Below are 271,543 nucleotides of genomic sequence, written 5' to 3'. Positions count from 1 at the left end.
GTTATCAACAGCGCTCCTATATTCGCTTGTATGGGTCAGACAATTCCCCAGCATGATGGATATGTTTTTGGAGAATTCCTGGAATTCTTGGATGTATGCTCTTGTTGTTTGGGTACATTTTTCCAGCCTTTGCTTTAAACAGAAAATACATTACCAATGTTACCAAATTACTGTAAATTATTTCAAGTATCCAAGTACTACAAATATCTATCATTCACAGAGAAGGAGTATTAGATCAATATAACCAATCAGAAGAGGAAAAATTCTACAATCCTAAATTCATAGGTACTATTGACATTTGGCATACTAGCTTTTAAGTTTTCCAATGTATGTCATGGTATGTATAAATATATTTGTACATGTGATTTTTCTAAGTATCTATTAATTTAGACTTGCTGATATATTGCAAACATTTAAATATCATATTGTACTATCATAACTATATTTATTATCTACTATTATATCATTACAGCACACACTACAATTTTTTTGTGTTGACTATATTTTTAATTAATAAATGAAACTCCTATATAATTGTTGTACATGTGATATTTTGATATGGAATGGTTAGATCATGCAAGTTAATCTATAGAATATTTTGCATATTTACTTTTGAGGTGATAAAATCTATTCTCTTAATTGCTAGGTATGTAGTATATTGCCATTAACTATAGTAGTGATAGGTACAATAGATCCAATAGATCTCATAGATCTCTTGAACTTACTCTTTTTTTTTTCTTTCTTTTTTTTTTTTTGTTTTTTTTTTTTTTTTTTTTGAGACAGGGTTTCTCTGTGTAGCCTTGGCTGTCCTGGATTCACTTTGTAGACCAGGCTGGCCTCGAACTCACAGCAATCCACCTGCCTCTGCCTCCTGAGTGCTGAACTTACTCTTCAGTGTGTGTGTGTGTGTGTGTGTGTGTGTGTGTGTGTGTATGCAGGTATACATGTGGAGGTCACAAAGCAATACCAGGTGTCTTTCACAATTGTTTCAACCTCTTATGTTTTGAGGCAGTGTCTCTCATTGAATCTGAAGCTCACTGACTGACTACACCTCCTGGCCAGCAAGCCGCAGAGACTTGCACACATCTGCCTCCACAGCACTTAGCTTGCAGATGGCCTCTCCACCTTACTTTTGTGGAAGTGCTGGCGAACTGAGCTCAGGTCCTCATACTTGGGCAGTGCACTTTACTGTCTGAGCCATCTTCCTATCTCTAGAACAGATAATTAAGATATTATATTCTTTGTTCAATATCTTCTTATTTCTTAAACTTCTCTATTTTTATGAGCTCATTAAATATATAGCGCAATCATTCATTCAGTGTTTGTCTTCTTGTGGCTTGCTTATTTCACTTAGCATAGGATCCTACAGGTTCATTTACAGTGTTATGTATGAGCCTCATTTTTAAATTATATATATGTATATATACTATTAATTTATTCATATTACATCTCAGTTGTTATTCCATCCCTTATATCCTCCCATTCCTCCCTCCCTCCCGCTTTCTCCCTGCTCCCCTCCCCTATGACTGTGACTGAGGGGGACCTCCTCCCCTGTATATGATCATAGGGTATCAAGTCTCTTCTTGGTAGCCTGCTTCCTTCCTCTGAGTGCTACCAGGCCTCCTCATCCAGGGGACATGGTCAAATATAGGGCACCAGAGTTCATGTGAAAGTCAGACCGCACTCTCAACTCAACTGTGGAGAATGTCCTATCCATCAGCTAGATCTGGGTTTGAAGTTTACTACACGTATTGTCCTTGGCTTGTGCCATAGTTTGAGCAGGACCCCTGGGCCCAGATCTGCCCATCATAATGTTCTTTTAGTAGGTTTCTAGGACCCTCCGGATCCTTCTATTTCCCCACTCTCCCATGCTTCTCTCACCTAGAGACCCAATAGGATGTCCTCTCCTCTGTCCCACTTTCCTGGTAAGTGAAGACTTTCATGGGACATGCCCCTTGGGCTAGTGTCCAGATATAAGTGAGTATATACCATTTGACTCTTTCTGCTTCTGGGTTAACTCACTCATTATGATCATTTCTAGTTTAAAGGCTAAACAACATTCTATTATGTATATGTATATATTATTTTTATATATGTAACATAATTTTAATAACATGTAGATTTCCATCAAATTAAAATCTTGTTTGTTCCTTAAATGCCTTTAAATGCACATTTAGTTTTCAATTTTTTACTCAATGTTAAGAAAAAAGAATTATGTATTTATATTTTTATGTCTTTAGTTATTTTCTTAGGCTAGATTTCCAGAAATAAGTTCCATTCCCCTACATATGACATGAAGCTAAGGATACAGTAACGCTCAATGACTGTTTGGTGAATGGAAGAATAAATGAGTGGAAATGGGATTACTGGGTTACAGAGTTGATAGTTAAAGCTCAGTTCGCAATGATGATTAAAACCTTCTTCCCAAGCTGGCTGTGGTGGCACACGCCTTTAATCCTAGCACTCAGGACTCAGAGGCAGGCAGATTGCTGTGAGTTTGAGGCCAGCCTAGTTTACACAGCAAGTCCAGGACAGCCAAGGATACAGAGAGAAACTCTGTCTCAAAACCAAAAACCAAACCAAACAAACAAACAAAAAAACCCTTTTTCCCAAATGTAAAACATTTTACTCATAATTGTGTAGAGCACTTTCTCTTGGAAGAGAAAGAGACAGATACAGGAAAAGAGGCAAGGAGAGAAAGATAGAGAAAGAGAGAAGAGAGAGAGAGCGAGAGCAAGAGTGAGAGAGCGAGAGAAAGAGAGAGAGAATATATTAATAACTCTCCAAGTCTCTTTTGTCCCTTCTTTTCTCCCCTTCCCACATGCCCCTCTCGGGAAAGGCCCTGTATCTCTGAGTTGTCAAGCCTCTGCATTGGCCACTAGTGCCTGCCACCTGGGACTCAGCTTCCCCTCCAGGTCAGAACCTAGTAGCCAGAAGACATAGCTTTATCTTCTATAGAATATATCTACAGAGCTTATCCAGATCTTCCAAATCCACAGTCAGGGCTGTGAACGTCTACTTTGTGTGCCTGAGCACAGCTCTGGCATTTTAAACAGGTGACGTTGGTGCTCTGGCCAGGAAGAGAGCCGGAAGAGCCGGAAGAGGCCGCGGGCCTGGGAACACTTCATCCACAGCTTCCGGGCCTGCCAGATGGACAATGTGAGAAAATGCACTTAGATTGCTCTGTGGTCTTATTTTACTGATACTATAGCCAGATGGCCCCATCATTAGGACTTACAGACTTATTCAGGAAAATAGAAAATAAATGCTTGAGATAGGACTGTTTTTTGAAAGAAGACTTATAATAGGCCAACTTAACTTGCATAAGAGCCAGGTGTTCCAAGGTGGAAGGTTACATTTGTCTCTGAAAACCTGACTGATCTATAAAAGTACTAAATTTTGTTCATTTGTTTTTGTTTTGAGATAGGGGGCCTATGTAGTCTTAACTGGCCTCACACTTTCTATGTAGCTGAAGATGACTCTGAAACCCTTGGTCGTCCTGCTTGCATCTCCTGAGAACTGATATTACAGGTACAGCCGAACAAACCTGGCTTGTGCAGTGCTAGCCCTTGAGCCCAGGGCTCTGTGTATACTAGGCTGAGCACTCTACCAACTAAGTCACATTCCCAATCAAGGCTTTCGCCTATTTTAATGAGGCGGAAGCTCAAACACCCTCGCTCTGTTTAACATTGCTGAAAAATCTCATTTCTAAGCGCAAGTCCACTTAGGATTAAAAAGCAAAAATCCACAATGAGCCTCCGCCGTATACTAACATCGTTTTACAGTCACTTAACAGTTAATCATCAAAAGGGAAAAAGAAAAGCCGGAATCGGTTAGCATCCCAGTACAGGAAAAGATGAAAACATGACTACAGTTCTAATGTGATACTTTGAAGACAGAACTTTTGGGTTTTAAATGTCCAACAATCTGGAAATTTACTTAGCGAGTCTCAGGCTATGCTCTGAGTATGGATTAATGACCCCACATAAAACAACCCCAATATCTCAAAGTTAAAAATCTCTGTGTGTTAAATCTTCAGAATATCATTTGAAATTAAACTTTATCACTACGTCCACTTTATAGGTGAGAAAAACCATCAGGACAAAGTATAGGGTAAATCCACGCTCAGGGGTCGCGATGGAGCAGGATGGACTTGAGGTCGTATCCTAAATTGCCAGGCTCTGCAGGTCTGTAAATGTAATCTTAGCAGTGATTCATTCTGTATCCTGAAGACATGCATTCTGGTTGACAAGAAAACAGGGGCACAACAGAGTGACTTCCAAGAGGCCTACTCCCAGTGAAGGGAACACACGTCACCTACCTCCAAGACTTGGAAGCGTTGGTAGATGTAGTGTACCATGGCTGGGTCTTGGGCCTGTTGTGGTGGGGGCAGAAATGCTGCGAGGAAGAAAACAGCTGAAGCAGAAGCTCCCCGAAGGGCCACCATCATCCTGCACACTCCCCAGGAGCTTGGGTTCCCTCAAGAGACTCAAGGGTTCAGGTGGTGATCTCTGGTTTTCTGTCTGCTGCTGCTGCTGTGGCAATTCCTTGGAAAACAACACTTTGCACAGCCAGAGAGAACAGTGTCCGCTTGTTATTCTACCCAGTGCATGATCTCAGTTTCGAGCTGGTGATCAAGTCCAGCTGTTGGCAAGTCAGTCCCTGGAGGTCTCGCTTGCTCACTTGGTGCAGAGTTCCCTGGGCCCAGCATCTGCTGCCTTCAGCTTGGACATGCACACACTCTCTCCAGGCCAGTGGCTACTATTGCTTCCAGGTTTAGAGTGTATGCATTGGGGTAGGGGTGGGGAGGTCTTTCCTCCCCTTTACCCCCCGCCCCCAGTTCTTTTACTTCTTTTTCCCTCCTCCCTAATAGACTGTGCAGCCCAATCATAGGCCTAGCTCAACACAGGCCACCCCCAAAAATTTCTCAGCATTGGAATTTCAGTTCAGTTTCTGGCAGAAATTCCTAGGATCCTTTTCCAAGAAGTTCTTTTAGGAGACCCCACCTCTCTTTCCAGACTTCTCTTGCATTCTTGTAGCTCTTAAAGGCATAGCAAGGAAATGTGAACACTGATCTATACCATCTCAGAAAAGTGTACAGGGCTGCATTGCTCTGTGCACAGAGAGGTGCAGTGGGCCACAGGCCTGACTACCCAGGCCAACAGCTGAACATTGTCAGGATTGATCTTAGAAGCACTTCTTTCTTTTTAGTTTTAGATTTATTTTTTAATTTATGTATATATAAACATATGCGTATATATGTATATATATACATAGACACATATGTGTGTGTGTATACATACACATACATACATACACACACACACATACATACATACATACATGTGGGTATGGGGGGACCACCATGGCCAGAAGAGATCCCTGGGTACAGAGTTATAACTTCTTTGATATGAGTTCTGGGAACCTAACTCCAGTCCCCTGCAAGAGGAGCAAGCGCTCTTAACCACTGTGCCAGCTCTCCAGCCCCAGAAAAAACTTCTGAGGAGAATGAATGGTTGACACAGTGGTACTTGGAGTACTGAGCCATCGGGAAATAAAATTGCTTTGTGAGGAAGTTCTAGACTTTCCTCAGTTACCAGTGTCAGAATTCCCATTAGCTGCAGCCCAGAGACAGGACCCTTAGTCCAGCTGAAGATAAATCACATTGCTAGAGCCAAGCCATAAAACCTTCCAAGTTTATGTCTCTTGTGCGGGTGTCCACCTATCGTTACCTCTTTCTGCACAGGCAGGCCCAGGACCCCACCTCCAGGTTCTGTTTTGTTTTCCTTTTTTAGTGAATCACTTTCAAAAAACAGGGGAAGCTGGAACATCTATGGACTATGGAAAGACCCCTAGGCAGGAGTCAGAAGGCCTGAGCTTGCATCAGGTCCAGACGTAAGAAGCTAAATTCTAAAATCTGAGAATTTTCCAGTGGAAGCTCTTGAACACCCTTGTTCACAATAGATGTTCCTGACTCTACTCTTCTTCGTTATGAGTTTGGTCCCTAGATGGTTCTCCCCTACATCTGTGGTAAAGCAACAGCTCCTTATTCTTAAGAACAATTGCTCCTTTACAGAGAACCATCCTTGAACTCCTCCCAAAACTAGCTGAACTTCAGCTGGCTTCTCTTACATCCTTATTAAAAAACAAAAACAAGAAACCCAATTGCCTTCTAAGTCTGCATCTTTCTTCCCTTATGTGAGTCAGAGAGGTCTCCCCCTCCTGCCCCCCGCCCCCCCACCCCCGCAGGTGGATGATGGTTTACACAGAAACTCACAAGTGATCAACTACCAAAAATAAGTGACAGTGGTGTACTCAGCTACAATTGGGACATCTACATCACAGCCCTCCCCCAAGGCTTAATTACCACCAGGAAAGAGGGAACAGAAAGAGTGTAAAAGCCAGAGGCTGGATAGGCTGAGAACAAAACAACGTCCTTTGGACACGATGGGACCTCTGCATACATTAATTCAGGGAAGGTTCGGCTTCCTGCACAAGGTCAAGCTTGTCACCTTCCAGCATGGGGTAGGAAGGGGCATGAGCTCCCAGCCCTAACTGAGGAGCTGTGGGCAGCTTATGGCTTCCTGAGGGAAGAAGAGTCACTTTTCTTTAAGGCTGTGGCCCCTCGTCAGTCCGCCATGCTCCCATGAACAGCCCTGGCCCTAGAACTGCATGGGCAGCTCATACTGAATTTAATGGGTGTTTAAGAAGTTCTGAAGGGGTGGAGACACAGTTCAGCAGACCTACTTGCCAACAAGCCCACAGCCCGAGGTTCCATCTCCAGCATCCACAAACAAACAAACAAACAAAAAACCCCAACTTCCTGACTTAGTTTACTTCTCAAAGTGGGAATGCTCTCCCTGAAGCCTCTTGTGCTAGTTTTTTTTTTGTTGTTGTTGTTTGTTTGTTTTGTTTTTTTCATAAGATACCCACATGCTTTGCTGTTTTTCTTCCACAAATGCCTCACATCCTACCTAAGGGATTTTGAGTTAAGATGGAAGAGTGTCAGTGGAGGAAGTCCTTGAGTGCATCACAATTAACACTGCATGACTGTGCATAGCCCTCCCCTGGCTTTACATAACATGCATACAAAACGTGCATTTTTTTTTTAAAACAAGGAAACACACATACAGTGAAGGCTCCAGAAGGCCCAGGCAATCAGTGAAGAAGTATCTCCTTGCTTAGACCTCAGCTGTTTCCCAAGTCCTCAAGTTGCCTCTTGGCTACTGCTGTTCCGGTTTTGTTGTTGTTGTTGTTTTCTTTTGGGGTAGACCCCAAAGAGCCTGTCCCAGCCTTGGCAGGGACTCCCATCTCAGCCTGATAGTGACTCAGCCCCTGATCTCTCTGTAGTAGCTCAGAGAATAAAGCCTGACTTTTGACTGACCCTAACTGGAGTGAAGCACCAATTCTAGAGATTTTTATTCCTTCAAATCCCAGCCAGAGGTAACGAATCCTGTGCTAACACCTTTAAACTTTAGAACAGATGAGCCAGAGGACAGATTCATGTTCTTGTGACCAGAGGGTTCATAAGGAAAAGGTAAGTTTACCTTGGAGTCTATCCCCAAGTTTGATCGACACACACTGGCTTGCTGTGTCTACTTTTCCTGCTGAGTGGCTATTATGTTCATGAGAAGAGAAGGAGCCTGCTGGACCTTAGTCATTCACCTTGGTCTGTCCAGTGTTTTCTTCACATCTAACCTCTGGCCGTGACTATCACTCTAAGTTAATAAATAAGGAAAATGACCAAGTACTGGTGACCCACTTTTTTTCTTCTACAAGTACCACGCTTCCATATTCTGACAGGAAACCCTTCAGCTCTTAAGAGACCCATGGCTGTTTCCTTAGCATGGATGGATCCAGGTCCATAGGGCTTAGATTTGTGACCCCAGCTCTGATCTAAGCGCCTTCCCTAAGTGAATGACCAGTTAGCTGTCTTCATCGTTGGTGGCTCCTTTTGTTATGCGTCCTTCATGTTAACTAACTGCTCCCTTGACTTCTAGAGCCTTCTTGGCTCTCATAGACCCAAGTGCTAGTAGATGGTAGGCAATTCTGAGAAAGTCTGTGAAGGGGGAGGGGAATCAGCCTGATCAAGGGTTCAGAACCAAGCTCAACAGAATCCCACCCGTGAGACAGGGGGTTCTTCACTTAGGTATGGGTGGATGAGGAGTTCCTGCTTTCTCTTCTCCCTCTTTTGATTCCTTTCTCTTTTCCCTCTCAGCCTTATCCATTTATCTGTTTGCCACTACTCCTGCTACCCACCCCCACCTAATAGCTATTGCCTTAATGCCTTGCTCAAATCTTTCAACCTCTTACAAGTAATTGCCTTGTTTCCTGCATGAGTGATTCCAGAAGCCTCTAATTCCCTGTGTTCATCTCTAGATAAAGCATTGACTGATTTATGGCAAAATGAGAGAAGCTCTTTACAACATGACCTTGGTCAACCTTTCTTACTTTTACCACTGCCCACATTTATCCTCCACAAGAGCCACATCCAATTGTCTCCAAACTTCACAACAAAATTTAACAATGTGGTGGTTTCTATGCATGAATTGGGGGTGCCAAGGGCGGCGGAGTACAACCTAGACTATTTTCTCCCATTGTAACTACAAAGTCTTGCTCATCTTTCTCCTCAGGTCTTCCTACCACCTAACTGCCACCCAAGGCAGAATAGGCCCCTTTCGCATCTGTTCTAGGACATGTGGAAATCTGAATAATGGGGATTTGAGGGAGAAGTTGTCCTGGACTTGGGTGCTCTGGTGCAGAGGTAGCACCCATGGGCAGCCTCTAGGGCAGTGGGTGTGGGAAGAGGAAACAGTGCACTATTTTTATGAGCTGAACTGTGTCCATAGATTCCTGTTTGCATCCTGGTCTCCATGCTCTCAGAATATTGCTGTATTTGGAGATGGAGTTGTGAGACAGTTCTTGTGGTAGACCCTAAACCCATCTAACTAATGTCCCTATAAAAATAGTGAATTTAGACATATGTAGAGATGCAGATAAAAGACTGTGTGGAGGAGCGGTGAGAGAGAGGCCATCTCCAAGTTGAGGAGTGCTACCTCAGATAGGCAAACATGTTATCACTTTGATCTTGATCTTTTAGCTGCGGGAACTAAGAGAAACTAAAAGTCTCTTGTCTAAGTCACCTGGTCTGTGGTATTTTGTTCTAGAAACCCACGGTAAGTAATATAAACACCAATTTATAAGATGCATGGAGAGTTTAATATGGAGTGCAGGGTGTTATTGAAAGACGTGAATTGACAAGGGGAACATGTGGTCTCTTTTCATTTGTCTTTTTTGTCAAACTTCCTTCAGAATTATTTCTCTAAGCCCACAGTGTTGTATTTTATCTCTAACAAAGGCAGGAATGGAGGTGTTATCCTGGATTATATCTATTTAGTCAGTCACCAAAAGTTAAACTTGCTGTGTGTGTGTGTGTGTGTGTGTGTGTGTCCTGCTAATTCCTCACTTAAGGACATTTCCTACTCTTTTATTTGTTTGGGAATTTTTGTTTTGTTTTTTTGAGACAGGGTTTCTCTGTGTAGCCTTGGCTGTCTTGGACTCACTTTGTAGACCAGGCTGGCCTCAAACTCACAGTGATCCACCTGCCTCTGCCTCCCAAGTGTTGGGATTAAATGTGTGGGCCACCACACCCAGCATGTTTGGGAAATATTTTTTGCTACCTTTTTGTGTTCCAGGTATTGGACATGATAGACAAATTCCTTGTCCTAATAGGCGAGTCAATTATATGGGTACATAAATATAGTGTATTGTAATTGTTATAATTACATAGCTGTAAGTACAGTAACAATTGCCTTGGCAGCATCAAGTAGGGCTCAGCAAATCCGGGATGACTTCTCAAAGGATGTAAATCTTAATTGAGACTTACAGGATGATAGAAATTAACTCCACAAAGTGGATAATGGGGGAGGAGAAGAAAATATCCCTCCAGTAGAAGCAGCATTTCATGCAGAGAACAGTGGCCTAGACAGGGGCTTAGTGACTTGGGGAGCTAATGTGAAGGATGCATGGTGGCATTTCTATGGGGAATAGGAGAATACTGTTCTTTAGAATTCCCAAGAAATAGACTTGAGGCCATTTCACACGTAAGATATCTCTGAGGGTGTGATTTCTGGAACGACTGTATAAGGGAGTAATGGAAGAAGACCAGGCAGAGGGAGGGGTTGAACTGCAGTTGTAACACAGGTCTCAACTGATGCCATAGTTGGAGGTTGGAGTCTGGATGAGCTGTTTCAGTTATGTGTCTCATTGCAGACAAATGCCTGACCAAAGCATCTTAGAGAAAGAAGGGTTTATTTTGACTTACAGGGAAGTTACGATGGTGGGAGCATGAGGCAGCTGGTCACGTTGCATCAGCAGTCAGGAAACAGCGAGATGAATCCGGTGCTCAGCTGATTTCTTCTTTTTATTCAGTCCAGGAACCTTGCCTGTTTAGGGTGACTCTTCCCTTTTCACTCAATCTTTCTAAAAGCATCCTTCTGGACACATCTGGAGGTATGTTTCCACCATGATTCTGAATCTATCATGTTAACGATGTAAATTGACTACCCAAGAGTCCATTAGGTGTGCCCTACACTGAGGCAAGAGGTCTCTGCCCTGACACCCATCAATCAGTTCCTTGATGAGATCAGAAAGTACTGGTGAGGTAGCTTCCCTAGGCTCAGGACAGTTCCAACAGAATGCTACAGCTGGGAGTGGGCAATAATCAAGCAGCTTCAGGGATGAACCTCCTTGAGTTTAAGAGTAAGCACAGGCAATGTACCAGTGACTCCTTCAGCATCACAAGGAGAACCCAGACCTTGCCGAGTGTATAGGGCAGACCAAGCATAGAAACCGTCATAAGAGCAATAAGAGGTCCGTGGGATTTGAAGTGAGTAACCTAAGTAGATCTGTGTTTTAAGGAGACCCCTCTTTGGAGGCCAGGTGACGGTTAGGCTGCAGGGTTGTAAGATGAAGTTCTAGGTACGAGATGGATTATGAGGCCTTTACAGTGATTTGCGGCAGAATTTTCGAGGGCTAGAATAGTGTCAGTGGAAAGAGCTCTAAGTGGATGCCTTGTGTGTATAGGATGTAGAAATGACAGAATTTAGTTACTGATTGAGTGACTAAGTGGCACGATGAAGGAGTCTGGCCCGACGGCCAACCTTCATTCTCACCCTTTCTATTGTCTACTCTGTAGCCATGGTGATGAGCAAATGTGCCAACTTACTGAGTAATTTTTCTGCTCAGGAGCCTCAATTGTCTGCCAATTCCTTCTGCTAAAGCCAACATTCCTCAGACTCAGTGAAATCTTTGCAAGTAAACTAAAGCTGAGGTATACAACTGCCCCTAAAAGGAAGAGGGAACGTGTATGAGGTACATACCCCAGTGGAGGGGACCCGCATATACGGTACCATCTAATGCAGCTTTGGCCAGACAACTTATCCCTTAGAATAGGACGTTCTTTCCAGTCCAGTCTCTGCAATGCTGCCCTGGTCTTGTCACGTGTCTCCTACTCAGTCTTGGCGCTTTGCTGAACACCACACCCTTGCCTGAACTAACCCCTTTCTTCATGCTCTGGGCTCAGATTTGTTTCTGGAACTGACTCTTCATGTAAGTCACAATTCCTTAAAATCTGGGTCACCACCCAGTGGGGATCACCTTACTAGATACGGGGGCTCACGAAGAGTTGACAGCAATAAAAAAGTCTGGACTCAGGTGAGCTGTGGTGCCATGTGATTCCACCAGTACCTCCCAGGACAACTCTGCTCAGATGTGACACTGTTGTACGTCAGCAGTTTCAGCTTTTAGTTTACATATTAGGGTTTCTGCTGTCCTGACACATAAAGGTCTCATTGCAGAAAGCATTTGTAGCTAAGGGTGGAAAGGTTTATGTGGGATGGAGGTGGGGGCTGGGACAAGAGTAAGCAGGCATAGGAAGGGTTAACCAAAACTTAAGATGTATGAAAAAAGCTTATGGAAACATACTATTTTTTTATGTAAAATAATTAAGCATATAATTAAAATGTTTGAATACAGTTACCTTTTGTGAGTGGAAAATACTGCTCTCAGAAGCCACAGGTTATTAAATGAAAATCCCAGTGCCAGATGTAGGATACCTGCCTAAGAGTTGTTGGTCAGGGAGGCCTCAAAGGCCCCCCTAAACAACACACAGCATTGCCATTGTTCTTGTTAGCAGAACTAGATGGTAAGACCTCGTTGATAAGGATACTACATACTTGGGTGGCAGAACATAGGAAATCAAGCTGGAACTGAGATGGAAGCATCTTTCCTCATAGACTGGCTTTCAGAGTATGGGGAGGTGCCATGCAGGCTGCTGGGAGACACAACCCAGCAACTGCCTTACCTAGCTGTGGACTCTGGCCTGACAGGCAAGAGGTGCTCACTGGAGCAATAGTGGCATGGCTGGTATTGAGAGTAACCAACTATTTTTGTTTATTTTTGAGGCCATGTCTAATACTGTCAACCTGGTCAAAAGTCCATAATTCAAGAGACAATAAACAGGGAGAAGCTGCTACTGTTGTTTTGCTAAGTGGATGCAGGGTCAAACTGCCTTCTAAATATGTTTATGCCCACGATTAATGTCGCTCTCAGTCTTTGTCAGAGAAGTCTGGGTTTGCAGTGGATGATGGGCAATGCAGAGTCTTATAACTGGTCAAAGAGGTGAGAATAAGTGACTGTTGAATGCTCTGACCTTGATGATACAGATATCTCACCTTCTAGAAAACTCAAAAGGAATTTTGTGGAGAGGAGGCAGGAAGAACGTTAGATCTGGAGTGTGCCGAGGAGTGCTGTTGACACCGTTTCCTGCATGTGATATGGCCATTACACTCATGAACTTGCTATAGCTGTGGTTACCCGTACATCTTTCTATAGCTGCAGGGAAATGAGTAAAATTGGAGCCATAAATAAATACATTTTTAGAAGGCAGAATGCATTTTTCCTCCACTGGAAAATACCAAAACATTTTAAATTCTATATTTTAATGAAATTCCTCCCAAGCATATTTCAGACTCATTTAATTTTTAAAAGCCATTATTGCTTTAAAGCTGATGATGATGACTTACTACTACTATCACTATTTCTTTTTGTTTTTCTAGACAGGGTCTCTCTGTGTAGCCTTGGCCGTCCTGGACTCACTTTGTAGACCAGGCTGGCTTTGAACTCACAATGATCCACCTGCCTCTGTCTCCAGAGTGCTGGGATTAAAGATGTGCGCCACCACTGCCCAGCTACTATTACTGAGGGGTACATCCCATACCCCACTGTGACGATCAGAAAGGAACTTTGTGCAGTCAGCTCTCTCCTTCTACCTTTACGTGGGTTCTGGGCAATGAACTCAGGCTGTTGTCAGCTTGCTTGTCAAGTGCTTTTTCTCATTAATCATCTCACTGGCCCAATTATTGTTTTCTTTAATTTTTAAAATTTTATCTTACGTATATTGGTTTTTTGCCTGAATATATGTCTGTAAACCACATGTGTGCCGTGCCCCAAGAGGCCAGAAGAGGGCATTACATCGCCTGGCATTGAAGTTATAGATGATTGTTTGCTGCTGCCCTGTGGGTTTTGAGAATTGAAACTGGGTCCTCTGAAAGAGCTCTTAATGGCTGAGCCATCTCTCCAGCCTCACCACTCATTTTTTTTTTATACATTTAAAAAATATATATTTTTTATTTGTTTTTATGTGCATTGGTGTTTTACCAGTGTGTACGTCCATGTGTTGCATTACCTGGAACTGGAGTTATAAACAGTTGTGAGCTGCCATGTGGGTGCTAGAAATTGAACCCTGGTCCTCTGGAAGAGCCAGTGCTCTTAACTGCTGAGCCATATTTGCAGCCCTTTATCGTTTTCTTAATGACATAAAAATTCCTGGATGTTTGTCATTGTACAGGCCTCTTTCAGAGATTGCTAAGGAATGTGGAACAATTTGCAAGGGTGCTTACCAGGTAAGAACTGCTAGAAAATTTTGCCTTTCATAAGGTCTCTGACCTTCTACCCATCTTGTCTCCATCCAACTCTTTGTAAATGAAATGAACCAATGCTGGGCTCGTTCTAACCTCGCACATGAAACACCCTGCTTGGGAGTAGGTTTGAATGTGGCTTCAGGAATTATTAGGAACTATAACTCCTTTTCCTACCCAATTGTTCTATTCCTCCCCTTTTTCTAGACCACAGCCTGATTTGGTAACTGGTCTTTGTAACAGGATTTACAGAAGGACTTTCATTATCATGAGGGCCTCACAGAAGGACCCCAAAGACCCATGGGGCCCACCCATACAGGTGGATGCCCAACTCTGCGTTCTCCTGAAGTCCCATACTGCTGTGAGTTCTGTGTCAGCATTTCTTCATGCTCTACCAGGCTGCAGCAAGCATACAGCTGCTCCCAAGGAAAGCATAACATTTTGACAGAGGAGTTTAAGAAGGACTGTGTAAGGTTGGTTTAAGGTCTCCTCGTCACCCCTGAAGCTATACACAATTCCTTTTCCAAATATTGAGCACATTTTGGGTCCTGTCATACTTCCAGGGGGAACCATCCTCCTTGTTACCTCTCTGCCACCTTGGAGAGATAGGGAAAGTTCAACTTGAGCTGATGGCCTTTGTGGTGGCTGTGCAGAGAAGCCTTCTCAGGAAGAGTCGATGTTCACAATCCAGCCTGCTTTGGGTCAGGGTGGCAGACACCATAGGAAGCACTGTTGGCTCGTTATACTAAATTAGTTCTTTAAAAAAAGTTCAGAGCCCACTTCTCCTTGGTGGGGTGGTCTGGTGGCACTCAGAGAAAGGATAAGCAGGCTACCAGGATGAGACTTGATAGGCTGTGACAATATGGTGGGGGAGGATGTCCCCTTGTCACAGACCTAGGGGAGGGGAATAGGGTGGAAAAGGGAGGGAGGAATGGGAGGATAAAACTGAGGGGATGACAATAGAGATGTAATCTGAATAAATCAATATAATAATAATAATAATAATAATAATAATAATAATAATAATAATAATAATAATGATAATAATAAATCTTGCAGGGCTTGGGAGGTGGCTTGGCCACTTAAGCTTTGACAGACAAACATGAAGACCTGAACTCAGTCTGCAGAACCTACAACTTCAAACCCCTTCCTGAGTGCTGAGATTGCAGGCATGTTCACCACCACACTGACCTAAGTACAGCAGCATTCTTAACTCAACACTCTCAACTTTTTGAATCTTTGCCAGGTATACCTTTATCAGCTCTGTCTGCAAAGTCCTTTTGCTGTGAGTTGCCAATGGTCTTAGCTTTGCTTCATAGACTCTTGAATAATAAGCATTTGTTTCTCATGGCCTGGAAGCGGGGAGGCTGAGATCAAGGTGATGCTGGATTCAGTGACTGGTGAGGGCTCATTCTGTGGTTCACAGACAGATGCCTCTTTTTTTTTTTTTTTTTTGAGACAGAGTTTCTCTGTGTAGCCTTGGCTGTCCTGGACTCGCTTTGTATACCAGGCTGGCCTTGAACTCACAGAGATTCACCTGCCTCTGCCTCCCGAGTGCTGAGATTAAAGGCGTATGCCACCACGCCCAGCTTTGACAGCTGCCTTTTAAAGCACCCTCATGTGGTAGACACCATGCTCTGTCTGCTCTCCCTATTTTATGAACTTTTTTTTTTCTAGACAGGGTGTTATATATAGACTAGGCTGGTCTTGGACTCACAGATCAGACTGACTAGGCTTCCTAAATGCTAGGATTAAAGACATGTACCATGATAGTAGGCTGTCTGTCTATTTTATAAAGATCTACTCCTGGTGACCTTATCTAATTGACCCTCAAAATGCCCACGTGCCATTGCATTGGGGCCTCAAATGCAACATAAAAATTCAAGGGAAGCCAGGCATGGTGGCATACACCTTTAATCTCAGCACTCGGGAGGCAGAGGCAGGTGGATCACTGTGAGTTCGAGGCCAGCCTGGTTTACAAAGTGAGTCTAGGTCAGCCAAGGCTACACAGAGAAACTCTGTCTTGAAAAACAAAAACAAACAAACAAAAAAAGCAAAACAAAAGAAAGAATTCAAGGGAACATAAACATTTAATTCATGGCACCAACCTCTACCTATCAGTAACCTTATAAATAGAATGAATGAGATGTCTCTAAGATGCTCCTTTCATATTTTTTTTTTTTTTTAAGTGTGAGCTGGGTGGTGCATGCCTTTAGTTCTAGCACTCAGGACACAGAAGCAGGTGGATCTCTGAGAGTTCGAGGTCAGCCTGGTCTACAGACAGAGTTTGAGGATAACCATGGCTACACAGAGAAATTCTGTCTCAAAAGAAAACAAAGCAAACATGTGTGTGTGTGCACGCATCAGAGAATGAGAGTGAGAGATGTATGTCATGGTGTGCAACTGGAGATCAGAGGACAATTTTGTGGAGCTAGTTCTCTCTGCTCACAAGTTTGTGGGTTCTGAGATTTGAACTCAGGCAGTCAGGCTTGTATGGTAAAAGCTTTTACTCCATTGAACCGTCTCACTGGACCTTCAGCTCCTCATTTAGCCCTACTGCTTTCCTCTGGCTCAGTGTTCCCAGCAGCCTCTCTGTTCTGGATACTTAACCCCAGCGTTGACTCAAGTTTTACTGGAAATGCTTTCTTCCTAGTCCTTTCAGTTGCAGAGCAGTGGTGCTATTTCTTCTCTCTCAAGCAGAGTTCCCCCCGCCCCTCCCCCACAACCCCAGTTGCCAGGGCGAGACAGCTGCTTACCCAGCATTCACTGCTAGAATGACTTCCCTGTGTTCTTTGAGATCCCTAGAACTCTCATACCTCGTCATGATCATTCTGCTTTGGCTTTTGAAAACCACCCGTGCAGCTTCCTGTTGCTGGTTCTCTCTGGAAGCTGTGTCCCGTCCTTCCCGGCACTAGTCAAATGCTGAGCTCACCAGGTGCCTCTGGCTGAGTTCCAGAGCCCACTCAGAGCCTACTCCTTTGCACCTGGTAACCACAGCCCTGCCAAGGGCTTGTAGGATCTTTCACATCGTCATATAGCTTGGGTAGCTTAAGGGTCAAGTGGAGGCTGCAGGCCAGGGGGCTAACCAGGGAGAGCCACCGATAGGCAGGATGTGGACTAGTAACATTCAAAAGCATAGTGTGTAGACTTGAACAGCATTTCTTTGTAAGTAAGTCTTGCTGTAGAAATGGCTCTCACTGCCCCTCCCTGCCTCCCACATAGGACTTACCCTTGGTCTCTGCTGCCCAGGGATCTCTGGAGTTCTGTGAATTTTTAACATACTGGAGACAGTTTCCCCAGGACTTAAAGCTGAAGGTGGCTTTCCTGTTGTTCTCACAGTGTGCATATGTGGGTAGTGTTTCCTACCTAAAAACTCAGCCAAATTTTCTATCAACTACTCGGAGCCCTTTGCCACTAGAGAGCAGACACTTTCCAGGTAGTCATCTGACTTTGTAGATTGAATGAGAACTCAGTTCACTAGACAACATATCCTTGGCCATGATGGCTCCTGCCTGTGTCCTTTGTGTTCATGCGGCTTGGCAGTGTCCTCCAGAGGAGACTCCAAAGAAGGCCCGTTGGCTCTACCCAGACAGGTAGGTAGAGCCAACTCCACTCTCTTGGAAACATCACTACCTCTGTCTTCCCACTCTTCCACAAATCTTTCTCATTTTCTCCTCCAGTCTGACAGATCTTCCTGACTGAACCAAGCTCTGAGTTTTTAATCTTTCAAATATTGGCTGTGGCATAAGGATGATGGTTTTTGTAGTCCACAGGACATCAGGCCCTTGACATGCACATCTCAATCCAGTGTACACAGGGGTGGATTCTGCAGCTTTGTGTGAGCTGTGCAATTGGAGGAAATGGGCTTTATGCTTTGACATTGCCAGACACCTCTGCCTTGATGCTATCAGAAACATAGATGGTGAACTGTGAGCAAATCTCTGAGCTTCCTGGGATGAAGATGTCTATCAGCACCTTAGGTAAGGGATTACAGGGTGGTGCTTAAGTAAGTAGGCCAGGAAAGGGTGCTCATCCCCCGCCCCCTTAGCCTTGGCTATGCCATCCACAGAGACACAATCGTTCTTGTTTTCATCTCTGTTTAGACGACCCCTTCCCTGAGAGCTGCCCTTGTCATTGAGCTAACCCCTTCCCTTCCTTCTGGCGTTCTTGCTGAGCCTTGCTGAGCCCTCTGCAGGGTGGTTATAAGGAGAACCTGTTTTGGTATTTAACTCAAGATGGATCATTGAATTACATAAATCCTAGTTTTATGGTCTGCACTAGTCTTCAGTGGCTATTATAGAGGCTTTCTGGCCACTCAAAATCAAATTCTTTTCAGATTACTTGTTAAAAAATGAAACCCCATTGAAAAGGGAACAGAAAAAAAAAAAAAAAAAAAAAAAAAAGAACGAAAGAAAAGAAAAGAAAAAAGAAGGAGCAAGGTAGAAAGACAGTTGATGCCTTCAGCAATCAGATCCCCTCCTGCAGAGATAGGCTAAACTGGGCTTGCTGGACCAGGTGTGTTTAAGGTTGCACAGCTCTGCCTCAGCTCCATGCCTTTCCCAGTGTTGTTGGGCACAAGAAGTCCCAGATGCAGAGACAAAAGACTTTAAAGGTGGGAGAGCACATGACACACTGTGCCAGCCAGTTCTCATGGGAGAAGAAACAGATTCCCCCAGGGAAGGCCTAGGAAATCAGAGGCAAGAGTGAACTCTGGGCCCCAGTTTCCATCCACAGCTCTGTCTACCACGCGAGTGGTATTCTGGTCCTTCCTTGTGCTCCTCAGGTTTAAAGCCACCTGCAAACACTACAGGAAAGTGACAGGCTTTCAGATGACAGGCCTTGATAAACTGACACATTGATGCTGGAGTTCCTGACATCCTTTAATAATCACAGTATCATGGCCCCTGAACGAGTGAGATCACCCCGGGGGTGGTGCCTTTTTATAGCTGCAACCAAATTATGAAGGGATTGTGTAGAATCTTGTATAAAATGAAGAGGGAGTGCTACCGGGGCTGCAGGTGCTAAGTGTTTGGGGAGACAGAAATTTCCAGAGAAGGCTGCCTACCTGTCCTAAGTAGGCAGGCACATTCATAGGCCCTCGACTTATTTATGTGATTCCCAGGAAGCAATTTCTGTAAGACCTAGAGAGCTCCTTGCTGCAAAGAAGCCAGAACTCCTAGTGCTGGCAAGGCCATGATTTCTATGTTCCTTTTTGTTGTTTTGAGAGGAACAGACGCCCAGGACTGCATCCATGACTGCATGTGCCTATGTGCACTGTGGCATGGGGATGCTAAGCACCATGATGGAAAGAATGGTGAGGAGCTGGGTCAAGAAGAAAGTTCTAGAGAAGAGGTTCCCCTGGTCATGCTTCTGTTGTCCAGCTTTTCGGGGGGGAGCGGAGATGATTTTTAAGCTTATAAGAGTGGGAGCCAAGCAAAGTCACAGGTCCTGTTTGTTTGCTTGCTTGTTTTATGTTTTTACCTCAGCTCTCTGTGACCTGGTTGACTGGGATCCCTGATAAGGAACATATATGAAGTGAGGTTTGAGGGCTGGCCAGTGGCAGAGTAGTCCTCAGTCACCCACAGAGCAGGGCTGTCTACATCTCACATTCTGCCGGAAGATAACTCGTTTGAAGTTTTGGTGGTGTTGTTTTATTTGTTTTACATTTCCTTTGACTTAGTCAATGCCAAATCATTGTGTCCACCCAACAGGAGTTGGGTAAGAACTTTATGGGTAGAACCCAACCCCCCCCAAATAAGTTTATACAATGGAAAAATTTCAAGTAGTGGCTGTGAGTTCAACCTCCCTGCCTACCCCTTAAGCTCTGGGTAATTAAAGCTTCAAGCCTGATATCTGTTTCCCAAACTCTTGCTTTCACCTTGTCCCAGGGAATCAACAAAGGTCACAAAATGAAGGCTGGCAAGGCCTTTCTTCATTCATTCTTTCTCTACCAGGACCAGCTTTCTTCTCAAAAAATAGTAGAAAACCTAAAGGCCATACTGTTCCAAGGCAGAAGAAAACCTCTTTTCCTTACGAAGTTTCGTGTGTGTGTGTGTGTGTGTGTGTGTGTGTGTGTGTGTGTGTGCGCGCGCACGTGCGCACGCACACACACACATGCTTACACATGCGCATGTGTGTATGATGGCATATGTGTGCAGAGATCAGAGGATAACTTTTAGAAGTTGGTTCTCTCCTTTCACCCTGTTTCAAGGCAGGGTCTCTTCTTCCTTCTGTCACTGTGGCTGATAATTCTGACCAGTTCACTCAAGAGTCTCTAGGTGATTCTCCCGTCTTCACCCCCATCTTCTCATAGGAGTGCTGGTATTACAGATGTACACTACCACATCTGGCTTTTTGTGGGTTCTGGCAGTTGCACTCCAGCTATAGGCTTACATAGCTAGCTGAAACATCTTGCTGGTCCCACTTTAACTTTTTGAGATGGGGTCCTTTACTGTGATTGGGGATGGACAGTTCAGCTGGATTCAGCTAGACTGGCTGCCCAGCAAATCTCAGGGATCCTCCTCTTTCGACTTCCCAAGTGCTTGGATTTTCGGTGTGCTGTGGTGCTCAGCTTTTTACATGGGAGCTGGGCTGTGCACTTAGGTGCTCATGTTTACACAATAAGCACTTTACACACTGGGCCATTTTGCTGACCCCTCTTCTTTCCTTTCAAGGGATGGCCAGAACACTTTTCCTTCATCAGGCTTGGCGAGGGCTGCTCGGTCTCCTTTTCTTTCTTTCTTTCTTTTTTTCTTTCTTTTTTTTTTTCTCCTTTTTTTTTTTTTTTGTAACATTTTGTATTTATTTTTTTCCCGTCTTGAATACCAAATTAGAAGTCATGGACACACACACACACACACACACACACACACACACACACACTGCAGCATGGGACCGGGGAGAAGGCCCAGCAGGTAAAGCACTTGATGCACAAGCCTGAAGACCGGATTAAGACCCCTAGCAGTCACATACAAGCCAGGCTTACATGGTGACCTTCCTATAGTCCCAGTGCACAGGAGGTAGAGACAGGGATTCCCTGACAAAGAATAGCTTGCTACACTAGCTGAATAAGCAAACTCCGGGTGTAAGTGTGAGATTCCGCATCAATAAAGAGGATAGAGAATAACTGAAGAAGACGTTAACGTCAACCTCTGACTTCCATCGACGAGTATGTGTGCACCTCATATAGGCAAGCAAGCACACCTCCAGACACACACACACACACACACACACACACACACAGAGAGAGAGGAGAGAGAGAGAGAGAGACAGACAGACAGACAGACAGACAGACAGACAGACACCCACCACTGTTTTAGAGTTTAAAGGGGATTGCTTTTATACATTTTCTTTATTATTTGAAAATTCAACTTGTGATCCCCACAAGGTTCACATCTTTTTGCACCAGTACTAAGCTAACTATAGGTATTTCATAATTATCCATTGCATTGAAGTTACTTCCAAACCAGCATTTGACGTAGGAACATTGATGGGTTTTCCTATCAAGCAGTTTTTAAGACTGCTCTTAAGACACAGACACACACACACACACACACAGAGAGAAAGAGAGAATAGTAGTGCTCCTCTTTCTTCCTTCTTTCTTTCTTTTCTTTTTTTGTTGTTTATTTATTTATTTATTTATTTTGTTTTTTTGTTTTTTGTTTTTTTCAAGACAGAGTTTCTCTGTGTAGCCTTGGCTGGTCTCGAACTCACAGCGATCCCCCTGCTGGGATTAAAGGCTACACCACCTCATAGTGCTCCTCTTTATCAAGTTCTTATCTTGTTTGTACTTTCTAGTTTGCTTTTAAGATAAAGACTGTCTGAAAGTGTCATTTTAAACAAATTCGTTTCAGGGGAAAACATGTATTTTCAAAATCATCACTTTTTGCAGCAAAAGCACTTACTTTTAGAAGTCTTATCATTTTATACAATTTAGAAGCTCATCTCTGAAACCCTCCCTAGTATCTTCAGGTATGTGACGAAATTGGTTTATTATTTTCCTTGCATTAAAGCTTTATGTTTGGCAAACTGAAGGAATTGTTCTTGTTTGTTTTTTATAAATTGAAATCTAGGCAAATCCAAAGTGAAGCCTCCGATGCTGTTCTTATGAAAAAAAAAAAAAAGATATTTTATCTGAATTTTAAGGATGCCAGGGTCTTAAAGATGATATTTGCTGGGCTGGAGAGATGGCTCAGTGGGTAAGAACATTTGCTGTCCTGGAGTACCGAGGGTCAGTTCCCAGAACCCACAAAGGCTCACAGCTCCCTGTAACTCCAGCTCCACAGAATCTGATGTCCTTTTCTGGTCTCCTTGGGCACCTTTATACACACATGTTCACACACACACACACACACACACACACACACACACACACACACACACACACAAATAAAAATAAGCCTTAAAAACTGCTTGATAGGAAAACCCATCAATGTTCCTACGTCAAAAGTTAGTACTGGTGCAAAAAGAAGTGAACTTTGTGGGGATCACAAGTTGAATTTTCAAATAATAAAGAAACTGTATAAAAGCAATCCCCTTGAAACTCTAGTATTGTACCTTTAACACAGTTCCTCATGCTGTGGTGATCCCAGCCATAAAATTATTTTTGTTACTATTTCATAACTGTAATTTTGCTACTGTTATGAATAATAATGTAAATACTTCTGGAGACAGAGGTTTGCCAAAGGGGCTGTGATCCATAGGCTGAGAACTGTTTCAGTAAGATCAGAATGTTTCATCAGTATATTTCATATTGATAAATAAACTTCCTGCAAAGCTCACCGAGCTGTCAGGGACTAGTCTTATAAAGTGTTTTTTGGAGGCTTTACCTATGACACAGGAGGGCACATGTGGGCCAGACTTCTCTGGCTTGTTCTTCCCTTTCCCACCAGAAAGAAGTACCGTAAGAGTCACTGTCTGGGTCACCAGAGTTCATGTCAGAGTCAGTCTCTACTCTCCACATAGCTGTGGAAAATGTCCTGTCCATTGGGTAGATCAGAGTAGGGGTTCAATGTTTACTACTTGTATTGTCCTTGGTTAGTGCAGTAGTTTGAGCAGACGCCCCTGGGTCCAGATCTGCCCATCATGATGCTTTTTTGTAGGTTTCTAGGGTCCTCTGGGTCCTTCTATTTTCCCAATCTCCCATACTTCTCTCACCTAGGGTCCTAATAGGATGTCCTCACATCTATCCTAATCTCCTGGTAAGTGAAGAGTTTCATGGGGCATCCCTTTTGGGCTAGTGTCCAATTATAAGTGAGTATATACCATGTGAGTATTTCTGCTTCTGGGTTAACTCATTTCTAGTTCCATCTATTTGTCCACTTATTTTGGGATTTCCTTGTTTTTAATAGCTAAGTAGTATTCCATAGTGTAAATGTACCACAGTTTCTTTATCCATTCTTTGACTGAGGGACATGTAGGTTGTTTCCAGGTTCTGACTATTAAGAATAAGGCTGCTATGAACATGGTTGAGCATATGTCCTTGTGTGCTGGAGCATCTTCTGGGTATATTCCAAGGAGTGGAATAGCTGGGTCTTGAGGAAGCCCTATTCCCAGTTTTCTGAGAACGCACCAGATAGATTTCCAAAGTGGCTGTAACAGTTTGCATTCCCACCAGCAACGGAGGAGTGTGTTTCCCCTTTCTTCACATCCTTGCCAGCACGTGCTGTCACTTGAGTTTTTTATCTTAGCCACTCTGATGCCACTTCCCCATGGTGGGGAAGCCTGGTGGCACTCAGAGAAAGGATAAGCAGGCTACCAAGATGAGACCTGATAGATAGCCTATGACCATAAAGTGGGGGAGAAGGTCCCCCTTAGTCATAGGCGTAGGGAAGGGGAATAGGTTGAAAGTGGGAGAGAGAGAGAGAGAGGGAGGAACAGGTGAATACAAGTGAGGGGAAAGTAATTGAGATGTAATCTGAATAAATTAATTAAATAATAAAAAATTAAAAAAAAAAGAAGAGTCACTGTCTGATGTGGAAGTTTGACATTGGCCCTTGAGGAGAACTGGAGACTTCCATGGCACCGGAAGCTTGTCTGAGATGACTGTAATGCAGGGCTGGATCTACCGGAGTCTTTCTGGGTTCGTAATCCTTCCCAGGCTCAGGGATCCTGGATCCAAAGGGAAAGATTACCAGGGGGCATGAGACAGAGGGGATCCTACAGCTAGTTGATTTTGCAGCCATGTGTCCAGGGAATATAGGTAGCAACAGTTAGGCCTTCTGGGTGGGAGAAGGAAGCACTTCCTGCCACTATCCCAGGAATGTTCTGACGAGGTGGGTGGGAGACTAAGTCAGGGGTTTGCCATCTGCCATCAGGAATCCCATGTTGGTCCATGGCACTACCCAGAGCTGCTCTGCTGCTGTTCACCTTTTATGCGGCCTTGACTTAGAAAGCCAGATGAAGGCTCACCTTCTGCAGCTCCCAGAATGCCAAGCTGCCATTGTTTTTTGAGGGTTTCTGCTGCAGGTTTTCCTTGGTAGGACCTTCTTTTCTCTGATTATTTTTTTCTCATGTTTCATTTCAGCTCTTTCATGAAAGTTTCTTGTGAAAGTTCTAGTAAGGGAGATGAATTAGTAGTAGGCCAAAGAATGGAGATGAGCAATGAACTATCTCATTGGGTAGGACAACTGCAGGAGAGAGGCAGAGAAGGTATCACAGCGACACCAATGATGTGAGGGCCTCCTGCATGGTGGCAGCTTGCAGACTTTTAAGTCCACAGTAGATTTGTTAAAATACCTCTATTTTTAAATTTATTTTTATTTTTCATTTATTCACTTTATATCCTGACTGTAGCCCCCTCCCTCGTCTCCTCCCAATCCCATCCTCTCTTCCTCATTCCTCCTCCCTCCCTTCTCCTAGTCCACAAAAAGGGGGAGCCCTCCTCCCCTATCATCTGACCCCAGCCTATCAAGTCGCATCTGGACTGCCTGCATCCTCTTTCTCTGTGGTTAATTCCATTCCTAAAATCCCTCTTAATTAGCCCCAATGATTATCTGTGAAGTCTTCCAAAGAGGCACAGACAGCTTTTATCATCACTTCTGTCTCGAGGGACAATCCCAAGCTTGGTGGGGCCCTGTTTGCACCTTGAATTTGGCTCAGGGAGGAACTAAAAATAAGGTATCCACTCCAACTGCTGTACTGTTAGTATAGTGATGGTAACTACAGTTGTCACCCGTGTTTCCCCTACCTGTCATGCTCTATCAGTCATAACCAGTCACTTTTCTTTAGCTTATGCTATTGAACTCTCTATGGATAGCACTTTGCCCTTCTCTGTCCATTCCTACCCATTGCCTCTGCATGGAGAGTACTGTATGTGGTTTTTAAAGTGACAGCAGCCAAGGGTGGGGATGAGGCTGGCACCAGAGGGTGAGACTACCACAGTCAAGGCTTTCTGTATTATCCCAGTGTCAGTTACTTCGGGAACTCTTGGACTCTGTAACTTCCCTATTACCACCCTTATCCCTACCATCTCTCAGGATGAGCATTGAGTCATACTGTTTTCCAATACTGCGTAACCCTTCCTCTTGATTTTTGGCTGGTCCTCTGACTTGTTCCTGACCCATTGCATGTGACAGAAATGACTGTCACTTCAGATGTTATTGAGAAGAGCCGGGGCTTCCTGCAGTGTTAGCTCTGGTTTCTCTGGGAAGGCTGACGACTATGAGAACTCCATGTTGTGAGGAAGCCCAAGCTTACCATGTGGAGAGAAACACCTGTTCTCATGCTTAGTCATTCCAGCTGAGGAGCCAGGCATGGCAATGACATCCAGCCAATCAAGCTTTCACATGACATAAGCCCCAGCTGCCACCTGACAGAGAGTGAGAGAGAGAGAGAGGGGTGGGGGAAGCACCCAAAGCAAAGCCTGGAAACCCACAGACTCAGAAGAGTTAATACATGGCCATTGAAACTGCTATGGCCTGACATGACAGTGGATGTGTTGACTCCCAGCACTCACGGAGCTAAGCCATTAGACCTGTGAGTTTGAGGCTAGCCTAAGCCATGTAGAGAAATGATTTAAACACACACACAAGCACACACACACACACACACACACACACACGCACACATGTGTGCACTGGGGAGATGGCTCAGAGCTTAAGAGCACTGTCTGCTCTTCTAAAGGTCCTGAGTTCAATTCTCAGAAACCACATGGTAGCTCACAACCATCTATAATGCTATCTGGTGCCCTCTTCTGGCATGCAGGCACACATGTGGGCAGAATACTGTACAATTAATACATAAATCTTGAAAAACCTACACGAAGGCATGAATATGCCCAACAGAAGACCAGTATATTTTGTCTTGTCTTTTATCTCAGTAGATATTTAGAACATACACCCTTGTGGGATGGGAGAGTAGAACCCTAACAATAGGAAGCCATTCTCCACGTCTGTCTGCTAGTTCTCTTTAAGCGTGAGTGACTTTTTTTTCATATGAAAATTCGGTTGCTGATCGTCTGGAAGAGTTAAGATCCCTACAGTTTTAGAAACACTCATCTTCCCCACCTCCTTGCCTCTTGTCAATCCTCATCAACCTTCCCCACCTCCTTGCCTCTTGTCAATGCTAGTCACTGGGGGACACTACACCCCGTGCTGGATGCACACACTTCATTAGCCCGGGAGACACTTCAGTGGTAACACACACCCAGGGCAGAGCTCCCTAAAGTGAGGCCAGGAAGGAGAAGAGCTGGCTGTTTGGTGGGAGGACACCTGGCCTCTTTCACTCAGCACCAGATCTCCCCAAAGTATTGTCCTAAGATGTTTCCACCATTATCTTATTTTATTTTTCAAAATAATGTAGTGTCCTTCTATCCTGAGGGGTGGGGGAAATGCCAAAAAAAAAAAAAAAAAAAAAAAAAAAAAATCACCTTCCATCCAATTCAACAAGGCAACAGTTATATTTTTCAAACGGAACATTTACTAGGAAACCAAAGGGCAACCAAACAAAACACAAGAGAACAGAGGCAGAGTTGCAAAGGAGCCGAGGGAATTCAATTTGATAGCCAGCTTCTGGCCGCAGCTGTACTGGCTAGGTAAAGCTATCCACACATAAAGTCATCAGTTCACCACATGGGCGGTCCTCTTTGCCTGACTGCCCCACAAAGGTATCTGAGTCAGTAGCTTATTCACTAGTAACCCAGGCTGCTAGCTCAAGGCAAGGAGATCCTGAGGTTGGAACAATGGGCTCCCAATGCCAAGAACATGCCAAAGCCCAACGAGATGGCCGCCTGATAGCCTTTTGCTGGAGCCATTCTAGTTTCTTTGGGACCATTCCTGTAGGCGCATCTGCCTGGATCTAGTGACAGCATTTCTGTTCACTATCCTGTTGGCACTCGCCCTTCATGCTTTGGTTCTAAACACTGGTATGATGGAGGATGTCTGAATGAGGGGGGATGGGTAGAGAAGACTCGTTGAGAAAGAAAGGATTGTTTTCTCATTTTATCAGATGTAGGCAGAACTGGGGTTCCCTTTGGACCCCTGTAAATGGAAGCTGGAAAGAGGTGGGAGTGGATGAGGCAGGCTGGGGAATGCACTAAGCTTGAGTGAATCAACATTGCCTTACACAACCAAAGGCCTCCACCCTTTCAAGACCTGACAAGATCTGACACTGGCAGTAGGATTTCTTGTATGAGGTGTGTATGGCAACCAGAACTTTCCAACAATACACTGTGATGCTGCGTCTCTCTGGTGCAACCTACATTGAAATGTGAATTGAAATGAAGAGAAGATGCTTTCTGGATTGGTTAACTGCAATTCAACTCTGGATTCTGGTACAGAGACTGTACAGAAGGAGAATGCAGTCATGGAGCGGTGATGACGGTGTGTGGAGAAGGCGCTTTGCACCCATGATGAGAGGACCTCTAGGTTACAGTCCCTGGTCTACTTAGGGGGGTGCTGGGGCCTTTGGTTTCACTTCCTGGAGGCAGAAGCATGGAGGACGAGGTGCAGAACTGGCAGTAGACTGGTTGAGAAGGATGCTGGGTAATGGATGAGCTACCCTGGGGAGAGCCCTTGGTCCTCATTCCTGCAGGTATTTCCATTCCCCATGTGCTACAAAAGTGATTATGTGTCTGAAATGGGAAAGGGCCTCTTTCTATGGCTGCCCAAGTAAGTCTGTACTCTGGACTGTTGGGTATGGAAACACCCAGAAGACAGTCGTGTCAACTAAGCCCAAAAGCTGTGCCTTTTCTTAGTGGAGCCCATGTCATCTCTCAGTGATCTTACCTTATAAGAAACACTTCTGAGTCCAGGGCAGATAGAATATTCCAGAATGCATGTGCCATTGGGAGGCATGCATCTCTATCAAGGGTGACACGTTTCTAGTAATGCCACCACTGGAAAGGCAGTGGCTGCTGCCTACCTGGAAATAATGTTTTAGAATCTCAGAATCTGGGTTTAGCAGCAAAGAATGACTATAGCTAAGTGGGACTCTGCCATGTGCGTGGGAAAGGACAGTGAGTTTGCGGTGACCTAACCTGCCTTGCATGAGACTTTCTCCAGCCTTGCTTGGCCTAGTATTCTCTTGGGCCATCCCTTGGGAAACTGGAGCACTTTTGAGGGTGGAATTATTCTCTGAAGACAGTCATTAACTCACAGGTAGTAGAGTTTGATTTGAAATCTGCTGCCTATTTAGCACCTGGATATATTTTTAAAAATATTCTGTCCTTCCAGGGCATTCAAACAAATGACTTCATGTTAGACTGACCACTGCCGGGACCAGTATCATGCCCATAAAACCAAAGGCCTTGCATGAATCACAAGAAGTCTTGGCACTTGCTTTCCACCACAGTCCAGCTTGGTTTCTAAGAGTGAGGGATGCACTTCCCTAGAGCACACCACTGTGGGCCACCCGAAGAAGGCGAATGAACCATTCAGAGTCACCAAATCCAACTTAGAAAGAGGGCCAGTTGTTGCTGTGGCTACAGCTGAGAATTTTGTCACTGGAGTCATCTGGGTGTTGCTAGGTGGGAAAAGTTACTTGAGATCTTTGTTACGCGGTTGTCTGACTGTCCTTGGCACAAGCAGTCTTCTTACCCATAGTCATCGTTTCTGTAGGAAGAAGAAAGGACGTGTGAGCTGGTTTTCAACTTGTATATTTTTAATGTGTACCAAACAAAACCACCAGGCAGGGCGATAGATGTGTGAGGTAGTCATGTAGATTTCAAAGGGCTCATAAAGAGGTTAAGTGAGCCATAGAGGTGTGCATGACCTTCTAACAGAGCCTCTGAGGTGACTAAAGGGATTTTGAAGGACAAATACCAGTGAGGCTGAAGATGAATTCAGGCAATTTGAGCAGAGGGGAGAGCCAGGAAGGAGGTGGTACAGGGAAGGACAGTCAGGTCTGGGGCAAAGAGCCTCTACTGTGAGGAGTATGGTGGGCTGAAGAAAGCAGGTGTGAGTGGTGAAATGTCATAACACTTAATCTTTGTTTCCCAGCATGAAAGGTACACACATGTCCATGTGCATGTGTTTTGATGGGGAGAAAGCCTAGGTCCATGTGCATGAAGGACAAGGGTTCTACCATTTAGTTATATCCCCAGCCCTAAGCACTGAACTTTCTTGGTAGAACCACAGACTTAGATAAGCGGGTTCTCTTCCATTGCTCACTCAAATCCAGCTTTCAACTCAAAATCAACTCATGGCATCACCCTTTAATACAGAGCAAGGGCACTAATACAGCAGGCATAGGAAGTAAAGGAGACAAACCAAGTAACTTCTGTGGATATAGCAACAAACTTTTTTTTTCCTTTTTTTATTATTAATTTATTCAAATTACATCTCAGTTGTTAGCCCATCCCTTGTATCCTCCCATTCCTCCCTCCCTCCCACTTCCCCCCCTATTCCCCTCCCCTATGTCTGTGACTGAGGGGGACCTCCTCCCCCTGTATATGCTCATAAGGTATCAAGTCTCTTCTTGGTGACCTATTATCCTCCCTCTGAGTGCCACCAGGTGTCCCCATCCAAGAAACATGGTCAAATATGGGGCACCAGAGTTTATGTGAAAGTCAGATCTCCTTCTCCACTTAAGGTGAAGAATGTCCTGTCCATCGGCTAGTCTGGGTAGGGGTTCGAAGTTTACTGCCTATATTTTCCTTGGCTGGTGCCATAGTTTGAGGAGGACCCCAGGGCCCAGACCCGCCTGTAGTTTTCCAGGACCCTCTGGATCCTTGTATTTCCTCATTCTCCCAGGCTTCTCACACCTAAAGTCTCGAAAGGATGTCCTCCCCTCTGACCCACTTTCCTGGTAGGTAAAGTTTTTCATGGGGACGTACCCCTTGGACTAGTGTCTCGATATAAGTGAGTATATACCATTTAACTCTTTTAGCTTCTGGGTGAACTCACTCATTATGATAATTTCAAGTTCAATCCATTTGTCCACAAATTTCTTAAATTCCTTGTTTTTAATAGCTGAGTAGTATTTCATAGTGTAAATGTACTACAGTTTCTTGGGCCTGAGAGAGCAGCAAGTGTTCTCAAATTAAAACGTTCAGACTGCATTTCAGAAATCAAAGTTCAGCAATAAAGCTACAACGTACAGAAAGTAATGAAAGCCAGGGTTCACCGGAAACAGAAAGCCACGTCTGGCCTTGATGTAGGTACATGCTTGTGTACACACATTTCCCTAATGGAAGATGTACTCATTTCTGAAGGTAGAGGGAAGGGCAAATAGAGATTTGTCATTTGAACACATCTTAACAGATTGCCTGGGGTGCACAAACCAGCCAGCACAGAGGTGTTCAGGTGCAGGAGTCATTTTGATACTGGGCAGGTTATGCCTTGTCTGGAGTATGTTCAAGAGAGCCAGACTTTTAATACTAGCTCCCATATCCAGGGAAACCACTAGTAGAGGCCATGCTGTAAATGACCCAAGTAATAGCATGGCTCCAACTGGACGCTGTTGCTGCAGTGTACTCATCTGGTGCCTTTCTTTGTGTGTGTAACTACCAGTCTCTGACATAGCCCCAGGGAATGTTGAGGAGGGGCCTGCTAGCTTCTCCTCTGCTTCGGATGAAACCCTTCAGCTCAGTGAGTCTTCTGGGACCAGTCCTGTCTGGGCTTCAGGTCCCTTGTTTTCCTCCTCTAGTTCCAAAACACTATGGCCAGGGCCCAAGCCCACAGGCTGACAGGAGAAAGGAATTTTGATAGTTGTGAAGGAGTGGCTATCAATAGTCTTACAACATTTCTCTCAATAGTCTTACAAGAGAAGCCTTTTAGAAAGACAAAGTCAAATGTCCAAGTTATGGTCAGAAAAAAGTAGCTTGGTGGTCGGTCTATGGAGAATTTTGAGTTTGACATGGATGGCTTATGCTGTCACACAACCTCATTTTGTCTCTCACTGGGGATGAGAGGGGGACACTGATACAGTTCCATTCAATGAGTTCCTCCTCATCCAATATTTTCATAAAAAGATCTTATGGGAGGGTTTTCTCTGGCTCAGGACAGCACCAACACAGTGGGGCTGTAGTAGGGACAGGAGAACGGAGACAGAGATGGTGGTTCAAGCACTGTGTGTCCAACTTTGGCCTTGCTGGTCCCAGTGCTACCACCACTGAGCACAGCAGCTCTCTCCTTGCCATCAGACCCAGTGGCCTTCCAGGCTGTGTCACAGGGTTTGGGAGGCTTCAGGAAATTCAGCAGCATGGCAGGAAGTGGTGGCTACAATCCTATTTGACCAGAAAGGTTTCTAAGTGGATTCAATTGTTCTGAGACACAGAGACTTGATTGGAATGAAATTGAATTGAAATCAAAGACAAGAACTGTCCCAGTGAAAACTGTAATGCACAATGACACTTCAATCATAAAAATGACAGCTGATGTGAGACAGGGAATTCAAACTGACCCCAAATGAAGAACACAGAAAGCCTGAGTGGAGCATTAGATTTGATCTCTCTGTGAATTTGAGAATGGGTTCTAATTCCAGGAAGTCTCTAAGGGTTTTTAATTAAGAAGTCTGTCAAAAGTGGAAGTGAGTCTTAGTGCATGATTCAATCTTAAATGTACTTAATACTGTTACTCTTGTATTTTAAATTCTTTAATCTAAAAAGTGCAAAATCTCAGCAGGCTGTGGCTACTGTTTAGTATAGATTTACAATATTTATATGAAGAAAAAAAAAAAAAGACACTACCCACCTAGAATCAGGTCAGCACCCTCTTAATTCAAAGATGGTGTTCTTTTTTCACTCCTGTTTTCCCCTTGTGGAGCTAGCATGTTAAAGAAGAAGGCAGTGTGTGGTATCCTGTGAGCGGGGAGGTCATAAGCCCTAAAATAGGACTTCCCGTTATTGTGTTAGCTGGGTAGACACAGTATCAAAGTGACTTCTAAATACGTTCTTGATTTCCCAGTCCAGCTCTCAGGCCTCATCAGACGGGCTTCTTTTTGCACTTGACTTTGGTTTATACAGGGGCCACAACTAGTCAAAGTGCAGAGACTAAGCGACCTTGGAGCTCAGTCCTAAGTGTGATATGTACATCACCCTTTCACCAGGGAACATGGAGGAAGAGGGATGGGAAGAATGGAAGTCAGAAGCTGGGAGCGGCGCTGTGAAGCCCTGTCTTGGGCATGACATGGCTGATGTGCTCCTGAACTCACCAAGGCTGGACCACTTGCTAACAGTTCATCATGGAAGGGGCCCCCATTCTGCTCTGAGAGACTAATGACAGTTACTGGTGGCCAAGGCAAGGGAAGTCACTTCCTTCAGTGATATAGCCAGTGATAAGCTGCCCACGATCCAGTAAATAAGATCCTGCCCACGCCCAGGCCACCTAATTAAGCTTCGTGAGGTGCACACACCAAGCACGCATGAAGTAGGAGGGGGATGTGTTCGCAAGAAGGATTTTAAGAGGAGGCAAGGAGATGAGATGTATTATTAAACACCTAACTCCTCATTATTTAAGTGTATGACTAATACTCATTATTTAAGTGTATGAAACTGTAAAGGAATAAATATTAAACAACTGAAGAAATAAAGCAATGTAAATGAAATGGCATTTCCCACCAGGAATTTGGGTTAGAGCTTAGAAAATGGAGATACCCATTTGGGTAAAGAATACTATGTATCTGGGCTCCATCTTAAGAACGTTGGATACTATATCTCACTTAGTCCTTCATCCAAACCTTTATGTCCAGCAGGACAATTACTTTTTTCCTCCAGCGAAGTAAGGGATTTGACAAAGGGAAGACACAGCAGGGCCCAACTCTGCCACCATGCCCTTATGCATCCAGATGCATGCTCTGGGGGAACACAGGTTTTGCGTTCCACTACAGAACCTTTCTATAAAGGAGCTTAAGGGAGCTGGATGGACCTCTTGCAGAGGATCAGTTTGTTTCCCAGCATTCCTGTCAGGTGGCTCGCAACTGCCCATTCCAGAGGACTCCAACGCCCTCTTCTGGTTCCCACAGGAACCTTCTCTCACATGCACATTTAAAAAAAAAAAAAAAAAAAAAAAAAAAAGTCCTTAAAAGGAGTCTCAGTCTAAAAAAAAAAAAGGAGTCTCAGTCTAGAGTTGGAATAGTTCAGATGCCACAAGAAAGTGAATCTAGTCCATTGTCAAGTTGTCCTTAAGGTGAAAGGTGGTAAAAAGTGGCGTGTGATGTATGTGGTATGTGTGTGTATGTGTGTGGTGTGTATGTGTGTGGTGTGTATGTGTGTGGTGTGTATGTGTGTGGTGTGTGTGTATGCGTGTAGTGTGTAACATGTATATGTTACTGACAGAGAAGAACTGATTTGTTACTGACAGGGCAAGGGGGTCCAGTGACAATGCTATTCAAAAGGTAAATATAGTTTTTGAAATGATGCAGCACATTAGGTAATTATCAGAAGACAATAATGACTACTTACCGAAATCAAGTGGAAGACACATGGAGTGTGGCACTCCAAATCTGTATTATTACACTGGCTCACTAACAAAATAAACATTGTTTATTGAGCACCAGAGCACAGAGACGAACCATGAGTGTTCATCTCTTAAGGTGCTCAAAGCAACCATGAGATGGCAAGGATCCTAAGTAACTCTCACCAGAAAGCCCTGACTGCGTGTCATGCGTGTGTGCGACACATGATGCCATCCATCCAAACCACAGAATATGGAGGAAAATATCATGATAAACATTGGGTTAGAATGGAAGTTCAAAGTTATTCGTGCTACACTGGATTATGAGATGAGATCAAAGTCTTGATTGTCTTCTAGTAATATAACTGAAATGGCATCTCCCATCAGGAATTTGGGTTAGAGCTTAGAAAATGGAGATGCCCATTTGGGTAAAGAATACTATGTACCTGGGCTCCATCTTAAGAATGCTGTATACTATATCTCACTTAGTCCTTGGCTTGTTAATACCTAACACTGGTAAACTTCCCCCAGGAGGCAGCCCATGCCCCACTGTGTTTCAATGCTGTCATTTTAGCTCTTCAGTTTGAGATGAAAGTGTCTTGATGGCCACATGTATTTTCCATTGTTACTGAAGACCTGAGCCGAAATTCTATTCCTATTAATTGGAAAATTAACTTTGCAACACCAGATTGAGTGCAATGCATACAATTTATAAATGGTGAAGTAATAAAACATTGGTACAAGTGTATTTACTCAGGAGCAATGCATATTTTGTGACACTAATTCTGCTTTATGTTTTACTTTGAACTTGTTCATTTAGCTTTTTTTTTTTTTTTTTTCTCGTTTGAGACATAGTTTTATGTAGACCAGACTGTCTTCCAACTTGACACATGACTCAGGGAGGCACAGACAGAATCTATTTAGCTTACACTGGAGGATCTTCAGCATACTTTCTGAGGATGACAGGCAGTCAGATGCTTAAACAATGAGCTAGATCTGATCTCCTTGACTCGATCTCCCGAGTTCTGAGAGTATAGGTCCATACTTGTACCATGAGGCACAGCTTATTTGCTTTGTAAGCCACATGCCTAACAATCTGCTATACCACAAAAATTACTAAATTCATCATTTTCATGAACATATTTAGGATAACTTGTTTTTTTTTTTTTTAGGCAGATGTCTCTATGTAGTTCAGACTACCCTCAAGCCCTTGGCAATCTGGAGTCGTGGGGTTACAGGTGTGTGCCCCCATGTCTGGCTTTTACCTGTCAAGTATATACAAGGTCTAACTGCTGAGGAAAACGCCTTGTAAAGCTGATTTCAAGATGCCTGTGCTGATTTAACCCGAAGGTGAGAGTTCTTATGTTTTAAGCATCAAAGGTGTTAGGTGTTTAATAATACTGTTGATTCATGTGATATAATTACATTTTAATTCAATAATTTTAGTTCAAGGGGCTTCAGCCTATCAATTGCTTAAACAGTACCTGAATATTTAAAAGAATTTTGCTTGTTTAATGTGTAAAATACTGTTTAAGAGAATTTGGTTAGGTATGAAATTGATTTTACAAGTTTATGGACATTAATCTGTTAACCTAAGGAGCTGGGGAGTCTAGAAAGTAAAGCGTATATTTTAGTTCAAGACAAAACCAATGAGTTCATTGGTTTGCATTGTATGGCATGTGCTAAGGACTGTTCTGGGCCTATCACAAGTGACTTACTCATCCCCACCATACGAGGCATGTGCTGTTAGGCTCCCTGTTTTATATGCAAGCTCACCATGCTTTTAATCATCCTCATTTTATTTTTACAAAACCACCTGAAATACTACACAAAGCGTATTTTCATTTCTTTCTTAAGAATCTAAGCTCCACTAGGGTGAGGATTTTCATCTAGTCAGTGTGTCATCAGCACCCACAGTTAAGTGTTCAACTGATATTTGTTGAACAAATACTTGAAGTCAGCAATTCCGTCTTCAAAGTGATTGTTTCAAAGGAAGTCTGGCTGATCCGTGCTTGAACAGAATGTCACAACACAGAAAACGATGCAACGCAAACGCAAACAGGAGTTTTGAAGGATCAGAAAGATGTGCTGACAGCAAGGCAGACAGCACGAAGATCCGAAACTTCTTTCTGGGTGTTCTAGAGGAAGTAAGTGCCTGCCCCACCCTACTCGGCTTTTAAACTATGATAAGCTGATGAGGCCATCTGAGGCTCTGTGTTCCGGGCTGTAAAACTCTCATGTGAGATGACAAACAGAAGCTTGACTGTCACTGTCTAACTCTCATGGGTGTTGTCTAAGGTCTGGAGAAATGCGTACCACAGAGAAAGCAGGGCTCAACGGAAAGAGAATGTTGGTTTGCACAACAGTCCTCACTTATCATTTTTTAAAGTTCAATTTATTTATTTAATGTGTAACAGTGTTTTGCCTATATGTCTGTGGGGGGGGGGGGATATCAGAGCCCCTAGAACTGGAGTTGTGAGCTGCCATGTGGATGTTAGGAATTGAACCTGGGTCCTCTGGAAGAGCAGCCAGTGTTCATAACCGCCGAGCCATCTCTGCAGCCCCTGTGCTCACTGATTTTTATATATTAAAAGAAGCACTGTGCTTGCAGATTTGAAAGTTAGCATGCGAGTCTGAAAGAAATCAGCATTCATTCTACATATCACAACAAGGGAGAAATTGGTATTCTACCCAACAGGAATGTAGTACGCAGTGCTGGCTCTGCCAGGCATTCTACCAGGTACAGGTTAGACAATGACGAATAGCATGCTCCAGCCTCACGCAGCAGCTGTAAGTGCTGGGGATGACACATACACAGATGATATCAAGTGACACCAAATACTATGTCAGGGTTAGGGACAGTGAGCTAAGACAAGAGGCACAGACAGAATCTATTTAGCTCACACTGGAGGATCTTCAGCATACTTTCTGAGGATGACAGGCAGTCAGATGCTTAAACAATGAGCTAGATCTAGGCAGGCACCGGGGGTAGAAAAGAGAGCACAGAAAATTAAAGCAAGGATGTGGAGTGAACAAAAAGTATTTAATGGACTAAGAGCAATTAGGCATGGCCCCAAGGTAAAGTCCAAGGGGAAGATAGACAGGGTCGGAGGGGCTTGATGACAAGGGAACGCTGAGGTTGTTCAGGACAGAGGGCAGTTACTAAAGAACTTTAAGCAGTATGGGCAGGAGAAGGACCTGGGATTAACAAAGAGCTCTGGGTAGGTCTGTATGTCCTGGAAGGTCTGTTCCTCTGAGTGGACAGTGCCTTCTGCTGGCTGCCTAGAGATAATGAGGTCTGAGGAAAATGCAGGGCTTGTATTGCCTGCTCACCTTCACTCCCTACTGGTGAGTGCATGAACTCTTCTGCTGCTGCTGCTGCTGCTGCTGCTGCTGCTGCTGCTACTGTTGCTGTTCCTTCCCTGAAATGGGAATCTAGCTACCTTGGCCTTCCAAGGTGAACTGAAAAACAGAAGCCCTCCAAGAATCTTCTAAGCCTTCTTCAGGATCAAACTGGGACTGCTGAAGTGTCCAGCCTCATGGACAGAGCAGCTATCATATTCTCAACCTTGCTAGCATGCGGACAACCACTGCTGGACTACCTGGCCTGTGCCATATAGACCAATCTAATAAACTCTCTTTGTAATCTATATTTGTTCTATCAGTTCTGTTTGTCTAGTGAACACTGCCTAACGCAGGTAGTGCTGTGCTAAAGGAAAAAGCACACTGCATCCAGTTGTCCTATTTTTAGCCATTTTAAGATGGATCACTGGGTTCAGATGTTGTACCAGTCTAATCCACCCCTCATCACATCATGTTCTCATCAGCATTACCCTATTTTCCTAACTGGGGCTGGGCATGACAGCTGCTTGGATGATGCAGGGACTTTACACAAGAGTGTACAGAGCCAAGAGAGTATAAGAGCCCCACAGCAGAGGTCTTAGATGCTGTCAATGTCTAGATTAAAACAGACTTTTCACCTGTAGTTTGCATGAAGCAATAAATCCAATCTATTCTTCAAAGCACTTTGAACTGAGGTTTCTGTTTCCAGACCCCCAAAGTACTGCTTGTCTCAGGGTATGCGACCTGTCCCATTCAAAAGCCTGGACCTGTTAACAACAAAGTTCTTCGATGCGGAGCCCACTGGCTAGGCTGTGTGGGATTCCAGCTATGCTACGGGCCAACTCTGTGTGAAAGGATTCTGCGTGAGACAGGTATCCAGGTTTGAATGTCTTCTTCAAATCCCATAGGAATGTTAACCCTCAAAACTCATAACGAATGCTTTGTGAGGGGTGAGATCTTTGGGAGGTGACTGGTCCTGAGGGTTCTTTTCTCATGAATGAAGTCATCTGTCATGGATAAACAGGTCAATAGACTAATGGGCTATTGTGGACGCTGTACTGTTAAAATGAGTTATTTCTTGGTCACGTGCCATATGATGTCTTGTACAGTCTCAAGACTCTGTAATAAGGTTTCCACAAACTTAGAAGTGGGCCTCTGCAGAGGCAGCTCCCTGACCTTTGAGATAGGCCCTACTTGAGCATCTATAGCCCAGTTGGAGAGAGCCCACAGGAAGAGTGTGAGGGAAGCTCTTCATAGGGGTAGAATTAGCAGCCACAGAACTGGAGTGAAAAGGCCCTGGAGGAAAACAATCCATAATACTCCTGGCAGTCCCTGTGCCTGTGAGTTCTATTATGACAGTCTTTTCTGATACCTTGTGGGCAAGGTGGTACCAAACAATGGTATTAAGGGGTCAGATTTCCTAGATGCTAATTCTTAAAGTCATTACTCACTTTGATATGTATGGAGTTCTGCTGGATAAAGTTGAAGTCTGACTTGTCTGGATAGCCATTTGACAGTCTTTTCTGATACCTTGAGGGCAAGGTGGTACCAAACAATGGTATTAAGGGGTCAGATTTCCTAGATGCTAATTCTTAAAGTCATTACTCACTTTGATATGTGTGGAGTTCTGCTGGATAAAGTTGAAGTCTGACTTGTCTGGATAGCCATTTGTGCTCAGTCTATGATGGTGGACTCCTTTTTCTCAGAGGGAGTTCTCACTCCACCTGATATGGTAACCCTCAGGGAAGACCACAGAACAGACCATTTCCTGGTAAGAACACAGTTTAGCAAATCCCACCTTATGGTAAGGAGATTCTAGCAAAATGACCTCTAATTGTACCTAGAAATTATTCCCTCACCTATAGGATAATTTCCCTCTTGTGATAGGACCCTGTGCTACTGCATGTAAATGAGGTACGATACCAGTACATGTAGATTAAGTATCCTGGCACCCCTAGCCCCATTGAATCAAACATGTACATCCTCAAACCCCTCCCCACTGCTCAAGGTTTATAAATAAAGGCTGGCTGGCATATTCTCATTCTCTCTCTGTCTCTGTCTCTGTCTCTCTCTGCTCATCATTTCTCCACCATAACTGAGACTCCATTTATGCTGGGGAAGAACTGCCCCACTGGCTGCCTGGTGGTCACACAGTGAAGGTGGAACTGCCTCGGCAGGCATCATTGCCCCTAGCTTGGTGCTGACTGACAGTGAGGCCCCTGCCTGGGCCTGCATCTCACCGGACCTGCCTTCAGGCTGATCTCTGGCTTCCACATGCTTCCCTGCTATGCTTAGCCCAGGAGAAAGGGCTGTAACACTTTGGTATTATCATGAGCTTGTGGAGCTCCTGAGTCTCCACTACCATCTGCTACCAGCAATTTCATTCTGAAAGAACTAAACTGTAACACTGGTGGGAACTCATTTTTCCACTTCCACTGGTGAGACCGGGAACCTGGCCTGATGCCTGGACCTCAGGCCTCACCCTGAACACTCGAAGCCACCCCTGAGTGAGAAACAGGACCTTGGGACCTTTGATCTTGTTCTTGTTTGGAAGCAAGTAGCATCTGGACCCATCCACCATGCTCAAGCTCAGGACGCTGAACGACAGACATGTTCTTCATTTGATGGTCAAGTATCTTAACAGGTTAGTTCCTGAAAGTGGGCGTATATTTTAAGCCTGCTATGTGGTCTGCTCTTTTCTATTTAGTAACTACTCACTGTGCATTCGCAGTTTAAAATGAATTGCGTACATACATATTTTCTCTCTGTGTTTGTGGAAGGTGGGAATTTTGATCAGGAGCTGTGTCTGATGTAAAGGCTTGTCACTGTTCATTATTTGTCCATGTACACATGTAAGAGACACATTCAGGAACAGCTGGATCCAGAGGTTCCGGCAACAACATCAGCCCTCATCACTTTTTCCACCTCTCAAGTTGGCTTCCTTTTGTTCGGTCCCTTTCTGGCACTGGGTTCTAATGTTCAGAAGTTAAGAGAGCTGCTAGAAACTTCACACTAGCACCGTTGAGCTCCAGTTGCATGGAGAAGTGTGGCTTTTTAAAGAGGAGTTCCAGTAAGACTCCTGGGCCTACACTGGGTAATGGCCTTCCCCTAAAGCAGTCCTGGAATGTGGTTAAGTGAAGAGCCAGAAACATTTCTGAAGCCCATAGGTTTGGTTATCTTCTTCCAAATACTTGTACAGAGGGGCAGGAGGCTGAGGCCTGAAGGGAAGTGAGATCTTCTAGCTAAATCCAGCCTTTTCCCTGCAAGGTGGTGCTGCCTAAGGTGACTAACCGGGGAGGCAGGTTCGTCTTTAGAAGGACCAAGCCTTTGCTGCTACAACAGCAGACCTGATCAGAATACATTTTAAAAGACATGTGTGTGTGTGTGTGTGTGTGTGTGTGTGTGTGTGTGTGTGTGTGTTGCACTACAGAACACAACATGGCACTAACTTAAAAAAAAAAACAAAACAAAACTCCATTAGCTTTTAAGGTTTTAAAAGCAAAGGGTTTTGGTCCCTTGTTTTACTGCATTACTGTTCACTCTGCATCCTACTGGGTTTGAAAATTATGGTGATATTGAAGCAGATGATTAGGTGGGAGAAGAAATAGCAGGATCGAAACAACTGAAAGTAAATTAGCAAAAAAGCCCTTACATCACAGGCCGATCGGGAGTGTGAGGTCATCAGGGGCCGTGAATCAATGCCAGCAGGGTAGAAACAAAAGAATTTTCCTGAGATTCCTGGGCTTTGTTTTCATCTCACATTGTTAAGTGAACCGAATAATAACAGCACAAAAGGGAAAACAATTTTCAAAGCCAGCCATAATTGTGTGGTTCCCTAACTGTGCAACACCCTGGCTGAGCTCTGAGTGGTCTCCTTGTGTCTGCTAAACAACTGAGTTGTGGGGCTGCAGGGTCTGGTGAGATGGCTAGGTATCTGTGTGCTTTCTCCAGGGACACGGTGATAGAGGGAACGGCAAAGTTCATGCGCCGTACCTGCAGGTTGTGAGGTTCATCTCCGTGATGGTGGTGGCTAATAAGGAGTGTCATCTCGACAGGATCTAGAATTACCTAGAAGATAAGACTCCCGGAATGAGTCTGAGAGATTGTCTACGTTAGGTTAACTGAGGCAGGAAGAACCACCCTAACTGAAGGCAGCATCATTCCCTGGGCTGGGACCCCAGACTGTATACAACTGAGAAAGCAACTGGCCAACACCATTCATCTCTTTCTGCTTCCTGACAGTGGAAGCGATGCTCCCAGATATGTCCAATGCTCCTGCCATACCTCCCCCAAATGTAGGGCTAGGAGCCAAATAAACCCTTTGTTTTAGGGTTTCTACTGCTGTGGAAAGACACCATGACCACTACAACTATCATAAAGGAAAACATTTAATTGTGGCTTGCTCATAGGTTCGGTGGTTTAGTCCACTATTGTCATGGCAGGAAGCATGGTGGCATACAGACAGACATGGTGCTGGAGGAGCAGCTGAGAGTTCTACATCTGCATTGGCAGGCAGCAGGAAGAAAGAGACACTAGGCCTGGTTTGAGTATTAGAAACCTCAAAGCCCATCCTCAGTGACACACTTCCTCCAATGAGGCCACACCCACCCCAACAAGGTCGCAAATCTTAATCCTTTCAAATGCCACTCCCTGTGAGCCTATGGGGGCCATTTGCATTCAAATCATCACACCCTTCCCTTCCTCCTCATTTGTGTCAGGCATTTTGTCATAGCAACAAGAAGCACAACTAATCCAGAGATAAAGTGAGAGGGAGAACAATTCCCAAAGAGGTCCATGGCTGGATCCGCTCTGGATAGGTGTGGTGGCTCCCTCTAAGCATCAGTACAGTGCTGTGGAAGAATACTGTGGCTAAAAGCATTGTCTGCAACCGAAGGGCCACTTTAAACCCGTATTAGTCAGCCTTTGTGATGATAATAAACACCTCCCAAGTCTTAGCTGCTTATACAATATGCATTACTTTATGGTTCACAGTTTGTGGGTTGGTTGTTGCTCTGCCAGACAAGTGAAGGCCCTATGTCTTCTCACTCCAGGACAAGGTGGAAGGAACTCCATGTGTGCTGTGCCCAAGACAGAGCCCCAAGGCTAAAGGTAGCCAGTGGCGGCATGTTAGGCATCTCAAAGTCATCACAGGGACTGGCTTCTCATCAAGTCTGTATTCTACCACCAAGGCAAACAACAAGGCTAAGTCCAGAGTTACTGATGTGAGACCCTGACAAGACTGTGGAGGTTACAACAGACAGACCAAAGATCTTCCTCAGCCTGCTTGCTCTGCTGCTCACTTGCTGGTGACAGTGAATACATTATTTAAGGCTCAGTTTGTTTCATGGGAGATGATACTGTTTGCCTGTTTATAGGTTGCACTCCTTACCTTTCTTGGTAGTAATTGTGATGCAATACTCAACAAAAGCACCTTTTGTTGACACCTTTTACCCTCCTCTCTCTGTACTGGTCCTAGAGGACCAAGGTCCCTCTTACTCTTGGGTTCCCTTTGTATACTAAGGCCTGTTTCTGTGTATTTGATCTTTGAGCTATCTCACCAGACATTCTGGCCAGTCTGGGTAAGCTGTAGAGGCCTGGCCTAAGCACTCACTCTGCCTACTGAAGAATTCCATCCGAGGACTTATCAAAGTTATTTTGAGAGAATTCTCTGTGTTCTGCCACAGAGCAGATTATGCTAGTTTATTAAAGTGCTTCAGTAATTTTGAAAACAGAACTCTGTGTGACACAGTGTCTGAGACACAATGGGTATGACTGCCATTTTCAGGAGAGCGGGAGCAGAAGAGTCACAGCATGAGACGGGAAGTAAGCATGGCATCTTCCTGAAGCTGGTGCTCTCAGGGAGGATGCTTTCTTCTTCTGAGCAGGAGGTATTTATACTGTTGCCCTGTTCTTCCAGCTTGTGGCCGGACACAGCAGGGATGAAGGTCCTTGCCTGATGAGATAAGGTCCACTTGCAAGGCCTGTGCGCACATCTAGTAGGGGCCATCAAAGGCAACGGGGCCTCAAGTCCGGCCCCTCATCTAAGTAAGGCCCCCTGGAAGGTAGAGGTTGCCCTTAGAATAGGGACAAGATGGGAATAAATGGCTGTAGAAGGCAGGCTTCGTCCACCTCTCACTTTCCTTCTCAGCTTCACACTCACAAACCCTGAATCCTGGATGGACTCCAGAGTCTACTAGTGTTTCTGTCTTTGTGGGTCATAAGGGTTTTTTCCTTAAACCTCCTCCAAGGGGGGGGGGGGCGGATCTCAGGCCATGAGACAAAGGTGGGATATTATCAGGTGGCGGGGTGTGTGTGTGTGTGTGTGTGTGTGTTCTCATCATCCTTTCAGTGAGTAGACATTTAAACACACAATCTCCTAAAATTATATAAGATTTGTCACCGATTGTGTGAATCTGTGAGTTACAAATGTGATCAGTACACCATATGCCAAGCACAAGTCATGTTGGGCCAAAGGGACTCCAGGCTCTCTCTCTCTCTCTTTCTCAATCAGCCAACAACTAGCACCTGCCCAAGTGTTGGGATCTATCCAAAGGTCTCGTCATTCATAGAACATTCATGAACCAGATATAATCCCAGTTTCCAGGGAGCTCACAGCTTATTCAGGAAAACAAACAATTACAAGATAGCACTGCACCAGCTATTATACTGATATATCCTATCAGGAGAGCTTGCAGCTGAGTGGGCTGGGTGTTGTATTAGCCCAGTTATCATTACTATAATGAAATACCTGGGTCAGGGTGTTTTTAATAAAGAGGTTTATTTAGTTCATAGATTTAGAGACTAAAGGGCATGCATGGTCTGGTTATCAAGTCAACTTTGGTGAAGGGCTTGTTGGATGCATCAAATCTGGCAAAGGCATGTATGTGACTGCTGTGTGACTTTTCCTCAGGAGACATGAATAAGTGACTATTCCCCCCAAATACAGTGGGCTGTCAAATACATCTCAAACAAGTGTACCTTGATAGGCCAGTGAGTTTAATGAAGGTGACCAAGTGCTAGCCTGGCCACACCACCACAGAAGAGTCTTGATTCTCCTAGTAATACTTAGACACTTCTGTATTCTGCAAGGAGGGTAGGACTACTACCATTTGCCTTGTTAGTCTCATGCATCCACTTCCATGATTAAATGATGGTTGGCCTGCTCACGTGAGGTGTTATGTTCATAGCTGCTCTAATTTCAAGATGACAATGGCCATGGTATGCCTGGAGGACAGAGTTCAATTGCAAAGGAAGGCCATCTTTCCATCTGAGAAGCCAAAGACATTGGGAATCCCAAAGTCTCTTCTTGACCCAAAGACCCAAGGATCTCTAGAAGGCACATTTAAACTATGTCCAATCTATACCAGGCAGAATCCTAAAGAGGTCAATTTAGAACGCAGCTAAGGGTCGCCCAGGCAAAGGGAAGCACACATGCAAGGGTAAAGGTGACTCCACAGAGTGCCACATTTCCAGGGTCTTGAGAGTAGCTCCTGTGTACCTATCACGCCAAGGCGGCAGTGATACGTGATGGACTCCAGACAGGAGTTAGCCAGGTGGAGAAAGGCTCTGTGTACATTCTAAGGAACTTGCATCCAAAGCTGTAAAAACAAGCTGAAAAGAGACAGAGAGAACAACAGAATTGGGGTGAGGTGCTGGGGTGAGTCACGAACTGGTAAGCAGCTCCCTGTTATGCCCGCTGTGGCAGCGGGGAAGCAGCAGCAGTCATGAGCTGCTGAGAGGGATGCAGATCGAGGCCAAGACTGGTCAGACCTGAATGCACACTGCCCCAGAGCACCGGACTGCACAGGAGGAGGTTCATCAGCCACAGTGCATGACTCCACTTGCTCTGCAGACCTGTAAGCTTCTGTGTTGCCAATCTCCATGTCAACACGAGAGGGCAACAAGATGGATGTTTCTGAGTCCCAGGGTGCATAAAGCCAGTGCTTGGGTTCCCCATGTTTTCTCCATCACTTTTCTCAAGGGTTGAGTCCTTATTGTCCACTGCTCGGCACCATTTCACTCCAAATATTCTTGGGAGCACCTGTTTATTGACAGAAGGGAGGAGCAAGAACTGCCTACCCATATTTTCTAGGGGTAGGAGGGAAGAGAAGCTCAGAGGTGTAAGTGTACCAGCTGGTCTTATACCTCTTGCTCCAATTGCTTTCTCTCCAAGGAATCGCCAGGAGATCAATGGGGATGTGCCTGCCCTTGAGCTGGGCAGAGCCAGGATCTGATTCTTAAAGGGCTACATTCGGTTTTATTAAGAGATCAGGAAGTTGCCATGACATCATTGGGCTAGGCAATCACCATATAAGAAGGTTATTCCAAAAAGGAACACCGCTCCCCGCCCCCCCCCCCCCCCCCCCATCTCCCAGGAGCTCTCAAAGTAGGAGAATCAGGAACTTTGGCCAGGACTCCATCAGCCTCCTTTGATCATGATAAGCACACTAACTCTATTACACACACAGCATACACAGTACTACTGTAGGTCTTCTGCACATATTAAGTTATTAAATTCTTATAATTCTTGAAGGCCGCTAAAAACCAGTATCTTCTTTGTATTCCTCCCAATGATAAGCATGATTATTTCTGAGCACAGTTCCTGGACATTGCTGGTATCATGACTTCAGGGACTGGAAACCTCTCATTTTCTCTGCAGCTTCCAGCCCAGGGTTAAGCTCAACTGTAACGTCTACTGTCTGATCCTTAGGCTTGCTTGGCATCTGGTCGGCATCCATGTTGTGCCTGGAATTTGTTCCCAGCCTGGGAGTCCTACAGAGCCTGCTGTTCATTCTAGTAAAAAAATCTAGCCACGTGGCCTGGTCCAAACTAACTACAAAAGGCTGGGCTCCTTAGTGACTTCACCAAGGGAGCCTCGTGTTCTATGGGCAGAAAAGAGTGAGCTCACACTCATCTAACCAGGACTGGTGTGGGAAGTCTTGACGAACTGCCTGACAAATAGAGGACTCTCCTAGGACCCCATTGTGTAAAAGGCAACTCTGAGAACCCACTGTTAGGTACTGAGTTTTAAGGGCTGATTCTGTGCAAGCATCTAGCCTACTGGAAGAGTTGTCTCTGGGATAACATCACATTCCACAGCACAGCTAGGAAAACTATGGCTGATAACAACTAATTGATGGCTTAACACAAAGACATGATAGGTGTGCCAGTTACTCCCACATGATCATTACACATAGAATACAGGTACTAAAATGTTATACATTATAACTCATGAATATATGCAATCACTACATGTCAATTGAAACCTTTATTTTAAGACTTATTTCATGGGGTAAGGAGGAGAGGAAGCAGTTTTACCCTTGTCAGTCATCAACCCTCTTGCTTGAAAAGGTATTTATGTATAGAAAAAACAAAGAGCGACAAGAATTAACGATGAGGCATGGCCATGTTTGGCTATTTACCCATGAAAGCTAGTTAGAGAGCCATATAGGACAGCAGGCTGGTGTGGGACTTGGTAGAGCTCCAGGCTCCCAGAAAGGTATTAGGGGATCTCTTTGATGGACAGCTGGGTCAGGGAAAAAGAGGTGGCTTAGGGTTACTATTTTTGTGATTAAAAACTATGATCACGAACAATTTGGGGCAGTCAGAGTTTGTTTGTTTATTTATTTACTTTAGTTTTCTGAGACAGAGTTTCTCTGTTCACCCTTGGCTGTCCTAGACTCACTTTGTAGACCAGGATGGCTTTGAACTCACAGCGATCCCCCTGCCTCTGCCTCCCAAGTGCTGGGATTAAAGACTTGTGCCACCATGCCTGGTGGTCAGGGTTTTTTTTTTCCATTCACATGTCTGTATAACAGTTCATCATCTAAAGCAGTTCGGGCAGGAATCTGGATTCTTATAGAACCCAGCACCACCCACAATGAGCTAGGCCCTCCCACATCAATCACTATGAAAATGCTCTACAGGCACACCTGTGGCTTAATCTAATGGGGACATTTTCTCAATCCGGGTTTCCTGCTCTCAGATGACTCCAGGTTATATCATATTTGACATAAAATTATTCAGCACAGGAATACAGGATAAGATAGTGGTCAGAGATTTCAGGTGGGCCACGTCAGGAAGGTAAGAACCAAGAGGCTGTGAAGTCTATGGCTAAATATGGAGGCCCAAGGAAGTAACTATCCCAGTGTCAGCACTGGCCAATCACTCCAAGAGCTCTCAGAGCCTGGAATCATATTTTTGGACCCTCCTATTCTCCCTCCGCTTACCTCCCTTCCCTGTACATATTAACATATTGAATAACATTGACTATTAAATCCTACATGGCATCCAGCAAGTGCCAGGCCCCGTGTTAAACACATTGCATTCGCATTCTCATGGAAGACTAGCCACAGCCCTTGCTAATTTGCTAGGCTCTATGATTGGGTAGTTGAAGAGTTGACGAATCTGGTTTAAATCAATTTAGCTCCTTGTTGAAGGACGCACAGCTGAGAAGAGTCAGGCAAAATATGAACTCAGTGGTCAGACTCTGGAGCCCTGAGCTTCCAACAAGAAGAGACTGAGCTTGAGTCAGGGAAGAGTAAGTAGCCCAGGGCTCCTTCAGAAACCCAGCAGGGAGAGGCCCTTCTGGAAACTTCTTTGCAGAACAGAGCTCTGACCTGCTCTACCTCCCATCCCCCATTCCCCTCGCAGCTACTGACCTCTAAGTACCAGTAGGAAACTGCTGAACTCCAGTAGAGATCAAAGGCAAACTCAGAGCTCTTGCCTGCCAACCCACCCTAGCTCAGTCCTCTGTGTGGCAAAGGCCTTCAGGGAGACAGTGACCACAGGCTAGGAGACACTGGCTTTGCCTTCACAAGGACAGCACACATGTGGGCCTGTGTGGGCTATGGAAATTGAGCAATTTTTCACTTAAAACCATCTGAAAACAAACCTCAGTGTCTTCAAAATTATATATTCACAGAACATTTCTAGACTCTGGGATAGGATTAGATGGTAATGATTTAATTGATGGTTAAGTGTGTAGATAAAATGAGAGTGCCGAATCCTTCCCATAATTATCTCTCCAAGGAGCCCTGGCAGCTGTAATTACTGTCTGAGGCCAAAATTACAAACCAGCTGTAGTTTTAAGCAAACTATGTTGCAGGATCTTTAAGGAAAAGTCGGTCACCAGCAGCACAGGAGTCCCCTTAGGGCCAGTCTAAGAGGGAGCAGAGCCTTGGGGCCCTAGTCTCCCAAGGCCCATCACTGTCACTGCACTGCTTTGCTTGCTCTTCCTTGCTGCAAGAAATTTTTCTTCCTGCTTTTCCTTCTGCCAGGAAGACTTCTCAGATCAGTTAGCAGTTACTGACACTGTGCCCTAGAGGACAGACAGTGAACTCAATGGGGTGGGGCACTCTCAAGTCCACTCTGTGATGGTGCCGGAGCCCTTACAGTGAGGAAGACTGACATCGTGACAGTCCCAGGTCTGCCTGCCCGTTGTTGGTGACCCACGGGCCAATTAGAGTCCCTGTCTACATTTGGCCAGAGTAGACAGAGATGAGTGCCTCCAAGGATCCGGTGAGTGTAACCATGCCGAATTGTCTTCAAAGGCTCAGTTCTCGTTTGACACTGATGCAAACCATTATATGTTCATTCAACACCAACTACGGAAACCTGGAGATGACTGAGTTCTCCTGGTGTGCCTCTGGAAGCTGACGTTTGTTCACTATTTTGTAGATTCTCACCATTTTATACCTAAAATTTTCCTTAAAAAAAAAAAAAAAACCCTTAAAATTGATTATTCTTTCCACTTTGAATGCATAATGGGACATCTCTGACCTCCTTCTAGTCAGTGGTTAGGCTCATCACAACTGCTCTCTTCCTTGTTAGCATTTTAGGAATTGCTTACATGTTTAAGACAATGTTGTAGGTTCTATATGAAAGCCTAGAAAATACAATGATATGTCGAGTAGGCATAGCCCTATACCACGCTATTGTGGCTTTTGGGTTTTCCTGGACTTGACTTTGAACTTGGCAACAATCTGGTCTGAGACGTCAGGAGCTATATCTAGAGGCAAATAGTTCATGAGTAAGTGGACCTGCTAGAGTTGAAGGGAGTGGACAGTGACACGTCCCTGTCAGCCCTAAAGCCTCTAAGGCATTCAGCAACAGTTGAAGGGAGTGTACAAGAGCTCCTAACTTAACAGTTGGGCTGGCCAGGGACACACGTCCCTGTCAGCCCTAAAGCCTCTAAGGCATTCAGCATTCCTGGGGTGCTTTACACACTTAGTTTGTGCTTTTCTGTTATTCATTCAAAGTGCACCCCAAAACATGGCTCTGGAGTTCTATCCTTGCCACGCAGAACTCTCACTGGGTATGAATTACACAGACCACAGTACCAGGTGACACCAGAACTGTTCCTAAACACACTGTGCCTATTTAGTTATGGGGGTGAAATTAGCATTTGCCTTGGAGTTTGCCAAAGTGTCAAACTCTGCCAGTGTCAAGTTTCTGTCCAAAAATGTTTGTTTTATTAAAAAAGCAAGTCTTTAAATCCTATGGAGGAAGGAGGCAGCCATGATAAGCTAGCTGGCCACTGGTCAGAGGAAGCCAAGGACTTCCAACTCTACTCTCAAAGGGGGAGGGAGGTAATTTCAAGTGTTCTCCTGTGAGCAGGGATGTTGGAGAGTAGGATGGTGAGACTCTACAAAATGAATCCATTCACGCCACTCACTCAGTCTATCTTCTCATACAAACCATTTTCTCTTGGGAAGTAGAAAGCTTTCTTCTTATTGGATCACATTTTTGTTCCTCAGTGCATGAACTTTGGAAGGAACTGTTCTGTATTGGAAGAATGCATCCACCAACCCTCAAGAGGTTCTTGCGCTGGTATCAATGGCCAGGGGAGGGCAGCAGAGAGTACTAGAGTGATGGTAGCAGAGCTCCCTACCTTCTGCCCACTCCTTCCCACTATGTGCTCTTTGGGAGATAGATCCTTAGCATGGATGCAAGGATCCCACAATGGGCACCGACTATTTGCTAACACAGAGCGTAGTAGGACTGGAAAAAATTCCTGACAAGTATCTATGGAATCTTAGTGTTACACAGGAAGGAAATCATTTGAATGAAAACTGGAGAAGCCAGTATCCAGTGCTGGGATTGCTGGATGCAAAGAGTTGAAAGCCTGGATTCCCAACGAGGTAGGTTAGCATCATAGTGCTGGTTCTTTTCCCAGGTGAATCACAGGCAGAGCGGGGGATTTCAAGAAAAAGCTCCTTATCTTCCATTATCAGCAGAGAAAAGAGTATTGACAGCCATCTGCTGAGATATGACAGGCTGTAGTGGGGCAACAGGCATCAAAAGGTCTCTAGACAGACCACCTCTTGTCTGGAGAGGTCCTGTGGGACTTGCTGGTATAGGAAGCGTTTGAATATGTTCTTGACTTGCTGATGTGTGGCACCCATGCCGGCTTGAGCCTTTTGGGATCCCAAGATAGAGTCTCTAGTCCAGGGTAAATTTTGAGTGGACAGGGAGAGCCTGCTAGGAGGTTGGACAGGTCTTGCCAGGGAAGGAGAGGTGCTTTTAATGGTGTCACAGAAGGCAATTCATTTTCAGGGTTAGGCCTCTTTGGACCACAGTGTTTCAATAACCAGCAAATTTATGGCCATGAAATATAAGTGGAAAGTCTGACAGGGACCTGAGGAAGTTTTCCTTTGTTCCTATGTGAGAGTTACAGGAAGTATAGCTTTACCATTTCCTCTGGACTTAATGTCTAAAGTCTGATGTCACTTGTCTGATACAAAGGAAAGATGGCCACGATGTTGGTGTCATCGCTAGCTGTTGAACCTCCAATCCCTCAGCTCTTATCCCCTCTCTAGAGCTGTTGGCCAGATAACACATTGTCTCCTTGCTTAATCTGTTGAGTCTGAGAATTTCTGTTGTTTGCACTGAAAGTAACCCAACGACTATCTCATGGCTAAGCCAAGTTGAGGACTTGTCAGATACCAAAAAACAAAAACAAAAACAAACAAACAAAAAAAAACCCAAACCCACACACACACACACACCACCACCACCAACAAAAAACCAACCAACCAACCAAACCCAGGAAGTGTGTCTAGAATAACTAGCTGGCTCTCTGCACTAGGGCTGTGGCTGAGTTTGAGAATCTCTGTTCTTTACTGGATAATCCCTTATGGGTAATTTCAGCTCAACTCCGCACTGGCTCTTTAAGAAGTTTTCAACCTCAGATGCACAGCTTCCCAGGGAGGTAGTGCCCTTTCACATGGGTGACCTCTAAGTGGTCTGCTGACCTACCTGCTTGGACACCAGTGATGTTACAAGGCTGTAACACCGGCCTGGGCCGTTCTGCTCATTCTCTGTGAAGGGTGTATTCACTCACATTTCAGGTAACTGAGCTTCCCATCTTAATTTGTGATTTACTGGACACTTGTTTTAAAATTCTTTTTTCCCCATATCCAACCTAAGGTCATTCACTTCAAATCGTATCATGGATTATTGGATTCTGTTGGCTCCCTACTTTCTGACATCAGGTTTTAATGTTGACGAGGTGAGCTAACCCGTCTCTGAGAAATACTGCCCCACGTCTTTCTAAGATTATCTGTGTTCTTGGATAGAAAATGATTCCTTTTGTTATCTGAAAGCCAAGATAGTGTTGGAAGCTTTGTGAGCAGAACTCCAACAGCACAGAAGGCAATCCCAAGGTTCAACAGATGGAACTTTATGAAATCAAAAAGCTCTGCACAGCACAATTATCGGCAGAGCAAACAGCCCACAGGATGGAAGAAACTTTTTACCAAGTATACCCTGGATAGGGAGCTAATATCCAAAATGTATAGAGAACTGTAAAATTCAACAGCTAAACAACAACAAAGGACAGTTCTCAAAACGAACACAAACAGCCACAAACCATCACCTCCGATTATGGCTCAGCCCTCCAGCGTGACATGTGGAAGCAGGGCACCACCTGGATCGTGAATTCATCATTTTCTGGGCCGAAACTAAGCCAACCCAACTCTGCCTCTGACGGCACATCCATGCTCACTCCTGTGGGGATTTCTGTGCCCGCTAGAGGCAGCGAGTTTGGCCACTTTTAGCAGACTCCACGCCTTATTCAATGGCAGGGCAGCATCTTGCTTTGGGATCCTTTGGGTCCTCCACACAGTTAAGTTTGCTTCTCTGTCACAGTCTCTGTGTTTGTAGCCCCTCTCTCTCTTCTTCACTCCCTCCCCCTTTTTTGTACCCAGGTTGATCCTGGAACTCCTGAGCCTCCTGCCTCCACCTCTTGAGTGCTGGGATTATAGGCATTTGCCACCGTGCCCTGCTGCTTCATACATTTCTGCTGAGGAACCCAGGGCTTCGTACAGGAGGCGAGCACTCTGCCAACCGAGCTGCATGCGCAGCCCTCACAGTTCCTTCATGCGTCACAAGGAACCGTGATTGGTATTGATCTTTTTTAGCTGGTCCCCATGCAGCTTTAGTCACGCTGTGGGCCAGGCTCTCTCATCTGCTGCTTTTGCAGACGGGCTAGCTTTCCTCCAATGGGACGAACCTCATCTCTGCTTGTGTTAATTTTACTTCTTCCAGTATCTTTTCTACGCAGATCACCACCATTTAAGGTTTCATTTTTTTTTTTTTTTTCACCACAGCTAGACTGCAGCATCCTGTGTATAAACAAATGTCCAGGGCAAACACTTGTAATCTCCTTGGCTTCTGGAGATGCCCGAAGCCACACTAGTTCTGGTCAGTGCTTGGGCTGCAAGGACTACAGGGTCATTCATGCATGTTTAATATTCCCCTGGATGAGCTTGCTTGAGATGATTTAAATACTCATGATTAATAATAGCAGTGGCTTTTTATTTATTTATTTATTTGGTTTTTTGAGACAGAGTTTCTATGTGTAGCCTTGGCTGTCCTAGACTCGCTTTGTAGACCAGGCTGGCTTTGAACTCACAGAGATCCACCTGCCTCTGCCTCCCGAGTGCTGGGATTAAAAGTGTGCGCCACCACGCTCAGCTAACAGTGGATTCTTATAGAAGCTCCACAGAAGGAACCATGGCGGGAATGGGTGCAGGAATTTCCTTTGCAATCCAAGATAATCCCCAGGACCTCAGCAGCAGAACCTCCATAGTGTTTTGAACTGGCCTCTGCTTCTTAATAAAAGTTCATTGCTTTTCTGTCCTTCTTTTCCCACTTGGGTTCTTTATCCACTAGTTTATAGACAACTCTTCTCATTATATGTCTGTGATGCTTACAATTTACCTTTCATGGCCTATAAATGATCCTCAGTTCTCTCTGTAAAAATCTGATCTCTCGAGTTCTGGTTCCGCTGATGCCTCTTGGACACATTCATGACATTTCCAAGTTTGGAGATAAAACACAACTGTCACAGGGTAGCATGGTGTATTAGACTGTGTCATCAGTCACAGGGCAGCCCACCGAGTGGCAGCTGGAAACATGGCCCTCTTCCTCTGCGGCCAGGCACACATACTTTATAAACCATAGTGTTTAGGATGCTTCTTCAACAGGGAAAGGGAGGCCTGGCCATGTGCAGGGGAGCCTGAGCAGGTACTGTGGGTCACAGGGTCCAACATGGATTTGTCTCTCCTCTTCTCTGTGTACCGACCCTCTTCCACGTGCTCATATTCTCAGCTTCTCTTCTCAGTGTCGAGCTCGTCTTTTGGTATCGCTTGATGGCAGTTTCTGCGGCAGGGTGCGAACTCTACTCCCCAGAAATGCTTCCCTGGCAGTCTCAGTAGGTGTGGCCCAGTGGTCCTGAGCAGTGGTCCTGAGGCTGCCTCCTTGGTGGTATAGGAGATTTGAGATTAGACAGGGTGCTCTCCTTCACCAATCTACTTGGAGTCCCAAGCAGATTCCTTAGCCTTTTTTTCCTGGTTTCTCAAAGTGCTAGCATTCACATCTTAAACTAGATAAAGGTCTTACTCCATCAGCAGACTAGTGGATTGAGTGACTTTTCCTTTCCTTCTATGTTATGTACGTTCCTCATGTCTTTACTGGCCAATATAGATCTAACCTATGTGCACTTCCATTCCCTGCTGGTGTTTGTGCTCCCTACTGAACTGGGCTTTTACAAACATTTCTTTTTCAGACTGATTGCTTTTCTTTTCTGAGTGCTTTGGGGTTTGTCTCACTGAAACCAAGAGGCACAAGGGCCGCTTTATGCATGGTGGAGGTTGTCTATGGCACCAGCACGGGGCCTTTAGAGTTTTAGGACAAATGCTCAAAGCTTGCTCACAGCTGGACTTGCTGAACATAAATGGAAGTGTGAGCCTTGAACCGGACCTGGGAGGAGACGAGTTAGTAGGGACAAGCTTCTGGGTTGGGAGCTGACGCTGAAGCCAGAGATGGAGTATGAACAAACCCGTGACTTCCAAGAGTTAGGGGCGGGATGTGGGAGGGTACGGGATGCACCCGAGGAGTGAAGTTTCAAGTGCAGAGCAGAGCATGGGAAAAGAGATGGGTCATTCTAGACAATCCAGAGAGGGTAGATGAGAAAGTAAGTACAGGGTCTAGAGCAGTGTTTCTCCACCTTCCTAATGCCAGGACCCTTTGCTCATGTTGTGGTGACCTCCAACCATAAAATTATTTAGTTGCTATTTTATAACTGTAATGTTGCTATTGTTACAAATGGTCATGTATGTATCTGATATGCAGGGTTATCAGATATTCGACACACAGGTTGAGAACTGCTGGTCTTGAGGCTGGCAAAAGGCCCAGTAGGGCCAAAGTGGGAAAGAAGCCCTTTCGAGGCTAGACAGAAGAGGGCAGAGCTGCTTCCGTGACACTAGAGTGTGTAGTAAGTATACAGAGGAAACCCAGGTAACCAGGAAGCCCTGGGGGACAGGAGGCAGGTAGTGTCCCAGTTCCAGTAGCTGGGGGATGTCATAAGGGGACACTGCATAATGCTGGGTTCTTTGCTCCTGGGCTGAAAGAAGCACCCAGGGTACTTCCTACCACTTCTCATGGAACAGTAATATTTGCATATACCATGGAGGCAAGATGGCACCATGATGGGCCTGTTAGCGGGGCAGGGCATCCTTCATACAGTGTGAGAGGAAGTGGGCAGAGTTTCTAGGTAGAACCACACAGCAGGTATCCCCTCTTTTTCCTGTATCAACCCAGTTTCTCCCTTGGACTTTTCTCGTGTTAGCCTTGGCTGTCCTGGACTTGCTTTGTAGACCAGGCTGGCCTCGAACTCACAACAATCCCACGCCCAGCTGGGCTTTTCTTACTCTATGTAATGTTCACATTTCCTGCTTTTGGAAGGGAAAATCATTCCACTCTCACGACCCTTCATCCTTTTCTAGCTACCAGCTTATCTTCCACCTTCCTCCTTTCTGTCAGGACACCTGAAGGCGTTACCTATAGCCATGGACTCCACCTCCTTACTTTCTAAATCTCTCTCTCTCTCTCTCTCTCCAATCAGGAGGTCTCCAGAAACTCCTTTGAGACTACTTTCTTCAATGCTAGGCAACCAAAAATCTCATGTAGTCAGTCCAACCTGTGCTCAGAATGACAAGCAGTTTAAAGACAGCACATGATGCTGAGGAATAGTTTCATGTATATATGTGGGTACATGTGTGCACATGCATGGCCATGTTTATATCACAGATATTCATAGGCATGTGGGGGGGGGGTGAGAGGACAACCTCAGGTGTTGTTTGTCAGCCACCTTCACCCTTTTTTTTTTTTTGAGATAAGAGTCTCTCATTTGGCCTGAAGCTCACCATGCTGGCTAGACTATCTGGCCAGAAACAAGAAGCCACCTGCCTTGATTCCCTGGCATTGGGATTATAAGCACACAGCACCATGCCTGGCTGTTAATATGGGCTCTGGGGACCAAACACAAGTCTTTATGCTTTGAGGGCCAAGTCTTGACTGACTCAGCTACTTCCCCGGGCCATGGAACAATTTAAATTTATTATTAAATTGAGATAGAAATTTATTTGAGCAGATTTCAGGCCTTTAATTTGCATGACCTGCTGCGTATAGTGCTATTAATGTAATTGGTGTACCTCTCCCGGGACCATCCTTTTTCACCACCTTCTTGTTGTGACAGTCTTGTCTGCTAGTCCACATTCCTGTCCTCCTCAGGGAGCTATGGCAAGAGCTGGACCCTAGCAGTCTGAACTGAGGTCCCTTCTCATCACACTAAGGCCACAGCCGAGTCTGGAGTCATCAAACACTAGAAAGCAGGCCATCCCTACCAAGTGCAAGCGCTCTTAGTTCATGAAAAGCTTTTCAGCTCAGTGCTGAGCTTTCTCTCATAATTCTTGCCAAGGGATCCGGAGCCTAATTAGTCGTTGGTTAGCAGATTATTGGCACATCTTCATTGAAAGAAAAAAATAATAATAATTAGTGAACCAGCCTGCCACTGTTAGAGCACTGTGTGTGTGTGTGTGTGTGTGTGTGTGTGTGTGTGTGTGTGTGTGTGTATGTCCCTCCCTGCGTCCATGTAGGACGGTGATGGTTAAACTCTAAGTAATTGTTTTGAACTCAATGTGTCTTTGAGAGGGGCCTCTTTTTGAAGGTGGTGAGTACAACACACAAACCTCCTTAATCTTCCCCTTCTCCTATCGGTGGCTTCCCCCTTTTCCCAGCCTTTACTCCAGGCCCCTTCCCTGCTACTCTGTAGCTTGGTTAAGCAGCAGGACCATCCATCTGGCCAATATGGAGATCTGGCTATCATCCCCAACTCCTCCTTCTCTTTGACTTTCCATGTGTTGTTAGCTCATAACCCATCCAAGTCGACTCGCCCCCTCCGGAGCTGTCTACTTCTGCCTTTCGGCCTCAGCACACCCATCCTGACCACTGCTGTCATCTGTCTCCAGCCTGTGCCCATCTCCTCCAGATGGTCATCACAGTCCTTTTAAAATATCACTTTGAGCATGCTGCCGTTCGTCTGAAAGTCATTCCAAAGTTCTGACAGAAAGGGCATCCCACCCCCTTCTGGGTGTCATCTGTGCTCCCTCTCCCCCCAGTGGCCTGGAGTTCAGTCATTTGAACTGTCCCAGGTGCTGCTCCTTTCCTTTCTCGTCTCTGTGCCTTTTAATGTACAGATTTCTCCTTTTCCTCCTCCTTTCTGTTCAATAGGAGAATTCTTACCCATTTCCAAAAGCCTGTCAAATAGGGTCAGCATGTGTCTGGGTACTGGCCCCTCCCAATGGAGGCATGGGAACCCCCTCCACTGTGCTCCCTTACATGCTGTGAAAACACCAATCATATAATTGACTGTATTACATGGGAACAGTTTACTGTCCATCTACCTGCCCTGCCTCCTGAAAGCCAGCACTTAGTTTTCACCCCGTAGCTGCAGCACTCAGTGTGGGCCCTGGCCCCCAGCAGGAGTGAGGGAGACACGTGGAGAGAGAGCTCTCATAGCAGGTGGGGGCCTACTGTCAGTACAAATTGCCACTTCTTCCTTCTCTGGCTTTGCAACATGTTTCTTCAACGTCAAACACAGTTGGTGTCTCTATGGTGTTGGGCATCTACAGGTAAACCCAGCTCCACAGCAAAGGTAAAACAATTTACGTGCCCTCATGAAACTTTAGAAACAAAAACCAGCCTGCAGCATCCTATTCAGAGTTTTAAACCAAGGGATGATGTTGACTCCTGCTGAGTGCCTATGAAGCAAAGTCTGGAATTCTGGATTTTCAGAGGAAAGGCTAGAATATACAGGCCCCAAAATGTGTGCAGTTTTGTTATTTTGGTCATCAAAACTAGGGCGCTGCATGTGCTACCACTAAGCTATATACCCAGCCCCGTATGTACACACTCAACCGTGACTCAATTCCAGAGCTCCCTCACCAATGACCCATTCTGGACCAAAACTGCACATGCGTCTCTGAATGTGTGCATCCTTTAACTCAACAATTTTTGCACTGAAAATATTTACCATTGCTGTATATATGAAATTCATTTAATGATTCTGACAAGTATTCCTTTAAAGCTGAAATGAAAATGCAAAGAACATGCATGCACTTTTTTTATTAAGCCTTTAAAAAAGTTTTACAATTATGTATCTAGAGTGTCAAATATATTTTTTCCTTTTCTTTCTCATATATTCATTCTGTTTCTTTATTTCTTTGAGTGTGTGTGTGTGTGTGTGTGTGTGTGTGTGTGTGTGTGTATGCGCGCGCGCGTGAGCGCACGTGCGAAGTCTTGCTATTAGCTAAGGCTAGCTCAGCCTCCTGAGGGATGGGACTATAGGCACACAATACCATGCTCAGCTCAAATGTGTTTCTTGCTGTGGATCAGAGGCAAGCACAAGCGAGGAACAAATATACCTCGCTCTAATCCAGGTGTCATGGGGAACTTGTTCCAATATTGTGCTACAGCTTATGTTTTCGACACCAAAATCTCTGTGAACCACTGAAAACTCCAAAGGTGGGTAGGAAAAGGAGGGAGAAAAAGGGAGGCAGGGGGAAGAGGAGTAACTCTTCACGTCTCATCTGAGTACCACAGTGACACCATGGAGGACTAGCACTGAGGCGAAGGACATAGTGGAGCAGGCAAAGCACCCACCTAGCTGCCATGTGCAAGGCCCAAAGTTGGCTATCACCATAGGAAAAGAAAATAAAAATCTTAAGCTGTGTGTGTGTGTGTGTGTGTGTGTGTGTGTGTGTGTGTGCTGGCACACCCCTACAGTCAATCTCCACACTAAGGAGGCTGAGGCTGGGGGGTCGTGGGCTCCCAGTCAATCTGGGGGGACTGTCTCGAGAAACCAGTAGGTGGGAGGAGAAGAAAACCAAGATTTTCTAGGCTGGAAAAGGACAGAAACTTGCTGAGCATATTCTATTGCCAGATCTTTTGCCAGTCCTTTCTGTCGAATCACAACAGGTGTTTACAGCTTGGTGCTGATGCTCCTGTTGACAGGGGAGGGAGCCGATCCTCAGAGAAATCAGGTAACTCGCTCATGCTCAGCAGCGCTGAGTGGCAGAGCTGGCATGACACCCTTCCTGTTAAACACCACCGAGATGTCTAATTGGGCCATGGATTTCTCTCTGATTAAGTGATTTCATTTTCTCAATATCCTGTTGCTTTGACCACAGTAGTGCTTGCATGGATCTGTTTTACACATTCATATTTCAAATCAGACTTGAATGAGTTCAAAGAAAACCTAAACAGTTAATGGCTAGTTAATGGGTGAGGCATTTTATTCAGTGGCATACCCACTGGCTCGATGCCCACGCTCCTGTAAGCAGCTGTAATGAAACTCACTGAGTCATTTTAAAAAGTCAACAGAAGTAGGAAGGGGCCTAGTTGGGAAGAGAAAGGATTAGTGGGAGCAGGTGGGGGACAGGAGAGGGGTAATGGGAGAGAGTGTGAATGTGCTCAAAGTACATTATATGCATGTCTTAAAATACAATGAAACACACTACATTTTATATAATATATGTTAATACAAATTTAAACAATTCCATGCCTATCGGCTGGTTGCTGCTCTAGCACTTGTCTGTATCCAAAGTGTATTCATTCTCCAGTTTCCTCAGCCATATGGAAGGAGTCTTATGGCCCCACCCTACCCCAGTAGCCACCCAGCAAACAAATCCCTTTAGAACACTTAAAACCTAAAAACAGTAGCCATTTATTGCTCTCTGAGCATGGATGAGTTTAGAGTTAGAAAGAGCTTAGTGCTCAACTTCTCATTCCTTCTAGGATGAGCCTGAGTGCAGCCTGGAATCTGGTCCAGATCTATTGTTCAGTGGTTCACATTACCCTATCTTACAGAGTGCTTACCTACGGAGCTTATGGTTCTACCATTCTCTGAGGCACATCCCAGCCATGTAACAAAAGAGTGGCTGTAGCTTCTTCATTAGACCCTATGACATCCTTAGCCACAGGATCTTAACTGGCTTATAGTGATTTCTGTCAGGCGGAGTGGGCCTCAGTTTTAATCGGAAAGCAGCTGGTTACCCCCAGCACAGACTTGCCACTATGGCCTGGAAGGTCAGGGGTGTTGCACTCAGGGTCTACAGCGGAGGAGACTGTTGACGTCTTCCCTCATTTAGCACTGTGGTGAGACCCCAACACTATTTATAGGGTCATTTCTAGTAGCCACCCTGCTCAAGCTCTGCTACTAAGGGAGCTCTTACTTATCAGGGCAAGTGTCCAGGGCACCCGTGAATCCCACCAGAATCTGTAATGCTGAGGAGGTTATATATCTGTGCTTGGGGGCTTGAGAGAATTATCGGCTTAAAACAGTAAGAGGAACATCTTCCTGACAGAGTAGTCCTCAAAAACTCCCATGTGAGTCAAAACTCCTTTTCTTCCCTATTATTCCCCCTCAAGCAGCAACTGGAGCTGAGAGTGATTCCCCTGTAACAAGGAGAGGGTTGCTCAAGGCCTTTGCTAGTAACTCTTTTATGCCCACTGCTATGTGGAAAAAGTAAAAAAGCTGGAGCTAATGTGGATGGTGCGCCATGAGTAAGGACTTCATAGTCTGCCCTTCTCAAACAGAGACTCAGCAGAGGTGTGTTTGATTTTCCTCGGTTACACCGAGAGTACAGGGCTTCTCTCAGGCGTGATCTCTTTCTTTTTCAGTCCTGATGAGATTTCTATCTAGGTAAGCCAGTATTCACACATGTTGGCTTGATACTTGATGCCACACCTTATAAACAGTAACATAAGAACCTGCAAGTGGATATTCTGCAACTTCTATGAATACAGGATTTAAAATGCAGTTGAAAGATCAAACTCTACAGCCTCCTCATCTAGAAACCCAGGTATGGTGATGTCACCCTGCAGACTCAAGGAACAAAAAGAGGGCCTGCTTTCCTACGGCTGCACTTCATGCTTTAGGGTTACGTGATGTCATCTTCCATAGCCAAGAGGCCTTGGTTGTCAACTCGTTCTTGGAGAGAGAAGCACTCTTGCACAGTTCAATTCTACCACCAGAGTGACCCAGCCTGATAGGCCAGGATCCTCTAGACAAGATCCTACCCAAGTCCTTAAAGTTTGCAGTGAAGAGGTCTTTTGTCCCCTTCTGGGATGTCAATTGCACTATAAAGAGATTTACCCATTACCCCTGCAGAGAAGCTTCTGGAGAAAGGACGCAAACCAGATGATGCTCAGTACCATGTTGATGAATTCTGATGTGTCTGTATCCAGGGCAATTCCTGTCTTTTCTTGGCAAGGAGGGTCCCTTGGTCTTTCAGGCCAAGTACCTTAGGCTAGATCATCTATGGGTTGCGGAAATTTACCACCCACAGTTCTGGAGACTGTGAAGTCCAAGATGAAGGCTCTGTTGCTTCAGTGTTTGGCAAGGGCTGTCCTCTAAGACTTCATGGCCACACCTTCCTTGCTGTGCCTTTATGCGGTAGGCTTCCTTTGTGAGGCCCCAGCTCTGCCGGTGGGGCAGAGACCCCCTCACTCAATCATTCCCCACCTTTCGATACCTAACTGGGGATCTGATTTTAACAAGATTTCTTTTCTTTCCTTCCTCCCTTCCTTCAAACAAATATTCAGACCATCACAGAAATAAAATGTTGATAAAGCCCAGAGAAAAACACAAACAGATGTGGCTTTCTTTGGATCCAAATTTCCACGTCCCCTGCAGAGACTTCATTAAGCATTAATAACAGGAAGAAAAATCCAGAATGTTCCCATTTTATAATTTGTAGCCAATCTTAATCTTTTTGGATGACATTTACTTGCCTGATTGGTTTTGTGACCTTTCTCTCGTCAACTGTCAACCTGAACATTTATTTATCAATATTAAGGTACCTTCCTAAGCGGGTGCCACTCAGACCCTCAGCCACATAGAGCAAAACCACTTTGATGTTTCCTGTCTCATACAGGGCTTGTTTTGGACAGTTGGAGTGTGATGCACCATTGCACAGCAGGTGCCTGAAAGTTGAGACTGCTTCACGTAATTGCCAACAATTTGTGAAGATTTCCTTGGTTTTGAGAAAATCCTCCTTTAAGATACTCAATTGCAAATGTTAGCAAATATCATGCCCTGGATTTTACTTAAAATGGGTTAAAAGGTGTGATCCTACCATTCCTGATTGCCAACTCTCAAACCATTGAGATTTATTTAAAAATAAAGTGACTTAGCCAGGCATGGTAGTGCACGCCTTTAATTCCAGTACTCAGGAAGCAGAGGCAGGCAGATGGCTCTGAGTTCGAGGCCAACCTGGACTACAAAGTGAGTCCAGGACAGTCAAGGCTAACACAGAGAAACCCTGTCTCAAAAAACAAAAAACAAAAAACAAAACAAAACGTGACTTGAATAAAAGATAAAGTTACTAAAGATATTGATATTAAAAGTAATTTTCAAATTTAAATTACATATCTGTGTGTGTGTGTGTGTGTTGTGTGTGTGTTGTGTGTGTGTGTGTGTGTGTGTGTGTGTCCCACATACAGAGAGCACCTGTGCCTGTTCCTGACAGCATGCATATGGAAGTAAGAAGATAATTTGCAGGAGTTTGGACTGGGTCTCTCTCGCCCTCCCTGTCACCCCCCTGTGGTTTGGGTCCCAGGGATTAAACTCCGGTCATCAAGCTTGGTAGCAAATGTCTTTTTCCCAACTTACGACATCTCACTGGCTCAATTTTCACTTTCATTCTAAGTCGATTGGAGCATTGTGAGGGGGTGCTGTGGAGAAGAATGGGTGCATGAGGGAGCTGAGAAGCTGTGCCCTCCTCAAACTAGGGAGCAATGCTGTATGGAGAACTTTCTATAGGCCCCTCAGCTCCATGCATGAATGGAATCCGCCCCACGCCCACCCCCCTGGAAAGCAGCACATAGAAACAGAAGAAAAATAGTGTTTTTTTTCCCCCTAAACTGTAAACAATATTGGTGTATCCTGAGAGTGGAATGTCTTTCTGTCTTTTTATTAAATATTCCTTACATATACATTTATATTATTATACATATATACAATAAACTACTTACGGCAAGAAGAACCATGCATGGAACAATCAGCAATTATCTAAATGTTACATTCTTAGTGTTTTGGCTATTTGTATTTGGCAGCCTTGAAGAAAACATCTTTCCTATCTTGGTGCGTCTAAAATTCGGAACGTAAATCAATCTCCATCACATCTTGCCGTTATCAACTGACAACATCTTTCTAGACCTAAAAACATCTTAACTCCTAAACAACTAAGCTTAATTGTAAACCTAAACTATCTGGTCTTCAACCCTATCAGAGACTTGAGAAGGAATAAAATTGATTATCTGAGTACACAGAGAGTGCAGGTTAGTAGCTTTCCAAATGAGAAGATGACAGAGACAGTTTGCTACCTGAGCAGTCATTCAAGACACTCTATAATGCTGGAGCATCTTCTTCAGCCTTCTGTCCCAGTATATCTAACAGACATATTTGTGAGGCAGGAACTATTGAGGACTTGCTTACCCTGTCTTGGCAGAGTTTGGCTGTCAACTCTGCTTGCATCCAAGTTTGCCCTTTTTAAGGCAGAATTCTGTCTGTGGCAGAAATGAGGACATTTTGCCCAGTGGTTTGTTTGCCACAGTTGAAGCCATCTCCATAAGGAGGTTCTTCGATGCTCATCATCCTCTGTGAGGTAGGCTGGGTGTGGCCAGGAGTTAAACTGTCTCATTGTCAGTGTTTCTTTAAAATAATAAAAACATTTTAAAATGCCATATTCTGTATGTCTCTGAGGTTTTTGAAGACCTTATCTATCTATAGAATCATGTCTATTTGTTGTACCTAAGATGTATATTCTTGTGATAAAAATAGACTAGTAATTGATATGACCATGATTTGATCAACTAACAATTAACTTGTATAACTTATTTATCCTAAACAACTTGCAATAGCACTTTCAAAGTATTGGAGGTAAACGTTATAATTGAGTTATATGGGCACAATACTGTATATTAGAGTAGAAATATATATATGTATGTTTGGAAAAATCTTATATTTGAATTCTATACCACTGTATCTAAAATTAAACTTATTTTGCATTTATACAAAAGTCTATACCAGTAAGTTAAAAAACCTTGTGAGTAACAATTAAGGCATTATGTTGAGGAGTAGATTCACTAATCTAATTCTTGTTCTTTCTTCTCTATATATTTCTATATTCCCCCTTCTTTCTTTTCAACCTCTATCTCCAAACCTAAGAATGGGAGATAAAGGTAAAGAGAGACATCCCTGAGTCCATCCTTGTTCTCTCTCTAATTAAGACCAATATAACTTATAACAAACTGCCATTGAGAATAACCTTCTATAGCCCAAGAAAGCAACCAAAAACCTACCCTACCCCCTTAAAAAATGGGGAGTTGTTCTCTTAAGGTTTCTTTGGCTGATTTGGGACAAATAACACCTTGGTAGGGGCCCAAATAAAATAGGGGAAATGGTTAAACAAGCTAGGAACAGCATTTGTGGTCCAGTTTCTAAATGTTGAGAAATTCCAGGCTATCAGCAGGTGGTACGGGTGACCTGTGGGAGGCAGCATTTGATTAGAGCATCTCCAGGAAGCTTCCTTTCTGGAAACAGCAGCCTCTCAGAATGACTTCTGTCAGGATGTTCCACTTTTGCTCGAGGCTCTTGGCCCAGGCAAGGGGCAGTACCCCAGATGATTAGCAGCTTAGCATCTGAAAGTGGTTCTTTCAGGAGTGACATAAATAAGATTAATTTCATTTGTGAAGAATCAGCTTGTCCTGTGTCAGTGAGTCTCCTCTGAATTCTGGAGACGTGGGAGGAGGGGAGCAGAAGTGCAAGTCAATTGTCATCCACCTTCTGTGTAGTAATTATGGGAACATAAGCCCAATGGGCAGAAGGTGCCATGGTTGGGTAATTTATGAAAGGTGTGTGTGTGTGTGTGTGTGTGATACTGCATCACATTTTAAGTCTCTATTGGGTGCTTTTAGTGCTCCTGTGTTTTGTTTGACTTCTATCTCTACAGACCTTTGAGAAAGTTCCTGATTTTGTGTCTTCTCTGAAAATGAGAAAATACTTAGCACCCTCTCTTTCTGTGCAGATAGTTCAATGTAAGAAGTAAGAGTTGCTTGTGAAAGTCTCAACTGTCTTGGCTTCACTTGCCACATCCTTCTGCCAGCAGGAAACCCCGGTAGCGCTTCCCTAACAAAACTGTGCCCGTCCACCCAACCGTATTCTGACAGCTTTACATCTACGGGCACAGGTTGTTATAACAGGCGACTTCATCCTAACCACACAGCACTGTAAGCTCAGCTTCAGGAGCTCCCTCAATGTGCATGGACACTGCTACACTCCATCCTGCCGCTAAAAAAAAAAAAAAAAAAAAAAAAAAAAAAAAAAAAAAAAAAAAAAAAAAAAAAAAAAAAAAAAAAAAAAAAAGCAAAAAAAATTACAAAAAAAATTCAAATGCAGGTTCTTTCTACTGTCCGAAAAAATTCCTTCTCTTTTCCTCTTTTTCATTTCCACAGATAGTGCATCAAGCCATGCCACTGTTCAAAAACGTAACTGAAATGTTTTCCTGGCTGGTGAGAAAAGCCAACTCAAGGGCTAATGTCCTTGTCACTCAGGGTACTGCTGCTGGCCACTGAGATGCCTGTGCATTCCCTCTGTGTTTTGGAAGCAGGTACCAAGTGCCCTAGCACCCAGCCAGCCACTTCACCTCGTGCTTCCCTAAGGATGCTCAGTTGTTTTGGATGCCATCTTAGTCGTCCTCAAAATGCAAAGCCATGGTGATTGTGTAGTAACCGGGAAGGGTGGAGGGGATGATGTCTGTTCATGTGCCTGTAAGTAGAGAAGGAGCAAAGCTTGGAGCAACTCAGAAGAGCCAGCTCCATTCAAACACCTGCTACAGAGTGGCTTCCACACCTGCCTACTTCTACTGTGGATTCTGCTGAATTGAGATTCTGCAGCTTCACGAAAGGAACCCAGTCGGCTCCGTTACTATCTCCTTTGTTTGCAAGCTAATCAGGTGTTAACCCACTCTCTCTGTATACAGGGGTGACCCTTTGTTGTCTATGACTCATGTCCCATGCACTGAAGGAATGCAAACTGAAGGCCGGTAGCACAGTCCACGCTCAGTCTCTCAGAGAGATGGGCCTTATCTCCAAACATTTCCTTTACATGGTCAGGGGACACCTTGGCACCTGGGAGATAACTCACAGGTGTAGAAGAATCATACAACATCAGAAAGGGAGCTTCTGGAGGGCCTTAGGCAGAGTCCCACGAGGACATGCAGTGGCCTATCAGAGTGTAGGCCACACAGTGATCATGAGAGGTTTACTGAGCACTGTGGAGATGCATTTCTCATAGATTAACTCTGGGTCTGCAGTGAAGCCATGCCAAATCCCAGAGGGAGAAAGCCTGGGAGCAAAGAGAAGCGACTCTGGTTTACCCCATGTAGGAAACTATCATCAGATGGACTGAAGCAGGAACTAAGTGCAAAAGTGTCCCCTGGACTGTCACGAGCTACAGGGACAAGGCGGCAGCGGGCACGCAGCTGTACAGGTCTGTGATGGTGCCCAGGCTCCCACAGTTCCACGTGTCCTTTTCACTAACATTCTTTCTTGAGAAGTGTTCCTATTGCCTGCCTTGGCAATGCATAGCAACCTCCCCGACCGTTTAAGTCTCTTGCACCTTTGGGAAGCAGCTATGATCTTCCTATAGTTTCCCGGTCTTGTTGGTACCTTTTTCGAGAACTATACCACTTACACTGTTGATGGAGTGGGTTATTAGCTACCTTTCTCTGACTCAGCCTGGGAAATCAGATATTCTCTCCTGGGAATGTGTAGATTCAAGACTCCAAGTGGGCTGTTGAGCACTGGATAGAAAATACCTAGCAATGTTTTTAAAGAGACACTGAGGGAAGGCCTGGTAAAGGATGCTTGCTTTAGGTTCCTCACAGCACTCAATGTGTAACTTAATGGAGCCCGAGGAAGACAAAGAGGACACTGGTCATTCCACCATATCCTGTGCTATCATATTGTCCCAAGTAAGGGCTTAATCAGGTGATCTCGGCAGCCAGCTGTTCTGGCGTAAAACCTTTCTGGCCTGATGCATACATGTCTGTACAAAAGCTAGGCATTGAAAGAGGACAGATCCACACTGAGTACCCTGGTATATATATATGTATACATGTTATAGTTAAATAAATGAGGTCATTATTGCATCCTATGAATCAAGAAAAGAACTTTACTATATATTCTCAGTGAACTGTCTGTTATTATCATCTCAGAAAAGTAAAGCATGATTTAACCAAATGGCATCTGCATCTGGTTTCCCATAATTCCAAGTTTTAATCCAGACATTACATAGCACTTCACAGGGAAGCCATGCTAAACCTGGAACGACTGCCTGTTAATTTCCGAGGCTCTGGATGCAGGTCAACTTGACCGTCAGGAGGGTGTGGAAGGTGTGAGGACATGCCCAGATCAACACCATCTTATCTTGGATGCACAGAGGAAGAGGCTGTGATAAGGGAGCCTTTAGCACTCTATCATCTCCCACAGTCCCACAGAAGGGAGTCTTACCTCCCAGTTCCAGGAACACTTCTCTGGGTGAACTTACACAGCTTTTCGAATTAATGGCATTATGAAGAGTAAAGGGAGAGGCATTGGCTGACCTTTGGGTGAGCAGTGAAGCCACGCTGAGCCCCAGAGTGAGTAATGGATTTCTGAACTCATTGGTTCTGAACACTCCATCTGCTACATGCCCTGGCAATATCAGGGTATGTTTGATACAGCCCTGAGTAGATGGCCAGGGCTCTGCAGGAATTGGGGTTCATTAATAACCTAGTGCCTTGGCCCCTAGCAGCATGGAGTTTCTGTCAGGCCAACCTCCTTTCACATTAAATCCCAACTCATGTGTATCTTGTTTACTCTTCCATGTGCTCCATACATATGTGTTCACATGTACAAACACACACATGCACTAAGAAGCCCAGGATCCAGCAGTTTTTGATTTAAGAGAGCATAATAGCAGGTTTTCTTTGCAGTTAAGTTAAAGGAGAAAGAGAGTAGACCTTAAATCTGTATACTTGAGCTGCCTGAAGGGTGGTGGTGGGGCATGCTTCTAATTCTAGCACTTGGGAAACAGAGGCAACCAGGTCTCTGAGTTCAAGTCCAGTCTAGTCTACAGAGTGAGTTCTGGGATAGCCACAGCTACACAGAGAAACCCCATCTCTAAAACAAAACAAAACAAAAATCTGTATACCCATGTCCACCCTACCGCTGAGTAACCCACTCTTCCAACCTGGGAAGGCGCTCACTGGGGTTCCCAGCTGCTGCCATGAAAAACAACACAGGTGACATTTCCTTCTGTTACGGAGTCCCATCAGAATGGAGGACACACAATAACGAGAACTTTATTGCATACTGGTTAGATGCCGGCCAAGGAGTGGAATTTTTCACAGATTAATTTGATCTATACTTGGGTTACAGCTCAGTTATAGGATGTTTGCCCATCAGTAAAAATACCCTGGTCCAACCCCCAGTACTGGTGAGATTGGTGTGGTGGAGTCTCCACCCATGAGGTGCAAGGGGGTTTAGAAGTTCAAGTTCATCCTCCACTATACATCAAGCCTAGCCTTGGCTACATAAAACCTCACCTCAAACCACTCACCCCCTTAAAAGCCTTAATCTTTACAACTGCCCCTGAGAGAAAGGCAGTTATGACAACTTGACAGGTGAGAAAAGCCAAAGGTGAGGAAAACTCAGGCAGCACATGGCTGCAGGGCGGCGTGCACTTAGGTCCATCCAAGTCCAGCACACATACATCCCTGAACTGCCTGTGACTGCCTCCATCCACACAGTGCCTGACCAAAGCGGCCGCTACCTCCCGCCTTCTTTAATCTCATCTGGTACCATTGCCCTCATTTTGCCGGCTACATGTTTATTTTTAAAAGAGAAGGCAGCGCTCCCCCTCTGGAGACGGATCTAGAGTTCAAGACATGACTTCAAAGACAGGTGAGAGGCCACAGAGAAGGAGCGGCCTCGCTTGCCTTTCACATCAGGGACATAGGCATTTCATTTCCTTAGTTCCACTGCAACCATTGGGACGCGGCCATTGTATGAGCTGAGGTAATTCTAGCCACTGTACAAAGGACTCCCAAGTTTCATTACTTTAACCCTCAAGACATTTATTTCTTACTTATATAACTGCTGAACACAGGCTTGCAAAAAGCTGGGAGCTAAGGGTTTGAGGAGCACCCCCCAGGGACCAAAACAGAGCCAAGATCCTTCCCTCTAAAGCGGAAGAAGCCTCCACAGAGCCTCCCACCCCGGCTTTGTGGTGCCCCCATACCTAGAAAGTGGCCCTGCCTCACCAAGGCTTCTTGTCTGCCAAGGCCAGTGAGAAAGTCCTGCTTGGGTCAGGGCTCACCCCAGCCACTGTGGACCTTACTCCTGCCCCCTTACCTGCCACAGACTTTTGAAAGTTCTGACCACAAAGGAGAATTTAAGTCAGAAGTGACTTCTAAGAGTACAGGAGGTAGATTACAATGGCTCTCACTGCCACTCACCAGTGGGCAATTTACTAAGTCCACAAACGGGTCCTTTGAGAAATCCGCCAAGAGCCGAGGAAATGAGGCATAGCTCCCTGGCTCTTTTTCGAGTGGCTCACAGGTCTTGAGGTCTCCCTTAGGGATTAATTTTGATGCCAAAAGAGAGAGGTCTGTCTTCTACAGCCAGATGTAGAGATATATGCTCAGGAGCCTGCGAGTTTGGGGACTCTAGTCTAACAGTGGATATAACCAGAACCCTTCATGCTTGGAGCCCCCTTCTGTGCCATTCTCTCAAAGGAGGCATGCCCTTGTCCTCAGGCCTGGGTTGGAGTCTTTCCTCCTATCCAGTTGCCTGCATCTTTACCCCACTACACTCAGCTGACTGTCAAGGGCAGAGGCACTACCAACACTGGACAGTGACCTCTTTTACTCTCAGGGTGCCGATGCAGGCAGGGAGAAGCTGCCTACACTGGGAGAACAGAGGACAGTCCTCTGCCTGGAACCCACCTACCCTTGGCCAATGACCCCTGCTTGCTTCCCGGTGTTCTTCTCATTCCCAGCAGCTCAAGTCTCTTCTAAAGTCAGTGAGCCCTTCTCCCATGTGTCCAGGCAGCTAATCCTGTAAGCCACAAAGTTTATGTCTACGCACTTTAATGACTCACACTCCATTTCACACTCTCGGGCCAGTGAGATGGCTCGTGGGTGAAGGCTCTTGTTGTCAAGCTTGATAACCCGAGTTCAATCCCCAGGGTGCATCTGATAGAAGGAGAAAACCAGCTCCCAAAAGTTGTCCTTTCGTCTCCACACATGTGAACCACCAATAAGTAAGCAAGTACATAAATTCATTCTTCTGTTTCAAATTATCTATGAGAGCTACAAAAAGTGGACTTTCATTTTCACGTGTGTTTCATGTAGCCTCATGCCACGTGATCCTCAGAAATGCCCCTCAGTCAAAATTCGTGCTGAGAGAATGCCCAAATAAATGGGTCAACAAGCAAAGACAAACAGAAGAATGAATGAGAAGCGACAGGGACATGAGTGGACGAGGGGAACGCGGCAGGATGATGGCCGGTATGCGTTCTTCCCTTCTTTGCTAATAAAACCCTACTTCTAGTTAGGTACATAATAAAACGAATCTATTTATTACCTTCCTCTGAAGGTGGACACGTTCAAAGTCCTGTGGCTAAATAGCACGTAAGAAGCAGTGTCTTGGAAGATCTCAAAGAGAGCCCTGGGAAAAGCACTGAGTTCTTTTGACCCTCCCCTCGCTCCACATTTCCGTGGCATGAAAGGTATGCTGGTTTTGAGCTTAGCATTACCATGTGTATAATGAGGTCCATGGTCAGACCTAGGAGATGGGCTGGAGAGGCTTGGGAGTCTGATGGCCTTCCACCCCGAGGGACATGAGGATGGTCAGTAGCTCAAGTCCCTCTTACTGGCACCTTGCACATGGTCAAAATGGCTTACAAGGCCTTGGACAGGCCTGGGCCCAGTGACCTTCCTGACCACATTCAAAACAGGGACGCAGAGGTTCTTGGACTCAGAAATCAGATGGGAGAAGTCTAGGCTTCTGTTGGCCATGGTGCCACACCTCACACTGTGTTCCTTTCAATTTGCTGTATGTAAGGAAGAGAGAAGTTTCCTTTCTACACATTGTTGTTCGCACTTTGTTACTTTTATTAAATAAACCAGAACCTGATGCTAACCAACATAAGATTCACAGGCTAGGGCCAGAGGCATTACTCAACCTGAGGGTTCCCTCTGTCTCCCTCAGATGCCCTCCAAATGCCGACCCAAAGCTGTCAACATGGAGTCAGAATCTTGATCCCCTTAAAAGACATTAAAATGAAGGCTGGTTCCTGATCCAAATGTCCTAGGCTGGTGAGGGACTCTATCAAACCTCAGATTTCATGCAAGTCCCAATGGCCCTGGGAAGCATCACCAGGGACAGTGCTGGTGACAGAAGAGCCTGGCACAGTCATCCTGTTTAACAGCTTTGCATTTCAGCTGCAAAGCATGTGACCTACAGAGTGAAACATGTGGGGGGAGGTCTCACCTCCATCAGAGAGTGCCAGTGCGCGATGGGCTTCCGAGGGTATGACAGCATCTCACTCCAGTGGTCTCTGCCCAGTCGCTCAGCCTCGTTGCCTACTTGGCACACGCCGATGACCTCATTGTGACCTATACTGTGAAAATGGGCCACAACAGTTTTTTCTTAAAATTTTGGTATGCAGAAATAGAAACAGTGGTTCTCAACCTGTGGGCTGTGATCCCTTCGGGGTGTGTGTGTCATATGTCAGATAACCTACATATCAGATATTTACATTACAATCCATAACAGCAGCAAAATCAGTTATGAACTTAACTATAATTTAAAGAAAATTAATTTAAATTAATTTACATTTAATTAATTAATTAAAAAATTAAAAGACATGAAGAACTGTATTAAAGGGTCCCAGCATTAGGAAGGTTGAGAACCACTGAGTAAAAGCAACAACTCAAATGCCTGGAGGGAATTGAGAAGTAGTAGACTATTTTTTTAAAAAAAATCTCTAATTTAAAGCTACAGTCCAGGTTAGACAGCAAAAGACCTAGGGTACAGTATTATAGCCAATTTGGAAAATACAAGCGAGGGATAACAATCAGGATGTAATCTGAATAAATTATAATAAAATTTAAAAAACATTATAGCCAACTTTTCTAACAATGACATGGGTTCACTTGGCCCTGAGAATCATTGCTCAAAGAGCTCCTTGATATGTGCTAATGGTACCACTTCTGGATCTGCAGGCTAAGCTGGCCTCCAGATATATGGAATGAAATGGAAGAAAGACCTTAAGAAGGAGTGTGTGATGTAACACCCATTCAAATCCCCACCAAGCTGGCACGGTGGAGTCCAGAAGCTTGGGCGCCTGGGTCTTCCTGCTCCGTGTTCCATGAGAGACCACTGCCACCATCTTCTGCACACTCCTTTCTCTCTACACTCGGCTTTGGTTCGTTGAGCCAACTTGAGTCTTCAACTCTGACGGCCAACCAGCTTCTTTAACTTAGGGCTAATAGCCTAAACATTTTTGTGAGTAGGTCTCTACTTTGAGTCATTTTACTTTTTCCCGTATCAATTAAGAACAAAAAATAGTCCCTTGAAATAACTGGAGGGATGTGGGCTATCCTTCGACTCTTTGGGATAAGCTCTTTCCTCGCAGAAACTCGTTCCGTTTGTGTCGGAAGGAGGAGGAGGGGTGGGGATGGAATGTCTGGGATATTTAAGTCAATGCTCATTAAATCCAGATGCATGCAGAGGCCCTGTGGATACTGCCATGGATTTTTCCAGGCCAGATTCGTGAGTTTACTGGTAATTAAATTGAGGCACAGATTGCATAATCAGATTTGTTGCTGCAGGAACCTTGGTGATAGCTTGGGAAGTGCTAGCCTTGCCTTCCACAGCTGGTAGGCAGCATCCCCTCCTGGGACTTGGCATTATGGTGTTGTGTGTGTCCAGAGGAGACAGGGCAAGGTCCCTGCCCAGCATGGATTGTCACACTCATGGGCAACTGTGTCGGAAGACAAGGCATGCCTCGTGTAGGGATCTACTGGAAAAGCACCGAGGTCACCGAGACTGCTGTGCTGACATTTCAGAGGTAGATGGAAAAATTTTTTAGCTACAAATAATATTTGTAAGATTATATTAGAAGTCAGATTGATTTTTTTCATTTATAATTGTGCCCAGACCACGTGGGAGGTTTCTAATTAAAAAGAGACTCTGCATTTCAGTCTAATGACTGGTTTAACATGTATAATTCCCTGCTGGTACTTCCTTTGCATATTAAAATGACTGTTTTTCAAATCTGTCCTTTAAATACACAATTGGCTACAATGCAGGCTATAAATATCTCCTCTGCGCTGTATTAATTAAAAAGTCTAGCATCTTATACATTTTAATGTACCCTGTCATCCATACGGATTCCAGCATTTTCAAGAGAACATTTCTATGTTTGCTTTCAGACCTAAGTGGATGGAAATGATCTTTATTAAACACAGTGCAAGAAGGGAAAAAAAGATTGAAGTCATATATTTAGAAACATTGGAGGCGTGGCTAAAGTAATCATTCTGTGTTGTGGGTAGAAGCTTTCCATCCACTAAAGGAGCCGGGACTGCTCAATGGGAAACAAGACCTGTAGGGCTGTAGCTCTCCTCACAGATACCAGGAAGTGTGCAGAGGTGGGAAGGAAAGGGTGAAATGTGGGAGGGCAGAGGAGAAGAAAGAAAAGAAAGGGAGAGTGGAGAAATGTAGTCATGATGTGACTCCTTGTCATCTGTCATGCTGCTTTCCTTCTGCTGCCCCTTCAGTCACCCTGTGTCCAGTTGAGTATATGTCCCGTGCCTCCCTAGTCTGCCCGTCCTACCCCAAGAACAGCAAGACTGCACAGAGAAAGAGCTCCTGGCATCTCACCGGTCATAGTCCATGACAGCTATGGACAAGTGGATCTGATCGATGCTCTCAGGAGGGACGTCAAAAACTATGGCTTCATTGTAAACGGGATTAAGCGTGTTCCTCTTGGTGGATGTTTTCCTCTTCTTCAGTCGCCGGCCGTCACATATCAGTGAGACTTTCACGTAGGGATCTGCATGGGCACGAGAACAGGGCACTGTGAGGGCAAACGGAGACACCGGGTGCGCCTGGCCAGTGGAGGCAGACTTCCTTTCCCTGTTGGGAGACTAGAGTTTGAAGATTTTTAACTCATGTTTTATGTGGTGTGGGCAGCGACTACTTAGAATAATTAAGTTATTCATTCAAGAAAGAGCACAGGACACTGTCTCCTCAAAATTCATGAAATTTAAAAATAGGGTGAAAACATCTGTTACCAAATTAGAAAAAACATCCCAACCAGAATTGAGGACCTGTCTGCCTATGAAAGGAACGGAGATCCAGACATTTCCAAGGAGTGGAAGACTGGAATCAGTGCCCGGATGCTGAGATACCCATGGAAGTCTTTGCTTAACGATAGGGCCTGTAAGCAGGGGAATGCTGCTAGTTCTGTAGGTTCCTAGGGAATGCGGCAGCCTGCAGGAGTGGATGGCCCTAAGCTCTGGGAGCTCCTGGAAGTGTATTTGTGAAAGGAGAAGCTGTCCATTAATCAGTAAGAGGGAGGACAGGGGATGTTCATAGCATAGCCATGGCAGATAACAGCTGACCAGGCTGGCTGTGCTCTGGGTGAGGCATTTCTGGTCCCACTAGCTTCTCAATGCCAAGTAGCTCAAAAGGAAGTCCTGCATCTCTCGGCTTAACCACATGCTGCCCTGACCCCTCACCCCTTCCAGAAGGTACTTTAAGCCAGAGGGGCTGTATCTTTTTTTTCCTTCTTGGAACCAGCCTGGATAGAATGTAGAATATACCATCTTGGGGTAAATGCCAGTCAGTAACAAGCCTGCCATGCAAGCATAAGACTTAAGTTAGAGCCTACCTTCCATGTATAGTATATACAACTAGGCATGGAGGGTGGCATGTACTTGTAATCCCAGAGCAAGGGAAGTGGAGACAAGAGGATCCCTAGTGTTTGCTGCCCTGTCATAGCCTCACCAACAAGCTCAGGTCTCAGAGAGAACATTTATCAAAAATCAAAGTCAGTGATGGCATTTACTCTAAGATAGTGGTATATTCTATGTTACAGGCTGTTTCTAAGCAAGCAAAAACCAAACCAAAACCAAACCAAAAACCAAAACCAAACCAAAACAAAACTCTTGACTTGAAGTACCTTCCAGAAGGGGTCAGGGGTCAGGGGCCAGGGATCATATACTTAGGCAGAGAGAAACAGGGCTCCCTTTTTAGCTGGATAGTAGTGAGGGGCTGGTCAGGCTGAATAGGGGTGATGCCTGGGGAATGACACCAGAGGTTGACCTCTGGTTTTTATGGCTACACGTATACACAGGTACCTGTGTGTGCATGTGAGCGTGTGCGATCATGAATCAGTGTTCTGTGCGTTAGTGAGCACTTGGCCAAAGCGGGTATGAAGGTGCATAGTATGATTTGCATATTGAGACATTTTCGGGTCAGGGTTTACAATGTAAAGGTATATATGTTTGGTTCACTGAAAAAGACAAGTTATAGTTCACTTTCATAAGGAGTCAGAATCGTCGCCGATTTTCAATGAGCCCAAGACAGTGAAGTCAGAGGGAAGGCTTAACTGGGTAGACAGACCAGCGCAAAACATGCAGACTGTAGGCTGAGAGCCAATTATGGGTAAGAAAAGGCTCAGGATTCAAATAATATCACGTAGCATCTTAATATATCATATACGTTTATGGCCTTATACATATTAACTCAGTTAATACAACAACTTGATGGGCCAGATACTAATCTTCCTCTTGCTTTACAGATGAGAACTTGACTTGTCCAAGGTCACACGGCACCCAGTGGTGGCAGGTAAATGATTAAACCTAGGCCACTGGGTTTCAGAACCAAGGCACCACAACAGGAACTTTACAGTGTGCTGACTTAGAACCGGAAGGCGGACTGAAGGATGCCCCACCTGATGCGCCTGTTATGTCCATCGCTTTCAAGTTCCTGGCTTTTATAATGGTGATGGTTAGCCTCCCAGCCGTTGGAAGATAGCAGAGTGAAAACATAAGCTCGCCCAGATCCACGTTGTCCTGTTAAAAAAGCACAGACCGAAGCATCAGAAGGTCCTCAGCCCACGTGCGGGAGGCTCAGCTGCCGGGCAGAGTTAGAAAGAACAGTCTGTTCCCTTTTGTTCAGCTCGTGACACAGAAACTCCACTCTACACCTATGGAAGCACAATGCATTTTTAGATGGCGGCAGAACTGAGGAGGCCCGTCCACAGGAAGCCACCACACGCACAGCTTCACATAGCTTCCCATTGCCCAGAACACAGCATTCCCAGAGTGCCATGTGGCTGGGCGAATCTTGTGAGAATCAAGAGTTCACAGCACAAAGCCATGCAAAGAGGCACCTCACAGGGCTGACCACCTGAGCAAAGCGCAGAGACTCTGCCCACAACCCCACTCAGCTTCCTGTGGGCTTTCCAGCAGGGCTGCGCTCTAGCCTCTGTGCTTGCCTCGTTACACAGAGCTCTCAAATGAGCCACGCTGTTCCCACACACTCCTGCAGAGCCCAGTCTCAATATTCCACACTGCCATGCGTATCTTAAGAGTACTGCACGCAAGCAACCACTGTAGATCAGTAGCAGGCAGTTCCACCAGCTCATGGAATCTTCTAGCTCCTCATTAACTCTGGACAAGGACATGCATGAGCATGGCAGTGGCAGCCTCTGACCTCCTGTTCCCACATAACTGGACACACTGGGAGACAAACCGAGTTCTGTACAGCACCCACGCAGCGAGAAAAGTTTAGACTTAAGGGAGCCCTGTTGTCTGCTCCTTGAGGTCCCATTTAGGCCCATCCCTTCTTGAGTGTGTCTCAAGGAGCTCTGATTCCCTCTACTGGGATGCTGGGGAAGGCATCTCCTTGGGCAATATACAGCCAATCCAAATAGGTCGGAAGTTATGAATCTTTTTTTTTTTTTTTTCCTCAAAGCCCAGGAGAGTGTAAACTAGGAAGAGCAAAAGAGCCAGTTCATTTAGTTTCCATTTCTGTGAGACACCTGAGGTTACGGATTTGGGTGCCTGTGTCTAATTAATACGGTTTTATACTGGCAATGCTCTGGGGACTTGGGTTCTGGCCCTCAACATCCACAGCCTTCCCTCCCCTTCTGGGTTCTCGGAGGATGCTTCTATTTTTAGAAGTACAGATTCAGCTTCGGAAGGTCACCTTGCCAACCTCCTGCCTTGACTGCTTCCACGGGAGCAAGAGAAGGAGGAGGAGAAGGAGGAGGAGGAGGAGGAGGAGGAGGAGGAGGAGGAGGAGGAGGAGGAGGCGGCGGCGAAGTGATCTGTTTGGTAGCTAAGGCAGATGGATTGGTCTGTGTCTTCAAGCATTGCCTGGCTCATGCAAATAAATCACCTCACCTTGCAGCCGAGGCTGCCCTGGTTTCTGGAGGCTTGACCTCAGGAGACCTGGGTGGCCAGACCTTTCTCTGTGGGGAGAGGTTGGGGGCATTGTACAGGACTGAGGTTTTACATGTGGCAGGCTCCAGCTGTGTGTTCTCATCTGCAGGAACCTAACATTCTCTTTGCTCTCTATACCCCAGGCCATTCCTGTGTCCTTGACTTCTACTCTCCCTTTCCACAGCCCCTTGCTCTCCTATCCTGCCCAGAGAATCCCAATTTGAGAAAGCAATTCTCAAAGTAGCCAATATCATGGCCGCGAAGGTGCCATAATCAGTTCTTTCTGCATGTATTTCCTGAGCGCTCACACTGTATACCTCACCCTGAAAGGCTTGCAGTGTGAAGCATGCTCAGTTTTAAAAATACTTTAATTTTATTACACACGTATAAAACAAACTACATACACCAAGGACATGTGACAATCATGAGAATAATGAGTTCTATACATGTTACATTCATAGTGACTTGGCCATCTGCATTCGTCTCGTTTCAAGTAAGTGTTTTTCCTGTCTTGTTGGGTCTAAATTTCTTTTTCTTTTTCTTTTTTTTTATTGTCATTTGTAGTTTTTTTTAAAATTTTTTATTATTAATTTATTCTTGTTACATCTCAATGGTTATCCCATCCCTTGTGTCCTCCCATTCTTCCCTCCTTCCCCTTTTCTCCTTATTCCCCTCCCCTATGACTGTTCCTGAGGGGGATTACCTCCCCCTGTATATGCTCATAGGGTATCAAGTCTCTTCTTGGCAACCTGCTGTCCTTCCTCTGAGTGCCACCAGGTCTCCCCCTCCAGGGGACATGGTCAAATGTGAGGCACCAGAGTACGTGAGAAAGTCATATCCCACTCTCCACTCAACTGTGGAGACTGTTCTGACCATTGGCTAGATCTGGGTATTGTCCTTGGCTGGTGCCTTAGTTTGAGCGGGACCCCTGGGCCCAAATCTGCCTATCATAATGTTCTACTTGTAGGTTTCTAAGACCCTCTGGATCCTTCTACTTTGCTATTCTCCCATGCTTCTCTCATTTAGAGTCCCAATAGGATGTCCTCCCCTCTGTCCCAGTTTCCTGGTAAGTGAAGGCTTTGGTGGGACATGCCCCTTTGGTTAGTATGCAGATATAAGTGAGTATATACCATTTAAGTCTTTCTGCTTCTGGCTTAACTCACTCATTATGATAATTTCTAGCTCAATCCATTTATCCACAAATTTCGGGAATTCCTTGTTTTTAATAGCTGAGTAGTATTCCATAGTGTATATGTACCACAGTTCTTTGTTCATTCTCTACTGAGGGACACTTAGGCTGTTTCCATGATCTGGCCATTATGAATAAGGCTGCTATGAACATGGTTGAGCAAATTTTCTTGTTGTGTGCTGGAGCATCTTCTGGGTATATACCAAGGAGTGGAATAGCTGGGTCTTGAGGAAGCCCTATTCCCACTTTTCTGAGATAGCACCAGATAGATTTCCAAAGTGGCTGTACTAGTTTGCATTCCCACCAGCAATGAAGGAGTGTTCCTCTCTCCCCACATCCTCGCCAGCATGTGGTGTCCCTTGAGTTTTTGATCTTAGCCATTCTGATGGGTGTAAGATGGAATCTCAGAGTTGTTTTGATTTGCATTTCCCTGATGACTAAGGAGGTTGAACATTCTTTTAAGTGTGTCTCAGCCATTGATATTCCTCTGTTGAGAATTCTCTGTTTAGTTTCAAAGCCCCATTCTCAATTGGGTTATTTGGTTTGTTGGTGTTTAGCTTCTTGAGTTCTTTATATATTTTGGATATTAGACCTTTGTCAGATGTAGGGTTGGTGAAGATCTTTTCCCAGTCTGTAGGCTGTCGCTTTGTTCTCTTGACAGTGTCTCCAGCTTTACAGAAGCTTCTCAGCCTCATGAGGTCCCATTTATTAATGGTTGACATTAAGGCCCTGGGGCTGTTGGTGTTCTGTTCAGGAAGTCGTCTCCTGTGTCAATATGTGCCAGGCTCTTCCCCATTTTTTCTTCCAAGTGACTTAGTGTCTCTGGTTTTATGTTCAGGTCTTTAATCCACTTGGATTTGAGTTTTGTGCAAGGTGACAAATATGGGTCCAGTTGCATTTTTTTACACATAGACCCTCCAGTTAGACCAGCACCATTTGTTGAAGATGCTATCCTTTTTCCATTGAATGGATTTGGCTTCTTTGTCGAAAATCAAGTGACCATATGTGTGTGGATTCATATCTGGGTCTTCGATTCGATTCCACTGATCAACTAGCCTGTTGCTGTGCCAGTACCAAGCTGTTTTAATTACTATTGCTTTATAGTACAGTTGAGATCAGGTATGGAGATTCCTCCGGAGCACCTTTTATTGTACAAGATTGTTTTAGCTATTCTGGGTTGTTTGTTTTTCCATATGAAGTTCAGAATTGAACTTTCAATGTCTTTAAAAAATTGTGTAGGTATTTTGATAGGGATTGCATTGAATCTGTAGATTGCTTTTGGTAGGATGGCCATTTTTACTATGTTAATTCTCCCGATCCATGAGCAAGGAAGATCATTCCATCTTCTCAGGTCATCTTCAATCTCTTTCTTCGGAGTTTTGAAATTTTTTTCAAACAAGTCCTTCACTTGCTAAGTTAGAGTGACTCCTAGATATTTTATATTGCTTGTGGCTAATGTGAAGGGTGTGGCTTTCCTAATTTCTTCCTCTGCAAGCCTGTCATTTGTGTATAGTAAGGTTACAGACTTTTTTGAGTTAATTTTGTATCCAGCTAATTTGCTGAAGGTGTTTATCAGCTGTAGGAGTTCTCTGGTGGAATTTTGAGGGTCATTTATGTACACTATCATATCATCTGCAAACAGGGATAATTTGACTTCCTCCTTTCCCATTTGGATACCCTGGATCTCCTTTTGTTGTCTTATTGCCCTGGCTAGAACTTTGAGTACTATATTGAAGAGATATGGAGAGAGTGGGCAGTCTTGCCTTGTTCCCGATTTTAGAGGAATTTCCTTGAGTATCTCACCACTTACTTTGATTTTGGCTATTGGCTTGCTGTATATAGCCTTTATTATGTTGAGGAAAGTGCCTTGTATCCCCGATCTCTCTAAAACTTTAAACATGAATGGGTGTTGGATTTTATCAAATGCTTTCTCTGCATCTAAAGAGATGATCATGTGGTTTTTTATTTTCAGTTTGTTTATGTGGTGGATTACATTGATGGATTTCTGTATATTAAACCATCCCTGCATGCCTGGAATGAAGCCTACTTGGTCATGATGAATGATATCTTTGATGTGTTCCTGTATTCGTTTTGCAAGTATTTTATTTAGTATTTTTGCATCGATGTTCATGAGAGAAATTGGTCTGAAATTCTCTTTCTTTGTTGAGACTTTGTGAGGTTTAGGTATCAATGTGACTATGGCCTCATAGAATGAATCTGGTAATATTCCATCCATTTCTATCTTTTGGAGTAGCTTGAAGAGTATCGGTATTAGCTCACCCTTGAAGGTCTGGTAGAATTCTGCACTGAAACCATCTGGCCCTGGGCTTTTTTTGGTTGGGAGACTATCAATGATTGCTTCTATTTCTGTAGGGGAAATGGGACTATTTAGCTTGTTTATCTGTTCTTCACTCAACTTTGACAATTGAAATTGATCAAGAAAATCGTCCATTTCCCTTAGATTTTCAAATTTTGTGGCATATATGCCTTCAAAGTAGGATCTTATGATTCTTTGTATTTCTTCAGTGTCTGTTGTTATGTCTCCCTTTTCCTTTATGATTTTGTTGATTTCAATACTGTCTCTCTGCCTTTTAGTTAGTTTGGCTAGTGGTCTGTCTATCTTGTTGATTTTCTCAAAGAACCAGCTCTTGGTTTTGTTGATTCTTTAGACTGTTTTCTTAGTTTCTAATTTGTTCATTTCACCCCTGAGTTTGATTATTTCCAGACGTCTACTCCTTTTGGGTATTTCTGCTTCTTTTATTTTTTATTTTTTATTTTTTTTTTTTTTTAATAATTTAAGCACACTTATTTATTTGTTTCATACATATGCATGTTGGTGTAGGTGCCTGTACCACAGTTCATATCTAGAAGTCAGAGGACGACTTGAAGGAATCAGGTCTCTTCCTTTACCAAGTGGGTTCCTGGGTTTGAACTCAGATCCTCAGTCTTGACATGTGATTGCTGGGAATTGAACTTAGAACCTCTGGAAGAACAGCCAGTGCTCTTAACCTCTCAGCCATCTCTCCAGCACTCACCTCACTCTTATGAGTGTTTAAAAGCTAGCCAATTTTTTTTTTTTTTTGAGACAGGGTCTCACTGTATAGCCCAAGCTGGCCTGGAACTCCCCCCACCAGCCCCATATAGGACCATTCTGGCCTGTAATGCACAGAGACTAGGCTGGCTCTGCCTACCAAAGTTGGGATAAACTGTGTGTGCCACTATGCTTGGCGTTCCACACTCTGCTCTAATTAACTTTTAAGGTGTAATTTTTGTTTTACATTTTATTTTTTTTTTTCCTTTATTTTTTTTATTTATTTATTTATTTATTTATTTTTTTATTATTTATTCTTGTTACATCTCAATGTTTATCCCATCCCTTGTATCCTCCCATTCCTCCCCCCCCCCATTTTCCCATTATTCCCCTCCCCTAGGACTGTTCCTGAGGGGGATTACGTCCCCCTATATATTCTCATAGGGTATCAAGTCTCTTCTTGGCTACTTGCTGTCCTTCCTCTGAGTGCCACCAGGTCTCCCCCTCCAGGGGACATGGTCAAATGTGAGGCACCAGAGTATGTGAGAAAGTCGTATCACACTCTCCACTCAACTGTGGAGAATATTCTGACCATTGGCTAGATCTGGGAAGGGGTTTAAAGTGTACCTCCTGTATTGTCCTTGGCTGGTGCCTTAGTTTGAGCGGGACCCCTGGGCCCAAATCTGCCTATCATATTGTTCTACTTGTAGATTTCTAGGACCTCTGGATCCTTTTATTTTGCTGTTCTCCCATGCGTCTCTCATTTAGAGTCCCAATAGGATGCCTTCCCCTCTGTCCCAGTTTCCTGGTAAGTGAAGGCTTTCGTGGGACATGCCCCTTGGGCTAGTATGCAGATATAAGTGAGTATATACCATTTGATTCTTTCTGCTTCTGGGGTTAACTCACTCCATTATGATCATTTCTAGCTCAATCCATTTATCCACAAATTTCGGGAATTCCTTGTTTTTAATAGCTGAGTAGTATTCCATAGTGTATATGTACCACAGTTTCTTTATCCACTCTTCTACTGAGGGACACTTAGGCTGTTTCCATGTTCTGGCTATTATGAATAAGGCTGCTATGAACATGGTTGAGCAAATTTTCTTGTTGTGTGCTGGAGCATCTTCTGGGTATATTCCAAGGAGTGGGATAGCTGGGTCTTGAGGAAGCCCTATTCCCATTTTTCTGAGATAGCACCAGATAGATTTCCAAGTGGCTGTACTAGTTTGCATTCCCACCAGCAATGAAGGAGTGTTCCTCTCTCCCCACATCCTCGCCAGCATGTGGTGTCGCTTGAATTTTTGATCTAGCCATTCTGATGGGTGTAGATGGAATCTCAGAGTTGTTTTGATTTGCATTTCCCTGATGACTAAGGAGGTTGAGCATTCTTTAAGTGTTTCTCAGCCATTTGATACTCCTCTGTTGAGAATTCTCTGTTTAGTTCCAAGCCCCATTTCTCAATTGGGTTATTTGGTTTGGTGGTGTTAATTTCTTGAGTTCTTTATATATTTTGGATATTAGACCTTTGTCAGATGTAGGGTGGTGAAGATTTTTCCCAGTCTGTAGGCTGTCGCTTGTTCTCTTGACAGTGTCTCCTGCCTTACAGAAGCTTCTCAGCCTCATGAGGTCCCATTTATTAATGGTTGACATTAAGGCCTGGGCCGTTGGTGTTCTGTTCAGGAAGTTGTCTCCTGTGCCAATATGTTCCAGGCTCTTCCCACTTTTTCTTCTAAGTGAGCTTAGTGTCTCTGGTTTTATGTTGAGGTCTTTAATCCACTTGGATTTGAGTTTTGTGCAAGGTGACAAATATGGGTCCAGTTGCATTTTTTACACATAGACCTCCAGTTAGACCAGCACCATTGTTGAAGATGCTATCCTTTTTCCATTGAATGGATTTGGCTTCTTTGTCAAAAATCAAGTGACCATATGTGTGTGGATTCATATTTGGGTCTTCGATTCGATTCCACTGATCAACCAGCCTGTTGCTGTGCCAGTACCATGCTGTTTTAAGTACTATTGCTTTATAGTACAGTTGAGATCAGGTATGGAGATTCCTCCGGAGCATCCTTTTATTGTACAAGATTGTTTTAGCTATTCTGGGTTTTTTTGTTTTTCCATATGAAGTTCAGAATTGAACTTTCAATGTCTTTAAAAAATTGTGTAGGTATTTGATAGGGATTGCATTGAATCTGTAGATTGCTTTTGGTAGGATGGCCATTTTTACTATGTTAATTCTCCCGATCCATGAGCAAGGAAGATCACTTCCATCTTCTCAGGTCATCTTCAATCTCTTTCTTCAGAGCTTTTGAAATTTTTTTTCAAACAAGTCCTTCACTTGCTTAGTTAGAGTGACTCCTAGATATTTTATATTGCTTGTGGCTAATGTGAAGGGTGTGGTTTTCCTAATTTCTTCCTCTGCAAGCTTGTCATTTGTGTATAGGAAGGCTACAGACTTTTTTGAGTTAATTTTGTATCCAGCTAATTTGCTGAAGGTGTTTATCAGCTGTAGGAGTTCTCTGGTGGAAGTTTTGAGGGTCACTTATGTACACTATCATATCATCTGCAATAGAGGATAATTTGACTTCCTCCTTTCCCATTTGGATACCCTTGATCTCCTTTTGTTGTCTTATTGCTCTGGCTAGAACTTCGAGTACTATATTGAAGAGATATGGAGAGAGTGGGCAGCCTTGCCTTGTTCCCGATTTGAGAGGAATTTCCTTGAGTATCTCACCATTTACTTTGATTTTGGCTATTGGCTTGCTGTATATAGCCTTTATTATGTTGAGGAAAGTGCCTTGTATCCCCGATCTCTCTAAAACTTTAAACATGAATGGGTGTTGAATTTTATCAAATGCTTTCTCTGCATCCAAGGAGATAATCATGTGGTTTTTATTTTCAGTTTGTTATATGGTGGATTACATTGATGGATTTCCGTATATTAAACCATCCCTGCATGCCTGGAATGAAGCCTACTTGGTCATGATGAATGATATCTTTGATGTGTTCCTGTATTTGTTTTGCAAGTATTTTATTAGTATTTTTGCATCTATGTTCATAAGAGAATTGGTCTGAAATTCTCTTTCTTTGTTGAGTCTTTGTGAGGTTTAGGTATCAATGAGACTATGGCCTCATAGAATGAATTTGGTAATTTTCCATCCATTTCTATCTTTTGGAGTAGCTTGAAGAGTATCGGTATTAGCTCGCCCTTAAAGGTCTGGTAGAATTTCTGCACTGAAACCATCTGGCCCTGGGCTTTTTTGGTTGGGAGACCATCGATGATTGCTTCTATTTCTGTCGGGGAAATGGGACTATTTAACTTGTTTATCTGTTCTTCACTCAACTTTGGCAAGTGAACTTGATCAAGAAAATCGTCCATTTCCCTTAGATTTTCAAATTTTGTGGCGTATATGCCTTCAAAGTAGGATCTTATGATTCTTTGAATTTCTCAGTGTCTGTTGTTATGTCTCCCTTTTCATTTCTGATTTGTTGATTTCAATACTGTCTCTCTGCCTTTTAGTTAGTTTGGCTAATGGTCTGTCTATCTTGTTGATTTTCTCAAAGAACCAGCTTTTGGTTTTGTTGATTCTTTGGACTGTTTTCTTAGTTTCTAATTTGTTAATTTCAGCCCTGAGTTTGATTATTTCCAGGCGTCTACTCCTCTTGGGGTGTTTCTGCTTCTTTTTTTTCTAGGGCTTCCAGTTGTGTTGTTAAGATGCTTATGTGCGATGTTTCCAATTTCTTTTTAAAGGCACTTAGTGCTATGAATTTCCTCTTAGCACTGCTTCAATGTATCCACAAATTTGGGTACTTGTTCCTTCATTTTCATTGAATTTCAGAAACTCCTTGATTTCTTTCTTTATTTCTTCCCTAACCCAGGTGTCATTTAGCAGAGAGTTGTTTAGTTTCCACGAAACGTGTAGGCTTTTCGTTATTTCTGTTGTTGTTGAATTGCAGCCTAAGAGCATGGTGATCTGATAGGATACAAGGTATTATTTCAATCCTCTTGTATCTGTTGAGGCTTGCTTTGTGACCTACGATGTGATCAATTTTGGAGACGGTTCCATGGGGTTCAGAGAAGAAGGTATATTCTTTCTTGTTTGGGTGAAAGGTTCTATAGATATCTGTTAGATCCATTTGACCCATGGCATTGGTTAATGATGTTATTTCTCGGCTTAGTTTCTGTTTCAATGACTTATCCTTCAGTGAGAGTGGGTGTTGAAGTCTCCCACTATTATTGTGTGGGGATCGATGTGTGGTTTAAGCCTTTTTAGCAGATCTTTTACAAATGTGGGTGCCCTTGTATTGGGAGCATAGATGTTCAGAATTGTGATGTCATCTTGGTTGACTTTACCTTTGATGAGTATGAAGTGTCCTTCCTCATCCCTTTTGATTAATTTTGGTTGAAGTCTATTTTGTTCGATACTAAAATAGCTACGCCTGCTTGCTTCTTGTGACCATTTGCTTGGAATATTTTTTCCAACCTTTTATCCTGAGGTAATGCCTATCATTATGGTGAGATGTGTTTCTTGAATGCAGAAGAATGTTGGATCTTAGTTTATGCACCCATTCAGTTAGTCTGTGTCTTTTTATTGGAGAATTGAGACATTGATGTTGAGAGATATTAATGACCAGTGACTGTTCAGAGTCTTAATTTTGATGTTGTTTTCAGTCGAGCGTTTGTGTAGTTGTGTTTTTGCCATGGGATAGTTATCTATTTCCTGAGTAGTTTTGTTTGTAGCTTGACCCTTTGGGATGGAGTTTTCCTTCTAGTACCTTCTGTAAAGCTGGATTTGTGGATAGATACTGTTTGAATTTGTTTTCGTCATGGAATAGTTTGTTTTCTCCATCAATGGTTATTGATAGTTTTGCTGGGTAAAGTAGTCTGGCCTGGCATCTGTGGTCTCTCAGGGTTTGCAGGATCTCTGTGCAGGCCCTTCTGGCTTTATGGTCCTCTGCTGAGAAGTCGGGTGTAATTCTGATAGGTTTGCCATTAAATGTTATTTGGCCCTTTTCCCTTGCACGCTTTTAATATTTTTTCTTTGTTCTGTATGTTTGTGTTTTGATTTTTATGTGACGGGCAGTTTGTCTTTTCTGGTCAATTTTATTTGGTGGTCTGTAGGCCTCTTGTATGTTTATAGGCATCTCTTTCTTTAGATTGGGGAAATTTTCTTCTATGATTTTATTGAGAATAGTTTCTGGGCCTTGGAGACTGATATCTTCTCTTTCTTCAATGCCTATTATCCTCAGATTTCTTCTTTTCATGGTGTCATTAATTTCTTGGATGTTTTGTGTCAGGAGTTTTACAGATTTCGCATTTTCCTTAATGGTTGCTTCAAGATCTGTGATTGTATCTTCTAGACCTGAGGATTCGTTCTTCCATCTCTTGGATTCTGTTAGAAAAGCTCACCTCTGTGTTGCTAGCCTTCTTCTCTGAGGTCTCATGTTCTCGTTTTTCTTCTGTCTGTGTGTTTATCATTGAATCCATTTTCCTCTTCAATCTTGAACTGATTTTTTGATTTCTTCATCTGGTTGTTTGCATTCTTCCTGAAATTTCCATTCTACCTATGTGCTCTATTATGTCTCTCACCTGTCTGGGCTGCGTCCTCCTGCATTTGATTACGAATTTATTTGTTTCCTCCATTAATATCCTCATTACTAAGGATGTGAGGTCATTTTCTTGTATTTCTGTTGTATTTGAGTTCTCTGGGTTGTTTTCTTTGGGATAGCTGGAAACTGGAGACGTCATGTTGTTTTGGGGTTTTTTGCGTATGCTTTTACGCTGTCCTTTAGACATCTTGGTGCCTTTGTTTTTGTTGGGTAGCTTCCAGAGTTGGATGGAGGGAGTCTGATGATAGATTCACTTGTTTTCTCACAATTTCCGTAGGCTGGAAGCTCTGATACTTCACTGGTGTGAATGGCAGGAGGTTAGCCCTGTCGTTTCGGTCTCTCACAGCCAGTGATCCTCAGGTCCCCTGTGCTGTGGGTCCTGCAATCGTTCTGGGTCTCTGAATGAGCGTTGGGTCAGGCCAAGGTATCCACAGCCTTCTGGGCTCCCTGCCAAGTCCAGCCAGGGACACTGGGCCCAAACCACACTGCCGAGCTCAGCTAGATTCTCAGGGCCTGAACTGTCTGCCGAGCTCAGCTAGGGATTCTGGGCACAAAATGCACACAGGGTCCAGCCAGAATTTTGGGGGCTGGGACTGCATCACCAAGCTCAGCTAGGGGCTTTTGGCCCAAAAGTGTGTACTGTGGTCAGTTATTGACTCAGGGCCTGAACTGTCCGCCAAGCTCAGCCAGGAATTCTGGATTCAAACTGCACACTGTGTCAACCAGAGTCTTAGAGCTGGGACTGTGCCAAAAGCTCTGCTAGAGTCTCTGGGCCTAATCTGTCTGCCAAGCACAGTTAGGGACTCAGGCCCAAACTGCACGCCGAGCTCAACCGAGTCTCCGGGGTGGAATTGTGCACCGAGCTCAGCCAGGGACTCTGGACTCACACTGCACGCTAGTATTCAGCCAGGACTCCGGGCCTATACTGGTGGATAGTCCAGCCAGAGTCTTGGAGCCGCCAAGCCTGTGACACAGCTCAACTAGAGTCTACTGGGCCCAATCTGCCCGGCAAGTCCAGCTAGGGCCTCTGGGCTGAATCTGCGTGCTGACCTCAGCCTGTGTTAGTGCCCCAGAACTACCCGCTGAGCTGTGCTAGTGTCTTGGGCAGAATTGCTCGTTGATGTGAGCTAGTGCCTCTGGTGGAGCTGAGTGCTCCGCCCAGCCTGTGTCACAGCTGGAGAACTGCGGCTGTGCTGAGCTGGTGCCTAGGGTGGAATTGAGTGCTCCGCCCAGCCTGTGTCACAGCAGGGGAGCTGTGGCTGAGTTGAGCTAGTGCCTAGGGCAGAATTGCTTGCTGCACTGAAACAGTGTCTCCACGGCACTATACACTGAGCTGAACCCAGGACTCTGGCACTGAACTGTCCACCGAGTCCAGTTTGGGTCACAAGGCACCATGCGACCCAAATCCCGTCCAAAGTCCCCTCTCCCGCAGCAACTCCCACCGGCCACCACACTAATCGCCTCCACTGGAAGGCTCAGAGCTGCAAACCTCAGCCACTGCCACTGCTGCGGCTGTTGCCGCCGCTGTTGCTGCTGCCTCTGCCGCTGCTGCTCCGATCCGAGAAAATCCGCGCTCCTCCTCCACGCAGGTCCTCTGCACCCTGGTTACTCCGAACCATGGAGCACTCCCGCTGCCGTGGTGTGGGGACCTTGGTGTTCCTGGCTCAGAAATCTGTGCAATTCCCTGAATTTTTCACTGGAGCCTCCAAACACGGTCCACACTGCTCGCCGCCATCTTGGATCCTCGGGTCTAAATTTCTGAATGTGATTCAATATCTATCTTATATCAACTCTAATAGCTTAACTTCTTTATCTTGATCTAAAACGATCTTGTTCCCCAATCAGCTAAATTTGGTTGTAAAACTATACTATCTTGTCTTCAATGCCCCTCAGAGACTTGAGAAGGAATAAAACTTAAATTCCTGAGTGAACCAGCAGTGTGGGTCAGCAGCTTCCAAAATGTACAAATTGACTTAAGACAGTTTACTGCCTGACCAGTCACCCAATACACTTTATAACGTTGGAGCCTCATCTTCAGCTTTCTGGCCTAATATCTCTGCCAGACTTGTTCGCAGGGCAGGAACTATTGACCCTGACTTGGCAGAGTGCGGCCATTGACTTGAAGCACGCTCATTCTACTCCTGGCTCTCCAGCGCACAGTTAACTGTGGTGTTAGATTCCTTCTGCACTAAGCATGTGGCGTTGTGGTTTTCCCCCACCATGAATCCCATTCACAAACATTTCTATTGTAAGACGATGGAGTCAGGAGTTGAAAGGAAACAACAAAACTCTCAGACTAAAACCCATACTTGAATCTCAAAAACATGAATGTTAAACAAGTAATTACCAAAGCGAACCTTGTGTGTGTGGCTCAGTTGGTACAGCGCCATGAACGGTACCACCAAGAACAGTGGCACACTCCCAATACTTGGGAAGTAGAGGCGGGAGGGTCAGAAGTTTAAGGTCTCCGTGGCTACAAAAGGAATGCAGAGGTAGACTGGGCTACGTGAGACCACGCCTCAAGAAAGAAATCTTGTAAATATTTTCTAAAATTTTATGCATAGAAGTATTTATCTTTAAAATAACTATACAAAAATGACACTGGAATGTCAATGATGGCTCAGTGGTTAAGAGTGTACATTACCCTTACAGAGGGCCGGAGTTCAAGTCCCAGGGCCCACACTGGGAGGCTCACAACCTCCTCTGACTCCAGCGCCTGCATTCATGTGTACATAGTGACATGCTTGCACATGTGTTCACACACAAGATTTAAAATGAGTATTAAAAAGTAAAATGACAGTAAGATTCAAATATTGAAAGATTTAAGTAAAGCAGTGAAACATCCTCCTTTCCCATGTACTCTACCTAATGCTACTCTTCCTCGGAGTAACACTGTGGATAATCATCAAGGCATTCATTCATTCAATCATTAATTCATTCATTAATTCATTCATCCATCCATTCACCCATTCTTTTAGTTTTTATAGATTTATTTCATTTTATTCATGTGTTTTGCCTGTGTATATGGATGTGCACCATGTGTCCACAGAAATCAGAAGAGAGCATTGGGTCCTCTGGACCTGGAACTAGAAATGGTTGTGGATCACCATGTGGACAGCGAGAACTGAATGTGGGTCCTCTGCAAGAGCAGTAAGTGCTCTTAACCATTGGGTCATCGCTCTATCTCCTCATTTCCTTGTTTTAAGAACCCCAATTTTGGCTCTAAATTGAGCACTGTTCTCTCAGAGCCTTGGGGCTGAATCTGCAATAGGAATTCAGAGCCATCATGCCTTGAGGAGACACGAGCTTCCCCGGCGGTGGGCCAGGTGACCACTGGCATCTGATGGTAATGTTGCTTTCCTCCTATCAGCTGATGCAGCCTGGGGAGCAGGAAACTGTGGTTCTCTATGCGTTTGGATATGCCATGAATCAGTCCTTCCCAATCAGAAGTGAACATGCTCCCCAGAGGATATTTGACACAATCTGTAGCAACTTCTGATTGTCCCCTTTGGGGACAGGGGCCTGTTATTGACATCTGCAAAAGCATCACACAGCTAGGGCTCGGTTATCTAGTCCAAAATGTGACTTGTGCCAGGGTTGAGCAACTGATGTGTATAGGAGTGTCGAGATTCTTAGTATATTTTCTGGAATGCTGAGAAGAGCCAAATGTAAAGAAACGGAATGCCTGCCTTCTTTTTCAGCCAGACACAATCAGAATGTAGAAGTATCACTGGTGTGGAGTGCCCTGGAGGATACAAGAGGATGGGAAATGCCTCACTGACACCTGCTTTGTGGTCAAGTACAGCACGTCAGCAAAGCACACTGGGAAATTTTGTAAGTCTGCCAATCTGTAATCTGTTTTCTCTGACCATGCTTGCAGTGGTCAATGTCAATTGTATTTTCTGGGCTCGCTACTGCACTTTTATATTCTTCCTGAATTCTCCTAGTGAATTCCTTCCCTTCTCCATGACATTCTAGAAGGATGCTGCAGGAAGTATGCTAACCACAATATCCACTCCCCTGTGCTTTGATGGGACAAAGGATGGGTACATAGCCCAAGTGGGTTGGGTTTTAGAGTCATTCCTCAAATTGATAACTAAATATTAAAAATATTGATTTTTTTACTGATATTATTCACTAGAAGGTAGAAGACTAAAATTGTGTGGTTTCTGCAAGATGTATAGTAAACACAGAATAACATCACTTTAAGGTGACTTATGTCTGTTAAGGATGTAAATAGACATGCCAAGGAAATAACTAAAATAATACAAGGCATTGTGGCTAAAAAATAAAAATGAAATAATATAGGTATGTAAAAATAATATAGGTATGTGAATATAAACAAAAAAGGAGAAATAAATATGAAAAAGGGACAGGACCAGAGAGAAAAATCTAATAGAAATAAAAAACAAATTATAAGATGACAAACTTAAAGGAAACTATCTCAATAATGGCATTAGAAATAAATGATCTACTGTAATCGCAGCACTCAGGGAGGCAGAGGCAGCTGGATCTCTGTGAGTTCGAGGCCAGCCTGGTCTACAAAGAGGCCAGGACAGCCAGGGCTATAACACAGAGAAACCCTATCTTGAAAACAAAACAAATAACTGATCTAAATCTTTGTATTTACAAGTTCCTGATGCTTAGATACAGCATGACTAATTGAAGCTCAGTGAGAGCCTCTCTGCCTACTCAGACTTAGAGAAGCGGTGCCACTTCTCAGCTCTTCTTAGACTTGTCCTTTGGGGGACTAGTATCTAAACACAGAGTTGATAATAACAAAAATTCAATAACATATGGAAGCTGTGGTGATAGCCTAGGCCAATGAGCCACAAGGCTATGGAACTTCTGGTCATGTTTATTCTTCCTCCCAGTATCATATTCCTCAGTGTGACTGGCTCACCGAGAAACCCTGTTTTTATATCGCCCCTTTCAAAAATAGAAACCTTGTAAGAAACAGCAGAAAGTGCAATCCTAGTTGTGAGATTCCCTCTGGATGGCCTTTATCTTCAGCAGTAACAATTACATGGGGGGCCAAAACCGGATCCTGTTATAACGTGGCCTCTGTTAATGATCTGCTCATCCCATCTTTTTCAGGCACTCCGACTGTATTCCTGATACTACCTCAAGACATGGTAAAATGGACAAAAATATAAAGAGAGAGTGAGAGGCCCCCTTGCAGTGACAATCCTACTGATAATTAGCATGCACTGTTAAAGTAACTGTTGGTTGCACTTTATTTATAGGTATTAACATGATTAATTGCATTGGAAATGTGCCTGGAGGATGACACTTTCTGAGCTGGTGCTGGGACACAAGTGAACCTGCAGCCATCACAGGGTAGTGGGGGAGGCTGGTATCGACCCACACTCCCCTGCACCCCGCCCCCCCGCCACCCCATATGACATGTTCTCAAAGGATTCTAGGTCTAGTTCTCCTTAAGGGAGAATGTTCTTTGACCCTAAGAATGAACAAAGTAATTAACATCACACATGTGTAAGGTTTTTTTGGTCAGTAATGAATTTCTCAGCATTCTCTTATCCGGTCTTCTCTAGTTCCCTGGTTTAATATGATACTTATTAGTTGCAATATTTAGAAATCTAGCCCAGTCGTCTTCAGATCCCTGACAAGTTCTCTAACAGGCATCCCTATCTTAACTATGTTTACAAATGGAGCTCCTTTCCCTCACCTGCCCGAGCCTTCCTACCCAGACCGTTTCCATCTTAGAGTGGCAAACCCTCCCAGGGGCTGAAGTTAAAAATCTAGTTGTCACTGTATCTGTATTCCTCCTCTTCTCTCACATTCTCATATCTGCAAGTCATGTCATTTTTCCATTTAAAATTATCTAGAATCTTCCCCATATTTCCCTCTACAGTGCTACCTCACTGCATGGCAGCATCACTTTGTACATGAACTGCAGCACGGCTCTGCGACTCTGGCCCTCAGTGAGGAGTCACGTGGGGCTGATTCAGGCAAGGGCTGTCTATCTGGAGAAGTGATCATCGCATGTGACTAGGGCTTTCCCTTCGAAGGCTTCTGGGAGGTGGCTGGAGAGGTCTCACCTCAGCTGAGTACCCTTGAAGGCAGCTGCATCCCAGCGCTGCAGTGGCGGATGGGACTGATGATACTAACACTAGGAGGAACTTGTTGGAGACACTTTCCCTTCCTATAAGAAAAAAATGGCTTTGGAGACACTTTCCCATCCTATAAGGAAAAAAAAAATGGCTTTGGAGACACTTTCCCTTCCTATAAGAAAAAAAAAATGGCTTTGGAGATACTTTCCCTTCCTATAAGAAAAAAATGGCTTTGGTTGGTTTGGAATCTGGCTGTGTATCTGGCAAGCACTCACTCACATACTTGGGTGGTACCATCTCACTGTGAGAGAGCCGACTACTAGGCCCACAGCTTTTCTAGTACCAAAGGCAAATATTTTCTGTCATACTAGAGCCAACAAACTGGGAATATATACCAGAGCTTCACCACAGAGCTGTCATCCTGGATCCCAGCTGGCACAGAGAAGCCATCTTCCCAAGTATGAAAAACTAAGCCACTTTCCCAGAAAAAATCAAACATGGTTCTCTTCTCAGAGATTTTCCTTGGCTGTTCCCAAACCTTTCAAAAATCGTTGAGTATGCTTGCTGTACAAGCATGAGAACCACATACATGCACACTTGCACACATGCATGAACATGTATCCCTCTGCCCAATACTAGAACTCATTTAGTTAATAAGTTCATTTAAAAAAAATTTGCTGTCAGAGTAATGCCACTTCCTTTTATGACCACACTACTGGACTCCGAACAGGAAGCTTGCGAGCTTGTGTGGGCACAGTAAGTGTGACCTCACCGTAGTGTATGGTGAGTCTGCTCCTGAAATGTTGCGGATGATCTGGATGATTTAGCTTAGACAACAGTGAAGGCGAGTGAGCTCACACCCCAAGTGACCACCATATGCTAGTAAATGATTCAACAACCTGGGTTTTATCCAGTTCAAAAATTTTGTCAATAGTCTGGGAGAGGTAGAATTTGATATGATGAGTACATGGGAGTCCAAATTCAATGTCCACAAAAACCCTGACAGGTGAAATGTATAAAGCCCAATAATATACATTTATTAAGATAAATTATTGGAGGACCTAAAAAGTCAGTGGTACAATTTTGTTTTGTTTTTTTCAATACAGGGTTTCTATGTGTAGCCTTGGCTGTCCTGAGATCACTCTGTAGATCAGGCTAGCCTTGGACTTAAAGAGATTCGCCTGCCTCTGCCTCCCCGAGTGCTGGGCTTAATGGTACACATCTTAAAAATAGATGTTGCATGTGACAATCACAGGTTTTATTCTTTTTAAAGCCAAAATGTAATATAGTGATCAGAAACTAACTTTGCATTAGGCTACACCAACAGAGGCATAGCTCGAAGAAGAAGGCTGTGTGCATCACCCCTCTCCCCCACTTGAAAACAAATTCTTGGGGCTGGAGAGACGGCTTAGAGGTTAAGAGCACTGGCTGATCTTCCAGAGATCCTGAGTTCAATTCCCAGCAACCACATGGTGGCTCTCAGCCATCTATAACGAGATCTGATGCCCTCTTCTGGTGTGCATGAAGACAGTGTGCTCATATATATAAAACAAATAAATCTTTAAAAAAATTCTTTTCTGGGCATTGGGATTTTTGAGAGATGGAAGTAGTCGGAAGGTAAATGGTGATTAGAGCTGCAACTCTGCAAGAACCATAGGAGGAACAGCAAGAAACCGGTAAGCCTGTAAGCCTTAAGGGGGGGGGGGAATCACCAGGAAGCACAAGATTCTTGTTGGCACTAACATGAATTTCCATCCCACAGAAGAGGGGCTGGATTTGCTCTTAATAGTTCCAACAAGAAGAATTAGGATCCATGAGTGGGAGCCACGGGAAATCTATAATATTCTCTTCCATCATTACCCATGGGCTTGCTGTCTTTGAAAGCAGTGTGCTCGCCATCTGTTGGCCGGTCACAATGTGTTACTGAAGAATCAAGTATCAATAAGGCATTGAGCAAATGGGAAGGCTTTTCTCTCCTGCTGTCCTGATCCCCCGTAATCCCACGGATCAGACACAGACACAAGCGGACAGGTAATGAGGCAGGCAAACACAGGGACACGCTTAGCGACTTGATTCCCCTTGGCTTGGCTATGCACATCTCTCTTCTACCAACGCGCCTAGGTAACCTGTTGGCGCACTCCCAGTGCATTAGGCTGCTGTAAACAATGGAAGTGCGTTATTCTCCTTAGCAGTTACTTGATAATGCCTTGTCTCTATTTAAACATGTCCTAGAACATATCCTGAATTCAAGGGAGGGAGGTCCACCTGGGCTGAATTTGGTTTTGGGTGCATGTTCAATAAAATAAACTCTGTCTTCTGGGAAAACGTATAGGAAACACACAATTTGCCATCTTATGCCTATACATAATCAGCGTGTATATTATCAAAATCATGTGTCACAGGAAGGGGCATTTGCAGTGGGCAATCTTATGGAATTCAAGCCTGTCAATCAAAATGGAGAAACATGGCTATTATGTCCTTCACAACCAAACTCCTTTTCTTGAGTCCTGTAAAAGAAGATGCAAACAAATTACACCCCCGTTTCCTGAGTTCCTCACTCATACAGCCTGGTGTCATGACCGGCAGAGTGTCTTTTTTTTTTTTTTTTTTTTTTCATTTTATTATTGCTTTGCTTCAAGTTTTCTTGCTACTTTGCAATATGTGTGCATCTTTGGGACAATTCTTAAATAAAAAGTCAAGAACCTGGAGACACTTGGCCCGACAGTAAGAGATAGAAAGATAACGGATTTCTGCGCTAGGGCTACTCACGGCGTTATGAGAACCATGACTAAAGAGGTGTGGCTAGGTAGAGTGTGTGTGATTGTCTTGGAAGGAAAAGCTGGGATGAGGCCTGTTGCTTAATGATGTCAATTCATATCCTAGGAGCATAAAAGGATGGTGATGGGTAGCTGAGTCCCAAACCTTTGTGACTCTGGCAAAGAACTCTGGGACATCAGACTTTCTCCCCGCCCTCCCCTTCCCCTACTTTCCTCAACACTGCCTTCCTAATAGACACCCAGAGACTTGTGCATGATTCTTTTTCATCCTTCTGTTTTTCCCAGGGGTCATGTCTAGCTAGAGGGTCCTTGGATAAAACAAAGACAGCTGTTTTCAAAGATTAAAGGGTCCAAAGAAGGCTCTATATTTAATTTGAATGTTCAAAAACTATTCAGAATGGTTTAAAAAAAAATACTAGATCCTCCGATGTCAATAGAAAAAAAATTCACAAAAGTAATTTTAGATGAAAATTTCTTCTTATTTAAAGGCCACGGGAATCTCAGTGCATCCTCAGAATTGAGCACTGTGTGCTGGCTTGGTTGGGTACAACGTGTTTCACTGGCTTTTAAAGGAAACATTAAGATGTGTTGAAAGTGATTTTGAATTCACAGTGCATCCTCAGCATCTTTGTCTTTCTGAAACTTTCCATCTCAGAACTCAGGTTATCAAAACTGAAGGTGGAACTCTTAGCAAAGATGTCTTGTGGAGAGAAGCTTGGTGGAAAATGGATCCAGACCAACATGTCCGTGGTGTGCACAGTCACAAAGAAAGCCCACTTTTATTCTGCCTTGGATGTAGATTTTGCCCAATGACAATTAAAGAACATAGAGCTATTTTGCTTTTCAGTATTATTTGTGGTTGGACACAAGCATTATGCATCTTCCCTCTCTATCCTCATTAACAGCTCCTGTCCTAATCACAGGACCCTGGCAGCTAATACTGTATTCCTTATCTCAGATGTGTCTTTCGGGTTATTTTTAGATTCATTTATTTTATCTGTATGAGTCTTTTGTAGCGGCCAGAAGAGGGAGTCAGATCCTTTAGAAGTGGAGTTGGGGCTGATTGTGAGGATGCCACATCAGTGCTGGGAATGAAACTGGGGTCCTCTGCAAAAGCAGCAAGTGCTCTTAATCACAGAGCCATCTTTTCTGCCTCAAATGTGTTTTGATCACAATTCTTCTTGATCCTCCCTTGAAACAGTTTCTGAAGATGCACAGTAACTTACCACCCTCCATGCTCACAGACCTCATCACTTCACTCCTTCCTTAAACTCTCCAGTACATCCCAGATGTTCTTCTGTTAAGATCTAAACCTTGCCGTATGGCCTAGGAAAGGCTTCTCAGCTGGTCATTCTTCTAAAATGCACGTTTGTTTCTCCAGCCAGTCTGTGTTAAGTCTCACCCCACCACCCCCTTCTGCCTTTCATTCCGAGTGCTGTTACTTCTCCCTAAGTAACCTCACTTCCAATGCAAAAGATTATTTTGCATATTTCAAAAATTTTTAATTATTTATTTTTGGAGACAGTGTCCCATAGACCAAGTTGGCTAAAACTACTTATATAACTCAGGCTGGCCTGGAAGATCCTTCTACCTTACTCAAGTGCTGGGACTATGAGTTCATCACCATACCAAATTTTTCCTCCTCCTCCTCTTCCTCCTCTTCTTCCTCCTCTTTCAGTTTGCCATGTTATATCACTCTGCAATATTCAGAATGTCTCCAAGCCTGTGATGTCTGCTCTGGTAACTCCTTGCCCATTTTCCTACTGTCATATGAAGTTAATAGGGCTGGCGATCTGGCTCAGTTGGTAGAGTCCTTGCATAGAATGCATGAATCCCACTGGCTTTCATCCCCAGTACCACATAAAACCAGGCCTGGTGGTGGATGCCTGTAATTCCAGCACTTGGGAGATGGAGGCAGGTAGATTAGAACTTCAAGGTCATCTACAGCTATACAGCAAGTTCAAGTCCAGCCTGGGCTACATGAAATACTATATTAAAAAAATAGTTGTGAATCTAAGATGCAAAAGGCAAGAACAGTATATTCCTTTTGCCACATTGATCCAGGGAAGTGATCGAGGTTAATTAGCTTGCCCAAGGTCATTGGGCTACTTAGTGTGAGAGCCACACTCCCAACCAGGCAGCTAGGCAGCCTGAGTGAACATCCTACAGCTCCCTCAGGTGGGGGCCAACATTCTCTTTGAAGCTTGCTCTACTAAAGGGAAGGTGGTCACTTTCTTTAATAGTGAAGATTTGGGGGGAACTTGGAAAAGTTGATCAGGAGGGGAAGAAAAGGAAAAGAATATAGATTCTTCCTTTGGCCATATAATATTTCCACCCTTAGGAATGAACTTTTGTCTCAAACTTTATCATAAGGAACTGATTTTGCCTTCTCAACTAGAGGAGAAAAAGAGAGGAAGGCAGTACCTCAACTAAATCCAATTTGAGAACTGGGGCAAATGGTGCTTTAGCCAAAGAGGATCTACGTTTCATCAAAGCGCAACATAAGAGTACTTTTCTGTGTCCAATTTTCTAACACTATTGAGGGAAAGAGGAAATTTTGTACAATAAAGGGTGTTTTTAGGAGCTGTAATAAGGAGTCATCTTAGGCACACTTCAAGTAGGGGCCATCACAGACTGTGAGCCTGAACTCACCCCATGAACTAACATGCATCAGGAGTTAGCACAGCATCTGATACACACGTGTTAACTCATGTCTTCCCTCACCATAGCTAACAGGGCCTAGCACAGGGTGGGCCCATAGAAAACTAGCACACCAGTGATGAGTGGCAGGTGTCTCTTCAGAAGGGACAGACAGACTGATCAGGGACAGCTCAAGGCAGCAATGCCTCTCCTTAAAGATCCTCTACAGTCTGTTTTACAGTATGGATAAAGGAGACAGAAGTATGCTGAAAGGACTCTCCTTGCAGCAGATGTTTTTTTCTTCAGGAAGAATGACAAACTATCATTGTAAACCATCAGCCCACAGGCTGAGCCACTGGCCCACAGCCATAAAGTTGATCAGTGTCAAGAATGGATCTGCAGCATATTTCTCATCCATCCCCATGATCTCCATGTCTTCATTAAAAGATGATTTTTGAGTTATGTCAAATGATACTAGTAGAATTCCAAAACAAATGTCCTAGTTCAAATTTTCCAAGGTGACACATGTGGGTGGGGGTAAGAGCAGCAGTTTTTTTCATCCAGTACTCTGAAACACAAGAGACTTCCTCTTGTAGTTGAGAGAGAGAGAGAGAGAGAGAGAGAGAGAGAGAGAGAGAGAGAGAGAGACAGACAGAGAGACAGACAGAGACACACACACACACAGAGACAGAGAGAGAGAGAGAGAGACAGAGAGACAGAGAATGTGTGTGTGTGTGTGTGTGTGTGTGTGTGTGTGTACACTGAACCCAGAGCTTGAACATGCTAGGCTAGTCCTCTCCCATAGAGCTACCTAGCCCTTTATTTAAATGTACTTGCTTACTTATTTAGCAAACACTTGCAGGATATTTTCTATGTCCTAGACATTATACTAGGTGTTAAGAATGCAAAGAAGAGGAAAGAATAAAAATTCTTGCTGTAATGGAGTAGCCATGTAAACTGTCACTGTAGAGCCCAAGGAACAAAGCAACTCTATTATATTGGAAGAGTTGACTAATAAACTAAAGAGTGATCAGATCTGGTGAGGAGAAACGCAAGTTTAAATAGGATGACCAGGGGGCCTTCAGAGAAGGACCAAAAGAAGCCAAAGTTCAAGGCTGATGGTGACAAGGGAAGCAGCTACTTAGACAAAGTGGTTCTGGGGAAAGAGTGGGTCTGGGTAATGGCAGGAGGCTCATGGAGCTGGAGTGGGGAAGTGTGCAGTATGGTGGTAGAGGTGAGAACGGTGGGGAAGGTCTGGTCCACATCCTGGAGGTCAAGAGGAGCTCTGGCTTTGTGCTGTTCTCTTAAGACAGGTCATCGTATATCCCAAGCTGCCCTCGAACTCATTATTGAGGACGGCTTTGCATTTTTGATTCTCTTGCTGCCACCTTGTGAGTGCTGGGATTACAGGCAAGCGAGCACCACCACAGCCAGTTTATGTTGTACCAGGCACTGAGCCCAGGACCTTTGCATGCTAGGTCTCTACCGACTGAGCTCCATCTCTAGCCCAAGACTCAGGTTTTACTACGATGAAATTAGTGATACAATTCAACTTGAAGTGATCACTTCGGCTTCTGTATAGGTAACAGATTAAGGGGCTAGAACAGACAATTAGGAACATGTTTAGACATTCAAGTGCTGTTTTTAGCTAAGTTCTTAAGACTGTCTAAGAGTTTATAAGGTCTCTAGTGACTAAAAAGTATTGTTGCTTTAGATACAGCAGTGTATGGAAACGGGCTTCTCTTGCTTAGAAAGGGTTGTGAAAGGTGACTAAGAAAATATTCTCCCCAGGAACTCAAGGATGGCAAAGCAAGAAGACCTCTAAGTTTAGGACAATAGAGAAAAAAATGTAAGAGGAACCAAGGGTGGTAGAACATGTACATAATCCTAGCACTCGGAGGACTGTGTTTAAGGCTATCCTACGCTACATATTAAATTCAAAGCCAGTTTAAACTATAAGGTTTATTTTATTATTTTTAATTATGTATATGTGTGTGTCTATGTAATGGGTATATGCATATTAGTGCAGATACCTGCAGACTTCAGAGGCATCAGATCCCAGGAGCTGGAGTTACAGGCAGTTGTGAGCTACCTGATTTGGGTGCTGAAAATTGAATTCAGGTCTTCTGTAAGAACAAGAAACACTCTTAACCACTGAGAAATTTCTCCAGCCCCTGTGGTAAGATTCTACCTTAAAACAACAGAAACGAAAATACTAAGAGACTGGAGAGATGGCTCAGGGGTCAAGAGCACTTCCTGCTCTTCTGGAGATTCCATGCTTGGCTTCCAACATTCATGTTGAGCAGCTCACAACCACTTTTAACTCTAGCTCCAGGGGATCTGGTGCCCTATTCTAGCCTTTTAGGCACCTGTATTCATATCCACATACCCAGCCCCCCACCCCCCAATTTAAAAATTAAAAAAAAATAAATTAAACAAATTTAAAACAAAAACAAAAGAGACGAAGAAAGTAAGCAAGCTGTGAAAAGAGCTTGAAATGTTCAGAAGGAAGACTTTGTTTTTTTCCCCTTCTGTGCAGTCAGGAAGTAAAGGCTTTCCTGACTCCAGGAGCCTCAAGCCACCTCAGAGGAACCAGCCAGAATAATGTGTTCCTGCTTTTTTGTAGGTCAAAAATAGCATACCGTAAATTTTATGTCGTCCAGCTGAAGTCACAGCTCAAGGTGAGAACGGTGATGACAGTGGCCTCAGATGCTGCCATTACATGCCCTCCGGCTTAGCTGATGGAACATACCCACAAAGAAAATCAACTCCGAACCACGCAGGCAGCCAAGGATTCTGCCAAAGACTAAACTTGCAGAATCAGGTCCGAATCAGGTAAAGATGTGACCACGGGGGACTGTGGAGCTCAGCGCATGATGCCAACAGCACTACGGACGCATGAGATTTGAGGTGGAGAAAACTCACTCCAGGGCAAAAGAGAGAGCTAGTGATAGAGTGACGGGCGTCGTCAGTTTAGTTAAAAATCTGACAAAGAGATCATCATAACTGTTTTACTTCTTCCTCTCAGACTGGTCTAATCCTGAAACCAAGACGTGACAAAGACTCACAATATCAACAGTGCCACCAAAACAGTAACAAGCACAGTCTAAAGTGATAGGTCAACTGTCACAGAAGTGTGGCTGGAAAGTCCCACATATTAACTAATAAATCTATTGGTGTCACTATGCTTTGAGCAAGTAGGTTTATTTCCAGGCATATAGTGACTCAAAATCAGTGAATGAGGAATTTAATGAATCACATTAGTAGCTAGAGGAAAACCATTAAATATCTCAACAGAAAGATAACAGAGCCAGTGAGGTGGCTGGACTGAGTGAGGCAAGTGCTTGTCGAGCAAGCTTGAGGACCTGCGCTGGGACCCCAGCATCCATGTAAAATCTGAGCGTGGGAGGGTATATCTGTAAGCTCCACCCTGCAGGGAGGGAGCCAGCTGGCCCCTGGGGCTCAGAGACTCTCCAGCTGAACTTCCATGCTTTAGATTCAGTGAGAGACTTGTCTCAGAAACAAGGTGGAAGGGCTGAGGATGTGGCACAGTGGCAGAGTGATTGCCTCACATGTGTGAGGCTCAAGACTCAATCGCTACTACTACAAAAATGATGATGATGATGATGATGGTGGTGGTGATGATGATGGTAGTGGTGAGCAAAAGAGGAAGACAGCAGATATTGACTCCTACACACACACACACACACACACACACACAGAGAGAGAGAGAGAGAGAGAGAGAGAGAGAGAGACAGAGAGAGAGAGAGAGACAGAGAGACAGACAGAGAGAGAGAGAGACAGACAGAGAGACAGAGAGACAGAGAGACAGACAGACAGACAGACAGACAGGGACACACTAAGGTGGGAAGTAATCAAAGAAGCTATTATATTGCTGATGTTACCTTCTGGCCGTCACACACACTTGCACACATATGAACATGAGCACACATACAAATTAAAACAGAGGATAACGTATCATATATAATTTGAGATCCAGTCCTAATAAACAAATACAAAACTTAGTACAGTGACACTAAGGCTATCATCATTGAATTTAGGAAGCAGACCAAAATTCCTGCCCTTACTCTTTTTAAATAGTTTGGCATGTTCTATGAAATACTGTAAAATGTGAAAAATAAGTAAAACAAACATGATTTTAAAAAGCAGTTGCTATCTAATTATTCAAAGAGGCAATGAGAACTTAGTTGACAATCCAAGATAACCAAGTAAAACATTTTTGAAGCTAATGAGACAGGTGGCTAATTACAAGTGGGCAGAAATAAAGAACTCCTACAAATCAGAAGATAAAAAACAACCCAATTAAAACTCAACAACAAAAACTAAACTGTAAATTTAATAAATGAATATATAGGAAATGTTCTCTGAATCATTAGTTACAAAGGAATCACAATAACATGCCTTCACTAGAATGGACAAAGCAACAATGCCAACAGCAAACACTGGCAGAAATGTGAAGCAGCTGGAGCACATACGCACATCTGGAGCACACACACACATCACATCTGGAGCACACACACATGCAAATCTGGAGCACACACACATGCGCATCTGGAGCACACATGCACAGCTGGAGCACACATGCACAGCTGGAGCATACACGCACAGCTGGAGCACACATGCACAGCTGGAGCATACACGCACAGCTGGAGCACACATGCACAGCTGGAGCATACACGCACAGCTGGAGCACACATACACAGCTAGAGCACACATACACAGCTGGAGCACACAGGCATGCACAGCTGGAGCATACATGCACAGCTGGCATGAATATAAAGCAGCGTTTTGAAAAACCACCTTCATTTCCCTTTCTGTTTGATTGTTTTTGAGACACAGTCTTGCAAAATAGCCTAGGCTCTTTTAAAATGCACTACAAATAATCCAGGCCAATCTTAAAATCATAATCCTGCCGCACCTGGTATTACAGGTATGTGCTACCGTGCCATAACAAATATGTATAGTGTGTGTGTGTGTGTGTGTGTGTGTGTGTGTGTGTGTGTGTGTGAGAGAGAGAGAGAGAGAGAGAGAGAGAGAGAGAGAATATGAATATATATGTGTGTGCTAGTGCCCAGAGAGAGAGAGAGAGAGAGAGAGAGAGAGAGAGAGACAATATGAATATATATGTGTGTGCTAGTGCCCAGAAAAGGGCATTCAATCTTCCAGAGCTGGAGTTGCTTACAGGCTGCTGTGAGCTGCCTGATGTGGGTGCCAGGAACTGAACTCTGACCCTTTGCAAGAACAAGAAATACTCTTAACACTGAGTCCCCTAGTTTTTATTTTTAATAAACACAAATCTATCTTAGCACCAAGAAACTCTACTCCTAGGTGTTTAGTCAAGACATAAATTCTTGACTATACAAGACATATTTAAGACTATCCACGTAGTCACATTTTCTAACCATCAAATAATCAAAAACCAACAGCCCAAATTTCCAAGAGCAGAGAATGGAATAAGTTCTCGTATAGAGTATAACACTGCTCATCCAAAAAAGGGGAAAACCCCACAAAGCTACTGGTACATTCCACATCATAGCTGAGTATCAAAAACATCACACGTAGCAGAGAAACCATCCCTGTACATACACTCAAGTGTGAAGATCAACGGCAGGAAACCATGGGACCAAAAGTGAGAACATAAGTTGTTCTTGGAGAGGCTGAAAGGAGTAAGGGACCAGGCAACTCTCAGCAGCAACACAAATACTCTATACCTGGTTTGACATGAAGGACATGAATGTTAAATTCTTCAAACTGAACTAAGCACTGAAGATCTGTGCATTTTAATAAATATAATTGTGCTTCAATTTAATGGAAGGCAAACTATTTTAAAAAGGTAAAAATTTTACTTCTCAATGCCAGCAAAAAAAAAAAATATATATATATATGACAAATTTAAATAGAGAAAATTTATAAGCTAGGTGTGGGAGGCACATAACTAATCCTAGCACTCAGGAGGTTAATTAGGAGATTATGACTCCAAGTTCAACCTACCTACAGTGAAGTGAGCTCCACGTCAGCCTAACTGACAGAGTGACACTCTGTCTCAAAAACATTATTTTCACCCACAAAAAGGAAGATGAAGAGGGGTAGGGGGAAAAGCAGGGGGAGGAGGAGGAGGGGTAAGGGGAGAAGGAAGAAGAGGAAGAAAAGAAGATATTCTTGCAGAAAATACCAAGCACTTCAGCTATAGGATGTGAAGAAATAAAGTTGGTGCTGAATAGGAGGCTTCTTCCCTGTTGGCTAGTGTTCACAGTACCTGAAGGAGCTATGAAGGGTGTTGGAGGAAAAGTCATCAATAATCTTATCCACCTGTAAACCTTATGTGCTATAATAATGATGGGTATGGAAACTTTTTCCCATGGCTGTAATAGTGGCACAAATGTTATGAGGGTAACCAACTGCTTTCTGATGAAATTTAAGACCCACACGACAGGAGGAAACACATGCTTGGTGTCATAAACATGGCCAAGAACCCATGGGTGGGACGCTAAATGGATACAATACATACCATAATGGATACTCGTCAGCTAGTGTGTGCACACGCACAGTGGATAGTGGTTAACTCACATACAGGATAAGTTTCCATGAAGCACTCAGTCACAAACAGTACATCCCATCCCCCAAGGCTCAGCGATCATCAAGGAAGACTCAACAGAAAGACAGCTAGAAGTCAGGGAGGACCAGAGCAAAACTGTCTTCCTGACATGACAGGATTGCTACTCTCATTACATCACACTGGGTGTGGTTGTCTGAACATGACCTGTACAAGATCAAGCCAGTTACCACTGTAACAGGGATGGGCGAGAACCTCATGAGTTTCTATCCCTAGATGAAGGGGTATTGGTAAAACTGTTTCTAGGAAAGGGAGTGTCAGTTTCCTTGATGGTTTGACCCCTGTTAAGTCAACCATGTGGTGAGTACAGATGTAGTACAAATTGGATTGAATTTTTAATTTTTTAATTTTTTAATTTTTTTTGAAAAATTTTTTTTAAGATGACAAAATGTTGAGAGGAGGTAAAGGTTGGGCCTTGGAGGAGTCAGGGGGAAGTCATGGGGAGGACTTTCAGGAAGAAATAGGAAATGAATATAAAAAAAATACACTGCATACAAGTATAAAATTCTCAAAGAAGTAATAAAAATAGTATTACAAAGATTAGGGAAGGGTGTGGTGACGCACGCCTTTAACTCCAGCACTCAGGAGGCAGAGGGAGGTGGACAGCCAAGGCTAACACAGAGAGACCGTGTCTTGAAAAACCAAGAAAATAAAAGGGAACCTGTTAAGTTAGATGGTTAAGACAAATTATTATAAAACATATTTTCTATTATTGCTATTAGAAAAGTAAAGATTAATGGAAAAAAACTTAAAGTGAAAATAGCAATCAAAGTACACAGGTACTGACTACTTTGGTACATATTATCTCATAACACATGAAATAAAGATGTTATAGAGGAGGTGTTTATTCTCTAAGAACTAAATTCTACTGAACCCCAAACACATACTAATGGCACAATGTGTTTCTATTTACAGGTGTACATGGGTTTGGTGTACATGTGTGATACGTGTCTGCACATGTGGGCGCGCGTGTATACACACACACACACACACACACACACACACACACACACACACACAGACCCCTGCATGTATATGTGCAGGCCTGAAGTTGAAGCCAGGTATCTTCTGAGATCATGTCCTACTTTATTAATTGAGGCAGGGTCTCTCATTGAACCTGGAGCTCACCAATTCCAGCTTGTCCCGAGGGGGTCTCTAATCTGTGCCTCCTAAATACTAGAATTACAGCCATCTTCCACACTTGCCAATCTTTCATGTGGGTTCTGGAGATTTGAACTCTGGTCCTCATGGCTGTGCAGTAAGTGCTTAGTCCAATAAGCCATCTCTCCAACAATTCTAAAAAATATCTGAGACAGTCCTCACTCTCCCATCAATTGTGGAGAATGTCCTGTCCATTGGCTAGATCTAAGAAGGGGCTTGATGTTTACTGCAAGTACTGCCCTTTGTTGGTGTCGTAGTTTGAGCAGAACCCCTGGGCCCAGATCTGCCCATCATGATATTCTTGTTGTAGGTTTCTAGGGCCCTCTGGATCCTTCTATTTTCCCATTCTCCCATACTTCTCTCACCTAAAGTCCCAAAAGGATGACCTCACAACTATCCCAATCTCCTGGTAAGTGAAGACTTTCATGGGACATACCTCTTGGGCTAGTGACCAATTATAAGTGAGTATATACCATGTAAGTCTTTCTGCTTCTAGGTTAACTCACTCAGTATGAACTCTGGTGCCCCGTATTTGGCAACTTCCCCGTGGTGGGGAGGCCTGGTGGCACTAAGAGAAAGAATAAGCAGGCTACCAAGATGAGACTTGATAGTCTCTGACCATATAGTAAGAGAGGACGTCCCCCTTGGTCACAGACATAGGGGAGGGGAATAGGGTGAAAGTGGGACGGAGGGAGGAACGGGAATATACAAGGTATGGGATAACAATTGAGATGTAATCTGAAGAAATTAATTAAATAAAATTTTAAAAAATTCTAAACAATAGGCTCTCAACACTGTCTGTCATTCCAGTAAGTCCCACGACCAACATGCTTGGAATAAGAGGACGTCTGTTTAAAGACAACAATGAACAGCTTTTATATTCTAGTTATTTCCATATTTATCTTAATTTTATTTCACTTTTCATGCTTCTACATTGTGCCTGTGCCAAAACTTGAAAATATCTGAAATTGTTATATAGTAATATTGGTTGTTCAGTGAACGTTGGTTTATTTAGATAGGAATGAGCTAATGAATTATTTGCCAGAAGTTTAGTTAAGATCATTAGTTCATAATACACCGTGTTAACTTCTAATGGACTCACATTATAAAGTCAAGACTGTAGTTTTACACTGCAGCCCCTGGAGTCAGACCATCCAGGTTTGATTCCAAGATCTGTCACTCGCTGTATGAAACCACCTGACCCACAGAGGGGTTTTGTGAGGGATGCAGAAGACGCTACGTGCAGACTTCTTACAGGAAGACCTGGTGCTCACTCAGTAAATGTCAGTTCTTAGCTCTGCTGTGGTTCAGATGGGCAGTCGTTATGATCCCTGAAACAAAGGTGTGAGTGGGAGGGATGTTCTAAGTATGACTGCAAGGCAGAACTTCCCGAAGGGGAACATACATATGTCAGTTCACAAACAACAACAGTGAGGGCAAATAAATGCTAACAATTTTAACTTAAAAGAAATCTAAAAATTCCTTTAAAAAGTAATATCCGATGTAAGAATAAACTAAAGCTAAAGAGCAAGTCACATAAAAATGGTCATTTTTTAGAAAATATTACCCTTATTTTAAAAACCAAATTACATCAAAATAATCTTTCCAATAAAAATGTTTTTAAAATCATACCATAGTTTACCTTTCAAGTTAGCAAACATCACCATACCATTTTAGCCCATTATAATATTTTTTAAAGCCTGGGAGGGCCACCCTAAATTAAATAGTAACTGGAACATCTAGGAAAGACGCGTGAGGACAGGAGGACATTGGCCTTCCTTATGGCTAGGATACAGCAGAGATTGAAATGTCTATTAAGCATCAGGGACAGTTTCCATAAGCCATAGAACCACCACATGAACATTTATAATACAAACATTTACACCCACAGCAAAGTCAATTTAATGTTTATAAAAGAATGATGAAACTGGCATTTAGATGTGATTTATGGGAACACAAAATAGTAAATCTACACTGGAGAGCAAACTGACAAGGCACATGGGAAGTCCTAACATGTCTATATCAGAAATAATCCTGATGAAATAACCATGTATAAAAAATACACACATGAGAATTTATATCTTAGTATAAAGCAAAAAATTAGTAGTTAAATATTAATCAAGATGCGATTGGCTAAAGTAGATTATGGTACATCTGCATATGCAGCCAAACAGCAATAGTCAGAAAGCGTATAACCTAAAATGAAGATATGCATGTCTGTTAACTGACATGGGCAAAGTTCACACAAAGAACAAAGTGTCAAACTATGAGGACTATGCACAGAGTAACCTTGGGTTTGTTTGTTTGTTTTAAAGTGTTTGATTAAGAGAGAAATGAGAAGTTTGAGTTTTCCATCTTTAGTGGAGAAGACACAATCGACTGCTCTGTGCAAGTAGGAAGAGAATAAAGGATCCTAAAGGACCAGAGTGGTTATTTTCCCACAGAGTCATCTGTGCCCGTTTCCCACCCATCATGAGGATTTTTCTAGAATCTCCTTACTTTGTTTTCCTTCTGTTTTAAAAGCAAAACCACTTAGGATTGCATTGTCAGGGCTCTTCCTACGCCTCGCCTAGTGGAGTAAGGGTGGGATACTCCAGGGGCTTGGTCACCCAGACACACAGCAAGCTAAGAACCCCTGGCCATCCGTAAAGCCTGTTGGGGAGGCAAGCCTTCCCTGTCTGGGCAGAAGGTTCAGTTTAGGACAGATTTTTTTCTTTCTCTTCCCCCTCTAGCACTTGCTCTCTCATCCATCTGTCACAGCTGCAGAGTTCCCCAGCCATGAAGGGATCTGACCCCGAATTCTATTTTAGTCCTGGTGATGCCTGGCGTTTATCAGAGACATACGCAACTACCGGAGCAGCTAACTCTGCTCAGGTAGGTTAGACTTTTCAACTGGGTCACAAAGAGACCTTACATCTCTCCACATGAAACTCTCAGCTCTATAGCCACTTTGTGGCCAGGCTGGGCTGTGTGACATCACAGACACACACACAAATAAATGCACAGACAAAACACGCGCACACACACACAGATACACACAAACACGCACATATATACAGACATACACATGCACATAAACACACTCTTTCATGCACATATACACACACTCCTACACACTGTATGTGTGTATTTACACATATATGCATGTTCATATGAAATACAGAAAGGCTAATAAAGGGATAGTGAAATTTTCTAAACTAGGAAACTACTTCTGTCTCTGTCACATTGTTAACTTTTTCAAATCAGTATTAATTTTAAAGACAAAAAGATTTGGAGTTCTGCTACTTGTGGCATACGTATCAACTCTGTCAGTTAGGGTGAGCTATTTATCATCTGTTTCTGTGATTATAGAGTGGGAAAAACAGTGTTTTGTGGACTATAGAAAGTCATGTGCCTTCGACACTGGACGTTTGGCAAAACTTAGCTATTATTTCCCAATTGAACAGGTCTCCTATTCCTTCCCAGATCTCTGCTCATTTCTATCTATGAGAAAATGGCGTTGCTTTGTACTTCACAGAGAAAGTAGATGCCATTAAATAGGAACACATGTAACGCTGCCAGCATCCTTGCGAAGAGCCTTGTGCTGCCATCCTCCTTCCAGCCTAAGAAGATACATCCCTCAACTTATCTAGCAGGATGAATACTGCAGCCTACTAAGTGCTCCTGGAAACACAATGGCTTACTTCTGCCCTCCCCAGTCTTTAGTATTTCCTTTTCCAATGGAGCTGCTGGGTTGGGACTTTTAACATATACCCTGTAACTTAAAAATAAACCTCTTTGCTGAAAAGATGGCTATTTCCCAGCCTGTCACTTTCCTCATATCTGGCCAAAGTTCTCTACAGGATTGTTCGAGAAAAGAAACTTCATTCACCACTTCCTTATCTCCCATTCACTCCTCAGCTACGTCTATCTGGCTTGTGCAACCAGACTCTATCTGGACAATAAAGTGTTGGCCACTTTGCTGAACCGACACCCTCCATCCTCATCTGGATGTCTCAGAGGTGTTTGAGGGAAGAGATGACCTCTTCCTTCTGAACACACTCATTTATAGATTCCATACTTGTGTTGCTTGCTTGCTTCCTCCATGTTTTCCCATTCCTTTAAGGAAACTTTTATTCCATGCTCTTTTGATGTAAGATGTGTCCATGGCTTGGTGGCAGTCACGGCCTCCTTTTTATTCCAGATCATCTAGCATTCAGATCCTCCCCAAGTGTCTGGACCAGCCCTGTCTTCCATGTGTCTAATGGTCTCCCTGGCTTCACCCCTATAGTGACCCACAGAAGCCCCACCTTCACTGTGTACAAGAATTGACACTCTTCCATTTTTAAAGTGTATTACTCCTAGTATTCTGGATTCTACCAAAGGACTCATAACTTACCTGGATGCTAACGTGAGAAACTTTACTATCACTGTGTCCTTTTTAATGGGCTACTGGTGTTAATATAATAACAAAACACTCAAGTAGATTTGAGAAAGTCTATCTAATAGTTATACCTCACTCAGAAAAGTCATTCAGAAAGAAGAGATGACTCCAGGAGGCTAACAAGATAGTTAGGTAAAGCCAAACAAACTCAACACAATGATAGTTTGAACCAAGGTAGTAGCAGGGAAAATTCATACTGACTGTATGCATAAAGAGACATAAGTAATTAAAAGAATGGTTGATGGAAAGGAATAAGAAACCCAAATCCTTAATAAGAAATAAGTGAAAGAAAATACAGTGGTATTTGAGGGTTTTGTTCTGTTGTTGTGATGAAAGACCCTGACAAAAACTACTTTAAGGAGAAAGGGCTTATCTTAGCTCATCGTTCCAGTTTACAATCCATCAAGGTGGAAATTCTCAGTGGCAGGAGCTGGAGGGAGTTGGTCACATCACGTCCATCCACAGACAGAAGACAGTAATACATGCATAAATGCTAATGCTCAGTAGCTTTCTCCACTCCTATAATACAGTCCAAGATCCCTTACCAAGGGACTGATACCATTAACGGTGGTTGGCTGGGTCTTCCCACCCAAGCTGAAATAGTCAATGTAATTCCATCTCCCAGGAGATTCCAACTTTTGTCAAATTGACAATGAATACTGATGATCATAGTTGGTCATCCAATAAAAAGATCAGTCCAACATATAGCAAGTAAGAGATTACAGGCAAAAAAAAAAAAGTATCCCCCCTCAAAATATAGGAAGCAAACAAACAAATCCCAGCATGTTAACTAGAAGACAAAAAAGAGAAGATGCTGGACATAAAGTCACATATGTTCATCACACATGACTTTACTCACATTTTAAAGATGAAAACTGAAGAAGTTTAAAAACGTAGATCTGTTATTACATGATACAAGTTATAACATATATAAAATGAATTTGAAAGCAATGCAAACATCTGTATGTGGTCACCAAACTAAAAGCTTATGTTATATTGTTCAGCATGCTGATTTTCTAGCTAACATTCATCTCTTTTCTTCTCACCTAGGAGAACACCAGTTCAACACGCCCAGCTCATTCAGTTTTCTAGTCTTTCTTCAAGAGATAAACAGCGAACATTTCTGGCCAGTTGTATGTAGGTAGAAATCTACTGAATGACAAATCTGGGAATTTCAACTATTTTCCGGAGTTAAAGAAATAGTTGGGGGCTGGAGAGATGGCTCAGAGATTAAGAGCACTGGCTGCTCTTCCAGAGGTCCTGAGTTCAATTCCCAACAACTACTATAATGAGATCTGGTGCCCTCTTCTAGCGGGCAAGCATACATGCAGAACGTAAGTAAGTAAATAAGTCTTAGAAAAACAAAAATAGTTGGCATATGACTGTTTTACCTTCCACCTTCTAGCATCATCTTGTATGTGACACCATAATGCTTTTGGAAGGGGTGAAGCCATTTAGTGGCTATAAATTTAAAAGTAAGACTGTAAGATGGAGGAGCAGGTAATGAGGAGGGTGTTTGGCCTTAAAAATCTCCTTATCTGGGATGACCAGCCTAAGCTGTCTATTACTAGACTTCTTGGTTCTTGAGAAAAATGAAATTTTTTCTCAGTTAGCCAACCATAACATAAAGATGATGACATTTTCAACAGGAGAAAGAGGCCCTGATCCAGAAGATGTGTACTAGAGAGAAAATCAACAATTCTACGATGACAGAAATGGCTATACAATCCTCAGTTAAAGGATTACCTAGGCAGACAACATATGAGACTATAGATTATTTGAACAATACAATCATTAATTAAGCCTGATCCAGGAGATGTATATGTGACTGTGGATTTGATGATGGCGGGAAGACAGTCTCTGATTTGTTTAGATTTATATATGTACATAAGTGCTTCGCCTTCATGCATGTCTGTGCACCACTTGTGTGCCTGGTGCCTGAGGAGGTTAGAATGGGCACTGAATCCCCTGGTGCTGAAGCTATGGGCAGCTGTGAGCTGCCACATGGGTCCTGGGAACTAAACTCGATCCTCTAAATAGCAACAAGTGCTTTGATCAGCCGAGGCATCTCTGCTTCCTTAGGAACTATTATTAATTTTTAAATTAAGGAACCATAGTATCTGTAAACATGACCTCAGGCTAAGTGTGGTGGTGCAAGCCTGTCAATCCTAGCATGTGAGAGGCAAAAGCAGGAGGATGAGACTCCAGCCTCACACTACAGCGGTGACCCACAGATGACTCACCGTCACTTTGTTTGCAAGGATGTTTACTTTAGGTGTGTTTTACATCTATAAAAAAATAAAAAGTCTGTCAGGTGGTGGTGGCATGCGCCTTTAATCCCAGCACTTGGTAGGCAAAGGCCAGCCTGGTGTACAAAGTGAGTCCAGGACAGCCAGTGCTATACAGAGAAACTCTGTTTCAAAAAACCAAAAAACTAGACTTGGAAATTTAAAATGCTATTATAGGAATTAGAAGCTGCTAGTTTTTTCTGACAGGATGCAAAGGCTGCAATCAGGATTAAGACAATTGCCTCATGGGGGTGCTTCCTCCATCTTTGAGAGGTTATTTCCACTTGTTGACACTAACTACGGTAGTCAGTATCAATCCCCAGGCAGGGTCAAATGCACTGCTGGTGCTCAGCCTAGCCTTGACATCGCTGATAAGTAGAAAAGAAATTAACATCTTTGGATGACTTGGGTAATTTCTAAATCAAGGTCAAGGGTTGGAAGTGACCAATTAGGCTGGATGTGACAGAAAGATTTCATGAGCTCCTACTCTGTGTGAGACCCTGGCCAGGGTAAGACATAAGTTGTTCAGAGAAATGGGTCTCTAGGGACTTCTTGGGTAGAAGAGAAGACCCAGTAGACAAAGGCCAATAGTGTGCTTGTGAACTAGTTACACGAATACAGGAACTCGGCTTCCAGCTCCAGGTGACCTTGGCTAAGCTCCAATGAAGCCTTGACAGAGTCCTTTCTCTTGTCTTTTAACATCGGACAAGATGAGCTCGGAGGTCTACGGTTAAGTCTATCAATCTCACTGCCTCCTCTCCGCTCTTTAACAGAGCAATAACATATAAGAGATAACCCCAAGCAAGAGCTAAGCCTCTGTTTAACTGTCTAATCAGACCACAGCTGCAGAAGAAGCCTATGGAGGAAGGTAGGCTGACCTACGCCACATGCGTGTTTGTATTCCTCTATATGAGGAACCAGAGAAGAATCTAGAAGGAAGGTAGAATCTGTGTTGGAATCCAGAAGGCCAAGAGAAGAGAAAGGAGAAAGAGTAAAGCCTGTATGCATGCTCCCTATTTTTGTTTGGAGTGGAACACAGAAAGTGACAATTACAGCACATGCTGTAAGTGAAGAAGGGAGCTCACCTTTCTCCGAGGATGGCGAGGAGCAATTAGTATTTTAGCCCACTTGGAGGTCATGTGTGCCACTGCCATGTTCTACGTCTGGAATGCTTATGTCAACTGAGAAGCTTGGTGCCAAGAGTCCCAAAGCAGGGTTCAGGTAGGGTGAGGAGTGTGAGTGTGTGAAAAGAGGAGTAGGAAGAAAACATATAGAATGCACTCCTGTTCCTTATGGGCCTTCCAAAGACAGCAATGTCTACTGACGTCACCACTCCACACGCTCACTCCACCTTTTCTACAGGAATTCCATAGGTGAGTCTTCCTGAGAAACGTGATACTCAGAAAAAAATGGCACTAGAGCATTTCAGGAGGTACCGCCTGGCAGCACTGTGTCTGTGGGTGAGCGTTGGGGTGACAGTGTCAAGGAAGATGATGGGTGTATTTTGCATGGCACCTCCGCCTCCAAGAGCACATTGTAAAGCACAAGAGTGGCCTGGTCTGGGAGCAGCTTCTTACCAGAAGGCATCAAAGCATCCTGCTGAAGAAACATCAGAGGAAAGCATCCATCTGCTGGGACAAGTGGGAGGCAGGACAATAAGCCACTTGGCTTGGTGAGGAGCTGAGGAAGAGGTCACCTATCTGGCTGAAACCTAAACTCGGATCTGCGTTCCCACAGGAAACACTCTGGTATAAGTGTCCTCAGAATACGTCCCCCTACCTCAGTGTGTTTGTGGGGTGAGGGAGAGTAAGTGACAGGACAGGTGGGGAAGACAACGGGTTGATCCTATTAGTGTTTGCACACCAGACCTATGATTGCCAAAAGATCCTGATGACGTATGCTGGCAGCCAGTTAAAAATGCTCTATGGGGAAGCTGCTTAAGTTTACTCCAAGAAAAACAAGGAGCCAACAATGTGCCTCCAAGGAAGAGGGTAGCATGGTTTTTCTGGGTATCACTGTGGTTGCAGTGTAGGGAAAGACAACCAGTGAGGTGAGGAAGTGACTTTGAGCATATCTTTTAAACTTTTCTACTTAGGATACTTTTACGGCCAAGAACATTTTTATACTTTGGGTATACAGGCATCTGAAATGAGTGTATGAATCAAACATTAACTGAGACTAAATCATAGCAAAACCTATTTTAAAACAATTGTTTGGCTCACATACAAATCCAACAAAAGCAAATTTGCATAGTGTTATTTTCACATGATGAATTAAACAGACTGGTCTGGTTATGCATACCGACAATCCCAATACTCAAGAGGTGCAAACTGGAGCATCAAAAGTCAGCCTTAGCTACACAGAGAACCAGCCTGAGCTACATGAGACCCTGTCTCAAAAAAAAAAAAAAAAAAAAAAAAGAAGCAAGAAAGGGATGGAGGGACAGCTCAACAGTTAAGAGTGCTTATTGCTTTCCCATGAGATTTGAGTTTGGTTGCTACACCCCAAATGGGTAGCTTACAACTGCCTGTAACTCACACCTTCACGGATGCATACTGATTTACAAAAATGCATGTGTGTATTAATTTGTGTTTATCTAGGCATATAAAAAGAAATTAATACAGTTAACAAAATATACATGGAACATTTAGTGTTTTATTCTTGCATCCGATTGTATGTCATTCCTGCTTTCTCCATGACAACTGTCACATCTTCCTAGCTAAAAGCTATCTTTGCATTTTGGATCTTTGTGGGTATCCTATTTGTATTGCCTCTTGTGCTTTCTAGGTTGTCTTATCTTCTCTAATAACTTCACAATACATTATTTTATATTTAAAATATATTATTTTATATTAACCCCTGAGAACTAGGCAAAAATTTGGCATTGTCACCACAGGTCAGTTGAGTCACTGGGTATTCTAAAATGACACGAATATGAACCTTAGTCTCTCATTTCTGTTTGTTATTTGGGTCAAAACCAGCTAATGGCACCATATGTTCTCAAACTTTAAACTACAGATTCCGAGCATCCAGGATGCCAGGGGAACAGGTGCCTTACAGAGTGTGTTTGTTGAAGTCAGTACTGAGAGCTGAAGTCCCAACTTTTTGCTTACAGAGACCCTCTGTCATCCCAGCTCAGACGTTTAGTGCTCTGTAGCCCAGCTACCTTCCTGTCTCTGATTCGCACAGACAACAGTTTACAGAATCTCCTCTGTTTAAGCTGCTCCTGAAAGAAAACAAATAAACCCACTTTCTTTGAAACCATGTATGTCAGAAGTCTGCCTGAGGCAGAGTGCTCTACTCTGGGTAAGGTATCATAGCACTTTACAAAACCGTCTGTTTTCCAAACCCCTGAGGGTGGCCAATGCTTTATTAAGCTAGCTGGGACCTGGCCAAAGAAAACACATGCCCAACATCTGGGCCTCCCTGAGAACAGATGCATACCTTCTACTGTATCACCAACATCTGGGCCTCCCTGAGAACAGATGCATACCTTCTACTGTATCACCAACATCTGGGCCTCCCTGAGAACAGATGCATACCTTCTACTGTATCACCAACATCTGGGCCTCCCTGAGAACAGATGCATACCTTCTACTGTATCACCAACATCTGGGCCTCCCTGAGAACAGATACATACCTTTTGCTGTATCAGCTCACCCCAATCCCGCCTGCTCCCCTCTCCTTTTACAGAAACGTTTATCTCCCAGAAAACACAATCTCAATTACTGCCAGCTCCCCTATTCACAGGTTCTGGAACAGAGTTGTTGGCCACTTACTAGTTTTTTTTCCCCCCCTTCCACTGTCCTTCCTTATATGCCTGACAGCCACAATCCTGGCGATAGTTACTGACAGAACCCTCCCAGCCCTCGGTGGCAGCAAACTGTTGACAAAACACAGCTAGCTCAGCTCCATCTCAAGTTTCTACTTCCATCTTCACAATCGATGAAGATTCTGGAAAGTGCGTCGTTAATCCCATTACATCATCTTATTGAAGATGATGGCTGGTGTTTACAAAAGGAAATGCTTGCCCGCATAAAATCAATAACGACAGGGTAAGGCTCCGGGCGGGAATGGACAGTCTGGAGTTCCAGTGGTACACACAGCTCCCACACGGGCAGTGTCACTCAGGAGCTGCTCTCAAAAGTAGGCCAGGCTCAGTGCTGCACTGGGCACTAGGTAGCTGCCATCAGGCAGGCTGCTTAGAGACTCAAGGCCTTTTTTCACTGACTGTGGGAACTGGACCCCAGCTAGACACATCTCTGGTCAATTAGCACAGAAAGCACTCTCAAAAACATGACCACTGCCCCAAATGATACACTGGTAATAGCTCTCTAATAAAGATCTTGGGAATTGTTGGGTTTCTAGTTTCTTTCCCCACCAAATTTCATTTTGTTCAGTCATTAAGAAGTAGGCAATAGAGAAAAGAGAGAAAGAGGTAAAAGTCAGCCAGGCCACTAGAGTGCATTGTGGAGGTCCATGAAGCATCCCTGTAAGGCAGGCTGGGTTGAGCCACAAGAGGTACAGGAAAGAGGGATGGAGATTTATGGTCTATGGGGTAGACTAGTGCATGTAGGCAGCTCAGGCAGGACATGACTTTGGCCCTCTTTCAAACTGGTATTAATTTACATGCCACGCCAGAACTCATTAGCACAGAGATCAGTTCATCTGCCTGGTAAAAGGAGGCTAGTATTTTCTCTTCTGCCACTCAGATGGTCCAACGCTGTCAAAAGACACTTTGGCTAGTGAGCTCTCTGCTACCCGAGCTATGAGAAGTGACATCACTCTTCCTAATTGGCTTATTAAAGTACTGTTTCCAACCCTAGATAATGTTTTCCCTGGAAGAAAAGTGATTAATAGTCATTTCCACCTCCGTGTTACAGGACCATTATCGATCGACTCTCTGGAAATCTGTCTGGCCAGCTTGTTCCTTCTTCTCACTCTGATGTAGCACCTATTTGAGCAAAAACCAGACCTTGGGCACAAGACACTGGGGGTGGGCCCTGTTGGCACGAGTGACTCACCAGGTAGAGTGTAATGGGAACCACTGAGTGATCACCACAAGTGTGCAGGAATCCAGTCACATTCTTCAATCCAGAGTTGGTAAAGGGACTGGGAAAAGCAGGGCATGGTAGCTCGTGCCTGTAATCCTAGCACTTGGGAGGTGAAGGTAGGAAGATGGGGAGCTCATAGTGAGTTTGAGGCCAGCCTGAGCTACAGAAACCACATTTCAAAACAGTAACAAGAAGTAACCTCCATACCGACACACAAAGAGTGACAGGTGCTGTAACAGAAAACCAAAAGTGTAGGTTTGGGGACAAAGACCTTAAATAGACCTGTATTCAAACTTGGGATCACTTTTTGTTTGTTTGTTTCTTTTTGTTTGTTTGTTTTTGTTTTTCGAGACAGGGTTTCTCTGTGTTGCCCTGACTGTCCTAGACTCACTTTGTAGACTAGACTAGCCTCGGACTCACAGCGATCCACCTGCCTCTGCCTCCCGAGTGCTGAGATTAAAGGCGTGTGCCACCACACCCAGCTTTGGGCTCACTTTTTAATACTAGTACAAACATGCTGAATCAAGGGTCTCTTCCTGTCTACCTCAGTTTCCTTTCCTGTATAAAGGATATAATACCCATTTCATGTGTGTGTCAATTAACTGGGAAGCCAGGTGTGGCACAGAGGAAGTGTGGATGCCTTTTGTTTCTCTTTCTTGCTGTGGGCTTAAGAATCCTGGCCAGGCAGAAGCTCTACTGGGAACAGTGGAATCTCTCAGCCAGTAGAAACCTTTAATCCCGACTTCTGTTTATTTTTCTAGCAAGTGCATTCAGGAAATAACCTTGCCTATGGGTGGTGAGATCAGAGAATTAGGGGAGAGAAGGAAGCAGGTGGACTCTGGGAAATCAGATAATGGTGGAATAAAGCGGCCGGGTTCTGGGAATCGGAGGAAGCTTTGTTTTGCGTTTCTCACTGTGGTGGAGTCAACATGACACACCACTCACCACTTTAGCCATCTGTAAGTGTGCAGTTCAGCTGCTATTAGCACATTCAGAATTTGCGGCCATCAGCACTCTTCCTCTCCATTAACCTCATCATCCCAAACAGACACTCTGGAGCCATTAAGCAACCTTCCTGTCCCCCACCGCCAGCCACCCTGAAGAGGTTTTGAACTTGAAATTTCCTATTCTGAACCCAGCTGTGCATTCCTGACATCCCTGGAAGGCACTCCCTGAATGATGTAGGCAGGTTAGAGCCACACCGGTGTGTATGGCCATTCTTTCCGATGGTCAAGAGTACAGCTGCCCCGCTGTGGCCCTGGAATCCCTTCAGATGATGTTGGGTAAGAAATCAGGCTCCTTTTTCCTTTCTAACTTCAATGAAACAGACTTTAATTACTTCTTTAAAAAAAAAAAAAGCTAGACTGGGGGAGGGGAGGGTATGAGAGACAGAGATGGATGACATCAAGGAAACAGCATCTTCTGGACATGACAGGCACATGCACAAAGGGACTTCCAAAGATCGAGACAGAATGCACAAGACGTGTACAAGCTCAAACCAGACAAAACCTCAGCATGTGGAGGGGGAGGACCCATTACTAGCTGAGTAGCTATTGGCTTTTGATAGCTGCTAGGCGAGAGCGCAGTTTGTCTTTAATGATGTGACCTCTGGTAGGTCAATCATATACTCCAGGGCTAGTCTCACATGCAAGAATAGTAAGGCACCATGAACTGGATTTGACTGGGCAGAGAAAGTGGGAGAGGGTCGATGGGGGGTGGGGAGGGAGAGCTAAGGAAGAGGATTGGATATGAACAAAACATATTATATACAGATTAATAAAAATATTTTTCAAAAACCTGTTAGAATGAAGAAACACGCAGACTAGAGCCACAAAGCCCACAACTGGGCAGACACGACATCTAAGAGGCAAGGAGGGAGAGGCTCACTGCTTCTTAAAAAGGACCAGCTCAATTCTTAAGGGACATCCAGCCACGATCTGGAAACACAGAGGATTTTCTTTTCTTTCCTTTCTTTTTTTTCTTTTCTATAAAGCAAACAGGAGGTCTGATGGCCCTGATACGTGGGAGGGATTAAATGCCAAAAATAGCAAGGCATTAAGAATACGCAGGGAGTAAGCAGCTCATGAAGCTGAGGGCAGTGACACCTGGCATGGAATGCTAATGAGAGAAGAATTCTTCAGAATTGTGGGTCAGTGGGACCTTCCTCCAGTCAACCTAAGGCAATACACGTCAACAGCAGCAGGACTGTGGATCTTCCTCTCTGACCCAGTTTTTAAGAAGTCTCTGAAGGATGTCAAACTGATCTGCAACGAAGGAAACAAACTATGGTGAAGACAGATTTTTCTCACACTGCCCTGTTTTGAGTAAAGCCATGCTGACGGCCAGGTGACATTTGCATGGCCATCTGGTGACATTTCTTTTTGGGAACAGATTAATAGAGACCGGGGAAGGTGGCAGTGTTGGTACAGGGGCCAATACAAGATTGTCAGGTGGCTCTGTGGTGCTGTGCACATCTTTGAAGAATGTCCCCCCTTTTTTGTTTGTTTGTTTTTCTATGACAATGTTGTCATGCAATAATTATTAAATACTGACTGGATGGAGTGCTTCTTCAGTGAAGGTGGAGCATCTTTTAATTCTGAAAGTATTAATCAACATAAAGCGTAGGTAATAGTGTGAATTCCCTGTCATAAAATTACAAACCTCCTGCCTTGGTACTCCAGGGTAAGAATATAAATGCAGCTAGAGACAGTTTTCTCTTTATGGAATCACTCCTCCTGCAATGCTACAGAGCCAGCCTCCTGGCAGCATACAGTCCTTTTCTCCACGAGAGTGTATGTGTGTGCACATGCGTATGTGTCCATGTACACACACACACACACAAACACACACTCATACATCTCACTAGGGCCTGAAGCTACTGATTAGGCTAGCCTAGATGGCCAGAGCTACTAGTGTCTGCCTGTCTCCACCTCCTCAAATGCAGTCACCATACCTGACTTTTTACATGGGTGCTAAGGGTGGAACCTGGGTCCTCAGACCTGGAAAGCAAGCACTTTGCCAACTGAGCTACCAGTCCCTCATCTCTACCTTCCTCAGTTTCTACATATGCCTCAGTGCCCAATCCTGGGCCTATGCTTTTAAAGATCAAAGGCTTTGCTGGCCCTTGGCCCACTCCTCAGAGCTCGGCCTTCACTGAGTTTCTCGTCCCCATTTCAAGATGACAAAGAAATAAAATTCTCTGTTCTGCTTTCCACCTTCTTGACAAGCTGCTATTCGTGTGCCAACAGGAAAGAGGTGAAACTTTTCTCTTCTAGGCCAAGTGGGAGCCTCGCCTGCCCTCTCCTCCACTTCCCAGGACCTGCGGTGTGCCTTAACTGCAGAGATGCTGCAACCACTATCACTGATGCTATAAATGAGCTTCCTCGGTGCTGGCCCTATGACCGCGGCCATGCTCTCACTGGAAACGTCAATGAAGGCTATTTGAATGCAGTAGTGGCCAACTGATTGGTGCCCGCCTCTTTCCCAGACAGGAAGATCAGCCCCCACAGAGAAGGGAGAGGAGCTTCTTTGAAGACTCAATGCAGGACCTGGGAGCTTGGGAATACCTGGCTGGGGTGGGGGGGTGGAGCAAGACCAGCCCAGTCTTCAGGGACAAGGCAGAGAGAACGCTTGAAGGCACACACCTACTCTGCTTCTTTCAGTGTTTCTCAACCTGTGGGTCACGACCCCTTTGGTGGTTGACCTAACCCTTTCACAGGGTTCACATATCACATATTCTGCATATTAGACATTTATATTCTGATCCATGACAGTAGAAAATTTACATTTATGAATCAAAATATTAATAATAATGATATGGTTGGGGGGTTACCTCAGCATGAAGAACTATATTAAAGTGTCACAGCATTACGGGCGTTGAGAACTACTAACAGCACTCACAAATGAAGTACCATGGACAGAGGCTAAACCAAGGAAAGGCAGAACTTTAAAGATGAATATTTTCTTGAGTTCTTTATATATTTTTGGATATTAAACCTTTGTCAGATGAAGGGTTGGTGAAGATCTTTTCCCATTCTGTAGGCTGTCGCTTTGTTCTCTTGACAGTATCTCCTGCCTTACAGAAGCTTCTCAGCCTCATGAGGTCCCATTTATTAATTGTTGACATTAAGGCCTGGGCTGTTGGTGTTCTGTTCAGGAAGTTGTTCCCTGTGCCTATGTGTCCCAGGCTCTTCCCCACTTTTTCCTCTAACTGAATTAATGTCTCTGGTTTTAAGTTGAGGTCTTTAATCCACTTGGACTTGAGTTTTGTGCATGGTGACAAATAAGGGTCTAATTGCATTTTTCTACATGTAGACATCCAGTTAGACCAGCACCATTTGTTGAAGATGCTATCCTTTTTCCATTGAATAGATTTGGTTTCTTTGTCAAAAACCAAGTGAGCAAATGTGTGTGGATTCATCTCTGGGTCTTTAATTCGATGGGGAGACCTGGTGGCACTCAGAGGAAGGATATCAAGTTACCAAGAAGAGACTTGATATTCTAAGAGCATCTATAGGGGGAGGAGGTCTCCCTCAGTCACAGACATAGGGGAGGGGAGAAAGAGAGAAATGGGAGGGAGGGAAGAATGGGAGGAAACAGGGGAAGGGCTAACAATCGAGATGTAATATGAATAAATTAATAAAATTATTTAAAAAAGATGAATATTTTGGTGCAGAGGGATTATGGAAGGCATTCAGGATGATCTACTATTCTATTTTAATTTTTAAAGTCAGATTATTTAATAAAGGAAAAAGATACCACATTATTTTTGAAAAGTAAAATCCATTCTAAAGTTTAAAAAAACTGAAGTTAAAGTGAGACTGAGTTTTAAGTGTCCTAATTTGAAGCTATGTATGATGGTGCATGCCTACAATCCTTGAACTCAAAGGCGGAGGGAGAAGGACTGAAGTAGGTTTGAGGCACAGCAAGTTCTACATAGCAAGTTCTAGGTCAGACAAGGATAGAGAGGGAGACCCTAAAGGAAAAAAAAAACTAAAGAAGGAAGGAAGGAGTAAAGGAAAAGTGTTTTGTAGTTAAAATGAAAAAAACTCAGTGCTCAAAAGGTGGCTCAGAGGTTAAGAGCACAGGCTGCTCTTCTAAAGGTTCGGAGTTCAATTCCCAGCAACCACATGGTGGCTCACAACTATCTGTAATGAGATCTGGTGCCCTCTTCTGGAGTGCAAGCAGAACATTTTATAATAATCTTTTAAGAAGAAAGAAAGGAAGAAAGAAAGAAAGAAAGAAAGAAAGAAGGAAAGAAGGAAAGAATCCAAAGATCTGTATATTGCAGTATGGTTATGCTGTATTACGTAGCTAATATCCACTTATAAGTGAGTATATACCATGTATGTCTTTCTGGGTCTTGGTTACCTCACTCAGGATGATACTTTCTAGATCTATCCATTTGCCTGAAAAATTCAAGATTACCTTGTTTTTAATAGCTGAGTAGTATTCCATTGTGCAAATGTACTGTAGTTTCTTTATCCATTCTTCAGATGAGGGACATCTAGGCTGTTTCCAGATTTGGGCTATTATGAATAAAGCTGCTATGAACATAGTTGAGCAAATGCCTTTGTTATATGGTGGAGCATGTTTCGGATCTATGCCCAGGAGTGGTATAGCTGGACCTTGAGGTAGAACTATTGCCAATTTTCTAAAAAAGCACCAGACTGATTTCCAAAGTGGTTGTACAAGTTTGCACTCCCACCAGCAGTGGAGGAGGGTTCTCCTCCTCCACATCTTCGCCAGCATCTGCTGTCACTTGAGCTAAATGACAAAGAGGACCCTAGGGAGAATGCTTAATATTTTCATTCAGAAGGGCAAATAGAATAGACATCAGAAGTGGCTGAAGAGAAGGCACAGGACAGGAGCCTATCATAGAGGTCCTCTGAAAGACCCCATAGGATCGAAGCAGAAGCTGAGACTCATGGGAGTCTTATGGAAGAGTTGGGGGATAGATGGATCTGTAGGTGACAGGAGCTCCCTGTCCCCTCATTGGACAAGGAGACCAACAGAGCAAACAAATCTGCCCCCACCCACCGGGAGGAGGCTGCAGAGACTGATGCACCAACCAAGGACCATGCATGGTGAGGACCTAGACCCCCTGCTCAGATATAGTAGATAGGCAGCACAGCTTCCTTGTGGGTCCCATAACATGGGGAGTGAGAGGCTACCTCTGACATGGACTCTGGTGCCCATTTGTTGATTACTTCCCCCTGGCAGGGCATCTTTGCTGGGCCACAGAGGAAGAGGATGCACTCTTAATGAGACTTGATAGGCTGAGGTCAGATGATAGGGGAGAAGGGCTCCTCCTTTCTGAGGACTAGGGGAGGGGGGAAGGGGAAGGATGGAGGGAGGGTGGGACTGGGAAGAGACAAGGGAGGGGCTATAATTGCGATGTAAAATGAATACATCAAAGAAAAAGAAAGAAAGAAAGAAAGAAAGAAAGAAAGAAAGAAAGAAAGAAAGAAACCCAAAGAGACTACCTCTAGAACAACAAGCTCTCTGAAGGTGGAGGCATTGCAGACTCACTCAGCCCCCAGCCTTGACATGCCATTTGGGCTTCACTGACTTTGCTTGGGTGCAAAAAATACATTTGTCCTCTTCTCTCTGTTTAGGGCACGGGCAGAAGCACCTTATGAAAAGTGACTCCCCAGCTCCAGTCTAGCCCTGCTGCCCTTACCTTCCAGTAGGTTCTAGCCATGGCCTTCACCTACTGTTTCACACCTCTTAGGATGTGCTCTTGCATCTTAGTATGCAGAGAACATAGTCCCTACCAGCTTGGGGGAAAAAATACTCTCTCTGGTTTCTGTTCCACTCCTCCTGTTTGGACAATCTGGGCAAAGTGACTGAACACTTTTCCTGTCTTAGGATCTAGGGCTTTTTAAGCCTTTCTCAAGTGACATCAGATTGGCCTTCGACCTATCTGCCTTCTCACTTGCCTCTGAAACATCCCTCTAGTAACTGCCATAATATAGTAGGCCACTTTACTTCTTGGGCTGTTCCATTTCTGGTTTCTTTGAGGTCTCTTCCATTTAATTCTACACAGTATTCTTCAGAATTTGATCCCACACCTGCCTTTATCATTCTACATTTTAATATGAAGTCATTTCACCAATGCCTAGTATCCAAATGGTATAAACCAATGGATGATGGGAATTTATATTTCTACACTAAACCCTGCTTATATGTTAGCTCAAGTCCATATACTCATCTGTCTTTCATATGAATAAAAGACCTTGTTTTCATATTATTTATGTGTCTATTATGTGTGTATGTGTGGGTGCACACATGTAGAGGTCGGAGGACAACTTTGAGGAGTCAGTTCTTTCCTTGCACCATGTGGGCTCTGGGGATTGAACTCAAGTAGCCAGGCTCAATCAAAACTGGCAAACACCCTACCTACGTTTTACCTAAGGGCAGGTACTCACTAAATACAAGATCTTTCTTTAGGTTGTTCATGCTGGAAGCCAGAAAAATCACCCATCTTTGACTTTTTCAAAATCTGACATTAGATCAGTCTTTTGGAAGGGGGCTTTAATGATGCAATAGTTTCCAAAATACAGAATTGAGCAGTGAAGACCTGGTCTGTGAAAGAGGCTGAAAGGTGAAAGCGGGTAACAGGGGCTGGAGAGATGGCTCAGAGGTTAAGAGCACCGTTTGCCCTTCCAGAGGTCCGGAGTTCAATTCCCAGCAACCACATGGTGGTTCACAACCATCTGTAATGAGATCCAATGCACATACAGGCAGAATACTGTATAAATAATAAATAAATCTTTTTTTAAAAAAAAGAAAGAAAGAGGATAGCAGAGCTCAGACCTAGAGTTTCTACAAGACAGAAATGCAGGCAGAGGGTAGAAGGCTCCTCCAGCTGAAGAAATGGTCTTGGGAGTCTACAAAGACAAATCCAGCCAGAGTCGGAAGGTCAGAGAACCAGCCAGAAGAAACATGAACCACCAGAGGGCCACGGTTGAGGAGAATTGAGGAGGAAGCACTCAACGCACTAGGAAGGCTCAGTATTTTTAAATTTTTAATTTTCCAGTTGACTTTATACTTGATGTAATCTTAATAAAAACTTCAAAAGATTATGTATAACTAAGCTGATTATAGAATACATACAGAAATGCAAAGAATACAGGAAAACCAAAACAATTCTGGAAAAGTAGGGCAAAGTTAGAGTTCGCAGTCTGCCTGAGTTTAGGACTTAACAGATGTACAATTCAAATACTGTGGAATGGTGATAAAGAGATAGACTGAAAAGGAGTAAAGAATAAACTATATGATCAACTGATTTTCCCCAGAAACATTAAAGGAAATCATGTGACTAAAGCATAGCCTTGTTGAGAAATGTTGCTGGAACAACTGGACAACACAAACAAAAAAAATTCCATGCCTCATACTATCCCCATATATCAAAATCAGCTCCAGTGGATTAAAGTCATAAATGTAGCAGGTAAGAATATGCAGCTCCAAGAACAGAAAACCACACTATATGAATCTGGATTATATAAAGATTTCTTTGACACACTACTAAAACAGCACACTGAAAATAAAGATGAGGTTAGTAAAACAGACTTAACAAAAGTAAAGACTTTGCCCTTCTAAAACACAATGCTGAGAGGATAAAAATATAAGTCATAGCTTTGGAGAGAATGCTTACCCATCAGACATTTGATAAAGACAGACATCCAGTATATATAAAGAACTCTCAGAGCTCAATCATATCTAACAGACAAAAAAAAAAAAAAAAAAAAAAAAAAAAAAAAAAGAGTTGAGCTGACATTTCATGGAAGAAGAAGAGATGGTGATTATGCACATGAAAACATGTTTGGCAGCATGTGTCACGAGGAAGAGGCAAAGCCACAGTGGGCTTCTCTTTCACATCTTTTAGAATGTCTTAAAATTTAAGGACAAGTTCCTCAGTGACTGGTGGGGACACACTGATCGTGTGAGTGAGTCAAAACCAACAGAACTACTATGGTAATCGGTCTGGCAGTTTCTAAAAGAATGGGACATATGCCTATGACATGACCCAGCCATCCTGTTCCTAGGTAAGAGTGTGAAAAGAAGGTCTGCATAAAACATGATACTTATGTCAACTTTATTTGTAACATCCCAAACTGAAAATAAACTAGTGCTCACCCACAGGGAAGGCCTTCCAGCAGCCAGTAGCCAGTAGCAGGGAAATCTTTGCAATTTAACTGCACTGGGCAAGAGGAGGATGGAACTACAGATGCACACATCAGGATGGATAAAGCTCTTGATAATTATTCTGATTGAAGATGTTAAGGCACACTCTGTATGAGTCTGACTTACATAAAAATCCTGGAAAATGCATACTAATCCAGAGTGACAGAAAACAGATCCTGTTGCCTAAGGGCTTGGAGATGAGTGTCAAGCAGTGGAGGCACTGGGGTTACAAAGGGACACAAGTGACTTTTGGGGTAATAGATATATTCATTATTTTGATTATGGGGGATGTTTTCACAAATGTATACACATGTCAACTATTGTAAAATCGCATACTTCAAACATATGCACTTTATTATATGCCAGCTATGCCTCAGTAAGACTGCTTTGACACACATTTAGAATCTGCCACTTTTCTCTGTGTCTATGAGCAGCACACCAGTGAGAATTACTCTCTCCTTCTAGCCTTTGACAATAGGCTGACTTTTCCTTCTCAGACCAAGAGTCTATTCTGCATGTGGCCATACAGTAATGATTTAAGATGTATCTATTCATGTTACCGTGTGGCTTAAAATCCTTCAAAAATGACTCATCAAGACCCACATACTTGGGTAGGCTCCTGGGAGTATAGAGAAGTGACTCTAGCTAAGACTCCTAGTAGCAGGGGTCACGGATGCTGAAGAGGACACCCTCTAACTAGAAACAACTCCTAGTGGAGGGAAGACAGCACCAACCCACCCACAAAAAAACTATGTGCCAAAATTTACCCTGCCTCTAAGATGCGTGGGGATAAAAATAGAACAGAGATTGAGGGAATGTCCAAACAATACCTGGCCTAACCTGAGATCCACCCCATGGGAGAGAGACAACCTCTGACATTAGCAACGATACTATGCGATGCTTGCAGGTGGGGAGCCCATCAGGGCTGTCTTCTGAGAGGCTTCACCCAGCAGACTGAAACAGATGCTGAGACTCACAGCCAAACATGGGCAGAGTGTAGGGAATCTTGTGGAAGAGTGGGGAGGGGGATAAAAGGACCCAGAGGGGATAGGAGTTCCACAAGAAGACCAACAGGGACAACTAGCCAGGGCCCGGGGGGGGGGGCTTGCAGAGACTGAACATCCAACCAAGGACCGTGCATGGACTGGACCTAGGCCCCCTATAATCCCAATAGGCAACTTGGTCTTCTTGTGGGTCCACTAGTAAGTGGAGAGGGGGCTGTCTCTGACATGGACTCCGTTACCTGTTTTTTGATCACTTCCCCCTGGCTAAGCTGCTTCACCAGGGCATAGGGAAAGAGGATGTGTTCAGTCCTGATGTGCTGGGGTGGGCTTGGGGGGGTTCCTCTTTTCTGAGGAGTAGAGGAGGGGGGATGGGGAAAGAGGGAAGAAGGGTGAGACGAGGAGGAGAGGAGTGAGGGTGAATAAGTACATTAATTAATTAATTAGAAAAAGACCCGAACACTTGTTCTTGCCTACAAGACCCTCCATACTGACCCTGTTTGAGTTCTAGTATCTCGTCCTTCTTTTTCTCTTTTTTTAATCACCCTGCATGATCTGCTCCTGGACTTGACAACACTGTTCCTGTTGCAGAGCTTTTGCAGGCCCAGTTTCTTTGTTGGGGACTTCGCCCTTACCTAGGCAAACTCCTGACCCATCTTCTAGTCTTTAATGATAGTTCTCCCAAGAAGCCTGGCACACTCACTGGCATCTCCTTCACAGTGCCAGCCACACGAGCAAGTAACCTGTGTGGCTTACTCATGACCTGTTCCTTCCAAGTGTCAAAACAATAGAGACCATTACACTGTCCCTGGCCAGGGTGCTGCCTCCACGCAAAAAAGCAACGAATAAAGACTACAAGACGGAACCAGAACTCACTTTCTGACCCAAAAGCCACTCCTTGACTTCCAATATAGATTGTTTTTCTCAAGCCACCTACGCAGAAACCCATCCATAGGTGTCCGACATTAGGGCGTACTTTCCCCTGTAGTGATTTTAGGTTTCAACCTGGTGAATGTTGCGACATACAGTAAACGGCCTGTGGTGTGTACGGCTTAGCAAGCAAAAGTGCTGGCTGTCAGGCCTGAAGACCTTCTTACAGGCACTAGAGCACACACACTGAAAGGAGAGAATAAGCTCCCACATGTTTTGTCTGACCTCCACATGCATGCCATACTACACACACACACACACACACACACACACACACACACGTACATGTGTGTGTGTGTGTGTGTGTGTGTGTGTATCTCCCCACACAATAGAAGGCTTCAGGTGCAGTTTTGGCATGTGTAAGGCCCTGGGTTTTACTTCTAGCACAAGGAAAAACTGAAGGGAGGCCAGGGGAGGGAAAGGAAGGAGGAAAAGGGAATGGGGGGGGGGGATGGAAGGAGAAATATTATATGTTAACTAGGCTTCTAAGAGAAATGTTAGTGATGTGTGGCTGAATTTGTAGGTCAGCTGGACTGTTTAAAAGCCAGTCAAGCTCAGCTTAATACTAACATGTATTCTGGGCGTTTCACCTTGCGCCAGTTAACAACGGAAGAAACCAGATGGGGATGGGCTCTGCAAGAAACGAAGCCTGACTGGCCACTGACCCAGTGCTTCCTGTCTTTAGCAGAGCAATGGCCTAGATTCTCCATGTAAGCAGGAGAGTGGGGCTGGGGAGATAAAGACTGCAAACATGACTGCTTTCCAAAGCATCTTCCTAAGAAACAGCTCTCCCCCCTCACTCCCCCACCATGTTTATTTAAACTCCCCTTAATTAGAGCATTTCAGCATGCAGGCATAATCCAATCTGAAGGAACATTTCCCTGGAGAGCCATCTGTCAGAATTAGACCACACTTAGCTACTGGACAGTAAGGCAGTATTGTAAATACCACAGACTGCTTTGATTCTCCAAAGGCTCAAAACTCATTTTCCAAGCAAGTATATGCCAATCCTGGGGAGGAGGCTTTCCGTCAGGAAGCTGGCTTGCTGTTCTGGACAGTAATGCTTCCAAAGGTAGAAGATCATTAAAGCTTGTCCCAGGGGGACGTTCTACCTGACTAGTGTCACCTTCCTTCAGAGATGAAATTGCTGTCCTTGACAAATCTATTAAGTTCTCCTTGAGTTGTTTCAGGATCTAAAGAAGTTTTTCCATGCAGCCCATGTGCTCAGCCATGGGATAACAGAACGGTGGGAGGGAAGCTGTGTGGAACTCAGTCCTGTTTCCAGTCTCTGACTTAGGAGTAGCCAACTCATACTTTGATACTCACCCCAAGGCAAGCCAACTGGCCTAGAAGAGTATGGGGTGGGAGGTGTGACAGGGGACATCTCCATCACTTCCCTCCATTTCAGAGGTGATCTGAGACACAGTCCCTCCTGTGTCCTCTTACTCCTTTCCCAACTTTCTGTCACGCCATCATTGTGCCCTGCCTGGATCTTGTCAAGACTGGCATGCACACTCCTTCAGAGTTCTTATAGGAAGCTCACAGCTCGTGCTGCCTTCTGAGAATTCCTCTCAGCTCATGGGAGCCATCTTTAAAATGACTGGCGAGTTCTGTCCTCTCCTCTCTAGGTGATGTGTAGCCCCCTGACCTCAGATAGGGGTACCTCTGTTTTGTGCTCCAGTTCTCCCAGACGTCAGCTAGCCCATCATCTACCTTCCCCAGTTCTCTACCCTAACCTCTCTAATTTCCACTCATTTTTACTGGTTTCACCAGAGTGGAAAATAAAAAACCACTTGTGCAAGAATAGCTGTCAATGCTAGAGATATAGCTCAGTTGGTAGAGTGCTTGCCCAGCATGCACAAAACCCTGAGTTACTCCCTAGCTCTTCAAAAACCAGGCATAGTGGGATACATCTGTAATTTCAGTACTCAAGAGGTGAAGGCAAGATCCGAAATAAAAGGTGCCCCTGGGCTCCACCAAGAGTTGCAAGCCACTATCATTCGGACATATAAGACCCCCCCCCCCCACACACACACAATTTCCCTCCCAGCCCCGGCTTCCAAGGAGTCCAGTTTAGGACACATCAAGTATATTGGAACAATTTTCTTTTTATGCTTCTTTCATCCACACACACATTTACTGTGCTAAGTCACAATATTTGCCCTATTAGAGAAAAAGTCAAAGACATAGGTATCAGTGGATTCAGAATGCAACTAATTCAATATAATTTCATTAATTTTGTTTTTTTTTACCTTTCAAGTATAGGGGTACTAGAAATATACAAGTAAAGGGATAGAAAGAATACAAGACAAAGTAAGCAAAAAGCTGTGTGATTCTATAAATACCAAAGGATACTTAAGGGAGAAGATGTTTCTGAAAGACAGAAAATAATGACAAAATTTTCAGTGAGCAGAGCACTGGCTCAGAGGATAAAGTGCTTTGAGTACCAAGGTCAGTTCCCCAGTATCCATATGAAATACTAGGCATGGCAGTGCACACTTGGTACCCCAGCCTTGGCAAGTACAGAGAGGAGGGTCCTGGGAGTTCAGTGGTTAGCCAGGCCAGCTAACAGGTGAGCTCCTGACAAGAGAGAGACCTGTTTCAAAAAACAAGGTAGATGGCCTGAGCCTGAAGACCTGAGTTCAACTCCTGGAACCAACTCCCAAAAGCTGTCCTCTGACCTCTGCAGATGAGCTGTAACATGGACACACCTCCCCACCCGTGTGGCAACAAAATAATAGTAAGTAAAGTTTAAAAAAAAAAAAGGTGTAGAGAAACAGAGGAATACAGTCAACATTAACCTCTGGTCTCTATGTACACACACACACACACACACACACACACACAGAGCTTAAAGGACCAGAAATAAACAGGTGCTATTATTATTATAACTTTAAATATATATGAAGCAAAAGCTGATGGAACTGCTGATAAGGAACTGAAAATCCATCACCACAGTAGGAACTTTCAAACCATATTGTATCAATAATTGGTAGGTGAGACTGACAGAAATGTCAGTCACCGTGAGAAGGTAAGGTGGTGACCTTTGCAAATGTACCCAGCACCTTTATAAAATCCAACATGTAAAAGAACACAAATAAAATACGAGCTAGTAAGACATCTAGAAAGCCAATCATGCTATCTGTTCACATCTGCACTAAGTTACAATAGTCTACTGGAAACAAAACACAGAACATTTTTAAAATAACATGTAAGAGTCACATTTGACATCAGAAAGATGAAAACACAAAATACTGGGATTTGTGGACATGTGGCTGTCGCATACTTCAGAGAGAATGCAAAGGCTTGACTGTATTTGGTTTGTTGATATAAAAGTCTACTTCAGGGGCACCAGCAAGTTAAAAACGTAAAATATGTAACACTTATATAATTCCTGATTTTGTCATGGCTCTTCTTGCTTAGGTAGTTTATTGTACATGTGTAATAATATAAATGTGTATGTAAAATATTTAATAAAAATAAAGAATTATGAATAAATAAAAATTAATTATGTCTCATTTGGGAGGGTAGGGTACATGGCAGAAAAGATTTCTCATAAGAGGCAATATTATATTATTATAGGACAATGAAGTCTCAGGGTATCTTTACCTCAGTTTTAATACATAGAAGAAATCTTGTGGTTTCTTCCAGCTCAGTTTGGCTTTGGAACTTTCAAGACTGATGGTCATTGTGAAATTTCAACTGTAGTTTCTACGTTAGGACTCAGATTTTGTAATTCATTTGCGTATTTCCGTTTCCTATTGTCTCCAAAAGACTTCAGGAACCCCTTAGAGGAACCTTTTCTTGGGTAAGCAATGTATGGTATTCATGAGATAAGATACCAGTTAGCCACTAATTGGAATGAACTACATAAACATCTTCCAAGTAACACTATGATGGGTGGATCTGAGCCCAGGGGTTCTGCTTGATCAAAGGCACCAAGCAAGGACAAAACGTGCAGTCATCATCAAACCCCTACCCAGATCTAACCAAGAGACAGAACATTCTCCACAGTTAAGTGGACACTGGGGACTGACTTTCACAGGATCTCTGGTGCCCCATATTTGGCCATGTCCCTTTGTGGGGGAGGCCCAATGGCACTCGGAGGAAGGATAGGGGACTACCAAGAAGAGACTTGACACCCTAGCACCATATTCAGGGGGAGGAGGTCCCCCTCGGTCACAGTCATAGGGAAGCGGATTGGGGTAAAAGTGGGAGGGAGGGAGGAATGGGAGGATGTAGGGGATGGGATAGAACATGAGATGTAGGGGGCTGGAGAGATGGCTCAGAGGTTCAGAGCACTGGCTGCTCTTCCAAAGGTTCTGAGTTCAATTCCCAGCAACCACATGGTGGCTCACAACCCTCTATAGTGTGATCTAATGTCCTCTTCTGGCCTGCAGGTATACATGCAGGCAGAGCACTGTAGACATGATAATAAATAAATATTAAAAAAAAGAAAATGAGATGTAATATGAATTATTTTATTTTTCAATAAAAATGTGTTAAAAAATCTTCCAAGTAAAATGAGCAAGATGGCAAAAGAAAAATACTGTATGATTTGACTTACACGGAATACATAGGTAAGCAAATTCCTAGTCAAAGAAAGCAAAATAGAGGTTTCAGGGGCTGTTGGGTATGGGACTATTATCTAGCATCTGCTTGGGAAAGTGTTTTCAGTAACATAGCAGTGATGGTTACATTCATATACATTATGAATATAATTTGTGCCCCTGAACTGTACATTAATATTATTAAAAAGGACAAATTTTACGACATAGTTATGTTTACTGTGATTTAAAGAAACTTGCAATTGCAACATACCAAGCCTAGTGAACTGTATATTTCAAGTGGTACACTGTATGGTTTGTAAGCGATATCAAAATAAACTATTAAAAAATTAAGAAAAAAAACATAAAAGAAGGTCAGATTTGGCCATTTTTCCAAAGCTGAGTCCTACTTTTTAAATCTATATTTTTTAACAGTAAATGGTTGAAAGTTACTAAAGAGGAAAATACTTGGGAAATAATGGGAAAATTGAATTAAAAAGTAGAAGACAAAAATAGAGTAGAATAAGCTACTTGATGCCCCGAAGAGCCTTGTGATGCTGACTAAGTTCTAGTGGTGCTGACCAAGAAGAGGAGGAGGAGTTACTACAGACAGACAGCACAGAGCGGCTGGGAAGAACTGCAGTCGATGCATTGAAGACAGATGGAATAAAGTCTCAAACAAGGCTAAACCACCAACCAGTGTGTTAGGAAAAACAAGAAAATGGCATTGGTCTCCCAGCCTTCAACGTAGCTAAACAATGTTCTTCAAAGAAAACACGTGACTCGAACATGGCAGGCCACGCTCCACTCAACACTGGGGGAAACATGACTTGATATGAACACACAATCCTCAGAGAAGAGGAAAAGATACAAGGCTCCCTAACGTGTTGGTTACTTTTTAAAGACATGTCCTATGTGGCCCACGCTGACTTGTAACTGCTTCACCCTCCCTACTAGTGGGATCACCTGGGTGTGCAGCAATGCCTAGCTCTACGACCCATCTAAAAGGATCATATAAAAAACCCAGATTATACATCTAGCTGAACAGAGATCAAGAAAACAAATTACAGCTGGTTTCACTCATGAGTCTAGTTGCAAAAATATGAACATTGTAAAACCAACTATCAGAAAAACACATTTGCACACACATTCATGTATACCTGTTTATGAAAAACAATAGATCTAGGTTTTCAAAAAAAACCTAGAGAACAGTCACATAACATTAAAAGATAAAAGATGCACTTCACAGGCTTAGTGCAATGGATTCGGAAAAATCATAACTGTAATTTTGCTACTGCTAAGAATCGTCGTGTAACTATCTGATATGCAGAATATCTGATATATGACCCCCTGTGAAAGTGTCATTCAACCCCAAATGGGTCACAACTCACAGGTTGAGAACCACTGATCTCAAAAGTTATATGCTTTGCGTTGTCACAACAATCATGTTATCATGAAAGCTCTTGGGGTCTTCCCTGTAAGAGGCCTGGAGAGTCACCCCCTTTGCTTCAGGCGTTCCATCCCACAGCTCTTTCTGCCACTTCTCAAGCTAAGCAGTCCGGAGCAGGGTGATTATGTGGCTGATGGGTAATGAGTAGAAAAAAAAACTGCAGGGTGAGAGTCGGTGGGTTCTAGCAACGGCACAGTCAGTTAACCCAGCACTGGCCAATTCCTGACAGCCACCTGGATGGATCTCAGCTTCCAGGACAGCGACTGTAAACCAAGGGTTTTCGGTAGGACTTTCCCATCCATGAGATCAGTGAACCAAGCAGTCCTTAGATGTTTAGTCTCACACATGGTGATATCCTGAGCTGGTGTTATCAGCTTGATCAGCCAGTTGCCAACCTCTTCTCCCAACTTTGCCTTCAATGAGGTCCTGGCAATCTGAAATCAGGCATTCTGTGAGTAGTTTCAACCCAAGAATCAGCAAACGCTACATGTCAGCTGCTCTCCTTTCTTTCTCCCTTGGCCCTGACCTCCAGCCTGGTGACACTATCTACCAGCATACCTTTAGATATGACACAATTATAAAAGTATATGATCATTGCTTGCGACTTGAGACAGAATGGGGCAATTTACACTCAAATGTGCCTGCTTTACCTGCATCCAACCATGCAGAACACACACGCTGGACATTCCATGCATCCTTTCCTGTCTGGGCAGAACAATGCACTCACCTCTATCAGATCTGGAAATGGTATGATGCTCATGGAACACATAGGGAAATTTCTAAATTTGCCACTACAAATTGCTGGGAATGGCTTAGTCAAGTAAAGTCTGATGACAACACAGGCTCTAAGTATTTAAAACTTTAAAGGCCTATGTTGTACCATGCCCTTTTCTGAACTGCAATCTATCCATATTGTCAGAAAGCGGATCTCCTATCTACTGTCACCAGGTGAGAACCATGGCATCCTTTCCCAGGAAGAGGTTGAGGTGGCCACAGAAAGCCTCTAAGCCACCAGCCAAGAAGCAGACCACCAAGAAGGAGACTTCTGATGCACTTCAGGGAGCCAGAGGTATATGTGGCGGGCAGGGGCTCTCTGAAATGCTGACCTCCCGCCAGGAACTCTCCTCTTACTCTTGACTAAGAAAAACCCCCACCAAAGTCCATTATGTTATTACTGATCTGGTTTCTGGGGCTGAGAGCAAAACCCGTCATTTTGTACTCAATAATTTCAATTTTATTCCTCTCTCCAGAGGAATAAAAATGTAACAGAGATTAATTGGTGCCCAGGTTCACCACTACATAACATCCTCAAGTCCAGTGTCCCTAGAGCCCCACCAAATGAGTCCTTTACAAGAAGATTCATTTTATTCACTATCTTAATACAATAAAAGATGGTCTTGAATTGTCATGTGGTGCACAACTTTAATCCCGATGCTCACAAGGCTGAGGCAGGGGGATTGCCAATGCTGGGCTAGCCTGGTCTATACAACAAGAGCCTATCATAAAAGAAAACTTAAAAATCGCCCTTTTAGACACTATTCTAGAGGTGGGGTACAAGTCAGGAACTTGAACTTGGCTTTTGCACTGAACAGCATTCTCAACAAGGGAAGAACTAACAAGTGCACAGAACGGACAAATGCACAGAAGAAAAGAGCATGCGTAATGGTAGAAGTACAGAGTGACAAGGAAGGCAGATATCAGGAGGACCTCCCCAATCCAGGACTCAGAAGTTCATCTTTAAGTTGGGGTCTAAAAGCTTGGTAGGAGTTAGCAGGCAAAGAGACAGAGGCAAACCAAGATATTCTATCCCGGGAACTAAGCTTTCATCGTGACTGCTGAAAGTGGCCCATCCAGCTGCTACCCAGCTATGAACCCCTGGCTGAATCTCCTAATGGGGCCTCCATCCAAGCTTCATCTGCAGAATGAAGAATTTAGATGGTAGAACTTGTAGAGTTTTATTAGATGGCAAAGCAAACATAATAGATGGTGTTCAGTTAGTATAAGTTAAAAAAAAAAAAAGCCCAACTTTTTTTGAACAAGCTTCAAGCAGTACAGCAGTTTCGATTATTAAGGCAAGTATTCACAGAAACTCCTTCAGGTAAGAAATAACACTAGGTTATAAAATCCTTCTAAGTGCACAGCAGCGCTAATGAGGCAGAAATAGAATTTTTCAGTGACCAGAAACAATAACTATGAATCCACAGAGGCGATTAAGCCCTGGAGCTGGGGCTGAACGGAAGGGGGTGTGCTCCGTGTTAAGCTCCTGGTATTTAGAGGACTGTGAGACAGCCCTGCCTAAAGCTGGAGTCCCAGAGCCTGAGGGTAACATTCTGAAGAGATAAATGAGTCAGGCAGATAGTGGGGCTTCACCTTGTCTTGGACTTGCCCTAGAAAATGCAGAGAAAACCAGTTTCTAAACAATAACACAAACTGCCAACTGCCCAAAACTCTAAATCTCAGGATTTAGCTTAGATTGTTCCAGGTTGGCAATGTGACTAGGCATCTTATAGACACCATGTGAAGTCACGGTGGGAGGAATGTATTTTAAATGCACACATGGAGATTTCCATAAAGTTTCAAGCTGGATAAACTTACAGTCACAAGTAAAATAGGCAGTAACACCCATGAGCCATTAGCTAATGGAAATGCCACGGGAAAGAACCAGATCAGTTACTGGAGCCATGAGCAGCAAAATACAAAAGCGACTGTATTTGGAACAGTGAAATACATACATACCTGCATATACATATGCATGCATACATATCTATACATGTGTATGCATATTAACGTAAAAAAGAAATGGAAGCATATTGAGGGGGAAAAGAAATTATTAAATAAATTAGGCAAAGATAAAAATATTAAATAGTGGAAAGAAAGAAATGGCTAAGAATTTTCCAGAACTGACTCAAGAAAAGATGCTCAGATTCGGGGGTATATTCTAACCATGACAAAGAGAAAGCGGTGCCTCAGTGCCAATGCTATGATCGAAGCACACAACACTAAGGAGGAAAAGAAGAGCCAAAGATCAATAGTGAAGGAAAATTGACAGTCGAGGTAATTAACGGCAGACTAAATATTGACTTATAAAAATGGCGTTAGGAAAGAATAAAATGATTGCTTCACATTGGCAAAATAAAAGAAACAAGAGAGTTTAATTCACCTAAATTTTTATTCCCAGAAAAGTACCCTTCAAAGAGGAATCTCAAAACAAAGACACATTTGAGAGCTGTGGGTTTGACTTGAATGACTATGGACATCCCAAGAAATAGACATTCCAGTTCCGTTCTCTTCATTTCTGTGTTGTATGACCCTCAGAAGAAGCCAGACACCACGGGAGCTTTTACAGCATGAAGAGAGACAAGTAAAAACCTCAAGACCTCCAGGGGCACCAAGCAGGAGTGAATGGAAGGTCCAAAGTAGTCCTCCAACTGATCTTAAGTACAGGCTCCTAGCTTCCAGAGCAAACAGGAAGAGTGCACAGCACTCCATGCACAACTCACAAGCATCAACGCAGCACACCAGCAAACTGAACTCAGCAACGCACGGAAAGGGCGGCGCATCATGGCAAGTTTGGATTAATCTACGAACAGAAGTGTGAATGAAAACGAGGAAACTGATGAACATAATTGATCATAATAGTAGATTAAAGGGGCCTCTCAAATCATAGCATTTGAGAAAGGGACAACCATTCATAATGGTTCTGAGTTCAGTACACTTCTTATTTGAAACAGGGTTTCACTATGCAACCCAAGTTGACCTCAAATTCATGATTTTTTTTTTTCTTCAGTTTCTTGAGTGCTGGAATTGAGGGTGTGAGATACCATCCTTGGCAGAGGAATGCAACCTGAATAGGATGAAGGCGTCTACAAAATACCTCTAGGAAAAACTATACGCTATAGGAATATAAGGACATTCTACTAAAATGTGGAACAAGTCAAAGATGCATGTTCTAATATTTACTGTTTCATACCCTCCTGGATATCCTACTTCGTATATTAATCAACAACAACAACAAAAAACCAGAGGGACTAAGCAATAAAAAGCATAGACCAGAAGGCAACAAAGCCATCATAATTCATACATGATAGGTTATTTACAAAGAGAATGCAGAAGCACCTATAGGAATTAAGAATTTTTAAAGACAAACACACAAAGTTTCAGTTATATACCTGTAATAGTCAGAAACGCTGTTTTAGAAGTTAACATTTAACGTAACAAAAATGGGTATCTAATGACAAATCTAGCAAGAGTCTAACAAGACCTTTATGTAGAACCACAACACCTGAAGGCAAGACTTTAAATAAAGACTATATAAAAGGAAAGAACACTATGAATAGATAGATGTAAACTTCTCTTACACTGCCCATTCTCTCCCAAATCAGACAGGAAGGAACCTTTGCCATGCTAGGCCAATGCTCTACCAAACCCCTCTAGACCACAACACGTAATGCAATGTTGGTGCTGTACAAATGTGCCACAGATAGATATGACTCTATAGAAAGATAAGGCAGCATAGTTAGGTAAGGTCTTCAAAAACCCCAGAGACATGCAGAATATGGCATTTAAAATGTTTGTATTATTTTAAAGATTCACCGACAATGAGACAGGTTAATTCCTGGCAACACCCAGCCTACTTCAAAGAGGATGACACACATCAAAGAACCTCCTTATGGAGATGGCTTCAAAAGTGGCAAACAAGCCACTGGGCAAAATGTCCTCATTTCTACCACAGACAGAATTCTGCCTTAAAAAGGGCAAGCAAGTCCTCAATAGTTCCTGCCTCACAAATATGTCTGTCAGATATATTGGGCCAGAAGGCTGAAGAAGATGCTCCAACGTTACAGAGAGTTTTAGGTGACTATTCAGGTAGCAAACTGTCTCTGTCATCTTCTCATTTGGAAAGCTACTAACCTGCACTCCCGGCATACTCAGGTAATCAAGTTTATTCCTCCTCAAGTCTCTGATGGAGTTGAAGACCAGGTAGCTTAGTTTTACAATGAAGCTTAGTTGTTTAGGGGTTAAGGTGTTTTTAGATGTTTTAAGTTGATAATGACAATATGTGATAGAGATTGATTTACATTCAGAAATTTAGATGCACCAAAATAGGAAAGACATTTTCTTCAAGGCTGTCAAATACAAATAGCAAAAACACTAAGAATGTAACCTCTGTATAATTCCTGATTGTGTCATGGTTCTACTTGTAATAGTTAATCTATTGTATAAAACACCAAGAATGTAACCTCTATATAATTCCTGATTGTGTCATGGTTCTTCTTGTTATATAGGTAATCTATTATATATGTGTAATAATATAAATGTATATGTAAAAATTAATTAAAAAACAACAAAAACCCAAATGCATTAAAAAATATTTTCAGTTGAACTTGAGGATTCAGAGTCCCTGGGCAGACTACAGAATTGTATCAGCACGTGGTTAAGACAAATTGAAAATGAAAGGGAGAAAATACTAACCTTTACAAAACTGTATTTTCCTGTAATCTGGTTATTGTAAAGTATCAATAATATAAGATCCCGAAAGAAAGAATTTTTCTGTTTGAAACTGCAGCTCTACGAGTTATATTAAAAAGTCAAGTATCAGCCAAAACTAAACTAAGAGAAGGCTAGATCTGCTTTTCTAGATGTTGCGGTGAATTCTGGACTATGAGTAATTGGCAAACCATGCAATCTGAAGATGCACAAGGGAAAGGAGAAAGAATCCAGACACAGATTCTCCCCATATGGAAATGCTCCAGGAAATGCCTTATCTACCTAGAAAAATAAATGTGGATGTGCCACAAAGTGAGCTGGAGTCCAGTCCTGCAGTGTAACGGTGGACTGGGGTGGGTCCTTTGAACAGTGGCTAGGTTTAGATGAAGCCATGAGTGTGGGGCCCCATAGTGGAGCTAGTGTGCTCCCTCTTAGGTGAGAGCTCGGGCCCTCTTCACCATATGAGGCCAAAGAGAAAGCAAGGAGGGAGAGAGCCCCATCAGAAGTGAGCCTTGTCGACACCTTGGCTTTAGACTTCTTGGGCTCCAGAACTGTGAGAAACCAATGTCTGCTAAGCCTCTCAGCCTATGGGATCCTGTTATGGGAGCTAGAGCAGAGCAATTCAAGATGCTTCTGTGTTACATGATAAAAAAAAAAATCCATTCTGGGAAGACAAGTGCGTGTGCGTGTGCGTGTGCGTGTATGTGTATGTATAACAGCAATTTAAAAAGTAGGCCAGAATTGAGAGAGGGAGAGTTGGTGGTAGGGATGTACACAGACGAGTTAGAGGAGAAGAAAGGAGAAAATGATATAACTATATTTTTATTTCAAAAAATAAAGATGTCAAAAGTTTAAAACCTCTGACCATGCAAGGCAGCATCCTTCTGACATCCCAGCAGTGGCAGGAATATCATTAGAACTTTGAAGCCAACTTAATCTACTCTCTATATTGAGTTCATGGTCATCCAGGGACACATGGTGAGACCCAATCTCCAATACATAACCAAACACATGCCCCACAAACTTTAAAACTTCCGATAGAAAACACAGGAGAAATGTATTCACGACATACTAAGACTTCCTAGCTGAGCCACACCAACGCTACCTTACAATGGAAAACATTGGTATGCTTTACGAGAGTAGGTTTAAGAATGAACTCCTATCAAAAGTCACCATGGAGTCTGGACAGATAGTTCAGTGGGTAAACGATGAGCCTGGACACCTGAGTTCTACCTGTAGGAGCTGGATAGTGGCATGCATCATACTCCTGCAGGGAGAAGGGGACAGGCACGGAATTATCCAGTAGCTCAAGGGAGACCAGCCTAGAGCATGAAGCACAGCCGCAAATCAAAAAGGGACCCTGCCCTAATTAGGTGCAAAGTTAGAACCAACTCCGCCCAGCTGGCTTCTGACCTCCACTCTTGGCACATACACCAACCCACTCACCCCTTCACATGCAAATAATAAAGCAAAAAAAAAAAAAAAAAAAAGTCGCCACAGAGTTGATACACCCCCCCCCCCCATGAACTGACAGATGAGACTATAATGCCTCGAACACAGGCTTGCGTACAGATTATAGAAAGAACCTAGGTCAACACGGAAGAGAAAACAGCAGAAGAGTGTGCGGAACAGCACTGCATAAGAAAGCAAGCTGGAATGACGAATAAACAATAAAAAGATGGTCAACCTCCGCTGCCAAGAAAACAACGCAGTCTTAGGGTGCTTCGCGTGGACACACAGACACGTTACCTAGCCTGAGGAGAGCAAGAGCTGGTGAGGTGGAGGAGCAGCGGTGGGGGAATCTATCTGAGGAGCCGCTGTGGAAATGGCCTTGTAACTACTTGGAAATGTTGAACACCTGAAAACGGTGGCGCCTATGAACCAACAGATGGACACAAAAGCATCCTGTGTTATGTTATTCAGAATCACAAAAGCCTGAATGCCGTCAACAGAACAATGGAACAGCAGCTCCGTTCTTAACAGTGGTTAAGAACACTTGAGGCTCTTGCAGGGGCCCCAGCCCAGGTTCAATCCCCAGCACCCACATGGTGGCTCTCAGCTGCCTGCAACTCCAGCTCCAGAGGACCGGATGCCTTCTTCTGACCTCCAAAGGTTACAGACACAGACATGCATGCAAACAAAACACAAACAAAATTTAAAAAATATATATATTTCCAGAAAGAATGCTAACTTGTCATGTGTTAGAACAGTGGACTGTCACATACAGTTAAAATACACAAACCACATTCCCTGCGTTCCTCTCTATTGTTAAATGTTATAATTCAGGTTGAGGGTAAAAAAAAGGCTAAGTTAAAGAAGAGCTGTGAAAAGCAGGAATAAAACTTCAACCCACACGTGTCACAATATAAGTAAAGCTCAGGGTAGTGAAAGGGGTTATGGGCACAGGACACCAACAGTGAAAGCACTGGTGTGTTGTCTTCTTCAGCTTGTGTGTTCATGCCTGCTCATTTAAATATTCATTCACTGTTCTGCTGGTATAAATTATATTATACATAGGGAATTTCACGCTTCTTCATTATAAAAGAAAAACCTTAGCGAATCTCAGACCACTGTGCTCAGTTTCTGGACACAGTCACATCAACAATTATGACGCCGACTATGACGCAGTCTAATTCCACTCAGAGGGCCGCCCCTCTCCTACGGCTATCATAAGCCTGGGTAAATGCTTCTCGATGACTCTTTTGCAATTCGGAAATTTCCAACAATGATCCAGAAATTCCTAGTTCTGGGAGAGGGCTGCAGTGGTATTGCTCCTGAGGCCAGAAGGTCTCTGTTGCCTGCCATTCTACTCCTGTCTGCAAGAACCTTTTAGAGGAGACCTTTCCACCAGGGACCTGCCTCGCCTGCACTGTGGCCTGCACCTGTGCATATGGTGCTGCTCTCTCCACAAAACCCCTAGATGGCAACTTCAGAAGATCCCCACTGAGCTCCATGGCACTTCTCCGCCTAGTCTATGACTCCACTTGCCAGAGCATTACAAAGATTGGCCGGTGTGAACAACGCCTTTCTCCCCATCTGGCCCTGAGATCAGACCTCATCACACCTTAGCATCATGCCCGAAGGTTCTATACCCACACGGATCTGGTAAATGCCCTAGAAGAATGTGCTAACTTGGGGACACTCATATCTTACTATGAGCAGCCAACTATTTTTGTTTGTTTGTTTTTACTGTTTCAACAGTCACAGCAATGCTGATGTTTCTCCACACGTTTTTTCCATTAATTAATGTATTTATTTACTTTACATTCTGAGCGCAACCCCCTTCCCATCTTTCTTAAGCCTCCTCAGTTGCCTCCCTCCCGATCTTGGCAGCTGGGATTTGAAGATAATCCTTGCTCTCCCCAGCATCCATTTTTAAGTTTCCAAATGTTACAGCTTTTCAAGATGAAGAGGTTTGTTTCCTCCCCCATCAGCCCACATCACTTTAGCTTTATCTACTGCTATTTCCTACACCTTCTCTTCCTTCCAGATGTGAAGGAGGCCACCTCGACCCTGGCCACACTTTCCTTATGTGAATAACATGAAAAAGCTAGCATGGGTCCTTTAGGGCTCTCGGAGACAACTACTAAAGATGCGAGGGAGTCCCCAGGTCTTGAACGTGTCTGAGGATTGCAGCGCACCATGGGGTTGGTATTTGGTCCTGGGTAAGAGATGTGGGGGGTCCTCTTCTTGGGCAGAGTGAGTCTTTGACTCACTCAAGGCTCAATCACAAGTCACGCCAGTGCTTGAGCAGGACAAAGATAGTGACACTTGGTCCCTTTGGATGCCAAGGTGAAGAGGGCAATGCTGGCTTCAAAGCACACTAATCACCCCAGGGAATCTGATCAGGAGAAAGAAATACAAAACTTGAGAACATCAGCTCCCCAGTAAAGTCTAGTTTTCCTCAGTCTGGAGCTTCAGAGCGGTTCAGCAGGAGTGACAAGAATGTAAGTGTGGTAAAAGCATCCCATGGGATGCCACGTTTGAAATATAAACATGGCTACACAGGATCTCTGCCTCCTCTCCTAAGTCCAAAGTGATGTCTGACCTTCTGCGGATCAGTTTTGCCATCTTTCCAGACTTAATTCTGGCTTCTGACTTTTATATTTGGAATTATGATACTAACTCCCATGCTCAAGGTGAAAACTAGGGAGCTGATCCTGGAAGCACTGAAGAGCCAGTAGGGGAGCCCAGGCAAGGACTTGGTGCTGTCAATCAGGCAGGGGACTTTCCGCAGTAGAATACAGTGAACAGGATGCCAGGACCCAGTTAGTACAACCTGAGACAGCATTTGAGAAAACGCCGTGAGGACTGATAGAGAACAGCTAAGGAAGAGAAGTAAGAAAGGGATTCCTTTAGCGTTTTATTCTTGTATATATCAAAGTCAGTGTTGATGAAAACCTATCCCTCCAAAGACACAAAGAGCCCCTAAAGACAGAAGAACATCAATGCAAATTTTTATAGTTTGCATCCAAATAACATAATGCGTGTAAGCAGTCGGATTTCGTGCAAACTAAGAAGCAACCCCTCCCCCTCCCTCAAATGAAGGAATGCTAGACTCACGTTGGTGACATACTCGATATCCTTCCAAAGGATGCACTCCCTGGGGAAATCAGCCAAGTCGAAGAAGTGGTCCACCACCACTTGACCGATCAAGTCATGGCGAGAGAACCTGTCGAAGTCATACACAGAGAAGTGAAGCTTCCGAGCCTCAAGGTCATTGTAATGAACGGGAAATAAAAACACCTCATCAAATATGGGGTTCAGGGTCTTCCTGTGAACTTTAGTCTGGTGTTTTGTTTTCCTGTCAGGAAGCAAGTAGATCTTGACGTAAGGGTCTGAGGTCCCAGAGAAGTCCTTGGCGGGCAAGTTGACGGCTTTGTGGATCTTCACGATGAGCTGTTCCAAGTCACAGTCGTATTTTAAAATGAAGTTCAGTTTCCCGCAGGCTTTGCTGTTACTCCTCCTCCCATCGTCACTGTCCAGGGACCTCTGCTTATACAACTCTGGTTTAATTCTACCAATCCCCGTCAGCTGCTCCTGCCTCTGTAGCTGCTGGATATTAAAGTCTGGGTTGGACAGGTTGAGTTGTCTTCGGATTGAGTTATGCCTTAAATGAAGAGCAGACACAGCAGAGTTATAACCTCATTAGCTGCGGGCCTTTCAGAAACCTGCGCCTGGAACAGCAGCGCACTGCTATACTTTGAGAAGAGCTTATGTCTGTGGGTCCTTTCTTTCTTTTCCCTTTCGGCCTAAACTCAGAGTGCTCATCATGTAAGCAATGCGTAAAGCTGCTCTCTACAACTTGTATCAGGTAATGAACTTATGAACATGTGATCCAAGAGCGTGATGAAAGGTTTCCACGCACCTTCTACATGATCTAATGTGCTTTAAGGCCTGTCTGGCTGGTAGGATGGGAAGGTTTGAGTGAACGAGCTCCTTTAAGAAGAAAAGCATTTACCTTAGATAATAGTCCCACACTGAAATAGTTGGCTATTTGTTGTGATAGGGAGAATGCATCTTTCTCAAGCTAGGCATGGTGACTGATGTCTGTAATTCTAGCACGTGAGAGGCAGAGATGGAAAGATTACCGCTGAGTTCAGAGCCAGCCTAGGCTGCAAAGTGAGACCCAGGCTCAAAAACCAAACCAAACTAAACATGTCTTCTTTCTCTAAATTGCATGAAGTTCTCTACCACTAGCTTGCAGCTCTATAGAGACACAAATTCTTACTGGTTCAGACAAAATTATTTTATGATAAGAATATAGGTTTCACTACTGTAAAGACTTGTGGGACTGGGTATGTCTGCTTGCAAGGGATTGTGTTGGTTGTGACTGGTACCTGAGTTAGTACAGAGACTGTGCCTTTTGCTGTTCCACATGGTGGCCAGCAACCAGATTTCTTTCTAAAAATGTATTATTTATTTGCATGCGTCTGTGCATGCGTGCATGTCTAAGGGTACACACAAAAGCCAGAAGAAGAGGGCATCATATCCTCTAAGCTAGAGTTACAGGTTGCTGTGAGCCACCCAATATGGATGCTAGGAACCAAATCCCAGCCTTCTGAAAGAACAGCAAGTGCTCTTAACTGTTGACCCATCTCTCCAGGCCCATGAGGCTTCACTTCTGAAGTAAATATTGCTGACAAAAAAAAAAAAAAAAAAAAAAAAAAAAAAAAAAAAAAAAAAAAAAAAAAAAAATTAAAGACGAGCTACCATAAATTAGAGATAATAGTTGAAAGAAGGTTAGATCCTGATAACAGCACACTAGACTTTGCTAATGGAGTCTAGTCTTCATCTATAAGCTTTGAGTTAGAAGTTTCTATAATGTTCTCTTTAAATTTTGTCTTATCCGAGTCAGTCCTAATAAGGAGAAAGAAGCAGTCATTACACACAATGCTGGTTATTTGTTTAACTGCTTTTTATATGTGGTGCCAGGGCATGAAGTCAGGGCCTCCCACATGCTACATAAATGTTCCACTAACTGAACTTAACATCTCAGCTTACTTTTTACTTTTAGATAAGCTCTCACACATGTTCATGGATGCCCTTAAACTTAGTTCCAATTCCACCAAGGCCCTGAATTTGTGATCCTTCTACATTACCCCCTTGTAGCCCCAGTAGCTGGCATTATAGGTCTCACCACCAACAGGCTCAGAATAAGGCTGTACCAAAGGTTACTTTTTTTTTTTTGTTTTCAACTCAGAGTGCACAGTCTGTATGCTAAACATCTAGTCAATAACCTGAATTAAAATAATGTCTCTAGTGGAAAGTGACAGGGACAGCTGAGCTGTCTCTCGGGGATTGGTGAATAGCTGAAGAGGCAGAGTAAATATGTGCATGTGTTTTCCTTTCCTTCCTTGAGACTGTCTTATGAAAGAATCATGTGAAAATGGGATTTACAGACCCAAGACATGTTGGAAACGCTTCTCCTTTCTACAGCTCAGATGCTGTCATGCTGAACATCCCTATCCATCCCAAATAGCCTCCTGGTCACTAATCATCCACATAGCACCCTAAGATTGCTATCACAGGCTGTCACTTGTACCTGTCACACTCAACACAGTCCATACCAAGCAGACATATGTCTGGTACGAAACTTCCAAGTGTGCAAAGACTGTGCAGTCTGAAGGCAGCTGCTGTGGATTATAGTTTCTTCTAGAGAAATCCACAGTGTTAAAGTTTCTTTGTATCTAATGATTTAGGGGAGGTCAGGAAGGCAGGAAATGCTTTTAAGTGATGAAATTGGCTGTCCATTAGTGTAGCCAGGCCATTCCCTCATCTAGAAGTGGAGGCACTGTGGAGCTAGAACAGAGCCTTAAGCCTGCTCAGCTGTCCTGTGTGTGTAAGAGGGACTGGCACAGAGCAGCAAGTACCCTGCAGTACACAAACCAGAAGGGGGTGATGGTACCAAGCTCCTTTTCTCTCTCTGCTATTCATCTTTCTTTTCAAGTTTGATCCAGAGGTCCATACTTCAGCCAAGTCATGTTATACCATTCTGGCCAAGGACTAGTTAGTAGGACTAACAGGTGATAGCATGGACCATTTGGGGTGCTCTTTAGTTAGTGGTACTGTTTATGTAACAAAAAGTGCAAAAAGTGGTCTTGGGATGTGGTTCAGTTGGCAGAGGGCTTACCTAACATGCACCAAGCACTGGGTTCAATCCTCAGCATCATCTAAAGGTGGGCACGCTGGTACATGCCTGTCATCCTAACACTCAGGAAGCAGAGGTTAGGAATCTCCTAAGTTCAAGGCCATCCTTGGCTCCATGGCAAGCTACAGGCCAGTGTGAGACAGCCACTGAGTGCTTCCCCTCAGGACTTGATCCTGCTCAGGCAACAATCCTGTGTCTGCAGCCAGCACTGGGCCCAGCCACTGTGGCCTGGCCACTTTCTTCCTGGGTTTCTGCTAAGCAGACTCCCTGTGCAGAGCAGGTTCTGGTTGTAGCATTATCATAGCAAAATTTTGTCCGCACCCTTGTCTGCAGAACTAACAACCTCTGGAGCACACTTATTTAAATTTAAAATAAACGGAACTGGCTACTTAACTTCCGGTCTCTTTAGACGGGAAATCTGGAGAGATTCATACTTCACATTCAGTTTTTCCTATCCACTAAGGGACTGCCAGAAGGGAGAGGGAGTGGGCTGGAGAGGGCATTACTGAGAGATCTGCTTTTTAAAGGCAGAAGCAAAATCTCAATCCCTGAGAATCTAACTGGGAAGGAAGGCACTTATTCCAAATTCCAAAACAAATTCGGTCAGTAAAGTGCTTGCCTTGAATATACAAAACCTGAGTTCGGGGTCTGGAGCTGTGGCTCGGCAGTTAAGAGCCCTGCTGTTCTTGCAGATGACCTGGACTTGACTCCCAGCACCCACAGCTAAGAACCTTCTAGAACTCCAGCTGCAGGGGATCCAACATCCTCTTTGACCTCTCCAGGTATCAAGCATGCATGTGGTACAATACATAATATACAGACAAAAATGTTCACATACAGAAAATAAATTAACTTAAAATTTAAATTAAAGTAAAAAGTAAAAAAAGAACTTGAGTTTAACCTCCAGCACCTTTAAAATTTTTTTAATTTAATTTTCTATAACCAAAAATAAAAGCTGAGTGTGGCAGCACACATTCTTGATCCCAGCAATGGGAAGATGGAGACAGGAGGACCCCTGGTACTCAATGGCCAGGCAGCCTAGGCTGCTTGTAGAGTTCCAGACCAAGGATAGACCCTGTGTCATAAGAAAAGGTTGTAGACAGGAACAGTTGAGGTTGAGCACCAGTGCACACACAGACACACATACAATAAATATTATTCTAAAAATCAATCACAAATACGAATATCACACAACAAATGTTTTACATGTTAATTCATTCCTACTAAAATTTCTCTCCAGAATTACTAGCAGGAAAACAGTTGGAAGCAAAGACTATAACTGGGTATGAGAGCTCTTTTCTGCCTGGGGCTTCTTCCAAGAGGCAGACAGAGTTTATTGAAGTTGCATGTGTTTATTTCTGTGTATGCAAGTGTGTCTCTATCTGTATGTGTCTCTGTGTTGCACACATGTTTCTGTTTCTCTCTGTGTGGTGCATACATATATATATGTATGTATATGTATATATATATGCATGCTTGTGTGTGCATGTGTGTTGTGTGTATGTCTGTGTGTACATGTGTGTCTCACACATAGAATAGAGAAGTGAGAAAGAGCCAGAGAACCGGTGTAACTCACAGCTTCCCTGAATAACAGCACTCTGTGAGCTGAGAAAACAGAGCAGGGAGGTTGCCCAGGGACACAAAGGAGAAGATGAGGTAGAGGAAATGAAAAATCAATATTCCATAGCTCTCATGGGCTACTGAGATGGAAGCAGGAAGAAAAGGCAAGTCTACAGGAGAAGAGGAAAGGCAGAGTAGTGTTATGACCTACACGCTCCGCACACGGGTACAATGGCTCTGAACGGTCTCCAGTGTAGCATACAAGAGGCTCCCCAGGGAGGGTCTGGACTCGTAGTGTCTTGGAGTGACACTGGGACACTGAGTGACTGTGGTAAGGAGGACGTTGTCTAAAACACAAAATTCTACCTTCAGAGTAGGTCTGGGAGTCCAGTGCCCTTGGGATTTAATATACACCATGAATGAAGAGAGGTAAGTGGGGCTGGAGAGACTGTTCAGCGGTTAAAAGCATTCGTTGCTCTTCCAGTACAGTTCCTAGCACCCACGTTGTGACCCACAACCATCTGTAACTCCAGTTCTAGGGGGTTCAACACCCTCTTCTGGTGCCTGTGGGTACCACGCACATGTACAGTGCACATAGATACATGGAGGCAAACACGCATACCCACGCAGGTGCGTGTACACACACACACACACACACACACACACACACACACACACACACACACACACCACAGGGAAAGGTAAGGTCCAAGGACGATGGTTGGGGGAATTTGAGAGACAGCCTCCTCTGTAAATAAGCCACACCCTGGTGCTGACTCGGAGAAGCTGGCTACCAGGGTTGTAGCTCTCTCTCTCTGCTTTCTCCAGCTTCCTTTCTTTCTCTCAGGGCCAGAAGATGCTATTTCCTTTCATACCAGGCCAGGAAAAGAACTTAAAGACTGTCCTTAGCTACTGAGACCTGAGTTGAACTTGGAAGATGTCTGGGTTCAAAGATACGTAACACAGTTTGTACAGCACTTTTCCTGTGATATCCTTGCAAATGCACTTTCATGTCTGAAGGAATCTGGGCCTTAGACTCAGTCCCACCCCTGGGACAGGACAGGGAAAAAGCCCAGGGGCAAAGGGGCTTTTCTTCCTCCCCTTTCCTTCAATGTGAATTAACCAGTCTCAGCTCTAGGATCAGTGCCTGAAGCAGCACAAATGCCAATCATTTCCATGAAACCGGAACAAATAAAGGAAAGAAGGTGTTACTGTACTTGACGGACAGAGGACAAACCCAAACAGTCCTGTGGAGGTCTTGAAGGTGTCACCTGGCCCAGCGGGCAAAGACTCAGTTCTGAAGCCCAATAGGTGGGAATAAGTACTGAGTACAGGCTAGAGAGTCTGGGAACAGGAAAGGATGAAAAGGCTCTGGCTCAGAAAATGTTTATGGAGGAGATGAAAGTTGAGCTGGCTTTGCCCCATCTGTAGTCTCTTCCAAAGTTACAACCGGAGCCTCCAATAGGAAAACAGCTGAATTTTCATCAAGGTCTGCGCTCTCCTTCTGGCCCCAGGAACATTGGCCAAAGCTCCCCACTAAGCCTCCTGTCTAGGATCCAGTGCTGAGGACCTTCAGCATGTCTTCCACTTCACGTTTCCTGCGCAACCATGGGTGAGGACACTCTATATGTTCCTACATCTCTGTGACCTCATCTTAGAGACAAAACCTCACCTACTTGCTCCTGGGCTTCAGAGGCCAACGGGAAAAAAGAGATGCAAGCTGAATTTCAGAACTACCCTCGTGGTCAATAAAGTACATAAACAAATGAGATGGGACCCCATTCTCCTCTGTAACTCTCTGTGATGGAGAGATGAGAGTTGGCTTGTTCTAAACCAGACAGACAAGGGATGCCCTTGGACAAGGGACACACCAACACACTGCAAGGGAAGGAAGAAGTGGCATTCTGAGGCTTTGGGGGTTTCTCTCAAGAGTGAGATTACGATGATGAAGGGACCTGCTTGGGCACAGTAGAGGAGTTAAGTGCAACCAGACACACTGACATCTGGCTTGTCCCTGCCCACTCACTCCCAAGTCACTCAGGCTTGAAACCTTGGTGCTGTTTTCACATACATTTCTCTTACTTAAGTATCTTTGATCAACCATCTCTTTCCATTTCCAATTGCACCCAGATTACACATGCCGTCACCACTGCAGGCCTGAATTTTTCCCCCATGCCCCGTGTTCATGGATCCAACAGATGTTTCATATTTCTTTTCTTGTCTTCTTTTAAGATGTTACAAATTTCTAACAGACTAACCTCTGAGACAGACTTGTTTCCACCTGTGTGACTGGTGCTCTTCTTTGGGTCCTTTGAGCAGAGGGTTATTTTTTCTTTGACTGCTTAAAAAAATATTAGTACCCACTATAGAATTTTTCACACAGCAGATGTTTATATGCAGGTTTGGAGTAAATACATCACTGCCATAGATGTAACCGCTTCTCATAATTAAATACTTGTCAGGGTTGCATGGGAATTCAGGGTTCTAAGCAGCTTCCAGTTTCAGACTTGTCCACTTATTAAAATCTAAAGAAATATCTGTTAAGAGTAATACAAACCCTTTTTGCTTTCAGTACAAAAACAGGGCTTAATAGAAACATGCCACTCAGGGCTGAGGAGACAAGCCAGTGATAGAGCATTTGCCTAGCATGTGTGGGCCTCTGGGTTTTATCCCAGCCACAGAAATAAGAATGCTACATAGACTTATGACAACATTGGCCTCCGTACTCTTTACTGGGGTGGCAGCCAACAAAGGGATCCAAATGCGAAGGCTGATGGTTGGCTTCAACTTCAGTTCCTGTCAGTGTGTTTCCAGGACTCCGTGGATTGCTTACTTCAGAGATAAGGTCAAAGGTCTACATGGGCGGCTCTTAATAAGTGTGGATGCCAAGGTGAATGACTTCCCGTCAGCCTCACACCATTATAGAACCAATGTATCTATAATTCTGACCTTTTGCCATCGTTGTCAGAGAATAAGAGAAATGGGGCCTGCTACTGGCCAGTGTACTCTGTCAGCTATTCATAGAAAAAGTCTGCTATTCCTGGAGCTGTACCAAGGCGTAGATATAGAAAAGGAAAAAAAATATATATATATATCACAGAACAGTCTAGAGGAAAAGTACAGGTGCTAAACAAACAAATTGGAAACAGAATTGAATGTTACAAAGGAATAAAAGCAAAAGGAGAAATGAGAATAGGAGGCAGCAGAGCAGTGGATCTGAACCTTCCTAACGCCGTGGCCCTTTAAACAGCTCCTTATGTTGTGGTGACCCCCAACCATAAAATTATTTTGCTGCTACTTCATAACTGTCATTTTGCTACTATTATATAAACCATAATGGAAATATCTGATATGTAACATCTCTTGTATGCAAATCCTGTGGAAAGCTTGTTTAGTTCCCTAGAGGGGTTGCAACCCACAGGTTGAGAACAACTGCGGAAGAGTCTAGAACACATCCTTCTCGTGGAGTGTCTGAGCCCCCTGAGCAGAGACATTTAAGCTAGGACATTAGTGGTGCAAAGGCACACAGGAGGGGCTGGAGTAGAAGGAAAAGCATCCCTGGCTAGGGGAACAGCCGTGTCAAGGACTCTGGCTAGGCAAGAACAAGCTCATTACTGGAGGGAGCCGGGGAGGTAAGTGGAGAGAGCTTGCTACTGAGTCCAAGTGAACAGTAACCTCTAGAGCTGTGTACCACGAAGGCCCTGGCAGGGAGAAAAGCTATGCTGACAGATGAGGGGCCTTCACAGAGCTGATGAGGAGTTACGGTGTGACCAGTTCAGTTGTTGTAAGTGCAAAGTGTTAGGCAAGACACTGGAGGCTTTAAAAAGCTTGGGCCTTTATGATGGGGGCATGACTCAAGAAATGGAGTATATAGCATTTTGGCTTCCTTCTACTTTGAGGATCTAGGGAATTTCATACATTCGAGCTTTCTTAGAAAGCTCTGATATTGTAAAATTCTGAGGAAAGTAAGACATCCACATTCCTAACATATATGGTCAACACTTCAAGAAAAGTCTTACCTACTTGGAAAAAAAAGTAACAGAAAAATTTGGGTTGTTGCAGCAGCAACTGAATTAACAAGATGCAGAATTTTAACATGCTTGGCCTTGTGGGAACAGCAGACGCCATGCTGACGAGCAACAGTCTTAGAAGATGAAGCATAGCTCATCATCCAATGGCAAAGGGGTGATCCCAAAATCCCCAGGGAGGAGAAGCCAGGTGAGGTGGTGATCTCCTACGTAAACATGCCAGCAGAAGCCACGCCAACCATGGTGACAAGGAGAGTGCCCTGGGCACTGGCTGTCTGTGTGCACGGGGCTTAGGATCCGCCCTGGACATCACGCCACAAGAAATAACAGTGGCAGGATGGAACCAAAAAGACAGGGAGAAAGCAAAAGACACAAGGGGATGAAGGCAGAGGGCAAAAACAAGAAGGGACGAAGGTTCTGGGCCATCTCAGCAGAGCCCACCCCTACCTACCTCTGCAACCATGGTACTTCAACAAAGAATGTTACAAATAATTTAGAAGGCTGTGGATATAGCTCAGTGATGTAGCTCAGTAACAGAGCGGTGCCCAGCATTTCCAGGCTCCTAGATTTGGTCCCTAGAGCTGTAAGAAAATAACAGTCTTCAACAAATAAAGAAGTGTGTGTTTGTGTGTGTGTGTGTGTGTGTGTGTGTGTGTGTGTGTGTGTGTGTGTGTGTGTGTGTGGTGTGTGTGTGTGTGGGGGGGGTCTGTGTTGAAGTACAGTAGGGTCCTTCAAGCATATAAAGACATCATCTTCATCAGAGCAGGTGTCATTACTTGTAAAAGTTCCCTAAAATGGAGCTCCTTAACTATTGGGGTTCCCTCATTGAAGGAGAGGTGAAGAAAGGGCATTGGACCCTTGCCTAAGGTTCCTGCCCCTCCCCCTGCAACTTCTGGCCATTTGTATACAATCTGATCTAATTCCCCGTGACCTCATGGGTCCTAGGAGTATGAGGGAATGCAGACTATGGCAGGTTACCTGAGGCAGTGGTGCAGGAAAGCTCCCGCTATGTACTTATGGATGTCCTTGTAGATGCCAGAGTGAGACTTGCTGCTGCTGCTGCTGCAGCTGCAGCGGGGTTACCCATGCTCCTGTAACTAACCTTGTTTTCCCACGTGAGACAAGGATGGGATTATACCTTGGCTTGTTGGCGGTGTTGCATAAGGAGAGAGCTGGTTGACAACTCCCCCCAGGGAAAGAGCTCCCACGGCATGCTCTCCTTCCATCTACTCCCCACCCCACCCCACCCTCCACATTCTTCCAACATACTTGCTAATACATTTGAGGATCACGGTATGATATACTGCTAGAAAAAGATATGTATTTCCAGAAAGAACCCATGGAATTATGTCAGTAGTAATTTAGGTATGAGTGTTTTAAATGTATAACAATGCAAAATTGTTAATACTGGGTCAAATGCAGCCGAAAAGCATTTAAATTGCTAATGGCAGTCCAGCTGTTAACTGAACCCAATTTTCACCGTTTCAAAGATAATTTAATTGCATATCTTCAAATCTAAAATAATCTGAATATAAAATGCACTTTAGAGGGATTAGTCTTTTATTCTTCTTTTTTTTTTAATTTCTTTTACCAATTTCCACAAATGGGATTTTCTCTTTTAAACACATTTCTTTATATACAGTCTATCTAAATATTTTCTATGATAAACCCTGTTATAATTACAGAGAAATCATCGATAGTTTGCTAGAGTTATATAGGGCAGGATGCACAGATTAAATCTAATAAGAACTTCAAAAAAATCTTTTATCATATGTTATATCCCAAGTGCAGTTTCCCCTCCTTTTCCTCCCCTAGTCTCTCCTCTGCCCCTGTTGCCCCTTTCCCCCCAGATGCTACGACCCCACCCCACCCCGTGTGCCCATACTGCCTCCCCTCAGAAAAGAGCACACCACCCAGGGACATCAACCAAACACAGCACAACAAACTACAATAATACCAGGCACATACCATCACACCAAGACTGCACAAGGCAACCTAGCAGGGAGAAAGGGTCTCACAAGGCAAAAGAGTCAGAGACACTCTCCACACCAACTGTTAAGATTTCCAAAAGAACACCAAGCTACTCACTCAGCCATACATAACATATATGCAGGTACAGGCCAGTAAGAAGAGCAGGCGACTAATAAGAGCATTTTTTATCACTCTGCACCTGTGAGAATCCAGACAGGAGCAGCTGGATGCCGATAGAACCAAGTGTGAAACAATCTGGAGCAGCGACACACATGAAAAGCACCAGGTCTTGGGGACACTAAAAAGATCGCATTACAAACCAGTCACACTGTGTGAATGCCAGGGTGGCATCGACTCTAGTTATCAGAAGAGAAATCCTTGTAATAAAATCTGAGGATTTCTTATAAATCAAATGGCAAACAACCAGCCACTTCCTTAAGGAGGATTATTTTAAGTTTTGCTCTTTAATACAGAACTGGAAATAATGCTAAAATAAGTTTCTGGAAAAAAAAAATCAAACTATATACTGTCATATTCTATCACACTTAAGGGGAATGAGAGCAGGCTAGGATAAACGTCATTACTATTCTTGTTTCTAGAGAATAGAAAGATATTTCTAAAAATATCCAAACTATGTTCATATTTTAAAAATAAATAACTGTACATGTTATTCCCTTGGCTATCACTCAAGGTAATCTTTTCATTTAAGAAAGGTTGATTCCTGTGTCTTTTTCCCTAAAATCTCTTACCAAAAATTAGGTTTTCTATCCAGTGGTTAGAACTGGTTGCTTAGATTCAAATTTACCTCTGCAGAGCCGTGGTGTTTCGGAGAAGATGTGCCTCCCGCTCAGTGTAGAGCCTGAGCATCCTGGGAGAGCTATGCTTCCAGTGACAGTGGCGGTGAAAACAGTGATGTGGAAGGCAGAGGCCAGTGTTGCCAGTGCAGTCTGTGGCAGCATGTGGTACCATTCAGCTACTAGAGAAGCTGAAACGGACACATCTGGAGGCTATGTAACTTGTTCAATGCCACATAGGTCAATAAAGCAGTTCTTCACAGCCTGGCCCACACAGACTTTTAATCACTGTTATTCATCTACTGCTTAAGAACACACAGCATCCGGACAATAGAAGCCCCACTCCTAGTAGTCTGCAATTATTACAAAGCTTGAGGGTAGACCAAGACCTCCGGTTATAGTGTGACATCTAAAGGATGCCAGGATAGATCAGGAATTGTATGGCTTTAGGAGGAGACCATAAGAAAAGTAGCTAAGCCGGGCATGGTGGTGCACGGCTTTAATCCTAGCATTTGAGTCCAGGACAGCCAAGCCTACACAGAGAAATCCTGTCTCAAAAATAAAATAAAATAAAATAAAACAAAAACAAAACAAAATAAAAACAAAGAAAACAATAGAAAGAAAAAAAGAAAAGTAGCTAAAAGTCAGATTGTGGTATCCAGATCCTGACCTGGGTACATACCACTGTTCCTCCTTCTTAATCTCTAAAGATCTACTCTAAAATGAAAATAATAATACCCATGTCAGAACAGTAAAATTACACAAAAATAATAAACATATGATGTGGGAGTAATGTTAGCCATAACTTTTATGGACTCCATGGAAACTAAGCAAAGCATTGGGCCAGAGTTTCCCCCATTTTTATTTTTCTGGGACCAAGTGGCCATCTAGATGGCGATCTGACCCTCAGCTAGTCGAGAACATCGCTGGCAAGAAAGGGGGTAGGGTGGTCCCTGCCTTGAATTCATAGGGGAAGAGGCATTACTGACCGAACCGATGGCGTTGGTTCCGTGACTTGTCGCTGCACACGGACGGCATGGGCACAGTTCTCTTGGCCACCGGGCTGGGTGGAGAGGGGAATGTCAGGGGACGTGTGGCTGATCTTCATGGAGGAGTCGGGGCAGGGCGTGGGTGGGTCTAGGAAGTCCTCGCTGTTCTCCTGCTCATTTGTTTCTGTGTCTGTGTAGTTAAGAGGCTCTTGGTTGTTGTCTTTGCTACCAGAAAACAGGCCTCGCTCTCGCCACGGAACCCAGCACAGTTTCCAAGACACGAAGAGAGAGACACCAAAGAGGGCAAGACCACAGGCGGTAACCACAAGGGTTAGCAGGCTCACAGAGATATCTGCAAAGAAGAAGAGGAAGAAGAAAAATTCAGCGCGATGTTGTCTCTCAGAGCCGCCCGCTGTGCAGTCCAGGCAGAACGACCATCTCATTCACTCGTTCTGAAGGACAGGCTGGGAGATGCTGAAGTGGGTACCTGACAATAAGGACTCAGACATACGCCAGAGGCTCCAAGAGCAAAGGGAGGAAAGACTACAATGCATGCAAGCTGGGGTTAGAGACAACAAACCACCATGTACTTAAGGAGACGCTGAGTGCCCCCTGCAAGTCAAACGAGACTCTAGCCGACAGGAAGCACCTATCATTAAAGTTTTCCGGGAAGGTAACTTTTGCCTGTCTTTTAAAAATCACCCTGTCATGTCAAAGAGCCATTCAATTTAGGAATTAAACCACATTTTCTTTCTGTGAAGGTTTTCAGGGTCTAAGTTCATGTGTTTAGTGAGCGTTGTAGCCTCATGAATACCTACCAATTAGGTCTTCAGAAGCCAGACACTGGCACAGTTTCAATTTCCCCAGTAGTATATCCTGGGGCATCTATTCAAAAACAAGAGTTTTTTTGTTTTGTTTTGTTTTTGTTTTTGTTTTTAGGTGAAACAAAACACAGGCAAGTAAAGTTGGAGAAATGTCAATATGTGATGCGTCTTCAAGCCACTTACCACAGCGAGGGCCATAGGGTAAGCTGCTGGAGGGGAGCTGTGCACAACAGAGCTATCCCACCTCACCCAAGACGTGCCGGTCCCAGGCTCCTTCACCCACTCCAGTCCATCACTGACTCGAATGCAGCTACAGGGAACATTTACCAGCAGCAGTTCAACAGACAGCAAGGGAGAAAGCACGGGCTTCAGTTGCCATTAGAAAATCCTAAACTGAAGCTGGTGCTGATGCCACCATGGAGGTCTGCAGCCATGCCATGAAGGGGCGAGGACAAGGCGGTACAGCAGGGAAAGGTGGAGACTGTATGTGGCCCACAGGACCATGGCCATGCAGTATTTTAAAGGTAGGACCACAGTACCACGGCCACACAGTATTCCATAGCTGGGACCACAGTACCACAGCTGCGCAGTATCCCATACCTATGCTCATATCTTTCAAGGCAGAATGCAGTCTCATCCAGGTTCCTGCCTCTAGACAGGGTCAGAGAGACTGAAGCATGCCTGACACCATTACTTTAAAGGATGGTCCTACATGTCCACTCTGTGTTCCAGAACCCCAAAACTCTCCCCAGGTTTTTCCTCTACTGGTCACTTTTAAAACCTGCAATGCTCCCACTAGAATATTCTGAATTTCCATTATGTGACAGACTACGATAGGCTTTGGAGACACAGTGGGAGGACGGACTTCATACCTTCGTAGGTTCACATTCTGGAGAAATCAAAAAAAAAAAAGTCAGTGCTCACAACTGTTCTGATTTGTGGCAAGTTATATTCCTGATATGACCTACACCACTCATCGACTGAATAAAGCTGACCAGCTACCAGGCACGTCTTTTACCATGACTTTGATTATTGTTTCGAAATGTTAATAGTTTCATCGTGGGAACTGTTCTTGAGAGGAACCAGCTGCCAGGCTGCTGGTGGATCAAATGGATACCCCATGCCTCCCAGCCAATTTGTGTTGTAGTCAAACAGTATAACACTTCTGCTTGTAACAGTGAGATTCCTGTTCTGGTGCTGTGATTGAGCTCAAACTCTCACTGAAACAAGGTAATCAATTTCCTAAAAAGAAAAGCATCATCACTAAGCAACACCAAGGAGCTTCTGGAATTGTTGTAGAAAAGCCAGCCAGTGCCAAACACTTAAGACAAACCAGTAAAGGGCCGCTAATCAAACCAAGAATGAAAACTCCCAGGCACAGGGCTGGGGATGTAGCTTCGATGGCAGAATGCCTGCCTGGTATGTGAGGTCCAGGACAAGATCTCCAGCACTGCATAGCTCATGGCGGCACATGCTTGCAATCCAGGATGGTAGAGGCAGGAGGATCAGGAGTTCAAAGTCCTCCCTGGCTACAGAGTGAGCTTAAGGATTGTTTGGTACGCCCCGCCCCACCCCCACCCCCGGGGGAAAAAAATCCCCAGGTAGAAAGATGGGGTAGTTTTGGGGGATGGGTAGGTTGTATAGCCAGTCGAGGCAAAGTAAAAGGTATTGGGCATCTTGCTTCATAGATCCCTAAGATAGGGAGGACACTTAAATCTCACTCAGAAAGGAAAATACAATAGACAGTGGAAGTGGTTGGAGAGAGGGACAAGGAAGAAGAGGGTGGTGATAAGACAGGGTGCAGGGGTGAGGGGATGGGGGGGTGGGAGGTAGCTACAGAGGGCTGCAGAGAGAAGAGAAACTGTGGGGGAGGGGATGTCTGTGACAAGCTGGAGACCTAAACCCTTCCAGACCTAAGTCTCTGGAAGGATATGGGGTGACTCAAGCTGAGACTCCTAGTAGCAGGGGGCACGGAATCTGAAGAGGGCACTCTCTAACTAGACAGGACTAGTGGAGGAAGGGAAACACTAACCCACCCGCAAAAACTTTGACCCAAAATTTACCCTGCCTACAAAATGTGCAAGGATAAAAATAGAGCAGAGATTGAAGGAATGCTCAACTAATGCCTGGTCCAAGCTGAGACCCTCCCCTACCCATGGGAGAGAGCCAACCCCCAACACAGACAAGGACACTCTGCTATACTTGCTGACAGGAGCCCATCATAGCTGTCTTCTGAGAGGCTCCACCTAGCAGTAGATTCAAACAGATGCTGAGACTCACAGCCAAGCATTGGGGAATGTATAGGAAGTCTTGTGGAAGTGTCAGGGGGAGGATAGGAGAACCCAGAGAGGACAGGAGCTCCACAAGAAGACCAACAGAGACAATGAGCCAGGGCCCAGGGGGACCTGCAGAGACTGAAGCATCCAACCAAAGACCATGCATGGACTGGACCTAAGCCCCTTCACAGATGCAGCCAATGGACAGCTTGGTCTTCATGTGGACCCCCCCAGTAAGGGGAGCATGGGCTGTCTCCAACATGGACCCTTTTTCCTGCTTTTCAATCACTCCTCCCCTGGCTGGGCTGCCTCTCCAAGCCATAGGGGAAGAGGATGAGCTCAGTCCTCATGAGACTTGATGTGCTGATGTTGGGGTGGGGGGGGGGGGGTGGGGTCCACTTTTCTGAGGAGTAGGAGACAGGGGAATGGATGAAGATAGAGAAAGGGAGGGACCGGGAGGAGATGAGAGAGGGGTTACAATCGGGATGTAAAGTGAATAAATAAATTAATTAATTTTTAAAAAGATTATTAACCCTGGATTATCCAGGGTAAACAAGACACAGGACGTAGGAATTTCGTGTGGTGCTGGAAGAATAGCTCAACAATGAAGATGTTTGTTTTGCAGTCATGAGGACAAGATTTTGGATCTCGACACACATATAAGAAGCCAGGCATCCTATACTCATCTCTCATCCAGTTCTGAGGGAGCCGAAATAGGAGTATCATTTGGGGGGCTTCCTTACTTGCTGAGAAAACATGATACCCAGGTTTGGGGAGAGACTGCCAGAAAGGAATAGATGGAGAGTAATAGAAGACATGACACCTTCTTCTGGTCTCTACACACATGCATATGCACATATGCATACATATTCACATAAGGGCACACACGTGCGCGCGCGCGCGCGCACACACACACACAAGATTAAAAATGAATTCAACATGACAGGCCAGGTATAGTGACACATGCATCTACTTTCTGGCCTCAGGAGGCAGAGGCAAAAGGAACATCATAGTTACATACTAGCCGGGTCTTTACGGCAGGTTTTGGGGCAGCCAAGGCTACATAGTGAAAAATACTGTGTATAACTAATTAAATAAATAAATAAATAAATCCCATGTGAGCCCTGAGCTCATTTGTCTTAGCACACAACCTCTCAGGATTCCCCTGGGCATAGACAACATGTCAAATAACACAAAGCCCGCACCCTCTTTCACTAGCAGTCATCTGGCCTCTGACCCAGTTCATAACATTTCCATCTTGCTGAATGAATTCTAGGCTATACTTTCCAAAAACCAGCTTGCTCAGAAGTCCAGTCATGGAGCGAGCACCATGAGAGGAGAAAGCTTGCCTCCCTAAACACTGAATGCCAAGCATTTCAGGGAATTCCTGGCATAGATATGGCCACTTGGTAATGATGAAACTCATCCGGGAAGCTCTGTAGCCGCTTGCTATGTAAACCCTGAATTATAGAAGGTAGGGCTGTGGCCCTAGAAGCCCTGGAGCTTGCTACAATCTTATGGATTCACAGCCTTATAGGGGCGTGTGTGTGTGTGTGTGTGTGTGTGTGTGTGTGTGTGTGTGTGTGTGTGTGTGTCGCACACACAGTCATTACAAACAGCAAGAGTAAATTTCTCATATTTACACAAAGACAACAGGTGAGGTTGCAGTGCTTCAGAACACCAGGCAGGATGTCAGAGAGCAGCGGTGGCCCGCGTGACCTCACCAGGCTCCAGTGTCCATTACATGTACTTTTCTCTCTTACCAAAGAGAAGGACGAATCTCTAACTCCACTCCCATCTCCTTCTAACTTGACCTTAGCAAAGGGCTGTGGGGCTAGAGTAGTCAGCACAGAATCAGAGAACTTTTTAAAGAGATAGTTTCTTTCTCAAGTTAGGGGGGTAGGTATATGGTAATTTGCTTTATAAGCTTTAACTTATAAATATGTTCATTACACATATTCATTGGCATTTGGGCATATTTTAAAGTAAAGATGGAAAATAATATTGGTAATAAAATATAATGAGATGAGTTTTCTAAAGAATAAGAATAGAATTGGTCCTTTTGTCCATGGGTCAAAAAAAAAAACAAAAAAACAAAAAAAAAACCAAAAAAAACAAAAACAAAACAAAACAAAACAAAAAACCTCGGATGATGGTTCGGGGCACGAAAGAGGCAAACCCTGCAGTTTTCTGAAGGCTGGAAGTGATACAGGCAAGGGGCTGTGTAAGCACGTGCAGTAAGATCTAGGTGGCATTTTCTCAAGGGTGGAGATACGAAATGCAAAGCCCTGCAACTTAACCACCACACATGGTGTACTGCAGTGGTGTGTCCCTGCACACCAGACAAATGTTGTAGCAAACACAGCATCCCAGCATACAAGTGTTAAAGGACAGCTACAAAAATGTAAAAAGTAGAAACTACTGTTAACTGAAGAAAAAAGCCAATTCATCTACGAGTTGTGTATGGACTGAGAAACAAGAGCCATTGTCATAGCTGCCGCTCTGTTGCTGGGTGAAACACAAAGCCTGTCACCGAGTGACACACCGTCTAATCTTCCACAAACAGATGAGCCTATGGGGCCACTCTCACCCGACCACCACAGGCCAGAAGGAACAATGAATGGAAGCAAACAGGAAGAACAGCACCGCAAAGGACACCAGCCTACCCGAGGCATCAGGATAAATGGCCCATGACGTGAACCAAGTTAAAGCAAGGGACAACCCATGTCTGTAATGAGATTTATGAGATAACAGTGTAAATTAAAAAGCGTGGATGAAGCAGTATCAGCAAAGAGGGCCCTGAGGGTCCCGTCAGACCTGGGAATAAAAGTAAGACAATTCCCCAAATAGAGCAATTCAGGAACACAACAGCTAAGGAACATGGTTGAAGGTAAACCTAAACCAGCAACAACAAAATCCTAACTCAGAAATATAAGCAACCATAGAGGGTATTTCGCCCTCAATATTTAAAACTACTGAAAGACTAAAACATAGAAAACGCAGGGCGGGGAAATATTTAAGTTCCTTAAAACTGAAGGACAAGTGGGTAGAGAGCCTCCCGGCATCTAGAATACAGTGCTATGATCTTAGATGCTTTTATTGTGAAATTTAAAAAATAGCTGGGTGTGGTGGTGCACGCCTTTAACTCCAGCACTTGGGAGGCAGAGGCAGGAGGGTCATGGTTAGTTCGAAGCCAGCCTGGTCTACAAAGTGACAGCCAAGGCTACACAGAGAAACCTTGTCTCGAAAAACTGAAGAAAAAAAAAAAAAGATAAGTTGAGATAAAAATAATAAAGACAGGGGAGTTGAAGAGATGACTCAGTGAGTAAACTTCCTGTTATGCATAAGGCCCTAAGTACGGAACCTCAACATACATGTAAAGGCTGCATGTGGTCATGTGCATCAGTATCCCTAACACTGAGGGGATGATGCAAGGACAGTCAGATCCCCAGAGCTTACTAGGCAGGGAGCTTGGTGGAATCAGTGCACACCAGGTCAGGAGAGAACCTGCCTCAAACATAAGGTGGAGAGCAATAGCAGAAGACAACCAACATCAGCCTATGGGCTACACACATGCACGCACGCACGCACGCACGCACGCACGCCACGCACGCACACACACTTATTGAAACACTAAGAAAGTAAACAACTAACATCAACCCATGGGCTATACGCATGCTAACACACACACACACACACATACACACACACACACACACACACATCAAAATACTAAGAAATTAGAACCATAATCAGATTTACAAGAAACTATATACAAGGAAATACATGACATTTCTGAAATATGAAATATTAAGTGTGTAAGGGGGTTCAAAAATACTTTTAAAACATGTCAGAGAGGCTACTTCCATGCATCCACGGCCCTTACGGATCAGCGTAAGAAATGAAAATGAAACATATATACAGAGAAATTTTCATTTAATGCAAGAGACCTGTAAAAGAAAACCACAGCACAGGAACTGGGCAACAGTCCAGAGAAGAGACAGCCCTGCCTGCAGCAGGGATTGGATTGAGCATACGGTATACTAGCCAGTTAGCAAATGTATAACACTGGAAATCTAGCAATACTGGGGGTTATTAGTAACTCATAAGCATGATCATTGTATTATGATTGTGTCGGAGGCAGGTGTGGAACCATTCTGGCCGATGCAAAGCCTGGAATTGGCTTCAAATTACAGACCAACAAGCGTTGGCTAGGATTTGATTACTGAGTTTTGACATGTGGACTTCATAATATCATTCTCTCTACTATTGAATGTTTGGCGAGTTCCTAAAGGAACATAAAAATGTAAAAATGCTTTGATGGAGGAAAATGTTCATCTGTGATTGTTAACCTTAGACATTCATATTTAATAGGCCTTGGAGGGGGTCCAAAATCTGTATTTTTAACAAGCATCTCAAATCTTAGATGACTTAGATACACATAGCTTACTGATCACAATGAGTGATTAACCCCTACATGTTAATTCCTCTGTGTGTGTGTGTGTGTGTGTGTGTGAGAGAGAGAGAAAGAGAGAGAGAGAGAGAGAGAGAGCGTGAGAGAGAGCGAGAGAGAGAGAGAGAGAGAGAGAGAGAGAGAGAGAGAGAGAGAGAGTGAGAGAGAGCGAGAGAGTGCTTTTAGAAGACACGATGCTTTCCTGACCCTAAGACGATTATGTCTTGAGGACCTAATACAGATAACACCAGGAAATTCTGTTAAGAAATCAGGCCACGAAGAACTTGAAGACATCACATGGTGCCTTGCAGGGTATGTGGTAACGTAATTAGATAAAGGAAATAGGCAAGACCAGACAGCTCTGATGATGAGATGTTAAGAGTTTCAGTGAACAGAGCCGAGGACATTCTGTAGTAGACTGAATCCTTAGCATCATATTTAATGTAAGAATTCCTTTATCAACATCCCTTTCATGCAGCTACATTTAACACTTCATTATATATATATATATTTCATGCAATGGACTTTTTTTTAATACTGTTACAGTTTAAAGAGATAATGTTACTGTGAGCCTAAAACTCTTCTCAAAGCAGTCTATTCCAACATAAGTGAAGAGGAGACAAGAGAAGAAGGGAGAATGTTGCTTTCAAACATCACAACCCTCTGGAGATACGCAGTGCAGAGGAACTCTCCTCTGCACCTCAGTAGGCTCCAGGGCATCTTCGGAACAGCACCCTGGAGAAGACACATGAAATAGATTCCAGGTTAAAATTAAATGCCTTGATGTTAAAATGATTGAACTTGTCTAGAAAATGCAATCATGCAAAGGCACTGCTGTGTAATTACATAGTAGACACCACAGCACAGCAGTTAGGAGCACACTTGCAAGTCACCGTCCAGATATGCGCCTCTGAAGTGGGTGTGGCAGCATACTCCTGTAAGCCCAGCACTTGGGAAGCCGAGGCAGGAGAATCAGAAGTTCAAGGCCACCCTTCACCACACAGCAAATTCAAGGGCAGTCTGAGCTGCGCGAGACCCGGACTCAAAGCAGCAACAACAAAAGTTATTTCCATCTCAACACTGTTTTATAACCTTTGGTTAAGTTCTCTTTACCTTCATTTGTCATAGTAATATTGTTGGTCTCTCCATCTTGGAGTTGTCTGTACTGAGTACTCAGACAATTCCTCGTGCTGGGGATGGGGGGTGGGGGGTGTGGGGGGAGCGGGGCAGGGGGATAAGAGTGCTGTGTAAGCAATGGGACTCGAGTTAAAATCCCCAATATCCATGTAAAAAATTCTGGATATGGCTACAGCTGGGATTGTAGAAACCCAGTTTCAGGAAACAGAGAAATGTGGATCTCAGGAGCTCAGTGGCCAGCCAATCTATCCACAACAGTGAGCTTCAGGCTCAGTGAGAGACCCTGTCTTAAAGGAAAAAGGCAGAGAGTGATAAAAGACACCCTGCTCTAGCCTACACACACACACACACACACACACACACACACACACACACACACACACACCATACACAAACACAGCCAACATTCTTTTTTAAAAGGAAAGTTAGTAGTGCTAAATCAGTATAGATTATTTTTTCTAGATATGTCTCAAGGTGGCTCCGTGTTCAGACCTATTATTGCCACCAGTGAGTGATCACTGCAGTTAAACAGTAAGGACTTTATGAGGTGGTCCAGCTACCAAGACACACTGAGAGCCCGGTCAGTAGCTAGTGATTGTTGAGGACCACAGAGGCGCTTCCCTCACACGACTGATATATGTTAAGGACTAAACCAGAAGAGTAAAAGAAAACCAGCCCTTGTTCTTAAAAAAAAACTACTTGCCAGGAGAATTCCTGTAGTAGTAGCACCAGTTCAAGGCATTCCTAGATGCTGCAAGTCAGGATATGGAACCAAACCTGGGATTTAGAGATGACTCCCCCAAACACTAAGGCAGAAGTTGGTATCTAGAAATGAAAGTGATGGAACTGTGCAGCGGGTGGGTCCTGCATCGGGTGGGTCCTGCATCGGGTGGGTCCTGCAGCGGGTGGGTCCTGCAGCAGGTGGGTCCTGCAGCGGGTGGGTCCTGCATCAGGTGGGTCCTGCATCAGGTGGGTCCTGCATCGGGTGGGTCCTGCAGCAGGTGGGTACTGCAGAGGTCTGACACGGGTGCTTAAAAAGATCTACGAATGGACTGTTAGGGTGATTCTGATGACAACTGAGAAAAAGATTGCTGTTCAAAGGCTCTTCTTGCTGAATCCCTAGGTGACATGACCAGACTGCCGGCAGACCCACGGAGGTAAAGACTTTTCTCATGATGTCTCTGATGGCCGTGAGGATGGTCCTTGTGTGGTGTAAAGAATGTAAGATGGCTTTGTGGAGGACAGAACTTGCAAACAACAAAATGAGATATTTAGCTCTGGCTATTTCTAAGTAAAGCATCGAAGGCATGGCTCTTCCTGGCTAAAGGGTAAGAGAAATAATAGAAATCGCCTGAAGACAAAGTTACTAAGCAAAGAGAAGCTACAACTTCAAGATTTGGAACATTCTTGTTTAAGGTAACGTCTCTATCCTTTGAGAATTCCACACAATGTATTTTGGTTATATTCATCCCCTTCTCCCAACTCCTCCCTCACCTCCTTACCCACTCAACTTCATCTTTCTCACTCTCACACTCTCTTCTTGTAAACCCATAAAGTCCAGTTTGTGTTGGCCAACTCCCCCTAGGAATGGTGTCTGCTTTGGAGTGTGGCTGAGACACTGGGTGCCACTCCATTGAAGGAAACCGCCTTTGATTTTCCCAACAGCACTCACACTGCAATAGTTCATAAGATTGGGAGGGACTTCATGGCCACCTATCTTCCTCCATGCTGGGATTTTTGTCTGGCTGGAGCTTGTGTAGGCCTTGTGACTGCTATCACAATCACTGTGGGTTCACACGGGCATTATGCTGCCCTGTTGTGGTCTGGAAAACACTCTTTAAGTCATCTACCACCTCTGGCTCTTAGTGACCTTTTAACGCCCTCAGACCCCTGAGACTTGAGGGTAACGGTATAGACATCCCATTTAGGAATGAGCATTCCAGTGTCTCTTATTCTCTGTACACTGAACAGTTGTAGGTGTCTAGATTAATTACTATTTACTGTGATAAAAAGTTTCTTTGCTGAGGATTGAGAGATGCAAGTCACTAGGGGTCATTTTATGTCTACCTAGCAGAATAATAATAGCAGGGTTTATTTAGCCACAGGTTCTTAGCCTCACTCGGTGTCAGGTACTGATTCCGTCTTGTGGAGAGGACCTTAAATCAAATGAAAAAGCGACTGGCTGCTCCCTTAACATTTGTGCCACTGTTGTACACAGTGACTGCCAGGACGGTAGTTATTGGAGAACACTGGGTCCACAGCTGGGCGGGGCAGCTGGGAGTGTACACACCATCATTAGTGAATGATAGCCAGTCGGGATGAAGCCTAGATTTGGACAATTCTTAGTCTTTCCACGTGGCAGAAAATAAGAAAGCATGTTGAGGACACAGTGGGTGCGGCTAAGCAAGCCATGAACAAGGAATTAGTAGATTGAAGAGTCACAGACTAAGACAGAAGGCAGACGAGATGAGAAGAAATGATGGGACAAGACCACAGAGTTAGTCTTATGGGGCCAGGGAAGGATGGCTCTGGAGAAGACAAAGATGGCTAAGCCAAACCTCAGCGTTCAAGATGGGAGTCAAAATCTTGCTTTTGATAAGTCAAATGGCCTCCACCCAGAGACACATGGGTAAGGGGGGAGCTGGAAGAACCCCGGGAATACAAGGCACGCTTAGCAAAACTGGGGAAAAGGTTTCATGTGCCCAGAAGAGACGGATACCCCTGGGGCTTCCTGCATACCCAGACCTTAGCACAGTATGCCTGAAGGAAAGAAAATCTAACCAAAGCAGATTCTCTGTGAATCTTAACATCTCATGGAGTTTTACCTTGTAGTTTGTGCTTAGCTGGGATTTGATGCCTTTTCTTCTCTGTCTCCTCCTTTTGGAACGGACGTCTCTGTGCTATATTGTGCTGCACTGTGCTTTCCTACCCTATTTTTGTTCTATCACTACATTTTGGAGCCTTATGATGCTTGGTTTCATTGGTTCACAACAGCAAGGGCCGTGCGCCTCGGAGTGAGTTACCACCTGAGTCCTACCTGTAAATGATTAAGCAACAGGTAGATGACATTCTGCATTTTTAGACTTCAGAATTAACACCCAAATAGGTTGAAAATTGGGGGCTTTGGAAATGCAATAAATGTGCTTTGCAAGTGAGAAGGATATGAATTATAGAAGACCAGAAATGTAATACCATAGGCCACATGGTTCTCTCTTCTCAAAATTCATATACCATCCCAAGTGGGGCAGGGGGGTGGGCAGGAAGCAGGTGGATTAGGAATTCAAAGTCATCTTTGGTTACACAGAAACTTCAAATCAGCCTGAGCCATGGAAGACCCTATTGCAAAAACAAAAAACAAAAATAAAAAAGAATCTATGTATTAAAATCCTAACTCCAATCGTAATGGTGATGGTACCAGAGGGTGTAGCCTTTGAAGATGTGAAGATTAGTCCCCTCGTAACAGAATACTCTGCACCCCATCCCCCAAAACACACACAGAGAGAGGTTCCTCCCTCCTTTCATCTATAAGACAGCCATTTGTGGACAAGGAAGCAGACCCTCACCACACACCAACCCTGCAGGCTCTCTGGTCTAGGGCTTCTGGGCCTAGAACTGAGGGGCATTGTGGTTCATCATGAATAACCTACCAGTCTGTTGTTTTCTGCTACAGCACTCTAGACTGACTAAGACCAATAAGCCAAGTCCTACACATACCCACTTCTCAAATAAGAGCAAATCCAGGTCATCTGATTATGTTTTTAAAAGATCACCAGGAGAAAATAACGGCCAGGGCTTCCTACTGTGGCTGTGCAGGTTGTACGGTGTGTCTTAGTTACTGATCTTTTGTTGTGACGAGACACCATGAACAAGGCAACTTATAGAAGAAATCCTTTAATTGGGGGGCTTGCTTACAGTTTCAGAGAGCAAATCATGGTGGGGGCTGTGGAGTCAGGTAAATCTACGGCGGTCATGGTGTGGACTGTGGAGTCAGGCAGGCGTGAGGCTAGAGCGTTAGGTGACAGCTCACGTCTGATCCACAAGCAGGAGGCACAGAGCAAGAGACTGGGGCCTGGAGGAGGCTTTGGGAACCTCAAAGCCCACCCCCCAGTGACAGGCCTTCTCTAAACAGGCGGCATCAGAATCCTTCCTCAACAGTCTGCCAACTGGGAACCAAGCATTCAAACCCCCCACACACAGGTGGCCAGGAAAGAGCTTTCATATTTAAGAAACCTAGACCTGGCCTTGCACCATTTATGCACCACTGTGACCACGGCTAAGTCTTTGCCTCGCTACGGTGTCTGCATCTGTCCTAAAGGACCTGGGCATGACTCTCACACATTAAGTGGGTCTTGTGAAACCTGACAGCTGACCTTGAGCTCAAAGGACCGTCGCTATCCAGGGCGCAAGTCATCATAATAGTTCCCATTACAACCAGAAGTCAGAGTGCTATCCAAGTGGAGGCTACAATTTATGGCCATTCCTGCTTTTTATTCCTGCAGCAGACATGAGATTCTCTTAGCACTGGCTCACGGTGAAAATTGCAAGGATTAAGGAGCATTAACGAGGGCCTACGGGGGGCCCATTATTAAGGTACTAAGCCAGGTAAACAGCACACAGCTGCCTTAACTCTAAGAAGCCCGTGAGGAAAATGGCTTAGAACATGGACTCAGGCAAATGGCGTCAACTGCTTTTGCCCTCCCTCCTGTTATTAATGCAGAGCATGGTCTATCTGTAACCAGACCAGGTCCACAGAGTCTTTCCTTAGAAGGCTGCCCAAATGATTGTGCCTGTGTAGCTAAGCAGTTGGCCTAAAATTAGCACAGGGAGACATGTTCTTTTGCACCTTTAATTTGCAAAGTGTTGTTTCATGGGTGTGACCAGCTCTTCCTCACACTGACATTGCCGCCTCTGCCTCGGCCAAATGGGGCTACACATGGGCTGCGGCTGCAGGCACTTGTGGCTGGACTGCAGCACCTGTGTTTGTAATGCCTCGCTCCCAAAGCCTGCTGTCCTACTGTCTGTAACAAGAAGGCTTGGCCACCAAGGTCTTTCCCTTTTGTGTTTCTACCCTGTTTGTACTTGCTTTAGACATTATTTGGCTGGGGTGTGGTGTGTGTGTGTGTGGGGGGGCTCTACTTATAACACCTTAGCCCCTCACCTAGTTGGAAGGAAATGCTTGTAGAATCTACAATAACTCCTTCATTTCTGCTTCTGAGTTTTTTGAGACGGAGTCTAGATGAGACGTTCTGGCTGGCATAGGACTATGTAGTTAGGCCCCGTCACTGAACTCACAACCCATCCACCTACCTCTGCTGGGATTGCAGATTTGCACCGCCATGCCCAATTCCTATGTTGTGTGCATACTGGGAATCTGGCCCATGTAGAACAAACAGAAACATTCAGCTGGGCTAGACTTATTGATATGTAGATGATCCGAGACAGAAGGGGACATCTGCCTGAGGGCTGGGGAGGAAGCATCTTGAAACACAATTTAAGAACAGGTGGTGACAAAAGGACAGGCTGAAGGGGTCAACAGCCTTCCTTGGTGTGTCCCCAGGAAGGTGCAGGCCCACCCCTGCCCACCAGTGTCCTAGAACGCTAATGGTGAGGAGCGAGCATGTACCCAGAGGCGGGATATGCAGCTGTCACTCAGCAACTGCTGGCTGCCTCCAATAGCATACAGCTATTCCTCACTTCTCCGCCCCTGGGGAGAAGGTCCTCTTCGCCTGGCTGCACACCTGTCCCTGCACAGCAGCTCACCACAGCGCTTCCATTCTGTTCCCTGACATTTCTTTGAAGTTGGGGCCTTCTGCGTTGGTGCAATAATTCATAGCTCCCACTGGACCTTTTCCCAAGCTTTTTCAGTCAGGATCCTCTGCTAGGCCGGAATCGGCTCTCGCTTTGATCCAATTTTTGTTCAAATCTCTCATCTACACTGGGAAACAAGATCAAAAGGTTGCTGACAAGCACCGTTCCAAACTAGTATTTAGAAGCATCTCATAAACTGAAGTCTGCCGAGGGAATGCTTCCCCTCTTTGGATCTGCCTGAGGACCGAAGCTTCCCTAAACGAACACGACCACTTCTCTCAGCCTTTCGCCACTCAGCAAGCGAGAGGATGGCTTGCTCAGAAAGCTCAGACTCAGTCCTGCCTTCAGCTTCTATCTGGCACCTGCCTACCTGCACAGGGCACGGCGTGGCCCTGCGGTGTTTGTTTTCGTTTTAGATTCCAGAATTAAGCATTCTTTCCCTTTGGGTCCTTCTTCAGACCCAGGTGGACACTTTCCGAGCAGAGACTTGCCTCAAGGCATCTGGCGTGGCTGAGAGTACACTATGTCCTTGCTTTCCGCTGGCTGGGGCTCTGCTGGTGTGTCTGGACAACCCACAGCTTCTGTTAGTATGAATGGAGCGCCATGGGACGGGGAGTTAGGAGGAAACAATGTGGAGATTGAATGTGGGCTTGACTTAAACTCCTTCAGAGCTTCCTAATTCTTGGAAGAGCAGCCCCTGGTGAGTCCCGGGGCCCTGGGAGACCAGGAGCCAATGGATTTTACGCGTAAGTAACTGAAGGCTATTCAGGCTTTAGCTGCCTCACAGTTCTGGTCGCCAAATATTGTGTTCTTTCAAAGTACAAACTTAAAAACACATCCTATAATCACGTGACTCCTCATTTGTACATGGCGTTCTTTCTATTCAAAGGCCCTCTTGTAACAGCTGCTAAGGAAACCCTGTCCTCACACTTCAATGGGAGACACTGGAAATTCCACCATCACTATCACACAGACCTCCACTCTCCTCACAGCTTCCAGTCATCCCAGCCTGACCCCTCTAAACTGCATCCCAGGCTCCCCATGCCTTTTGCTCCAGTTAGCTTTAGCCAACAGGAAGTCCTAATGGGAAACTAGACGGCTGGGGGAAGAGGCCAGCTAAGATATTCACCCCCTCAGCTGCCTTCTTCTTGCCATCATGTCATGTGTGTCCTGCCGCCTTAGCCATAGCTCTTGTAGGTTCTGCTCTATACACAGGCGTGACAGCTCCGGAGAACTCATTATCCCTCAGTGGGTCCCTTGATTCCCGACCTTAACACTGCAGAGTCCTCATACTAAGCTTCCCACAAATTACCCAGTTTGATCACGCTGCCAGCGTCTACCAAGACCCAGACTATTTCACTGAAGAACTGGCTATTTTCTATCCGGGGCCCTAGCACCAGCCACCTAGATAACATCAAGGAAGCTGTATTCTATCTCGAGAGCCCTACCACACCAGACAAAGCATACTCAGATGGAAGAGCCTTCCAGGCCTCATCTTCTCAAACAAGAGTGAAAATTTCCATTTCTAACATATCTCTACACCCCAGCATGGCATCAGTTCACAAGACACGCTCTTGTTTGATAGGTGATAAAATTATAAGCTGTACAGAATTTCTACTTTGTAGCTATTCTTACTCCATTAAAAATGTGTCTATGGGAAAGAAACTTCAAAAAATTCTGTACAAGTTTGACTATATATATATATATCCATCATTACGATCACCTGTTCAGATTGGAGATGGTGATATATGCCCAAAACCCCACAGTCAGCTGGGAGGCGGAGAGAGTAAGATTGCAAGTCTGAGGACAGCCAGGGCTTTGTAGCAAGTTCACAGCCAGACTAGGCCACATGAGCCTCCATCTGCAACAATAAATTTACTCATTCTCATGACTGGAAATGATACAACAATTCACTCTTTGCCAGATGCTTAATGCTTCGTGTAGCAATAACCCGAGGGCCATGGGCCATGGAGATGGAGATAATTTCTTAAACCTAGTTCGCAACGCACTATGCGAATCATCTCTCAAGAAGATGCTATGTTACTGGAGGTACTGTGACGTCTTCAGAAGATGCTAGAGGAATGATATCTTCAGCGGAAGCCTTTATGGACAGCAGATGTCTTCCAAGAGCCTTGTTTCCGTGGTCAAGACTCGCCTTGGAAGAACTAGCCCTCAGAGATTTCCCAGAGGCTAAGGGCAGGAGATTCCTTTCACATTGCTCTGCACTTTCCCCATTTGGCTTTAACCCTAGTGCACGGCTACCAGCTAGACAACATCCCAACCTGACCCTTCCAGTGTGGCCTCCAGCCATACTTGTAGGTTATGGAGCTGCCTGTGCCAGAAGCAGACATGGCCCACTGATAACTGGTTACAAGCTGTGTATTTCATTACCACCTTTTCTCCATAAATGGCACGATGTGAAATCAGTCTCCCTTTAGCCATATTTAATGCTACTGAAATGCAGGCAGTATCTTTCCAATCACTCATTTTCCTAGCAGTATTACTAAGTGAGTGACCACGATAAGATGAAGAAATATAGCAACTGTTGTAAGGAGCACCAAGCAGGAAAAGAAGAAATGGCTAAGATTTCAATACTATTCCTGAGACTAACGGGAAGGTACAAGGATGCCAGCTATTCTCACAATGTTCTTGCAAGGTCTGCCCTCGATGAGGTGCAGGCATTCCACATAACAGGCAGTGGGCAGAACTTTAGCTGTAAGCCGACATTGACAGTGTCACTTAAGACAGTTTCACACTCTCATGTCCTTTTATATCAGGTAGTATTTTCTACATTTAAAATAATTACATAACATACAATACATAACATACATAACATACAATGTGGCATCTAAATATCTTAAAGCCCACAGGTTGGTGGCATTATAAACAGTCCCTGCTCCTATGATTATCCCACACTGGATCTCCATACTCCTTAACTGAGCTCCTTTAAGCACTGTAGCTTCTGATATTACTAGAAGACACAACCTCCCAGCAAACTCCCGTTTCCTCTGGCTCTGACAGTCTTTCCTTCCCCTCTTCCACAATGTTCTCTGGGAGTAAGTATGGGAGTGTTTTAAACATGTATCCTTTGGGAATGGGCCTCCATTTGAAATAACGGGAAGACATGGACTTGTTTGTTTGCAAAGTACTGGGATAGAATATGTCGGTGACAGTTTAAGAAACATAAGATTCTTCCCATACAAGAAAGCAACAGCCAAAGACAGAGTCAATGCAATCATAGCAATATGCTCAACTCTAGAGAGCCTCTAACTGAAAACTCTGGATGCAAGCAACTGAATTCTTCAACTGGTGCAAGAGTGAGGACATAAACTCTTCCCATTTCTATGGGCTCAACACATGTCATAGCTTGGTAATGAATAACAAAATCACAATCCTGTGACAGATTAGCTCAGATTCCAATTGAATGGGAAAACTCCTCACTGTGCATGTGTATGTGTACACAGTCTATTGTCAGTCTATTGCAGTATGGGGAGGATTAGTAAGAAGCTAAAATTAGGCAAGGCTAAATAAATATGATTGCTTTGTGAAGACTCACAGGAGTGAACTGAAGCCTGCCCCCTTCCACTCATTAAAAAGAAAAAAACCCTGTACATATATATTACTTGGATTATAATTACATTTGTAAATAAATGTACAGAGGTTAAATTACTATACAGACAGCATGCTTTAAAACAAGAAGCTGAACCATTGCAAATTCTGACAAATAAGGATCACATAGTACCCAGAGAGGCGCTGTCTTGGGAAACTGCAGCCAGCAAGTACAGAAAAGTACCTGTGAAGAGTCTGAAGCCCTGTCACAGGGTGCCAGAATTTGGGCCACTCAGATGGTCTGGGAAGGGTCCCTGAGCCCATGAAGGCGCACAGCACCCAGGGAGGTATGCTCGAACTGTGACTGCACCACATGCCAAGGGGCGCCATGAGGCCTGAAGCACATAGGTTGCCATCTGACTACTTGTGTGCATCCGTAAACTCCTACTTCCTTTCTACCTGGCTGTAGAATATTTAGTGGAAGCCCTTGGCTGTGGTCTCAAATTGTCCCCTGGTCCAGAGGCATGGATCAGCTCCATCAAGCACATAACTTTTTCTTGCAGCCGGTGTGGCCACTGGAGAGAAAGACAGAGAAATGACATCAGAACTGCTCAATGCTCACAAACGGCTTCCACCTGTTCTCTAGCCACAGGATGGCTTTTGTTTCCTCTGATATTAAAAACGTTCGTTTTCTTACTTTATGGTGCAAACGTTTATTACAATATTAAAAGAGAAGCTTTGTTACTGCAATTAAGAACCAGTGGACCTCAGGGCAATTTTTACTTGAGGTAATATCCAAGGGCCTGCAGCAGGAGAGCTTATACGGCTGAACTAGAGCCAAGTCGCTGGGTCATAGCCAGTGTCCACAGCAGGAAAGAACAATTAGCAACTTGAAGCAATTTCATGTTTACAGTCATTCAGCAAGCTAAGTTCTCTGTAAATAGGCCCCCATGCCATACTTACAGGGATCAGTTCAGAAAATATTGATAGAGGCCAGATACCTACAGTGGGACATTCAAGAATACCTCAGGAAACGTTCTCAGGGAGATTAATACAGTTATTTAACAGTTCGCATACAAGAAGAACAGTAAGAAATGTATTGCCCATTCTGTGGCTAGCCAAACTTCTTTTAAAGGAAAAAAAAATCCACAGTGCTGTTTTACAAAGTGAGAACTTTCATAGAGATTGTGGCTCACATCCTAAGATCTTTATATGTGGCAGAGAGCTTCAAAGTTTGAGTTCCTGAATGTTAACTTTAATTCTATATACAGCTCTCACAAAGAGCTCCACAGGAGCTACAATGCCATCAAATACTAATTGCAAGCTATAATGTCCTATTATAGAACAGGTACAGAAATGGGAAAGTAACAAACGGCCATTGCTGTATTCACAAGAGCTTGTGGAGAGAATAAAGACATCAAAAACCAGTTTGGCTGAAATCAGTAGGATACACCACGAGAGAGGTACCTCCCTGCGTGAGAATATCTACTGATAAGAAACACAGAGCCAACAAATGGTTTAAATCATAAATAGTCTCCCAGACGTGGCAGAGGAAACTTCTCTGTTGCATCCAACTCACCTGTTTGGGAATCCCTCTCGACTCTGGTGTCCAAGAGAGGGGCACACTTGTCAGATACTGGATAGCTGTGTTTGTGAAAATATAAAAATGTACCCAAGTATTTATTTGTGTCCCTGCATAGTAGCAGGGACAAAATTCTGCCACATATCTTATACGTTCAGAAAACTTGCTTCTATTCAGTTAATGTGCTATAGCCAGCCCACAGAAGCTCATAAGGGCCAATTTTCCGGAATTTGAAAAGCTGGTTATTAAACACTGGCATTTCTAAAGATTAAGTTACATAAACTTCTAATTAAACAAACAACACTAGAAAGGTAATAAATACACACAGAATGACTATTTCCTAGTACTTCTTGCTGTACATGCTGAGTGCCTATGATGTCTGTGTAGTGGAAACACTAGCTACTGACATGTAACCAGGTATCTCTTCCCAACCTCACCTTTGGCAGTACCATTCGAGGAGCTTGAAATGGGCCAACACAGAAGCATCAATGCCAATGGAATGGCAAGCACCAAATGTCAAGATTTGATTTATTGTTCTGATAACAGTCCATGAGTGACATCTTACTAAAGTCTTACAAAAGTAATTGGAGATTTCAATATCATAGATAAAAGCTGTTGCCATGCCTGTAGACACTACACTGGGAAATGCATAGAAGATTGAAGGTATTTTCTTCTAGGATTGAAAAAAACAGTAATGTTTTAACAAACAGGTTGCTTTCGTGGATAGCCAACAAGTGAGGTTTTGACATGTGCTGGTGTTTCACTTGGGTCTTAACACAAATGAAGCTATTAACCAGTACATATAGTGGTCCTACTCTCCTTGTTAGTTGCAATCAAATGTTGCTATGGAAACAGGAGTTTAACAAAAATAAAGGAAAGCTTTCTGTGCGGTTGTAATTATTGTACTACCAACTGTAATATAATTGATAACTGGAATGTGTATTTTAGTATGAGTTTTCTTTCATATTCTTTATACAGGTGACATTTATTATGAACTTATGGGGTACACTTGCAATACACTTTTTACTCTGGACAGATAGTTGTTCCATAGGCATTAATATGCCACGCCTCCCAATTCAGGAGGTGGAGGGTCTGACTTTCCTCCAGAATCACATGAAACAATACTTCTTCTCCTATCTCTACTGCTCTTTAAATCTTTAATGAAAAAAAAAAAATCCCATTTCAGGCACTCAAAAGACTTGCCTCTGTAGCGTTTCTTTGGCAGCGTCAACGACTGTCACCAGATGGCAACAGGGCTGGGTATGGCCCAGTAGCCCTGGGAAGTTAAAGAGATGTAGAGGAGGATCAGATATCTCTGAGTCATAATCATATGCAAAACAAAACAAAACAGAAACGAATCTGTTCGTGAGACAGCTAAAGAATCCGCACACTTTCCTATCTGGGCAACTTTCTTCATGGCAAATAATTTCATCCTTCAAGTAAAGTTACTAAATGTGTATGGGCTTGGCAGCTGCTTCAAGGGCTTGTTAAAGGTCGACTCCTGAGCCAAGCCTCCAGAGATCCTGGTGCTTAGTAAGGCTCGGGAATCTCCATTTTAAACAAACGCTCCCAAGCCTCGCTAAAGGCAGGGAGTGGCTTGAAACTCACAGGGAGAAAGGCACTGTTATGGCACACTCAACGTAAACATGGCAGGTTATCTACACTCCCCACTGCTCTCCTAAGCCCACTCTGGTCCCATCAATCTGGCTATTAAGAAGCCATCTTCCTGCTTCTCTGGCATGAGCCTCACCTCACCCACCCAATCCTCAACAAAGTTTCTTTGTTCCTAGCTTAAAAAAAAATGTATGGTGGCTATCATAAACAGATTTATGAAAAATCTCCCTAATCAGGAGGGACAGGGCCAGAACAGAAACACAGGGGGTTCCCTATGACTTGGTTTGAATCTGGAATACCTTTTTCACATGCTCATGAGCCATCTGCTAAGTTGGCTTAAGACTTTGCCAGGGATGGACACAGAGCTGACAATCTCCCATTTCTAGACTTCGTGTATCCATCACTGTGAGGACTGGGCTTGGTGCCCGACTCTATCTGCTAGTGGAACTGCTTCTAGTGTATGCCTTCTAGCACCTGTCACAATTATTCTCTCTCCCAAGGCAGGGAGATATCTTCTTTTTCGGTTTGAACATAAACTAAAATAATAACATTTCTGACTATTCTTCAGATGTTTCCAAAACTTCAATTATTTCTAGCTATTGGAATTCCTGAAAATATCCTGAAAGTTCCTGGAAGTGTAGCCAGGCCTTAAGCCTTAAGCTAAATCAAGAAAACTACCAGTAAGTGAAATTTCATAAAGAGTCACTTTCTAGGCATCGGAGTTACAATTGGTACAGTGCTTGCTTATCATACGCAAAGCCCCAGGTTTGATCCCCAGCACTGCATAAACTAGGCGTAGTGGCACATGCCTGTGATCTCAGCACTCAGGAGAGGAGGGTCATTGTCAGGTATATACCAAGTTCTTTTCTGGGATGCAGAGGGTCTCACAAATCCTATCCCTGAAAGGGGAAAAAGAACCCTCTTCTATGAACCACACTCCAGTGGTGGTGTGCGCCAACCTGGGAAAAGCGCAGATTCAGCTCTTTAGGCACTTACGTGTCCCCAACACAATCTTGCAGAAACCCAGGGCTCAGTGAAACAAGAGTTTTAAAACCACTACGCAGATGAAGGCGCTCAGCACTTTCAGCTAAAGCTTAGAACCTGCTTTTCTTTGCCATCTAAGTAACTTGTCACATTCCTGGCTTTTAACACGTATACAGCACCCTTGGCACACTGCCTTTCTTGGTGAGTCTTTACACACCACCGTGACAGAACTGTTCAGCTGAAAATACTCTCGGCATGCTTTTCAGGAAGTTGGCGATAAAGTACTGCAACAAAAACATGTGTCTCAACACTGAAAACTCAAATCTAGCAGGCAGTCTGGGGGAGGAGGCATCAACTTCCAACTAGACATACAGGAAGCAAAGTTACTTCCGCACTATAAACGTCCCCCATGAGAAAGCCCTTCAGGTGTATAACAACAGAGGCAATCCTTCAATGATCTCTCTGCTTCCCCATCTCATTCATAATTTCCTCAGGTATCATCGACTTGTGATGAGGAACAACTTCTGAGAAATGTATAGCATACAACACATAACAAATTCTCACTTTGCAAACAACTCACTTTGCAAACAACTCTTATCTTTGGCGTTTCTAAAATGCAATTCTATGTTCTACCTTGATGACAATGACCAGAATTCAGCCAAAACCAAAAAATCTACTCAGACAATTCACTCTTCTTACATCTATTCAACATTTATCAAGCCCCTATTATGCTTTGAGCACTGGGTAAATAGGAGGAATAAAAAGATGCAAATATGCATTACATTTCTTCAGCAAATTCCCAGGTTAAAGAAGGTGGTGGCGCAGGCCTTTAATCCCAGCCCCTGGGCGTCAGAAGCAGGTGGATCTCTGAGTTCGAGGCCAGCCTGGTCTACAGAGTGAGTTCTAGAACAGCCGAGGTTACACAGAGAAACCCTGTGTTGAAAAATGAAAACAAAACCAACGGACAATAAAAACCAGAAGGAAGCAGATAGGAAATACACGGACAGAAGAGCTGCTACAAGAATCGGAAAGATGGGTGGACAGAGACTACAGGGGACTCTGAATCAGTGGATTAAGGGATGTTCAAGAAAAAAATGAATGAGAAAGGAAAAGAGGAGGGCCAGGAGGACCAGTGTGGGCTGAGGGGCAAGAAATCACAGGCAACTCAGTGTAAAACGAGGAGTGTCACATAATGCAACCCGATCAGCCTAGCATTTCTCACACAGAGCACCGTGGTCTTGGTCCTGCCGCTCACTGGAGCCACTAAAGAGTTTTATAAAGGGAAGCAATGAGTCACAGCTAGTTCTCAGAGTCTACTCTTGGCTCCATGAGGACAGATGTGGGAAGCAGGGAGGGGCTTCAGTAGCTCAGGGAATGGTCTGATGGAGTGAAATTGGGTGACAGTCGTAGGAGTGGAGATGGGAGACAGATGTGAGGAAGACCTACAAGGTGAACCCAGTGCACACAGGTGGTGTCAATGTGAGCAGCTGTGGTGGTAACGGTAAGGACGCTTCTGCAATGACTCCCACTTCACGATCTGAGTGACTGGGGGTGGGAGTAGTGTCACCGACTGAGAGGAGAAAAATACAGAACTGGGGGGGGGGGGGGGGAATGCCTTACCCATTTACTTAACGTTTGAGTACCATGAGTTAGTCTGGGCATTGTGAGCACACTGAAGGAGATAAACGCAGTTTATTTCCTAGTGGGGGAAGTGACACAGTAAACAGGACTGTGTAAATGCTGATATATGTTCTTTGAAGAAAAAGAAGCCAGGCAAAGTAAAGGCCCGTAAGACCTTTCGAGGAAGTTAGCTATTGAGCAACGGAGCTAATTAAAGAGCAGTGAGACACATGGGACCTGTGAGGTTGAGGTCATGTTGTATCGCAGGTCAATCTGTCCAAGTGGAGATCTAAAGCTCAGGAGAACCGAGGCTGGAATACGGATTTGGAACTTTCATTATATCCGAGTCTCCCAATTCTTGAGATGGGAGAGGACAACTTGGGAGATAAACCATAGTGAGGAGACAGGAGGTCAAGTTTACAAAGGGGCAAAATACTAACACTTATGGGGCAAGTAGAAGAAAAGACACCAATGAGAGAAGGAGATGGGATTCACCATCACACAGCTACTGTTGCTACAAGGCAGCATTCACATTTTAAATGCAGCAGCATTCTGATGACTAAAATGTGCCCCCCTCCCCCCCCCCAACGGTCTCTCAGGATGAGCAATTAGCAGGTCAATGGTGATTGTAGCTGGTGCAGCCTCAGGAGGGGTGGGGGTGGGAACTGAACTGCAGTGGTGTGAAGGCGGAGGAGGAGGAGACTCTGGCAGCTGGAAGGAAGATGCCTTTTGAGCTGTGTGCCACCGCACCTGGGAGACTATCTACAGGCCCAGAGCTTGCCAGTCTGCAAGAAAGAACTGAAGCCATGCTCTCTGACAAAGTGCACATAACTGGAGCAGAGCGCATGCTCACTGTGCCTGCTAACCACGCACAGCACTGGCTCCAGGGAACCAAGTCCAACCAGTGACCCCCGACAAGAGCTGGGCAGAATGGCAAAGGTAGGACACCTATCATTTCTTCCTCAGATGCATTTATAAGGATTTTCAGGAAATTATGCCCAAATCTGTCTGTGTGATCACTGGGAGATGTTGTAGTCACAAAACAGCATTTGAGGAGCTTTTCCATGGAAAGGGAGCTGGGACCCTATGCTAAGTTTGCTAAGTATGTGGTTTTACATATGGGTGTTGCATCCTGTAAGGGAAAAGTCATTCCTCCATCGCCCCAGAAAGCATTAGCACCACAAATTCAAGGTCATGCTCAGATGCATGTATCAAGTGGGGAGAGGAGAAAACCTAACACATAATGGAGAGGAGGGCCCAGGAAACAGGGAGGAACTAGCCAAGCACACTAAAAACATAAAGAAGGCAAACTCACAGAGGTCTGGGCAAAAATGCAGCAATCGTGGCAGAAGTGAATAACATAGTTTTCTGAATGAAAATTCCTAGAAAGATGCTGTGATGACAAAGGCTGACTGACTGATTAGAACTGCAGTGATACACAAGTGTTGGAACGCTATAAGCCCAGAGACAAATTATCCTGTGCCATATTCAACTCCTTAGTAGCCATTTCCTGCCACCTCTGTATAGGTAACCTACCATCTTTGGGTCTACTGAGTGGATTTTTATAACGCAAGGAACAGACCGATAGCTTTCACTACTGCAGCTGCTACGAACGTTGTCAAGCAGCATCTGAGGCCTATAGCAGAGACCCTTCAACTTTGACATTCCCACCTATCTGATCTTCACATCAATGTGAAAGTTTCTTGACAGATGACTTTCTTTTGTTCTGTTATTGTTAAAAAAAAAATTATGAAACTTTTGCCATGTTAGAGAACGGAATTTGGGGTAACCTGACTCTCAGTTCTTGCTCCATGGTCACCCATATTTGGCTCCAGAATAAACTACCTCTCATCTGCTTTGAGGAGAAAGCTGTTTCTTATACCTACAATCTAAACAACAAACCCTGAAATATCAGAATGAGGGACCTCACCGCAAGCAAAAGAGAAGTAAAGTCTGGGCTAATCAAAGGCAGCTTTACATAGCACAGTATGCAATAAACATATCGCAGGACTTTATCTCAAAGGGCAGCAATAAAAATAGACTCCGAGGGTTTTTAGACAGAGCCAACAAGAGAGCAAAATGATGTCTATTTCTGAATTTAGGTGATGTGGAGCTCTGCAAGCCCAGAGAGCGAGTCCACTCAGGTAAGACTTGAGTGCTGTCTTCCTAGCCCTATTCGCACAGTTCCCTGATACCACCATCAGGGCTGAGATTTGCCTAGAATGGCACTTCTGTTCCTTGGAAAGACGCCAACCTCTGAGTTCCTGTAATCAACTTCTGGGCGCTGCGGGCTGAACGTGTCCTGTCTTACTCCTCACAGAACATGTACGCTGGGCTCCTTCTCCCACCTCCCTCTGTTCTTGTATTCTGACCTCTCCTGGAACATATAATTGAGCCAGGATAACTACATACATAAACATGTGAGGGAGGAAGGAGGAAGCACCAGAATCTTGTTCTTAAAGGGAGAAAAAAGCTACAACGAATGCAATTATTATTATAATTTTAAAATAATACTTTAACAGCTCTTTTATTTTAGACCTACCTCTAAAAGTCCTACACACTTCAAACTCTTTATTTCTGGAACCCAACCCAATCTCTGTCCACCATCCCTGTCCTATCTTCATATTAAATATGACCCAGATTCCTAGGTAGTAAGCCCCAATCTGTCTTTTTTTTTTTTCCGAGACAGGGTTTCTCTGTCTAGCCTTGGCCATCCTGGACTCACTTTGTAGACCAGGCTGGCCTCGAACTCACAGCGATCCGCCTGCCTCTGCCTCCCGAGTGCTGGGATTAAAGGCGTGTGCCACCACGCCCGGCTCTCCCCAATCTGTCTTTATACCTTTCTCCTGTGGATTCAATCACAAAATAGACTACTATTAAACATTATCATACAATTCAAATTCTAACGTGACACCCACAAGACTTTTACATGGCTTTCTGGCCTGTCTGTTAGCCCATAAGCAGGCCACAGTGTCACTTCCCAGTCTAACTCTTGTCAACCTTAAACTTACTCAGGTCCCTCCAAATACTTTGCCTGATAATTCCCAACACTTCGAGGCTGATTTATTTCCTTTTTCCCCCTTTTGACACCACTCCTTCCATGTTTGGGTTAGGTGCCTCCTATCACACCACACTTTCTTTTACTGCACTCAACAGCCATGCTTGTTATCCACGCTATCCAGGACAAACACCATGTCCTAGACACAACAGCTCCAGCACCATGGACAGTACCAAAGATGATTCCTGTTGTACAGGAGGACTGCTTTATTGCATGACTTTGCACTTAGGAAAAACAGCAAATGCTGCAGTAATGGTGCCACTAAAATCCCAATGCCTACACTGGAGTATCACCACAAGTGCAAGGATAGCCTAAGGTATACAGCAAGACCTTGTCTTAAGAAAAACAAAAACAAAAAAAGCCTCTAGAAAACCAACAACAACAAAAAAATAGTCAACAAGTTTGGAGGGCAGAATAAAGCAAGAATAGGGTTAAGGAGGGAAAAAAGAAGACAAATGATTAGGCAGAGGCTAAAAAGGCCAGTGGAAGACAATAAGAAGGAACAATGAAGTAAAAAACAGAAATAACAAAGGGTGTGCTGGGAATTGCTGTGTGGACCGTTAGGAAGCAAGAAGAGTGACCACAGACATCAACTGATCTCTGAGTGCCACACCCTGTCTCAAACACCCACTCTTCTGCACTCCTCACTGTTCTACCCTAGATGCTACTCTCATCATGCAGAAAATAATGTTGAGACACTTTGACATTGGGTAACTCTCCTAACACCGTGAAGCAGTATTCGAACCCAGGTTACACACACTGCCTAGCACATGTGCTCTTTATTGGAGGTGTTTATCTAAGAAGTGTACACATAGGACAAAGGCAGATCAACAGTAAAATGTTCCACACTGCCGTGGGCAGTGGCCCATGCCTTTAATCCCAGGACTCTGGAGTCAGAGGTAGGCAGATCTCTGTGAGTTCTAGGCCAACCTGGTCTACAAAGAGAGTCCAGACCAACCAAGGCTGCACAGAAAAGCCCTGTCTTGAAAAACGGAAAAACAAACAAACAAGCAAACAAACAAACACACCACCTTTCATACTCAGTATTACACCCGAACATGTGACTTTCCTTATTTCAGCTCTTGCTCTGCCTCAACCTAAATTTCTACATTAACTGCTCCTCTGAGAGAAAGCAGAGTCACCCAAAGTTAACAGAAACCAGAATCCTGAAAGGGGTAATGAAATAGGAGCAGCCACTCCTCCCCAGGCCCTCCAGGGTAATTTGTAGTGTGCGAACCTATGGGGACTGAGGCCATGTCTGTATGTGTGTTGCTCTCATTGTCCTGCACTACAGATCCAGATGGGGAGAGGAGCACAGCTATGCTTAGCACAGGCCAGTAACCCACACAATACTGTCCAACGCTGACCTTTCTCGTTTTAGCAATACTGTCAAAATGTTAACACCTAGGAGGGCAAGGCATGCAGTAGATACGGCCCTCAAGCAAGGCACCTACCGGCAGCAAAGAAAAAATCTTCTTCAGTTGACATTTCAGATGGGTCTGGAGCTACAATATATACTGCATTGTTTTACACTGGGGAAAAACGGTTCTCTAGTCTTTTCCAAACTTCTGTAACAGTAAAACAGCTTTGTCATGACAGTTAGCACTCACAGATGTGGGAAAGGAGGGCTCCGCCTCCAGCCGAACAAAAGCTCACACAGTGGCTATTATGCCTCAGGTTTCCACATTTATGTAAGTCTTCCATCTCCAAACAGAAGCAAAGTACTTAGAGACAGAGCCCTTTGCAACCTTCCCTCAACCTCCCTACGCTGCATCAGGACTCTGTTATAAGGCTTTGCAGTTCTCAACTACAATAGTCATCCTAGCCGATGGCACTGCGCACACGTGTGTGTAAGTCACCATAGCCGATGGCACTGCGCACACGTGTGTGTAAGTCACCATAGCCGATGGCACTGCGCACACGTGTGTGTAAGTCACCATAGCCGATGGCACTGCGCACACGTGTGTGTAAGTCACCATAGCCGATGGCACTGCGCACACGTGTGTATGCATTCCTACTTCTTGTACATGCAAGCATCAAAGTCAGCACCCTTTGATGAAAGCAGATTTTTTTTCACAAGAAATTAATTTTAACTGATTCAATTCACCATCTAACACTGGTTACCAAGGAGACCAAATAGCCAGAATCACTTAGCTCCAACTTGCTTGTTAAATCAGAAGATGTTAACAAAAAAACTGTGAAGAATTATTATTGTCTAAATAATCTGGCCAGAAATAGTGCCCCCTCCCAATGTTCTCAATCCCTGAACCCTACTAAAAAATATTCCAATCTATAATAATTACCAAGAATGTGCAAACATTTTTCCAGGATTTGAAGTTAAGTGATTAATATGGAAGAAAATGCCCACTAATGGTTTCACTTTCGTTCACTTCCGATAAAGCCCTGACTGAGAATGGCCACTGATTTGATCTTCTTATCTATCTCAAAGCAGACGATTCTCCCTGTGGCAGTTAATTGAGCATTCAGGTAATCTTGCTGAGGCTGACCTAAATCAAACAGCCCGTATCTGTGTGTTTAGTAATACCAAGCATTTACCAGATGAGCCTAGAACATGCCTCTGAGGGCAGAGAATTAAAATAAAAACACTCAAAACAACAACAACAACAACAAAAAAGCACACAAAAGACTAGGAGCTGTCTATTCAGTGTCACTGCAAAGAGTAAGGAAAATTTTAGCATTTTCTTTCCAAAAGACAGTCATGTTTCTTATTAGCAAGTGCATTTCTGCAAATTTAAGAATGTGAATTCTCTGTTATTCATTGCTACTAACATGTCCTACATGGTGGTATGACTTCATTTTGTTTAGAGTATCTTCTCCAAAAAATGTTTATGTTATAGTTGTCAGAACCTGCCAACTTCCTGATTTACAGTTGTTAGTTCCAGGGTCATGCGAAGGCTTTGTATATCTTAAATATGACAGAAACGGGTAGCTGCCACCCAGTCTGCTTCTCCATTTTTCCAAAAGAGCAGAAAGCATTTGTATCTGAAATTGTACTTTTCAAGCCAAAAGACTTCATTTCTCCACTTTCCCATAAGTAGGTAGGGCCACGTGGCCGAATCTGACCAATGAGATGACAGCAGGAGGCTGAGTGGGACTTCCGGAAAGGCTTTAACGGAAGAGTAGGACCTGGAAAGGTGGCTCAGCACCTGCGAGCACTTGCTTCTTTGTAGAGAGTTCTGGTTCAGCTCCTAACATCCACATGGTAGTTAACAGCCATCCTTAACACAAGACTGCTGCTCAGTGATTACAGAACCTCGCTAACACATGGCACTAAGTCCTAGTAAGCATCACTGCTATTGTTATAACTGCTGCAATCAGAAGCATCCTTATCACATTCAGATACTGCCTTCGCTTCAGAGAGTATTTTTAGATATAATGCTGGGTTTTTATCACGTACTTTCTTGGCACCACCTGAGATGACAGTGTTTGTTTCTCCAAAAACTTAGCGACTGTGAATGAGATAGCTTTTCACATCCACTGCAATGACTGTAATAAAAAAGACAGGTAATGACAAATGTTGACAAGGCTTTGTTGAAATGAGAATCTTTGTACACTATTGGTGGGAATATAACATGCTGAAGTCATCTTGGAGAAGAGTTTGGCAGCTCATCAAGATGTTAAGTGTAGATTTACAATATGACCCAGAAATCCTATTTCTAGGTATACAACTAAGAGAAACGAACACATCTATATAAAAACCTCGTACCTAGGGAAGTGGGGAGAAGACTCAGTCAGTAAGTTGCTGGCCCCACAAGCACAATGAGTTGAATATGGAAAAAGCCAGGCATAATGCTGTACAGCTTTAACAATGCCAGGGACGTGGGAAAGGGGGTGTGGTCCCCAGTTGGTGGAACTGTTTGGGAAAGAGTGAGAGTTGGGGCCTTGTTCAAGCAGGTATGACACTGGGCATGTGCTTTGAGGTGGACCCTGGGAGAAGCTCTGAGAGTTGTATGGAAGAGTTAGGGGATGGAAAGACCCAGAGGGGTCAGGCGTTCCAAAGGGAGACCATCAAGGCTGGCGGAACTGGACACAGGGGGACTTGCACAAACTGACGCACCAACCAAGGACAATGCATGCAGAGAACCTAGATTCCCCTGTTTAGATGTAGCCAACAGGCAGCTAATTCTCCACATGGGAATAGGGTGACTGCTGCTGAACATCTAACATGCACTCTGGTGCCCATGATTTGATCACTGCCCTTTGGCAGGGTGGCCTTGTAGGCACTTGCAAAGAATAAATTAATTAGTAAAATTCCCTTGCACTTGAATGTTCCAAACAGCATTATGAATAATACCACCAAAATGAAAAAATGTCAAAGACTGGCAAATAGATAAGTAAAACACAGTACAACCATATAATGGAATACTGACAGCAGTAAAAAGAACTAATGATGTCGGGCGTGGTGGCACACGCCTATAATCCCAGCACTTGGGAGGCAAAGGCAGGTGGATCTCTGTGAGTCCGAGGCCAGCCTGGTCTACAAAGTGAGCCCAGGACAGCCAAGGCTACACGGAGAAACCGTGTCTTGAAAAACAAATAAAAACAAACAAACAAACAAACAAGAATTAATGATACAGACAACATGGTTGGACCTCAAAATTATGCTCAAAGAACCTGGCACCACAAGCTCTTATGTAATAAGGCATCCCTTATCTTTAACATCGAGAAGAAGTAAAGTTAGAGATGAAAGAAGTTGTTTAGTGGCCTCCTGAGGTAGGAATTAGCAGAACACATATGCAAAGAACCTTTCTGGGGTGATGGGAATTTTCTAGAACTGAGGTATACTGATGATGCTTGGACAACTGTAGATTTATAGGAAAGAACTAACTTTTGTACTTAAAGGGGATGAAGTGTATAATGTAGAAAATATGCCCTAACTAACACTTTGGTTTGAGATGGGGTTTTACTGTGTAGCCTGCCTGGCTTTGAACTGATTGTAATCCTCTTGCCTCAGCCTTCCAACTACTAGGATTACAGGTTTGCGCCAGCATGCTCAGCTGCACATGTATATTCACTCCTTTGAAGTTCATGCTTCCTTTCTCTGGTCTGGCCATGTATTTACCAGTTTTTAAAATGCTTCCTGGACACTACTTTTCTCTTGGTGAGTAGGAGCTTCCAAAAGTACATCCACCCTCTAGTTATTTTGTCTATTGGACAATCAATTCTGATTTTCATTGGTTATAAAGTCTCAGCAAACTCAGTTTTGCATATTTAATTGTTGCTATGCTAATTAAAGGTTTATGGTTGCTAAGTTTTCACTGTTTATCATATTACTTATGAATAATAAATAAGTTTTATGTGATGACATTCTTTGCATAGTTTACTATAGGAATAATAATTCAATTAGCAAGAAGCTTTGTCAAAAAGAACAGATAAAGACAACATAAAATCCATAAATAATTTTCGCTTGTAATTTAACACAGTTAATGACACTCTTTTCTCAGCCCTGAGTCAGGCACTAATTCTCCTTGACAACTCCCCATGCTTCATGAAGGCCTCTGCTTGCCACTCACGTCTGTCCTAGCCCCTCTTCTGCATCTAACCTGCTGACCATCCACCACCTACACCCCACAGTCCTAAGACATCAGTGTCTATGTGCGAGGGTGCTCCCACGCTAACTTCCCAGCTCCCGTAGACTGAAGCACAAGCCATAAAAACTAAAAGGTTTTTTTAAAAAAAAAAAAAAAGAAAAGAAAAGAAAACAACCTAACAGAAGAGAGTTGTGACTTTAATCTCTATCAGTTTGCTGGTGGATCCTCTCAAACTGAAACTGTGGGGATTGGGTTACCCCAAGAGAAGGCGCTAACAATCCACATACAAATGGCTTGAAGTCAGTGTGGGTTAGAACCAATGGGTATTTTTTGTTTGTTTGTTTGTTTTACCAAGAACATATGGAAAGAAACACTTTGGGGTATTTTCTGGACCTCTTTGTAGACTCCCCACAATATGAATTTTAGCACTACAAAATTAAAGCAATACACAAAAAGGACTTTTAAAGCCCTAGAATAAAAATGACCTATAATTTCTGGAGATGACAGTAACATGAGCTCCAAAGCCACAGTTCAGGAAGAAGAGACTGAAGAAGAGCTGACAGATTGTTTCCACATTCCCTCAGAAACAATCTGGGGAGCCTTTAGAGCGAGCTCAGCCATGCTGGCATCTGACATCTGTAGTTCTTGAAAAAATAAAAATGAAAATATGTTTAGCCTAGGATTCTCTGAATCACTTTATTTCCTGAATAAAATGTTAAAAGTAGTTCTCGTGTGGCTTCCTCAATCCAGTCAAATCCAGTCTCTGCTCCAGGAATATTTCTGGCAAGGAGAAAACATCCCAAGATGATTTCAAGCTTGCAAAGCTCAAGCACTGATGTCTTCTCTAGCCTTCTGGCCCAGAGCTCTTGCAGCCAGATGTACTGAATGGTCATCCCAAGTGACGCAGATGTTACTCGTGATACATGCCTAGTAACAAAAAAGACCAAAATTCTCCTTATGGCTGGGGCGTATCAGCAGCTACACCCTAAAGCTAAATTCCCTACAAAAATTTTCACTCAGGTTGCCAACAGGGCTGTGCTTCATAATCAAAGGTTAACTTCCAGTGTGCTTTTTAACTTATCAATTTCGGATAATAAATGCATTGGGATGCCTATATTCTATTTTCCAATATTTTATCAAGGTTTTGTGTAGATGGCTTGAGCATATTTTTCTTTTGCAATTAGGCTGCAAAAGTCATTTTGCCTCATGAAGGCCGTTAATGGGTGCCATTTGCAATGCTGACAGTTCATCAGGCTCAGGGCACAGATTGTTCAGGTGCCATGCTGATGGTTCTGACTCAGCCCACAAGGGCTGTGCCTTCAAAGATTCCTGGGCCTGGCTCTGATGGCCAACCCAAACACAGAGAGAACCATTCCACAAAACCTTTGGATGGTGAAGGACTTTAGACTTCATTGATATTCTAACTTCTTCCCACTGGCCCTGGACACCTGAAGTAGGTACCATATATGTCTTTGAACTTGATGTATTTTAAATTAGTTTTATGCTGGGCGTAGTGGTGCATGTCTTTAATCCCAGCACTGAGGAGGCAGAGGTGGGTGGATCACTTTGAGTTTGAGGCCAGCCTGGTCTACAAAGCAAGTCCAGGACAGCCAAGGCTACACAGAGAAACCCTGTCTCAAAAAACCAAATAATGATGATAATGATGATGATGATGATGATGATGATGATGATGATGATAATAATAATAATTATAATAATTTAGTTTTATTTATATTGCACACAGAATATTCCTAACTTGAAGTAGTAAGCCCGATACATCATGTGACTGCCTTCTCAGGTACAGCCACCAGACACTCAGACATCAGGAGTCCTTTATTTTAAATGAAATTACTGGTTATTGTACCTCTTAAATATTTCCTAAGGTATCTGTCTACTGCCATAAAAGGGTCCTTTAACATTTCTGCCTGATAAAAAAAAAACTAACTTGATGTTTTCTCTAAAATCTCCCAGCTTTAACTCCCCTACTATATGACTGACTACACCATTGCTCCACAACTGCCCATCCCTGTCCCAGTGGCTGGCACTCTTAGGCTGCCTCCCCATTCCTAGCTCACTTGCTGATTTGCTGTCACAGTCCTTAAAGCCACCTTCACCACAATTCCTGGTTAATTCTTTATCTGTGTAGTCATAACACTTCCCAAACCCTAGAATGGTGGTTCTCAATTTTCTTAATGCTGTGGCCCTTTAATACAGTTCCTCACATTGTGTGACCCCTCCAACCATAAAATTGTTTTTGTTGCTACTTGATGACTTAATTTTGCTAGTCTTATGAATCACAATGTATGTGACCCCCATAAAAGCATTGTTTGACCCACACACAAGTTGAGGATCACTTCCCTAGACTCAGTTCTTTGACCTTTTCTCTTTCAATAACTTGCCCTCCACCCGATCTTAGAACCTGTTATGGCAAAAATGCCTTGGATCCTGGTCTCACCAAGAGGGGAGCATTTCTATCACCTTATAGGTAAAACCTCACCCCTCCCTCTCTTTAATACAGTCCCAATGTCCACCCCCTGCCAAAGCCTATGAATGTTTAATCTTCTATATCTTTAATTCCTCTCTTTTATTTTATTTTTTTAAAATAGCATCTCCCATAGACTCACTACATATCTGGGATAACTTTGAATTAATCCCCCTGCCTCTACCCGCCAGTGCACTATGCCTGGTCTTACACCGTGCAGAGGATCATGCAAGACTTCATGTGCACTAGGCAAGGACTCCACCGATTGAGCCACATTCCCAGCCCATCCTAATGCTATTACGTGTGCACTGTTTTCTTCTTATCCTGATGAAATTTCAGCCACTCTCATCACTGCATGCTATGCACTCTCAACATTCTGGCTACTCTTTCATTGATATGCATATTCACAATCCCTGTTTAAACATAAGTATCAGGGCAGCAAGACGGCTTAGAGTAAGCCTGATGACCTAAGTTTGAGCTCAGGGCTCAGATGGCCAACATATTACCCACACAAAATGAAAATGCCAGAAAAAATGAACAGGAATCTCTTCACTGTATACACAAGCACAGCTGAATGTGGCAGGAGAGTAACACACACCCAAATGGATACACTTCACCGAAGCCCGTGATCTCGGACGTGCAGCAGGGCCTCAGCACTGGCCAGCATTCACCTCACCCACCCACTCTCCCACTCTCCTGGGCAATTATTCTTGCACTCCTGTTTTCAAACGTCCACAACTTCTGACCCTCCATCCCTCTCAGAAGCTTTGCTTGGAGGGAAGAATAATCACAAGACAAATGGTTATGGAATCCCTTCCCCACATCTACCAGCTGTGTCCACAGACCCTGCCTGGACTCCTTGACAGAGAGTGAGCTGCTGAGAAGCTTATCTCCTGCCCAGCGGGTCACTCCTCTCTATTTGTTCTTCCTTCTCTCCGGCATACAAATGATTCTCTTTGCTTTAAAAGTCATCTTTTGAATATTTGCTTCGTTCCTGTTTACAAAATTGGCTTTTTTTTTTTTTTTTTTTTTTGTTAAGTTTTCTCCTCTCTTTTTCTTTCAGGAAACTGCTTAAACACTCCCCAGCTCTGTTTTTCTCCCAAACCACTCAAAGTAACAAATGAGCATCCACGTCATTCAGCAGACGGAGGACATTCCGGAGACAATTAGAACGTGAGGGTGGACGGCTGGCAGGGTGGTTCAGCAGAAGAGTGCTTGCCGAGTGCGCAAGAGACCATAGGTTAATTACCAGTACTGCTGAATAGAACGCATAAAGGCAGCGTACACACAGTGTTGGAATTAGAACCGTGTTTAAATAGGCCCACGACAAACTGGGCATGGTAATAATGCACACCTATAAGTTCAGCACTCAGGAAGCAGAGGCAGGAAGAGTGAGAGCCAAAGCCATCCTTGGCTATATAGGCTATACAGCCTAGGCCACATAAGACTTTGTGTCAGTCAGTCAGTCAGTCAGTCAGTCAGTCAATCAAGGCCTGAGAGAATGAACGGTCAAAGAGAGGAACTCTCTATGAGGAACAGGGCCTCAGGTGATACTGACTCCATAAAACCTTGAAGTTGAATTTCCTGGTCTCTAGAGCTACAAACAAACAAACAAACATTTGGTGTTTAGCCATCCTTCTCCCCCATCTAGAGTACAAGGTGAATAGACTAATACAGTACACCCATCTAATTGCTTGGCTTTAAATGTTGCCCATGTGTCTTGGGCACCTAAATATGTTTCTGCTTCTTTGAGACTACTTCCCTAAACTCCAGGACAGTGTATCCAACTGGCAACATGGGGACATCAATCCAGCAGCTCTCCAGTCTGTTTGTTAGTCACTGTCCTGGATAATTCCTATTACCTAAGTGCTGTTAGCTCTCCCAGCCTAAAACACACAAACATCTCTCAAGTCTCTCACCAGCAGCCATTTCTCCATTTATCTATTGTTTTATTCAGAAACGGTCTTTGCGTAGCCCATGGCAGCCTTGAATCTGTTGAGGATGACCTTGAACTTCAGATCCTGCTTCCTCTACCACCCAGGTGGTAGGATCATTGGAGTGTACTGCTTTATCTAGTTTATGAAGTGCTAGGAATTCCCAGAGTTTCAGGAGCCTTCTAGCAACTGAGCTACATACTCAGCCCTATGAGCACACCCTTCACGATGGTTCCTAGACCCCACAACCTGCCTGCCATCACCTCCCTGCCCTTACACTCTGCTGCCCTCCTGACCCCACTGATCCCTGGGCATGGCAGGCATGCTCCTGCATCAGGCCCTTTGTCCCCTACCTGAATACTCTTCCTATTGATGCAATGTCTTATTCCCACATCTCCTTCTGACCCTGACTCATAAGCCACTTACACTCTTTCCATCTTTTTATTTTTCCTTAGCACACAGTGATAACTAACATACCCTGTAATTAATTTCTGTACTGTACTCCCCCCACCCACTGTGACTGTACCACGAGGGAAAAGGTGCCTGTTCTGTGTTTGTACACTGTTACTGTACATACAACTGCACAGATCAATGTACAATACTCTAAATATCTAGCCAGTGTATATGGTCATAAGGTTCTATGACAATGTTGGTCAATAATGAACCACGTATATAACGTATAATGAAGAGAAATATTCTTGTGTCCTGACTGCATAAAAAGGCCATGGTAAAAGACTGGTCTATACCATCAAACCGGCATGAGTCTGTGTTTGCAAAACAATGAAACTGCCGGACAGCGAGCTTCTCAAACCATATCCCCATCACTGCACCTACGACAGAGCCCGGCACAAAGCAGATGCTCAATAAACGTGATGCAGAACGAATGGCACCCTTAACATCCTGTGCACTTAACCTGCATCGTGACTCCAGAATAGTCTAGTTAAATAGTGAATCTGAGCTGGGCATGGTGGTGAAGCAGATTAAAATGACTTTAAAGCCAGCATGGTATACACGGTTTCAGGCCTGCTTTGGCTACAGTGTAAGAGCCTACCTCAAAAACAAAACAGTAACAACAAAAGGAAGTGTATCTTCCCATGTGGGTCTCTAGATGAAAGCCCTTCAGGGGTTCTGACTGCCATGGCAATGCAAACTGAACTGTCTATGACGGTAGGCATAGCCTGGAAGGGTCAAAAGCAAAGTGTGCATGGCGGAGGGGGTAGGAGGGTGAGGGGGAGGGGAGGGGAGGGTGCAGATATGAAAAGGAGATAGCCTGTGACCTGTACGCATCCAACTCAATTATTTAAAGAGAAACGCGCCTATTACTTGGCAGTTCCCATACAGAAGGGAAAGGTTATCTCTACAGCTCGGCTTTGAGGGCCCTGGGCAGGCCCCCACCCCCCCCCCCTGAATGCTTACTCCCTTCTGGATTCTGTTGACACAGAGAAAACATGCTGTGTGTGTCCATGGACCAGGTGACTGCAGTGCAACCAAACATGTAGCCTTGTCACTGTTGAATAATGAGGCAAGTTAGCAAAACGCCACCATTGGCAATGTCAGAAGTTTTATCAGGAGCCCAGGTGTTGAAACCAGATGTCTAAGCTTGCTAACGGCAGTCTGTACCACCACGATAGGTAATTATGTTTGAGTTTCACCATACTGGGAATCTAAAATTGGAATCATTTAACAGAAGATTTCCTGTCTGTCAGGACCTTACCTTGGACAAGAAGGAACTGCCAACTGGAACATGGCTTCCCAAGAGGACACAAAAGACTGGCAAAGCTGCAATAGAGAATTCCTCTGCAGAAAACTTCCTCCTCACTCTGCCGAGAATGGATCCTTTGTACTCACGGTAGCTTAGAGTACTCAAAGGTTTCCTGTCAGTGCCCAAGCCCACCTCCCCCCATCCCCACTCCTTTTCCCTCCCTGGACTCTGACAATGGCCCACAAGGACTTCCACCATGGACCCAGGGCTTACTACAATCATCTCATCTCTCTGCCTTCCCAGCATGCACTGCACTTACTATTACAGAGGATCCATCCTCTCCTGTTTTATGTGCTCTGAAATTTCCTAGAATGTCCACCCCACCCACAAAGAGACTTCTCTAAGAAACCTTTAAAGACCCACTCATGCCAGCTAATTACTTTTCTTTTCCTGCACTGTATTCAGTGTGTGGCTCCCTTCCTGCCTTTATTTTATTAATTGCAGTTATTATTTTATCTCAGTTCCATAGGGAAAGTAAGCTTGTCTAATGTGTCTTTCAATTACTCGTGCCTAACCTGGTACATGGCACTTAGCAGGCAATCAACGAGTGTTTCTGAACTTAATTTTCATTAGGAAGAAGTGCTCATATCAGTGTGGCTAACATAAGGGCGGCATGACATAAGGGTGAAATGGGGTGAAGTTAAAGGTGAATTATATAATCCTTTCGTGTTCATATAAATAAAAGCATTATTTAGCATTGCAAGAGGGTGTTACGATGGATAGGGAGCATAAGGTCAGTCTCGGTAATACAGTATGTTCAAGGCCAGCTTGGCCTGCGTAATAATCCATAAGAAACTAAGTAGAAAGGGGGGCTGGAAGGGCAGCTCAGTGAATGATGTACTTGCCATGTAACCGTGAGGACCTGAATTCGCATCCGCAGAGCCTTTGTAAGGCCCTGTGTGGGAGTGGGTATCTGTGAAATGTAAAGCAGTGAACAAGAGGAGACCCCGAGGGCAAGAATAAACACCAAGGTTATCCAAGGTTGTCCTCTGACTTCTCACACATGTGCCTGCACTCACATGCATAAACAGTCACACATGTGCATCATGCATGCACGTGCACGTATATGCACGCACACAAAGATAAAAAAAAAACCAGGACACACAATACAATGAATTTTGTCAATCTGAGTTAATTAAGTCACTATACTGGTGCTCCATCTATGAGCTAATTTAACAGAACTTTTGCATTTTAATAAATGCTAATTTGTAAGAAAAGCATCAAGATTCTAAAACAAAACAATACAGAACAAAAAGACAAGACCCAACAACATACAAATACACACTGACAAGAAAAAACAGAAAACTCCTCTGAGAGGAACTGCTTAACTAGGCCTAACATAGTCAAAATACTCAATTCTACCAATGACGAACTACAAATTACAATCACCAGGTAGCTACGTCGACCCTGTTGACTCAGCAGCCTTCTACTCATGGTGTATCTCCCACTGAGAGTGAATTTACTCTGATATGTAACAAGACTAAATGACATAGGTCCACTAGAAATCAATTTAAGCTCATTATTATTTCAAAAACTCCTCAAATAAAAGCACAGGAGTATAGATAGAAATTATTAACATACTAGAAAAACCACAGAAGCACCACTGGGCATGGTGACACATATCCATAATTGCAGCATTCTGGAGGGGAGGCAGGAGGACTGCCATGAGTTAAAGCTTAGCCTGGGCTACACAGTGAGTTTGAGGCTAGCCTATGCCACATAGTGAGACTTTGTCTCAAAAGACAAAGACTAACGAAAAAGAAAAATAGAAAGGAAAAGAGACAGAAAAATTAAAAGATAAAATATATTTTTAAAATGACAAAAGAAAGCCAGGCATGGTGGCGCATGCCTTTAATCCCAGCACTCGAGAGGCAGAGGCAGGTGGGTTGCTGTGAGTTTGAGGCCAGCCTGGTCTACAAAGTGAGTCCAGGATGGCCAAAGCTACACAGAGAAACCCTGTCTCACAAAACCAAATATAAGCGAACAATAACAAACAACAACAAAAAGACAAAGTAAAAAAGTTATATTCATTCTTTGGAACATATATAGTAATCACAACAATAATAATTTAATAATTATAAATGGATAACAATCTTAGAAAATTCTTTGGAACATATATAGTAATCACAAACAATAATAATTTAATAATTATAAATGGATAACAATCTTAGAAATAATGGTTAACATTTACTCACTATTTGTTATAAGTATTTGATATGAATAATGATATACCAAGTTTGCTTGCCAGTCTAATCAAATGAAAATATAGGATGCCCAACTCAAATTGAATTTCAGAAAAACAGCAGCTAAGTACTTTGTGTAAGTATGTCCCATGCAATATTACACGTTGTTTATCTCAAATTTAAATTAAACTGGCGTCTAGTATTTTACCTGGATCCAGTAATTAGCAATCCATTTTATAGATGAAAAAACAAGAATACAGAGGTGAAAAGGCTTACAGCTAAAAAAACCAAAACAATAACAACAACAAAAATACAAAACCTGAAAAATGCTACATCTACAAAAAAAAAAAAAAAAAAAAAAAAAAAAGCAGAGTAGAAATGCTATATGCAAGTGATTTCAAATAGGAAAACAACAACAAACAAACCCCACGTGAGACCATGGACCACCACTGAAAAGGGAACAGGCAGGGAAACCACAGCCATGTTACCACCTACAGATACCACCTTGAAGATACCAGAACATGGAGCTGCAGTAACAGGACACTCCCATTTTATCAGAATACACAGTGAAATCTCCTGCTCAAGGTCACCAAACTGTAGGATTAGATTTGGACTCTAAAGCTCTTGCCTAGTCTACTTTATTATACAGCTTTCCTTGGATGCTTTCCTTTTTGTTTTGTTTTCTTCTTCATTTTGGCTTGGCATTTAAAAAAATGCTTACTGCTCTTGCAAAAGACCCATGTAGACCTATGTAGTGACTCACATCTGCCTGTAACTCCAGTTGCAGGGCCTCCAACACTCTCTTCTGCCATCCAAGGGTTCTTGCATGCATGCGCTACACATAAACTCATGTAGACGCACATACACACACAGAAATAATAAGGAAATGTTTTCTTAAGTGCTGTCCCTACCAGTGTTTACATACAACTCTTGACTAAAGACACAGTGGCACAAACTTTAATATCAGGACTTTGGGAGCTAAAGCAGGAGGATCAATTTGGGCTTGAGGCTCAACTATGGGGTGAATGCAAGTCTAGGCAGGCTGTATTAGAGGTCAAGGCTCTGTCTTAAAACACAAACAAAGAAAGCTGGTCCTGGTGGCACAGGCCTTTAATCCCATCACTCAGGAGGCAGAGTCAGGCAGATCTTTGTGAGTCCAAGGCCAGTGTCCGGTCTACAAACTGAGTTCCAGGTCAGCCAGAACTACAGTGACATCCTGACTCAAAAAAATCACAACACACACACACACACACACACACACAAATCCCTTTGTCTAGAGGCACAGCTCAGTTTCTCAGTTTGCCAACGGTTTGTCTGCAAGGCACACAAGGTCCTAGTTCCATCTCCATGCTCAACAAATTCATGGGATAAAATCTATGCACTGGCATGCCTGAAGGCTTCAAACACACCTTCAAAGCTGCTTCTCTGAGTTTGCTTTCGTCTAAAGTCACATTCCTAGAATCATCTCATGAAATACATGAGAAGGAAAGTGGAAACGTGATCGCGCTTGCTTGTAGTCCTATCACGCAGGAGGTGGAGCAGGAGGAGAAGGAGTTTAAGGTCAGCCTCAGCTTGGCCTACAGGAGACCACTGCTCCCCTCAAGGGAAAAAAAAAAATCAAAGTCATGATACATAGTGAGAGCTCCAAGGAAGATGAATTACCCTTGGGGAAAACTGAGTAATTCAAGTTGTGACTTCATTCAGAATTGAGAAATACACACTCCACACTTATCCTCTCACAGCGTGACCGCTCTCCCGACTTAGTACCCTTTTTTATGCACCTGACTTCTGAACTTGGTCATCTGATGAACACATAAGTGTATATTTCTTCTACGCCAACGACATGGGAACCACACCTGCTCACACATGGAACTGCCAGCATGCCTTCCGTGCCACACAGGAGAAGTCCCTCTACCCTCAGCTTCATCCTTCCTTGAGACTCTGGCCCACATCAAAAAGTCTGTGCCTTTGATTGTTTATTCTGAGGGAGGCAGCTGGCCAGAGGCCTGCCTGTGGTGCCAGCACCAGGCTCTGCTTTTGTTTTTCTCTCTTGATAATTACCTCCTGACTAAACCACTCACTGGCCTATGTAGAGGGATCCCACAGAGATGAAAACACACTTGTTTAAATGAAATATTTATGAAGAAACCCTAAAATGCCACTGAAGTGAACGCAAATTAGACTGTCACATGATGTATATCCAATATGCTACTTACTCCTTGGAAGACTATTTCCTCATTGCAATTAATGTTAATTCTTAAAAATTAACCCTACTCTGCATAATCACACCAGTAACTATTCCTAAAAATCCAGTATTTTAAGGATTTTTTTTTTTTTTTTTTTTTTTTTGAGACAGGATTTCTCTGTGTAGCGCTGGCTGTCCTGCACTCGCTTTGTAGACCAGGCTGGCCTGGAACTCACAGTGATTCCCCGGCCTCTGCCTCGCAAGTGCTGGGATTACAGGTGTGTGCACCACCTCGCCCAGCCTTATGGGTGGCTTCTGTTTTTTACTATCTTGGAAAGTTTGACTTAAGAGTAATATTTAATCACAATGGTTATCAAGATTTCCCCCTAAAAACTATATTTAATTTGTATTTTCTACACATCCCTCCTGGAGTTCACAGTCATTCAACACAAAGTTTTAGTAGTGAAGAGCCTACATTCTGGTCCTTTAATAAAATGGTATTCAAGTAAGGTTTTTCTCAATGTGTTTTTTATTTGTCTGTTTCTCCAGTCCTGGGGCAGGGTCTCAGGCAGCCCAGGCTGACCTCAAACTCACTATGTAGCCGAGGCTATCCTTGAACTCCTGATTTGGTATCTCTATCCACCAAGAGTTAGAAATACATGATGTATGTCACCACACTCAACATTTAATGTACTTTTTCCCCATGAAAGTGGATGACCACAATAAAGTCTTATGATACTTAGTAGAACTCCTCAAAATAAAAATTTGGCAAAATAATGTGAAAAGCAAGTTAGGAATCAGTTGACGTGAATATTCGCCATGCAAAGGCAACAGTCAAATTCCCCTGGGTTTCTGAATCATTTCTTCATACTTCTGGAGTCAGGAAATGTGAGCTGAGAAGAGTTAGGTGGATTCTGCCTTCACCTGTGGTCACAAGAGCTGTCCTCCACCTGACTGCAAATCAACCAAGGAATGTAAGGACTACACTTATTCTAGGTACCACCACCCCAGGACTCCGCTTTAACTCGGCTAGGATTCAGCCCAGTCACTGTTGGTCTCTTTCTTCCTGCTCGAATCCATAAGTATTTCTAATATGCAGCCAAAGCTGAAAGGCGTGGACACGGAGCTTTCCATAATATACAAATATTCTGCTGAAAGGAAGAGGCACTGATAGTGTGACATTAAAGCTCCACTTCACACCTCAGCTGGTAAATATTTTCTAGGCCTTTCTTTGGTACATACAATGAAAATATGCAGGAAAAAAAAAACCTCTAGAACATGACAGTGGACCATGAACGGAGATTAACATTAAATAAAGAATTCATAACCAAAATGCTGAGGTGACTATAACCACAGACAATTTCACCTATACTTGGTGGATTTATTCCACTGTACACGCTCAGAATAGAGAAAGCAGGTGAAAGGGGTGGCTGTTCAGAAGTATTTAGGAACTCTCCGCTGAGAATGACTTTTGAGTTCTCAGTGAAGTCAGCGCTTTGTGTCAAAGGCTTCCACATCCATGGATTTAAACAACTTCCGATCAAAAATGTTTGTGGGAAAAATATGTCCATATTGTCCATAGACCGTGCTTTTTCTTTCCATTGGTCAGTAAATAATACAGTAGTGACTGACAAGTGATTTACATTATTAGGTATCAGAACCAACAGATTATTCAGAGTGCATGGGAAAATGTACATAGGTTACATGTAAGCACTAAATCAGTTTGTATGAAGGGCTGACTATCCCTGAACCAATGTCCTTCAGAGACTGAGGGACAACTGAAAATGTGACAAGACTGATTAATATGCAACACTGACTTAAGTCCAACTGTTTGTGTCAGTGGAAACTGTGGCCATGGGCTAGCTTAAGTTTCTGCATCTCACTTTCCCTATATATACCAATCATTTTAACCATGCTTCTTGAACTTGAATGCACCAGTGCGTCACTTGAGGATCCTGCAAAAGTAAAGATGCAGTAAGTGTGCAGCAGGACAAATGCTCTGAGCAGCAACCTCTCAGAAGACTGTGAAGACTGAACCAAGTCAACTGACCTAGATGAGGCATCCATGAAATCCAGTCACTGTCCCATGGAACAGAGAAAGAGAATGATAAAACACATTTGAAACTAGGAAGCGGATCTCAATATCCATTCTCTCCTAGAAACAATGGGCACGGAGTTCTGACTCTTCCTTCCTAACAGACAAAAAAGCAGAATTGAGAAAAGGAATGAGACACCCGCGATCAGTGAAGTCAAGGGCGTAGCTCAGTGATGGAACAAGAGGCTGTGGGTCCAATCCCTAGCGTGACAACAATAGATCAATGAGGAGACGCTCAGAACGCTTTCACTTTCCCGGAGGGGAAAACCCTGACACCCCAAATGCACCTCACAACTAGACAGACTCCTTGACAGTCTATCTGTCACAGACTGAGCATGGTGACGTTAGGGACCATTCAGCTGCAGGACAGCTTGCCTAACTGAGGCATGGTGCACTCAAGTTACATACAAAAAGCTAGACACAAAAGAAGAGCATCCTTCCTGCTCTCCCTCCATACTCCAAGCCTCGTCCTAAAAACTGCTGCTCAGGAAATGGAGTAGCTTAGGTGGGAAGGCCGAGAATCATCCTCAGCTCTTTTCGCCCCCAATACCTCCTGTCAACAAATATTAGTGGTGGTGCCTGCAAAGTGGTCCATTATCATTTTCTCTCGGCACCTCCACTAGGCCCATGCTGAACTTGCACCCCTTCCTGAGTTTCTGAAACAGATCACTAACACATCTGTTGGACTTTACCTTTGATCTTCTATAGTATTTTCTCAGCACAGCCACCTGGCTGACACCTCTCTAACAGCTACTAATGTTCATATCTCATTTGGAGTAAAAAGTAACATCCATCTAGTAGTTTACGAGACCTCACGTGATCTGCCCTAGCCTACCCTTGACCAGGGGGTTCCTACCATGCTCCACCTCCAGCCACCCTTGAAGTCAGTGTGTCTTAAACCACAGCAGCAATGCTCCTGCCTCAGAGCCTTTCCATGTGCTCTTCTGTTGCCTCAAGTACACTGTCCTGTCCTGTGAGCCAGCCTTTCCCCATCTCCGAGAAAGGGAAGGAGGATTGTACCTGCAGTGTCACTGGGCTGGGAGTTACTTGTTTTCTCCTTTTATAACTAAAACCTTTCATGGAGCTTGAGAAAACAGCTACCACGGGGTAGCCATGGCTAGGCATCAGGCATAGAAGGCTGGAACATGCTATTCATGGATTCTTTCACAGAAAAGGAAGTCACCCATTTACAGAGAGGACTCTCTGGGGACCCATCAGGGCAGCTGAACTTGGCTGTTTTGGGTCACACTATCCAACAGCAGGGGCACTGTTCACTTAGCATTGTGCTGTGCGGCCTCCTCAGCCACACCGCTCTAGGGCACTGTTGGTTTGGACAAACAGCTTCAGAGGAATGGACATACTCATGCAATGTATGTAAGCAAGGTGAAGAAGGGAGGGAAATGGGGTGGGGTGGGGTGGGGCGCATCTGCACTGAGCAGAAGTGCCCTGAAGGAGAGGGTGGCATGCTGCATGCCATCTTCAGCTGTATCTCTTCCCTTCTTCTGCCTCACGCTCAGGCTACTTCCTGACACAATGGAAAGAGCCAGAGGGCTGGGAGCTACCTCAAAACCATGTGCCCTAGTTTAAGCAGAGCAAGGCTTTCAGGAAGCCAGGGAACAGCAAGGCAGTCTCTCAAAGCCATTCCCCAGCCCAGGAGCCACAGTTCCTTTCCCGAGGAGTATTCCATGGGACTCTTCCTCCAGGCTCACTGAGTGTGGGAACTGGGAGAATCTGGGCACAGGGGAAGCAGTCCCTGCATTAAACGGAAGAGGGAGAGGACTGACCAGAAGAAGGTGGCATGTTAAAGCCCAATTCAGAGTCAGGCTGCATCCCCTTCTCTGGTAAAGCCGAAGATGACAGCTTGTCTGAGCTAACAAGGAAAACCTGCCACACAGGGGCAGGAACAGAGAGAGGCGTTGCCACCAGCATATGCGCTTTGGGGAAAATGTGTTAATAATAGGCTTGGACCTGATATGTAAGCACGGAACACCCCACCCCTGGGGCATCTTTCTGTGACTCCTGTTGGTAAGGTGAGGCGCTCCCATTCATCTCTGTGGTCTGTGAGGCACATTCTTACTCAGCAAGCAGCCACACACAGGCTGGACAACCAAGCCTCCTGGGGAATGACTGGAATCGGTATTTCTCCTCCTAATTCTCCCCTTTGGAGTAAGGCATTAGCGATCTTTTGAGAGACTTATTAATGTAGCCACGGGCATGAAAAAAAATGGAGCCTTTGAGTACAGAAAAAAATGTGACAAACTTTTAACACCTGCCTTCACCACACACATTTAGAATATCCTATTAAAGGTAGGCTATTTAAGTCAGCTCGCTCCTCTTTGAGTCAAGTAATTCCCTATCCTTTGTAAATGTATTTTATATAATGAACTGGCTTAAAATGAGAAATATTTGCACTTAATAGTTTGCATAGCAATAGCTTATCGCCAATGTTTACACACAGGAACACTGAAGGTAAAGGTCCTTGTCTCATACCATTTTTAACAATCCAAACACAATATGCCTCTTAAATTTTAAAACACTTACTTTGGAAAATTATCCAAGAATAAGAGTTCTCCAGCTGAGAAGGTGCCCAGGAAACATCAGAAAGGAGTGCATCTTTTAGTGGCCAGTGGTGAATAAGGAGACAGTGGGACCAAGGGCAGTTGGTAAAAGCAAACTGCTCAAATAAAACGGCTTTTCTGGCCTTAATTGGTCAGCTGCCACAGTAAATGAACTTTCCAAAGTTAGGAGCCTCACAACTTTCTCTAAGACAAACAACTGCCTGCTGCATGTGGCACAACCAGCAAGCCCACCACTCTAGTGTGCCAGCCTGCTGCAGAGGGACAAATTAGGAAGCAAGGCCTCAGCGCCTGCACACCTCGAGACAGGCAGGGAAAGGGTTCAGGCCTGCCCTAGACGTGGGGCTCATGGGCCCGACCCTATGCAAGTCCTTGACTGGCCTTTCTCACTCTAGAGTCTCAAGAGGAACCCAGCACTCAGGCTGAGCAGCTCCGGGTGGGAATCAGCTGCAGCTCGGCTGTCCCAAACTCCCAACTTCTCAGAGTTTCCTTGGCTCTCCGACCCCTGTCCCAGCTCCCAGGCCTTTGCGGCCTCCCCTGGCTCCGGGGCGCCGGTGGGTGAAGTGGCGGGCACAGCTCGGGGCTCAGGAGCCGCCCCCAGGAGCCGAGCGCAGGTGGCGGGCGTGGTTCCTCCAAGCTTGCCCCAACCCACCCTGGCTTGGCCTCCGCGCAGCAGCCTCCGCCCGAGTTCTCCGCCAGGTTCCCGCATCAGGCCGTGGTGCGCTGCTTTTGGAGACCTCTTTGGGCTCAATGGTCACCCCCTGCCCTCCTCCAGTCTGCGACGCTCTCCTGTCTCAGGCCCTGGCTCGGGCCCCAAGTCCCCATCTCAGGGCCCTCGGGTTGCGCTCGGCGGCGGCGCTTACCTGGGTCTCGGAGCCGGGGTCTGGCACGGTCCCGCAGGTGGTAGATGAAATCTTGGCAGCTGTCGTGCTCCAGGGCCCCTCGGGCACAGAGCTCGGCCAGCAGCTGCAGCGCCTGGTGACAGAGCGCGTCCCTGGCCCCGGGCATCGCCCCCCCGCATCCTCGGACCGCGCCGGGCAGGCGGGCGCGGGAGAAAGCCCTCCGCCTGCCAGCTCAGAGCCGCCGCCGCCGCCGCCGCCGGCCGGTCCGAGCTCCCCGCCCCGAGCCGCAGCGCCAGCCCGGCCGCCCTCCCACCGGTTGCATGCAGCTCTCCGCTAGCCGCTCGCTCGGGTTTTCTCTGTCTCCCGCGCGGCCCCTCGTCCCTCCCCCGGCGCGGAGGGGAGGAGGCGCCGCACAGCCCAGCGCGCCTCTCCGCGCTCCGCCCGCTACTCGTGGCCGCTGGGGGCGGGGCCGGGTCAGGGGTGCTCGAGGCGGGTGCGGGGTGGGAACGCTGGGGTTGTAGAGCCGGCTCACCGGGGGCGGGGGCCGACCTGGGTCGGGGGCGCTTCCCCGCCGCAGAGGGAGCGCCTGATTTCACCCGGGACCTCGCGCTCCCTTCGACCGCGCCCAGGATCAGGAAGTGCGAGCCGGTGCGCGTGGCAGACGCTCCTTGGCACCCCATTTCTCCGCCCAGATGCAAACCTAGCATCCTTCCGGCCTCTGGAGCCCCGCGTGGGTCCAAGGCATGTTCTCAGTTGTACGGATCGAAGGTTGGAAGGTAGACCACACCTGCCGAAGATCTCAGTACCTTTTTCGAACTTAGAAAGCGCGGTCTGAGCAAAAACCGCGGGCCTAGGGATGTCACGCGCACAAATGCGGGATTTGGAGACAAGATTTGCCAACAAAGAATGGATCTCCAGCGCACTGGTGATTTGGAGAAGGTGGAAGCACTGATCATCAGAAAAGAAGACAGAAGCATGAACTCTGGGAAAGGCGGCCAAGCTCCCCAGGAGCCTCGCAGGACCTGATTGGTTTTCTAAGAAGCTGACTGGAAATGCAAGGCTTGCCAGCATTTCTCTTGCACAGGAGACAGAGGATCCAGAATTTGTGGATGTTTGGAAGACCTCTGTCACCTCTCATCTGCCCATCTCTTCAGTTTTTTAGGCATTAAGCCCAGAAATAACCACAAATTATTGAGCTTATTTGTATGCTCAAGGCACTGTGCCACAGTCTTTTGTATAATTTCATTTAATTCTCTAGATAGCTTTGAACGTGTGTGTGAGACAGAGAGAGACAGAGAGAGAGACAGAAAGAGACAGAGAGAGAGAGAGAATCCCCACACTGCCATTGTGAAAAAGCAGACTCAGACTCAGAAAGGTGGTATTTGTTCAAATTCTATATAAAAAGGTACTGCTCTCTCCTCTCTCTCTCTCTCTCTCTTTCTCTCCCCACCCCCCCCCCACCCTGCCTCCTTCCCCCCCCCCCACCTAACTCCTCTTTGCATTTATATAATACTATGTCAAACTTCAATCTAGAGCAGTTAACTAGCTCTGTGGTGAGCAGTGCTGGGATTGGTGTTTATTCTGGAACAATAGAGACTGGACAGCTGTAGTTATAAAGGTAACTCTAGAGAGCTGTGAAAAAGCACATAGACTATTTTTACTTTATCCCCCCCCCCCCACCTTTTAAACTTTCTCGTTAAAAATTAAGGCATAGGGCTGGGATGCAGATTAGTTGGTAGAGTGCTTGCCTACCATTCCCAAGGCCCTGGAGTTCATCCCTAGTAAACCCAGGCGATAGCTAGCAGAGTAAAGCCTGTAATCCTGGCACTCAGAAGGTAAAGGCAGAACCAGAAATTCAAGGTCATCATGTAACAATTATGAAGTAGCCTGGGCTACACATGCCTCAAACAAACAAGCAAACACAAACACCTAAGACAAAACCACACATTGTGAGAGAGGAAACCAGCTGAGAAGGAGCCCTTGGGGGAGACTGAGCAGGTGTTCATCTTCCAAAGGAGGGGACAAGGGGGTCGGGAGTTGGGGGGAGGGGGGCTGGGGGGTGGGGGGCATTCAACAGAGGAGGTGGCACAGCACAGAGAGGAGGAAGGTGTATGAAGAGGGGAGGTGCAAGTTAAAGCCAGTAGCAATGTGACTCTTCTGCCATGGGGTCAGAGAGTAGCTGAAAGCTGTAAGCTCAGTTACCCAATGGCTGTGAGAGATTAAGATCCGGTAGGGGAGGGGAATAATGGGAAAATGGGGGGGGGAGGAATGGGAGGATACAAGGGATGGGATAAACATTGAGATGTAACAAGAATAAATTAATAAAAAAAAAAAAAAGAAAAGAAAACAAACAAAAAAACAAAACAAAACAAAAGATCCGGTGCCAGCCTACGCCAGACTAGAGGCAATGGCTAATGCCAGCAACACTCAAACTTGAAAGACATTTCAAATATTATTAACCAGTAGAATCTGAAAGAAACAAAGGCATAGATGCCCCAAGAGCAGAATTGAGATCTTAGCCCAAATCTATAACCCCTCCCCACCCCCAGTCCTCAGAAAGGTGGAGGCAGGAGGATTTATTCAAGTTCAGAGCCAGCCAGGTCTCCACAGCAAGTTTCAAGCTAGCCAGAACCTCACAGTAAGACTCAAAATGCAAAACAAACAAAATAAAAGTTTACACTTTAAGCCAGAGAACAAATACATTAAAAACAAAAATCTCCTCCCAAAGATTCAAAAGCATTACCTGGGACATATGTGAGTCTCTAAGGGCACCTGAAGTGCTAGCCTAGAGCTGAATGAGAGGAGTCTGTCAGTCAGTCATTAGTGAGAAAAAACAAAAACAAAACAAAAACTGAGTTGTCACATTGGAGGTTACTCCCAGGAAAAGCTGGGCATGGAGATAACTCTGGCCTTTTAGCGTGACTCAAAAAAAGGAATGAAAAGTAGTAATTAGAAAAATTAGAAGGAAATTTACAGAAGTTCAAGGAATCTCAGAATTCTCTGGCAGATTTTTTTTTCCAAATTGAGTTGTTTACCTTTAATCAAGTTGTAGCAAACACCTCTCCTTGGACTTAACATCCACTCAGCAAGAGGGATACCAATGCTTAGCACTGAAACGCTAGCTAACTACCCGGTGCTAGTGAAACCTAGCTTTGTGGAGGAGAACCTACAATCACCAATTTTCTAAACCAACATAATCCCAAGCAATCTATAAACATTGGTCCTTCTGCCCACAGACAAAGTGTAGTCTTCACCCCCACCAAGGAAACTTCTCTTTGCACCAGACAGAAACCACTACAGAGAATCACAAGCAATAAAAATGCAGAGTTGTGGAGCCCAGTCCCAACAGATACAACTCCGAAACACTCACACACCTAAGGCTCAGGGAACAGTACAGAAGAGGGCCGGAAAGAGTGTAAGAGCCAGGGGATTGGAGAGTTTGCTGTAAGAGTGTGTCTCCTAGTAACATTAGAGACTGTGCTCATAAGGTCTTACCAATACGACCTCCCTAATGTGAGCTGAACAAGGATGTCACCAGTGGACATGCCAGACTGAACAATGGAAAGTCCACTAGGCCTCCACCGTACACAAAAAAACTAAGGGCAACTGAGGAAGGCTGAGAGCAGGAGAGGTAGTCCCCCCAGGGAAGAGCACACCAACTGGTGGTCCAGTGTCAAACAGTCAGGCCTGAAAACTACATACAAGTAAGATTATATTATATGTTATGTACATATATGCATGCACTAACAATTAGTGAAAAAGAAGCCATGAATTTGAAGGAGAACGGGAGAGATAGATATATGGAAGGACTTGGAGGGAGGAAAGGAAGTTAAGTTATATTCTCAAAAACAAAAAAGTACTGTTTTAAAAGTGAATAACTTAAAACTGCACACACAGACACAAATGGCCCACAAAACCATCTCCTTTTCCCTCTGAAGGTTTTATAATGCAGTTATTAACTAGCCTTCTACTATTACTTCAATGGCTGAGTTAGGTGAACAGTTCTGAGATCATTTCTCCACCATTGATGAAGATGGATTGGCCAGTGTTAGGGGTGATATTCATTTAGCCTTCTGAACTTTCTGGGCAGCTCCAGCAGCCTTCTTGTCCACAGCTTTGATGCCACCCACAGCAACTGTCTGCTTCAGGGCACAAACAACAAAATGAGCCACGGGAGGATAGTCAGAGAAGCTCATGACACACATGGCCTTGAATGGGATCATGTCAATAACGGCTGCACAGACCAGATTCCAAGAATGTAGGGCCATTTTCCAGCTTCTTACCAGAATGGAAATCAGACTGACTTTTCTCTAAGCTCAGCAAACTTTGATGTTATGTGAACTGTGGGACAATCCAGTAGAGGGGCACTGCCAGTGCTAATTTCACCTGAATGGTCAATCACCTGAGCAGTGAAACAACCTGCTTACATTGGTGGGTCATTATTGTTATTTCCAGCAACACTGTCGTATCTAACATCTCACTGAAGACCACATTGTCCCCGGGAAGAGCTCCGCTCAAAGCCTCGTGGCTCATTTCAACAGACTTTACTTCAGTTGTATGACACTGACTGAAGCAAAGGTAACCAACCACCAGGTTCTAAGACACCAGTCTTGGCCCACAAATACCACTAATTTCTAGACATCCTGGAGGGGCAGTTGCAGACACAGCAGTTGATGAGTTGGTGGCAGGCTGTAAGGCAAAGCTCCCAGCAGCGTAGCTCTATCCACACCACCACCATGAGTAACTCCCATCCCTTTAACCAAGGCACATTGGCATTTGGATCCCACATGTTATCACCATTCCAACTAGAAATTGGTACAAATACTACTATGTTAGGGCTATGGACCAGTTTCTTATTGTAGGTGCTGCTGGCTTCTGACTGTAAGGTAGCCCCACGGAATCCACTTTGTTGACACCTAGCTATTTCTCGCTGTGTAAGCCAAAATGGCACGCTCACAGCTTTGCCCATTATTAAAAATGCCAGCATCAAACTCACCAACACCAACACCACAATCTGTAATTATGCTTTTAATAAAGTCATTGTGTCCCAGGGCATCGGTGATTGTCACATAATATTTGCTGGTCTCAAATTCCCACAGGGAGATGGCAATAGTGATACCAAGCTCATGCCCAGATTTCAATTTGACTAAGACCCAGACAGACTTGAAGGAGACTTTCTCATCTCAGTGCCAAGCTTTTCAAACATTTCAGTGGATCTTTTGTCAAGTCCACCACATTTGTAGATCAGATGGCCGGAAGTGGTGTACTTGCCCCAAATCTATGTGTGCAATGACAACAATGTCATTTTCTTTTATTTTCCCATTTTGGTTTCAGGTTAGGAGTGGTTCCTGAGACACTCTCTTTCTGATGGCAAACCCTTCACAAAACAAAACCATTTTAAAAATAAAATAAAAACAAGTGTCTTTAGGATCAAACAGATATTAAGACATTGAAGAAGTAGAATAGTTACTAAGCAACCAGTATCTTGCAAGTTAAATGTTTGTACCTGGAGTTTGTCAGATAATACCAATATATGTACAATAGAATTGTTATTTAGATTGCCCAAAGCAATACATTTAAATCCATTAATGTACAAGTAAATGCATTTTGAACTGTGATGTTAACTATAATGGTGTGTGTATGTGTGTGTGTGTGTGTGTGTGTGTGTGTGTGTGTGTGTGTGTGTATACTTATGATTAGATAAATAGAAGTAGATAAAATCTATTTGATAGTCTCAGATAGCCCAGACAACCTTGAGCTCACCATGTAGCCAAGAATGACTTTGAACTATGATCTTTCTGCAACCACCAACAGAATTACTGGTGTCCTCCACCATGCTCAGTCTTGTATGTTTTTCTTGTTGCTGTTTTATGTCTACTGTAATGCACTTGGTACAAAACACATTTCTTAATCTGTTATTCATAGCATCCCAAACTGGGAGATGTCATGAGCTACATAACATTCTCATTCAAGAATAGACTATAATGAAACAGAAAAAATTCCTATCACTCAAGTGATGTCTTAGCTATAAAAGTGTTACAGCCCACTGCATTGCTCATCTTGGCAATGTTGGCATAAACAAACCTACTTGTATTGCCAGTTACGTAAAAGTATATGGTGCACAATTATGTATGGTACATAATACTTACCAAGTATAAAAATGACTGTTACTAACATATGAATATAGACTATTTCATATCATTTAGGGCTTAAATGCTTCTTATTAAAACAGTTAACTGTCACACAGTCTTGAGGTGGGTCCTTCAGGAGACATTCCAGAAGAATGTACTGTTAGGATAGCAATGACAACTCCATGCCTGTTACTCTTCCAATACATTGACATATGAAGTTAGAAGCCATGATATTGATAACCATGACCTTGTGCATTTCAGCTAAAATGCACTTTTGTATGTCTTTGAGCATCATAGTAGGTTCCATGCCAGCCTGACTCAAAAAGAAAATCACTAAAAAATGTATAATATTTTCTGGGGAAGAAAAGCTATCAATGGACTTACCCAGATGTTGACCTTGAAAAGTTATAGACCTAGGGAAGAACATAAAACTTGTGTTGTACTGAATAAACATCAAGTACGTGTGTTTATATCAACAGATTAATGCTGTTCATCGCTTTGGTCAGAGAAGCTTCTGTTTACAATAGGCAGTGGTTAGTTAATGCAGAAACTCATAACTTGCCGAAGTGCTGGGAATAAATCACCATGAGTGCTCATCTCTAAGTGAAACATCTGTATCACCCCCTCCAAAGTTCAAGGAACATCATGGAAGACAGGGAGGAAAGAATCTAAGAGACAGAGGATGGATGAGGTGCTGTGAAATGCTATCTTCTGACATGACCTGGCAACTGCAACCTTAATGAAATGTGGTCTCTCTCTTCTCTCTTCTCTCTTCTCTTCTCTTCTCTCTCTCTCTCTCTCTCTCTCTCTCTCTCTCTCTCACACACACACACATATACACACACACACACACAGAGGTGGAAAAGAGCGAGAAATAAAAGAGGAAATAGTTGGGAAGAAAAATGGTTCAGTAGGAAAGAAGAAAGGTATGAGAGGCTAAATAGCAGGAGGAACAACACAATTAATAAACATATAGGTATGCAATTGTAGAAGAATACATAAATACATTTAGAAACAGAATTCCAATTCCTGAGATTCACACTGGCCTACAAAATTATCTCTTTAAAAGTATCCCAAACAAACTGGGCACGGTGGCATATACCTGTAATCCCAGCACTCAAGGAGGCAGAGGCAGGTAGATCTCTGTGAGTTCAAGGCCAGCCTGCTCTACAAAGCAAGTCCAGAACAGGCAAGTCTACAAAGAGACACTCTGTCTCAAAAAACTAAAATCCAAAAGCAAAGACAAACAAAAAATATCATAAACTTACTCTGAGATTTAATTTCTACTGCAACAGTATTCTGGGGTGGGACAACAGAAAGGTAATTTGGTTCAGATATCTCAGGATGGAATTAATGTCATTATGAAGGGATGAATTTGGGCCCCGTTTATTTCCTTGTCTTTTCACCTATTTCCATGTCATGACAGCATGCAGGCCCTCACCTTCCTCTTGTACTCCTCAGCCTCCAGAATAGTAAGAATTGCTGGTAATTAGGAATGACTCAGTCTTACCATGTGTGATGGCACATGTCTGTAATCTTGGCAGGAAGGCTGAGGTCATCTTAGGCTACTTGGGACTATGTAGTGAGCCAGTGAATAAAGAATAGACTTTCTGTCTCAAACTGCTGTCACAGCAGCACCACACTGAACAAACTAGAGGCACCATTGCTGCAAACAATTCTGAAGAGGAAGCTTAACACCTTTTGGTTTGCATGCAGAAGAAAAGCACCTTTAGAAAAAGACAATTGATAGCAGCCATGCCATTCTCTGGGTGATGTCATTATAATGGACAGTTCTTGAGCATTTGTCACATGCCCTGCACTTTATATACATTAGTACACTTGATTTGTGTTATCCCTCCGTTTTATTTTATTTTTCTTAATTTTTTATTTTAATTTTATTAATTTATTCAGATTACAACTCAATTGTTATCCCATCACTTGTACCCTCCCATTCCTCCCTCCTTCCTGCTTTCACCCTATTCCCCTCCCCTAGGTCTATGACCGAGGGAGACCTCCTCCCCCACTATATGGTCATAGGCTATGAAGTCTCATCTTGGTAGCCTGCTTATTCTTTCTTTGAGTGCCACCAGGTCTCCCCACCAAGGGGAGGTGGTCAAATATGGAGCACCAGAGCTCATGTCAAAGTTAGTCCCCACTCTCCACATAACTGTGGAGAATGTCCTGTCCATTGGGTAGTTCGATGTTTACTATTGTATTGTCCTTGGTTAGTGCAATAGTTTGAGCAGAAACCCCTGGGCCCCAATCCACCCATCACAATGTTCTTCTTGTAGGTTTCTAGGACCCTCTGTTTCCTTCTATTTCCCCATCTCCTATATTTCTCTTACCTAGAGTCTCAGTAGGATGACCTCACATCTATCCCAATCTCCTGGTAAGTGAAGACTTTTGTGGGACGTGCCTTTTGGGCTAGTGCCCAATTTTAAGTGAGTATATACCATGTGAGTCATTCTGCTTCTGGGTTAACTCAGCCATTATAATCATTTCTAGTCCCATCCATTTGTCCACAAATTTTGGGATTTCCTTGTTTTTAATAGCTGAGTAGTATTCCATAGTGTAAACGTACCACAGTTTCTTTATCCATTCTTCAACTGAGGGGCATTTAGGCTGTTTCCAGGTTCTGGCTACTATGAATAAGGCCGCTATGGACATGGTTGAGCATGTTGTGTGGTGGAGCATTTTCTGGATATATTCCAAGGAGTGGAATAGCTGGGTCTTGAGGAATCCCTATTCCCAGTTTTCTGAGAAATCGCCAGATAGATTTCCAAAGTGGTTTTACAAGTTTGCATTCCCACCAGCAATGAAGGAGTGTTCCTCTCTCTCCACATCCTCGCCAGCATGTAGTGTCACTTGAATTTTTGATCTTAGCCATTCTAATGGGTATAAGATGGAATCTCAGAGTCATTTTGATTTGCATTTCTCTGATGACTAAAGATGTTGAGCATTTCTTTAGGTGTTTCTCAGTCATTCGATATTCCTCGGTTGAGAATTCTCTGTTTAGTTCTGAGCCCCATTTCTCAATTGCATCCCTCCATTTTATATATGAGGAAATAAGCGCAGAGAGATCTAGTAGCTCCTCCACATAGCTTTGTCCTGACAGCCAAGATTGAAATTGAAGTCTGTCTGGCTCCAGAGCTCGTGTTTTCTTTTTTTGGATGTTGTTCATTTTTGGTTTTATGTGAAAGAGCCTTGTGTAGCTGAGGCTGGCCTCAGCCTCCTGATCCTCCTTCCTTTGCTTCCTGAGTGCTGAGTGCTGGTGTTACAAGAGTAAGTCACCCACACTTAGATAGAACTTGTTTTTTATGCCGCACTGTTGCTTACCTTCAGGGTGAAAGTACCTAGTATCTTTACTCTTCACTTGAGACTGAACATCTCGTATCAACTTGTTCTTTGCCAACTACATGACTTCATTTACTCAAAATCCTTTCTGAAATGTGACGCCTAAGCTGACCCCAGCATGCCAGTGTCATTCAATATTTTGGTGTCACCCAGCATGTGGTGCTGTGAATCCTGCCTCCGTTGGGCCTCAACCTTCGACTTTGTTCTGAAGCCCAGTTTTTCTGGCTACTTTTATTGGGTTCTTTTTCCTTCCTCCCTACATCTTCCTCCCTACATCTTCCAATCTCCCAACATAGGTAGAAGAGAAAGCTTAGGGATGGGGGAAAGAGGTGTCAATATCGTTAACTACTTTTTGCTGCTTAGGGGAGTCTTCTTCAAGTTCCTTGGGTCAAATTTGATCTTTGTTGTCAGCACATCTCCAACCAGCAACCAACCAGCAATAAAACTCAACGAGCAACAGGAATAGGAGCAGCAGGACCTGGAGCAGCAGCCAGGCCACTGACTCTCTGGGTTCTGGCATTTCTCTACCCTCTGAAGAGTTCCCAGAATTCCAGATGTAAACTATCTTCAGCTGGCAAAATCACACCCCTGCTAGAGCACAAGGCAAATCCTAGTTAGCTGCTGTGGACAATCTGAAGCTGCTCCATATCCCACAAAACATTTCTATGTTTAAAAAAACAAACAAACAAAAACAGAAAAACAAAACAATAATAACAACAAAAAACATTCTCACTACATTGCTTGGGTGGCAGTCCCTTGGATGCAGCAGATGAAACCATCTATCTTTCATGTTGCTCATTGGCCACACCCCGTTATCCACCAAAGAGGTGATGCCACAGATGAGCTCTCAAGACTCAGATTCCGTTCCGGAGGGAGTGGTTTGGGTGCCTAACGGCAGAAGTTCCATCAATCATCGTTTTCTGCTGATTCAGTTATTTGCCAGATAGTTGCTTTATTCAGAAGGAAGTGAGAGCCAGAGCTACCTTCTAATGATTAGCACTGCCGTGGCGTAGTCACAAACCTCCTCCTCCTTCATTCTCATCCTTACCTCTGAGCTTGACATACAGTTCACCTTGACCAAGAGGTTTGCAATGACTTGGAGCTCGTGTTCTGTGACAAGTGCTTTCTCATTTTGGTCATTAGTCTCTTTTGAAAGCTGTTAGCTTCATCCTTTCTTGTTTGGGCAAATTCTTCTTGAGATGAAGTGGAAGCAACTGGGAACTTGGTAGCAACCACTTCATCCATTGGAGTGTTCTCATTAGCTATTACTCCGAGTAGTGGAATGCTCTGCTACCTTCAAGATGCTTCTTCCTCCGACTGGACTGTGGGCTTCTCCTTGGTTTTATAGCTGATGACTCTAAAGTTGTACCTACTGTTTCTTTCACTTTAAAGAAAGCAGAGTCTTATTAGCTCTATCATTTAAAAAGCCACATTACGGTAGAAATGACTGTAAAAGGCCTAAAGGCAAAGCCCTGGGCTCCAGACCTGGCATTCCTTTGCTGTGCCTTCTCTGTGGTCATATAAGTTTGTATTTTTTCATTTGTTCATAATGAGGCCAGCGGAGAGAGAAGAGGTCAGACTTCTGGACCTCATCTCCCTCTGCCACCAGGTTAAGAAAAAAATGTTTCTTGAGATGGAGTCTCAAGCAGCCCACATTGGCCTCAAATTCATTATGTACCAGAAGATGACCTTGAATTCCTGATGCACCTGCCTTCTCCAGCTGGGATTACAGTCTTTAATTTGTTTCTGCTTTATGCTGTTATGGAAAACTAACCCAGGACATAAAAGCTGTGTGTGTGTGTGTGTGTGTGTGTGTGTGTGTGTGTGTGTGTGTGTGTGTGTTTTAACACAGTGCTTGTGTAGCTCACGCTGGCCCTAAACTTGATATGTAACTGAGGATGACACCCAAGTTCTGGGATTACAGGCATGCTCTACCACGGCTAGCATTTCCTATCACATTTATTTATTTTCTCAACACCAGTGTTTATTTTATAATTTAAGATTATCTCTCTTATTTTTTAGAATAATATAGTTATATAATTAAAATGTTTTGAGAAATTTGTAGTATTATGTTTGTCTCATTTCTACTCCTACTTATCTTCTCCTTGCAATTTCTCCTATACACATTGGCATATCGACTGGCATTTTAATTATGCAAATCTTGTTAAAGCAGCCATATTGTTGAGATTTCATGAATGCAGTTTTCAATCACACGTAGAAGATAATCATACAGCAGACATTCTGGACCTCTGGTTCCTACAATCCCCACCCTTCTTCTTTGATGGTCCCTGAGTGTTAGGTCTATAGGTTGCAAAGTAGATGAATCAACTGGGATTTGGTACCTCACCATCTGTTGTTCTCTGTACTTTGACCAATTGTGGATTTCTGTAATGGCCTCTGTATAGTAGAAAGAAACATTTCTCATGAGGAGAGAGAACTATACATCTCAGGAAAGTCTGGTGATCACGATCAGAGTTAGGCTTCAGGAGTAGAACCCCCCAACCATAGTATTACATTATTATTGTTGTTGTGTTGTTGTTTGGTTTTGAGACAGGGCTTCTCTGTGTAGCCTTGGCTGTCCAGGAGCTCACTATGTAGACCATGCAGGCCTTGAACTCACAGAGATCTGCCTGCCTCTGCCTCCTGAATGCAGGGATTACAGGCATGTGCCACCACTGTCCAGCTAACCTAATCCCATTTAATCAATACAACCAACATCCAGTGAATGTCTATTAAATGCAAATGCTTTTTAATATAACTTCTGTATTGGACTTTGAATTCCATGATTAATAATCTTTCTTCTTATATCGCACATGAATTAGTTATGCAAAGTCATTGCTATCTTACCTCAAAAAAATATGTATGTATATATATATATATATATATATATACATATATATTTTTTTTCCTTTTGGTATTATTCTTTATCCATATTGAAAACTGTTTTTGCTACCCCCTCTTAAGTTTCTTCTCATTTTATTTCCAGAAATATATCCTGCAAAGCATATCAAGAAGTAAAAGAGAATTTAAACTTCTAGAGGCTTATTTTTGTTATTTTAATTATTTTTACTGTCATTTTTAGCTCATGCCATGTGTCAGACACTTTTTAAAATGCTATGAATTAGCTCACATAATCTTCATAACAATTCACTGGGAAAGATATTAGTCACCCCCACTTTTCCCTAAGAAAACTAAGTTTGGAAATGTAAGTCACAGGGGGGCTTGGTGGCGCATGCCTGTAATCCCAGCAGGAGGTAAAGATGGAGGGAAATGGATCAGGCATTTAGAGCCAACTTTGGCTAAATAGTGCATTTGAGGTCAGGTTGGGCTACACACTGTCTAAAAAAACAAAACAAAACCAAGAAGAGGAGGAGGAAGACATTTAAGAAGCCTGCTCAAGTGCTCACTGCTAGTCTATAGGAGAGATGATGGCCTGTGTGACTTTCATGCCCTGCAGTTGAACACTCTTCCACTGTAGTAGAACCTTGATCTTGTTTTCTCCATGTGATGATGGGAAGGTTTGACGACTTGCATTTGTGACTTGTGTGCATCCATTTATGGGCAAAGCTCACCGAGCAACTGTGTAGCAAAAACAGTTTTCAGATAAAGAATAATACCAAAAGAAAAAAATGTATATGTGTATATATATGTATATATACATATATATATTTCTGAGGTAAGATAGCAATGACTTTGCATAACTAATTCATGTGCGATATAAGAAAGATTTTTTTTTTTTTTTTTTTTTGGTTTTTCGAGACAGAGTTTCTCTGTGGAGCCTTGGCCATCCTGGACTCACTTTGTAGACCAGGCTGCCCTCGAACTCACAGTGATCCGCCTGCCTCTGCCTCCCGAGTGCTGAGATTAAAGGCGTGCACCACCACGCCCGGCCTATAAGAAAGATTTTTAATCATGGAATTCAAAGCTATGCTTAATATGGCCTTGTTTTGTTTTATTTTATTTTATGTGCATGAATATCTTGTCCTTGTGCATGTCTGTAGACTATATGTGTTGTATTCAGTGCCCCAGGAGGCTAGAAGAGGGCACCGGGTCCACTGGGACTGAAATTACAGATGGCTGGGAACCTCAATGTGGGTGCCAGCAACTGAACCCACGTACTCCCTAAGAGCAGCCAGTGCTCTTCCCTGATGAGCCCTGTATTCAGGCTCCAATTAGCATCCTTTCCATCATTACTGCTACCAGTTAAAATCCTTAATATTATCATCATTTTGATTTTATAGTCTGGAATGTCAAAATTCTGAGGCCCCAGTTACCTGCCCAAGGTCATGCCACCACTAAGCTGTAGAACAGAGATTCAAATCCAGGATAAGGACCTCCAGAGACTTAAATTCAAGTGCTGAGCGATGCACCTCCCGGTGTCACGATTGCCCTACAAAGAGCCCTTCACATTTTTATATCAACTCCTGGGGACTTTATGATCGCCTTGGACAATCAAATATACATTCTAAATGAGTATTTGTGATGCCTAGGAAAATCGAATACACACTTGAAAATAAGTTATATATGAGTTCCAAAAGAATTGGTTAAAACCCAGGGTATTGCACAGGCCCAGAGTCACGCACTCTCTCTGTGTATTCTGCTCAGCCAGTCTCGCCTCTTGAGCAGCATTGCCTACTCTGGCTATCCCCTGCTGCACTTCCCCTCTCTTTCTGCAAGTCTGCCCCAGGCCCATAGATATTAAGCTATCTTCCGCCAACAAACAGATGCTCATCTCCCTATCTGCAGCTGTCAGATATCACACTTTGCATGGTACAGTCTCCACTAACACCCCCGGTTGATAATTGGGAGTTAAGTGTTATTCTCCATTGCTGACACAAAGCACTGTGCCCACTGCAGAGGCAGTAAGATGGAGTTCTGTTTCTGACTCAGACGTGAGTTGAGGACAGCTTGGGAACACGGACTCAGATTGCCCTGGGTGGGAGTGATCACCTGACTTTTTATGGTCACAGAACAGAAGAATGTCATAAGTCGGTGCATTTGAGAGGTGCATCGTGGAGACATCAGGGAGGTGGGCTAGAGCGGAGTGGGGACATCTGCGGTAGGTGGTGAATGTTCTCTGGTGCCTTTCTTAGCTTCTGGATTGGTGAAAGCTAGAGCTCTGTGAAGAAGACATTCCAACAAAACAGTTTTCCATCAAACGTCAGATTACACAGGGGAACAGTGAAAGGCCATTAAGAGGAATAGATACCCAAGATACTTTTGCCTCTAGACCTGAAACATTCAGTCTCTCTTTCTCTCTCTCTCTCTCCCTCCCTCTCTTTTGGTTTTTTGAGACAGGGTTTCTTTATGTTATCTTGGACTTGCTTTGTAGACCAGGCTGGCCTTCTGGCCTTGAACTCACAGAGATCCTCCTGCCTCTGCCTCCCGAGTGCTGGGATTAAAGGCGTGCGCCACCACACCTGGCTTAATTCTGAAGTTCTTATCGGTTAATCAGCCTTGTAGAATCTTTTAATCTTTAACACAGATTTTCTTCCGACCATCAGCTCACACCATGACACAGCATGTTTTCTCTGCTCCTATTTGGGGAAGGCTTTAGACAGCTTCAGGTCTGTCTCTCTCTCTCTCTCTCTCTCTCTCTCTCTCTCTCTCTCTCTCTCTCTCTCTCTCTCTCTCTGCCATCTAGTTGGGGAAGTCGTTTTTTGTTTTTTTTTCCTGGGCTTGGCCCACAGTGTTTCTCTGTCTGATTCTGTCTTTGTCTATGTTTCTGTCTCCCTCTATTTCCCTATTGTAATAGAAAACACTGTCCCTGGAGACACGCACAAACCACTTCACTCCCTAGGAAAGAACATTGGTTTCCAGGTAGAGTTAGAGTCCTTGAGACTCAAAGGGCACCGGCATGAAGCAAGGCGACAGCTGATTTTCCATTTCCTGAAGAATTTTCTAGTTAGACCTCCTCTGAGAGCATTTGGTCCATTGTAAGGAAAGGACATTTACAAAGTTCAGATAATGAAAGTTTTATGCAAATTATGAATGTCACTGACCTGAAGATGGCTTGTCTGGCTTTAATTAGGAGTACTGTCACACCTTTTGCATTATAATTTCAACCCGTATTGATTGAACGTGCCTTAGCTTTATTTTATTTCTAAAAACCCAAGATCATTATGTATCACGACTGCATCTTATTTGAACTAACTCTAGGTGCAGCCGTACATTACATTTGAGTTGTTTAGTTGTGTCACCTGAATAAAATAGTAAGAGGTAGTCCTGTTTATGTTTTTGTTTTAAGATGTTATGAGTTTGAAGAGAGATATTCAAAGGGTGATTTCACAGGATTTCGGGTTTTGTTTTCTTGTTTTTTTGGGGTTTTTTTGGTTTTGGTTTTTTTAGCCTTTGCCATTACATCTATGAGAAAAAATGTCTTGCAAATATTATTCAAGAAAGAAAAAAATAGATGGGTTTTCTAAGGTACTCTCTGCCTCAACTATGTTTCTGCTTCTTTTCAGTCTCCAGTGATGACTAGGCTTATCTGGAAGTGAAATTCACCTGAAGTAAATCTACCTGTGAGGTCAGGCACATGGGGAGTCGCTGGGGCAGGGTGGAGAGGCGTTGCCTTGGTTTGTTGTCTGCACCCTCTGAATGAACTCTTTCTGCTTCTGTAACTATCCATCTGGTGTCCAATTCCTTCTGAGGCACAAGAACTTGCAATTGCTCTGGAGGGGCCCGCTGAATGCTGCCACCCAGAATACCAATAGGTCACACTGACTGACACACCTGGAGTGATGAGTGTGTCTGTGCAGAGATGAGCAGTGGTCAGACTAAGGCAGACTCTCTCTAATGGAGGTTTTCATCTTGTTTTTAGTCACTGTGTAGGCCCAATCCAGGATCCAGAACCTTTTAACAAAGGCCGTTTCTTAAGTGCCTGCTAGAACACTTTGGAGATTTTATTGTAAAAGGCAGAGGCTTATGTCCTCGGCTCTTGTCTTAGCCCTAGATGGCTCACTCTGGGATGGTTTTTCTTGAGACCACTCATGTGTCTGTGGAAAGGCCAGCCTGCTATGGAATGGAGGCTCAGCCAGTCTACTAGAAAAAGTCCTCAAAAGCAGCTTTAGAGAAACCAAAGTAACTGCTGCCCCCATTAGATGCTCTTGAACAGGCCCAGATGAGCTGCTAACAGATCCCAAAACTTGGAAATTGTGGAACAGTCTTGCCCATTGTTCTAAGCAAGGGTGCAGCATCCTTCTGGGTCCTGCAAAGAAGAAGCCAGGGCCTTTCTTTACTAATCTTCCCAACAGGCCAAGACAAAGTGAACTGGAGCCTTGGTGATCTGACCCAACTGATGAAAACCTCAAGAAAGACTGTGCTGCCACATTCTGCTAAAAATGGAGGCAGAGATTGGGGGGGGGGGGGCGGAGCCAGTTTCTATTCAAGTCCAGACCTGGGGAAATGATATTCCATATCAAAGAAAGAGAAAAGAGCTTCAGAGATCGTTGGGAGCTCTAGTTCAGTTGAAAGAGTGCCTACCTGAAGATGAAGAGTGGCGGTGCACACCTGCAATCCCAGCGAACAAGAGGTACCAGCAAAAGGATCAGAAATCCAAGGTCACCCATACATATCCTCAGCTACATATCAAGCCGTTTGACTATTCACACCTCTGGTCCCAATCCTTTCCCTAAATCCACAAATGGTGAGTAGGGCCTAGGGTTACTGGACGCCTTTACCTGTTTTTCCTAATGTGGCCTCATTGATGAAATCTTCTTTGGTTTTAACCACTTGATGTTCCTTTAAAACTAATGCGTGGGGTTGAGTGGGGGCTGAGCCTTGCCTGCTGGAGCTACCCAAGCCTTGGCTTTGTTTTCCTCTGAAGTTCCTGATACAAGGACACAGCACCACGTCTGTTCTACTGCTTCCCAGAGAAAGTCCTGGGACAATGAGGGACAAGAACGTACAGTGTAGACTCAGGCTATAGGGACCATGTTTAACCAAAATAGAAAACTCTCCAAATACAGAAAGAAAGTCTTGGGTTTTTTTTTTGTTGTTGTTGTTGTTGGTGGTGGTGGTGGTTTGTTTGTTTGTTTTAATGGCCAGAATGCAAGAAAAGAATCCAGCAAAGCAGTACTTTCCAACACGAGACAGACAAGGAAGAGGATACTGCTGACTTAGCATGATCAAATGATGAGTCTCATCAAGGCCAGGCCAACTCTGCAGACTTGGTCAATTTAGTCTTTCCATAGTTACACTTCAACATCCCTTCCCTCTTTGTTCTCACATCCTACCTCCTACAAGGCTTTCTCCTCAAATCATTCCCACCCCCACTTTTTGGCACAGAGTTTTATGTAGCCCGGACCGGTCTCAAATAGTTACATAACCTACTGAGTTTCTGATCTCTCTGCCTCCACTTCCTGAGTGTTAGGAGTACAGGCATGTACCAGCGTGCCTGGTTTTTTGTGGTGCAGGGGTTTGAGCCTAGACCCTCATGCATTAGAGATACAATGCCATCCCAGCAATGAAATCAATTTACTGTTTAATCCACAGGTGGCTTCCAGTTGCCTTGGAAACTCCTGTTTGAGAGTGACACTGGATTCTGCTCCACCTGTCTCACTCCAGCTGGTACTAGTCTCCCCTCACTCAGGTTCTTTGCCTGTTCCCAGACAAATTAGACTGTTATTAATTCAGTGCTGTTTCCTTTGCTCTTCCCTTTGCTTGGGCATGTGCTGCTGTTGGGTCCTGCACTGTCTTCATATATCAGCCTGAAAAACACCTTGTCCAATAGCTTTTCATGGTGGCCAGATCTTGATGCTCCATTTCACACCAGCCTTTTTCCTTTGCAATCTTAGTGACTGTCAGAAACTATCCTCTATATCCTATCACTTATTTCTTATATCTACTGAACATCTTTTTGTGCTAGAAACTACTCTGGCTGTTGAGTATTTATTACTTTAGGCTTTCTGTTTCTTTAAAACTTTTATGCGACAAGTTCTTATGTAGCTGGCCTTCAGCTTACTATATGACTGGGCTTGACCTTGAATTGCTGATCCTTCAGCCTCTATCCCTCAAGTGCTGAGATTACAGGAGCTCATTACAACATCTGGCTACTTGTTCATTTCTTGTTTGGTCCCCACATCCCATCCCCTTTGCCAACTTAGATGTTTCACTTTATGAAGGTGAGAACTTTGTCCCTTGTGTCTGTCCTGAGAACCAGGCATCCAAGATTGCACCCAACATAACTAGTGAATAATTGTTAAACTGAAGGAAAAAAAAAAGATAATGAAGGACTACACTCAGATCTAGACAGGATGGGTACTCCAGAGAAGATGGGTTGGATAAGAGCAAGTGACCAATGACCTTAGGCATCTCATTAAGGTGATAGAATCCAAGAGACTATTCTGGATGTGGACAAACTCAGGAAAGGAAATAGAACTGCAAGGAGCCAGCAACAAGACAGGAGAAGCATCCGTGCAGATCAAGTTAAACTTGCCTCCACTGTCATCTTTTTACCTACTCTGATGAACACAGACCCAAGCTAGAAATGACAGCTATCATGGGTTGACTTGTGACTGCCCCTTAAATGTGCGACAACTTGGAATCTCAAAATGCAGCATTGTTCAGAAATTTGGTATCAGCATGTGTAATTAGTTAGGTAGAAAGAAATGAAAACATCCTGAATGTAGTATAGGCTGAGCAACCAGTGGCTTCTTCCTTACAGATGAGAGATGCAAAAAGAAGACACAGGCAGATATAAGAGTGATGCAGCCACAAACCAAGAAATGCAAAGGAATTGCCCAGAGCCACCCTAAGCTAAACAGCAATGACACGTTCTTTCCTGGAACCCCTCTAAAGGCCTCGAGGATACCTGGATTTCTGATTTGCACTTTCCAGAACTATAAAGAAAGTTAATTCAGTTTGTCAAGGCACAAACATTGTGGTAATTTATCATAGCAATCCTAGGAATGTACTATGGCAGTTTGTGTCATTTTTCTCTTTCAGAACATAAAGAAACTGTTTAGCGTCTCAGCCAGGCAAATTTAAAGGCAATAGCTTTCTCAGTATTTGGCAAGGAGCAAAAAATTTAAACACTGTTTGTTAAATGTCTGATGACTGAGGGGCCTAGCAGAATTAAAAAACAAACAAACAAACAAACAAACAAACAAACAAACAAACAAAGAAAAACCATATGAGAATCTCCAAAGAGTATGCCCACAAAGAATCAACAGTACCCGAGGAGCCTAACCTTTTCTGCTATCTCAAATGAGAAAGCCTTGCCCATGTGCAAAACTACACAAGAGTGGAGGAAAGAAAGTGCCAGGCCTTAAAAACAATTCTGCTACCCTCAGCTGAATTTGCATTGAGTCACTGTGACTCAATAGAAGTGAAGGGTCATCTTCTTGCCTACAGATCTCAAGATTCCGGTGGTGGGGCAGGTGGGTAGACTTTTTTTTTAAAACAGCATACTGTTTTGTTTAAAGCAAAGCTTTTAGGGCTGGTGAGATGGCTCAGTGGGTTGTGGTGCTTGTGCACAAGGCCCGATGACCTGAATTACATCCCCCCAGATTCCACATGGGAGTAGAAGAGAACCAACTCCCAAGAGTTGTCCTTGAAGTGTCCCTTACACACTTCGACACACAATCATACCAGCAAATATACACTAAGTAAAAAAAATGTAGCATTAATAAAGTCATAAAACAATGCAAGGGAGTAGAGAATAATTCTATCTAGAATTGGTCTACTCTCTGGTTGTGCCACCATAAGACTATCACTAAACGTCTATGATATAGGTGTCTCACTGGCAAAAGCAAATGTGTTTGACATGACAAGGTCCTCTTGGGCACTGACTGTCTAAAATTATCTGGGATCGAGTCTGTCCAATGTGGACTAGAGCTTCATCTCCTCTTTTAGGCTCCCATGGGACAGCAATAGTGTCACCATTTCAGTCCCAGTGGCCAGGATGCTGCCCTACCCATCAGAGGCATCAGGTAAGTGGTTGTAGATTGGCTGGTTAAAACCTGACCCCCATCTCTTTATTCTAATATCTCAGTGTGGTATGGAAGTCAGCACTCATAAACTGGCACAGTTCAACAAGAAGTTAAAGATAAATATTAGACATGAACCAAGAGCTAGCTATCCCTTGCCTGCCACCTTACCATCAAAGAGATTCATGAAGGGCTTTGTGTCCCAGTTTCCTTTTCTGAAGACAGCAAAGACCGTGACTTGTCATATTTTGGGCTGTGAGCCTAGGCTTTAATGGCAGAGCCATTTCTACAGCCCTGACCCTCACTTCTCTATGCTCTTCTCTGGTTGTCATCTTGACTCATGGCTGTCACACATCTGCATGTGCATATGTAACTTGAAGGTGTGAGAAGCGTGCATGAGGGCACACACATACAAGATATCTCAGAGAAAATGCTCTGAGTATGTGCTTACACACATTCATTAACACAGTGAGAGAGATGGGAGATCTGTAAGCCCTGAAGAATTCCCAGGCCAATCTCTAAATTTGGAGGCTTTTCCCTGTCTATTATGGAGCTTAACGTGCACAACAAGCATGAGTGAGTGTCATGCCTCTTGTTCGCCTGTACCTGGGCTGCCATTTCCTGTCACTATGAGGACAAAGTACCACAATGTGAACCTTTTATCGCTGCTGCTGTTGTTAGAGATAGTCTCATGTCTCCCAAGTTTCCTTCTAATTGCTTAGATGTCTAAGGATACTCTTGAACTCCAGATCCCCCTGCCTCTACCTGCTCACTGCTGAGATGATGGGCACATACCACCACGACTACTTTATGCAGTGCTAAGTGCAGAAGCCAGAGCTTCACGCATGCTAGGTAAGCACACTGCTAAACGATCTAACTCCATTCCAGTTCACTGCAATGCTTTAGATGGAGCCTCTCAGGGGCTTCTGTTAGAGTGCCGACAGGCAGTATACCAACACTGGACTTTCTGCCCTGGAGAGACAGCGTTCCAACCACCTGGACTGCTGTCTGGAAAGTTCTTTTGCAGACAGTTGTTTTAAGTTTATGTCTTTCTCTGCTCCCAGAGAGACAAGGGAATCAATCATTTGTTTTTCAAAAGTAAACAGAACCATAAAATGAAAAACAGTGCCCCAATAATCAGAATTTTGCTTGAGTTTAGGTCATACTTGCCTGAGTAAATATGCATGAGTTAAAGCTCATCACGGCTAAAGCGTAAGCAGGTCCAAGTGCAGGCCTCTAGGGACTATCCCCTGGGCATTAATATTAATATGAGGTTTTCATGGACACAAGGTAGCCTAATGTCATACCACTAACACTGTTTCTGGGTCAGGATGACTCCTGAGGCAAAAAGAACTTCTCTGCACTGCAGAAGCTTAAGGTTTCTTTTCTGGTCTACCGTGCCTGCCACCCTCCCCCAGCACTGGCTGTCTCATTGCAGAATTAAGTGTTAACACAGACAGAACCCATTTGTGGAGCTGTTGCTGTTCTAAGCACTTTGTAAGCATTAACTCATTGATTCCTCAACATAATTCTGTGCCTTGGGTGCCGTATTACTTGCATCTCACAGGCAAGGGCTCTCAAGGTGGAAGAGAAGGAATCATTTGCTGAAGACGAGACACAAACAGGAAGCAGAAGAGCTGGGGTTCAAGCCTGGCCAATTTGCATAGAGACAAGTTTATTAACTGGGGTACCATGCTTGTGATTGGCTAATCCACTGCTGTAAGCACCCTCTCAAAATAACTTTTTAAATGAAAAAAAAAAAAAAATCACAGCTTAAAATAGAACAGACCTTTGGCAATTACACTTTGCATATTAATTGACTGTGATGATTATAACAAGGCAAATATGGTGGAAATCACTGAATTTGTTGAATGGCTCAGAGGTGTAATAAAAAGTGTAGAGTTTTTCAGTTCCTGTCTGCAAACCACTTGATGTCTGGACACAAGCCTCCAGCTATCTCTCTCTGACTCTGCTGTGTTGAATCCTGGGAAAGCACAGGGAACATACTTAACGTGTGTGTTTGGGGCATGAGGGTTCCACACATGGTGGCTTCTCTGCTTCTGTGGTATGGTCCATATACAATAGCTTTGCTTAGGGCCTGAGGGATTTATTGCCATTATTTCCATGTGACTTTCTGTTTTCATGTTTGCATGTATTTATTTAATTTTAAATGCATATGTGAGTGCCTCCGTATATGTTTGTGCTCTATGCGCTTGAAGAAGGTGTCAGATCCTCTGCAACTGGAATTGTAGGTGGTTGTGAGCTACCTAGTATGTTCTGGGAACCAAACTGTGTCCTCTGTAGGAGCAGCAAGTGTTCTTTATTGCTGATTCATCTCCAGCCCTGCCTCTCAAGATTTGTATTTCTGGTTTTCAATGGCACCTTTTGCACTGTTATCACAGTCAGAATAAATAGCTTGCATTTTTCTCATACTCAGAAAAAAGAAAAGTTAGCTTTCCCACAAAGAGAACCTAGTACTGAGTCTGGTAACTTCCTACCCCTCCCCTACTCTCATAGGCAGCCCTCCTCTGGAGCTAACTTGTTTCATAAGAAACAATTGTGTCATCAGCAGCAGCCAATTTGCCAAATGACACCTTCCTTTCTCTCTGATGTGTTACCATTCCTGGAGTTCAGTTTAGCAAAAATCTGTGCTGAGGCCCAGAAAAGCACTAGTTATTATTCTTTAAAAAGCTCCAAGAAGAGCTACAGTAAGCCCCCAAGGGACTGCCATTTTTTAATGTAGTGTTTGTGTGTGCCTACATATGGTGTACAGTACACAGTATATAGAATTCATAATTCATGAAAAATACATTTAACACGTGATTACAAAGTGAATCATCCATATACTACTGCTCTCTTTTTTTATTGATTTAATGAACAGGAATTTTAAAGCATTATGTTTGTCCTGCCATCAGAACAGCTTTTGTCAGCTAGTCCTCTGACATTTAGTCAATCTCTAAGAGATAATGATGACGCCGGGCATGAGAGACTGAGTAGAGGTGTGGAGAATATCACAAGACTGTGAGCTGAGAACTGTGTGCAAGAGAGACTTTTGGAAGCCAAATATCATTAGATGCCATCTTTCAAGAAGTGCCGTTTATGCTGGCTTTGCAAAGATGAGCAGAAGCTTCCAGTGGCATGCAAAGTGAGGCCAGGCAAAGCAGGTCGCACGTGAAAAGCGAGGAATACTGAACGAATACTGAGGGACTGTGTATTGACCCATGTGGTTGTCTTATTTCTGCTGCTAAAAGAAAACTCAGCAAAGAATGTAAGAATGTGAGTTCTTTTCTCATTGTATATTTATTATTGTATATTTCATCAAACTATTGACCATGTTTTAAACTTAAAAAAAAAAAAACCAACTTCTTAGTTCCACAAATCCTTATGATAACACTACAAAGGATGAACTATTACCATCTCTAGTTTACAGATTACATGAAGCACAGAGGAGGTAACTTCCTCCTTAACTACAGAACCAGCATTCAGACACAGGAAGAGTTAATGTCCAGGAGTCCTGGCTGAGGAGAGTGAGTCAAGTGTTTGTGTCCAGACACACAAGCTCCACCTAAACAAAGTATCCATATGCAGAAAATAGAAAGAACTCCCACCAAGAAACAAAAGCTAAATCAATTAGATTCTTCTAAAGATCATAGAGCAGTAAACTGCAAGAACCTGTCCAACTTCCTTTGGATTCCATGATATCCAGACTCCATCAGCAACATAACTTTTTTTTTTTCATTACCTAGACAAATATTTAACGTCTGACAGTACCAATTGTTTTTAAGGACTTTAGGAAACAAAATTCTCACACACTGTATATGACAATTTCTGAAAGGAACTGGTAGGAGGTGGTAAAATTACAGCTATGAAAACGATAATCTAACATCTGTTTCTAGATGTAGAAATTAGGAGAAAATCTCGTTTGTGATACAACAGAGCCAACAAGAGCGTGAGTATCCACTACAAAGTGAGTTCTTTTCTGAGGGTTCTCTGAGCCCTGGGGGTGGGGGGGAGGGATTTGATGGCAGCACCCCTTTAGGGTTGACTGTTACAAGGTCAAAGGTCTCATTCTCTGCGTAACGTCTGGCTGTGGGTCTCTGTATTTGTTCCTGTCTGCTGCTGGAGGAAGCTTCTCTGATGATAGCTGAGCAAGGCACTGATCTATAAGTTTAACAGAATGTAATTAAAAGACGTTTTATTGCCCTGCTCTTTCTTTCTTTTCTTTCTTTACCTTTCTTGTTTCTTTTTTCTTCCCTCCCTCTTTCTCTCTCTCTCCCTCTTTTCTGCCTCCTCCTCCTCCTTTTAAGAGAGTAATATTAGGTTTCACCCTAAGTATTTGGGCTATGCTGTCTCAGGTTCTTGGTCACCCAAATAGTGTCAGGTAATGGTTCCATCTCATAGTATGTGTTTAAGTAAAATTGTACATTAGTTGGTTACTCCCACAAACTTTGTGCCACCATTGCACTAGCATACCTTGCTGGTAGGACACCATTGTAGACCAAAGGGTTTGTGGCTGAGTTGGTGTTTATGTTTCATTTTTGGTAGCATCTATAGTACTTTTTTGTACCAAAGACACTGGTGTAGGGCGAAGGCTCTACGTAGGCATCAACTTGACTTCTCCATGTTCAGTGTGCTGCTGTAGGTATTGTCCTTAGTAACAGGGTTTTGCTGTCAGTCTGTGAAGAACAACCTCCAGTCTTGGCAAGAGCCTAGGTTGTTTGGGGATTCCCATGGGACTCCTCTGGCCAACAACTGATTTAAATGTAAGCCAATCCCAGTACTGCAAGTTTCATTTGGTAAGAAGAGACGTCCAGTTGGGGCTCTGTCTCCTCTGTTGTTTGGTGATTTTGTTGAGATTGCCTTCACATATGTAAATCTTTCAGGAATCGTCTACTGTATTAGGTTTCCACACTACAAATGGCCCTCAATTTTAGCTTTCTCTCTGCAATATTCCCTCCTTTACTCACCTCACTTCTCTCCCTCCCCATTTGACCCACGTTCCAGCTCCCCATCCATCCATCCATCAGTATCTATTCTGTTTCTCTTTCCTAACAAGATCTGTCATTTCTAGCTTTTCACTCCTTACCTAACCTCTTTGGTTCTCTGGCTTGTAGCTTGGTTATCATTGATTTAGCAGCTAGTATCCACATAAAGTGAATGAATGCATACCATATTTGCCTTTCTGGGTCTGGGTTACCTCACGCGGGATGACTTTTTTTTTTTTTTTCTAGTTCCATCAATTTACCTGCAATTTTCATGATTTCATTTTTAATGGCTGGTTAATACTCCATCATGTAATTGTACCACATTTTCTTTATCCATTCTTTGGTTGAGGGACATCTGGGTTGTTTCCAATTTCTGGCTATTATGGATGAAGCAGCAATGAACACGGCTGAGCAAGTGTCTCTGTGGTAGGATGAAGCGCGCTTTAGGGTATATGCCCAAGAGTGGTACAGTTGGATCTTGAGGTAGATTGACTCCCATCCTCCTGGACAGTTATTCTTTACCATTGCTTATCTTTAAATTTTCTTAGAGAAAAGCAAAAGAAAGGGGAGGCCCATCTACCTGAAGGAAGGAAGTATACATTCCTCAAAACTCCCAAACATTTTAGGTCCTAATTACAGTTACACTGCCCACTTTTCACCGCCTCTCTGTCTTTGCGGATGCAGACAATAAAGCTTCTCCATTTTCAAAAGCTTAGGGTTATTTGCCCGGCCCTCTTCTATGGACTGTTGCATCCAGGGCTGAGGAACATCTCTCCAGAGGCAAATGCTCATTCGCTTGTGCCGTCTTATTGTTTTCAGAGCAGTTATCTGGAGGCAACGCTTGCCTTGCTTTACTTTTTATTGCATGCAGCAGCATGCTTCCCTGTGCTCGCACTTTTGGTGCTAAATCCACCCAAATTCCCAGTGTCACAGCAGCTGGCATCCTCATGTCTGTGTTTGGTGCTGTAGGCCCATTCTCTACTTGTACTGATGAGCTTTTTTATGGCTATAGAACATGGTAGGCTGCAGCAGCTCCAGGTTCAACCATTTGAACCTCAGAACTACAGGGAAAGGCTGGCCATTTTTTCTCAGTGTCTTATGGTAGCTTCAAGGAAGGGTTTTGTTTTTCTTGTCTGAGTCCCATGTCCACCCATTGGAAGAACTGTGGCTGTCAGGAGGAATGAGCATTGTGATGGCAGCATCCCCGGCTGATGAGTGCGAACAGGGCGATCTCTCAAATGGCAGAGAGATGCTACTACCAGACAATGAGGGGAGAATGCTAGGAATAAATGTGAAAATATTTTTATAGCAAAAGTCATCTGTACAATGCACCTATAACATTCTTAACTAGAATATTCACTTTAATTCTTCACCAGTTTATCCCTAGGCTTTAGTTGCCTGTGACTATCTGTTGTTCACATGGGTCACTGGAGAATTAAGAAGGGACTCTGTCTTTGATGGAGGTTGGCACAGCAGATGGATGTGATGGAGGATGGCAGTTACAGAGCTCCTGATAACAGCACAGAGACACCTGAGGCACATGTTACGGTAGGTGTGGGACTAGATGGTGACAGAGATGTCTTCAAGCATGAACTGGCCTAGAAATGGATGTCATATGCACTATTCCTCTCCCAAAATATAGAGAAAGTGAAAAGCCTGGCCATGTGGTCAGGGATGCTCCTGCTGGTATATGTTAGGGATTTCCTAGCAGGGTATGTCAGAAACCGACTGCCCCCTCTCAGCTTGTTAGTTTGTTTACTTTCCTGAGACAGGAGATCTTGCTATATAGCCTTGGCTTGCTTGGTACTCACTGTGAAGCCTTGAACTCATGGCATGCTCCTGCCTCAGCATCCCAAGGGCTGAGACTATAGTCATACGCTACAATACCCTGACTATTCCTGTTTTCATTTTCCTCTACCCGCCCCCTCCCCCCCATGCCCACTTCCCTGCTTTATGACGTGAAAATCATGTTTGAAGAACAGCTAACTCTGAGTTTGGGGGAAGGAATTCCATTATGTTGTTTACATGACTGAATATGATTAGACTTCACAGACGTGAGAGAATGAAAACCGTGGTGTTTCCAAGCAAATGAGTAAAAATGAGGGAGAGAAGGGACAAAAGACAAGCGTAGCAGTATTACAGAAAATCTAAATGACAGTTCGTACAAGTATAAAATATATTAGTAATTTCTCTTAACACACTATTTTTATTTTACTTTTAAGAATTTCATACATGCACCATACGTTTACCTCCCTCCGGCCCTTCCGCCACCCTCATGCTCCCGTCAGTTACATCATTAGCATTGTGACGGAAGAACCTGCAAGAGGAGGTTCCCTTTGCCTAATGGTTGCAGAGTACTCTTTTCCCGTTGGGCAGAACGTCATGGTAGCAGGACTTTGCAGCAGAAAAGTTTGTCTTTATGATGGACAGGAAGCAGAGAGAAGGGACCAGGGACAAGGTACCCCAGGACCCACTCCTACAACCTACCTTTTCCAACTACATCCCACTCCCTAAAGTTTTCAGAACCTCCCAACACCGTGTTACCAGTGGAAGTTGCTTTACCCGTGAATCCTCAGGGAGCACTTCAGATAAAATTCTTAACAGGAAGCTGTCTCTGTGGGGAATGTAATCCCTGGGAAGTACGTCGCAGGGACCATTTTCTGAGGCATCTTGACCTCTTACCAGAGTATCTGTGCATGATCCCAAGACACAGAAAGGCCTTCTGAAGACCTGAATACAGGTGACTTAGTGATTAGGCCCAGTCCCCATCAGGCATGAGGACTCTGAGGCTACAGGATTGGTATGTACACTGGGTGTACCTATATGGCAAACAATCTGTCAGCCTCAGCTGCACCCACAGTTTTTCTAATATATTTCCCTAGTGCAGCTTTAGGGCAGTGTCCATTATGGGCATGTCTGAGGCACAGCTGTCCCTCTGCTTGCTACCAAGTTCACAGCTCTCAGTCAAATGGAAGCATGAGTGGTCTTTTATTCTCCCAGGGGAAACATCTGCCCTCCCCGAGTGCAGCCATGCTGTGAAGAGAGAGATCACAGACTGTTGCTCTGCAGCCTGCTTCCTCGGGAGCCGATCACCAGGCAAAATGTCAGAGCAGCTGGTGCTCATCAATTCACCCTCTGTGATTCCAAATACCAATTACTACTGTGAACTCCTAATTGCCTCATTTCTAGCCACATTTTAAAGTAATTAATAAGTAATTGAGTAATGTGTTAATAATAGCCTTGATCATTTTTCTAACGATCAGCTCCCACATATAGTCATCTTTATGACCCGTGGGAAGCATTGCATCGCAGGTCATATCTTGTTAATAGGCCCCAAGCAATCATTTCTTCCTAGGGCAATTTGCTTTTCTTCCCAAAGCAGTACTGGGGGTGGGCATTCAAACTAAAGCTTGTCAGGCCTCTGAGAATTTTCCTCCTTCCCCCGCCCGCCCTATGCTTTCTTCTCATCCTATTTATTCTCCAGTTGAAGCTCAGATAGAGGTGTCAGTGTCCAGGAGAGATTTCTAATTTCAGTGAAGTCTTATCTTAGCTGTGAGATATGAAGGCATTTATTAACCTTTGGATTTTGATTCAAAGAGAAGGTTGGCTACTGTAGAACTACCCAGACCATCCCGACAGCTAGAGGCAAGAAGCAGAGAGTCAGAAATAGAACTCCAAATAGGTTGAAACTTGCTTTCATAAGATGATCATGAAGGGTTGAGATCCAGGGCATCCAGGCCATCTGGAATTGAGGTGAAGCACTGGGGGTGCTTCTCACTAACCTGTGGGGCTGAGAGCATAGGTACAGAGACACGGTCTCCAACTGTTGGGTGAGAGTTCAGCCTCGAATTAACTTCTCATTAAATATTTAAAGTAGCATCGTTTCTCATTGAAATAACTTCTCATGGAGTCTTTGCTCAGTCCTGCAAATGATATAATCGAGTTTCTGTGAGTGGCTCTAAATCTGATGACATAACAATGATTCTAATAGGATTCCTTGGCTTTTTGGCTAAGAAAATGTGTAGAATGTTAACCTATGTAATCGCCACCTCTATTCGTTTGCTTCTTATGGTTGATAAAAAAAAAAAAAAAAATGACCAAAAGAAACTTGAGGAAGAAAGGGCTTATTTGGCATGTGTGTCCACAGCACAGCTCATCATGGATGGAGGGCAGGAAGGTACTCAGGCAGAAACAGGGAGCCAGGAAGGGAAGCAGAGGCCATGGTGGAGCTCTGGCTACTTGGCTTGCCAGCCACAATTTACTCAGATTGCTTTTTTTTATACAACCCAGGACTACCTGTCCAGAGACAGTCCCACCCACACTAGACCGAGCCCTCCCACATCAACTATAAGTCAAGAAAATGCTAACACAGACTAGCCTACAGGCAAATCCAATAGGTTGTCTGGTTTTTGTTTTTTCCTTCAGTTGAGGCTCCCTCTTCCCAGATGACTCTATTTATGTTAAGTTGATTCCCCCAAAAAACAAAAAACCCTAACCATCCTAACTCCTTAGGCTGAGCACAAACAAACTCTGTACTGTAGATAAAGTCTGGTGTAGGAGGTTTATAAAAGGTAGTTCTGAGTTTGGCCTTGAACCCTGGGGAAAACACTCAGGAAGCCCTAAGGACACCAGAATCTGCCAAGGAAAGGTTGGGTGTGGGGCTCACACAATTGTGCTGAGGCTCCAGACTCTTACCGGGGCACAGAAGTTGGAATGGCCCTTAGAAGGTATCCTGAAGTGAGACAAGGAGTCTGGACCCTGATTGGTCTACACTGACCAATGACCACCTGCAGGTTGCTACAGGGATGAAACATAACTTCTCACACACACACAAGTTATGGCGAGAGACTTAGCCATGAACAATTTGTATTCTAGCCTTTCTGGAATTAAAAAACAAGGACCCTTTTCCTACAAGGAGTACCTAGAGGATGCCCCAGCATCTAACACCATCTTCCTCTCTAGAAGTCACCTTTCTCAAGCCTGCTCAGTTGCCTTAGACTTTCCCATAGGCTTTTGTTATTTGTTTGTTTCAAGACAGTATCTCACGGAGACCACACTGGCTTCAGACCGGATCTGTAAGAAAGGCCAGCTTCACACTCATGATCTTCCTGCCTCTATCTCCCTAATGCTGGGGTCACAGGAGTGTGCTCCCATGCCAGGTTCCTACCTATGCCTTCGCAGAGGTCAGGTGGGCTCCCTGCAGCACTGAGGCACTTTTCTTCTTTTGCTTCCACCCACTCTGTGGGGACAGGATTAGCTCAGTGTTCCCTCACATTTCAGGAATTTGGTGGTATTTGCTTTGAGACATAACCAACCACACCCTTTCTTCTCAGAGACTTCCTTCTGATCTTGTACACTTCATCTAAAACCAGTTCAAATGGCAGCTAGCCAAAGCCAAATACAATTTCAAGTGAAGAAATTGGAACTCCTCTCCATCCTGAGGCTACCTTGACCTTTAGTTAAACTTTTAAGATGTATTTATCTATTTTAATTTTATGTTCATGAGTGTGTGTGTGTGTGTGTGTGTGTGTGTGTGTGTGTATGTGTATACCACATTCATTCTTGGTGCCAACAAAGGCCAGAAGAGAGCACTGGGTTCCCTGGGGCTGGAGTTCCAGGTGGCTGTGAGGCTCCAAGTGGATGCCAGAAAAGGGAAACCAGGTGCTCTGCAAGAGCAGCTAGTGATTTTACCTACTGAGCAAACCTTCCAGCACAAGGGACACGTTTTAGTCCCCAACTTGTTGGACATTACTAGAATGACTATTTTATACTTTAAATCTCCATTCTCTGTCTTTTATTTTTACTTCATGTTTCCTTTACACTTTTGTTTAACTTTGGCTGTTAGGCCTGAGATTCTAGATTTCTGTCTATCTCTAAACCAGTATAGTATTGAGAAGCCCAAACTGAGGGGACTAAAGAGATGACCCACTTATTAAAAACTTACAGTGCTCTTGCACAAGACCAGGGTTTGGTTCCCAGAACCAATACCAGGCAACTCAGAACTGTCTGAAACTCTTGTTCCAGGGACTCTGATGCCCTGAGGCTTCCTCAGGCATATGCCTGTGTGTGATGCACACATCCTCATGCAGCCTCACATACATAAGTAAAAATAATTAAAAAAACCCCACCCAATTGCATTTGTGTTAATAATTATTTCCCTAAAAGCTAACCATATGCTTTTGATGTCCTTGTCCTTTTTGGACCATTTGGCATGTATGTGTGATGCTTGGGCATGGGCACTCAACTGTCTTGGGCAAGTTAAATACTGTGTCATCTTCCATCCTTAATCTGATTGTCCTCTGCATTCCCTGCCTCAGGTGACAGCATCACCCAGCCATTCTATGCTCTGGCTTCACCTCATTCCAGAATCTAAGAGCAGCTTTGTTTAGCTACCAGATAAGGAGCGACTCTAGTTGTGTCTCATAAGCTCTCACCCAAACCTTTTAAATAGCTTCCTAATGGCTTCCCTCGCTCCATTTTCCCTTCCCCCTCTCACTTCCCACACTGCCGCTAGAGTGATCTGCTTAAAACACGCGTCTAAATCTTATTTGCTTCTTCCTTAAAAGCCTTCAAGCTCCGATTGCCTTCTGGATAATGTTCAAAGTCTTTGTCACAGCATTAAAACACCTCATGGGCTGGCTGTTGCCCAACTCTCAGAGACTCATCTCTTACAGACATATCAGACACTTCATAAATTCAGAATGTTCCAGATTCTATCATGCTTCTTGTACTACTGTGTCTTATTCCTGCTGATCTGTTTTGAACATCCTTTCTTATACGACTCAGAAGAGAGAAGAGGGTTGTTTTTAGTTTAGTTTTTTTTTTTTTTCTTCAGAGCACGTCTACCTCAATTTATTAAGGAAACGAACTCTAGGGGTGAAGGCCAGCTGGTGAAGACCACATGAGCATTCTGAGGCCTGTGAGATTTGGGGTGGGTGAACTGAGATCATAATTAATTATTTTTAAAGGCTTTTTTGTGTTTATTTTATTTGTATGAATATTTGCCTTCATGTATGTATGTGTATCACCTATGTGCCTGATGCCCAAGACATAGGAATCCCTAGAACAGAAGCCACTTGTGGGTAATGGAAACTGAACCCAGGTCTTCTGCAAGATCACTCAGCACTGTTAAGCACTCAGCCATATCCAGTGCCCATAGCCAATTCTCAAGATAAATGTATTTTCATCACTACAAATTTAAAGTTAGGAAAAATCAAGTATAAAACGATGTACAATTGAGAAGGGAGAAACTTAAGTTCCACTTTTTACTGGGGCAGTCCAACAAAGACTGAAGGAAAGTCAAACCTTAGTTGTTATTATCCTTGGGAAGCAGAGAGGTACCAAAGTGGAATGCCTGCAACTTCAGGTACCCACAGAGGGGAAGGTGCCACGAGACTGCATGGCCACTGTCCGCCATCAGCTGCTGACAGTGGGCAGAGGCTGCTCAGGTAGCATTTTTTGGCTTCTCATTCAGGTTTGTGTTACCTTCCCATATTGATTCTGTTTTTCCAGAGTTAGTCAAAGGTGGAAGTGAGATCTCCCTGCACAATTGCCTGCCTCTAAAGGGGCCTACGCAGCAGGCACTCTTCTGGCCCGCCTTCGTTTATAGCCTGTCAAGGGGTTAACATGTCCATGGACTGCAGCCTCACAGATAAGTCTATTCTCTGTAGGGCTAGAGACTTGCAGGCACTGAAGCTCTGCTTACTCACTGGCCGTGCACGGGAAGGCCTGTCCAGTTCTCATCTATGATCTTTTATTTACTTGGACACAGGGTTTCATGAAACCCAAGCTGTCTTCAAACTTGCTATGCAGCCAAGGCTGACTTTGAACTCCTGATCTTCCTGCCTCCATTTCTCCAGGGTTGGGAGTATAGGAGTGTGCCAACACACCTGGCCTTATGATGTGCTGTGGATTGAACCCGAAGCCTTGTGCATATTAGCTAAGCAGTCTACAAATTGCTCTGCAGCCTCAGACCACCTATGACCTTTTTAGGGAAAAATAAAAAGAAGTTGATATTTCTCCTGATTTATAAGCCAGGATTACACAAGCTTCTAAATAAGCCTTGCCTGTGGTGGGGGTCAGGTGGGGTGGGGGAAACTAGTTCTTTAAGGGAGAAGAATCAAGGAGCAAATAAAATAAAGAACTATGTTGGAAAATGGCAATAAAAATTGAATTTGAAGAAATTTTCTCTGCACTGAAAAAGCAAATATTAGGCAAGATTACTGAAAAAATAAGCATACACATGCATATCCTGGTGACATTTTATAAATAAAAGATGAAATCCAAATGTTTATGCATTACTTAAAAAAGTAATGGGACTAGCAGTAATGTCTTCATTTACGATATTGGAAATAACCTCCCAGTAGAGTGATATTGGTGGGTTTATAAAGGGAAAAAAGTGATAATTTCACATTACCATATCCATTCAAATTTTGTTCACTCATGACAGCAATAGATTCATACTTTTAGATGTGAAAAACACTCAAAAGTATCACACCCATATGTTCTTTCTAAAAACAATAGAAATCCATCAAAGCAGTCCAGTCAAATAAAAACTTCATTAGCATAAAGATCTCAAAACAGCAAAAATTTGATATACAAGAAATAGTGACAATCAATGACACGAGTGAAAACTCAATTTAAATAATAGTTGTTTCAATGGTCTGGAAATTCGTAGGCATTGTTAAGAAAGAATTCTTGAAATAGAAAGGACATAATGTAAGAAAGAAAGAAAGAAAGGAAGGAAGGAACGCCAATGTGGGAGTAAGCTGAGTGCTGCTTCCACCATGGCCTAGCTATTCTAACCAAGAGCATATTATCTACCTCTTGTGCCTTGGTTCCCTCCTCAGTATAATGAGATTAATAATAGCACAGGCTTCACAAGATTGTCTTGAAGAATACATAAATCAGGACATGTAAGGATTTAGACGCGTGTTTATCATGCAGTAAGTGCCTAACAGGCAGGATAGATTATCATTGTCGTTATCGCCATCATGGCTATTATTATTACTGTCATTATTACTACACCATCCAGAGGGCAGAAAAATAATTACTATTTAATTTTTAACATTGCTAAGAGATAAAAAGGTTCAAGTGCTCATTTAAACTAAGCAAACCAGTCGCCAACTTGAAACAGGGTATAAAACTTTGAAATCAATGGAAGAAAAGGACAAAGACAACTCAATTAATCCAGCTAATTAACCAGGAGGATAAAAAGAGCACGTGGGGCTTGTTACGAGCCAGATGGTGGTGGCGCACGCCTTTAATCCTAGCACTCAGGGAGGCAGAGGCAGGTGGAGCTCTGAGTTCGAGGCCAGTGTGGTCTACCGAGTTCTGAGTTCTGGGACAGCCAGGGCTACACAGAGAAAGCCTGTCTCAAAAAACAAAAAACAAAACAAAAAACCAAAAACAAAACAAACAAAACCCCACCAAAGAAACAAACAAAAGACCCTCAGCTTTGAACACCTTGAACTTGAGAGGCTTCTTAGACAATCTGATATGTGGGACATTTTGAGAAGGAAGATTAGGGTAATGTGTGGGGTGATGTCTGGTAAAATGGCTTGCTGTGGCCATGAGGAGATTGGTGAGCTTAAGCCTGATGACAGCAGACAGGGGCCAGGTGATGCACTGGGTGCTTGGAAAACCAGACGGCTAAATTGGACCACCCTAGCTGGGGAAATGTTCTCTTCAGTAAGGATGCATCTGTCTGTGCAGAAGTAGACACAGGCACAGACAAAACAGCACTAAAAGACTAGGACATGGGAGCTGGAGAGATGGCTCAGCGGTTAAGAGCACTGATTGCTCTTCCAGAGGTCCTGAGTTCAATCCCCAGCAACCACATAGTGGCTCACAACCATCCACAATGAGATCTGGTACGCCCTCTTCTGGCCTGTAGGCGTACATACAAGCAGAACACTGTATACATAATTTTAAAAAAAGACTAGGACACGGACAACGGGGAAAGAAACGGTTAACATTTTGTCCACTCACCAAAATGTGTATTAAACATGCATGCTTAAACATCCGGAGACCTTCATGAAAAGAATATATCCATCTTGTCCACATGAGATATTAAGGAACTGTGTTCAATACAATGTTTCTTTTCTTTCTTCATTCTTTTTGACACAGAGTCTTGTATAGTCTTGGATGGCCTTGAATTTCTGATATTCCTGCTTCTGCCTTCCATATGTTGGGGTTACAGGTGTGCACTCCCAGGGGCTTTCTGCATGCTAGACAGGCACACTACCTACCAAGCTACACCCCCCACCCTAAGGCTTGTGTGAGAACACCTGGTCCTTGAGCTTGGGGGGCTGTTTTGGGTGGATCACCCTGGTCAAGTCTTTGAAGGCTACAGCCCAGCCCTGCTTCTGGCCTGAGCTCTCTGTTTCCTGATCCACAGAGACACAAGGGGAAGATGTCACTTCACGCTCCTGCCGCCGTGAAATCCTCCATAGCTCCCCTGCCCCCATGAATGATAACTGTGAGCCACAATACATCTTCTGTCCCTTAAGTTGCTCCTGACAGGTATTCTGTCAGAGAGATGAGGAGAACGAGCAGGGTAAGGGCTGTAGCCATAAGAGAATGGAGTCTTCCCTGGCTCACACGAGGGGCAATTTAGACATTAAATCAACAAGCTAAATATTGAGATATAAGGCGCCACCTTCTTTCATTTCTTTGCCACAGATGAACATTTATTTTTATCAGTATTCAATATTAGCCTGACATAAAACTGCCAACTCTATTGTAATTTATATTCCAGAGGCCTAACCGTCCTGGTGAGGGAGGTTTCCTCCCGCGAGGAAGGCCAGCCACCTACTTCTCATTCATTTCCCTAAACTAGTTCATAGCAAGGAGGCTCTGCAAGCTCCCTGCAGACTCTCGTTGGCCCATGTCGGGCCCTGAGTAGTTCTCAGAGCATCTCTTTTTTTTTTTTTTAACACATTTTTATTGAAAAATAAAATAATTCATATTACATCTCATTTTCTATCCCATCCCATACATCCTCCCATTCCTCCCTCCCTCCCACTTTCACCCCAATCGCCCTTCCCTATGACTGGGACTGAGGGGGACCTCCTCCCCCTGAATATGGTGCTATGGTATCAAGTCTCTTCTTGGTAGTCCGCTATCCTTCCTCCGAGTGCCATTGGGCCTCCCCAACAAAGGGACATGGCCAAATATGGGGCACCAGAGATCCTGTGAAGGTTAGATCTGGGTAGGGGTTTGATGATGGCTGCACGTTTTGTCCTTGGTTGGTGCCTTTGGTCAAGCAGAACCCCTGGGTTCAGATCCACCCATCATAATGCTCCTCTTGTAGGTTTCTAGGACCCCTCAGAGCATCTCTTCTTCTCTTCCTCAGATCAACCCAGGGAGGAGCCTGGGCCCAGGTAAAGCCCTTCCTTGCTCATAGTTCCTGTCACTACTCCAGCACAGACCGACTCCAAGAGTATCAGTCTCCTGAACAGCCATTTCATTACTCCGTCTGTGATGCTACACATTCTAACATAACTTCCCGGCATCCTCGTCTGCAAGAAGGGCACAAAGACTGTTTCTCCCCCTATTCCCATGAATGCACGCTAGAACCCTGTGTAGTCAGAATTCCATGTATGACTCCTGCAGGTGTGCTGCTGCACAGTAGGCCTGGGAACAGGAGCGTGGAAATCTTGATTTAAAAGCATAGGGCAAGCAGCACTCACATCAAAGGCACCTGTGTACAAAGCCTGGGCGGAAAGACCAGCTCTGCAGAGGACCAGGAGGAACTGACCTGCAGTGGCTGAAATCCTGCCAGAAGAGAACTGGAGATCACTGCAGGCAACAAAGAGTCAGCAATGACGAAGGAGCAACAGGTACAAAAGGATTGGCCTTGAGGTTTATAAGGCTATGTAGAGTTTAATTGAGATAATGCTTGCAGAGCTTCTGAAATCTACTAGAGTTGTGTGTGACCCCCATGAGCATGAAATCATTTTCTTGAAGTAATTAAGTCAGGGAGAGTCTGTGCATCTTGGGAAAAATGGGAATATAAATTTGTACAAGTACTAAGATGCAGCCTTTAAAAACAGACTGTTCTAATTTCTTGGAAAATACTTATTGGGCTCTAGCATATTCTACAGAATGGCTACATTAGCATGAATATAGCCATTCCCTTATTAAAATATATCAGTTCCATTTTCACTGTTATCTGTAACATCTTTGTATATGCACTCATTTCTTTTTTCATTAATTGATTTATTTAATCATTCTACAGCCTGAACCCTCCTCTCTTTCCAATTCCACCCTCACACCCTCCTCCTAACCTCTCCACCCCCATGATGGGTACCAACCCATCCTGGAACATCAAGTCACAGCAGGACTAAGTACATCCACTCCCACTAGGACCAGACAAGGCAGCCCAGCTATGGGAAAGGGATCCAAAGGCAAGTATCACAGTCAGAAACAGCAGCCCCTACTCCTGTTGTTAGGGGGCCAACATGATGACCAAGCTGCACATCTGCTACATGTATGTAGTGGCCTTGGTATAACCTGTAGATGCTCTTTGGTTGGTAGTTCAGTCTCTGTGAGCAACTATGGGCCCAGGCTACCGTAGTTGACTTTGTAGGTTTTCTTGTGGTGTCCTTGAACCTTCTGGCTCCCTCAATCCTTCCTCTTAGACTTCCACAGAACTCCCCGAGCTTCGCCTATTGTTTGGCTGTGGGTCTCTGCATCCGTTTCGATCAGCTTCTGGATGAAGCCTCTCAGAAGACAGTTAGGCTAGGCTCCTGTCTGAAAGCATAGAAGAATGTCATTAACAATGAGAATGATAGGGGTTGGCTCTCTCCCATGGGTGGGTCTCAAGTTGGGCCAGTCATTGGTTGTCCATTCCTGCAATCTCTGCTCCATCTGTATCCTTACACTTCCTGTATGTAGGACAAGTTTGGGGTCGAAGGTTTTATAGGTGAGTTGGTGACCCCCTCCCTCCACTCGAGTCCCCCTACCTTCAGGAGGTGGCAACCTCAGGCTCCATATTTCCTGCTGTTAGGAGTCTCAGCTAGGGACATTTCCACAGACTCCAGGGAGCCTCCTCTGTCCCCTAGATGCCCACCACCTATTTCCGTTCTCTCTCCCTCCCTACACTTGGCCCCCACCTCAGTTCCCCTCCCCAACCCCTCTCTCAAGCAGTTTCCTCCCTCCATTTACTTCAGATGTTTATTTGATTTCCCCCCACGCCCTGCTTTTTTGATTTTTAACTTTGTTTAGTTGTTCACTTTACACCCCAATCATAGTCCCCATCTTCTTCTCTTCCTGGTCAAAGTCTCTCCCTCTCTCTCTTTCCTCATCCCCTACCCCTCAGGAAAGGGGGGACCTACTAACCCACCCCAGTACTTCAAGTCGCATCAGGACAGCATATCCTCTTCCAAGGTGGCCTGACAAGGCAGCTCCTCTGGGGAAAGGGATCAAAAAGCATGTAATGGAGTCCATGTCAGAAATAGCCCCCACTCCCCTTACTAGGGGACCCACATGAATATCAAGATGCCCATCAGGAATATGTGTGTAGGGGGCCTAGATCCAGTCCATGCATGGTCCTTGGTGGGTGCTTCAGTCTCTGCAGGCTGCCCCGCCCTTGGTCCAGGATAGTTGCCTCTGTTGTTCATTCTTCCTGTCCCCTCAGGGTCCTTCAATCTTTTCCTCAACTCTTCCACAAGGCTCCCTGAGCTCTGCCCAATCTTTGGCTGTGAGTCTCAGCAACTATTTCGATCCTTTGCTGGGTGGAGCCTCTCAGAAGATAGCTATGCTAGGCTCCCATCTACAAGCATAGCAGAGTGTCCTTGTTAGTGTCGGGGGTTGGCTCTCTCCCGTGGGGTGGGTCTCAGGTTGGGCCAGGCATTGCTTGGACATTCCCTCCCTCCCTGCTCCATCTTTATCCCTGCACATCTTGTAGGCAGGGTACATTTTGGGTTGCCATTTTTTGTGGGTGGGTTGGTGTTCTACCTCTCTCCACTAGGAGTCCTGCCTAGTTAGAGGGTGGCCTCTTCAGTCTCCATGACACCTGCTACTAGGGGTCTCAGCTCTAGTCACCCCCATATCCTCCCTCCGAGCCTACCCTGTTGTAAGTCTCCAGCTTGTCTCAGGAATACCCTGTCCACCATTTCTCTTCTCTCTGCAGGTCTTCTTTCCTCCCACCCTTACACTCCCCACATCTGCTCCTAACCCTTGTTTCCCCCCATACTCCCTCTTTATACTGTTCTGTCTCTCCAGCTACTCCAAAATTCTACCAGAGAACTCCTACAGTGGATAAACACCTTCAGCAAAGTGGCTGGATACAAAGTTAAGGCAAAAAAGTCAGTAGCCCTCCTATATGCAAATGACATATGGGCTGAGAAAGAAATTAGAGAAATGATACCCTTCACAATAGCCACAAACAATATAGAGTATATTGGTGTATAACTCTAAGCAAGCAAGTGGAAGACCTGTATGGCAAGAACTTCAAACCTTCAGAGAAAAAAATTGAAGAAGATATCAGAATATAGAAGAATCTCCCATGCTCATGTGTCGGCACAATTAACATAGTAAAAATAGCCACCTTGACAAAAGCAGTCTACAGATTCAATGCAATTCCCATCAAAATATCAACACAATTCTTTACAGACCTTGAAAGAACAATTCTCAACTTCATTTGGAAAAACAAAAAGAAACCTCAGAATGTTAAACAATCCTATACAATAAAATAACTTCTGGAGGTAACACCATCCCTGTACTACAGAGCAACAGTAATAAAAAAAAAAGTACATGGCACTAGCATAGAAACAGACTGGTGGATCAATGGAATCAAATCGAAGATCCAGAAATAAACCCATACACCTATGGAACTCTGATTTTTGACAAAGAAGCCAAAACCACACAATGGAAAAAAGATAGCATCTTCAATAGATGGTGCTGGTCTAACTGGACGTCTACATGTAGAAAAATATAAATAGACCCTTATCATCCTATAGAAAATTAAAAAAAAAAAAAAGAAAATTAAAGTCCAAGTGATCAAAGACCTCAACATAAAACAAGACATACTAAATCTAATAGAAAAGAAAATAGCCTAAACTTCCTGAACACAACACCAATTAATAAAACAGAACAATTAATAAATGGATTCCTCTGTTAAAAATTCTGTTTAGCACTGTACCCCCATTTTTAATTTGATTATTCGGTTTGTTGGTATTTAATTTCTTGAGTTCTTTATATACTTTGGATATTAGCCCTTTGTCAGATGTAGGGTTGGTGAAGATGTTTTCCCAATTTGTAGGCTGCCATTTTTGTTCTGTTGACAGTGTCCTTTGCCATACAGAAGCTTTTCCATTTAATGAAGTCCCATTTATTAAGTGTTGATCTTAGAGCCTGAGCTGTTGGTGTTCTGCTCAGAAAGTTGTCTCCTGTGCCAATGAATTCAAGGCTCTTCCCCACTTTAACTTCTAATAGATTTAATGTTTCTGGTTTTGTACTGAAGTCTTTGATTCACTTGGACTTTAGTTTTCTGCAGGGTGATAAATAAGGGTCTATTTGCATTTTTCTACATGTAGACATCCAGTTAGACAAGCACCATTTGTTGAAGATGCTATATTTTTTCCATTGTATGGGTTTGGCTTCTTTGTCAAAAATCAGTGGTCCGCAGGTGTGTGGGTTTATTTCTGGGTCTTAGTTTCAATTCTACCGATCAACCTTTCTATTTTTATGCCAACACAATGTGATTTTTAAAATAGTATTGCTCTGTAGTATGGTTTGAAATCGGGGTTGGTGGTTCCTGCAAATATTCTTTTATTGAACATGATTGTTTCAGCTATCCTGGGTTTCTTATTTTTTTCATATGAAGTTGAGAGTTGTTCTTTCAAGGTCTGTAAAGAGTTGTGTTGGACTTTTGATGGGAATTGCACTGAATCTGCTTTTGGTAAGACTGCCATTTTTACTGTTAAGTTTACCAATCCATGAACATGGGAGATCTTTCTATATTCTGATGTCCTCTTCAATTTTTTTCTTCAAAGACTTAAAGTTCTTGTCATACATGTCTTTCATTTGCTTGATTAAGGTTGCACCAAGATACTTTATATTATTTGTGGGTATTGTGAAGGATATTGTTTCCCTAGTTTCTTTCTCAGCCAGTTCATCATTTGTATAAAGGAGCCACTGTTATTTTTATTAAACATTATAGCATGTTAATATGAAAGACACAGTTGTTATATTCTCATTCTCCTTTTATGGTGTACAAATGTGTTCATGTGGTGTGTGCATGTACACACATGTATATGGTTATGAATGTATGCACATGCATGTAGAGGCCAGAGGTAAAGTCTGTGTTCTCCTTGATGACTCTCCACCTCTTTTTTTGAGACAGGGTCCCTCATTAGATCTGGGACTGTGATATATCTAGGCTAGCTGGCTAACATGATTCAAGGCTCTGATGGTCTCAGTCCTCAGCCACAGTGCTGTGGCTGCAGATGCATGCTGCCACGCTCAATTTCTTATGTGAGTGCTGGTTCTCACGTTTGTAATGTGGCATGCATTTTACCAACAAAGTCATCTCCTCAAGAAAAAATATCATCTAAACACATCTCAATGAAAAGATGTTAGAAGTTCAGAACAGACCAAGTAATAACTGTCTTCGTTACTTTACTATTGATATAACAAATGCCATGGCAAAGACAACTTACAGAAAAAAAAAGAGCTTATTGGGGCTTGCTTACAGTTTCAGAGAATGAGTCCATTCATGATCATCATAGTGAGGAACATGGCAACATGGAGGCAGGTATTACACTGGAGACATAGCTAAGAGCTTGCATCTGATCCCCAAGCACTTGTCAGATGGTGACAGAGTTAAACATGTAAAAGGCCCACCCCAGCAACATACCTTCCCCCCCCCAAAAGGCCACGCCTCCTTATCCTTCCCAAACCGTTCCATCAACTGGTGATAAAGCATTAAAATATATGGGCCCGTGGGAGCATTCTCATTCAAACCATAACAATAATTTCTGGGCAGGTAAGATTGCTCAGTGGGTAGAAATGCTTGGCCATCAAGCCAGACAACTTGAATGTAAGCCCCATGATCCTTAAGATGAAAGATAAGATGCCAGTTCCCATGGTTTTTCTCTGACCTCTACACTACAGATGTGATAGTAACACAAGTCTCCTCTCAGACACAAATAAATAAACTATTAACTGTAAAGTGTAGGCCAAATAACTATGAGAAGACAAGTCAGAATAGACACCTGAGCAGAGAGGGCAGGAGAATTCAGGTAATCAATTGGTCTATACAAGGTAAACATGTTGAATTGTTTCTTTTGTTGCTGTTGTTGTTTGGTGGGGCGCTGTGTTATAAAGACACAGCCTCAGGTAGCCTAGGCGGGCCTTAAAAGTCACCAGAAAGCTGAGGATAACCTTGGACTCTTGATCCTCCTGCTTACATCTCCTAAGTGCCTACATTCCAGGCCTGTGCTACCGTGCCTGGAATAAGCAAGATGGATTTCCTGACTCCTGTGAGACATCCTAAGGGCAACACTGGCAAGCAGATGGTCTGCTCCAGATCACAGACACTGGACGGAGTGGAAGAACATCTGCTATTTATCTACATATAGATGACATTTGAAACTGTAATTATCTGTAATTATATATAGAGAGAATGATCCCAGGATACTGTGCAGAGAGGAGAAGCCAAGAAGGACCATGTTCCTAGAAACTCTATGTGAGAGCAGAGGAAGCAGAGCCTCTTCCTTAAAAGTAGAGGTCAGTGACACGGAAGAACCAAATAGTTATGGTTAAAACAAAACGAACAAACAAACAAACAAACCCAAAAGAATTCATAGTATTTTCTAAGGCTAAAGACAAGCCAATGAGATAAAGATAAGAAAGCAGATGTTAGGAAATTGCATATGACTCCTAGCCTAGTTCCAAGTTTCAAACTGGAGAGAACTTAAATTTCAGTAGACTATGGGTAGGAAGGGTCATGTTAATAACTGACACTTGGCCTAGGCTTAAAATTCACAAAGTCATGTGTACTTATATATGTGTAAAGCAGATATTCTACAATTATTTTGACTACTGATTTATTTATATATTTATGCCACAGCATGTACTTATTTTTAAAAACCACTATCTACAGCCAAATGTGATGGTGGATACCCGTCACTCCATTACTTGGGAGGCTGAGGCAGGGAAATCACAGGTTTCAGGGCAGTCTGGGCTATGCAGCAAGACTTTCTCAACAAAAGAAAACAAAACAAAAGCCCCAATCATTTTTAACTTAAAGGTATATAAATTTAATCCATTTCACTAGGCTTGATTGTTCATTTTTATAATGCCCACTAAAATATTATGATTACCATTTCTTTCTAAATATTTATTTATTTTATTGTATTTATTTCACCTGACAGATACTTAAGAAATATTTTTTAACTATTCACTAGCTAAGCATGTGAACTGATGAGTCTAAAGACTTAGTCCAGAGGCTGGAGAGATGGTTCTGTGGTTAAGATCACTGTCTGCTCTTCCAGAGGTCCTAAGTTCAATTCCTAGTAATCACATGGTGACTCACAACCATCTATACTGGAATCTGATGCTCTCGTCTGAGTGCATGCAGATAAAGCACTCATATACATATAATAAATAAATAAATATTTTTTAAAAAGACTGAGTCCAGTCACGAAAGTTTATCTTCCTTCTTTGAAAGACATAGTGCTATGATCTATCACCTGGGTGCACTGATGCAGGGGGAGAAAATGTAATATGGCTGAACACAAGGCAAACAATGCCATCAATCATTTGAGAGGGACTGTGAGACGACCATGCTACCTACATGTCTCTACCAGAATCTGCATTCTCTGACTTCTTTAGATAACTAAGTATTTTCTACTCCTCTTTCCTGGGAAGAAAAACGAAAACAAGTTCATATTCTAGTCTTCACTGATTTATTTATATGATGTAAACGTTGTCAGCTTGGCCTGTTCCATGCTACTTCCATGGCTTTCACTGGCTGTGAATGGGGAAGAGTTGCTAATATCCTGCTTTGGTGAGGTTGGACCAGGGGGACTTGCGGCACCTCTCATGTGCTGGGTCCCACCTCTTGCTGTATTCGAAGACAAGGATCTAGTAATTCTTACCTTTCAATCTTGAAAGAACACCTTCTCTCTACTGAAGCATCTTCATCAGCCTGTGAACACACTACACTGTTTTCCCACTAAAAACAAAAAGCAGATGCTTACACAATTCGACTTCTGTCTCCAGTTACTATGCATTTTCTGCTTTCTGCAGGAAACTTCCTGAGAGTGGTTCCATACTTGTGGCGTGCGGGCGCTTCTTTCCTTTCCATTGTGTCTTACACTCAGTCAGATATTGCCCAACCACGGCACTGGAACTACTCATCTTCAGATCGATAATGACCTTGGAATTGTGAAATCAGCTAACTAGCCCAATACTGAATTCCGTACTTAAATTCCTTTGAGCCAATATTTACTTCTAGTAAGTAGTATTGAACACTTGGCTTCCAATGCATGTTTCTCTCTCCTGGTTTCTTCTTGCCTCTACTCATCCTGCCTCTTATCTCTCCTCTCTCCTGATTTCTGAGCTTGGTGGCTCAACCCAAGGACTTTGAGCTTCTCTTTGTCTGTTTATGTTCACTCCCTTCAATACCTCTTTTGTGGCTTCACTGTCATCCATAGAAGGTGTGCCCAAGCTGGACCTTCTTGCATAGTCCTACCTGCTCCACATACATAAAAAACACCCTAGCCCTGGCACCGTCCCATTTGTGACTTAAGTTATAAGTGTTGCAGGCAAAAATGATCCCTCTCATTCCATACCAATGTACTAATAAATAAATCCTACAATAGCCACCTTCTAGGTAGTTCCAGAACATGATCAGTCTCTCCCTTTACATTCGCTTTAGAACTGTTGCCTGCCTGGATGCTTTCTACATGGTCTCCATGCTATTGTCTGCCTCTCTCTAGAACTCGCTCACATTTCTAGCCAAGACAGAAAATCTTTTGAAATTGAAATGAGATCACATCCTCCTCTGCTCTAAACTACCCTGTGATGTTTCCTCACATTTCAAGTAAAGCCATGATTATGTCCATGACCAAGATGGCCCCATGTGACCTGGGCCTCTGTCACCCTGGTCTTCCTCCTCATTCAGCTTCAGTCACACACTGGGCTTCGTGTCATTCCTTGAACGAATTGAAAGGTCCCTTCAATATTATTGTACTAGCTGTGCCTTCCCCAGGTATTACCTGATTCAGCCTGGTGCTGCTTTCTGACCGCTGAAATGTCACTTTCTCAGGGACAGCACCCCCATGTTCACTTCAGACCTCACAGGCATTCCTAGCCCGTCCTGCATCTCCATCACACGGCTGTGCTATAAGGACTGCCAGTCGCTAGAATCACTAGTGTCTTGACAGTAGGAATGCATCTCTCCCTTACTTTGCTGTATCGCCAGCACAGTTACAGGCATATACAGGTAAATACTTACTGATGACAATGAGTTATCTCATTTCGCTCTTATAATGCTCTGAGATGGATACTGTCTATTTCCTTGTTACAAATTTAGAAACCAGGCCGGGGCTGTAGCTCAGTGTAGAATGTTGCCCTTGCCTTCGGGACACCCTAGATTTGACCTCTTGTGGCACATGCCTGAAATTTTAGCGTTTAGGTGGAGGCAAGTAGATCAGGAATTTAAATGATTCTTGGCTCTGTAGCAGTTTACAGTCTCCATTCAAATGGCTGAAATAATGGGTTACAAATTCAGAAAGTCCTCAGAGAGTCTGAACCCCACTACAATATGAACCTTTGATTATAATATGCAGACATTTCTTTCATTACATTTAAGAAAATAATTTGGTTACATAAAATACTTGTAAATATCTTCCAAAAGGTAGGAAGCTTAGAAAAGAAAACAAGACAAAACAACCAGATTCTAGTGATTTGGAGTAAGCACAGCTACTCAGTTTCTTCTTATTAAAATCTAATAAAGCTGGGTGTGGTGGCCCCGTGCCTGCAATCACAGTTTCTTGGGATGCTAAAAGAAGACAGGAAATTCCAGGCCTACCTGCGTAATAGTGACTTTAAGACCAACCTGGACAATTTAGTGAGACCATGTCTCAAAATAAAGTGAAAACTAAACAAAAACAGCTAGGGAAGTACTCAGTGGTGTCAGTGCTGGCAACTAGATGGCTGGGATTCGGTTCCTAGTGCTGACCATAATGGTAGATAACAATAATAAAACCAGTAGAGTTCAAGCTCTGTCAAGAATATCCCAAAAATGTAAAATAGATAGATAGATAGATAGATAGATTAAGTAGGTAGGTAGGTAGGTAGGTAGGTAGGTAAGTAAGCAATTACTGAAAATCATTCATATCCTTAGACTATCACTTGCTTTGGGTAAAGAAATGTTCCCTTTGAACCTGGGAGCTGAGATAGGTTTTACTTATTAGAAATAGCCAGCCAGGATGACCAGTAGTTCAAGGCCAGCCATATACTAAGTGTGAGGCCAGTCTGGGATACAAGAGACTCCATTGCATCACCTCTCCAAAATAATAAAGACGTTATGCTAGACATACTTTTACAATGGCTCTTAACATACTCTTAAAATGACTCAAGTGTGTCTGTATATTTACTATGAGATCTATTCTTTGCCGACATGCCATTTTTGTTTTCTGTCAGACACCCAAACATAAGAGACAGTAAAGGCAAGAGTGAGTGGATACAGACTCTCATCCTTGAAGGACAGAGAACACTCTGGGTTTTATTCCTGGATGGCAGAGGGTTGGGAAGAAAACTTGGGAAAATTATGGTAGCTGAGGGTAGTGAACCCAAGCTGTTTGTGTAGCAAGAGGCTTTGTTGTCTACTTTTCACTATCTATCTATCTATCTATCTATCTATCCATCCATCTATCTATCTGTGTGTGTAGTGATTATGAACAGCAATAGCGAAGAAAAAGATGTCAAACTGTAAAATCTGTTACTTCTTAAAGTGCCTTTGCTTATTTGCTTATTTGTATTTCATCTTAGTGGATTTATGGCTGGTGTCGGTAGATTTTTGTTTGTATTTTTAGAACTTAAGCTATAGCTGGCCAGCAGGCTGCTGCAGCCTTCTGGAGTGAGGAGGAAGAATACCGATGAAACATAACAATTTAAAGGGAATGGGAGCAGAAAGCCAGCAACCAAAACATACGACAGTGCACTGACAGAAATGCCTCTGAGACCAAGGTAAGGGAAAAACACATGCATACATACACCACACTGCACTGCAACCCTAGGAGGGCTTGATAAAGATGTGCATACCGACTTTCCTAATACAGACAAGTTTCCACATACAGGGCAGTCGTCTATATCTGTCACAGTGCATACAGAATGACTTTCATTGGATGGTTATAAAATTCAGCAGTCAGTGGCTGAAAAGGAGTATATGGGGTTCTAGACTGAGAGAACACAAGCAAACTGACACACCCTGGGCCTTCACTCTGCATTCTGGTCTGCTGCATAATATGTACTAGACTGTCAAGTGGATACAGAGTAATGTAAAAATGTCTCTCTGCCCATAGTATTCTACCTACTATGGCTCATGTAAGGCTGTCTTAGCAGATAATGAGCATTTACAGCTCTTGGTTGTCAGTGTGCCAGGTGTGGTGGTGCATGCCTTTAATCCCAGCACTTGGGGGCGGGGGGAGCAGAGACAGACAGATCTCTGTGAGTTTGAGGCCAGCTTGGTCTACAAAGTGAGTCCAGGACAGCCAGTTTCAAGATAGAAACACTGTCTTGAAAAAAAAAAAAAAAAGATGGTTGTCAGAGAGAATCCAGGCTCCTAGATCCTGGACCAATACAAATGGGAGGATGTCGTGGGATGTGAGGCTGACTCTCTCTGGTCCTTCATGGTGCTGAACATCAAATTACAAGAACTGTTACATGTGCTGTGGACAGTGTAACGGTGATCACATCACACTGCATTCAAATTGGTCCATGGGAGCATTCCAGTGTCCATGGACTGCAGTGGTACATACAAACTGATACACTGTGGGCTGTTATGAGTATGTAAGTGTGTGTGTGTGTGCGTGCGTGTGTATGTGTGTGTGTGTGTGTGTGTGTGTGTGTGTGTGTCCACCATGGTGCATGTAAACAATCACATGCTTTAGTGTCTAATGGGTTGTCATAGAGTGAACATGCCAACACAAGTGCATGAAGGTTGTAGTGTTTATGGGCTATAGCATGCAGGCAACTAACAGGCTGCTAAGCAAGTTTCTTATTTTGTGTCCTGGTAATGTATGTTCCTAGGTATATTATTATGCTGCTTTTATCCAGGAGGAGTTGTGAGGTGCATACTTAAACATTTCTTCATCTTAGGGGAAGCACTTGCACAGCTGAACAATTATATTCCTTGCCCCAGTACCTATAAACGATCTTTGGTTTTCATTTCCCTTTCAGTTAGTTCACTTTATAATTCTTTCATTTATCTACACAGATGGCAGGAAACATATTTTGTTTCCTTAACAGATAATTCTGTTTCCTACTCACAGAGTTCCCTGTGTTTACAACCATGCATTGCAATATTTGTCTTTCACCTCTCATATAATATTTTTAAATGATTTATAATATTTAATAGTTTTAATTGTCAAAATATATTAATAAAGTATGTACTACATATAAAAACTAAAATACAGGATAAATATTTATGAACAACACGAAATAATATAATATCATTTGGCCTGTATGGCAGACATTTTTACAAAACTCCAATGTAATGAAATGAGACAATACAAATTCTACCACATCTGCCAGGGCTCCAACAACTGACTTCACATTTCTGTCATCACGAACACCAGATGTGCTGAAATGTGTCTGCTGCTCTCCCACCTCTATCTCAGTGGCTAAAATCTGAGTTTTAAAAATAAGTTCAGACGAGAACAGTAGATATACAGAAGAAAGAAATGGGACACCAATCCCTCAGTTACAAAAATCAATTCAAAATGGATCAAAGACTCAAACAAAAGTTGGACTTGAGACCATGAAACTAGACAAATCAACATAGTAATGACGCTTCAGGACATTGGGATGGGGTTTCCTGGATGAGACACAAAAAGCACGACAGGTACCAAACCTCAAAATAGACAAGTGAGATTACATCAAACTAAAGTGCTTCTGTGTAGCCAAGGAAACACCCACCAGAGCACAGACAACGCACACTGGCAGGGAACACTGTAAGCTCTGCCTCTGAACAGGAGATAATGAAATATCTATGGAACTCAAATAACTCAACGGTGAAAGAACAAACCACCTAATTTAAAAACTGTAAATGATCTGAATAAACATATTCCAAATGAAGAAATAAGACCAGCTCAGTGGATAAAGGTGCTCACTGCCAAGCCTGAGGACTTAAGTTCAACTCCCCAAATCCACACAGTGTACTTAAAAGAACCAACTCTCACAAGTTGTCCTCTGACCTCCACCCATGGGCCTCGGCATGAGCATAGCCACAAACACTGGTGTCCAAGCATGGAGATCTTCTATTATCTCACAGATCTTCCCTTTGTAGTTTCTTTTGTTTTTAATGATCTGCTCAGTCAACTTCAATGAGTCTGATAGCTAAGCTAACTTTCTCCTAGGAAACTTAGCATAGTTCCTCTTTGCTTTCTGGACTTATCTTCTGCTAGTTTCCCTAGTGCTGCCCAATAACGTCCCTTACAGCAAAGGGTTCTACCTTAGGATTACAAGAATATAACAGTAGGAGCTACCTTTCTTTTTTTCTCCTTTACACTGGAACAGTCCCACCATCCTCGGAGTTCATGCCTTTCAGAGATGACAGACCAGTTGTTCTGTGGTATGTCTGTCTGCTTTAGTGCATCTGGCATCTTGTCATGACCAAACGTGAGTGATCACTACATTTAGCAGAAATCCTAAGGGCTATCATGGCTCAGGTCAGCAGTTCATTACATTTGATGGGGAAAGTTGATATTAGTTAGGGGACCACGAACATCATCATGCATGCTTTCAATACGGTTTAGATATGTCTCTCTGAGGCTTGTGTGCTGGGAGCTTGGCTGGCCTTCAGTGTGACTGTGCTGGAAGGTGGTGTGGAAACTTTAACAGGTGGGTGTGCTAAGAGGGCTCTGAGAGTGATCCCCAAAGTGATTATTCCAACTCCTGAAGAATTTTCTGGTTGCTCTCGAGAAAGAACAGGAGGAAGGCGTCATGCTGCTACTGGGAAACACAGAGTCACCTTTCTGGGTTCTTAGTCTCGCAGATAAAAGAATTTGAAAATAGGCTCATATGGAAACTTTAGGATAACTTTATTAGAAGTGGAGAAAACCACAAAGCTGGAAAAAGCTAAAGATCTCTGGAGGAGAGAGAGAGAGAGAGAAAGAAATGTTTGCTTTCTGAGATAGACATCAGTAAAATGAGTGGTTTCAGCAATAGACATTGGCATGTGCATGCATGTGGTGACATGAGGGGTGGGGGCTTTAGAGAGTGCATGAGAATGTCCAGAGCATCAGGGCAAGCAAGCTTAGGATGGGGACCCATGTCTACAAAGGAGAGGTAGAGAGAGACGGTGAGGGGGAGGAAAGATACGAAGTTATGCTTTCTGATTTAGAATGCAGAAAGAGAACAGGCATCGCAGTGGGGGTCTGCTAGCACCTGCCCTGAGAGGTGGCCTTCTGCGGTCTGTGAGCGTATGTTTCATCAAGGCTGTGGTTATCCTTCCTGTGTTCTCACTCTGTCTTCATATGGTTCATGGTTCCTGCAGTTATAACTTTTTAAGGAGTGTCCCCTGTCCAGGTTATTAACAGGTCCATTGGATTAACTCTTAAGGGAAGTGGCAATTGTATGTGGCAATCCATAACCTGTAATTTCTAAATACCTTAGATAGACAGTCACATCTCTACCCAGGGCCAAGGGTACACATCAAATCTCACTTAAAAAACAAAACAAAACAAAACAAAACAAAAACAAAAACAAAAACTAAAAGCATGCAACAATACAGATAAAAAGGAATTAAAAGAAAGGCCAGTCTGGGATTTTCTATACTGGATGGCCCCAAACTTGCAAATATCTTCCTGCCTCTGCTACCCCCCAGTGCTGCGACTACACATGTGCATTGTCATGCCAAGTTAAAACAGCCACATGTTTCCAAGAGAAAATATCCTTCATTTAATAAGTCTCACAGAAGCCTGATGTCTCTACTGTCCTCCCTTCCTTACAGTTTTTTGAAACCTTAAGGATAGCAGTTGTGGTGCTATCTCCCTACTTTCACATGACATTTCAGACACTAAGGAGGGCAATTGTGATACTTTCTCTTTCTTAAAATTACTGTATTACCAAGGATACCGGAGGTGGAACCCAAGGCTCACTATGAATGAGGGGCCCATTCTCAGTGAACCGAAGTCTTGCTAATGCCTGCTTAACTCATTCCACAATCTTATTTTGAAGCATATTCTATAGCACAGACACAGCCTCAAGCTGAATGATTTAACTCAATCAAAAGTAATGTTTTCCGCATGGAAAAAAATCTAACGCAAATATCCCTGGAATGTAACTGTTATCTATCAACCATGTTGGGTGTCAGGTCTGTAGTTCTTTGCCTAGTTCTTAGCATTCATCCCATAGGCTGATAGTAGGTGGATGCGGCATCTGTCGCAAAGCCCCAGCATGAGCCCACAGGATAAGCCAGAGGGCAGGCCCCACCTCAGACTCCACACGTGACTTGGGGGTTGCCACCTGCACTTCTGACTGCCTGGTTGTAAGTCAGGGGTTTCCATGCCTCCTTCAGGTTTGGCAATTCGCCGGAATCTCTTATAGAATTCAGAGAAGGACTTCACTGCCTGTCACTCATCCAGGACTCAGAAACTAACAGAGGAAGAGATGCAGAGGTCAGGGCAGTGTGGGGAGTAGGAGGGTGGCTTTCATGTCACTTTCCAGTAGAGGGTTCCTGGTCACTGTCCCTGGGGATGATGATGGAGGCCTCTGGCATGAGTGCCAAGCTGTTTGGCTACTGGATACCAGCACACTCTCTCACCCCTTGTCCCTTCCCTAAGACCCCAGGATGGGCTCCGACTCCAACGCCTTAGCTTGACCAAACTGTACCTTGTCCCAGGTCTATGAACGCAGGGTCCCCTCATTCTGGTGACCCCATTATCATAAAAGAGACAGGCCCGTAAGTGAGAGGATTCCAAGGCTTTACATGTACATATGCATGTATGTATGCATGTATGTATGTATTTAGTGTGTGGGCACAGTATGCATGTGGTGGTTAGAAGATGACTTGTGGGAATCAGTTCTCTCCTTCAAACATACGAATTATGAGGATCAAACTCAGGATTGGTGGCAAATGCCGGCTTTACTCCCCGAAGCTGTCTCACTGCCTCCCGGAGCTGAGTGCCACACCAAATACTGCCATTATTCTCAAGGAGAGTCTTGTCTTCTTCCTATCTAGCTCATCTTGAAGGGACACTTAGGATTTGAGCTCACATTCCCTTGTCACATGGCCACATCTGACTGCTATGGGTTATGAGCATCACGGAAACGGTGGCGTCCTTAAGAGAGAAGAGAAAGTGGGTGTGATGAGCAGTTTGAAGCCTCAGCCTCAGCGCTCTGACACAACCTTTCAGGTTGAGGTTTGCCTCAGTATACTGGCTGCTCTGCTTCTTGCCCCTGGCTCCTCACAATGACGGGAGTTGGGTTGGTTACCAGCTGACGCAAATCATTGTGTTTTCAGTTTACCTGGGCTGCCATCAAGAGGAGCCAACGCACACTGTTCTGCAGCAAACTGAAGATCCCAGACGACACACTAGGCCCTACTATACAACAATCTCGCAAGATGAGCGTTGCATCTATGTAAAAGGCGGCCGGGCCCCTTAAATTGTATAGCGGACAACCTAGGCAGCTGCACGTGACAGCTCTGCTGCATCAGAAAGGAGAGGTCATGGGTCATCAGCATGGGAACCACAAAAAAAAGAGAACCCAAACCTTCCCTGTATCCGCAGAGAACTTAGAGGACAAACATTCTTTGAATCAAAACACTGATGAAAGATTACTAGATCAAAAGGAGCTAAGATAAAGCAAGGAGTAGGAAAGGGGCATGCCCCGGGAGGCTGATTAAGCCAGCTGAGCCTACATTTCATTTGAAGGCATAAATCTGCAATAATGAGAAGCTGGTGTAAGAGTGATAATAACAGGAGCCTTAGCCAGCAGATGTGAAAATGTCCATCAACTTTGAACAATAAGATGCTGGTGTGAAAAAAAAAGGAGAGGGAGGACAGATAAATAGGAACAGAAAGGGTGTTCTGAAATAGGTCCAAGTGCAAATACGATTTTAGTATTAAATCAGTGACATTTAAAGTCCACGAAGAAATGACTATTGTAAAGTAGTTCTATTTGCCTCTCTATTTGGGGGAAGATGAAGGTGAGTCTCTACAGCATGTAAAACATGAATCTTAATGGCTTGATAGTCCAAAAGAAGAATCTTTAACTGTGCTAAGGCTAGCAGGAACCAAAGAGGATTAATTTAACACCTCAGAGGATGGCATAAGTCTGTGAGGTCATAAAGAAGATTCAAGTCTAGGGGGCATTCTCAACTGCTGAGGCAGCCAAAGCTACATGATCAATGGAACAGTAAGCAGCAGTTCCACCTGCTAGACAAAGGGTAGGGGATTCACAGGTGGCATAATTATCCAGGGTGAAGGGCAGATATTACTGTTGTCTGAACTTACCACTGTGGAAACTGAGGTTTTGAGGATTTATACAGTTTCACCAAGGTTACCCAAACTAAGAGCTCATTCCTGCAGTCTCAGCTATGCAGGAAGCCCTGGAGCTAATGGCTAGACAAAGCAGTTTAGTGAGATCCCATCTTGTGAGATTATTATGACAAACAAAACACATGGAGGACAACTGAACTATGGTTCAAAAGTTGCTCACTTAAGTAGTATACTCCATCACATCCTGAGCATACAAAAGCCTGGAAGGGTATTCACATCATAAATTATTCACTATAATATCTGCAGTGCCTAAGGAACACCCACATACAATTCAGAAAGAGACTAATCCAATAGGAAAAGTAGATACGAAGAGAAAAATTAATAAAATATACATGACTAACACAAAGTTTTAAATTCCACTGGGCGGACAAAGAGATGCAAATGAAAACCAGGTTTTCAAAATACGTCTTGCCTGGCAACGGGTGGAGAGTGATCATCACGGCTTGGCACAGTGGGGACATGCACGGGTATACATTTAGACACTTTGGGAATGGTGGCCAGCATTTAAATGTGTATAGAGGACCTCATATTTCAGATCCAGGAATATAGCCTGCAGAAACACTGTGTTTTGAAGCATTTCTGTGCCATTTCTTCATTCCACTAATTCATAGCCATGGAAAACTGAGATGATTGGAAATGTCTGTTATTAGGATGTAGTTATATAAAAGATGATACGAGCTGGGGATTATGTAGGTCTTAAAGCCTTAGACTTTTTTAAAGACAAATGTTTTATGTGGGCCCCATGGTGTGGCTCATATTAGTGGCTCTGAACTCATCAGAGTGCAAAAATGAAAGAAAAGCCAGAGTTTAGAGATGACAGGGGGAGTAGTAACTCTCAAGTACTGGCTGATGAAGGTACTGGGCAGGGACCCAGAACTGGAACCACAGGGAGAGATTTTATTTGAGAAGCTGTTGCAGCTGTGGTGACTGGCAAACCCACTGTCTGCTGAGGGACCTGGCACAGACTGTAGGTATAGGACGGAGCTGCAGTTTGTGTTGGTTACTTTTTTCTTTGCTGTGACAAAATACCTGACAAAAGGTACTTAAGGAAGTAAGGGAGGGAGGGAGGGAGGGAGGAAGGAAGGGAGGGAAGGAGGAAGGAAGGGAAGAAGGAAGGGAGGAAGGGAGGAAAGAAGGAAGGAAGGAAGGAAGGGAGGAAGGGAAGAAGGAAGGGAGGAAGGGAGGAAGGAAGGAAGGGAGGAAGGGAGGAAGGGAAGAAGGAAGGGAGGAAGGGAGGAAAGAAGGAAGGAAGGGAGGGAGGAAGGAAGGAGGGGAGGAAGAGAAGAAGGAAGGGAGGAAGCAAGGGAGGGAGGAAGGAAGGGAAGGAGGGAGGGAGGGAGGAAGGAAGGAAGGAAGGAAGGAAAGGAGGAAGGAAGGGAGGGAGGAAGGAAGGGAGGGGAGGGAGGGAGGAAGGGAAGAAGGAAAGGAGGGAGGGAGGTAGGAAGGGACAGATAGAGGGAGGGAGGGAGGAGGGAAGGGAGGGAGGAGGGAAGGGAGGGAAGGGAGGCAGGGTCTATTTTGGCTCACAGTTAAAAGGCACAGCTCATCATGGTGGCAAAGTCCGTAGTCAGAAAAGAGATAGATCAAAGTTGATGCCTAGCTCATTTTCTCCATTTTATTCAGTCTGGGATCTCACCCACATGATGATGTCACCCACATTTAGGGAACTAATCCAGCCTAGAAACCCCCTCACAGGCATGCTCTGAGGTTTATCGCATAGGGGATTCTAGCTCTTCTCAAGCTGACCACAAATAAGCACCATGCAATTCAAGCCTGAAGGCAGTGTGTGGGCAGAACTCTCCCTACCTCCAGACCACTCACTTTGTGGTCTGAAATCAGCTTTACTCAAAATCTTTGGATTTAAAAGTTAATATCGTCTTAAAATACTTTCTCAGAATCACCTGAAGATCAACTATCTAGATGCTGTGGCCCTTCAAAACTCCTTTGTAAAACTAGTCATCACAAGTAGTGTATAAATTGTCTTTGGGAAATGCCTTTGACATGTATATAAAGCTGAATGCTATTATACATCCTTTATTGAATAGACAACAGAAAAGCAAATGTGTTCTTCCCAAAAGGTATGCACAAGACTGTTCACAGCAGCACTGTTCACAAGAGCTCTAACTTCTAGGCTGGGTATCCCTTCTAGTGGTGTAGTCTTTGCTTAGCAGAGGTAAGGCCCTGGCTTCAGTCCCTAGTACTCACAAAGAAACATATAAAACAACAACAACAACAAAAACAAAAACAAACAAACAAACAAACAAACAAAACATCACTTAGAAACCACTCCAGAAGCCACCAGACCCATATGCTGAGATGTGGCCACACAATAAAACACAAGACAGCATTGACAAGAAATGATGTCCAACTCTATGCAGCAGAACGCACTATCTTAGGCATGTATGTACTCGTTACAAAGGGGGTGGGGGAGGCCAGACACAAAAATGACATCCTTCCATATTGTGGCTGTCATTCTATTTTTTTAAGGCCACAAAGCTGTCCACACTAATCATTCTTATTGGAAGCCTGCAGCTAGAATAAAGCAGGATAGAAATTAAGGGAAAGTTAGGGGCACATGTGAAGGGCCCTCACACAGGCGTCTGGCTGAAGCCTCTCACTATCGGATAGAATTACAATACAATTAATAACACTTGTGTAAGGCCTTTCTCAATTGTAAACCTACAAATTCTAAGAATCTTATCAGAAAATCCCTTTACAGTAAAAAAAAAAAAAAAAAAAAAAGACTTGTTCTAATCAGCTAGTGCAATCCTCGTGGCTCCTGCCTTTTTTTTTTTTAAATTTTTTAATTAATTTATTCTTGTTATATCTCAGTGTTTATCCCATCCCTTGTATCCTCCTATTCTTCCCTCCCTCCCATTTTCTCCTTACTCTCCTCCCCTATGACTGTTCCTGAGGGGGATTACCTCCCCCTGTATATGCTCATAGGGTATCAAGTCTCTTCTTGGTAGCCTGCTATCCTTCCTCTGAGCGCCACCAGGTCTCTCCCTCCAGGGGACATGGTCAAATGTGAGGCACCAGAGTACGTGAGAAAGTCATATCCCACTCTCCACTCAAGTGTGGCGACTGTTCTGACCATTGGCTAGATCTGGGAAGGGGTTTAAAGTTTACCGCCTGTATTGTCTTTGGCTGGTGCCTTAGTTTGAGCGGGACCCCTGGGCCCAAATCTGCCTATCATAATGTTCTACTTGTAGGTTTCTAGGACCCTCTGGATCCTTCTACTTTGCTATTCTCCTTAGCAGTCCTTTGAGATGCAACATGAGAACCACCAAGATGATACACAACCAATGTTCAGCGCTTAAGAGCAACTCCCCCTTAGAAGTGTCCCACCCCTTTACGCTTGGGCGTGTCTTCCTTTCCAAACACTACTTGAGAAGTGGAGACAGGAAATCTCTGGAGCAAGCAGTGTAGCCAGAGCAGCCAATACATCAAGCTCCATGTTCAATGATAGACCCCGCCTCAGGGTATAACAGGAAGAGTGATTGAGGATGCTGCTTGATGTCACCCTCCAGCCTCCAGGCGCTTCCATCAGCACACAAACACGTGCAATCACACGAAGAACACGCTCGCGTTCACACAAACACACACATACAATGCCAGTTTATTATTGATGGACGTTAAGACTTTTCGCACATGTCAATGCATATGTATGGCCTGATGATCAGTTCCCAGAAGTGTGAGGAAGAAGGTAGCCCCTTACATGTTAAGACAGACTGCAACAGCATTCCCTGAGGCCATCTGGCTGGTTCGCACCCTGGAGAGTTTTAAATAAGATGGCTTGCTGCCCCTTCATAACCACACATTTGGGCTCACCGATGATTTTAAACTTTGGCAATTTGGTAGGGGAAAAGACTATTCATGTTTTACCATCATTTCTTTGCCCATTTGTGAGCCCAGACACTTCTTATATGCCTTATATTTCCTTGTTGATTTGCTTTAGAGTATTTTGTCCATTTTTCCACGAAAACATTTAACATTTTCCTTATTGATTTTTAAAAGCTCTCTATTTATCTGGGATATTGATTCTTTGTCTTCATTTTATTGCAACTTCTTTTCCAATTCGCCTTCTACCTTTCAGCATTTTACAATGTTTATTTTTGCACAAAACTTTCATTTAAAAAAAAAAAAGTAGTTAAATTTAACAGTCTTTCCACGTATGTTTTCTGAGGCTTAAGACAAACTTAGAAAGGTCAATATCTTATTATTAAGGTATAAAAGGCATTATGAAAATATGGCACAACACAAGGGATAACGTTCATGTATGCGCTTAGCCATAATACATTAAAAATATTATCACTAAGTCAAGCACAGACAAAGCTGTTGTTGAGCCAGGATGCACATGGCACCTTCTTTGGGAAGCTCTTACTTTCTAGCAACAAGGTAAGTGAATTACTCTGGATTTCTTCCACTATGACATGAGCAGAGTTTCTAGTTACAGAATTAAACTCAGCGTCCACATGTCTCTTTTCTGCCCTCAGGTACTTTAGAACCAATGCGAACTTCAGAATATTTTGTTCATTGCCTAGTTATTGTACATATTAGTACCTGAACCGAATAATACAGTTTATGGGAAAAGTGTAGCAATAAATACTAATTATATAATGCCCCAGTCTCATGTGGTTCCCATCACTCAAAAACATCAATCTAATTATCTATTAATTTATCTTTCCCCCAAGAATACAGGAGACTGAAAACCAGGAAGTAGAGTGAGGAAGCCCTTTCCCCTTAGGCCTTAAGATCCACTCCTGTAACTGCATCTTCCCAGGGTCTCTCTTGCCTCTTTGGGAATACGCATAATCAGAGTCTCCTGCTCATTTGAGTGCCAGGTGTTTTCCTGCCTCTGCCTCCTGATCCCTTCATGAAATCCTCTGGAGTAAAAATCATGTGGCTGTTCCATCTGTCCACTGTAGGACTCAGCTGCTACGGTTGACAGCAGCAGCAGCATTGCCTTTACCACTCTGCTTTGAGAAATGATTTACTGGTAGCAAGTTCAGTGTTAGGCCCCATCTCGTTCCCTCCTGCCAGGTCTGTGTGTTGGATTGGTTAAGCATATGTGCATGTATTTATGCATGTCCGTATGTGTGTGCGGCTGAGTGTTCTGTAGTAACTCAAAACTGGAGCAGAAGTCCTGCTGAGTGAGGCTCACGAGAGGGGTGAAACCTCCAAAGGTAGCTCTCCACCTACACCTCTCTTGCTTTTACCTCTGAGAGAGGATTGCCATCCCTGGAACAGGCCAAGTCCCTTCTTCCATGAGGTGTGGGGTCAGGGTACCAGGGAACCGGGAAGGGCTAGCTAGTCTGGAGCAGGAGTCATGTCCAACCCCAGAAATCTGTCTGGAGAGCAGCAGGAGTGGGCCTACTCCCTTCCCTTCCCAGATCTGCGTGTCCAGGTACACATAGTTCTGCACCTCCCACCGTTGCCCACACCATAGGTGGTGAGGTAGTGCAGCCAGGTTAAACTTCTCCTGTCCTTATAAGGTCATGTCCAGCAGGCATCTGGAATTCCTCTTCATGCAAATAAGGCATTCTCAGAACCTTAGCCAATGCTCACCTCAAATCCTCTACCCAACCCCTAAAGGTTTAAATAGCCTTTGTTCCACCCAATTAAATGAGCTTTCTTACTGAGGCCTGCCTCCTGAGGTCTCCACCCCACCCCACCATCTCACCCAGACTGTTCCCCCCTTGCTCCCTCTCGAAGGGTCCATGGGTTGTGATGGTGGGAAGGCAATATGGAATCAACTGGGCTTCAAATGCTGACTGTAAAGGAGATTCCTTCCTTTAAAGTAAGCACTCACTAAGCTTTTCAGGCACTCTTGCCACATTTCAAGAATTTCACATGTAGCAAATGTTTCTGTACTAGGGGATAGTGTAAGGCATTTCTGTTTTCACATAAAAACACATTACAGAAATTCTTATGTAATGGTATACAATTAAACCTATAGGTACAGATGTAGCTCAGTGGCAGAACTCTCGATTACCATGTACAAGGCCTTGGGCTCAATCTCCAGTACTGAAACAACAGAAAGGCATAAGACTGCCCACTAAAGCATCACGGGTCATAACTAAAGCATGGAGGACAATAGAATTTTTCATCTGAAAGAGTGTCAATGGTAGATTTACTTTATAATGTTATCATTTCTTAAGGATAATGTAGCTGGCTGGCTGTGGCATGTCTTACAACCCCAACAATATGGTGGCTGAGGCAGGAGAATCACAAATTTCAGGCCAGCCTGGGCTACACCCACCCCCCCCACAGACACACACACACACACACACACACACACACAGACACACAGACACAGACACACACACAGACACACACACACACGTATGTGTGTATTTATATAACCATAATCTCACTATACAGTGAGGTATTGTTCAAAAAGAAGTTACACAGTTCTATATGTATTAACATATAATAAATGAGTTATGGAAATGTATATTATCCTATGATTTTTTGAGTAAAATATTTTGAGTTTTATAGTATACATTTGTTTCTGCTTATCTTGTATATTATATATTTTTCATGTGCACATGTTTTAGGACAAAGTCTATCAGTAATAGTTCTAGGGGACAGAAGTAAGGTGTGGCGACTTGCACAGGAAACACTAATTTCTTTACAAAATCTGTGAGTCTGATTTTTTAACTTAAATTTTGTGGAACATAAAAATATGAAAAATGACACTGAATAATTAAAAAAGGCATGTATGTGTCTAGCACCTAGAATTAATGATGTTAGCCTTTGAAACTTTCCTTGTAATTTCTGTGTGTGGCCCACTGAATCTAACTAGAGTCATGTATGTGACTGGGTTTGCAGCTGTTACCAGAGCCTGGTGGGCTCAGCAGCTGCTTGGATCCTTTCAAGCAATCCTAGTCTGGCACTGTTTTAATGTAATTAACAGAGCAAGCACATAGAATTAGTCCATCATTGTCCAAAACAGTCTTGTACCTTCATTTCCATTTGAAACTGGGCTTTTTATATAAATTTTCACTTAGTTAAATATGTCAATGTTTTCCTTTAAGGCTTGTGTCCCGTGAAGCCATTGTGAAGTGGGAACATTCAGGTTTGATGCTAGCTCTATGTGCCTTTGTAAGGCAAGGTTGTGATGAAGACTCTCCAATGACTGCTGCACTGCCCTGCTAGTGAGGATGAACTGAGATACGTAACACACACAGGAGTGCACCTAAAAACATAACTAAATCTAACAAACGAAACAGTGTACCTGCAACTAGTGCCCGGGAAACAGGGAGAACAGTTTCAGGCTCACAACGAGAACTCTTTTGGCACTTTAACAAGTTTTACTAAAATATTGAAAAACACTAAAAAAAACTGTTCCCCATTCTACAATCATGAAGCTATGTTTCTAGATTTTCCTCTGAGAGTAAACTTTGCCTGGTTTTTGTTTGATCTGTTGTTTGAGACAGGAGCTTGCTGTGCCTCAGGCTGCCCAGGAACTCAACGCCAGCCTTGAATTTGCAATTCCCTCGTTCCAGCCTCTGAAGGGCTGAGTGTACAGCGTGGATGAGTCTTCTGTAGAAGGCAGAGATTGAGACACAGTTTTTTCATTATGTGGAAAACCAGCTATAACAAAACGTGGTTGATATATTAAAAAATCAATCTCTTTATGCCATGTACACTTGTAACCTACAATTAAATCATTTCAGTTGTTTTTTCTTTTCTTCTTCACTTTGTATGTCTTAAGCCCTTTTCTTTGTCCATAATTCTGTACTTGGGCCTGTCTTGGCAGTGGCTTAAGATTTATGATTTATTAGTTCTATAGTGGTGTTGTCTTGTAATCCAGTTCCTTAGCACTAAAACCCCCTTTCCAGTTATTCCTGTGACCTCACAGCTAGCTGTTGATCTTGTTTTGGTGATTTTTGTATCCTGGAAAAAAAATTAAAAGTTTATAATGAAAAAATTAATCTGTTCTTACTTATGGTTCTACTTTCCCTTTATACCAGAGGCCTAGGCCTCTGTGGCTGGTGATCTGCTATCAGCTTAGATACTGCCTGGTGCACATTACAGTGAAGACGTAAACGTTAACGGGGTATTGTATTTGATAACCTTCAGATTCTCTCTAACGTAACTGATAGCTAGGGTTTGGGCTGGGGATTGTAACTCAGAGATAGAGTGTTTGCCTAGCATATACTACCCCCTGTATTTGACCCTCAGCATCACAAAAATAAATAAACAAATAGGCAATAAGTAACAAATCATTAAAGCAAATTTTATTGTGAAGAGTTGAGGTTTATATAAACTTGAATAAATGGGAGGAAACATAAAGAGAAAAACATGTCCCCTCTCGTACATATTCTTCAGTAACAGAACAGGAGAGGCTTTTACAGTGTCCAGGGGTGGAGCCTGTTTCTGACATTTTGTAGCAGACATAAGCACTGTCTTACTCCTGGGGACAGGAGGTGCACCTGCAGCTTAGCTCCTGCTGGAGGGCACATCTGCCTCCATACAGGAGATGACAGCCAAAGCCTGAGGATCACGAACGTTGGAGCAATACTCATTTTCTCCTTGGTATTTGTAAGATTCAGACACTGCAATGATTCCATTTTCAGTGTTTCTAGCCCAGTTGTGCTTTTAAGAAGAGTTTTTTTTTTTTAAACCAAATTAGGCAAATTGATTATCAATCATTCAGTACTTTTTAGTCTGATGTGTAATATTTCGGTATGTTTATTTTTCTGACATCTCATCTACAACCAAAAGGCCAATGAGAAACCTGTCACTATTGCACATTGACTATGCCATAGGAAAATATATCAAACTAGACTTTTTGACACTGTGCATATATGATTTGTCCCTGAGAACAAAATACTCTAAGACAATCTGTGACAATACTCTAAAACAGGATATTTTTCTGTTTTATTACTGGTATATCATTAAAGGAAAAAACTTTAATTATTATTAGTCCTCTTGCAGTCCAAACAATGAACTTTCTGAGCATTTATCTCTTTATGACTGTATGATTTGGTTTTTGTTTGGACTTTAAAAAAATTATTTAGTTTTAATATATGTGCATTGGTGTGAAGGTGTCAGATCTTGGAGTTACAGACAGTTGTGAACTGCCATGTGGGTGCTGGGAATTGAATCTGGGTCCTTTGGAAGAGCAGGGAGTGCTCTTAACTACTGAGCCATCTCTCTAGCCCCTTGTTTGGACTTTTTGAGACATGTTTTCACTCTGCAGCCCAGGCTGGCGTCAGACTACGGTGATCCTCCTGATTTGGCCTTCTCAGTGCTAGGATAACAGGCATGCATCACTATGCCCAGTTATAAATAAATGCTCTGTGTATATACTACTCAACGGTAGCAATAATCTCCACAACATTATGCCATTGAGTTTTGCACAAAATTATTAAGGATTTCTTGGTTGTACTTTATTTGTGATAGCATGTTTTGTTTTTGTTTGTTTGTTTGGTTAGTTTTTTGTTTGTTTGTTTGTTTTTTGGTTTTTTGAGACAAGGTTTCTCTGTGTAGCCTTGGCTGTCCTGGACTCACTTTGTAGACCAGGCTGGCCTCAAACTCAAAGTGATCTACCTGCTTCTGCCTCCCAAGTGCTGGGATTAAAGGCGAGCACCACCACCGCCCAGCAATAACATATAATTTTAATTGTGATTGCATGAATCTAGTTTGTGATCATTTGTGATAGCATGTACTTTACAATAGCATAAACTTTGTGATAGCATAAACTTTGCTTGTAATGGCATGTACTGTGTGATAGCATGGATTCTGTTTGTGATAGTGTGTATTTTTGTGTTCCAACTTGTGACCTTGAGACACAGAACACCAGTGGATTTTATCTCAGTAAGTCTAACGAATAGAAAATGATCATGTCAGTTGGTAGGAGCTCAGGTACTCCTGTCAGATACACAGGTGTGGGAGATGTCTGTGAAGAGTCCCAGGAGAGAAAGGTCAGCTCACTGCCCTGTGCTCCTGGAAGCACCACCAGCATGTCCAAAGGCCAGGCAGCTGCTGCCTTCCACATCTGGGTGCACCCCACAGCTCAGCTCCTGCTCTCTCTTCTTCCACTCAGGTGCAGCCAAACATCACCTGGGACCCCAGAAGAAGCAAAGAGTCAAAGAGCCATCGCCACCTCTGAGAGCACCTGACGCTGAAAATGTTCCAGGTGCAAGTGAGAAAGCTACACATTTAATAAGTTTATAGTTTGTGCAATAAAGATTATGAATTTTCTGTCAAAAATAATAAAAATGAATTGAAATTTTTACTTCTTAGTAGTGACCAAAAACTAGGTAAACTCATTGAAATTTCAAGCAGGGCTGCGGGAGAACTGGTCGGAATGCAGCTTGAAGGCAGGTATTTTTTTTTTCTTTCTTTTTTTTAATCTTTTTTAAAAATTAATTTATTCTTGTTACATCTCAATGTTTATCCCATCCCTTGTATCCTCCCATTCTTCCCTCCCTCCCATTTTCCCATTATTGCCCTCCCCTATGACTGTTCCTGAGGGGGATTACCTCCACCTGTATATGCTCATAGGGTATCAAGTCTCTTCTTGGCAACCTGCTGTCCTTCCTCTGAGTGCCACCAGGTCTCCCCCTCCAGGGGACATGGTCAAATGTGAGGCACCAGAGTACGTGAGAAAGTTATATCCCACTCTCCACTCAACTGTGGAGAATGTTCTGACCATTGGCTAGATCTGGGTAGGGGTTTAAAGTTTACCGCCTGTATTGTCCTTGGCTGGTGCCTTAGTTTGAGCAGGACCCCTGGGCCCAAATCGAAGGCAGGTATTTTCTGTTCTCATCCTACTGACCAGAGCACATTCAGGTCAGTCACGTGTTTGTGGTGTTTGTCTGTGGAGAACTTAG

General features: G+C 43.8%; 2 protein-coding genes and 1 pseudogene across 3 annotated transcripts in view; all 3 read right to left on the bottom strand.

The window, feature by feature from the left end:
• Olfml1 (olfactomedin like 1) overlaps window positions 1-4,741 on the bottom strand; it is a 21,659-nt gene extending 16,918 nt beyond the window's left edge. Inside the window, exons 1-2 of the mRNA XM_051149172.1 lie at window positions 4,322-4,741; window positions 1-132 (exon numbers count right to left, since the gene is read on the bottom strand). The exon at window positions 1-132 is cut by the window's left edge and continues 157 nt beyond it. Of these exons, the coding sequence (XP_051005129.1) occupies window positions 1-132; window positions 4,322-4,450 (261 nt within the window). The 5' untranslated portion in view covers window positions 4,451-4,741. The remainder of the gene's footprint in view (window positions 133-4,321) is intronic.
• A 23,311-nt stretch (window positions 4,742-28,052) lies between these two features.
• Window positions 28,053-206,741, bottom strand: Syt9 (synaptotagmin 9). Of its 2 annotated transcripts, none has more exons than XR_007830934.1 (7): window positions 206,578-206,741; window positions 158,041-158,392; window positions 145,611-146,157; window positions 76,071-76,191; window positions 73,994-74,165; window positions 71,600-71,724; window positions 28,053-29,029 (listed from the first exon to the last, which is right to left on the bottom strand). XR_007830934.1 is itself a non-coding variant. In XM_051149171.1 (7 exons), the coding sequence occupies exons 1-7, from the start codon at window positions 206,720-206,722 to the stop codon at window positions 29,021-29,023; spliced, it is 1,476 nt and encodes a 491-aa protein (XP_051005128.1). In that variant the 5' UTR covers window positions 206,723-206,741; the 3' UTR covers window positions 28,053-29,020. The 2 variants fall into 2 exon arrangements, 1 of the variants encoding a protein (XP_051005128.1); XM_051149171.1 differs by having other exon boundaries at window positions 71,600-71,729.
• Window positions 206,742-210,617: 3,876 nt separating this feature from the next.
• On the bottom strand, window positions 210,618-211,880 carry LOC127192019 (elongation factor 1-alpha 1-like; annotated as a pseudogene).
• Window positions 211,881-271,543: the final 59,663 nt, after the last annotated feature.

The sequence above is a fragment of the Acomys russatus genome, chromosome 7 (genome assembly GCF_903995435.1).
Source record: "Acomys russatus chromosome 7, mAcoRus1.1, whole genome shotgun sequence".
NCBI lineage: Eukaryota > Metazoa > Chordata > Mammalia > Rodentia > Muridae > Acomys > Acomys russatus.
This window is presented reverse-complemented; position numbering and strand designations above follow the sequence as displayed.

Excerpts from the sequence above, each read along its gene's own strand:
- Syt9 (XM_051149171.1), bottom strand. The coding sequence starts at position 206,722 with ATGCCCGGGGCCAGGGACGCGCTCTGTCACCAGGCGCTGCAGCTGCTG. Across the intron at positions 158,393-206,577 it reads ACCCCGGCTCCGAGACCCAG|ATATCTCTGTGAGCCTGCTA; the intron begins GTAAGCGCCGCC and ends TCTTCTTTGCAG. Across the intron at positions 76,192-145,610 it reads ATATCGAGTATGTCACCAAC|GACAACGTGGATCTGGGCGA; the intron begins GTGAGTCTAGCA and ends CTTTTTTAACAG.